The 281,684-nt window shown below is 41.9% G+C and overlaps 3 protein-coding genes, 1 long non-coding RNA gene and 1 pseudogene across 7 annotated transcripts; 1 reads left to right on the forward strand and 4 right to left on the reverse strand.

The window, feature by feature from the left end:
- Positions 1-14,731: 14,731 nt before the first annotated feature.
- Positions 14,732-15,647, forward strand: LOC101273240 (40S ribosomal protein SA-like; annotated as a pseudogene).
- A 38,278-nt stretch (positions 15,648-53,925) lies between these two features.
- Positions 53,926-76,670, reverse strand: LOC125964461 (uncharacterized). Its single transcript, XR_007477506.1, has 3 exons — positions 68,909-76,670; positions 66,767-66,899; positions 53,926-58,882 (listed from the first exon to the last, which is right to left on the reverse strand). It is a non-coding gene; the product is annotated as an uncharacterized LOC125964461 (long non-coding RNA).
- A 17,261-nt stretch (positions 76,671-93,931) lies between these two features.
- On the reverse strand, positions 93,932-105,858 carry PSMG1 (proteasome assembly chaperone 1). Of its 3 annotated transcripts, none has more exons than XM_004264565.4 (7): positions 105,651-105,858; positions 104,244-104,350; positions 103,129-103,280; positions 100,758-100,820; positions 97,931-98,129; positions 96,908-97,044; positions 93,932-94,140 (listed from the first exon to the last, which is right to left on the reverse strand). In XM_004264565.4, the coding sequence occupies exons 1-7, from the start codon at positions 105,785-105,787 to the stop codon at positions 94,066-94,068; spliced, it is 870 nt and encodes a 289-aa protein (XP_004264613.1). In that variant the 5' UTR covers positions 105,788-105,858; the 3' UTR covers positions 93,932-94,065. The 3 variants fall into 3 exon arrangements, with proteins under 3 accessions (XP_004264613.1, XP_033274209.1, XP_033274210.1); XM_033418318.2 differs by lacking the exon at positions 105,651-105,858 and adding an exon at positions 105,366-105,607; XM_033418319.2 differs by lacking the exon at positions 104,244-104,350 and having other exon boundaries at positions 105,651-105,790.
- A 6,906-nt stretch (positions 105,859-112,764) lies between these two features.
- On the reverse strand, positions 112,765-238,929 carry BRWD1 (bromodomain and WD repeat domain containing 1). Its single transcript, XM_004264567.4, has 41 exons — positions 238,747-238,929; positions 238,595-238,653; positions 238,428-238,457; positions 238,219-238,278; positions 213,291-213,441; positions 211,130-211,228; positions 210,626-210,786; positions 209,252-209,473; positions 199,381-199,481; positions 198,147-198,217; positions 196,430-196,530; positions 195,590-195,630; positions 194,313-194,411; positions 191,261-191,411; positions 190,890-191,024; positions 186,980-187,108; positions 186,577-186,802; positions 181,062-181,247; positions 176,218-176,401; positions 173,819-173,912; positions 169,112-169,243; positions 162,469-162,563; positions 160,075-160,264; positions 158,285-158,410; positions 158,083-158,190; positions 155,323-155,447; positions 154,576-154,658; positions 151,262-151,373; positions 150,172-150,233; positions 147,391-147,546; positions 147,043-147,163; positions 145,999-146,124; positions 144,450-144,522; positions 143,309-143,350; positions 141,369-141,515; positions 140,455-140,607; positions 133,911-134,077; positions 126,598-126,824; positions 124,906-125,064; positions 121,901-122,803; positions 112,765-120,505 (listed from the first exon to the last, which is right to left on the reverse strand). The coding sequence occupies exons 1-41, from the start codon at positions 238,793-238,795 to the stop codon at positions 119,340-119,342; spliced, it is 6,822 nt and encodes a 2,273-aa protein (XP_004264615.1). The 5' UTR covers positions 238,796-238,929; the 3' UTR covers positions 112,765-119,339.
- Positions 238,930-272,427: 33,498 nt separating this feature from the next.
- HMGN1 (high mobility group nucleosome binding domain 1) lies at positions 272,428-279,260 on the reverse strand. Of its 2 annotated transcripts, none has more exons than XM_049709929.1 (7): positions 279,245-279,260; positions 278,717-278,840; positions 278,357-278,389; positions 278,236-278,265; positions 278,103-278,153; positions 274,922-275,050; positions 272,428-273,305 (listed from the first exon to the last, which is right to left on the reverse strand). In XM_049709929.1, exons 2-7 carry the CDS (start codon positions 278,729-278,731, stop codon positions 273,258-273,260), a joined length of 306 nt encoding a protein of 101 aa, XP_049565886.1. In that variant the 5' UTR covers positions 278,732-278,840; positions 279,245-279,260; the 3' UTR covers positions 272,428-273,257. The 2 variants fall into 2 exon arrangements, with proteins under 2 accessions (XP_049565886.1, XP_004264617.1); XM_004264569.3 differs by lacking the exon at positions 279,245-279,260 and adding an exon at positions 279,071-279,085.
- Positions 279,261-281,684: the final 2,424 nt, after the last annotated feature.

Below are 281,684 nucleotides of genomic sequence, written 5' to 3' on the forward strand. Positions count from 1 at the left end.
AGAGATGACTTGGGCATTTCACCTTTTTTATTTTGCAGAAAGATATGATGCCGAGGATTCTACACACTCTTCTGACGCCTTTCTCCACGAGAAATCAGCCTTTGTGTCCCTGCACCACGGGGGAAACCTGCCTAGTGGTATTTCTGCTGGCAGCCGTGTCCTCAGAGACCCGGCCCTGAGACACCTCCTACAGCAGGGAACTTGTTTTCCAGTGGGGTGTTTAGGTAAAAGGAATTTGTATGCCAGTGGCTTCTTAGGAATCTTTCTTTAAAATCATATGAAAGGAATACTGACAGAGACCTGAACAAGGCTTTGTTACGCACCAGCCTCAAAAGTTCCAGAAGGGTTCGAAACGTTCCTACAGCCAACAGCAGCCTGGTCTACTCCCATGGGGTCATTTATACCCTGGGAGGGTCTGGCTGGATTTTTTCCATTATCTCTTGGATTTCTTTATGTTTTTGTTTAATTTTGTTTTCCTCTTTTTTCTCTACACTGCCTGAGGATCATATGACCTTTCTGATAAAATTTAAATTTGGGAGCTTCTTGGATTTCCTACTTGGAGATTATTACCGCAACATCTCTGTATCCCATCTGTGCGTGTGTGTTGCTCCCAGCACCTGCACTTCATTCCTTCTCTCCCTGGGTGGCCCTCAAATGTCTTCTCCAATCTCAGGAGAGACCCTCCAGGAATGTAAATTCCGTGTCATCGATGGGAAAACAGAGACACCAAGAGGCTAAGCGATTTGCTAGGTTCTCGGTTGCCTGCTTTTGCAGCTGGCTGTCCTTAGCGAGGGCCGACACCCACACACAGGAGCGTCTATGACTGACCTCCAGGGAAGCCTACATTTACACGCTCCATCATCCCAAACGGGAGACCCTGGTATCTCCCCACCAGGCTTCGTTTCCCAACCACGGCACGTCTGCTGTGACCACACCTACCCCGGGATCAGCAAGCAAATGAGTCAAAGTCACAGCCCTTATACCGACTTTCCAACAAATTTTGCAAGATGGAATTTCCATTTACAAGGGTCCGGTATATGGGAATCTAAACTTACCCACGAAAGGGAGAAAACCGAACTGTGAAGTTCAAGCAGGGGAGAGCATCGTTCTTCAGGGAAGTAGAAGAAAAGCTTAGATGACCCACCCACCTCCCTGACCTCACCCAGATGCGATGAAAGAGCCGGTTTCCCGTGACCCAGGACACAGACATGGCTTTCCACACGCCAGGGCAGCCTCCTCTCCGCCTTGGTGCTAACAGCAAACAACAGTCCATTCACAGTTGCCGAATGTCCTGAACCAAAGTCCAGCCGGCTGAAGCCCCCATCGGAGGAGGAGGGAATGGAACATTTCTTTTCCCTTTTGCTGTCTGCAGGCCAGCTTTCATCCTCAGCCATCAGATAGGAGGGGGCACCTTCAGCAGAGAGCCCAGGGCAGTAGGGCTTCAACAGAGAGGCAGCTGAGTTGGGGGAGCCCAGAGTCCGGGTTGAGAAGCTGCAGATTGGAAAGCAGCTGCTGGGAGAGAGGCACTGTCTCATCTCTCTGCACAGGAGGGTTCTGCCTCAAGGTAAAGGGCCTGGGCAGGTGAAATGTACCACAGAGCCGCGTCTGGCTAAAATGCAGGGGTTAACCCAGCAAGTGTGGGTGGGCCCTGAGGTTCTGCATGTAAACAGCTAACAGCCAGGGAATTCCCTGGTGGTCCAGTGGTTAGGACTCCATGCTTTCACTGCCGAGGGCACAGTTTCAATCCCTGGTGGGGGAACAAAGATCCCACAAGCCTCGTGACCAAAATTAATTAATTAACTTTAAAAAAACAACTAAATTCTAGTTGATGCAGATACCACCAGTTGACCTGGACCATACCGACCACACTTAGAGGAACAAAGGTCCAGGGCTGTACCATCCAGTATAGCTAGGTAGCTCTAGCTACCGTGGCTTTGAGCATTTGAAGTGTAGTTGGTCAGAAATGAGAGTTGAAATGTGCTATAGGTATAAAAGACACAATGGAGTTTCATTTAGAATAAAACAAAGAATGCAAAAATCTCCATTTTTAGAGTGAATATATGATGCGATGATAATATTTTGGATATACTGGGTTAAATAAGCTATATGATTAAAATTAACTTCACTGTTTCTTTTTTCCTTTTTTGGAATGTGGTGACTAAAAAATTTTAGACAACAAAAGGGCTCAGATTCTCTTTCTCTTGGGCAGCCCTGATCTACAGCTCTCCCCAAACTTTAAAGCTATGATTCTTGGAAGTATTCTTAAAGACCATTTTATATCCGATGGCCTCTTTTTCGAAAATCCACACAATTTCTCGGCGTGTCAAAACGGTCTTGTCATCCCACCTCTTCTCACTAGAAAGGAGAAGGAAAGGGCTAATGGTACCAGATAGTTATCTGCCACAAGTTATCCCTCAGCCTCGCCAAGGCTTCCTTTGAAAATTATCATGGTGGCCTTTGATTGAACATATCCAGTTCCAGGTATCAGAGGCTCATCCTTTAAATTGATCTTTACGTCTATCCAACAAAATACTAACCTGCTATCACCCTCTGATAAAAGCGACAAGCGTGATTGGAGTCCCCAGCTGATACTTTGCTTGACCAACGTGATCAAGCAAATTGTTTTTTCCTAATGATACCTTCTCCTGTCCCTTTTGTTACCAAGTCCAAGCTTATACTGCTCTCTGCACAACAGGCCAATAAATCAAGAGCCAAGTTTTTGGGGCAAGGAATATTGACTTTATTCAGAAAGCCAGCAGACCTAGCAGATGGTGGACTAGTGTCCCAAAGAACCATCTTGCCTGAGCTAGAATTCAGGCTCCTTTCATACTAAAAGGGGAGGGGGTAAAGTCCAACATTTCTTGGTTCTGGCCAGACTCCAGAGAGGATGTGTTACTTTCTTCCTTCCTGCAGCCATTCACAGGTAGGCCTGGTCAGGGTGTTTCCTGTGAGCTAAACAAAGGTACTGTAGCTTAATGCTCATTATCTGGGAGGCAGGGTTCCCAGAAATGGGCTGCTATGTATAATTTAAGCTTATAGGCAATATCCCTTTAGTGATTAACTTGTAAATAGAACACAAGGGCTCTTCCCTATTACAGGTTCAGCTGAAAATGAACAAAACATCTCATTAGCTGAGATTTTTTTTTTTCATTTTAACATCTTTATTGGAGTATAATTGCTTTACAATGGTATGTTAGTTTCAGCTTCACAACAAAATGAATCAGTTATATATATACATATGTTCCCATATCTCTTCCCGCTAGCGTCTCCCTCCCTCCCACCCTCCCTATCCCACCCCTCCAGGCGGTCACAAAGCACCGAGCTGATCTCCCTGTGCTATGCGGCTGCTTCCCACTACATTAGCTGACATTTTTATTGAAGTATAGTTGATTTACAATATTGTGTTAGTTTCAGGTGTACAGCATAGTGATTCAATATCTTTGCAGATTATACTCCATTATAGGTTATTACAAGGTAATAGGTAGAATTCCCTGTGCTATACAGTGAATCCTTGTTGCTTATCTATTTTATATATAACCAACGTTTTTGAAGCAGAAGGATTGTTTGTTTTAAGCTTCAAGACTGAGGCAAACATTTGTTATAAGGCTCCGAGGGATTTTGCAAACAGTTTCCACCCATGACTTCCAAAGCTTATGCAACATTTTGTGCAAAATACGTGGGCCGCTTCCATGAAGAAAGAGTTTCCAGAGATGTTTACTTTGCAGAAGTAAGCATGCATGTTCGCCCATTCCCTTGAAAACTTCCACATGTCCACACAACAGCTGGAGTGTCGAGCAGACACACGCTTTCCTCTCCACAGATGGCCCTGGCCCTCTCCATGCCTGTCCTCTAATGAGCTGACTTCCTGTGACTTGACCCCTCTGGACTGGCCGTGGCTGTCACCTTGTGAACTGTCATCAGTTAAGACTGATTGTTCACAGGCCAGATACAGATGGGCTCTCCAGCCCTCTGAATGTAAGCCATCCAACCAAGTCTCAGAAAGGAAAGGCCCTGGACAGTCCTAGGGCCGTGTTATGGATCGAACTGTGTTCCCAAAAGAGATATGCTGAAGTCCTAACACCTATGCTATAGACTGAATATCTGTGTCTGCCCAAAATTCATATGTTGAAATCCTAACCCCCAAGGTGATGATATTAGCAGGTCAGGCCTTCAGAGGATGATTAGGTCATGAGGGTGGAACCCTCTTGAATGGGATTAGTGACCTTATAAAGAGACCCCAGAGAGCTCCTTCACCTCTTCCACCACGTGAGGACACAGCAAGAAGGTGTGGTCTGTGAACCAGGAATCCGGCCTTCGCCGGGTGCCTTGCTTTTGAACTTCCCAGCCTCCAGATGGTGAGGAATAAATTTCTGTTGTTTACAAGCCACTCAGTTTATAGTATTCTCTTATAGCCGTCCAAACAGACTAAGACATCCCTGTACCTCAGAATGTGACCTTATTGTGAGAGCGGTTCTTCACAGAGGTAATCAAGTTAAAATGAGGTCGTGAGGGTGGGCCGTAATCCAGTATGACTGGCGTCCTTATAAAAAGGGGAAATTTGGACACAGACACACACAGAGGGAGAGCTGTGAAGAGATGAAGGAGAATAACATGAGAAACCTGGAGTTATGCTGCCACAAGCCAAGGACCATCTGTGGCCCCAGAAACTGGGAGAGATGCCTGCATGGATCCTTCCCCAGCACCATCAGAGAGAGCACAGTCCCACCGACACCTTGATCTCAGACTTCTACCCTCCAGAACTGTAAAAGAATAAACATTTGTTGTTCTAAGCCACCAAATTTATGGTACTTTGTTACAAAAGCCCTAGGAAACTAACACAGACCAGAATTCCAACAGTTCCCATTATTGGTTTATTTTCCATCACTCAGACGTGTCAGCCCAGCTTGGGCTCCAGACCCACATCAGTGATTTGGTAGCTCCCATATATAGCCCTAGGTGTCCTAAGAATGCATTAGATATAGAGTTATCAACTTCATAAATAAAAACACAGGATACCCAGTTAAATTTGAATTTCAGACAAATAGTCAATAAATTTTTAGTATAAGTATATCCCATGCAATATTTGGGATATACTTATGCTAAAAAAATTATTGGTTGTTTTTCTGAAATTCAACTTCAGCTGAGCATCCTGTATTTTATCTGGCAACCCTGGATAGGGAGCATCTTCGGAATACTTCCGACTCCCTAGAAAAGACATGTACTTGGTGCCACAAGACGAACTGGGAAAATTTCCACAAAGCTGGGCCAGAAGACAAGGCTTGTTGTTTGGCATCAGGTCACTGATGTTCACAAGATGAATGGCAGAAACTTAAGTGCTCTCAACTCTGGCATTTTCCATGTAGGCGACACATTTCTGTTGTTGCCATTTATCTTTTTTTTTTTTTTTTTTTGGCCATGCCACATGGCTTGTGGGATCTTAGGTCCCCGACCAGGGATTGAACCTGTGCCCCCTGCAGTGGACACACAGAGTCTTAACCACTGGACAGCCAAGGAATCCCCTGTTGCCATTTATCTAATACCTGTGTTATAGTTCAAACTATAGAGCCCATCTCTGTGACCAAGTTATTCCACCTCAAATGAGAATAATCACCCTAGCCTGTTCAGAACAGACAGGGCCAGTCACACAGGGCCCCACACTCAGAAGGGCCCACACAGCTGTTGCCATAGTGAAGTTCTTAATTTTTGATCAAGAGTTCCTGCATTTTTCTTTTGCACGGCGCCCACAAATTACATAACAGGTCTTGAAGACAAGTGTAAAGACAAGGAAGCAGGCTACACTAAATGCTTTCACGACGAACAACTGCCAGGTTGTGGCTTTCAAAGCACAGTTGTTGCTGGTAGCAACTTGGAGGCTGGGTGGAGATTCTCCTAAAGTCCCCTGAACCTGCAGATTTGGGCTCTTTGTCTTCCCACCAGTGTTGATTCCCAAGCTGTGTTACATGGAACCAAGTCTCTACCATCAGCTGTGATGGCTTTCCAATCTCTGCTTTCCCTTCCTTCCACACACAGCTTTCTGTTTTCCTCTCTTTCTCCCAGCCTTTCTCTCTAAATTTCTGACACACCCCTTTCCTTGTCCTTTCCCCATTACTAACCCCTTCGGTTATGCCTGTCTTTTTGCTTGGTTCTCTCTCCAACAAAGAAAACCAAAAGATGAAATTCAAGTGTTTTCTGCTGAATGTTAGCATCCCTTAGTGTCTTGTCAAGGGCACAGTTCATGGGCAGAAATTATGAAAGTTGATTTTCCAATTCATTCCATTTCTATACCAACCTCTTCAGTGATTACATCATATGAAGGGCATCAGAAAAGAAAGACAGAATTATGACTCAAAGTTGCTGCTATGTAAGCTTGGATAAGGCAGTTAACCTCTTAGGATCCTGGTTTCTTCAGTTCTCAAATAAGGGTGTTAGATGAGATAATGATCTCAGATGAGTCTATAATTTGAACATCAAAGTTAAAGCTAATCAGTCTGGTGAATTTGTTTTCTCCCAAGACCACTATGTACAGTTGCTCAGGTTGTGCACTACCCAAACCCAGGAACTCCACGCATGTAGCCATTGTGTTATGGTGCCTAAAAACTACACAACTCAGCAAGCATCCCTTCAACAATTTATCCCTCCCTGGTCTTCATGCTAACCGTCCACGGGGACCTTCTCTCTGACCACAGTTCTCAGTTTCTCCCATTCCCAGTGCCATCCCCATCCTGTCCCTTACAGAACCCTGCAACTGTCTGTGTTAATGTATTTCCACCCCATTCTCTGCCTTCCCTGCCCGCCTACAACTCCCAGAAATGTACATACATCTAACATGGATGAACTGCGGAAAATAGGCTTCTATCTAAGCAAGGAAACTTTAAGGAGCATGAAGGTTGGAATGGGGAAATTAGTTGGTAATTGATGGGATCTACATGATGGAGAAATTCTGAAGAGGGATAATGAGACTCTGGTTGCCTACCTAATAGAACTCCACCCGGAGGAAACTATGTATATGGTGTTGCATTGAAAGGGACTTGGGGTTATCATAGACGCACCAGCACAAATGCATTGCAGACGCGGAGAGGCTGGTGCACCAAGGACTCTGAGGCTGCAGGTGCCCCTCTGGGATATACCGTACTGTTTAGCATCCCTGTCATTTTTTTCAGTTGAGGTGAAATTCACACAATATAAAATTAACCATTTGAAAGTGAACAACTCAGTGGCACTTAGTACATTCACAGTGTTATACAATCATCACTTCTATGTAGTTCCAGAGCATTTTCATCATCCCGAAAATAAAACCCCACACCCATTAAGCAGTCCTTCCCTCTTCCCCTCCCACACAGCCCCTGCAAAGCACTAATTATTTCTGTCTTTTTGGATTTACCTATTCTGGACATTTCATATAAATGGAATTATACAATGTATGACCTTCTATACCTGACTTCTTCCATTTAGCATAATATTTTCAAGGTTCATCCATGTTGTAGCATGTGTCAGTACTTCATTCTTTGCTATGACTGAATAATATTCTATTGTATGGATATGTTACATTTCGTCCGTTGATGGACATTTGGGTTATGTCCACCTTTTGGCTATTGGGAATAATGCCACCATGATTGTTCGTGAACGACTATTTGTGGAGTCCTTGTTTTCAATTCTTTGGGGTCTATATACCTAAGGATGAAATTGCTCTGCATCCCCATCATTTTGATTTCACAGCAGACCCTGCTGAGACCTTACGTTTCAGTGTATTCTGTGTAATATCTGCTCATATTTTCAACATTTATCTTGAATCTTTTTGCTGTAGATCAAAGGTCAGCAAACTTTTCCTCTAAGGGCCAGATAAGTAAGTAGTTTAGGTTTCATGAGCCTTGTGATCTCTGTTGCAACTACTCAGCTCTGCCTTTGTAGCATGAAGCAACCACAGACCATACGTAAAATATTCATGGTGCTCCAATAAAACTTCATTCACAAAACTAGGCAGCAGGCCAGATGTGGCCCTCGCACTGGAGTGTGCCAACCTCAGCTCCAGGACGAGCACAAAAGGATGTGACCTCCTTCCAAGTGCTGCATCCTCCAAGGATGGACGGGACAGGATAGGACAGAACGCATATACATATACACATATGGGCACAGGCGCAATTACATCTCCACTGCCAGGGAGGATGCCAAGGGAAGTGAACTTCACTTGTGGCAGATGGGTCTTGAGACAGCACCTTAAGAACTTCTTGATTATGAAACATCTGAAGTCCTGGGGTGTGTTCCTGACATGAACAGCTGAGTGAGTTTGAGGAAATGTGGCCACCCTCTGGCTGGGCTGGTTTTGAAGATGAAAGGCCAATGACTTCATTGACAAATTCCTCAATGTCTTTTCTAACATTCACCCTGTCTAAGATTCCTCAGGGCAGGAAAGGGGCGCCCAAGCTCAGAAACTTATTCATCCAACAAGCATTTATTGAGTGCCGACTGTATATAGGCACCATGCTATATCTTGAGTATTCCAAATCATGCATTCCAGGAGGTCTTCTTGGGCAATTTTGTTACTTCCAGTAGCGGGGAGCTCATGACTTGCACAGAGCAGCCTACCCCATGGCTGGACAGTGCTTTGCTTCCTCAGAAACACCTAAGCCTCCACAGCATGATTCCACGCTTGCCTCCCACCAGTCAAATATCAACAGGCACCCCTGCCATATACAGGTTTAAAGAGAACAGGCAAGGAAACAAGGAAATAGCAGGCAAACAAAGGAACACTGACAACAGCTTTTATCACTCCCGATGTTTTTAAAAGCAAAATCGATTTCACATCTGATGACTTCCTGGGAAGTTCCCTAACTCGGGCTGTTTCCCACGAAGAAGAGCTCATCCTCCCTCCAAGGACACTGTCAGAGCCCTTCCCTTAAACAGTGGTTTCCGGGCTTCCCTGGTGGTGCAGTGGTTGAGAGTCCGCCTGCCAATGCAGGGGACACAGGTTCGTGCCCCGGTCCAGGAAGATCCCACGTGCCGCGGAGCAGCTGGGCCCGTTAGCCATGGCCGCTGAGCCTGCGCGTCCGGAGCCTGTGCTCTGCAAGGGGAGAGGCCACAACAGTGAGAGGCCCCCGTACCGCAAAAAAACAAAACAAACAAACAAAAAAACGTGGTTTCCAAAAAAGGCAAAGAGAGTCTGGATAACAGAGATGAAAACCACAGGCCTGGGGGCCAGGCAGGTCTGGGCTGGAGGGGCTGCCCTTTCCCCTACTTGCTGCAGGACCTGGACCCGGGGTGAGTTAGCAGCTGGAGAACTTGGTGACAACCGAGCAGCTTCACAGAGTTGCCTGGATGAGCCACCCCATCTGCAGGGGCCGCGAGGCTAGGCGCTAACAGTCAGAGGCCTTTCCCACCTGGCCGCTCACGAGAAGCTAAAGAGAATGCAGTGCAGGCCTGGGCAGAGGGGACCCCATGGAAACCAAGCAGCCGTGGGGTGAGGGATTAGCCTGACAGCCTGAGGATAAAACAAAAAAAATAAGCGTGATGGAAACAGAGGCAGACAGAGGTCAAGGCCAGGAGACAAGGGGAGGCGCCCCAGTGCTGAAGCCACAAGAAGCAGGCCCACCCCCCCGCCAGCCCAGGAATTCCTTGCCTGCATCACAAGCCTCCATGCATCCTGCCCACGCCTGTAAGATCTGTTCCCCAGCAGCCATCTGTACGGGGGCTCAACCCACCAGTAAGTCATGAAACCAATTGAGATATCACAGCCAGCAATTGATAAAAATGAAACAAGAACAGACTAGAATAGAATATGTAAGAATGCATAGCATATGTAGGGTGAGTGTGTCGTGTTACACTGTTTCATCAACATGCACGTGCATGTACATACGTGTGTATACATACATGTACATACATGTACATACATGGATACAGGTATACTCACATGGCCTAGAACCAAAAATGTCAGCATGTGTGTGTACTTTAATTTGCAGAAACCTCCCCAATTATACACATACACACACACACACACACACACACGTATATGCGTATGTATGTATACACATATTTTGCTAAACTTTTCTCAGTTACAGCTGGGAAGGATTGGAAGCCTCTGTCTAATGCATCCTTCAGGACCTCTGGGAGCCAGTGAGGGGAAACACCTGTGGTTCAATTTCATGACCCCATCGTGCTGTCTGGGGAAGGTGGACAGTGCAGCAGAAGCAGACGGTAGAGCCAATCAACAAGTATTTTATGTATGGGGAGCCGTGAGGTGTTCATTTATTTCCTGAAGAGACAGGTTCATGAAATTAATTCTAAAGGCAACAATGAAATTCCACAGTCAATAGAAAAATGTGGAAAAGAGCTCTAATCGTTACCAGCCAGTGCCGCTTTGCATCTTTCCCAGTCCCATTGGCGTAAAGTATAAGCCAAGCTTGTACCCGAGAAAGATCTGCATTTTCATAAACCCAGTGTTCACATGCTCAGGAAGCACAGATTAGAATATTGACTTTTCTAGCTTTCAGCACCAGCTAACAGCACCTGGCAGGGGGCGGTGGGCGTATAAACTGCAACAAATCCACTAAAATATCAGCGCGAAGAATGGAATCCTGATTTTACAACACTCACGTAGAGATACCAAAACCTGTGGGCTCGTGAAGAACTTTCTAGTCACCAATCAGCCTGTTGTTACAGCAAAATACCCAAGTCTGAGGACCCCAGGCAGGTGTCACCAGCCTGGGAAGCCCATGGTGAAGCAGGGCCCATGCAGGTGGTGCCCAGGGCTCCCTCTCAACCTGTCTGTTCATCATGCTAGGGTTCTGAGGTTTGGGCTTTACGTCTTCCCTCTTTTGAGGTACTCGATTTTAAATCAGGTGACAAAGGGTGGGCCTCCTTTTAAGTGAGTTGCAAAGAAAATCAAAATCCCACAGGACTCCCTCCCCTTGAAGGTCAGGCTTGCAGCCTCCCACCCTCCACTGTCACCTGCCTTTCCTTTCCTCCTGCTTGTGCCCTGGCAATGCCATCCCACAGCGTGACGGTAGCTAATGCTTGCTGAGCACCCAATGGGGTGACCAACTCATCCCCATTTGCCTGGGACTATCGAAGTTCTAACCCTGGAAGCCCAGTTTCCAGAGAACTTCAGTCCCTTCAGGAAACCCCAGGAAGATCAAACAACTGGTCACCCTGACCATGTACCCAACGTTCTAAGCACTCCTGAGATATCAGCTCATTTGACCTGGGCCATCCATGGATCAGCCCCTGATCTCCTCTCCTCTTAACAGGTATGGAATTGAGACATCAGGCGGTGATGGGACTAGAAGAAATGATAATTATGGGATGTGGTGGAAGTGTTAGCTGATGCTACAGTGGTAATCAAACTGCAATATAAATGTATCAAATCCATCTGTTGTACACCTGAAACTTACACAATCTGTCAACTATATCTCAATTTTTTAAAAAACAGACGTATCTGGGTCACACCAGTGGTAAGGATGGAGTTGGGATTCTGACCCGGAGCCCAGAGCTCTACGGCAGGGCTCCTTCTCCTCTGCCTCCAACCCTGGCCAGCTGGGACCACGCCCCAGCCGCAGAGCTCCAGTGGAGGGCGGGGACCATGGTAGAGCTCTTCTTTATCAATACCTGACACGGCACTGGGCTCACGACACAAGCTGCCCTCATGCCTATAATCGAAGGAATTCGTTCCTTCCAGAAATATTTATTAAGGGCTATTTTGTATCAGGCTGGGAAAAATAGTGGGGAAGGAAGGGAGGGAGGGAAAGAAATGCACAACATGTTTGCAGGAAGCCAGGAGACATTCCTAGTGAGTAAGCTCTAGTTCCAGGGGTCCTAATCAGGAGTGTCCACGGGCAGAACTTAGGGGGTCTTTGAAATTGCAGAGGAAAATAATGACATTTATATTTTCACTAATCTCCAACTGAGAATCAGCATTTTCTTCATTACAAATGGACACAACAAACAGCACAGACAGAACCTGGTACTTGGTCATGGATTTGAAATCATAGATACTCTGATGGAACATTACAGGAGTTCCAGAAATCTCAGAACAGCACTGATTGCCCACCACTACTTTCGTATGACTGGTTATCAAAACTGCTGGTAGGTCTTATTACAAAATACAGTAAAAATAAGAGCACAAGTTTTTTAATTTGATAACTGTATCGATACACTAATTGATTTCTTTTGCAATCCAGAGTGTTTTATTCTTTTCTTTATTTTATGCATTTAAAAACATTATCCTAACAAAGGGTCCACAGGCTTCGTCAAAGACGTCATGGCACCCGGAGAGGGAAGAACCCCTGTCCTAATCAGAACCCAGCTCACAATAGCTGGGAGTACACCCAGGAGACCCCGAAGCGAGGCTTCGCCCCTCCAGGTGAGCAACTGAGCAGCTCAGACTCCAGGGAAGGCGGCGCGAAACGGCTGCTCCTGGGGCTTCCATCAAAATCTTCGCCACGTTCACACTTTGGTGTAACTAAACTGTCTCAAAGCTTTTCTGCAGAGCGGAGATGGCTGGTTATAAAATGTTTCATTCTCACCTAACAGTTTACAGACAGTACGCGAGCCACGGCACTACAACCCCGTAACTGCGAGGCTGGCAGCTTGGAGATTTTGCCATTTTTTAAATAAAGAAATCGAAACAAAGAAATACATTTGTGTCTTGCCCAGCATCACGCAATCCACGTGCCAGTGGTGGGGCGAAGCCTCACGCCTCGGCCTGCGTGGAGCTAAGCCCTGGACCTGGCGCTGGCCGCCCTCCGCCCGGGCATCCTTCATGCCTGCCTGCGCCGCGCATGCGCTCTGTGCGGCCGCCCAGCACCCCGGCCTCCCAGCACACCTGACTTTGACCGCCCCTCCGCCTGAACTTAGGTGGATGCGACACCACGTGACAAGGTCCGTTAGGACAAGTATGCCCTTGTTTATTGGCCTGGGTGTCCCTTGGTTTCTCAAAGCATGGTGCTACCTCCCCGTCTTCCGTTCGGGTGCCCTTGAGGATGCCATGAAAGCCAGGCAATGACAAATAGAATCGATGAAAATAACAACGGGGGAAGCACCCGGCCAGTCGCCCACTTCCTCCAGGATATTCGTAAAAGTACACCTAAAAGGTCAGAAAGCATTTTGATTTCCTGATCCACTGCTGTCCTTAGACTCCTCGGGCTTCTCCAGATGGGTTCCCCATTAAAATCCGAAAGGGGTGTGGGGGGGGCGGGGGGGCTGCCTGATCCCAGCCACTGTCACTGGGGAAGACCCAGCGGGCAGCCTAGTGATGGTAACCCTCCCAGGAAGCAGCCTCAAGTACAGCGCATCCTCTCAGATGGCGCTCTTCAAGGAGCCGGAGAGACAGTTTCCTCTCGTTTTACACATGTAGAAACTGAGGGACTCCACTCGGGTATGGGCGAGACAGGTTGGCGCCTGCCCCCTGTCCTGATCTCTCTTTCTGCCCCCTCCGCCCCATTGGTTCTGCAGAGGGGAGAGAGAGCGCGCACACAGGCTTCAGCGTTCTGCATGAAGCTCTGTGATCTACAGTCGTGATTGCCCCAAAATAGTCTGGCAGCAGCAAAACTGCCCTTTGCCCTCTTACCCTGCCCTCTGACCTCTTAAATCTCCCTTCAGGCTCTGCGCCTTCCTTGGAGGAATCTCCCTGAAGTGCTAGTCACAGGATTGCATGGGGTGGAGCCGGAACATTTTGCTTAGGAAACCAGATCCTGTTTAAACTGCACAGTTTTGCAAGCGCCCGCGTTTAGCATCCTTCAATCTCCTGAGTGCTGGGGTGGGGCACGGGGGGTGGGGAGGTCACTCAGTCCGCTAGGTTGCATAAGCCTTGCACAGGAAAGATGAGAGAGAAGCCAGGAGCACATATGTGCATGCGCATCTTCATATCATCAGCCGTTGGATAGCATCTCTGTTTTCTTGCGGATTGGAGGTAAGGATTCAAAATGCTGCAAATGGGCTCGCTGAGCCTCTTACCGAGGAAACAGTCAACAGCCACTGAAGTTGGGGGGCAGGGAGCACTGGGAGGTCCAGGACCCAGCCCTAATGAGCTTGAGCCAGGTCGAAATTTTCCTCACAGCTGCTGGGCATTTCCACAGTTGAGCATACCAAAGGGTGTGGGCAACTTACTAAGTGCCAAGCATAACAGGATGGACAATGGGCACCTCCTGGACCCACACTAGTGGCTGCACTGCTGCCATTGGGTGGGGAGGGGGAGGGGGGCTGGCAGTGGGAGGTGGGAGGCAACCAAGGCTTGACAAAGGGACAACAGATGCTTCCTCCCTGGTGAAGTAGGAGCTCCCACTCCCACTCTTTCTCCCCCACCTGGCCAGTGTCATTTGGCCCTTTGTAAGAGGCACAGGCATGCTTGTTAAAGATGCAGGTTTGACCTAGAGGGGTAGGGTAGGGAGGGTGAGAGGGAGGGAGACGCAAGAGGGAGGAGATATGGGGATGTATGTATATGTATAGCTGATTCACTTTGTTATACAGCAGAAACTAACACACCATTGTAAAGCAATTACACTCCAATAAAGATGTTAAAAAAAATAAAAATAAATTTAAATAATTTTTTTAAAAAAATGCAGGTTTGGACCCTGCCCCAGAGCTCCAGAATCCAGCTCTCCAGTGGCAGGACCTGGGGTGCTGCAGCAACAAGCACCCCCGTCCATATGCCGGTGGCTCACAGATATCAGAATCCCCAGGAACATTGTCAAAACGCATGCACCTTCTTTCCACGCCAGATAAGGGTCCATACGGCTTTGTTCTGGATTCCTGTCATAACTTAAAGGGAAACTTTCACAATGTCCGGGGCCCTTGATGTCCTGCAAATGAAGGAGGAGGATGTCCTCAAATTCCTTGCAGCAGGAACCCACTTAGGTGGCACCAACCTTGGCTTCCAAATGGAACAGTACGTCTACAAAAGGAAAAGTGGTGGCATCTACATCATAAATCTGAAGAGAACCTGGGAGAAGCTTCTGTTGGCAGCTCGTGCCATTGTTGCCATTGAAAACCCAGCTGATGTCAGTGTCATATCCTCCAGGAATACCGGCCAGCGAGCTGCCGCCACTGGAGCCACTCCTATTGCTGGCCGCTTCTCTCCTGGAAACTTCACTAACCAGATCCTTCCAGGAGCCAAGACTTCCGGTGGTTACTGATCCCAGGGCTGACCACCTGCCTCTCCCGGAGGCCTCTTACGTTAACCTGTCTACCATGGCTCTGTGTAACGCAGACTCTCCTCTGCGGTATGTGGACATTGCCATCCCATGCAACAACAAGGGAGCTCACTCAGGGGGTCTGACGTGGTGGATGCTTGCCCGGGAAGTTCTGCGCATGCGTGGCACCATCTCCCGTGAGCACCCACGGGAGGTCATGCCTGACCTCTACTTCTACAGAGACCCTGAAGAGATTGAAAAGGACGAGCAGGCGGCAGCTGAGAAGCCTGCGACCGAGGAGGAATTTCAGGGTGAATGGACCGCCCCACCTCCTGAGTTCACTGCCACTCAGCCTGAGGTGGCGGACTGGTCCGAAGGTGTGCAGGTGCCCCCGTGCCTATTCAGCGGTTCCCCAATGAAGACTGCAGTGCTCAGCCTGCCGCTGAAGACTGGTCTGCAGTTCCCACCGCTCAGGCCTCTGTGTGGGTAGGAACAACCACTGAGTGGTCTTAAACTATTCTTCCACAGACTCTTAAAACGGAAATAGGTTGACGGAAAATAAAGAGTTTCTAAAAAAAATGCATGCATCTACCCCAATACATGACAGACTTACTGAAGTCGAAATCTCCAGAAACTAGGCCCAGATGAGTCTCAGGCGTCCAAAGTTTGGGACCCCATCTTAGACATGTGGTTCTCAAAGTGTGGTCCCCAGACAAGCAGCATCAGCATCACCTGGGAAATTGTTAGACATGCAGGTTCTCAGGCCCCACCCCAGACTGGCTGAATCTGAAACTCTGGGGGTGGGGCCCCACCCTCCAGGTGATTCTGATGCAGCTGAAGTGTGAGAATCTCAGGGGAGACTGTGAGCTCCCAAGGGCATGGACGTGTCCATGGCTGCTCCAGAGGGGGCTGTCTGTGCCTCCCAGCTCCCAGGGCAGCTGTGGCTGCAGGGGAGACACTGCTGTGAGGGGAGAGAGCTGCCTGCCTACTGCTGTGGCAACCTCTTGAAGGTTCTGGTTTGGTCTGTCTTGCACCACATAGGCCCTAAAACCTGACCAGCGCCTTATGCATTTCCAGAGTCCCAGGAGTGCAAAGTCCAACGTGGAATGTGCTTTCTCTACTTGTTTGACGAGTAGAACAGATATCCCCAGCTCCCAAATTCACACTCAGGGCCAGTTCTAGGGACAGCTCTGAACGAAATAGGGAACCCTATGTGGTCCCCATTGAATTGACTTGGACTTCACATTCCTGCTGCAATTCTGCTCATCCCCTGGGAATCACGTGACACGTGGAGCCTCCCATCCCACACCCACCTGTCCCTTGTGCTTTGAAGCCCCGCTCAAGCTCTCCTGTCCATGAATCTTCTCTGGCCCTTTCCAGCCCTCACTGACCTGTCCATTCTCCACTCATGGAGACTCAGTTACCCTCAGCATTTGGCTCTTCTGGGGCTCTTGGACTTCTGTTTTATTTCCCCACTGAAAATACCAAGTCTGTGAGAGCAGGCCCGATATTCATATACTGGTTTTTTTCCCCTTCCTTCGAATTGTTCAGTACCCAGAAAGTCATTGCCTAGGTGCTCAGCAAAGATCTGCTGATGACAGTAAAATCCTCATCACGAAAGGCAAGAAACCTGTGTCACTCTTGCTGCACGAAGAGCTCTAGCTTTACATGCACCTTAGGACGGTTCCAGATGAACAGGGCATTTGTCCTGAGGCCTGTGGGTGAGCTTTGGGTCCTTTATAAAGACAGGAAAGCAGTACCACCCGCTGAAAACCATGCCTCACGGTCAACCTGGCTCCGAGGGACTTCACACAAGCCCCCACACGTGCTCCTGTTGACAACGTAACAAGGGCTTGGGCGTCCACAGACACGGGTTCAAGTCCCAGCCTCACAGCTTATTAATAATATTAATATAACTGTTAACCAAAGGGGACCTGCTTCTCCCTGGAAGAGTCTGGCTTCACACACCTGGTGTCTCCCCTTCCTGCACCCATTCAGGCAGGTGTCCTGCTCTGGGAGGCATCTGAGTTTGGGAATCAAGAACTGGGAAAGCATTTCAGAGAGGAGACTCGGGCATTGGAAAGGTGTCCAGAGAAGAAAGCTGCAGTGCCCGGGAGAGGAGGAAAGAGCAGGGTTGCTGGGCGTGATCGACTGCAGCTCTTTCAAGTCTTTCCAGACCATGGATAAAGAATGGCATTTCCGGGCTTTCCTGGTGGCGCAGTGGTTGAGAGTCCGCCTGCCGATGCAGGGGACACGGGTTCGTGCCCCAGTCTGGGAAGATCCCACATGCCGCGGAGCGGCTGGGCCCTTGAGCCAAGGCCGCTGAGCCTGCACATCTGGAGCCTGTGCTCCGCAACAGGAGAGGCCCCAACAGTGAGAGGCCCGCATACCGCAAAAAAAAAAAAAAAGAATGGCATTTCCTGTACATGATCTTTGATGACCAGACTGTGCCTTCCACAGCGAAGCAACAAGAGGTCAGAGTGATGTAAGGGCCGTGAGTCAAGAATTGAAGGCACATCTGGAAGCTGACAAGGGGAAGAAAAGGGATTCTCCCCTTGAAGTCTCCAGAAGAAATGCAGCCCAGCCCATGGCTTGATTTTAGGCTTTTGACCTCCAGAAAGGTAGATGGAAGCAGATTACGAACAAGAACAGGAACAAGAAATGTGAACTTGAACGTGTTTGAGGGATAAGTCCTTAGATGCTACTGATTTTGGTGACCAGCCGGATGATCTGCCGGAAACCGATCGGTATATTCTGTCGAAGTAAATCGCGGTGGGTTGTTAAAGTAACGGAACCGATGAATTACACCTCCCAATGTTTAACTCCACATGTGTGCCCCCTCTCCTATTTAACTCCTGGTCGGGCCATATGATTTGCTTTGGCCAATGGCATGCTGGCAGACGTAACACAAGCGAAAGCTTAAAAAGAACTTGTAGTATATATCACATCTCTGAGATTGCCACGTGAAGAAGCCCAAGCTACCTCTTGGAGGATAAGAACACAGGGAGCAGAGACAAGCCATCTCAATGGAGACTCCATAGCCCACGCGTCCCCAGCTTACGCACCAGGAGATCACAGCGTCGATAGTGACCCAGGCAGAAGAGCACAGCTGCCCGATGACCCCAGCCCAGTTGCTGGCCTACAAAAGCATAAGCAAATAAAATGGTTGTTGTTTGGTGGTAGTTTGTTATACAGCAGCAGATAACTGACATACTCCATTTCCCTAAATTTCAGGTCAAAACTTAAGTAAGTTGAAATTATCCTTTAAAAAAAGAAAAATTCTCAGGCAGACTCACAGCTTCAGTAAGGCCCCAGCATTGATAGCGAGCATTTACTGGGCATGGGAGCTAAGGGTCACACGTGATCACCCCTTGTCATAAGCACATTAAGGGGGTTCAAGGAAGCACAGAGAGGTTAAGAAATTGCTCCAGGTCCCACAGCTTGGCATGGCAAAGCTGGGCTGCGAGCACAAGCCTGTCCCAAGGGCTGTGCTCTGGGGCGGGCAGAGATGTGGACCCCACAAGCCAGCCCTGTCCACGTGGGGCTTCACCAGTTTCTCTTCTCCCTTCCCTAGAAGTGAGCCAGGTCCAGGATTGAAAGCCTGAGGCCGCCAGCCCTGGAAACTAAGCCCCGAGCTGACGTCTAAGGATCCTGTTTGCTCCGGTTCCGCCCCATGAGAAGCCAGCTGAGGTCTGAGCTGGGGCAGTGGGGACAGAGCCACCCGGGGGGTCTGGTGCCAGTGAGGCTCCCACAAGGAGGGGATGCAGCCCTCGGGTGGAACGGAAACCAAACGGGGCTGTCAGAGCCGCAGGGTCTGCTGTCCAAGGGCCTGCAATTAATTAAGACAGAGGGGAGCGCTGAATGGCCCTTTTGTGGGTCAAAAGCCTTTACTTGGAAACCCAGCTGACAAACCCAAGAAAACCGACTTCATGGTTTCTTATAAGAAAACCATTAATACATCGTCGAGGACTGAAGAAACGCTTTGTTCCGCCCTTCGTGTGACCACCAAAGTTGCGGATTACAAAGCAGCTGGTACTGCCCAGTGACAACAGACATCACCTCGCAAAGCCAAGGCTGCCCAGGTATAAGAAAGCCAGAAATAACACATGACAGCTGACGCCAGAGCTAGGGTGCCCGCAACTGCCCTTTCACGATGTTTCATTTACCAAAAAAAAAGATACACACACACCCTACAACTAAGGACCCAGCAAGGCTAGAAATTGCATCGACCCCCTCCACCAGGTGGATCCCCAACTGAGCCTGTGTCGGTTTAGATTTCTCAGTATAAAAGGCAACTGAAAACACAAGACTCCCTTGGGTTTTTCAACCAAGGCTGCATGTTGGAATCACCAGGAACTTTGAAAACTCCCAGGTCTGTGTCCCGGTTCCAGGTCTGGTGTAACTGACTTGGGGTGAGCCTGGACAGCAGGACTTTTAAAACCCTCCAGGTGTCGTGGGCTGAGGGGTGTTGCCCACCGGAAGATATGTCCCCCAGAACCTCAGAATGTGACCTGATTGGGAATAAGGGCCTTTGCAGATGTAGTTAAGGTAAAGCTCTCTAGATGAGATTATCCTACATGAGGGTGGGCCTTCCATCCAATGACTAGTGTCCTTATAAGAGACAGAAAAGAAGACACACAGAGACACAGGACAAAGGCCATGTGAAGATAGAGGCAGAGATTGGAGTGATGGGTCTAGAAGCCGAGGGATGCAAGGACTGTGGGAGCCACCAGGAGCTGGGGGAGAGCCTGGGACAGAAGGAACCAGCCCTGCGGACACCTGGATTTTAGCCTCCAGAACCATGAAAGAATACATTTCTGTTGTTCTGAGCACCCAGTCTGTGGTTCTTTGCTACTCGTAGCAGCCGCAGGACAGGATTCCGTGGGTGAATGTCAGGTGCAGCAAAGGCTGAGAATGGCTGGCGGGTCAGGAATGAAGGTGACGCCTGGAGAAGCTGGGGGTCAGGGGGTGGCCAGGTTGTTGGCCGGATCTAAAACGCACCGCCCACAGCTCCTAGACCAGTGACCTCCAAGCCTGGCTGTGCACTAGAATCCACTTTGTAAAATCTTGCTGTCCAGGCCCCCCCTGGAGATTCTGATGACACTGGTCTGTGTCGGACTCTGTTGGGGGCATCACTGTTGTGGCCTCTCCCGTTGCGGAGCACAGGCTCCGGACGCTCAGGATCAGCGGCCGTGGCTCACGGGCCCGGCCGCTCCGCGACATGTGGGATCTTCCCGGACCGGGGCACGAACCCACGTCCCCCGCATCGGCAGGCGGACTCTCAACCACTGCGCCATCAGGGAAGCCCGGGGGCACATTTTTAAAGCCCCCGAGGTGACACTAACGTCCAGCCAGGGTCAGTAGCACCTGTCAGAAACTCAAGGCCTTTTGAAAGCAAAGCTTGGCTGTGTCCACATGCTGGACACCAGCGATCTGGCCCTTAACTAGCACGACGCACACAGAGTGACAGTTCTGGGCTTTCTTTGCTGAATTTCCCACAGCTTTTGCTGAGTTGAGCAACCTTAACAGCTGGAGAGGAAGCTTCTCTCCCCAGCCACTTCCCCAGTGGAGCTGGACCCAGAAGGTGTCCAGTTGTCGTTTCTTTGCTTTTTGCTGTTGCTGTACGGTTGGTTGGTTTTTGTGGGGATTTTTCTTTGGATTCTGAGATGCTCCAAAGAAGCGGTGCCTGAAAGCAAAGCAGAAGTGCCGGGAAAGCAGAGCCAGTCAGTTTTCCCAGGCGGTCAACGCAGGCAGGCGCCTGGCTGCCAAACAGTGTCCCACAGACTGAGGGGTTTAAACGACAGAAATATACTGACTCAGGCTCTGGAGGCCAGAAGTCCGAGGTGAAGGTGTGGGCAGGGTTGGGTCCCCCTGAGGGCTAGCAGGGGGGATCTGTGCCAGGCCTCCCCAAGTTTCCGGTGGTTTGCTGGCAATCTTTGGCTTGAGAAGCATCACCCCAACTTCTGTCTTCCTCTTCACGTGGCCTTCTCCCTCTGCTTGTCTGTGTCCAAATTTCCCCTTTTAATAGGACACAGTCCTATTGGATTAGGGCCACCCTAATGAGCTCACTGTAACTGGGTCACCTCCATAAAGAACCTGTCTCCACATCGTCACTTCTGAGGTACCAGGGGCTAGCATTCCAACATATCTTTTGGGGAACACAAGGCAACACCTAACAGGCCCCGAGCTCACACACCCGCCCAGACCCCAGAGGCTGGCACTGGTCCTTTCAGGGTGGAGGAGAACAGGGCCCAAGAGGACTTGTGGGATGATTGAAGGCCTCCAGGCTCTGGCCGGCTCCTGACTTATGGGAACCAACAGCTTTGTTCGGGCTGTGCACAGGTCCCGGGGCCTCGGCCTAAGACCCCTGGCTTCGTTTTCAGGATCTCTGGTCCCAGGTTGAGGGTGAGTGAAAGAGGGGGTACCCTGAGCTCAAAATGGAGGTGACCCAGCTCCTTGGCAGGTGTTCGGGGGCAAGGAAACCTCGAGAAGGGGCTTCCTCCAGGGGCAACTGGAAGGGTGACACTGTGTGTTTAAGAAAAGGTACATTCACTTACAACAGGGACTAGATTTCAGCTCTTTTAATCCCAACAAAACTCCCCACATTTTATACTGAAATAAGCTGTTCTCAAGCACTCTTACCAAAAGTATCTATTTTGATCCTTAAAACAGGCCAGACTCAAAAAAAAAGTAGGTGCTCAGCTAAAGGCCACGAATGGTAATATTAAGCTCAAGGTCTGGTGCTGATTAGAGACAAATCCAGGTCCAGGTCCCCTGGGTTCTAGAAATTTCTGTGCTCAACACAACTCACCTCACCCCACTTTTTTAGGAAGTTGACTCATGGCTCGGATGACACACTCTCCCTCCCTCACAGCCCCTGGATGCTGACCACGTCCCCCCCCCTGCTCTCCCCCCTCCCATACTTCTACCCTTCCTGGGCTGGGAAGTGGGGAGCCAGCAGAGGGCAGCTCCCCTGGCATCTGACTGGTTCCTTGGCCGCAGAGAGAGTTCGTGAGTTTGGGCTGAAATTGTTCATGAATGGGCAACTAGCCCAGCTGGTTACTTGGAAGGTTCGATTTTGATTTTAATTTCTACGTCTCACAGTACTGCCAGAAAGAAACAAAAGCCTCTTTTATAGATTGAGACCCAAAAACACAGACCTACTCCTGAGCTAAACAAATACTGATTCATGGACAGAAGGTGGGCATCATTTATAATAGTAAAAAAAAATCACTGTGCTAACACCAGGACGTTGAACAAATACATCGGGGATAAAAATTAATTCCATATTGACAAAGTAAGTCGTATTGAAGGAATAGTAGCATAGCAAAACATTTTAACGTGGGAAGATGTTCATAATACAGCTAAGCAAGAAGAAAAGCAGGTTACAAGCAGTGTGGGTAAGATGGAAATATCAACACCACATCCTGGGCAGAGCATTTGACAGAAAGCAATGTTGACATTTTTCCTTTTAATTGATCTACTTTCTACAGTGAACAAACATTAATACTTTCATAACAAAATAGCTCTTTTTCAAATAAAGTTAAAGGAAAAAAAAACTTCCATTCATCTCACTGACCCCCTTGGTTGTCCAGGGACCTCTCAGTGGAGGGGATTTAGAAACGCGACACCAGTCGAAAGACCAGCCGCCTTGGAGGGGTCTGAGTTCGAAGTGCAGCCTTGAAGAGGAAACCAAAGGAATGCCAAGTCCAAGACGAGCCTTTCATCCGCTCCCCGGGCACCCGGCCCCCATGCTGACCGAGCCTCTGACCCTTCCCACTGCAGGGGTTTTGCCATCTGGCCTGGAAGGCAACGCCACCCTCCGTCCAGCTTGGTGCTGATTCCCCGTGAAGCGTGGGATCGGGTTCCAGCTGAAGCAGCCCCAGAGTCTCCGTGAGAAGAGTGCAGTGTTGGATGCTGAGGCCAAAGGGAAGGAAAAAGTCCTCTGTATCCAAGGCTCCTGATGCGGGTGGCCGTGTGGGGGGAGCCTCTGGACCCCTTCACGAAAGAATGTTCTCAAATAACGTAAAATAAACCACGTACGATTACAAAGGAAGCCCGTGATACCGACACATACGGTCTGATCAGAACAGTGTTTCCTTTTCTGATATAGAAATAGATGTGCCATCTCTTAAAGACAGCTTTTCCTTGATGGTCCTACCGGCCTAACCTAGTCCCAATTTATCAGATTACCTTTACTTCTTTCACAGAATAATCATAAAAACAAATATTATCTTTGGTGAAAAAAAAAATAGATGTGCTCCTTTAACTCATTGGATAACAAGGGCAGGCAGCGAGTCTAACACGCCCGCCCGATGTTTTGAAGGAGTAAAGGGTAAACCCAATTTCTCTAACTCTGTAGCAAGTGTACCACAGCGGGAAGTGACCTGGGGTTTCCGTGGGGACAATGCGGCAGGAAGTCCTGCCACCACTGCTGCTGGGCACTGGTTCCACCGTGCAAGGAGATGCCAAATTTGGTCCAAGGCTGGTGGTGGTGAAAATAGGGATATGGTTTGTTCCCAAGCGGGTCTGGGACCCTTGAATTGGATCTGTGGTTGAGAAGGGCTCCCCAAGGAAGAGGGTGAGGGGCCCGCCGTGCTTCCTGGCCCCTCATCTGCCTTCCCAGCATCCCTATCGTCTCACGTCTCCTCCACCAGCCTTGCCGGGCACTCATGTACACGTGGGCCCCGGCTGAGCCCTGCCTGTAACCATGAGACCATAACGATGACTGGCCAGTGGCCCCGTGTGGACAGCATCTTTCGCAGAGATTCCTATAGTCTGCGCCCTCACAACCAACTCCAACCCTCAGCGAGATGGGGCAGCCAACAGGTGCAGATGCTACCCAACTTACCTGCCGCTGTGACAACAGGTGAAGTAGCCGCCCTTCCTGGTGACCCTGAGAAAAACTCAGGAGTTATCAAGGGAATAAGAAAGTGTCCAAGAGACACCTCCCCTTGTCCCCTTCTTGTCCCCCGTACATTGTAGCCCACTTGTAGAAACTGGCCAACATACACTTAGGAACTCCTGTTTCCCCAGGTGAAGGGAGCCTGTCCAGGTGAGGAACCCATGGAAAGGGCGACCCATTTTGGAAGCAGCTGAGAGCAGTAGAAATGGCAGCTTGCCTGTCTTGAATTAAACTGAATAAGCAAAGCCATGACATCATTCAAAGCCACAAACAAGACACGCAGTGCTTAAGAGGACTTTTCTCAGCTTCTTTAATGTCAGTGGCCCATGGGCAGTGTTCCAACCATGGACCGTGGCTCTAGGTTTGGCAGGGGTGATCTTCAAACACCACCAGCAAGGCAAGCCCTGAACCCCAGGAGCCCAGGATGACACCTCATTGCCTCATTCCGTTCTTAAAAAGCCCTCTCAGAATCTGTGCTGAGTACCATCCTTATTTTAGATGCCTGGTTCACTGAAGGCACACGTCATAGTTCTACAGGCAGTTTGGGGGTTTTTTTTCTTAAATTGAATTGTTCTGCTCACTTCCTCTTTGGGGAATACCAGGGAATACAAGTTCCCCTTTTCCTGGTATTCAAAGTACCTCAAGTCTGATTAAATGACAAGCGAAGAATAAGAGGTTGGCTTCCTTGTTTGGCAAATCACATCTGCTGTGAGATTTGGGAAACTACGGTTTGTCACTGTTTTCCTTTGTTTTCTTTTCCAAAGTGCCCTCAGAATATGAGTGAGTCTCTGAAGAGACGTCTGCACCTGGCAACACGCGGCTTCGATGGCAGGATGGGGGTCCAGGGACGTGTCTGCCCACTAAACTCCACAGCCTTGCAACCTCCAAGTTATAACCGAACAGAGAGCTCAGCTCAGCAGTGACCCTCTGTGCTTTCTCTGTCCCTTTAGGACCTTGAACCTTCTGAAAGCTTCGGTGTGAATAATGAATTCTGCACAGGAAGAGGACGGCTTCTGATCTATTCGTTTGTACCATCTCAACATGATTCAAAAATAGAGTAGCAAGTATATTGATAAGAAGACTGTTTAAATACACTATTAGAGTCAGAGAACATGGGAGGTATATGTGGACGGCAATTTGCATAAAACTGACATTTTTCGTGAGAGTTTTAGATTATGATTTTATTTTGAATTTTTGCCCAGAACACCACAGAAGCGATCACGTGTCTTGTGTGCTTCCAGCACCTGATATTCATTTGTTCCCTAGTTCAGGTGCTTTCTGCAAGGTTCCTCCACTATGCAGTTCATATATTGTATCTTTAGTAAATGTTTGATGTGATTCACTGAGAAATGTGCATGAACCGTCAAGGTAAATGTGGAAAATCCCGTTTCTTCTTAGTTTTTGTTTTTTTTCTGCTTGTAGTTTGCTTTGGAAAATGAACGTTGTCACCTTTGTCTACTAAAGATATTGGCTTTTCAAAAAAAAATAAAGCCGAGTAGCAAAAACGTATTTACCCCAGGAATTCCCTGGTGGTATAGTGGTTAGTACTCTACGCTCTCACTGCCGAGGGGCCGGGTTTGATCTCTGGTCGAGGAATTAGGATCCCACAGGCCATGCGATGCGGCCAAAAATTTTTAAAATGTACCCCTCAAAATGCCACATTATCCAATGTGAATGGCAACATGGATTTCCTCCCTAGCCCAGGACGGAGAAACAGAAGGGCTGTCAGGGCTGGATACACAGGCCCAGTATGACGGCAGATAAGAAAGTAATGGCTACGCGAAGAGCACAGTGTCACAGAGAGCTTCAGTGGATGAGATCCATGAACTCCAGTATCACACGACCTATAAAGGCGCACCGTACGTGTATGCATCACTTTACACAGGACCTGACAGACAGGGTCCTCCTGGGTGTCGGCGACCTTCAGATGAGGCCAAGTTCTAATCCTCCTTCACCAAGTCCTCACGAGCTTAAAATAATTGCATTTTTAAAAATCTGTCCCCTTTTGAAGTTTTCCCAAGCTCTCCCTCTCCTCTGGAAGAGGCTGTTTCATGTAGACCCCTACACGCTTCTCCCATCCAAAGGCTGGGGGCTTCCACGTGGGCCACCAGGGCTGCTCTGACAGGTGATTTTCTTCTACGTGTTCTCTTCCTTGGTATTTATCTCTACATTAACCTGGTAGTAGAGGAACTCAGGACATGGGAGTCCCTTGTGCTGTGTAGCTGAGTGAGATATAGGAAAGCATGAGCACAGAGGTGAAGGGAGAAGATTTGGAAGCCAGACACACACGGCAGGCCCGGCTCTCACCGTCCTGCCTGACCATGGGCGACTCCTCTGTTTTCTCTGATGAAGTCAGATGACTCGTGTAAAGCCCTGACCTCTCTTTCCCTCCTGAGTCAGGACTCAGTAACAGCAAGGCATGTCCAGTGCTGAGTATTAACACCAAGCAGCCCAGGGAAAGGCTACAGGGGGGCCCCGTCAAGAGGCAGGGTCCTCCCCAGGCCCGGTCACCGTGGGAGACCCAAAAGCATCCCCAGGGTGAGTTTGCGATTGGAGGGGCCTGCTGTCCTGGCAGAGCCACCGTCAGAGCTCTCAGGGGCCAGATCGGAGGGTACTAAGGTTTGATCTGGCTTCATAGAAGTCACCGCACACCTGGAAGTCACTGTCTTTTCCAAGCAGTGGAAGCACATACAAACGCCCTTGGCGGGAGCATGTCTAGATCCTTCAGAATCTCACTCTGTGCAGAGGCTGCCAACAAAAACGCATCCTATCACATTACAGTATGAATTTCAGAAGTGAGGACGGGGAGTAGGGGGGGTCCTGCTTCACAGGACCACCAGCGGGGGAACGGCAGCAGATAAAATGAGAGGTTCGAGAGACACGCGGTGGAAAGTGCCCATGGGGAAACTGTGACATCGAATATTAAACTGCAAGGGACGTGCAGCCCAGATAAACACGGTGAGCTAAGATCAGCTGAGGAAAGTGTGGTTTGCTTGGAGGAAACTGGCACATTCACATTAATGCTTGTAAACGGGCCTCTTAATAATTTCTCCCAAAGGAAGGACCTTGAGAGCTGATTCTTCAGGGTGGCCACAGATGAGACGACGTTCTTTCAAGTGACTGACTTGAAGTCTTAGGGCTCCTCTCCAGGCTCCCAACAGGGGGTCCAGAGGAGCTCACCAGCAAAGCCCACCCAGGTTTAATCTGTTTGGAAACAGACAGAAGCATCTGAAAAAAAATTAAAAGAATATACATGTGTTTGTATATATATAGATGTGTTTATATGTATATATGTGTGTGTGTTTATAATATTTGATTTTGTGTATTTATTTTATACACACACACTTTCTTTTTTTTTTTAATCACAGAAAGACATATCGGAACAGTTCTCAGAGCTTTCTGAGATGCTCTTCCCAGGTTATAATCCTCAAATTTGGCTCAAATAAAAATTTCCAATTATTTCTTTAAAAAAAAAAAAGAGACAGTATATCTTTCCTGTAATATGGAATAAACTCTACTGATATAGATTCAAGTGGTCCAAAGGAAGGAAGGGGAACATGGAAGAAATTTCTGCAAAAGAATTCTGCTTGGTGAGAATGGGAAATGCAGGGAGAATGAGCTCATTAGGGAAGATGGGAGATGCACAGAAGTGCAATGAAGAAGACGAATCACCCATACCCCATCGCTCGAGCTGCTGCTCACATTTGTGTCTACATCCTTCCAGACTTTTTTCTGCGGTATGTGGGCCTCTCACTGTTGTGGCCTCTCCCGTTGCGGAGCACAGGCTCCGGACGCGCAGGCTCGGCGGCCATGGCTCACGGGCCCAGCCGCTCCGCGGCATGTGGGATCCTCCCGGACCGGGGCACGAACCCGTGTCCCCTGCATCGTCAGGCGGACTCTCAACCACTGCACCACCAGGGAAGCCCCTTTCCAGACTTTTTTATTGACTATATTTATTTCAAATGTTATATACACTTTTTCACCTAATATTCTATCACACAATCTCCCATATTATTGCCTGACCTTAGCAGCCATCATTTTCAGGGCCATGTAACATTTCATCAAGGGATACACCAGTGGACATTATCCATTCCCCTACTTTCAAATTTTGTTTTGAAATTTCTCCTGGTATTAATCACATAGCCATGAAAATCTCTAAGAAAAAAAAAAATCTAGATAATTCTCAAGCCTGGAAGCTTGTCTTATATGTTTTCATATTCTCATCAGTATTGGGGGGAAATGAAGGGAAATAAATACATGAATAAAAGTTTGGATGGATGATTTGATAGATGGATAAATGAATGGATGGATGGATAAATTGATGGTTTGATATGGATAAATGGGTGGATGGATGGATAAATGGATGGGTGGGTGGATGGATGAATGGCCTGAAGGCTTTAATCTTAGGCTTCTTTTGACTCAAAATTCTCTAACAAAATATCATCTCTCCAGCTAGGATATGGGTCACCTCCTATTTCTGATATGAAAGCCAAACCTCCTAGATATTTCTTTTGGAACACAGCCTTCACGTACTCTTTTTTGAAGGTGAACTCTCTTGATCCCTTGAAAATCTGGAAGAGGATTCCACCATGTAACCCTTTTGTTCCTCCAGCTGACGTGTATTAAACACCTGTTGTTTGTACTTGTTTGGACCAAGTACAAAGAGATGAAGGTGAAGAAAACCAGGCTGGTCTCTGGATAGGTGGGCAGCCCCTGGACACCAGGTAGATCAAGGCTGGCTCCAAAGTGCTTTCTGAGAAGGAGGGTAGTGGCTCTGGTGGCTAGAGAACTGAGCTATGGTCACACAGGTGGGGGTCACAGAATTGACCTTTGGTCTGCGCCTGACGAACGCGGATGGCGCTGCTGGGCGTGGAGGGTAGTGAGGGCATCAGACAATGAAAAGCTGGCTGTAAAGACCAGGAGCGTCCAGAACACCCCAAGCGCCCAGTTAGGTGGAGCACGGGAACCATGGAAGGAGGGGGTGACACAGGGGAGGCCAGCAAATTGAGGCGGATCACGAGGGCTGCACAGAACAGGCGACGGGATCCCACCAAGCCTCGGAGCATGCGTACGAGCCCTGGGACTGTTCCCAACCCTCCCCGCAGAGGTCCTGGGCTATGAAAGGGAGGTTCTTCAAAGTCAGGCCAAGACTTGGCCCCTGAGGTGACCATGCCCCCAAAAGAAGGAAGACCCGCTGTCGTGGGTCAGTTGGTGCAGTGTCCGGAGCAGTGAGAAGAGAGAGGACCCGCCTCCCTAAACCGCCACCATCATGGTAAACATAAAGGCAACTGGAATCTGTCCTGATTTCATCCTCTCTCCCCTCCCTCCCCTCCCCTTCCTGCCTTGTTATGCTCAGACCTCTGCCAACTCCCAAGGTCCCTCTATATGTTTTCTCTGCCTGGATCATTCAACTCAAAAGTTCGCCAGATCAGTGCGTTTCTCCATGGAGGCCAGGAATGCTGCTGCCTTTGAAAGCCAAATGTGCTTCTACAAAAGATGACCTTTGGCAAGAAACAATGTTTTCTTTTTCCTGTGGTTTTAACAAGATATTAGGGAAGTGAAAAAGAACAGTCGGCCGAGGAAGTGGAAGTAAACTTTGAGGGGAATCAAACAAGACTTGTAAGCCTCCAACTTAAGCAATAAACCTGAATGTGCAGTTTTCGTTTCTTGCCAAAGTGGTCTGGGCCCACCTGTGGGCTGGACACGTTCCAAGCCAGTAAGACATGTCCCCCGATGGCGTCCCAAGTTCACACAGGACCCATGTCAGAAAGTCATGAAACCGTCATTCCAAAAGCAAAAGTACCCTCTTATTCTGCCAGCTTGTCCCCTTCCAAGTAAGGAAGTGTCAAACATGCAAAAATCGCTGGCGTGATTTCTTGAACAAGCAACTGCAGGTCATTGGCAGCATTTCAAAGTGCCAATGAAAGAGTCTTCATTTAAAGACAGAACAAAAACAAAGCCTGCCCTTCCCCTGTGTGGCCTCCTCGGCAGAGCCCCCGGTCCTGTTAACGAGCTTTTCTGCAATTACATCAGTTCCATTTGTATCTGGTTTCCATCAGTAGCAGAAGTGTCAGCTCTCTTGCACCGGGGCCAGATGGTCATTACGCCTGGGAGCAGAGCTGTCAGTGACACCCGGCAATCTCTCCCCGTAAGTGCAGGGTCCGTGCTAACCACTCAGGGGACGGCCCCCGCGTAACTGGGGTGAAAATCTAATAGAGCACCGTCTGGAAATTTTCCCCATACACCTAAGCCAGGGCTCGGGAATTAAAGTGTCTCTGACATTACGCTGCCATCAAATCTCCTGCACACCTACTTGCAGAGTGAAAATGATCCTCTGTACAAAACCCGGCCCCGTCTGAAACCTACAAGGGAGTTCAAAAGAGACGTGACAGACTGCAGTTTCAGGTCAGTTGTATCGATGAAAAGAGAGCTTTGTAGGAAGGGGCAGACAGGAGGGTGGCAACGAGCAGGGCATGGCATCTAATTTTTAAATCACAATTTGGTGTGCAGATTCTAGAAAGCCCGATTCTAGAACCATGTGATCATATCCCCACATTGCTGTTCCCAAGTTAGGTCTCAGAAATCTGGAAAATCCTCATGCGTGGGGGACACCAGAGTCATCGATTAGAGGCCAACATGGTGCATGTCAACCCCAAATTGGCCTTGGGTTTTCCAGCAGCAAAGCCCTGCTTAATTAATTATTCGTGATATGAAGTGACCCAGCACAACGTAGGGAGGTATTGTGTGTCAGTGACCCCAGGAAAAGGACAGGGTCAAAAGTCATCCCAAGAGGAAATTTGGCCTTGGCACCCAAGGCCTCCCATCTCTGTCTCCAGGAAACTCACATCTAACAAATCAGAGATTCGTGCCATGAACCCTGAGTGAGACCCAGGCTCTGAACTCGCTCAGCAACACTAGAAAACACTTGGAGTCATTTACTCCTCAGTTACCCAAGGGCCGCCACCGAAGACAGAGAGTGAGAAAAGGAACCACGCTGCAGGATCTTGGTGGACATTTTATGGCCATATTCACTTGTTGTTGGCATCTTTATCACTTTACTCCCCAAAGACAATCACTATGGCAACAGATGATTTTGCCTTTAGCCATTCAATAAATAAAAAGCCTTCTTTAAAAAATTGTTTAAATCTCTTTCAAGCTTCATGCCAATTATCTCAGGAAAAAAGTCTCAACTGCATTAACTGGGTCTTTTAAAAAAGATTCATTGGCTGTCGTAAAGTTCTAAGTTAAACTGAAAAATCACGAGACATGTAATCCCAGCCAGAGTAAATGTGGACTTTCTGAAAAGGAGCCTTTCATCCCCAAAAGCCTCTGAGAATTTGTATTACACTGTTTCACCTTTATAGCTGGGAGAGTAAGCGTCTTCTACAGCCTGTAAAGAACTGTTTTCCTTGGTAACCTGGGGACTGATACCACCTGATGAAGGGATCACCCAACCCTGCAGGAAGCGTCCCCTGATGAATTCATCAGAATGAAGTGCTCTTAGGATTCTTCCACATGCCTACAGCACCTACCAAGTGCCGAGCCTTCACTCATTCATTCTTTCATTCATGCATGCATCCAACAATATTTATTGAGGCTAATTATGGGTTAAGTGCTGACTGTATTCAATACAGGAGCGAAAAAGACACTCCTGCCCTCATGGGGTCACCATTCCAGTGACAGGGACCAAATAATACATAAATACACATGTAATAATGAGTCAGGTAGTGAAGAAAAATAACACCATGGAAGTAGACAGAGAACCATGGGCAGGGAGCCAAGGGATTCCTAGGGTGGTCGGAGAAACCCTCTCTTAGGAGGTGATGTCTGAGCAAAACCTGAGTGATGTGAGGGAAGAAGCCAAACAAATATCTGAGAAGAACTTTCTAAGGAGAGGGAACGGAAGTCCTGACTCGGGAACAAGCTTGTTGTGTTCAAGGAACAGCCAATCAAGAAGGCTGGAGTGACCTCACACCTGTTAGGATAGCTATCATCAAAAAGACAAGAGAAGGGCTTCCCTGGTGGCGCAGTGGTTGAGAGTCCGCCTGCCGATGCAGGGGACACGGGTTCGTGCCCCGGCCCGGGAGGATCCCACGTGCCGCAGAGCGGCTGGGCCCGTGAGCCATGGCCGCTGAGCCTGCGCGTCCGGGGCCTGTGCTCTGCAACGGGAGAGACCACAACAGTGAGAGGCCCGCGTAGCGCAAAAAAAAAAAAAAAAAAAGACAAGAGAAAACAAGTGCTAGTGAGGATGTGGGGAAGAGGGAACCCTCGAGGCTGTTGACGGGACTATGAATCAGTACAGGCTCTATGGAAAATAGTGTGGCAGTTTCTCAAAACATTAAAAATTAGAATTATCTTGTGATCCAGCTATCTTATTTATTTATCCTATTTATCCTATTTATTTATTATTTATCCTATTTATTTGGGTATTTATCCAAAGGAAATCAAATCACTGTCTGGAAAAGATATCTGCATCCTGTGTTCAGTACAGCATCTTTTACAATAGCCAAGACATGGAAACATCCTGACTGTCCATTGATGGATAAGTGGATAAAGAAGATGCGAAGATACACCCACACACACCCACACACACACACACACACACACACACACACACATATATATGTACAATGGAATATTATTCAGCCATTAAAAAACAGAGAAGGAAATCTTGCCATTTGTGACGTCATGGATGGGCGGGCCTTGAGGGCATTATGCTAAGTGAAGTAAGTCAGAGAGACAAATACTGTATGACCTCACTTACATGTAGAATCAAAAAAACTCATAGATACAAAGAACAGATGGGTGGTTGCCAGAGGCACAGTGTGGGTGAGATGGGTGAAGGGGGTCAAAAGGTACACATTTCCAGTTATAAGATAAATAAGTCCTAGGGATGTAATGTACACCTTGGTGACCCTAACCCTAACCAATACTGTACTATATATTTGAAAGCTTCTAAATCTTAAAAGTTATTATCCCAAGAAAAAGAAATTTGTAACTATGTGAGGTATAGATGTTAACTAAACTTATTGTGGTGATTACTTAGCAATATATACATTCATCAAATTATTATGTTGTACATCGTGGACTAATACAAGGTTATATGTCAATTATGTCTCAATAAAACTGAGGGATAAAAGGCTAGAGTGACATAAACAAGGTGGAGGGTTGCAGGAGATGAAATTGAACGGGGGGACCAGGTCGTGCAGTCTTTGTCAGCCATTGTAGGGAACTTGGATTTGATTCTTTTGAGGTTTCCCTTTGTCTTTGGTGGCCAGCCATTTTACTGTAATGCACTTAGATGTGGTTTTCTTCCTATTTATCTTGCTTAGGGCTCAGAGTCCTTCTGGAATATGTCATTTGATATCTATTTTGGAATTTTTTCTGTCATTATCTCTTCAAACATTACTTCTGCCTCATTTTCTCCCTTCTCTCCTTCTGAACCTTCAGATATATACATGTTAGAGCTTTCTCTACATTGCATGTCTCTGGCTCTCTTCTGGTTTTTTTTCTGAGCTTCCTTCTAGATATTTCTGTTATTTTAATTCACTAATTTTCTCTTTAGCTGTGTCTAATCTGTGAATGAAAACTTAGTGTCTTAATTTGTTACTTTATGTTTCATTTGCAAGATTTTCTTTTGATTCTCCTTTATAGTTTCTATTTTTCTACCAAAATCCTCATTTTGTATTCATTTCCTTGAATATATTAAGCATAGTTATTTTCCCTGTTGGTATGTTTCCTTTACCTCTTAATTCTCTCTTTTTTGAATATCATTGTTTTGTCTCCCCATGCACAGGTTATTTTGATTGAATGCCAGACATTGTGTATGAAAAACGAGATCTGGGAAGGTGTTTCCTTGGTCCAGCGAGAAATTGCATCTACTTATGGGAGGCAGCTGTGGGCACTAGCAATGCCTAATCTCCTTAATCCAATCCGGGATTGAAAATGTTCAAAGCTGGTCTTCATTTCTTCAAATGAATTTCTTGTCACCGCCTCACTCCTAGACTGACGCCCTGTGCCATTTTCCCAAACCAAACGCTCTGGGGGAAATGGGGGTGTCAAGGGTCTCCAGTTCCTTGTGGGCCCAAAATGCCAATGTTTGTTCTTCTATCCCCATTTGTCTATCAACAGCTCTGTTAGCTTCTTCTTCTCAGCTTCTTTCTTCTTCTGGAAAAAGAACACCTGGGGGAAAGGAGTCACAAATGCTGGCTCACATTGCTGTACTTTATTCTTCTCCCAGATCCTGGCCCTAAAATTCTTCACTGCTCTGTTAACTCTCCAGTGCCTTCAAATACTTTTCCTATTGTCCTCATTTCCAGCTGTTCTCAGGAGGAGAGTTGGATTTCATTCTGCATGTGTGACGGATTGCTTGCAAAAATAACCCAAATTCTCCACTCCTCCCTCTATAAACATAGACACACACAAACATATTGTTTATAAATTATCAGCATGCTCTGTTTTAGTAATAGATTATGTACATTAGCAAATGTACAATGTGTACATTTTTAAATAGATGGAAGGATGGGAAATGAGAAAATGTAAATAAAAGATTTAATGGCTTCCTTTCCTCCCTACTCTGGAGATCACTGGTCTAGGAATATTTGAGGGATGGGATGCTAACTATTATAGGTCAGGTGGTGAGGGTGGAGGTGGTGAGAAGTTGTTGGATTCATCATGTGTTTTGAAGGTTGAGTTGAAAAGACTTGCTGATGAATTGGATGTGGAGTGTAAAGGAAAGAGGACAAATCCTGGTTTTGGTCCCAGCAGCTGGATGCAGGTGCTACTGAATGAGATGGGGAGGACAAGGCTCGGGGCGGGCAGTGGGTGGGAAGGGGAGGATGAAGAGTGTATTGTGCACAGTGAATATTAGCTTTCCCCCAAAGAATCCCTCTATCTGAAGTTGAACTCAAGAAAGTTGTTTAGGCCCCTCACCTTCTGAGATGGCCCACACCATGGAATGTGTTTCTCCCAGGCTGCTCTCGCCTTTTAAGATGGACCTCGTTCTGTCTATGGAATGTGTATCTCTCTAAATAAATCCACTTCTTACCTATCAAAAAAAGTTGTTTAGACTTAAATTCCAGCTTTTCCAAAAACCCTCCTTGGACTCTTCCCACCACTTCCAAACTGTGCTCAACAGGTTTAGGACCTCTAGGCCAACATTTCCCAATCTGGGTTCTTCAGAATACCAGTTCTACAAGGAGTTAATATGTATCCTATGGTGAAGAAGGAGGAGGAGGAAGATTCTCAGGACCAAGTGTGGGAAATGCTGCACTAAGTAAACAGTGGGAAATGCTGCATAGGTTATTCAATTGCAGGACTTCTCAGAATCTTTATTATGCTAATGTGTACCACGACTCTCTAAGAAGGATACAGAGTCTGTAGTAGTTCCCAAACTTATTTTTCTGCATGCCTATTAATAGCCCATGAAGTAATTTTGTCCTACTAACCAATTCAGGAGACACATCTTTAGACCAGGGATCAGCAACTACAGCCCACAGGTCATATCCAGCCCACCACTTGTCTTTGTATGGCCAGCAAACTTAGCTGTTACATTTTTTAATGGTTGGAAGAAATCCAAAGAAAAACAGTATTTCATTACAGGTTAAAAGCATATGAAATTCAAATTTAGCATCTGTAATAAAGTTATGCTGAAACACGCCCATGCTCATTTGGTTATATATCATCTAAGGCTGCTTTCTTTTTATATATTTATTTATTTATTTATTTAATTTATTTATTTTTGGCTGCATTGGGTCTTTGCTGCTGCACACAGGCTTTCTCTAGTTGCCACAAGCCGGGGCTACTCTTCGTTGCGGTGCATGGGCTTCTCACTGTGGTGGCTTCTCTTATTGCGGACCATGGGCTCTAGGTGCACGAGCTTCAGTAGTTGCAGCACATGGTCTCAGTAGTTGTGGCTCCTGGGCTCTAGAGCACAGGCTCAGTAGTTGTGGTGTCCGGGCTTAGTTGCTCCGTGGCATGTGGGATCTTCCTGGACCAGGGTTCAAACCCATGTCCCCTGCATTGGCAGGCAGATTCTTAACCACTGCACCACTTCACCACCAGGGAAGTCCTAGGGCTGCTTTCTTGCAACAATAGCAGTTGAGTAGCTGAGACAGGGACGGTATGGCCCATTAACCCTAAAATATTTACTAACTTTATAAAAGAAGTTTGCCAACCCCTGCTCTAGACTCCCAACACAATAGAGTATTAAAATATGTGCTCTCAGAGGATTTTTAGGACAACAAGACTGTTTGGTATGATGCTCTCATGGTGGATATATGTCAAACATTTGTCCGAACCCATAGAATGTACTGCACCAAGAGTGAACCCCAATGTAAACTATGGACTCTGGGTGATGATGATGAGTCAGTGTAGGTTCATCAATTGTAAAAAACGTACCATCTGGTGGGGGATGTTGATAACGGGACAGATTGTAGGTGTGTGGGACCAGGGGGTATATGGGAAGCCTCTGTACTTGTGTTCAGTTTTGCTGTGGACTTGAAACTACCTTTAAAATAGTGTACTTTTGATGAAAACTCTAATTCAAAAAGAAAAATGCACCCTAATATTCAAAGCAGCGCTATCTGCAATAACCAAGACATGGAAGCAACCTAAGTGTCCATCAACAGATGAGTGGATAAAGATGTGGTACAGATATACAGTGGAATATTACTCAGCCATAAAAAAATAATGAAATAATGCCATTGGCAGCAACATGGATGGACATAGAGATTATCATACTAAGTGAAGTAAGTCAGGCACAGAAAGATAAATAGCATATGATATCGCTTATATGTGGAATCTAAAAAATGACACAAATGAACTTATCTACAAAACAGAAACATATTCACAGACACAGAGAACAGACTTGTGGTTGCCAAGGGGGAAAGGGGAAGGGGAGGGATAATTAGGAGACTGGGATTAACAGATACAAACTACTGTATATAAAATAAACAACAAGGGCCTACTGTAGAGCACAGGGAACTATATTCAACATCTTGTAATAACCTATAATGGAAAATAATCTGAAAAAGAATATATATGTATACATATATATGTATATGTATAACAGAATCACTTTGCTGTACACCTGAAGCAAACACAACGTTGTAAATCAACTATACCTCAATTTTAAAAGATAGTCTAGGGGCTTCCCTGGTGGGGTAGTGATTGAGAGTCCGCCTGCCGATACAGGGGACACGGGTTTGTGCCCCGGTCCGGGAGGGTCCCACATGCCACGGAGCGGCTGGGCCCGTGGGCCATGGCTGCCGGGCCTGCGCGTCCGGAGCCTGTGCTCCGCAATGGGAGAGGCCACAACACTGAGAGGCCTGCGTACCGCAAAAAAAAAAAAAAAAAAGTAGTCTATGTTTTTAAGTGCATAATGTATTACCATTTGTGTAAGAGAGAGAAATGCGTGTATGTGTTTATTATATATATATATAATGCACATGTATATGTATTAATATATACATATATTAACATGTATATATATATATATATATAATATGTATAAAATACATAAAACATCACTGGAAGAAATTAGTAAGATTGATTGCTTATGGAGAAGAGACCTGGGTGGCTGGAGGATTCGTGTTGAAGGAAGAGCCTTCTGTGGCTTATTAATTTTTTTTTTTTTTTTTTTTTTTTTTTTTTGCGGTACGCGGGCCTCTCACTGCTGTGGCCTCTCCTGTTGCGGAGCACGGGCTCTGGACGCGCAGGCTCAGTGGCCATGGTTCACGGGCCCAGCCGCTCCGCGGCATGTGGGATCTTCCCGGACCGGGGCACGAACCCGTGTCCCCTGCATCGGCAGGCGGACTCTCAACCACTGCGCCACCAGGGAAGCCCTGGCTTATTAATTTCGAGCCATGTGATTACATTACCTATTCAATTTTTTCTTTTAATTAAAATTGTTGAGAAGTAAATTTTTTAAAAGCATGTGCTCTCTCATACTATATTTCTTCCTCAGTTCTACTCACTACTCAGAGAGCAGGAACCATGTCCTATAATCTTCCATCTTTGGCAGAACCTGACACAGCCCTGAGCACAAACATCCCTGTCGTGATTTTCTTGCCAAGTGTCCAGTATTTGTTAGGAGGCAGCATTTCCAAAGGCCGTGAGGAGGCACATGAAGCATGGCACCTGCCAGAGTAGATCTATCAGGGAATCAAAGCCACTCTGTTCCTCAGGACTCAGGTCTGCTGCACAGAAGAATTCCCAGCGCTGGGTGTACATTGGCCCCGTGTGTGCAGTGCCGTGACATTTTTCTTCCAGGAAAGAAATTTAAACTACGTGATGGAATTACGTGATGTGTAAGCTTCAGAGCATTCAATACTGTCAAGTGGGGAGTCACAGTAATACCCCGGTCTGCGGTTGCTTTGATAGTTAATAAGAGCAATCAAACGAGATAATATAAATTAAAATCACTCAGTCGATGGTTGAGGCACCATAACGGCAACTCAGGAGCACCATTCTGATTGGGCCCACCCTTAACACTGAGGGGACCCAGGCCGAGAACGAAAGTACAGGCATACAGACCACACATTTAAATATTTTAAAGGGATAAATCCAGTGGACAAAGTGTTCAGTTGAGTCCTAGCCTTCCACCCCGATAAATAGATCTTATAACAACCTGGAAAACTCAGGTTGAATGTAGACCACTCCCTCTCCCAGGGGTTCCGGAATCGGTGGCGGGGGAGCAGACGGCCTCCATCCACCAGTCCAGGGCCCCTCCCTCACTCTGTCATCTCTATAACCCCACCCGGCTCCCTCCATCCCCTGCGAAACCTCCCAGCCACTGTAGCGGTCCATCTCACTTAGCTGTCCAGCATTCATCTCACAAACAGCCATCCCACAGCCTCCTCCCTGGGCCTAAGGGGGCACAACCTGCCGCAGGTTCACCCTGGGGAGGGGGGCAGACCCCAGGGAGATGCAGTCTTGGGACCACGGGGGTGGGAACTCCAGAGTCCCCGGCACTTGGAACAGGGTCTAGAAGGGGGGCATGGGCTCAGCCCCACAGATTTCTGACCCCACGGGGAAGCCAAGGTGGAGCCCTTCTTGTCCAGACCTCAGGGCAGGACTGATCATGACATGAAGCTCAGTGATCGTCGCTCATAAAAATCATAGTGGGGCTTCCCTGGTGGCGCAGTGGTTGGGAGCCCGCCTGCCGATGCAGGGGACGCGGGTTCAGGCCCCAGTCCGGGAAGATCCCACATGCCGCAGAGCGGCTGGGCCCGTGAGCCATGGCCGCTGAGCCTGCGCGTCCGGAGCCTGTGCTCCGCAACGGGAGAGGCCACAGCAGTGAGGGGCCCGCGTACCGCAAAAAAAAAAAAAAAAAATCATAATGTCAGCAGCTACTTCCTGTGGAGGGCTCTGTATGCCAGGAACCCATGTGTGCGCTTCATACAAATTACCTTACTCCATAACAACTCTGACTGTCAAGTGGCTTATCTGTTTCCATCTCAGCAAGACTGTCCCTTGGAAGGCTGTTCTCATTGAGAAGAAGGATTTTCTGAGTTCTAAACGGAGGAGGGGGTCATGGGGAAGGGAGGATCCCCCTTTCCTTGTGGAGACCAAGCCACGAGTAAGAGAAGATTGTGACATTGAAAATGACAAGGGAATTCCCTGGTGGTCAAGACTCCGGGCTTTCACTGCCATGGGCCCAGGTTTGATCCCTGATCAGAGAACTAAGATCCCAAAAGCCATGTGGCACGGCCAAAAAAAAAATAAGTTTAAAATAATAAAAATAAAGAAGAGGTCAGAAACCCAGTCCTGCATCATGTGATCAGGGGGTCAGAGAGAGGAGGAAGTGAAAACCTGACCCCTTCCGGCCCACACCTCAGTGGCTGGGACACAGAGCCGTTAGAAAAACCCAGAAAGATACCTGGAAGGCTTAGAATATCCCAGGCACAGAGGAAGGATTTCTTCAAGCCCCATGGAGAACTCCAACCCTCAGCTCAGATAAGAAGAAGATGGAAGAGGAGGGGACCATAGATGGAAACTTAGATGAGACTGAGAAATGGCCCCCACGACCTGTGTACAGCGTGCAGGGGACCAAGTGCCCCAGTGAGGGGGTGTGGACTGGCTGGGCGTGTAGGTGAGCTGGAAGGAAACTGGGGAGCAGCAGAGGTATCTTTTCCTCCTTGATAAAGTCATGTGAGGAGAAATGTGTCTGCCTCTAAACAATCTGTATGTTGCAGTGATTGCTGGAGCAGCAGCAGCCATCTTTTGACCAGAAGAGGACAAAGACTACGGAGCAGCAAATCCAAAGGGGAAAAGGATTCTGGTCTTTGGAGCCCCAGAAGTGCTGCCTCTGGGCTTTAGAGAAGTGGTGTTTTGTTTTCATATTTAAGCCTTTGTCACTAGGATTCTCAATGGCTCACAGCCCAAAGCTCCCTAAGGACAATGAACCCTTTCCTGGTCATCCGTGGAAAGTTTCTTTTCTGCAAAGGGACTTAACATCTTTGATTTTCCTGGAGAAAGGAACGGGAAAGTAAACAGATCACCAGCAACCACTAGCGTATTTTGTGAGAAAACAATTGTCTAAGCAGGATGATCCTTGTGAGAGAGAAAAACACTTGAAAGTATTTAATGAAAAAGAGGACATCTGGTTGAACAGCAGCTTTGAAGGAGGCAGCCCGGGACGAGTGGTAAAGAAAAGAGGAGGATAAAGTGAGGAAGCCCAGAGCAGCCCGCCTCCTGAGCTGACAGATACGGAAGATGTCAGCTTCCCTCGGATCCCTGGCACTGAGATGCCAAGGGAGGCTGTGCAGGGCCGGTGAGCTCTCTGAGCTTCAATGTCGTCATCTCCAAATTGGGGCTAATGACAAAACCAGCCCTATCTACGGCAGGGGAGTGGGTGTCCCATGGTGAAAGATGAGTTTTCCTCGGCGTCCTTGGATGTGCGACCACTGTGGTCCACGCGACAACCCCATCTAGCCGCTGAAGGGCATGGGCGTTCATCTTCCAGCCTGCTCTGATGAGGACAACGCAGCCGCTCATCACTCCTCCCCAGCGCCAGCCTGGGCCACGCGCTTTCCTGGAGCCCATGCCCCCTCTGAGGAGAGCCCACCCCTGCCTCTGCTGCCCACCCAAGGACTTGGTGGGTGGGGGGGTTCTCGGGGTGTCTTGCCCATTCTGTGAACAAATCTTGTCAGATGTCCAATCACCACCACCTACATCAGCTGTTTCCTTCTCAGCTCCTCCTGGGGGCCCAGGTCCAGGCCCTACCATGCCCACCAGGTGCCACCTGCCCCCGGATTTCCTTCCCGCCATGTGTACCAGGTAGCGCAGGACGCCTGCAGCTGCCCCGTGACTGTGCACACTGGACGCTGAGAGCACGGGTCAAAGCCAAGGACTCTCTCACCGACACACACGGTAACACACGTAAAAGGAAGCCGTGAAAACAAATCCGTGTAAAGTACAAACATGGGTTGGCTATTCGAGCTACGGGTGTTTGCAAGTGTTTATAAACAAGTAAACAAACTTCATAGTCCCTGGTTATTGAAGTAAACCAAGTCACTCTCCACTGGGTTTTGTTTTTAACTTTGCCACGAAGACAGCAGGGATCTCAGGCGCAGTGAGGAACAGCAGTTTTCACGCTGACTATTTTTCTTATAATCCCCAAATTATAAATTCCGTGTTGAATCAGAAGTCACTCATTTAGAAAATATCCCCGATTGATACAGAGACAGAAAATGCATTGTCCAAGCCTGGGCAGTGCCCGGCATACGGACGGCACACAAGAAAGTTGTGGTGGGAACTTCCCGGCTGGTCCAGTAGTTAAGACTTCTCGCTGCCAACGTAGGGGGCACAGGTTCGATCCCTGGTCAGGGAACAAAGATCCCACACGCGTGTGGCCCAGCCAACAGATTAAAAAAATAAATAAAAAAAAAAAGATGTGGTGTCTCCTGCAATCTACAACTAATGCCACCAAGGACCAATGATGTGAGCTACCTAGAGGCACACAGTGCCTGCGAAATTTAAAAATAAGTAAATAAATAAAAGAAGCTAGGGCTTCCCTGGTGGCGCAGTGGTAGAGAGTCCGCCTGTCGATGCAGGGGACGCGGGTTCGTGCCCCGGTCCGGGAGGATCCCACATGCCGTGGAGCGGCTGGGCCCGTGAGCCATGGCCGCTGAGCCTGCGCGTCCGGAGCCTGTGCTCCGCAACGGGAGAGGCCACAGCAGTGAGAGGCCCGCGTACCGCAAAAAAAAAAAAAAAGAAGAAGAAGCAGCTAATACATGAATACAGTCAACTGATCTTGTCACCCACCATCTCAGACACACCAGGAAGACAGATAGGGTGGGGAAACAGCAACGCTGATTTGTTTCGTCTTGGGCCTCTGTTGCTTTGCTGTCCCAATAATACATTCTTGACTTGCAAGCCTTTCAAGAGAGGCTGAAAAGGAAAGGGGGAAAAGGAACAGCCTTGGATAAAACTTTGGCCACCAAGTCGAGAGGCTGGTCCACATGCATGTCTTTGTGTGGGTTGAAATCTATTTTCTCTGGGTTCCATGGATGGTTATAGCACCCAACGTTTTCCCAAAAACGTCAGGCGAGTTTACCACAGCAGTTAAGCTGTCTGTCATCTGCAAGAGGCCTGGCTTAAGGTTTCCTGAAGTAAAATATATTTTGAAAAGAAAAAAAAGTAAGTCTTTCAGTGTTTTGAGTATCAGTCAAGCCCAGCTGCATGAGGCCTCGGGATTCTCAAGAGAGGGTCGTTCTCTCTAAAGGGATAGTTTAGTGTTGGCACGTTGAAATTTCAGAACACAAGGAACATTCTGAAAAATGAAGTATTCCTTAAGAAACACTTCACCTAGTCTTGGGATTGGCAAAGTTACAACGTCTCTAGGAAATTCGGCCAAGCAGTTGAGATCAACACTCTTTATCATCTTCCCAAACGGCAAGTTATTTTCAGAAAAAAACCAGACTCGAATGGTAGCTGAATCTCATATTCCCATCCCACGGTCTCTTTAAAGTAAATAAGTGTCTAAAACGATGACAGTAAGACCTGTGGTTTAACATTCTCAGTGTCCGCAAAATCTTATATTCTCTCAGCAAAATCCCGCGGCTGAACAAAAGCTTTCATGAGAAAGGGAGGGGGGAGGAGTGGTTTACATTGCGATAGCACACGTGCCTGGGAATATTATGATTATTTTCAGTTGCCCGTCTTTAACCCAGAGTTCTTTATTTCTTTTTATTTTTTTATTTATTGAGAATAAAACGTTTATTCTTTATGGAGAAAGAAAATATTCCAGAAAGCAAAAAAGCATAGTCGATTTTATCCTCGGAACAAACGGGGGCGGGGTACGGGAATCCAAGCGTCTTCCTCATTCTCCTCCGGGAATAAATGACAGGAGATTTTTCTCATCTTCAAGCAGTGGTGTGTAGGTAAACCATCTCTCTGAGAGGAAAATTTGCTGCCTTTGCCAGTTTCCATGGTGTAGCTATTCCTACCATGGCCAATGTCAAGGCGTCAACAGTTTAACAATCAGATCCCTCAAATTCCTGAATATTTAATAACTGCTTCTCGGAAGAGGGTATAAGCCAGCTTCAGCTCACCGCTGTCTTGAAGAGAATTACTATTATTGTCCACAACATGTATTATTCATCTACGTAGCTAACTTTACAAGGCATTGGTAAAATCCTAATAGGAAAGATAGAATATAGGAAAGGTCTCTGCTGTTCAGAACCTTACGATTTAACGAGAGAGAAAAGACACACAATAGAGGGCTTGAAAAGCACAGCTGGGTAGCGTCCTCTTTTTATGCTACATCAGTTTGGAATGTTCTCTCCCCTTCCGGACACAACATTTAAAGACAGTCAGAGTATCCAAGAGTGTCCAGGCAATTAAGATGGTGCCAGGCATTGAAACCATATGGTTTGGGGATGATGGAGGAGAGCTAAGTGTGTCTAGCATGGGATGGAGGAGGTACGAACCCAGAGGATGCACTTCAGTACGTCAGGCAAAGACAAATATCACATGATAGCACTTAATGTGGCATCTAATTAAAAAATGATGCAGGGCTTCCCTGGTGGTACAGTGGTTGAGAATCTGCCTGCTGGTGCAGGGGACACGGGTTCGAGCCCTGGTCTGGGAGGATCCCACATGCCGCGGGGCAACTGGGCCCGTGAGCCATGGCCGCTGAAACTGCACGTCCGGAGCCTGTGCTCCGCAACAGGAGAGGCCACAATAGTGAGAGGCCCGCGTACCACAATGAAGAGTGGCCCCTGCTCACCGCAACTGGAGAAAGCCCTCGCACAGAGTCAAAGACCCAGCGCAGCCAAAAAATAAAGAAATTTTTTTTAAAAATGATACAAGTGAATTTATTTACAAAACAGAAACAGACTGTAATTTGAGAGTTTCTTCTCCGAATAATACTGGAATGTGACACATTGAAAGGTGACCACTGCTTAAAGAGCCTGAAGTGAGTGCAGTGCCTGGAGTCCCAGGCCAGGCACCCCCCTCCCAGGCACTGGATTGGGGGTGTGAACTGAATCCAGTCTACATACAGGCACAGTGTGAGTGAAAGAGTGTTCTCCTGGAAATGGTCCTAACTTAGCGATTTAGACAACCTGAGTGGGAAACGAGTCAATGATAAGAGGTGCTGCTGAAGGGCCAAGGCCCCCGTGGACATAGTCCTGCAGGTGCAGGGATGCGTCCACCAGGGATGGCTCGGAACAACTTTATCCCTCTCCTGGGGACACGTCAAGGTAAATATTCCACACTTGGAGCCACAATCCACCAGAAATGAAAACATTGCTCATTCAGAGATCACAGAACATAATTCTGAGGAGAACAGTGGTTTCTTCTCTGGGGGTTGTTAAGGGTTGTCACAGATTCGAGAAGTTTCCAGAACAAGGTAGACATTCCTCTCTCCGCATTGGTCCAGCCACTGCCCACCCAGCCGCCTGCATCCCAAGCCCTGCACTTAACCCAGGGCCCAGATGGTAAGACCACAGGCTCCCGACTTTGGGGTCTCTCTCGTGAATAACTATCACTTTGTAGATAGAAATTGCAAAGCACAAACCGATCTGCAGACCTCAGAATAAAACCTGGAGATCTTTCAGGTGGTGTTTTTAAGCTGCCAAAGGTACCCCTAGTTGGGATAATCGTGCAGATGTTGGATGCTTCTTTGAGCTGACCGTGAACTCAGGACGTACAAGGCCAGCTTAGCCCTGCGGTCCCCCCGCATCTCCCCACACAGCCATCCCTCAGGGGAGCTGACCCCGGCCAGTGAGCGCTGGTGGCCAAGCTTGCCTCTGGCGACACAGCCAGCCCCCAGCAAGGCTTCAGGGCCCCCTGGCAGGGCTTGCCCCTGCTGGCACTCGTGCTGTGAGGTAGTGTCGCCACTCAAGGGCTAAGTGTTCAGTGAGTGTCTTATCCTCTCAAAGACGACAAATGCATTACCCTACAGCTTGGGGAGCTCTGGGCCCTTTCGGACAATAGGGGAGTGGTGAGTGGAAAATGAAACCTCGCTGGGAAGGCATTGAACGGTTTCCAGATAACACAGTGGGAACTGACACAGAAAACCAGAATGTTTTCTATGCACACATGGGCAAACCCACACCAGCTCCTGGGGGAAAACAAGTCTGCACCACACTTTGCCCCTAAACAAGGTCTCTCATCTCTCTGGATTTGGGCGTCTGGAGATGGTTCCCCCTGGTGAATTGCCGGGGAGGATGGTGGAGCAGGAATGAGGCCTCCGCTCAGGCTGACGTGCTATCCATCCATCCCAATGTTACACACACCCCTCCCCCGCCTCCAGCCCCTGGGAAGGCAGAAAGGCTGTCGAAAATTTCCAGGCGCTGGGGGAGAGGGCAGCTTTCCACCAGCCTTGCCCTTTGTCTCCAGCTGAGGTGCGCTATGCGTGTCCCCCCTACAGAGGGTGATGATGCTTCTCCTGCAATCATCGCCTCTGCTCAGGATTCTGGAACCTCAGCCCTGCAGTCTCAAGAGCCCAGCACTGGGGCCGCTATGGCGTCCCTGTGCACAGCACAGCTGCACACGGACCTGCCCACCACAGCAAGCCTCGGGGTCTTTCCCACCCCACCTCCTTGGCGGCCCAGGCCCAAGGCAAAGGCCAGGAGCCTTCCTGCCACCCACCACATGTCAAGCCTAATGAGACCCTCTTCCAAGTGGTTCTCCCCAGGCCCCAGGGGAACTGAGTCCTCAGGCTCCCACGCACTCCCAGCCCAATCATGCCTTGGTTACATTTGATTTTTTAATTTTTAAAATTGTTTAATGGTTACTGGTTGCGATGGTTAATTTCATGTGTCACGTTGGCTGGGCCACAGTGCCCAGTTGTTTCGTCAAACACAGATGTGGCTGTGAAGGTATTTTTTGTTTTTATTGAAGTATAGTTGACGTACAGTGTTGTGTCAGCTTCAGGAGTACAGCAAAGCGATTCCATTATATATGTACACATATATATTCTTTTTCATATTCTTTTCTGTTATACATTATTATAAGATAATGAATATAGTCCCCTGTGCTATACAGTAGACCCTTGTTGTTTATCTATTTTATATATAGTGTGTATCTGTTAATCCCAAACTCCCAGTTTATCCCTCCCTCTCCCTTTCCCCTTTGGTGACCATAAGTTTGTTCTCTAAGTCTCTGAGTCTGTTTCTGTTTTTGTAAATAAATTCACTTGTGTCATATTTTAGATTCCACACATAAGTGATAGCATATGGTATTTGTCTTTCTCTGTCTGACTTACTTTTAGATGTGATTAACACTTAAATCAGTGCACTCTGAGTAAAGCAGGTTTCCCTCTGCAATGGGGCAGGCCTCGTCCAAGCAGTCGAAGGCCTTAAGAAATAAGACTACGTACGGTCCCCGGGGGAAGAGGCGGCTGCCACCAGACTTCCTTTGGACTCAGGCTGCAGCATCAACTCCTCTGGGAGTCTCCAGCCTGCCAGCCTGCCCTGCAGATTTTAGATTTTTAGAAAGATTAGATGGTTGGATAGATAATCGCTAGGTAGCTAGCTAGCTAAATGGTAAATATATATATTATTCATTAATTACAAAAATCCTTTATATATATGTTCTTTCTCTCCATATATATATGTGTGTGTATATATATGGAGCGAGAGAGAGAGACACGGAGAGACAAGTATTCACATCCTATTTGTTCTGTTTCTCTAGGGAACCCTGACACACATTGGTAGACATATGGGCCTCCCCAAAATGCTATCCGGATAGTAAGTCACGAAGACGCACAAGCTGAGTGTCTTTGACCTCTGTGACCCCCAGCAGGTGCCCAGCCCCCACCTTCCACAGGACAGACCCTCAATAAACACATATTGGACGGGACCGGCACCCAGCCTAGGCCGGGCAGGGTGAAGGGCAGGAGACCGGGCAGGGCAGGTTGACGCCCCGAGAGCCCGGGCGCCTCCCGCGGGGTCTGCGTGGAGGAGTCGCTGGGCCACGTGCACGGACGGCGCCCCTCCCCTCCTCCCCCGCCCACAGGGCCAAGCGCCTGGCTGGCACTGCCCTAAACGCTTGCGGTACCAGCTGGGCATGAACGAGGGCCAGGGCTGGTCTGCAAATTTCAGCTGACCACAGTGTCCCAGGGAGTCAGAACCTTCCAGACCGCGCGCAGTTCTGCCCAAAGGCCGAGCGGTGCCCCTTTCCGACAGCCCAGGGCGGCCCGCAGCAGGCGCGGCCCTCAGCACGGGGAACGGGGACCCTGGCCTGGCCGCCCCAGCGCTGAAGCTTCTCCTCCACGAAGGATGTGGCCTCGGGTTCCCTCCATCCCGGCAGCGCTCACTGTTTCCCGCTAATCTGGGAGGAAACGGGTGCTGATACAAAACCCCGGCGTCGTGCCCCAGGGCCTCGCAGTTCCACGCACAGCTCACACCCCCAGGGCGCCCTCGAAGGTGCCTCCTGTCTTGTCACTGCTGCTCGTGGCTTTTCCTGTCCGGAATCCCGACAGTGGACCCACATCCTTCCTGGGGCCTGGAACGCTGGTTCTCCTTGAATCCGCAGCCCTTTGGGGATGGAGCCAGGGAGTCAGAAGCCACCGAGGCCTCCCCTGGCCCCGCCCCCGGCAGACCCCGGGTGTCCCCCTTCCTCCCCCTGCCCGCTCCCGTCACCACCACAGAGTAAGCAGAAGTACACACGCCTTCTTACTTTGCGGTGTCGGCACAGGAGTGACTCAGGGATCTGAGGACATCTCAGATCACGAGAGGCCATGAATGAAATTCTTGATTTGCTCATCAATTTGTTTGTTTTGGGCCGTCCACGCAAAGTGGAGAACTCTGGGGGCTGCCAGGCGCCTCCTGGGGACCACGCCCTGAGATCAAACAGCTGATAAAAAAAACTTGGCGGGTCTAAGAGCCCCTTCAACGCTGACAAAACAGCTGGTTCGGCCAGGTGGGCATTGAGGGTGGGGTGAGGTGACGGGCAGGTAGGAAAGCCGTCAAGGCCACAGCTCCCACATGGGGGCTGGAAAGGCACCTCGACTTGGGGCTCGCTCTCTCTCCTCGGAGCAATCAGGGCCGACCCCTCCCAGCTCCCCCACCAGACTTGCACTGCTCAGCTGAGGGCCGCAGGGTTTCAGGGTGCTCAGGGCCCCGAGAGACAGAGGGCACAGAGAGAAACCACCGCTATGCGCTCGCAAGCTTGGAGCCTGGGGCCCCAGCGTCCTTGTCCATCCCAGTCTATCCCCAGCTCGGGGAGGGGGCTTTGAGCCAGCCTGGCTATCCCTGCAGCCCTGGAGCCAGGCCAGGGGAGCCCCAGCAAAAGTTGCCTTCCCCAGGCCTCCCCAGGGCAATTATTTGCAGGCTGGCTTCCCCCCACCACAACATAAAGGGAAATGCTTGGAAGGAGGTGGGAGGGCATCTGGGGGTGAGGGATGAGGCTGATGAGCCCTTTTCATACTAGAAGCTTCTATCTTCCTAGAACCCCAACGACCTCAAGTAGGCCTTTTATCCAGCCTCTAGGGAGACAATATCAACCTGCTGATAGTAATAAGAAGATAAGGATTAAGGAGAAGGTGAAATTTCAAATCCCCCAAAAGGAAAAAGTAGATTACCTACTGTGTTAGTTTACCTGGGCTGCCCTAAGGAGGTACCACAAACTGGGTGTCTCAGAACAACTGAAATGTCTTCTTTCATAGTTCTAGAAGTCCAAGATGAAGGTGTGAGTAGGACCAGCTTCCCTCTGAAGGGTCTAGGGGAGAACCCGTCCCAAGCCCCTCCCCCAGCTTCTGGTGTTTGCTGGCGCTCCTTGGCGCTCCTTGGTTTGTAAACATGACTCCCATCTCTGCCTCCACTGTCACATGGCATCTCCCTGTGTGTCTGTGTCTCTTCTACTCTTCCAGTCGTATTGGATTAGGGCCCCCCCTACTTCAGTCTGACCTCATCTTAACTAATTACATCTGCAACAACCCTATTTCTAAATAAGGTCACATTCACAAGGTACCAGGGGCTAGGACTTCAACATATCTTTTTAGGGTACCCAATGCAACCCACAACTCCTACAAAAGGTCAAAACCAAATTTTCACAGAGCTGTCAATGGTGACAGATACAAGAGAACAGCAGAGAATCACTTAAATATTTTGAAGGAAAAGCATTTTCGCCTAAAACGGTATATCCAGGTTTGTGACGAAAACTACATTATTACTTAACATAATAAGTAACATTATTCTCATACGTACGTGATTTCAAAGAACTTATCCCACAAAATCCTCTTTGAGAAAATCCTTGAGTTGTTGACTCTGGTAAGAAGAAGAAGAAGAAAAAAAAGGAATCCGGAAGAAAGCAGAAAGATACAAGAAGTAGGGATCAGGATAAAATCTAGCAAAAGAAAAAAAAATGTTGTCAAAAATCATCAACTGCTACCAAGTCCAAGCTCGTACTGCTCGCTACATGGCAGGCCAATAAATCAGGAGACGAGGTGTTGGGGCAAAGAATAGTGGCTTTATTAGAAAAGCCAGCAGACCAAGAAGATGGCATTTGCCCCATCCCAGGGCTGACTTTGGCCAGTGATGACCACCGGTGAGCTGATTAGAGCTGGATTCCAGCCACTCACAGCCTTTCCTGCCACGTACCCTCCCCCCACTCCTCCCGAGCCCCTCATATACCCCTTCCCAAGACCAAGGCTTGCTTCTCCAAGGCTCTGCTTCCAGGAACTTGGCCTGAGGCACGAGGAACCTAATTTTATTTTTTAACATTTTAAAAAATTTATTTATTTTATTTATTTATTTTTGGCTGTGTTGGGTTTTCATTGCTGTGCGCAGGCTTTCTCTGGTTGCGGCAAATGGGACTTCTCTTGTTGTGGAGCACGGGCTCTAGGTGCGTGGCTTCAGTAGTTGTGGCACGCAGGCTCCGTAGCTGTGGCTCACGGGCTCTAGAGCACGGGCTCAGTAGTTGTGGCGCACGGGCTTAGTTGCTCCGCGGCAAGTGGGATCTTCCTGGAGCAGGGCTCGAACCCATGTCCCCTGTATCGGCAGGCGGATTCTTAACCACTGCGCCACCAGGGAAGCCCAGGAACCTCATATTTTGGACTCGTGTAATAGGGAAGAACAAATCTAACTCCATATTGGATCTGTTTCTTTTACTTTAACCTTTGTATTCTGTTGCTTTTGCTTTCAGTTAAGAATGTTGCCTGTAGCCTGAAATATACGGGATAGCCCATCCTCAAGGCTCTGACCTTTAAGAGTATAATACTTTTCCATTCATATAGAGATAAAAAGTTGCATAACAGACAATAACATTTGTCTCGTTGGAGGTTTGTGACCTGACCTACTTGGGCAGATGAAAAAACAAAGGATTCCTGCACCAAGAAGTTTCCAACAACCAGCCACCCTCCCTCTCCTTTTAATATAAAAGAAGCCTGAATTCTAACTGGGACATCAGTCTGCCATCCTCTCGGTCTGCTGGCTTTTCTAATAAAGTCACTATTCTTTGCCCCGACACCTCGTCTCCTGATTTATTGGCCTGTCGTGTGGCGAGCAGTACGAGCCTGGACTCGGTAACAGTTGATGATTTTTGACAACATTTTCTTTTCACTCTGGAGCCGAGAAGCTCAGCCCCAAGCCCTCTCCCAGCTCTGCGGGCCTGAGAAGACCACCCTCCCCCAGAAGCAGTTCACCCATTGCTTTGATGCCAGCACTGTGTTTGAGGGGCTTGTGAGATCCCCAGATCCCTTACAATCAATACCACACTCAGAAGGTCATCAGGGTCCACCAGTCTTGGGGGAGGAGGTCTGGGGTGCAGCCCTCCCGAGCAGGGGGTCTCACTGTGGATGCAAAGACGCAACCATCTTCAAAGATGCTCACATATTTCATTTCAAGAAACTGGAACCAACTTGTTTCTGTCGAATTGAGCACACGTGGAACATTTCTTCATGCACCCCAGTCGGCTGATCTGCCAAAGTTAAAGACATCAGAGGAAACAGAAAACTCACCCACACTCACAGCCAAAGATGTCATGAACATCCAAGAAACGCAGGAAGGGTTCAACCAGCATTGTTCAGCCTCATGGTCAAGAAAAAGGCGGGCTTCTTTCCCACTCTGGTAACAACTGCTTTCCTCCAAATTGTCCCCCCAAAATGGTATCAAGACTTCTCAAACACACGCGTGCACGTGCACAGGCACACACACCGGATCTGTGTCCCAGGAGAGCATGTCCCACTGGAGGTGGCCATGCACGTGCAGCTGTGAGTCCAGACACAGGCTGACGGGGGCTGCACACTCGGGTCGCAGCACCTGCCCTGCTGGGAAATGACGAAAGCTGAAAACAGGCTGAAACGGAGACTCTCGTTAAAGAAAGCTGGCCTTTTCCTCCTCAGATAATTTGAGGGCAAGATATGATTTTTTGTCTGAGTATATTTATGGTATTTTTCCATTTGATAAAGCATTAACAAAGGAAAAGGAAACAATGCTAAGAAACACTATTTCCGTTTTCAAGGGGGGGTGGGAATTCCTTTCGGAGGGGCTGTGCCCAAATCTGTAAATAGCCAACCTTGGAACGAACACAAGGGAAACCAACGTGCGTGCCTATGTGTGAGTGGGGGGCGGGGATCCTCACCTTCCAGAACGTCCCCACCCCTTGTGGCGGAGGGAAACCATCTACAGCTGGAAGGTTGCAGACCTGACAGGAGCCCAGGCATGAGGAGCTGCTCCTGGGGTCCAGGTAAGACCCTGTCCCACCACCACGAGCTTGCAGGCACGCGCGCACACGCGCGCGCGCGCGCTCACACACACACACACACACACACACACACACACACACACACATTACATACACTTGTTTCACTGTGTTTCTTTCCACTGCAGGAAAGGGACAAGCAGAGGCTGGGGGCACAGTGTAAGGGACACTTGCTTTACACTGTCTATCTCTTTGTGCCTTTTGTGTGTGTGTGTGTGTGTCCTTCGGATGAACTGTTGCCTTCTAAGAGATTCTGGCTCTACTTCCTAATCTCCAGCAAGGACCCACTCTCCTTCTGGAACACAGCATGCCCTCCCCTCCCCGCCCACTCTGACACACACACCACATACAGCACACACACCACCCGCACCCCACGTGCATGTGCACACACCCCTGGCCCGGAGGACACCTCCCGCAGAGTTTCTGAACCCAGGTGCTGGCAGGGCTCAGCTTACAAAACAGTTCAAGCCAGGTCAGGATGCACCCTCGGATGGGACAGGAAGGGCCCTGCCGAACAAACCTCCAGGGTGCAGTGCCATCTAGAGGCTCCTCTGTGGCGCTATTTCCCAACTCCGGCGGAAAGGGAACGCCAGAGCTTGGCGTCATGAAGCGGGGGGCGGGGCTGGGATCCAGAGGAAGGCGCCACGTTTCCTAGGAGGACTCGGGAGCGGGGGCTGCCCCTTCGACGTGCTGGCCTGGCCACCAAGGCAGCCGGATGTGCTCCACACTCCTGCAATTTTGTGGCTCCACCTTTTATATATTTATAACTCCTCCTTTTACACACATGCACACACATATTTACATTTTTTTCGAATTATAAAAGTAAAGCATTTGAAAAGAGGCCAAATGTCATTAGTCATCGAAAAATGCAACCTAAAATCATACACTCCCACCCGAACGCTCATAGGAGGAACACTAAGTATTGGTGAGACCGTGAAGCAGCTAGACTCACACCACACACATCAGGGCATAAACCCAGTCACCGGCAGAAACTATGTAGTGCTTACCTGTGGAAGTCGAGCCCGGGCAGCCCTTGGCACTGCAGTCCCTCTCCTGCTGTACTCCTAACACTCAAGTGGGCACTCAGACCCGCTGCCCCCTCCCAGGTGGATAAAACGAGGGTCTGGGGGACTTCAGCCCCCTCACTGGGCCCTTCACGCCTGCAGGGGAAGGTCCCCCCAGGTGCAGTGGCATCACGGGTGTGGCTGGCCCCCTCCACCTGCGATCTCTCCATCCCCTTTCGAGGCAGCAGTCCTCCACCAGGGACGGTTTGGCGCCCAGGACGTCTGGAGACGTTTCCGGTTGGCAGCACGGGGGAGGACGTGCCTCTGGCATCTAGTAAGTGGAGGCCAGGGATGCTGCCCGACATCTTCCAGCGCACAGGCAGGCCCTCACCATCGAAGGCCCATCTGGCCAAAATACCAATAGCATGAGGTTGAAAAATGCTGCCTGAAACGCCCAACTGTGGAGCAGTGGTGTAAATTATTACTGCTTTTACATAAATGGACGTTTTAGCTAAAAGTTTAGAATAAAAAACTTCTAAGTAGAATTAAGCAGGACACGGTTATAATGTAAATACATTCAGTCTGTATCGAAGAGGACAAAGCTGCAGAACGACAAAGTCAGGGAATGAGAGCACGTGTTTTCCGGGGCTTATGTGCAACTTTTTTTTTTTTTTTTTAAGAGGGATTTGTTTTTTTTAAGATGTTGGGGGTAGGAGTTTATTAATTTGTTCATTTATTTTTGCTGTGTTGGGTCTTCGTTTCTGTGCAAGGGCTTTCTCTAGTTGCGGCGAGCGGGGGCCACTCTTCATCGGGGTGCGCGGGCCTCTCACTATCGCGGCCTCTCTTGTTGCGGAGCACAGGCTCCAGACGCGCAGGTTCAGTAGTTGTGGCTCACGGGCCTAGTTGTTCCGCGGCATGTGGGATCCTCCCAGACCAGGGCTCCAACCCGTGTCCCCTGCATCGGCAGGCGGACTCTCAACCACTGCGCCACCAGGGAAGCCCTATGTGCAACTTTTAATGCTTCCTTTTTCAGCGGCGGGGCCACTCTGGTCTCCAGCTAATACTTCTCTCCTTCACCTAAAGGCTGTATCTCTTTGGGCTTGTGAGGGTGTCCACATCCAAATGCTTCTATATGGAGCCATTCAAGAAATACATTTCTGTGTATTCTTCCCTCCCCTAAAGATAGTGTCTTGCTCGACATTCCTTTTGCCTATTTGGGTAATTTGAGTGATTTAATTATTTTAACTCTGAGACTGATGATTGAAAGATCAACATAGTCAAGATGAACTAGTCATATGATCTATTCTCGTCGACATTAGCCATGAAAATTGTTTCCACCCACCATGGAGTTATTAAGCATTTAACTTAGTACTACATAGAATTTACTGAATGCCATGGAAGACACAAAAAAAGTAGAAGACATGGTGTCTACATGTGAGGAATTGTGTGTGTTCATTTTTTGCCAAATGCTGTCTCGATTGTGGCTCTATTTGGTGTCTTAGAAACACTGAAGCCTCTTTCAGTGACCTTTATTTGTTGATTCACATCATTCAGATACAATCCAACAAAGTTTCAAAATTTATTCTGGCTGTTTTGCTGTTGAAGAATTAAGTATTACCCTCTGGAAAACAGTTTTGTAGAAGAAACCAAAACCCAACAGCTCCAAACATCTCAGCAGAAACCAACATAAGGAATCAGTATAATCCTCAAGGGCTGGCCCCAGAGTAATCTAAGGAATCAATGTAGGAGAAAATCCAATCTCCTCATTAATAATTTGTTTTACATTTTAGAAGTAAGACATGTACGTCATAAACTAAAATTCCAAACAGCACCAGAAAACATACAAACGTTGGTCTCCCCCTCATCTGATTTCCCAGCCTCCCTACTGTGGGTTTTTTTGTGTATTCTTTCAGAAATTCTTTATGCATACAACAAACAAGCATACATGTTTTTATAAATTGGGGTTGTGCTACATATTATTTTTGCAACTTGCTTTTTTGCAACTTTTGATACATATAAAATTTACCATATTAACCATTTTTAAGTATACGGTTCAGTGGCATTAAGTGCATTCACATTGCTGTGCAAACGTCACCACCATCCATCTCCAGAACTCTTCTCGTCCTGCAAAACTGAAACTCTGTCCCCATTAAACAACAACTTCTCACTCCTCCCCTGGCACCCACCATTCTGCTTTCTGTCTCTATAAATCTGACTACTGTAGATGCCTCATATAAGTGGAATCATACAGTATTTGTCTCTTTGGGGACTGCCTTATTTCCCTTAGCATTATGTCATCAAGGTTCATCAAGGTTGTAGGATGTGTCAGAACTTCCTTCCTTCCTTTTTAAAGCTGAATAACATTCCATCGTGTGTATAGACCACAGTTTGCTTATCCATTCTTCTGTCTGTGGATACGTGGGTTGATTGTACACTTTAGCTACTGTGAATAAATAATGCTGCTGTGAACATGAGTGTACAAATATCTCTTCAAGACCCTGCCTTGAATTCTTTCAGGTATATCTCAGAAATGGAATTGCTGGATCATATAGTAATGCTATGTTTAATTCTTGGAGGAGCTGTCAAACTGTTTTCCTCGGAGGCCATACAATTTTACGTTCCCACCAACAGCGTACAAGGGCTCCAGTTTCTCCATATCCTTGCCAACACTGGTTATTTTTTTATAGTAGCCATCTTAACGGGTACAAGGTGGAATCTCATTGTGATTTCAGTTTGCATTTCCCTAATGACCTAAAGATTAGTGATGTTGAGCATCTTTTCGTGTGCTTACTGGCCATTTGTATGTCCTCTGTTCACATTCTGTAGATTAGAGCTTAGTCACATGGCAACATCTAACTGCAAGGGAGCCTGGGAGATGCAGTATAGTTGGGTTTGCATTAGCTATCTATTATGCCTAATAATGTTGCCATTAATTTAGTATCTTAAAACTAAACATTTCTTAGCTTGCAGTTCCTGTGGGTCAGGAGCTTGAGCACAGCTCAACTGGGTCCTTTGCAAGGTTGCGGTTAAGGTGTTGGCTACGGCTGCAGTCTCATCTGAGTCTGGACTAGGGAAAGATCTGCTTCTGGTTGTTGGCAGCTGTAGAACTGAAGGCTTCAGTTTCTTGCTAACAGCCCCATCTGAAGCTTCCTTCAGCTCCTAGGAGCCATGTTCAATTCTTTGTCATATGGGATTTCCTCGAAGCCAACAAAAGAGAGAGAGACTCCAGCAAGATAGGTGGTGCAATCTTACATACATCATCACTTGCACACAAGCATGTGTGTCCTGCTACCTTTGCCATATTCTATGGCTAGAGACAAGTTGCATGTCCTGCCCACACTCAAGGGGAGGAGACTATGCCAGGGCATGAACATCAGGGATTGTGGGCACAATTCTGGAGTCCTACTGAGGCCTCCCTAGTATTCCACAGCAATGGAAGAAAGAATACAGATTTCAGAGGGCACTGGCTATCAGCCCCCACCACATTAGGTTGCAAATATTTTTCTTAGCAATGGAAAATTGCTAGGTATTTTAGCAATTTTATATTTTAATATAAAATTCATATTTTATTTGATGGTTACTTTTTGGTTGATATTTTAAATTCATTTGTGGTACCCTTGACATAAAATCTTTCAAATTGCGTGAAGTCAAATGTATCAATATTTTCCTTTACAGCTTCTGAATTTTGTCATGATTTGTGTCATGTCACGCAAGACCTCCCCCCTTCCAAGATTATATAAAATCCCATTCACATTTTCTCCTAAAATAACTCATTATTATGGCCAAGCATCCCATTTGGGGGAATTTTTCTTCACTACTAATGTAATTTATGTAGACTGTTTTGCTGCTGACTTGCTTGAAAAGCTATTTGTTCGCAATTTTGCTAATCAGTGACTTTTTAAGGGGAAGAAGTAGGATTTCAGCAAATTATTTTCACCCTTTAATATACAATTCTTAGTGCGGTTCTCAGATAAGCACTAAAATTTGATGGGAAGCTCTTTTTTGGTGCAAAATCAGCATTATTCACATGTAGTCACTGAGACTGTTTATTCCAGTTCTGAGTTCTCAGCCTTTCTTGAACAGGGCATGACTTTATGTGCTCTGGGCTGTTTACCCTCACAGGTCACTCTTTTGCTGAGTGTTTACTTCCAACAGAAACTAATGATTGTGCCCATAGTATTCACTCAAATAAAGTCACCTGCCTCTCAAACAGAGGCTAAATCGTTTGGGAAATCATGAAGAAACAGAGTTTCCTTCTTTTCCCTCAGCAAATGTTTAGTGCACCCCCTGGGCAAAGCAAACTATCCAAAGTGGGTAGCTGCTAGCAAAAAAAGTACTTTGAGAACTTACCACCAGCAAAGGAACCCCATAATTTAGTTCCACAGATTCTACACTCGTGTTAATAGTATAATAGCCCAGCATTCTTCAGACATCCAAGTAGCATGAGACCTTCAAGCTTGGCCACCTTAGGCCCTGGTGGCTTGAGTGGAGAATAAAAGGATAGAAAGAAGAGACCAATGTCTCCTGCATCTCTGTGTCTGTGACAGTTTTTGCATCTGCAATACTCATTATTTCGCCAGGCCCAGAACTGATGTCCATAAAGCCATGTGTAGTAGATACAAATATCGGTTGATAAAAGCAGGTGTAACTCTGTTCATTTCTCTGTAGCTCAGCATAATTTCCACCAATCGAATCTGGGTCCCCGGACTTTCCTGAGTTGCAGCTGAGTTCAAGGAGAAGTTCATGGTTCCCTGGTGTTGCAGAGGGGCTCAGGGGGGGTCATCTGTCCATGCTTGCCCCTGCTGAGGTGGCCTCAGGCCCACCCATCCTGCTGAGTCAGGCCCCTCTCCCCGGCCCAAGGCCCCCAGGGCCCGGTTTTCTGTCTGGGTCTCTCCCAGTGCTCCCACTCAGTGGTCTGCACAGAGGAGTCCTTTCTGACGCCCCCCAGGGTTGGCCCAGACCAGACTCCAGTTTTTTCTCTCTGTGGTCCCCTCCCTTCCCTGAGACAAAAAAAAACCCCACCTGAGTGAAGGATCAGAGGGCAAAAAGGAAAACATCAACTGATATTTCCAAATCATATGCTGCCACACTTGTCAGATAGGCTGACACACCACAGGGAGATTCAGACCCAAGAGCAAACTGGACCGTCAACCTACCGTAATGCAGAAAACTCCTTTTTTAAAAAAGGAGGCTATACACTGTTGCTTAACAATGCAAGGCTAGGTAAGCATTGATTTGGTTAAGTGTGATTAAAGTTAGCTTTCGGGCTTCCCTGGTGGCTCAGCGGTTGAGAGTCCGCCTGCCGATGCAGTGGACGCGGGTTCGTGCCCCAGTCCGGGAGGATCCCAGATGCCGCGGAGCGGCTGGGCCGGTGAGCCGTGGCCACTGAGCCTGCGCGTCCGGAGCCTGTGCTCCGCAACGGGAGAGGCCACAACAGTGAGAGGCCCGTGTACCGCAAAAAAAAAAAAAAAAAATTTAGCTTTCAAGAGACCCTAAAACTTATTATTTTACATTACGACATAGGCTCATAGCTTTACCAGAGCTGTAGCCACATTAATACTGGTTTAAACAAGAAAGACTTTTCTTTTCTGTCACATCCGGTCTGGGTGTAGGGTCCCTCTGTCTCATCGCTCCATCAGTCCTGGGGGTGGCTTCAGCCATGGCATCCAAACTGGCTAAGGACCACCATGGCCACCTGCCTGCAGGTAGAAGAGAAAAAAGGGAAGGGTGTCACTCCTGGGAGTTGCATCTAATGCTTCCTCCCCTTGGCCACACCCAGCTTCAAGGAAAGCTGGGAAAGGTAGTCCTTAGGGAGCCCCAAAACTGGGAGTGTCATTACTGCAGAAGATGGGACAGTGGCTAGTAAAGGACAATTAGCAATCGGTGATGCTCTTCTATAATAAAACAGCTACTTTGTAAAAATGCTATCCATCCTTCAAAGCCTAGATCAGACACCTCCTCCCTCATCAGTTCTCTGAACTAAGTGATTCCTTCCCCCTCCAAACTATACCCACACCATTCATGTGACAATTACCCTCAAACAGCCTCCTCCCCACAAGCTGACCCCTAAACCTCCTCTATGTCCCTATATGGCAGCATCCACCTCTGACAGCACCCACCAGGGGAGGAAGGGTCGCCTTTCCCAATCACGTAAAGGGCCTGTTTATTGAGTTTGTGGCAACAGACCCCTTCTATTACCCCCCCGCATCCATTCAACACACACACACTCACACACTCACACTCACACACTTCTCTGCTAACAACCCCCCATGTCATCAGCAAGCCCCTGCCCAGTGCTGGGGGGGCCACGATGGGTCTAGACCCATCTCGGCAATTTCTTTCCACTCTGATGTCCAGATGCGGCCACGTGACCTGGTTCTGGCCAGTGAGATGTAAGGGGACATTCCCTCCAGGGGCTCCACCAAAAAGGGTGCAGCCTTGGCTGCCAACACCCTTCCCCCTTTCCTTTCCCTCTTCCTCTGGCCTCTGTCCTAGAGGCACTTTCTGGAGACGCAACTGCCTCTGCAACCATGAGTGGCCAAGGCAACGGGCTGCAAGGGCAGAGCGAAAAGAGTAACATGGGTCTCTGAGCCCCTGCAGCAGCCCATGACCAACCCACTCGGACCTCTTGATAAACAGGACTATTCCATTCACCAGGCTAAGAAGAAATGCACTAGCACGCCACAAAAAGACATGCGTGTTGCTTACTACTGAGTGAAAGAAGTCAATGTGAAAAGTCTGCACACTGCACCCTTCCAACTCATGACGTGCTGGAAAAGGCCAAGCTATGAAAACAGTGAAGAGATTAGTCTCCAGGGTCTAGGGGGAGGGAGGCATGAAGAGGCGGAGCACACAGGATTCTTAGGTACTGAAAATTCTATTCTATATGATTCTCTTTTTCTTATCAGAGCATAATGGCCTTACAATGTTGTGTTACTTTCTGCTGTACATTGAAGTGAATCAGCTATATATATATATCTATATCCCCTCCCTCCTGGATGGACCTCCCTCCCACCCCCCTCATCCTACCCATCTAGGTCATCACAGAGCACCGAGCTGAGCTCCCTGTGCTATATAGCAGGTTCCCACGAGCTAGCTATTTCACACATGGTAGTGTATTTATGTCAAACCTAGTCTCCCAATTCTTCCCACCCTCCCCTTCCCCGCCCTCCACATGTCTGTTCTCTACGTCTATGTCTCTATTCCTGCTCTGCAAATAAGTTCAACTGTTCATTTTTCTACATTCCACATACATGCGTTAATATACGACATTTGGTTTTTTCTTTCTGACTTACTTCACTCTGTCTGACAGACTCTAAGTCCATCCACATCGCTACAAATGACCCAATTTCATTCCTTTTTATGGCTGAGTAATATTCCATTGTATATGTGTACCACATCTTCTTTATCCATTCATCTGTCGTTGGACATTTAGGTTTTCTCCATGTCCTGGCTATTATAAATAGTGCCACAGTGAACATTGGGGTAAATGTGTCATTTTGAATTATGGTTTTCTCAGGGTATATGCCCAGTAGTGGGATTGCTGGGTTGTATGGTAGTTCTGTTTTTAGTTTTTTAAGGAACCTCCTCCATACTGTTTTCCATAGTGCCTGTATCAATTTACATTCCCACCAACAGTGCAAGAGGGTTCCCTTTTCTCCACACCCTCTCCAGCATTTACTGTTTGTAGATTTTTTGATGATGGCCATTCTGACTGGTAAGAGGTGTTACTTCATTGTAGTTTTGATTTGCATTTCTCTAATAATTAGTGATATTGAGCATCTTTTCCTGTGCCTCTTGGCCATCTGTATGTCCTCTTTGGTGAAATGTCTATTTAGGTCTTCTGTCAGTTTTTTAATTGGGTTGTTTGTTTTTTTGATATTGACCTCCATGAGCTGTTTATATATTTGGAGATTAATTCTTCGTCCATTGTTTTGTTTGCAAATATTTTCTCCCATTCTGAGGGTTGTCTTTTAGTGTTGTGTATGGTTTCCTTTGCTGTGCAAAAGCTTTTAAGTTTCATTAGGTCCCATTTGTTTATTTTTGGTTTTATTTCCATTTCTCTAGGAGGTGGGTCAAAAAAGATCTTGCTGTGGTTTATGTCAAAGAGTGTTTTTCCTATGTTTTCCTCTAAGAGTTTTATAGTGTCCAGCCTTACATTTAGGTCTTTAATCCATTTTGAGTTTATTTTTGTGTATGGTGTTAGGGAGTGTTCTACTTTCATTCTTTTACTGAAAGATGTAAAATGCAGCTGTCCAGTTTTCCCAGCACCACTTATTGAAGAGGCTATCTTTTCATCATTGTATATTCTTGCCTCCTTTGTCATAAGTTAGGTGACCATATGTGCATGGGTTTATCTCTGGGCTTTCTATCCTGTTCCATTGATCTATATTTCTGTTTTTGTGCCAGTACCATACTGTCTTGATTACTGTAGCTCTGTAGTATAGTCTGAAGTCAGGGAGTCTGATTCCTCCAGCTCTGTTTTTCTTTCTCAAGATTGCTTTTGCTATTCACAGTCTTTTGTGTTTCCATACAAATTATGAAATTTTTTGTTCTAATTCTGTGAAGAATGCCTTTGGTAGTTTGATAGGGATTGCATTGAATCTGTAGATTGCTTTGGGTAGTATAATCATTTTCACAATATTGATTCTTCCAATCCACGAACATGGTATATTTCTCCATCTGTTTATGTCATCTTTGATTTCTTTCATCAGTGTTTTATAGTTTTCTGAGTACAAGTCTTTTGCCTCCTTAGGATTTATTCCTGGGTATTTTATTTATCATTTTGTTGCGATGGTAAATGGGATTTTTTCCTTAATTTCTCTTTCTGATTTTTCCTCCCTCCCTCCCACGGTTCTAGGACCGACATGGCCCAGAGGGGGCTTCAGAGGGCGGAGGACCCGGCCCGGGAGCCCAGCAGCCTTCCCGGAGCCCGACTGGGCAGGGAAAATGCTAGGCGCACTCCCCCCGATCCTTCAAGCCCCCGAGCATCCCTCCAGGAGTGGGAACCCCTCCCTCCTCCCAGCCACCCCTCAGGGGTGCTGGTCCTGTCCAGCCTCCACTTCTTGTCCCCCCTCCCTCCCCCCCATGTCCTACCCAGTTGCTCGGGGGTTCCTCCCATCTCCTTGGGCGTTGAAGTCCCCCACCAGCATCCGGCAGGTGCCCTAGGTGTGGGGAGACACAAATTCTGCATCCTCCCATGCCCCATCTTGACTCTGTCCCTCTATATGATTCTACAGTGGTGGATACATGTCACTGTACATTGGTCCGAACTCACAGAATGTACAGCACCCAGAGTGAACCCTAATGTAAACTATGGAGTCTGGGCGATGATGCCATGTCAATGCAGGTTCATCGATTGTAAAACGTCCCCCTCTGCTGGTGGGTGGTGATAGTGAAGGAGGTTGCATGTGTGGGAGCAGGGGGTAGATGGAAGACCTCTGTACCTTCTGCTCAATTTTACTGTGAACCTAAATTTGCTCAAAAAAATAAACTCTATTTATTGAAAATAAATGCTTATGACTATTCACCCCTGTTTGCTTCCATCTCTACCGTCAGGTGTTCTGATACGAGCAGCCAGATGTGACACGAGCTGCAACCTACCTTCTCTCCACGCTGGTGTGAATTCACGGAACCCACCAATCCCCTCCCCGGGCAGAAGGGCTGGGAAACAACCCACCTGAGTCCACTGGCACCCCATCTCCCTTGGCCAACCCCCTCATCTTGGTGGCCGGGGATGGCCCTGGGTTTTGTGGACAAGAGCTGGGATCCAGGTTGGAGCAGACCCAAGAGACCAGACAGCTCCCAGACCACAGCCTCGGGTCTCGTGACCACGTGAGTCCAAGGTGACCCAGGACTCCCTTTGCAGGGAGATCTGAACTCTTGGGGTCCTCCATGCTGGCCTTACTTCTGTGATGGATGGGTTAGCTCGCTGGGCCGCAGGCTCCCAAAGGGCGGGCCCAGGACTGGGCCGGGCATCACATCAGTGTCCGTTAAACAATATCAAGCCCCTATTGAAATTCTGCCGTGGCCTCAGACAAAGAAGAGAGCTCCCACACAGTCGTGAGGCAATTATACTCCAATAAAGATGTGGGGGAAAAAAAAAAAGCACTTCCTACACAAAGTGAATATCTAAATGTTTTGAGGACCTTAGTTTCATTCATTTTACATATTAATGTTATAAATAATATAATATTCATTTGATAAAAGATTGCTACCAACCTTGAAAAAAAAAAAAAAAGAAGAGAGCTCCCAGCAGGCCAAATGGAAGCCACCAGAGAGAACACGGAAACTGTCACCTTCCATGTCACCGTGGATCCAGCCTCTTGAGTCTGCAGCCGCTCCAAAGAAAACCCACATTGATGGCTCGAAAGCAGAGCCCTGTGTGGGGTGCAGAGCTACCTGGAAGGAAGCCCAGCAGACACAGACAATTTATGGTTCCCGAGGGGGCAGCTGGAAGCCAGCCTCTTCAGAGGTGGCTGCGGGAGCATGTGGGGTCACATATGGAAACAATCTCGGCGTGGGGGGGGTGAAGCTGGCCTCTGGAGATGTGGCCGGGCGGGGCGCGCAATTAACCCAAGAAGAAGCCTCATTAACGGGCCTGCAAAACAGCACACGCAGCCCCGGGGTCCAGGAAGGAAGAAAACGCCTGGCGTTCCAGCAACTCCTAGGTCAGACGTCTCAAAAAGGAACAGTGCAGGAATCCACGCACTTTGTTTTGATAAACGTCACCATCTGAGACCCATGCAGACCAGCATCGAGGGGGATGTGACGGGGCTCAGTTTGGAACAGGCGACGGTGGACCAGGACATTGTGTTCTGGGAGACCCCTCGGCTGTCCCATTCATCAGTTACCGTTGCCCCTCAGAAGAAACTGAGGCAGCAACTGAAACATCCAAAATAACTCATTCTTGAGTTTCTCAGCCAACAGGCTTCCCCACAGATCAATATCTCCTCGGGAACAAAAATTCCTGAATCTTAAGAATATTAATGTCTCCGGGGCTGGATGTTCCAGCACTGCTGATAAAGAACAGCGTCTTCCAGGAAAGGATCACTTTTTCATCTTTGGTAATAATGAGCTAGAGTCGCATAAAAATTTCAAGAGAAAAAAAGTCCCTAAAAATATTTTTAAAAACAGTCAATAGACATTTTTATAAAGGTCCAATGCCTACAGATTTGGGGGGCATGTTTTTGATTGCTTCCAGGTCTTCAAAGAAAGAAGAACAAAGAGTATTACTGATACATAGACGTATTTAAAAAGAGCAGGTGACCAGCTCCAGGTTCAGCAGCCGAAATGAAGAATCTTTGTGGGGCAATACTGCCCCCTCGTGACCAACTTTTACTTAACTATTTCAGGACGTTAACCTCTGGAAACCGACACAGGTGCCTGATTTGTACAATCTGCAGGAATATATTTTCACCCCCGGTTAACGCTCTTGTACTCCTGAAGGAGGTGGGCAGATACAGCACCACCTCTAAGTAAGGAGAAATTTGATTTAACAACGTCAGCAAAGAGTCACAATGGCGTTCCCAGGACAACTTTAGAAAATGTGGACTCTGCTGACATGGTGAAGAAGGCCTCACCTCCATCCCAGCTGTTTTTTTGTTTGTTTGTTTGTTTGTTTTTTAACATTCCCCACAAATAAGGGAGCTGCAAATGCCTGAGGGATTTAAAGTGTAAATTCCTTCCAGCCCACATAACTCACCTGCTGGATTGTTTGCTGTAAGGAGAGACTGCTGTTCAAAACATTTCCAGTGATTTTTAAGACTGTGTAAAGAGCATTCACTGTGGTCATTTTGTTTGTTTGTTTGTTGTTGTTTGTATGTTTTTAACTTTTTATTTTATATTAGAGTATCGTTGATTAACAATGCTGCGTTAATTTCAGGTGTACAGCAAAGTGATTCAGTTATACATATACATGTATCTATTCTTTTTCAAATTCTTTTCCCATTTAGGTTATTACATACTATTGAGCAGAGTTCCCTGTGCTACACAGCAGGTCCTTTTGGGTCATCCATTTTAAATATAGCAGCGTGTACATGTCAACCCCAAACTCCCTAACTGTGGTCATTTTTACCCTGTGAATAATGGGTAGTCACCCCTATGGCACTTAATCCTCATCTTCACCAAATATTTACCCTATTCACCAGGGACTTAACTGAGCATCTACTCTATGCCAGTGCCACGGGGACGCCATGCTCAGCTGAGTCCGCCCACCAGCAGAAGCTTCAGCACTGGGAGCTTATGAGAGAGGCAGGATCACAGCCCCACCCCTCCCCAGCCCCCGACCCCTGAACCCAGAGTCTGAATCTGCATTTCGACAAGATCCCCACATGGTTGAAGTTGAGCGTTTGGGATGCTCTGCGGAGGGGGGTGGGGGGGTTCCCAGGTGTGAACAAGCTTCAGAATCATCCGGAAGGTGTGTTAAAACACAGGCTGCTGGGCTCGACCCCGGGGTGCCTGACTCAGTGGGTCTGAGGCGAGCCTGAGAATTTCCAGGTCTAACAAGTTCCTGGGTGACGCTGGTGATGGTGGCCTGAAGACCACGTTGGTCCTCCAACCCGGCTGCCTGTTGGCATCTTCTGGGAGTTGTAAAAAATAACGATACCTGGGTCTCACCTACAGAAACGAATGTAAATAGTGTGGTGTGTGGCTTGGGCATCAAGCATTTGAAAAGCTCCCTGGGTGATTCTAAAGGCAGCAAAGTTTGGGAACCCCTGTTCTTTGTTTTGTTGTCTCTTAACCATTTTCTTACTGAGGTACAGTTAATGTACAATGTTGTGTTCCTTTCAGGTGTACAGCAAAGAGATTCAGTTACATGTACATGTATGTGTATACATGTACTGTATATATGTATTTTTTCAGATTCTTTTCCCTTACAGGTTATTACAAGATATTGAATGTAGTTCCCTGTGCTATAGAGTAGGTACTTGTTGTTTATTTTATATATAGTAATGTGTATTTGTTAATCCGAAACTCCTAACTTATCTCCCCCACCCCCTTTCCCCTTTGGGAACCATCAGTTTGTTTTCTGTGTCTGTGACTCTATTTCTGTTCTGTAAATAAGTTCATTTGTATCATTTTTTTAGATTCCACATAAAAGTGATATCATATGATATTTGTCTTTCTCTTTCTGACTTACTTCACTTAGTATGATAATCTCTAGGTCCATCCATGTTGCTGTCAATGGCATTATTTCGTTCTTTTTTATGGCTGAGAAGTATTCCATTGTGTATCTGTACCACATCTACTCTATCCATTCATCTGTCAATGGACATTTAGGTTGCTTCCATGTCTTGGCTACTGTGAATAGGGCTGCCATGTCCTAAGGGATAAAAGGGAGAAATTAGAAATCCTTTATCACCAAGTTTCACTATGCTCCATGATTTTTTGATGAAAGTATTTCGATGGCTTGGTAAGGGCCCTCCAGGAACCTATATGTACCTCTTTGAGCGATAACACGGGACAAAACATAGTGTTAGCAATAAAGGGCCGTGTGCAATGCTCACCATAATTTCCCACTATTCTCAGTTACAATGTGTGTGAACTGCTATGTTTCATGCACTGCATGCCGTGGTCCTCACCTTTTTAAGGTGGCAGGTGAAGGACAGGCAGACGGTTTTATTGGTGTGTCCCTGGATCATCACCTAGATCAATGCAGCCTCTTTTCTGGAACCATAGAATTATGGGCAAGGTTTGTCCTCCTGACTGAGAACCCTGCAACAAAGAAATAGATATGACCAACCCTACATCACAGAAGAAGAGGTGCAGGAAGAGTAACGGTCCAACATCACTTAAAGTAGCACAATTAGTCTGCAGGGCTGATGGGTGGGCATAAGGCTACTGGGCTGAGGACAGAACAGTGTGGAAAGGCTTTGAGCTAGAAATCAGACGGCCTGGCTCTGTGAGCTCTTGGGCAATGTAGACCAAGCCCCTTGGTCTCCCCAAACTTCTATTTAATTACTCATAAAATAGTGTTAAGAACTGTCGCCTAGCTCCCTAGGCTGATGCAGAAAGCACGTGGAAAACATCTATGGAAACACTTCATAATTGAGAGAGCATCAATAAAGTGTTTTCTGACTACACAGAGGCAACTAAGTTAAAATAAACACACAGCACATGAAACATAGCTGTTGCATACGTTTTAACTAAAAATAGTAGGAAATTATATACTGCATATTTCCTTAAGAATCACTTTTCCCTTACAGTTTAGAAGGTCTTTGGGGGAAATTGTTCAATGGCAATGAGTTTCCAGAAGGTTGTCCAGGATAGTTTGCTTCATTAATTTCTTCATTCAACAAGATTTTATTGAATGGCATCTGTGTGCCAAGTGAAGTGATGTGTCCTTTATTCTTTGTAAATATCTTTATGACAATAACATTCAAACTATTGATGGGGAAATACATACAGAAAGTTCTGTGTAAAACAAGATACAGTTATTTTCCTCCTTCCAAGAACCCATTCAAATGAAAGCAAAGGATATTTAAAAGCAATAAGCCCATGAAAGCATTAAGTTGAGACCTCTCGTGGTAGAAATGAAGCAGACGAATGGGTTTCCCTCCCAGTAAATCCTCGTGAAAGGGAATTTATAGGAATATAGTTCACGTAGAAGGCGTGTGATTTCAGATAAGAGGTCTAAAGAATGCAACAGGAATGGAGGACAAAGAAAGTGTTAAGTGAGTGGGGAGATTTCAGTGACCATCAGTTATATAAATTGGTAGTAATAATAACCACTGGGTTTTTTAAATTTGTACAGGTAGACCTAAAACCCCATTTGATAGTCACATAAGTCAGGAGCATGAATAGGCTGAATGTTTCCTAAGATCTGTGTATTATCTAGGAGAAGAGTAAAGGTCTTCATACATTTTAAACAATAACTTAATTTTTTACTTTGTAATTTCTAAAGTAACCACTAAAAGAATAAAAACAGACAGTATAATTTACAAACCAGTGAATGGGGAAAAAATGGAACAATATAAGAAGAACTCATTAGATGCCAAAAAATGCAACAAAAAAAAGAGAGAGAGAGAGAACACAGCACAAAATAAGATGGCAGAAATAATCCAAATATAACAATTACATTAAATGTAAATGCAGTAAATGTCTCACTTAAAAGGCCGTCCATTTTTTTTAATCCAATTTACAAGAGATGCAGCGAAAATATATATTTATATACAAACACTAAGCAAATACTAACCAAAAGAGAGTGAATGCCACTAATTAATATCAGATGAAATAATATAATTCAGCCTTGAAATAGAAGGGAATTTTGCCTTTTGCAAAAGTATGAATGGACCTTGAGGGCATTATGCTAAGCGAAATAAGTCAGACAGAGAAAGACAAGTGCTGAATGTTCTCACTTTTATGTGGTATCAAAAAAGCCAAACTCAGAGAAATAGTGAGTAAAACAGTGATCACCAGGGGCTGAGGTTGGGAGCAATAGGAAATGTTGGTCAAAGAGTACAAACTCCCAGCTTTAAGATGCATACATTCTGGGATCAAATTTACACACGGGGACTCTAATGAACAATACTGCATGATATACTCGAAAGTTGCTAAGAGAGCAGATTGTAAATAGTCTCACTACACACACGCACACACACACACACACACACACACTAAAAGTGTAACAAGTGAGGGGATAGATGGGTTGACTAACCATTTTTGTGGTAATTATTTGCAATATATACCTGCAGAAATCATCACATTGTACACCTTGAACTTACATGTGTTGTATGTCAACAGTATCTCGGTACAGCTGGAGGAAAATAAAAATATAAATAAATAAAAGTAGTGGGTGAGGGACTTCCCTGGTGGCACAGTGGTTAAGAATGTGCCTGCCAGTGCTGGGGACACGGGTTAGAGGCCTGGTCTGGGAAGATCCCACATGCCGCGGAGCAACTAAGCCCGTGCGCAACAACTACTGAGCCTGCGCTCTAGAGCCCACAAGCCACAACTACTGAGTCCGTGTGCCACAACTACTGAGCCCGCGTGCCACAACTACTGAGCCCGCATGCCACAACTACTGAGCCCACGTGCCACAACTACTGAGCCTGCATGCCACAACTACTGAAGCCCGTGCGCCTAGAGCCCATGCTCCACAAAAAGAGAAGCCACCACAATGAGAAGCCCGTGCAACACAATGAAGAGTAGCCCCCACTCGCCACAACTAGAGAAAGCCCGTGGGAAGCAATGAAGACCCAATGCAGCCAAAATTTAAATAAATAAATAAATAAATAAATAAAGGTAGTAGGTGAAAGTTAAAAAATATGTATCAGATAAAATATAATTTTAGTCAAAGGCATTTTTAGAGACAGATAAGATTGCTAGTGGAATGCCATTTTGGGGCAACGTCCCTGTATTTGACCTCGGTGTTCACAAGAATGTGTCCACTTGTGGCCGTAGGTTTATGATCTGTGCACTTTCTGTACAGGGGAAGGGGGTGCTGCTCTGGCCACTCCGGCCTCAGGTATCTTTCCCTCCCCAGTGTGGCTAAAAGAGGACTTTCACAAGTCAGACTTGCACTTCGTGAAAAGACAGCATCTGTTCTGTGTCTAAGGTTTGGGATCCTAGAATCTCCCCCATGTGTCCCTGAAATGCCTTGTATTACCGCTTATTCGGCTTTGCCTAATTAAGACTGCATTTGTGTGCCAACTGCATGTGATAATTAAGGGCATAAACCGCCCCCCCCCAAAAAAAAGCACTAAAAGTGAAAAATAGGCTTCTAAAGTTAGATTTTAAGCCCCTATTTATATAAAAATCTTTTTAAAGAGATATACGTGCAGAAAACATTGTAACCCACTGAATTTATAAGGTGATTGAAAGGTACATAATTTGTGGATTGGAGGGCCACATGCCTTGGTTCTCTTCTCGTTTCATGAGCAGAAAAGTGAGGTCAGAAAATCCAGGACCTGAGCTCTCCTTGCAAGTCCTCCTTCCCTCTTGAGGACATCAGGGCCTCATGGGTGAGCCCCCTCTACCGAGCCCCACCATCCGTGAGCAGCGCTGCAGGTGCCCCAGCAGGCATGGTCCTCCCTCTATAGGAACTGCAATACCAATATGCTTAATCAACACCATTATCAATTGTGCTATAGGTGGCTGTCTCTAGGTACCTGCCTGTAGATGCAGGAAGATGCTCAGACATCACGACAAGGACCCTCGGGTAAGCAACATGCACACTTCAGAGCCGGCTGGTTTCAACCAGCTAGGAGGGAGACCAGGGGTCTTTGGGATACCCTGATGGAGGGAAGGGGAGCCCAGAGAGTGAGTGCAATCATTCTCTTCCTCCCCTGTGTTCTACCAGAGCCCAGGTTTCCAAGAAAGCAGAAAGATACCACAGAAAAAGCCTTTGCGCAGGACTAGCTAAACCCAAGTTTACATCCTGACTGTGTCACTTGCTAGTTGGTGATGGACAAGTTACTTCTCTGATCTGCAGTTTTCTCAATCATAAAAATGAGGAAACACTTACCTTAGAGAATTGTTACAAGCGTTAAATACATCTGGAATACCAGGAGCTGGGCTCATCGTAGACCCTCAGCTAAAGCAGGTCTCTCTGCTATTGGCTGAGGACAAAGGGCCAGCAGACAGACAACCAACCAGCTTTCCTGAGGGTCCCAACACCCCTTTGGGGATCTCTCCAGACTGAAGACCACTGCCCTCCAAACCCATTCCACGTCCCCAGAGCGATCCCTGCCAGCCTGGCTGCTCTCTACCCTAAAGGTAATAGAACTTTCTGTAATCCCGGAAATGTTCTATATTTCCACCATGCAGTAACCCCATGAGGCCACTGAACATGGGCAATGTGACCAGAGCAACTGAGGAACTGAACTTCTCCTTTCCTTCATTTCACTGGAAAGAGCCTCATGTGACCAGTGGCTTCTGTTCGGGACCGCTGAATCTTCACGAGCTCCGCTAGCCCCACGTGGTAGCTGGAAGGGTCAGACGAATTCCAAGCAAGGGTAGCCCCGCGTTAATTAAGCAGCTCATCCAGGGTGATGTCTGCACGAAATGCTGGATTCCGTGGCTGGGAGTACAGACTTCGGATAAATATTTATTTTTACACTTTCATAAAGCAAGCCATCCTGATTGGACATGAAGCCAAACCCTAGCAGAGCCCAATCTTGATTCGTTGGGTAATTACGTCTAAAACACTTTTGTTTCTATCTGCATTGTTTCATACCCCACGTGTCCAACACACACACACACACACACACACACACAGGCACACACAGGCACTTGGAACCTCACACGCTTAGCGCTTGGATGTCCCAGCATCCTCCGTCTGCTCTTCAGCTGGTGGCCAAGGCTGCTAAGCAGGCGGGAGCTGGGGTTCTGAGAGCTCGAACCCCGCTCGCCATTAAAAGCTGGGGAGAGTGCGTTTGTCCTGCTTCCTTTCTCAACCCCAGGACCTGCAGGGCCTTCCAGGACTGGCCTGGGCCGGGATGTACTTCTCCACAACCAGAGTAATTACAAGATTTCGTTTGCTTTAAAGTAAACTGGTTGCCAGCCGCACAGCGAAGCCTCCACTGTGAGCGAGTGGTCTATCATCTGGCAGCTCTGTGAGCTGAGCACGTGCTGGCGCTGTCCTGGGTCGTGGGGTCTGGAGGCGGGCAGCGCAGACAGGGTCTCTGCCTTCATGAACCCTCAGGAGGGCCAGGGGGCAACACACAAGTAACAAATTCCAGGCAGTGATTGGAGTCATCGTGAAAAATAAAGAGGGGTGGTGTGATAGAGAACGACTGGGGAGGGAGGGCTCTCAGGCTCTTCCAGCCGCCATAACGCAATGCCTCGGGCTGGGGGGCTTAAAGGACAGGCGTTTGTCTTCTCACAGTTCTGCAGGCTAGAAGCCCAAGGTCAAGATGTCAGCAGGGTTGGTTTCTCCTCGGCCTGTAGACGGCTGTCTTCTCCCTGTGTCCTCACGTGATCTTTCCTCTGCACGTGTCTGTGTCCTAATCTCCTCTTCTCGTAAGGACACCAGCCAAGTTGGATTAGGGCCCATCCACAGGATCTCATTTTAACTTCATCATCTCTTTACAGACCCGTGTCTCCAAATAGAGTTACATTTGTAGGTACACATGAATTTGGCGGGGTGTGGGGGCCCAGAGTTTCAGCCTACAGCAGAGTTTTAGATAGATGTTATTTGAGGTAGTATGGGAGGCGAAGAGGGAATCACTTTGCCGTGGACCTAGGGGTAGACGAGGTCAGGCTGACTTCTGAACTTCACCTCTTAGCGGTAACAGATGAACAGAGCTGTGGTGATCAGCCAGGTCCCTGAGGTCAATTTCCTCCATCATCCCTGTGCCCGGAGGGAGATGGTGAACCACGTCTCCCACGGTGGAGGCCAGAGGCTGCCTGCACAGAAAGGGCTGGAGGGAGGATGTCACAGAAAAGGCACACATACCAAATTGCCCTGGGCTGAGGTCTTGGAAACCATCCCGCTTCTCTGTTGCTTAAAGTCTAAAGAAAAAAAACTGGCCCCCAGCAGTGCTTGGCTTTGCTTAAGTTTCACTAGGAAATGCATGCATTTTAGTACCCTTCACTAAAAGCTGAAGGAAGGGAACTTCCAGACACACCAGAGAAAGACCTCGAATGTTGCTGCAAGGATCAGGGGAGCACTGAGGGGGCGCACAGAGAGAGGGTCTCCGAGGTGCCAGAACCACGTGCTGAACGGACACCACAGGGTGGAGCCCAATGGTGCCCACTGGGCCCCCTCAGAACTGCAGCCCAGAGGGAATTCCCCCAACCAAGAGAAAAGGGAGGATCACTCCCAGTGGTTTTGCCATTTGGGGAAGAGGTATATGTTCATTTTGCAGGTTGGAGAGGATGACAAGCAATCAGAGTGGGGCTTCCCAAGCCCTGGGGGCACCTAAAGCTGAAATACCATCCCCACATCCCCACTGCGGGGTGTGGCGGGAACCACAGCGCTGTTCAGAATCACCACCTGCAGTGGTAACAGCAGTACTACGTTCAGGGTGATTTGTAGAGCAAAATCTAATGTGGTCATAGAAAAATCCCTGCACAGTCCTCCACGTTTGCTCTTCATGCAGCTTCCAGCTGAAAGGAAAGGACTCTGAAGGTCTAGAGGAAGGAGGAGATACAAGACGGAAGAAGCTGGTCCCTGAGTCACCAGGTGAAGCAGAGTCTTCCCTCCCCTCCCCCAACCCACACAGGACTAACATGAGCAAGAAATGAGGGCTTCCCTGGTGGCGCACTGGTTGAGAGTCCGCCTGCCAATGCAGGGGACACGGGTTCGAGCCCTGGTCCAGGAAGATCCCACATGCCGCAGAGCAACTAGGCCCGTGAGCCACAACTACTGAGCCTGCAGGTCCGGAGCCTGTGCTCTGCAACAAGAGAGGCCACAACAGTGAGAGGCCTGCGCACCGTGATGAAGAGTGGCCCCCATTTGCCACAACTAGAGAAAGCGCTCGCACAGAAACGAAGACCCAACACAGCCAAAAATTAATTAATTAATTAAAAAAGAAAAAACTGAAATGAACATGTCTTCTGTCAAGGCCCCCAGGTAAGATGGCAAAAGAGTACCCAGGATCTTTCAGACCATGAACATGGTATATCCCTCCATTTTATTTAGGTCTTCTTTAATTTCTTTCATTAATGTGTTTTAAATTTCAGAGCAGGTTGTTTGTAATATTTTCTTGTTACCCACTTAATGTTTTTATGATCTGTAGTGATGTTCCCTCTTTCATTCCTAATTGGTAATTTGTGTCTACTCTCAATCCAGATAAAGATTTGTCAATTTTATTGATCTTTTCAAAGAAACCGCATTTGGTTTTTTTGTTTTTTTCTATTGTTTTTCCATGTTGTATTTTATTGATTTCCCTACTGATCTTTATTATTGCCTTCCTTCTACTTACTCAGTATTTAATCTTCTCTTCATTTTTAGCTTCCTAAGTTGGAAGCATAGTTCACTGATTTTAGAACTGTCTTCTTTTATAACATAAGCTTTTAAAGCTATAAATTTTCCATATAACCACTGCTTTGGCTACATCCCACAAATTTGAATATGTTGTGTTCTCTGCTTCATTGTTTGATGCATTTTCTAATTTTCCTTGTGATCTCTTCTTTGACTCATAAGTTAGTTAGAAGTGTGTTTAGTTTCCCCGTATATTAGGATTTCTCAAATTTTGTCTGTTGCAGATTCCTAAAGTTATTTCCAATTGTCATCAAAGAGCATGCTATATATGATAGTAACCTTTTTAAATGTACAGACATTTAAAATGTTTTATCATCCAGCATAGAGTTTATTTTGTAAACATTCCATGTACATTTGAAAACAAAAGGTATTCTGCTGTTGTTGGGTGAAGTGTTCTATAGATGTCAGTTTGGTCAATTTGTTTGATAGTGCTGTTCAAGTTTTCTGTTCTTACTGTTCTACTTGTTCTATCGCTTACTGAGAGAACAGTATTGATATCTTCAGCTATAATTATTGGTATTTCTATTTTGTCTTTCAATTCTGTCAGTTTTTACTTTATGAATTTTGGACCTCTCTTTTAGGTACAAATAAATTAATAATATTTCATTTCTTTCTCTTGTATTGACACTTTTATCATTATAAAATACTCTGTCTCTAGTAATATTCATTTTTTTAAAGTCTATTTTGTCTGACATTAATAAAAAATCATTCATCTCCCTTCTGATTATTGTTTATGTATTTGCCTCCTATATATTATTCATCCATTTACTTTAACCTCTTTATGTCTTTGAACTTAAAGTGATCTATTATAGGCAACAGCTCTCTCTTTTTTCCAGTCTGACAGTTTCTGTCTTTTGATTGGAATTTTTAGTTCATTCCCACGGTTATAAGTCTGCCTTTAGCTATTTTTTTCTTATTTGTCTCATCTTTCTCTCTTTTTAATCCTTGTTACTCCTGCATTTTTATATTAAACAAATATGTTTTTGTATTTCATTTTAATTCTTGTATTAATTTTCTATTTTTTTAAAAAATTTTATTTTGTTTTAGCTGCATTGCGTCTTCATTGTTGTGCAGGCTTTCTCTAGTTGCAACGAGCGGGGGCTACTCTTCATTGCAGTGCACAGGTTTCTCATTGTGCTGGCTTCTCTTGTTGCGGAGCATAGGGTCTAGGTGTACGGGCTCAGTAGCTGTGGCTCGCGGGCTCTAGAGCGCAGGCTAAGTAGTTGTGGTGCAAGGGCTTAGCTGCTCCATGGCATGTGGGATCTTCCCAGACCAGGGATTGAACCCATGTCCCCTGCACTGGCAGGCGGATTCCCAATGACTGCACCACCAGAGAAGTCCCTGTATTGACTTCTTAGCTATATTTCTTTGCATTAATTTTAGTGCTTTACCTAAGTATTACAATATACATCTTTTATTTATCACCATCTATTTCAAGTTAATACTGACTAACTTCAAATAAAATGTAGGAACTTTGCGTTTATATAACTCCATTCCCTTTTGTGCTATTTTTTGTGCTATTGTGGTCATATATATAATCTTTATATGTTAAAGCCCAACAATGTAGTATTATAATTTTTGCTTCCAATAGTCATGTGTCTTTTTTAAAAAAGTAATAGAAGAAAAAATGTATTATTTCCATTTGGGGTATTCTTTAGTCCTTCTTGAATCTAAGTTACTATACAAGTTACCATCCAATGTCACCTCTCTTTAGCAGTTCTTTTAGCACAGGTTTGCCAGCAACAAATTCTCTCAGTTTTATTTTCTCTCTCTTTTTTTAACCTAGAAATGGTTTTATGTTTTGTCTTCAGTTTTGAGAGACGGTTTTATTGGTTATAGCTTTTTATTTTCTTTTATCATGTCACTAAACAGAATAGGCAATCACTAAAAAAGAATAGGAAGCCACTGTTCTTTCACAGAAAATGCAGCAAATTCACAAAGTATTTTAGGCTTTCAATGTCCTTTGGCTTCTGTTATTTCTATGAAAAGTCAGCAGTAAATTATATTGTTGTTCCCTGTGTAGAATGTAACATTTTTTTTTTTTTGCTCTCTTAAAAATGATTTCTTGGGACTTCCCTGGAAGTCCAGTGGTTAAGACACCATGCTTCCACTGCAGGGTTTTGATCCCTGGTCGGGGAACTAAGATCCCACATGCCACAGGGCATGGCCAAAAAATAGAAAAAAAATGATTTCTTTACTTCTAGCTTTTGGCAGTTTGATCATGAGGTGTTTTCTTTTTGTTCTTTGGATTAAATTATTTCTATCATTCTATGAAATTCAGCGATTCTTTCTTCTCACATCCCAAATAAACTCATGCCATGAATTTTTCATTTCAGTTAGTACAGTTTTAAGCTCTAGAATTTCCACTTGCTTCTTTTTTCCATTTCTCTGTTGAGATTCTTTATTTGTTTATTTGTTGTTGGCATAGTTTCCTCGAATATTTTGAATATATATATTTTTTAACATCTTTATTGGAGTATAATTGCTTTACAATGGTATGTTAGTTTTTGCTGTATAACAAAGTGAATCAGCTATACATATACATATATCCCCATATCTCCTCCTTCTTGTGTCTTCCTCCCACCCTCCCTATCCCACCCCCTAGGTGGTCAGAAAGCACCGAGCTGATCTCCCTGTGCTATGCGGCTGCTTCCCACTAGCTATCTATCTAGTTTACTGCTTTGAAGACTTCGTCTGCTAGGTGTAAGTCTGAGCTGACTCAGAGTCAGTTTCTATTGAATGATTTCCCTCCTTCCTTCCCTCCCTGGGTATGGAAAATACTTTACGTTTTCTTTGCCTGTCTAATAATTCTTTATTTAAAACCAGACATTGTAGGCAATATGTTGCAGTAATTCTGGATTCTGTTTTGCTCTTCTGAGGGCTCTTATCTTTAGCAGACAAGTAACTTGCCTGGATTCAACCTGAAAATCTATCTCACTTTCAATGGACAGCCACTGAAATCTCTGCTCATTTTTTTTAAGGGGGTGGGGTCTGATTCTTAGGGGTTTCCCCTTCACCTGCATGGTTTTATAGTCACGCAATGATTTAGGCAGAGATTATGCTCAGACACTTCAAGCCAGTAAGTCTTCCGCTCTCCGCTGCCTAAGCTATGTGTGGACTGAGGCGTGTTCTCAAAAGTGCAGTAAAGTCACACATCTCCCAGGCTTTCGATTTTTGCTAGACCTCCTGTGGTTCCCATGTGCCTGCACTGTCTAGCAGTCAACCAGCAATGTGTGGAGAGACTTCCGTCTGTGCTCTTCCTTGGCTCTCTCACTTCCAAAATCTCACCCTTAAATTTCTAGCTGCTCTGTCAACTCCCTGAATCAAATCTGTCAAGTCCAGCTGGTAAAGTTGTAAGTTTTCCTCACCCAAGTTGGGTGAGATGGAAATGCCTCCAGACTAGAAGGCCACAGACTCACCACTCTTACCCAATGTTGTAACAATTTTCATGGGTAAATTCTTCTCAAGTTGTTGCCTATCTTTTGTCACTTTCCAGTGACCTGAAATGATTGCCTTTAATAATTTTGTCAGTTTTGTACTTATTTTCTGCAGAGGGAAGTCACTTGATTTTCTTTCACCACCATTACCAGAAATAGCCCCTAGATTTTATCTTAAATGGAACAGGAAGTTACTGAAAGGACTCAATCTACAAAGTGACATGAGTCAGCTTTGTATTCTTAAGTGCGCACTCTGACTGCTGTGTGGAAAATCAATTGGTGGGAGAGAGTTCCAGTCAGGATGAGTTCCAGGGACAGGTCACAAGAAACACAATGCATTTAGCTAAAACAATGAAAGGGATTTGTTGTCACAAAACTAAAAAGTCCAGAGGTACGACAGTGCAGCTGGGGCCAAATATTCATGATGTCTTCAGAAGCAGTTGTTTCTCTGGGATGCCCCTGGGTCTGTCTCAAGCCCTCATGGTAGTGAGGTGTGTGTCAGGAGCCTACAGGCTCATGTATCGTCATTTATTTCCAAGCAGAGGGATCTTCTCTTTCTTCAACCATTGAGCAAGAACCCTGGGCTTCTCTCTGGTTGGGTCAATATGCTCAGTCTTAGACTAATCGCCATAACCAAAGAATTCAACGTGCAGATGGCTTTGATTGATCAGAATCAATCCCACCCAGTTCCCACATAGCTGGGAATTTCTGGATCCCATTAGTAAGGGTGGAGGGCTAAGTGGAGGCTGAGGAAGCTCCAGGGTACCAGAGTGGAGAAGCCCTGACTCCATTCTTCATTACCAGAGGTATTAGTCAGCTTGGGCGGCCATAACAAAATACCACAGACTGGGGGCTTAAACAATAAAAAAAAATATTTTCTCACACTTCTGGAAGCTGGAAGTCCAAGACCAAGGCATCAGCAGGGTGAGTTTCTGGTGAAGCCTCTCTCCTTGGCTTGTAGACAGCCACCTTCTCCCTGTGTCCTCACACGGCCTTTCTCTGTGCACGTGCATAGAGAAGGAGAGAGCTCTGGTGTCTCTTCCTCTTCTTACGAGGACCCCAGTCTTTGTGGATTAGAGCCCACCCTTATGACCTCACTTAACCTTAACTATCCTTAGAAGCCCAATCTTCAGATACAGTCATATTAGGGGTTAGGGCTTCAATGTATGAATTAGGGGGTGAGTGGGGGGGACACAGTTCACTCTAACATCAGACAAGAAGCAAGGCTTTGGACCACCACTGCTCTCCTCCATCCTGGCCAACATAGCTGCAGAAGATCAGCAATGAGACCACACTCCAGCCCAGAGGCTTTGCAGTGGACTCTCAGGCCAGCCTGGTAGGGAAAGGAGGAAGGGAGAGTCACAAAACCCAGCGATTCTAGTAAATATTCCACTCAGTTAAGACTGAAGACTTGGGAAAATAAATCTTTCTTTGGTAATGAAGGGATTAAGAGAGTGGTTGTCGGCTGTGACGCAAATGCAGTGGCCGTATCCCAAGAACTGTACGTTCAAGCTCCAAACCATCCGTAAGTCAGGGGGAGAAATGGTAAATGAAAATGAAAAACAAAACCTTATCTTAAAAAATAACTCATTTTTTAACCCACGTAAGAAGTTATAAATATAATTGGATTTACTCACTTGCAATGCGTCACTGGAGTGGTAGCCTGAGGACTGCTCTCCACACCGTGGAAATGTGTATCCTCAGCAGCCTCCAGTCTCCCTCTCTGCACTTTCTTTCCATTCCTCCCCAAGGGCTGAGTACAGAATTATCCTTCCCTGACTATTTATAAACTCCTTTTGCAGGCCTGCCCTGCAGGGCAATTGTTCTCCCTCATTGCTATGGGCTAATTTTTGTGTCCCCCTCCCCCAAATTCACATATTGAAGCCCTAGTCCCCAGTGTGATGGTGTCTGAAAATGGGGCCTTTAAGAGGTAATTAGGGGACTTCCCTGGTGGTGCAGTTGTTAGGAGTCCTCCTGCCAATGCAGGGGACACGGGTTTGAGCCCTGGTCCAGGAAGACCCCACATGCCATGGAGCAACTAAGCCCATGTGCCATAACTACTGAGCCTGCGCTCTAGAGCCTGAGAGCCGCAACTACTGAGCCCACGTGCCACAACTACTGAAGCCCATGCACCTAGAGCCCGCGCTCCGCAACAAGGGAAGCCACTGCAATGAGAAGCCTGCACACCACAACGAAGAGTAGCCCCCACTCGCTGCAACTACAGCAAGCTTGCGCGCAGCAACAAAGACCCAATGCAGCCAAAAATAAATAAATAAATAAATTTATTGTTTAAAAAAGAGGTAATTAGGTCATGAGAGTGGAACCCCCGTGATAGGATTAGTGCACTTATAAGAAGATACACGAGAGCTTGCTTCCTCCCTCTCTCTCTCTCTCTCTCCCTCTCTCTCTGCCATATGAATATCCAAGGAGAAGACAGCTGTCTGCAAGCCAGAAAAAGAGTCTCATCATTAACCAAGCCAACTAGCATCTTGATCTCGGATTTCCCAGCCTCCAGAACTTTAGGTAAATTTCTGATTTTTAAATCAGTCCGTCTGTGGTAATCTGTCGTGCAGCCTGAGCTAAGACACTCAACACAGTTCCTCCTGTCCCACACAGCCCCAGTCCTCAGGGCACAGGACTGTCACCCTGCCAGCCGTCCACCTAACAGGAGCCTCTTTGGCTGGACACCTCTAAACCCAGTGGAGTCCATTCTCATTATTCATGTTAGTAGTAAACTTGCCATAAACACTGGATAAGTGAGTGCTGAGCCATTGCCCTAGGGGAGATGTAAACCCATGGATGGTATGTATATACCAATCTCACACAGATCACAATCTGTAATCTTAAAAACAACTCATCCAGGCAGATCCTATTTTCTTTATTTTACAAAAGAGAAAACAAAGGAGGCTCAGAAGTGTTGAGTGAGTTGCCTGAGGCCATCCCACTAATGGGTTCCAGAGTTGGGATTCAACCCCATCCAGCTGGCCCCAGAGCCAGAGCTTCTTACTCTGCACTGCACTGTCTGCTCCCGGCTCCACCCTCTGGTCATCTCTGTATGATGCCGAGGCAAGGAGGCAGAGCATCACTTGGTTCAACCTCAGCTGGAAACACGTGCATCAGGCAACTCAAATTTTTTGTTGCTCTGCGCATGGCCACACAAAGGACCAAAAAAGTATTGGGAGTATTTGGGGCTTACAAATAAATTTTAGTGAATAGGCAATTTTGCAAATACGGAATCTGCAAATAATGAGGATTGGCTGTACTTTTCTGCTACTGTTAACATGTAATAGCCTAGACAAAAGTTAGCTTTGTGAGGAAAACGTCTGCATGTGGGGCTGTTCCTGTGTTTGCTTGTTCAGAACTGGGAATCTGGGGGTCAGATCCATGCATCCATCAGGTCAGTCCCTTAAGGGCCACAAACTCTGTGAGGACAGAAACTGTCTACCTTGCCCATTGCTGCATCCCGAGCACCTGGAAGTAAGAACATGCTGAATGGTGGACAGAGGGAGATGAATGACAAGGTTTGGAATTAGTGCTTTAACTTGGGTCTTTACGAAGATTAAACAAGATTTGCTGGGCATGGGCTTCCCTGGTGGCGCAGTGGTTAAGAATCCGCCTGCCAATGCAGGGGGACACGGGTTTGAGCCCTGGTCTGGGATGATCCCACATGCCGCGGAGGAACTAAACCCATGCGCCACAACTACTGAAGCCCACGTGCCTAGAGCCTGTGCTCCACAGCAAGCGAAGCCACTGCAATGAGAAGGCTGAGCACTGCAACAAAGAGTAGCCCCCGCTCACCGCAACTAGAGAAAGCCTGTGCGCAGCAACATAGACCCAACGCAAACAAAATTTTTAAAAAAAAAAGAATAATATTAGAAAAAAAAAAAAAGATTTGCTGGGCATCCTGAACACACACACTGAAATGAGATCCAAACCAGACATGTTTAAGAATGAAACAGAGTGGGTCTTTTTTTATAAGTCATTGGTTTGGGTTTTTTTCCCCCTAGTTATAAAAGTAATTCATGTTCAATGTTGAAAAAAATTTAAGTAGAAAACAAAAAACTACCAAATCCCCACCACCCAAAAACAGTTCTAAAATTTAAGTAAATATTCTCCTTTCTGCCCACAGTTTCTTGCAGTTTGACTCAGGTGTGTGTTTCCTCGTAGATCCCTGCACCCCGGCCTCCCTCCAGTACTCCCTGCTTCGTGCCTCAGAGAATGGATGACATGGCAGAGCTCAGAGAACAGGAGTCAAGCTGTGGCATCTTGAGTTCTAAAATGTGAAGTCGGGCTTCCCTGGTGGCGCAGTGGTTGAGAGTCCGCCTGCCGATGCAGGGGACACGGGATCGTGCCCCGGTCCGGGAAGATCCCACATGCCGCGGAGCGGCTGGGCCCGTGAGCCATGGCCGCTGAGCCTGCGCGTCCGGAGCCTGTGCTCCGCAACGGGAGAGGCCACAACAGTGAGAGGCCCGCGTACCACAAAAATAAATAAATAAAAAAAAAATAATAAAAAAAATAAAATGTGAGGTCTTGGGACTTCCCTGGCCGTACAGTGGTTAGGACTCGTTGCTCCCACTGCAGGGGGCACGGGTTCAATCCCTGGTCGGGGAACTAAGATCCTGCAAGCTGCATGGCGCTGCCAGAAAAAATAAATTTTTTTGTTTTTTAAAGTGAGGTCTTGGCCTAAAGAGAGAGATGGCATTATAAGATCAGTCCGAGCTGGTCCTTCCTGGGCCCAGAGATGAGATCACAGGGGATCTGTATGCGGAGGGGCAGACAATGAGCGTGGATGTCACTGGGGTCCCTGTGTGCACCTGACTTCCAAAGCCAGGGCCGCAGGGCAGAGGGAGCCTTCCCTAGGTAGGTCCCAGCCCAGCTCTCAAACCCAGAATCGGTACCAGACACGCTTACAAGTGACCTCCAAAAGGAACAGGGTGGGCCCCCCAACGTGGAGCAGAAGGAATTCCCCTCTGTGGTGTCCGGAAGCCACCCTGAAACAGCCCTCCTGGTCCCTGGACGCCCCAGCAGGTGGGGCAGTTTCAACCCAGTGTGACGCCTTCCCGAGGCCTCCATGTGGAGACACACCCCAGGGAAGGGGCCACCTCTGAACTGATGGACGTTCAGGTCCTGTTGCTGGTGGAATGTGGGCCTAAAAGAGAAATTCAAGTCCAGTTGCAGAAAAGTAAAGCACTTGTATAACCACTAGGGTTTGGGCAGAGATTCGCACCCACTGCTCACATATATGTTGACCCTTGTGCAACTTGGGGGTTATGGGTTACCTTGCATCCCCCATGCAATTGAAAATCCCAATACTGGTCTCTCATCCTCAGAAACTAAGGAATTGATAAATGCCTCACCCAAAGGCATGAAGCAGAAGCAGTCTGGATAGAATCAAACCCTAGCTCTTTTTTTTTTTAAATTGTGCTATGACCATTAAAAGGCTGAGGATCGGGCTTCCCTGGTGGCGCAGTGGTTGAGAGTCCGCCTGCTGATGCAGGGGACGCGGGTTTGTGCCCCGGTCGGGGAGGATCCCGCGTGCCGCGGAGCGGCTGGGCCCGTGGGCCATGGCCGCTGAGCCTGCGCGTCCGGAGCCTGTGCTCCGCAACGGGAGAGGCCACAGCAGTGAGAGGCCCGCGTACCGCAAAAAAAAAAAAAAAAAAAAAAGGCTGAGGATCATATTTTTAGTGCTCAGATTTTTAATTTTTTTTTCAAAAAGACACATGCACCACAATATTCATAGCAGCATTATTTACAACAGCCAAGATATGGAAGCAACCTAAGTGTCCATCAACAGATGAGTGGATAAAGAAGATGTGATAGATAGATATGTGTATATATATATAAGTGCAATCCCACTCCTGGACATACATCTGGAGGAAACTCTTATACACACACACACACACCATATACAATGGAATATTACTCAGCCATAAAAAAGAATGAAATTCTGCCATTTGCAACAACATGGATGGACCTGGAGGGTATTGTGCTTAGTGAAATAAGTCAGATAGAGAAAGACAAATGCTGTGTGTTATCATTTATATGTGGAGTCTAAAAAATAAAGCAAACAAATGAATATAACAAAACAGAAACAGACTCACAGATACAGAGAACAAACTAGTGGTTACCAGTGGGGAGAGGGAAGTGGGGGCCAAGAGAGGGGCAGGGGAGTAAGAGGTACAAACTACTATGTATAAAATAAATCAGCTACAAGGGTATATGGTACAGCACAGGGAATATAGCCAATATTTTACAGTGACTTTAAATGTAGTATAATCTATATAAATTTTGAATCACTATGTTGTGCACCTGAAACTAATATAATATTGTAAATCAACTATACTTCAATTAAAAATTAAAAGAAAAAACACATAAAATAAATAAGCCATGAGGATGCTATACACAGCATAAGGAATATTGTGAATGATACTGTAATAATTTTCTGTGGGGACAGAAGGTTACTAGACTTATCGTGATCATTTCACAGTGTATGCAAATGTCAAATCACTATGTAGTACACCTGAAACTAACAAAATATTGTATAGTAACTATATTTCAATAAAAACCCTAGTTCTTTTTATTCCACACCTTGTGATCTCTAATGAACAGACTTTTCCCCACACTTAAAGATCTGTAAATTAAAATACATTTTAATTTAAAATATATTTATTGAAAATATCTGTGTATAAGTGGACCCATGCAGTACACACACATGCATGTGACCTTCTTCCTTTTCAAAGCTGCCCTGCACTTACCAAGTGTGTTCTGATATTTCTATTCTCACGCTTGCACTTTCACAGACATCTCTGCTCCCGCCCGTGAGTTCTCCAAAATCCTCCCAGAGCATCCTGCCCTCACCCTCCAAGGTCTTCCCTCGCAGTGAGGCCCACACAGACAGCCCCGGTTCTAGGTAGACAGTCATACATGCCGTAGCGCTCTGCAAACATCCAAGAGCAGAACAGACGGCTTTCAGCTGAGCAGCTGGGGGCGGCTTTTGGAAAAGGCAGCATGTAGTTGAGTTTTGAAGAAAGGGGGTGATAAGGTGAGAAAGATAAGGTAGATCTAGACCGTTCAGGAGCCTGAAAGGGGACCAGATATTTGGAGTGTATCTTATAAACAAAGGGCTCCCACAGAAAAAAGAACCTTCATACACTGTTGGTGGGAATGTAAACAGTGCAGCCACTATGGAGAACAGCATGGAGGTTCCTTTAAAAACTAAATATAGGGGGCTTCCCTGGTGGCGCAGTGGTTGGGAGTCCGCCTGCTGATGCAGGGGACACGGGTTCGTGCCCCGGTCTGGGAGGATCCCACATGCCGTGGAGCGGCTGGGCCTGTGAGCCATGGCCGCTGAGCCTGCACGTCCGGAGCCTGTGCTCCGCAGCGGGAGAGGCCGCAGCGGTGAGAGGCCCATGTACCACACACACACAAAAAAAACAAAAAACTAAATATAGGGCTACCGTATGATCCTGCAATCCCACTCCTGGGCGTATATCTGGAGAAAACTCTAATTCGAAAAGATACATCCACCCCAGTATTCATTGCAGCACTATTTACAATAGCCAGGACATGGAAGCAACCTAAATGTCCATCAAAAGACGAATGGATAAAGAAGACGTGGTACATACATACAACGGAATATTACTCAGCCATAAAAAGGAATGAATTTGTGTCATTTGCAGAGACGTGGATGGACCTAGAGACTGTCATACAGAGTGAAGCAAGTCAGAAAGAGGAAAAACAAATATCGTATATTAATCATATATGTGGAATCTAGAAAAATGGTATAGATGATCTCATTTGCAAAGCAGAAACAGAGGCACAGGTGTGACGAACAAACATTGGATACCAAGGGGGAAAGGGGCAGGGGTGGGATGAATTGGGAGATTGGGGTTGACATATATACACTATTGATACTATGTATAGAGTAGATTACTCAGTGCTCCGCGGTGACTTAAATGGGAAGGAAATCCAAAAAAGAGGGGATATATGTATACGTAGAGCTGAGTCACTTTACTGTATGGCAGAAACTAACACAACATTGTAAAGCAACTATACTCCCATAAAAATTAATTTAAAAAATAAAATAAAAGCCAACTTCAAAAAAAAAGAAAAGCTGGGCTCCCACGTCCATGCGGATGTGGGTGGGGGAGGGGAAATGGAGGGGCCCAGGCTGAGAAGGAGACCAACGTGGTGACACGGTGAGCCTTCTGCTCACCTGAGACCCAATTCTCTCCGACGAGGCTCGTCTAAGAACAGGCGACTGGGTATTTAGGAGGCGCTGAACCTGGTCAGCTAGTGGTCTGACTGCGGCGTGCACCTCAGCAGACTATTGCTCCAGAAGCGCGAGAGGGCAGAGGACAAGAGAGGGGGTGGGAGCTTCAGGGAACAGCAAGGCTGGAAGAAGCCTGGAGAGTTCTAAAGCAGGGCAGAAGTAACCACGTTTGCTGATGGAAGGACAGCATCCCGGGGAGAGAAACCGAAAAAGGATTTAGTCAAAAATCTAACCAGATCATGAGTCCAAAAGCAGAAATCCTTTTGTGATTATAAATAACATTTCCAAGTTTTTAAATTAAAAAGACTGCATCCGTTTAAAGTCCAACCGTTTCTGTGAACTTGCAGCCGTAACTGCAGGGCTTTTTAGCCTTTTCTCAGGATGCCTTTAAAGTGCACTGCACATGTGAGGATTCAGATGTAAATTCCCCGCTTCCCTTGAAATAAATATGCTTTGAGCTATTTTGGTATCAGTCATGTTTAATATCGGTTTCACAGTGTATAGATGTGAATCTATGAACCATCTCACATTTTAATATTAAGAGACAGAGCAGATGGCTGAGTTATTAATATGTGTTTAAATCCAGCACTCCAGCCTTTGGAAAACGTGCGCGGGATTTCTGAGTAATCACCGGCCATGCTCAGCAGTCTGGCAGCCACATGGCAACCCGAAAAGCGGGTTGTTTTGTTATAAACGTCAAAGGCCCAGGCTTGACCCGGTGGAGACAGGCACCACCCAGAGCATTCACTGGAGCAAGACCTCCATGGGGAGCTCGGAGTCCAGGGGTCAGAGGCCCAGGCCTTGCCTGCACCTCGAGGACAGGGCAGCCGGGGTATCTGCTCCTCCTGGGGCCTCTCAAAGCTGGAGGCATCCTGGGAGCAGAGAGAGAAACCCCACCTCTCCATGGGCGAGCCCAGAAGCCAGCCTGGGCGGCCAGGCCTGCAGAGAGGCTTGGTCTTGGCAGGCCGGCTGGCACTCGGCACTGGCCGTCAGGTCTACGGCCAGGCCTAGCGGGTGATGCTGTCTGGATTCAGACTCGAGGTGGAGGGTAGGCAAGCCCTAGGACGGCCACCCTGGCACTTCGGCCGCTCCTGGCTGGGCCCCACCGGTCTCGTCTCAGGAGTTGACGTGCCCACCAGACGGACTTCCAAATACCCTTTTGCCGTCGAGAGCCCAGTTCCGCTGCCAGGTCTCTGATCGGCGGTATATCTTACCCTTCACTAAACGCTTGCAGACATCCTCAGCCTGGCAGTGTGTGAGCCACAGCCTACGCGGCCTCTAATTCCCTTTCCACTAGGACCTGAGACTTGGACCCTTGCTCTGTCTGCCCAGCCAACTGCCCACGCTTTTCAAACTGTTGCAGCAGGAAACGGGTTCCTACAGAGACTGCCGTGTTCACACCAGGGAGGGACATCAGCAGAGCCAGGCCCAGAGCTCTGAGCACGTGGCCCGCAGGCAGGCACCTGTGATGGGAACCCTCGGGCAGAGCTTGGAGAGGCCAGCACTGGGCAGCCTTGCCCCGTGTCACCCTGGCCTGGCCAGAGGCCGCCAGCCGGCGTCCAAGCGCCCCAGCTGTGGCTGAGATGGAGCTGCCGAGGCTGGGAGCCTGGCGCTTCTGGACGCTTTCCCTCCCAGCAAGGTGGAGCGCAGGCTCCGGTGGCAGCAGGGTTTCCAGTCTGCTGGGTGGTTCCAGCCCCCAGGACTTCATGTCCCCAGCCCCCGGCAGGGCAGGTTGGCAGGATTGAATCCACTCCTTACCAGGGCCCGAGGCTGTTCTACTCAACTCATTTGTATTGTCAACTAGGCTCTTCCTAGGCCTGTTTCAAGAGTGATATGATATCAGGGGAGGGATAACTTAGGAGGTTGGGATAAACACATACACACTACTATATACAAAATAGATAACCAACAAGGACCTACTGTATAGCACAGGGAACTATACTCAATATCTTGTAATAACCTATAATGGAAAGGATCTAAAAAAGAAGATATATAGATATATATAGATATGAATCACTTTACTGTACAACTGAAACTAACACAACATTGTAAATCAACTATCAATATATTCCAGTAAAATTTTTTTAAAAAAAGAAACAAGGGACTTCCCTGGCAGTCCAGTGGTTAAGACTCCGTGCTTCCAGTGCAGGGGGTGCAGGTTCGATCCCCAGTCAGGGAACATGCTGCACGGTGTGGGGAAAAAAAAAAAGAGACACACACACACATACAAAACAACAACAGCAACAAAAAGAATGATGTGAAATGGCAAACATAACCCTGCCTAGGCAACGTCACATACAGTGTGAGGATTTAACAAGCATTAGTCCCCTGTGCTCTGGTTAATCGCAGTAGCTTCTTTTTAGGAGGGAATTCAGGTGGAAGGGGAGTAGACGCATCTCCAAACGGCACCGAGGATGGAGAAAGGAGAGGGGGGTTTAGTTCATTTTGTTCATCGTTTTTCTAAATAAGCGAGTCTGATGTTCCTGGCTGGAAGTTATCATTTCCCACAAGGAACAACACTGACCTGGCTTCGTTGGAAACCGTCCCCTCCCACCCCCCGTCTCGGCTCTGCTGGAGGAAAAGCCAGGACGGCCCAGATAACTCTGCAGGGAACTCAGGATCGCCTTTGCCAGACATATGAACAGTCATCAACATGATTTGACGTTCAGCTCCCCTTCTTTGCTTTTCGGAGGCACTAATGAAGAGCGACACTGCCGTGGGGTTTCACAAATTATAAAATATAATTTGCAGATTATGCCGAGACAGGGCTCCTATTTGTGGCCATAATGGAGTGTATTTAAGCAGCGTCAGGCAGTGCTTTGTTAAACAGGTCATGAGATGGGGAGCTGGGGACAGTGTTCATATTGCAAAATGGTTGTGGCGGCCGTATTTAATGGGAGGGGGTGGACCACAGACTGGATTACCAGCACCGAGACATTCTAAAGTTGGATGATTAGCTCAGAGCTGCACAGACGTGGGCGGCATGGCATGCAAACTGAGTTCCTCCTGTTATTGGAGGCTCTCGACCAAGCCGAATCTGAGCTGTTCTTGAGCCCTGATTTATCTGGAAAGTCCCAAAGGGGAATCCAAGCTGCATCACTCGTCCCACTTCCCTAAGAACCCAGAATTCCAGGCCGCTCTTTCTCTTTTCATCTTTCTCACACCTTCCCCTTCTCTCTGCCCTCTCCTCTGCCCAAATGAAGATCGCGAAACTTTACAACTCAGAAATGAGTCTCCATTGCATTGAAAAGACAGAAATCAGAATTAGAAGTGATCGTTTGTGTACGTTCTGCTGTTTACTTTTCTTCAGAAACCACCACCATTCACATTCGTGATCCACAAATCCTAAACCTCAGAACAATTATTGATCTGCTACCCTTTATGAATCTCTGTGCAAAGTAAGGACTATGTAACTCATTCAACCAACCACCACACAGAGAAATCCAACCTCAGTTTCCTTGATGTGTCTTCAGCATGAAGCCCAGGTAACAGTCCTTCCTGCTTCAAGCACCTTCTTCACAGGCTTCCAGGAAACCATGGTCTCCCAGCTCCATCCTCCTTTACCGGAGGCCCTTCTCGGTCTCCTGGGATCTCCCTGACCACTGACACTGCAGGGCCCCGGGGCTCAAACCTCAGTCCCTTGTACACATTGCCCGGTGATCTCACCCAGCCCCAAGGCACTAAATGGTCCCTTTGCCGATGACTCCCATCTTTAGCCGCCAGCCGGGACCTGTCTCCCAAACCCCAGCCTGTGTCCAACTCAACATCTCCACCTGAACACCCAGCTGACACCTCAAACTTATACCCAGAACCACACTGGGCTTCTCTCCTTAACCTGCAAGCAGCCCCGCCTCAGCTGATGTAATCCCACTCTACTAGGTGCTCAGAACACAGACCTGGGGTTCACCCTGGCTCCTCCATCCATCCAAGCTGTTAGCAAATCCTACTGGTCAGATTGCTCAGTGGCTGGAGGGGCAGTGTAGATGCGAGGAGAATACGATTGGGAGAGAAGTCTCACACATCTGCACTTGTTAAGAGCAGAGATGCTATCTTTTCAAGGCTGTTTGTAGAGCAGACGGTCTTGGAAGACAGAGGTGGTGTCTCCTGGAGCAAAGGGCAAATCTGCTTAACGTCCAGTGAAATAATGTTTCCTACAGAGAAAAGACAGGTTTGCTTGCTGTCCATCATAAAAGATCTGGATTCCCTAAGCCTGAGGGTCCTCAGTGGTGACGCAGACCCACTGCGATCACAGTATCCACCTGGATGGTTCTGCATCATCCTTGTAGGACTTGACGGGGGCAGGTGAAACTGATACAAACAAGCAGCACAGGCTTCATGCTATGCTGTAATACAGTCCTTTGTCTCTATCCCAGGGTCTCAAGTCCATACCAGGATCCAGGACATTGTGGCAGGCTTACCTGTAAGTTTGCAAGTCAGCAAAATCCCTGACCCTTCACAGTTGTTGACAGTGTGATGTTTGGAGCATGGAGCAAACTATGATTATATACATGGAGGGAATTCGTGGTTAGGGCTCCACGCTTCCACTGCAGGGGACATGGGTTCGATCCCTGGTCAGGGAACTAAGATCCCGCAAACTGCAGCGCAGCTCAAAAAAAAAGATACACAGAAAGCCCACAGTGTTTTAACGGTGTCGTATTTTGGGCACTCATCTTTCTATGAATCAGAAAGCTACAGAGCTGCTAACAAAGGTCACTTCTTTGAGAGTAGACAAGGCATGAGATGAAAAAGGACACCTTACATAAAGGCTGAGAATGAGACTGAAGAGGCTCTGCCAGAGGACAGAAACTGGGCCTCGTCAAGGAACACTTCTCACTCCCAGGGGAGGGGAGCTGGGCACTATTTGCCCAGCGGAATTTCAGAGTCGGTACAGACCAACACCTACGGTCTATGTCCTAGTCTTTGCCATTTCAAATGGAAGCACTTCCTGCAGATGGCCTGTCCCTGTCTCACCGCTGTGCACTGGGTGTGTAGAGAACAGACACCTTGTCTTCTTAGTTTGTTGGTTTCTGTAGAAGATGCATCTAGACCTGATCTAGGTTACAAGATTCTAGACTTCAAGCCGGATACTGGACGAGACGCTGGGTGTCCTAGGACTGGGATGCACGTATTTTGCACGTGCAAGGGGCATGAGTAACTGTGGTCAGAGGGCAGACCAGGCAAAATTAACGGCCCCAACTTCTCATGCCCCCTCGTCCCCGCCCCATCCACACCTTTTGGTGGTGCCCCCCTCCCCCATACTGTCTGGATGTGACCATGGGGATTACAGCAAACTTGATACAGAAACTTGAAGAAGCACTTGCTAGTTTCTGTTCCCTCTCTTGCAGCTCTGTAATCACCATGAGAAATGCCTAGACAGCCCTGACCCAGGCTTGTCTGCTGGGGGGACAGGAGTGACACACGGAAGAGAGCCAAACCACACCAGCTGAGGCCATCCCAGAGCAGCCAGGACCCCGTCAACTCACATCAGACGCCTGACCACAGATACAGGAGCCAAGACCAGCTGACCAGGATCACTCATCCAACCTGCAGACTCAAAAAATGGATAATGGCTGCATTTAGTCTCCAAGTTCAAGTGTGAGTATTAGGCAGTAATAGCTAGTGGACAGGTTATCATTTTGCTCTTATGTGCCTGGCACTTTGGCCTTTAGGTTCGGTACATCTAGCTTTTTATGTCTTCGTTCTTACCACTGATGGGGCTCTTTTAATTTACAGACTCAAAGTCTTTCTTCACTTCAGAAAAATCTCTGTTGTCGTTCACTACTGTCTTGATCTGATCCCTCCACCAGGACACTACCTACGTGTTGGAGGCAAGCTACCTTGTGCCACCTTGTGTCATCTTTCCATTTCTGTCCTTCGGCAACTAAGGACACCACTTCAGCTTAGTCTCCAACATAATGGCGCTGTATGATATACTGTAATTTACATGTAACAGTATATACACTTCAGATGACATACTGCACTCGTTCTGGCCTTTACTTCTATATGATACCGATTTTAGTTCTAAAGTTAAAATTTTGTCTCTTTCAAAATCTTCTATGCAGTTCTCAAATTTTCCTTTCATCTAGCTTCATCTCATACATTCTCATTCTTTCAGAAAAATCCAAAGTCCCTGAATTCTAAAAAAGAGCCGTTTTCTATAGTTTTCAATAGAATGCGCTTCTGTATTTTTAAGGCCGTTTCCTATCCTTTACATCACCAGTTCTCTTCGTGGGGCCCACGTATGTTGTTTCGGCTACTCCCCTTTGAATGGGAACCCTACCCAAGCCCGACGTTTACCCGGAAAAGGCGACCTCCCAAGTCCGCGAGCTCTGAGTCTCCCCCGACACCTCCCGCGCCCCCCGCACAGGGCTGTGGAGCCGCACACCCTACACCAAGTCTCTGGTATCTCGCTTTTCACTACGGCCCCCTCTGCTGCACTGATGGCCCATCTCCCGCAGGTGCCACCTGCTGCTTCTTGCAGAGGCTTATTCCTGGATAGCTGAGGCCACCTGATTCTTTCTTTACCAAAATTAATGAGAAACCACCATCCCAGGGTATCTGTTTTTATGGTTTTCCCAGGATCACGCCTGATGAAACTTTTCCAACTACTCCACTCCTGGCCGCTCTACATCGCCAAGAATTGTGGTTCTCAGATTGGTGGGAGGAGTGCTGAGAAGGAAATGGCCTCCTCCTGGCTGCACCACGAGGTCGGCATCTTCAGCATGTGTGTACACGTGTGTGTGTGTGTGTGTGGAAATACCACTCTACTGTTCACCAAAAGCATTTTTATATTTTTATTCTTACAACCACCCAACAATGTAAGCAGAGAGAATCCTCATCAGGCAGGTGAAAACCTGAGACTCGAGGGAAGTAACAATGACTGCACATTTACATTAATTCATTAAACTTTGATTTCTAGTTTTGTTTTTTTTTTATTTGGTTGTGCCAGTTCTTACCTGCGGCACGCATGTGGGATCTAGTTGCCTGACCAGGGATCGAACCCAGGCTCCCTGCATTGGGAACACGGAGTCCTAACCACTGCGCCACCAGGGAAGTCCCTGATTTCTAGTTTTACCTGCAGTTTACAGATGAGGAAACTGGGCATCTGCCCTGCTTGAAGGCATCTCCCTGAGGTCACCAGCCTGTAAGGGTTGCCCTGAGATCTGAACATAGGTTCACTCCAGGATGGATCTTCCTCACTTTCCACACTAACCCTGAGGGCAGGAAAAGACTCCAGGTCCAGCTGGGACCAGAACCCAGTGTTACCTCAGGGCTCTACAAACGCAGTGCCGGATGGATACATACATTCTTGCAAGACGTAAAATATTTCAGTTTCTATCACCCGGGCACGTTGACGTGTGCTACGCACAAGCCTCACAGCACTTGACTACGAGAGAAACCGAGCTTACTTGGGGAGCCAACAGTCTCCCCTGCCCACCTCCAACCAGTAGCAACAAACACACTGAATCTAGAAGACAGAAATGGGTAAGCTGTCTCAATCTATAACGTATCAATGACTCAATAACGAAATAGGAGGAAAGGAAGAAGACATAAGAAGCACTTCTCCACTCCACCATCTTAAAATTTATCTTCACTGATGCAGGTTCCAGTTTAGTTTGTGGGTCTGTGAAGCAGTGTGGCTCCTTGGAGCTCACGATCTAGTCACAGTCTAGTGTAATACTCTATCGTAGTAGAGCTGGGGACATCGACACATTAACCCTGCAAAAGAGCCCAGAAAGTCTGCGTAAAGAGGCTTCTGTGAGATATTACTGAAAATGAGGAAACACAAATTTTTTGGTTTCACTTTGAGTAAATTGATTTTTATTCACACACACACAAAAAACTGAAGAACTCATAAAACAGAACCTTTCCAAATAATAAGAATCACCAATAGATCATCAACTTTCAGGTTTCATACAGAATTTTTGCACCAAAGTATATATTTTTCCATATTATAAAACCTGTCGTTATCTGTAGCTTTTGAACAATTTAACTCTATTACCTTAAAATATTCAAATAAAACAATACTCCCACCTAGTGGATAAAGAAAAACGTCTGACTTATTTCAGGTGTGAACAGTACCACCATAAAAAAGGAACAAAAACTACAATGAATTTAAAATAAGTTTATTCTGTTAACATCCTCAAAACACCTCCCTGAAAAAAAAGTAACCTACAAAACAGTGCACGCCGCTCCCCTTCTAGGAATGGATGGGTAATATACTCTACAAAACAATCTTTGGAATCATGTGTAAATGTTACTCTGAATCTCATTTGTTGTCATCAATTTCTTCAGTATCTCTGTGCTCTGGGGAATATTCTGGAAGGAGAGAAAAAAGGCGTTCATATAGTGAGGCTGAGCATTCAGTCAGGAGCAAGGCACATTCTCGAGGCAGAAGCAGAGAAGGGCACCAAACGTGACAGGCCCTGCCCCTCACCTCCTCGCTCGGCAGACACGACATTGAGCGTGTCCCCCCCCGCCCCCCGCCCGAAGCTCTACCGGGACCTCAGATCTCCCGGGAGCCTAAAGCCCTCAGACGGACACAACACTCTGCTTGGCCCACCTGAGCTCATGCCCGTCTGCACCCCAATACCACGCTCCCCACCGCTCTCCTCAAACGCACCCTGAACTTGCCAACTTCGTGCTCACGCCGCCTCCCTCTGCACGTTCCTTCCCCTAGGACTCACCCACCCTTCCAGTCCAGCTGGAGGGCCACCCTCCCCGTGGGGCCTCTTCTCGGGTCAGCCTCGCCCCCATACCCCCGCCCTGGCTGGCATCTGGCACAGCGGCCGCCTGCGCCACCTCCAGGCTGTGGACCACCCAGCACCGTGGGGTCCACGGGGCAGGCGTGCAAGAGAATTCCATTTTGTTGACCAAATACCACTTTGAGAAGGACAGAAGAGATGACCTAAGCCAGGATGACTGTATCTGGTCATTAAGAAAACAGCACCCTTCAAAGAGCCACTTTAAAAAAGTTAATTAAATTTCCTCTCCAAAGAATATTTTTAGACACTGGAAGTTGACTTAAACCCCACAGGGCAGATGATTTGCAAGTCTGAGAATGAGTGCAGATACTCCTGGAGCATCTGTGCCCTGAGCACCAACTGCACCACGAGCAGAACCCGCCCGGCCCTCCTGCTGAAGCCCCAGCTCCTCTCTACTGTGCGCACCGCGGGGCTAACTGGCTGCACGGCAGTTCAGCTACAAAAGACGAAACAACTGGCCGACAGTCTGGGTCTCTCTGTTGACACAGGACTCTCTAAGTCACTTAAGTCTTGGCCCTCATGATGGTGTGCAGGGTGACGAGCAGACCTGGCGTCTTAAAACAGGGGATCGTGACAACTATGCACATCGACTTGACACAAAATACGGTGACAAAACTTAGGGGAAGTGTGAAACAGGAGAGGATAAAGCCAGATCGTGTACTACACTAGAAAACGGTAACACACCAGTTCACAGATCCTTCGGTGATTTGAAGGTGCAGAGTGGAACGTCCACCAGTGGACATGTGACAACAGGCCAAGAACAAACAGTGCAGAAAAGGTTTCACAAGGCAATAAGGAGGCTCAGGTCACACATATGCATCCCAGGCTTGGAAACTGATATCTCTCTTAATGAAGGAAGAAATTTTGGTGAAAAAGAATAGGTGCAATGCTGAAAGAAGAGACAAATCAACAAGCCTGTGTGTGTGTGTGTGTGTGTGTGTGTGCGCGCACACACATATATGTACACGTATATATACATACACACACGTATGCTCACATGTATGTACAACCTGGAAGACAAGAGCTTACGTACAACCCACAGAATCTGTTATTTGCACAGTACCGCCATAAATTTACATACATTTTAAATGTATTCAAATATTTTGTATTTTGCAATAAAATCTTTCTAAATTTGTTATTCATTTCTCATGTTTCACTATGTCCTTTTTAATGTCCCTCTTTTATTTTTCGTTATTTTATTTTTTATGGCAAACTGCCTTTCAGACAATTAGTTATGTGATGAAAATTTCTGCAGTGAACATGCTTGCAGCCACAATGTCTGTGGCAAAGATGCTCCAGTGAAAGTGCCCAGAAGAGACACAACGGCCATGGCCCCTGCTCTCAACGAAGTGGGAAGAGCCAATCGGTTAACTACAGATGCAAGCAGCACTATTAGTTACTATATCCTCGGAAGGAGATGCTAAATACAAAATAACTCAATTTGTCTGAAAGATTATCCATGACTCTAGCTCATCTGAAAGATATACTTGAATTATACTAAGCTACAGTTTCACTCTTACTAATTCAACAAATGGTTGAGGGCCTTCTACACATCATATTCAGGATGATCTGGGGACACCAAAAGGGAAAACGTTCCCACGGAGTTGACAATCTAATTTATGACAGCTATGAAATGAGATGACGCCAACAGAACTTACAAGAAAAGCTGCCCTAATACCAATGGCCATTCTAGAATAAAACAAGGCTTCCAACTTGGAACAATGTTGTTATAATCTCTTCCCTTTAAGGAAGAAGTTCTTAAACCAGGAGTCCATGGACTTTCAGCTAATCTCTTAGGGAGAGGATTGGAGTTCCTAAACTACCTGAAATTACTGGCAAAACTTTTCTATACATGTTCCCATATGTATTTTTCTGGGAAAGGAGCCCACAGATATATCCAGACTGAGAACAGGGAACAGATTTATCTCATCTAGTCCCATGTAAAATTAAGTGAATAAACATGACGATAATTTGATCCATACTGTGCTCAAAAATGCCTTCTCAAAAATTACACCTTCCAAATTAATTAGTTACAGAAACTTCTTGAACAGTGAAAACATCTTTCCACACAAACATCTGGGGTTTAAAGCACTGATCTATCCTGACAAAACATGATCAAAATATTCTCCAAGTTACAGAAGTATATCTAGAAGAATATGTGACAATCAAATTCAAACTGCCAGACCAGCAGTTTTCTCTTTACGTGGAGAAAAAAGGATCTCTACGTGCTGCTTAGGTTTCACACTGATACCATACATTTATGTTTGTTACTAAGTTCATTATAATAACTCAGCTATTAAGTCAATGAGATAAAACCTTACCTTAACCAAACTTTTCAAGCTTCTGGAAGAAAGTACAGGCTTAAAAGCTTCAACTGTGATTAGGTCTAATTTCATCACATCAGTATAACATAAGTACAGAATTGCAGAGATTTTCCATACTTGACAATAACTCAGAACTATGAATATACAAGAAAAAAAAATCACTTAAGTTTTCTGTTATATGATTTTGAAATTAAATACCTCTAACTCATAAAGCCTGCTTTTAAAAAGTCATCTCTGTTGCCTCTTTTAATCAAAGCATTTACTGACATTCTGAACCAATTATAATGCACATTTTCTTTCAAAGCCAATTTATTTTCCTAAGTTATCTCTTGCTTTTACAATTATGTTTATTTTGCATTTTCTGAACATACTACTGAGACACAGCTGGGTTAGCTAAGACACAAGATTAAAATTTTGCTGACTACACTAAAGTAAATTAAATAATAAATATACAATGCACAATGTAAAATATTTAGCCATTTATTCTAGTAAATTTAACATTTAAAGTTAAAAACATTTTATTTATTAACAAATAACACTGAATTATCTATTATAACATATTAGCCACTAAAAAGTGACAATCATAATTTGATATGATGTTAGGGTATAATTGGTAACAGGAATAAAAAATAAACTATTGAAGCAACTACCAAAATTCAATATCTGAAGCTTCTATTCTGACAATTAAAACGTACTTTACCAACTTCTCATACACCAACAACTTACATCTAACACTGGCTTGCATGATGAGTTATCAAAGACCAAAAAGAAATGGCAACTCGGAAGCTAACAGTTAAGAACTCTGAGCTGCTCTCATACAACTGTGTGTCTGGAAAGTTTCAAGACACAAACCAAACAGAATATACCAGCAACTAGAGCAATTAGTGAGGAGAAACAGCAATACAATGGCATCAATCATCATTAACAAATGGCCTCAAAAAGATCCCTACTGGTCCAACTCATAACTATGAATAAAGTAATAACAAGATAAAATGTGAATGCTATGCACTGTAATACCACCTGCTGCAGGAAGGTCATGCACGATATTTGGTTGTTCTAGCAGTGAACAGCAAGGAGGCTCTCTGAAATTCTGTGTTTTTAGGGCTTTCAGGAAAGGAGTATGAAGACTGCTGGTAGATTCTGAAGTTTTATAGTCAGTAACATGTCGACATGTAAGAATAGTTACTTGCATATTCTTCCTTGGACAAGAGCCAAAAACCTAGCACAAAATTGATTTCAAATTAAAAAATATATATATATAATTTTGTGACAGAATAGAAACATCCCTCTAGTTGTTTATCTACACCATTCATATATATATACACACATACACACACACACACCTTGCAGGGGTGGAACTGTCCATGGAAAAACAAAACCCATGCTTTGCTGTGCTCTCACCTGGGTCTGATCTTAATTCTGTCACTTTCTAGTTGGGTAACCTTCTCCAAGTTACCTTCCTCACCTGTGAACTAAGGGCTACTTACCTGAGGGAGGTGTGAGCTGGATTAAATGAAGTCAGGAACAAAGGAGGCAGAGCAGCTAACAGCCAGGGATGCCATGGCAGGTAAGGCAGTCACTCAACTATGAGCACCTGTTCGTTTACGCCCTCTCCCGCCCGCCACAGATGCCTGCAAATTATTCTTTTTGGTTTGTTCCAGTTTGTTCTGTTTCTAAGATCACTACTTGCAATCAGTGTTGAGAACAGTGTTACACTGAATAGAAGTGAATGGGAATGACACCCATTCTTTACTGGATAAAGTGACGTGATCAAGATCTCTTCTAACACAGGTATCTCTAAGAACGCTCCACTTAGACTAGTGTTGTATCAGCAACAGGAAGTGATCCTTTCACTAATATAATAGGTTCAAGAACACTGTATTAAGGATGTTTCTAAGAACATCACTTGCAAGTTGCACTCATAAGTGTTTTATCAGTGCAAATGATTCTTAAATTCGCTTTTAAATTTATTTCAATCGTAGACTAAGTTTCAATCGCTCAAGACCTCAATGTCCACCTAAGTTGGTATTTCATGGATTTCCAGGGACCCTTCCAGCTTTTAAAATCTTTGGTGATGTAAGAAAAAAAAAAAAAAGCAGCTATCTTTTAAGGAAAAAAAGAGTAGATTTTAGGTCATTGCACCTTGTTTGAAAATATTTTATGAAGAGAGCAAAATGGCTATTTCAAATAGCAAGGGAACTGAAGATTTTATATTATGTGCCGTGATTTATAAGGCGACTTTAATTGTAGTGTAGCTTTATAAATAAACACAAAACTTAACACCACATACATTTGTCAGCAGACACGTCCCATTTAAGGGCTATAACGTTACTCACAAGGCCTGATTTATCATCCTCCCTAAAATACTTATCATCTGAAGCCACAATACTTGACACCTGTTGGACTGTGTGTGATTATCAGGATTATGCGGCTGACGTGAACCCAACAGCAGAGGGACCCAAAGAGTATCCCCGGGGGGGAAAATACTGATTAAAAAATTCTGTTTTGGAAATGCATAATTCTACATTTTTTCAAGTCTGAGAGAGAACAGCTGTTCCATAGCACAAAAATAATAAAACGCCCTACATAAACTGACAATACAATCAATATGGCAGCTTCCCACCCTTCTGAGATCTGCTGAAAGCTATGGACCCTCTCTCTAGAAAATACACGTAGGTACACAGCATAAAATCATATATACAACCATAAGATTCACAGATCTTATTAGAAAATTCCTCATTTAATAAAATGCATTGAATAACTTTTAATAAATGTTTCTAAGTATGCCAATCTGGTTTAAAGCAGGTGTACATCAAATTTTTTATTTCTAATGAACTTAATTGTAATACCTACATAAAAATATGCCTAAGATTTAAGTTGCAATGTTGAAAAGACGTATATAAAAGGGCTATTTCATTTAAAAATAACCTGCAACTACCAACTGGACTTCCCTGGTGGCGCAGTGGTTAAGAATCCGCCTGCCAGTGCAGGAGGCACGGGTTCGAGCCCTGGTCCAGGAAGATCCCACCTGCCGCGGAGCAACTAAGCCCGTGCGCCACAACTACTGAGCCTGTGCTCTAGAGCCCACGAGCCACAACTACTGAAGCCCACGTGCCACAACTACTGAGCCTGAGTTCTAGAGCCCACGAGCCATAACTACTGAAGTCCGTGCGCCTAGAGCCCATGCTCCGCAACAGGAGGAGCCGCTGCAATGAGAAGCCCACGCACCGCAACGAAGAGTAGCCCCCGCTTGCCGCAACTAGAGAAAGTGTGCACAGCAACAAAGACCCAACGCAGCCAAAAATAAGTAAATAAATAATTTAAAAATAATAACCTGCAACTACCAAAATTAATGATTATTCTCTAAAATTTCTAGCTAAGTTCTTCACTGAAAAATTTGTTTTGGTGGACACATACCATGTGCTCAATTTTCCCACAAAATGAAGCCTCAATTGATCCATTCTAATGCTACGAAAAATGGATGAAACCCCGGTGTGAGTGTCAGCTGAGCACCAACCCCAGGAACCCAGGTTCTCACCTCCCGTCCCTGCGCTTCCGGGCAGCATTGTCAGCACGGCCCATTTTCACCCGTGGCTGCAACCCTGCTCTGTTTCATGGGGGTAACTTGTTCCAACTATGTCTTATGTTTTTATGACCAACGATCTTTAGCACATTGCTGATCACATTTGCCAAATGAGTTCTTTTATTCTTTATATTCTGTAACAAACTCCTACTATATTTCTAAGGGAAAAAGCAAATACTTACCCCGCTTCAACATCTGACTACATGGGTTTAAGTGTAAAGAAACGGAACCTTGATGAAGTAGCAACCCCAGAATCTCTCTTACCTTGTCCAGCCACTGATACTGCTGATCTTCAGCAACGTAGCAACTACATTGACAGAGCACAACCTGAAAATCAAACCCCGAGTTTTCTGTCAGGTCAAATAAATGTTACACACACCCCACACTGTCATCATATACATATCATGTGAATCCCAACATAACCTCTGGATAACACTTGTTTTGCTTAATCTGCTACTGCCTTACTTATTTTTCTTTTTAAAATTTAAGAATCAAGCCACTACTGGCAGTTAGTATCAGAGAAAAGTGCACATTGACAGAGCAACTGTGATGGCCGGCACAGGAGATTCTAAAGATACTATCAGTAAGTACTACCGGAGTCCTCTCTATAAAACAGAGACGACACCAGGCCTGCTGCCCATCCGGGGGTGGGTGGTGCCACACACTGTGAAGATCAAACTCAAAAAGCGTTACAAAAACATTAAGTGCTATCAGGACAGCAGCCCAGCAGCATCTCAGCCCAGCGGCACCCTAGGACACTGCTGATGCCTGGAAGGCAATATTATTCTAGCCACCATGTCCAGACCATGTGCTTGAAGTGAAAACATGCAATGTACAATGCTGTAAAAGGATGACATTCCGGATTATTAATGCTTGTGGAATGATAGCATCCATAAAAGTCAACTTTGTCTTCTATTGAAATATCGCCAGAAACACTAACACTTAATGACACAAGTGGGAAAAAATGAAACACAAGGACTTCCCTGGTGATCCGGCAGTTAAGACTCTGCACTTCCACTTCGGGGGCACGGGTTCGATCCCTGGTTGGGCGGAACTAAGATCTCGCATGCAGTGTGGTGTGGCCAAAAAAAAAAAAAATGAAGCAGCAGCACAAGAGGGAAAAAGAGGGCCCAAGGACAGGGGGAAGAGAAAGACTAGATATGGAATTAGCTACGCACAAAGATTCTGGATAGTCAAGAGACACCCAACCAATCAATGGTATAACTAAATGCAGTAACAGAAATTTCTACTGCTTGACCTCCATGATGTATTCTAGAGTGAAAACTTCCCACTAAGGATCAGATAAAGAACATGCTTTGGGACTTCCCTGGCAGTCCAGTGGTTAAGACTTCGCCTTCCAACACAGAGAGTACAGGTTCGATCCCTGGTCAGGGAGCTAAGATCCCACATGCCTCGGGACCAAGAAACATAAACCAGAAGCAATGTTGTAACAAATTCAACAAAGACTTAAAAATGGTCCACATCAAAAAATCTTAAAAAAAAAATGCTTAGTTTCCTTATTACTTATTTCCTATAAATACTGGATGTTTACAAAAATCCTTATGTAAACTTTAATAACTTTGGATAACATATTACAAAAACAAACTAAGTATTACAAAATCAAATTTTAGTTTTCAAGGCTAACATTATAGTATTATGGAATTACTGACTTCTTGCATTGTCTGAATCCCTGCCCCTGGCCTCTGTTCAAGCACTCAGCAGCTGTGGAACGGCACTCTGTCAGACAAGCAGGTGGCGAGACAGACATCACCTGCCCGGCCACCTCACCTGCCTGACCTGTCTCCCAAACCGCCCAGGACACTCCTTTCTCTCAATGAACCCAAGGATAGGATTAGGACAAACGGTTCCAATGAAATCACTAGGCATCAGCTACAGAGTTATCTTTCATAACTTAAAAAATCGGGATGAATTAGGAATTCGCTGACGGTCCAGTGGTTAAGACTCTGCACTTCCACTGCAGGGTGCACGGGTTTGATCCCTGGTTGGGGAACTAAGATTCCGAAAGCCGAGGGGAGCGGCCAAAAGAAAAAAAAAAAAAAAATCAGGATGAATCAGGTGAGGATGAAAGCTTAAGGTCAACAGAATTGTATTTAGAATGCACGAAGCATCCATTTGCTCAATGTTAACTGAGTCCCTAGGCTGTGCTCAGCATTGGCTGAATACCGGGTGGGTATACAGCGACAAAGCAGAACTCCCTGCTTCCACAGCGGGTACGCATTTTCTCATGTTTACCTTTGCCAGCTTAAATCATTCTTTGAATGTGGGCAAAGTTTAAATATCTAATGTTTCTGGTTTGCTTCTAAAAAAGTTATTTCAGAATTTCCTCAGAAGTTTACCAACACACCATGTTAACATTTATATAAACAAAAAAGTGACGCTGTTGACCAAGTATGCTTCAATAAAAAAAGGTTTTTTAATTAAAATTTGTTTTTAATGTTTTTAATTTTAAAAAATAAAAAAACAAGAACCAGACAAAAAAGTGGTTACTAACACTGCCTACAGGCAGAATTCCTCAGCCCAAAAGGAGACATAAAGGAACATGAAATTCAAAGGAACACTACATAAATGATGCCTAAGGAACCCCACTTAAACATACAAGTCAGGCCCCACATACCGAGGGATTCGATTTTAGGTGATAAAACACACAAAAAGCCTCTGTGGGGGACAGGTGTGTAGTGTCCACTGTCCTACACCATTCATTCCAGAGTTTAGCACAACCAACTTCTTCCCAGACTCCTGAATTCATGATGAATGATGACAAAAATGCTGTGAAAAACAATTCGCATAAGTTAGTGTTTGGATCCGCAAGTTGCATTTTCTATTCAATAAAAAAGATATTCAGGTTACTTGAGAATCTTAGAGTTGAAAGAGCCATTGAGACCATCAACCTTATGCACACCATCATCTTGCAGGAAAACACGCTGAGGCCTCAAGAAGTTAAAGGCCACACCCTGAGTACAGGTGGTACTGGAGCCAGGAATCGAGAAGACAGGTTTGCTGACAGACTTTACCAGACACACACTGTAACACCCTTGTGGAAAATTTCAGGCCAGGAGAACTTCATGTAAATGAGTCAGCAGTTATTTACCATGTACTCCTCTACAAGCACTAGGGGTACCTTACAGGGCAAGGAATCTTCACTGGGGTTCCCCAAGGCTCTCCTCCACATCTGTGAACCCCCTAAAACGATACAGGTTTGTGTACTTGTGTGTGTGTGCGTTGTTCTAGCTGCACTCTGCACCGTTCTGGCTTTAACCTATCAAATGAATTCATATATGTGAAGATCTTAGAAACCAAGTACTGAAAAATGTAGCAATTATTATTGTCATTTTTAGAGTGCTCCATATGTTTTTAAAGGAGTTGGTTAACTCAAAAACATGCAAGGACCACTGTGACAAGGGGGCCGTGTTGCACATGCCACCGCTGCCCTCCCAGTCTGGCCACGACAGGCCCAGAAGCCTAAGAAAACCTGTATACTAGAAACCGTGTTTCCTTGACTTCGTAAGTTCCCAAAGCCAAGAACATTTCCTCTAAATCTCATTTTTCAAGCTTATCAAAAAGACAGTGCCACATGAGCAGGGATAGAATTCACTCAGATACAAAGTTACTCTGCTACGACTTTTTCTAAAAAAGTAACAGACATTAGAAATCTTTTATGGTGGAAATAAATAAGTAACTTCAGCTTTTGCTCTTTCAACAAAATGTGTAGTCTAATGCACTTGCACTTACCTACTGCATTATTTCCTATAGCAATTATAAACTTGGAGCAAGGATATTTTTCTAGCAGAGAAACTTCCAAAGTTGTTTTTGTTTGTCTTCGAAGGAGCCGCACCTCCCTAACACAAGAAACGAAAGACGAAACAAAAGCAATTTAAATGTAATCAGTACTATACTATGACAAAAAGGCTACTATAAGTATGATTTTGTATTAAGTCAAATGCAAACTTTAATTCTGTAAAGAACATAATTATAATCCTAAGGAAACATTGGATTCAGGCGACGATAACTAACAGGTAAAACCCTTTGCTGCAAAGTTCCTGGAGAACTGTACAAGAGGGATCAAGCTGTCCAGCTGACCCACTGATCAATCCATCTTAGAACCCCTAAAAGTGGGACAACTGGGCACAGTGTGCAGTAAGAAACTGCAAATACCACCTCCGAGGCATCCGTGCCAGCAAAATACTGACCAAGCCTCTTAGAAGGAGCTTCCCTTTACAGGAGATGCAGGTGATGGACACACATCTGCATAAATGACACCAAGAGGAAGCAATCAGGCAAATCCAGAGCATGGGACAGTCTGCAGGACAATCAGTCTCTCAGCCAGGGTGAAAAAGGAGGGGGGCTGCTCCAAACGAAAGGAAGCACAAAAGAAGAAACATCTAAATGTAAGGTGCGAGCCTGGCCAGGATTCTGATTTCCAGAAGCCCACTGTAAAATGTCACGTCTGAGACAACTGCATAAATCTGACCACGGACTGGCTATTAAACAGTATCCAAAAAGTATTATTAATTGTTAAGGAGGATGACAGCATACGTAAGACAATGCCTATATCGTTGAGACGCATTCGGAAAACTGTAGCGGTGAAAGGCCACGGTGACTGGGACCCACCTAGGGGGTGGAGGGAGATAAAATAAATGTGGCAAAATCTTCATAACTGTTGAACTTACGTGACTGGATGGGCTTAAAGTGTCATTTTACTATTTTCTCCAGTGTCTGTGTGTTTGGAAATAATCCATTTTTTAAAAAGACATATCCATCTGCTACTGATACGTAATACTAACTGAGGTGTGCGGCGGAGAAGAAAGTTCTAAAAGACCTGTCTTATGTCCATAAACCAAAGACACGACAAACCTGGAGCGGGAAGACAGCCCTGCAGCGCTGGAAAACCTAACAAGCCCGCAGGAAACGACCTGCATCAAAGCTAAAGGATGCCTTTAAAGACGCGAGGACCTGACGGCTGCACGCAGCCTGCAGCAAGCCCCGCAAGCCGCCTCCACCCGGCGCCCCCGGAGCTGTCTGGACCCCCTGTGCCCCTCGAGGATCGGTGCCGAGCGCGGAGCAGCCGCGACCCCGGGCCTGCGCGTCTGCTCCTGCGCCCGCCAGGCCGGGTCTGCGACGTCGCGCCCAAGACCTCACCTCTTCCGCGCCAGTTGCTGCCGGACCTCCCCGTCTTCGGGCGTCTCCCTCCTCCCCTCCTCTTCCTCCTCCTCCTCGTCCTCCGTCCCGGCTCGGCACGGCGCCCTCACCACCTCCCCGAAGAACGTGGCTGCCATAACCGCCCTCACACCCCCCCGGCTGAACTGCGGCTCCACAGCACGACGCAGGCGCCCGACGCAGGCGCCCCGCGCAAGCGCCCCTGATCACCACCACACACCGCCCCCGCCCCCCCGGGGGGGGGTGGGCACCACCCCCGCGCATGCGCCCCGGTCCTTGCGGCGGCGCAAGCCCGGAGCGTTTATTCTTCAGCCGCCTGAGCTCGGCGGGGCCACCGAGAGATCGGATGACTGCGGGCTAGAGAGGCGAGAAACGAGAGGCGAGCCAGGGGGCGGGGCCTCCCGTCCAGTAGGTAACGGGCAGAGGAGGGGCTCGGTCGCCCCAGCCCCAGTTTGCTGCGCTCCGGGAAGAGGGCAGCCCCGTTACCTTTCCTTCTTCAAATCCGTTTCCGTTTTCTTCTCCGTTAGGAGTGACTGGGTGAGCTTTGGTTTATTAAGCACCCGGCTTCAAACCGCGACCGCCCCAGGTAGGTGCCAGCCCGGCGCGTCCTAGGGACAGTGGACAGAGGAGGGCAGGAAGAAATACAGTGCTTCGCGGTGTTGTAAAAATGAGCCTTTACTCTGGCAATAGGAAGTCACATTTCAAAAGCTGATGCTTGTCAAGCTGATCTAAAAGACTTAACGCAAAAATAGTTGCTTCTTTTTTAAGACTTGGCCATTTCTAATACAAAGTTTGTTTTCGTTTTAAATAGCCTTTCATTAATAAGCAAAGTACGTAATTTTTGAATTGGTTCTCATCTTTCAAATTTAATCGAGACAAAGTTAACGGAGCACTAATCCAAGCAGGAGAGAAAAGGGACACTATACCTTAGTGTAAATGAAAATACCCAGTATTGCAACGGAAAAAAAAGTCCATTCACCTAGATTTAGTTGTCCTGAAACTAGAGGGCATTGCTTACATTCTGAAACCCTATCAATAAATAGTAACAAAGTTAAGTGCTAATTTGGGGTCGGGGGAGCCTCTTGAGATTAAAAAAAAATCTCAGAAATCTGTTGCTAGAAACATCTTGTTTAAAGAAGTGGAACAAGCCTTTCCATAAAATCAGTATTTAGCAATTTTACACATTACTGCAAAATAATATATTGAGTTTTGAAGAAATTTGAACATTTAAGTATAAACAATAAGACCAAATTGCTATCCAGTTAGAGCTTAGGAAACTTTGGGTATAGCTAGCAAGCTAGAATATACAAGATTACCAGTGTAATATTTTAAAACTGCATTAACACTCCTGGGTTACTTGGTTTTATAGAATGACTGAATTGCAGAATAAAAGTTTGGGCATCACTTAGTCCTTCTGTTCAATAAAATAGCTTCATTTTTACCAGTAAGATCCTAAATTTGATTTCAATTACATTATGAAAAAAATCACTTGTGGAAAGCTGATTAAAATTATAAATAGGGTAATGATAGTACATTTAGCCATGATTAAAATTCTGCATACATTTCAGAGAGAGAGAGTTTTACAAGAATGTTAAATTTTAAACAAATGCTTACTTCATGCAGTTACAATAAATTTAGGCCAAACACTTAAAAAAAGGCACGTATATGTTCAAATTAAAAAGTCAACCAGAAAAGGGATTCCACTATGAAAGAAGGCTGATGATACAATCTCAAGTACTGACAGAAATTAACCCCACCACAGTAAGTTATAATTTCAAAATGAAATTTTCATGACACTGAACCTGTCAAAAAACTTTGAATAAAATAGTCTTAAACTGAGATTTTAACATTTTCATTTTATGGCATTTGTTGAGGACACAGCATACCCAATAAGAAGTTTCTATGAAATTAAGTGTAAATATGGGACTGAAAATGGGTTTAAACATTTCATTAAAGATCAAAAATCAAACCTCATGCACCTAAAAATATTAGCAGTTTATTAGGAATTCTTCCCTTTCTCACCTGTACTAGTAACAAGTTACTGGTATCAGTATTTCAGATGAAAATATACTATAAACAGAGCAAAGAACACAGACTCCGTAGGTTAGAAATACTCTGGCTTATGCTAAGAAAAAGAAAATGACAACAAAAAGCCTTTTTTTAAGCAGACATGCAACCACAAATTTCTCAAGTAATCAAGACACTCAGTTGATCTGTATAACCAAAAAATATGCACTACATTAGTCTAATGAAAAAGGAATAGAAACCCTTAAGTTTCTATATTTTACTTTCTCAGATTTACACATGCAAATCTTATATTAATATTCACAGATATTTTTAAATGGGAGAACAGCTTGCTTCTAACAATTCAGTTTTCCAATAGCATGTTACCATGTTAAAAAGATTTGACAGTGCGTTCATTTAATCTGGTGATTTTAATTTCAACTATTAACAAATTAAACCTCATTGCAAATAAGTTCTTTATAGTATCAAGACCAGATTTTCCAATCCTAGTGAAGGACTGAAATAGCCCAGACATGCTGCCATTGTGATGAGACTGCAATAAATTTGTAATAAGTTCATAAAGTTCTTTTAAGGTGCTATAGAGAAACATAAGAGGATGTGACTGTATCATCTAAAAATATGACTGTTTTGATCTACACTTTTTATTTTCTATGTCATTAAAACTAAGATCTGCCTCATAGTGAGGCACATTTTGGCCATCTCTGTAAATGCTGCTACATGAAAGTAAAAATGAGAAAAAGTTGTGATAGTCACATTCATAGCTTTCACAGAAAAATATATATTCCCTGAATTAGTCATATCAAGTGGTCACCATTCAGTATGAATTCCAGTATTATAAACAAAAGAAGAATACTAATGGATTTTCTCTAATTGTCTATTTCCAACGCTCTACTTCAGAACTCATTTATCAACATCCCCATCATTGAATCCCCAGGTCCTTCTATAGTTTAAGTTGTTTATAACTTTGGGGGCTGCGAATTATGGGGACTGGATCTTGTTAAAGTATTTGCTTCAATCAAAAGTCAAATAGGCTTGGGCGTCCCTGGTGGCGCAGTAGTTGAGAGTCGATGCAGGAGACGCGGGTTCATGCCCCGGTCCCGAAGGATCCCACATGCCGCGGAGCGGCTGGGCCCGTGAGCCGTGGCCGCTGAGCCTGCGCGTCCGGAGCCTGCGCTCCGCAACGGGAGAGGCCACAACAGTGAGAGGCCCGCGTACCACAAAAAAAAAAAAGGAAAAAAAAGTCAAATAGGCTCAATGGCACTTCCTCTTGAAATGTGCCTTTTTTTCTCTTATTTCATTAATGACACTATAGTCATGGTGGTCTGAAATTTTATACTGTAATGCAGAACGCTGAAAATTAGCATCAGGTTGAGATTTTGAAATCTCAACCGTGTACAATTCCCATTATTTTCTTCCTCTGAAGAATCAAGAGATTTCTTCAAGGCCCTCCCTTTCTGGAAAGGAATAATCTCATGACAGGCCATTTGTCTTTTCTTTCCGCCTCTCCAGCTACAGGCTCCACAATCTATTTCCCCTTCAGAATTCTCTGTAACGTGTGTCTGTACGAGGGCTGACTAGGAGGAAGCCGTCCTCCCACTTTGACCCACTGGATTATGGCTTTTAGAAATTACTCCGAAGGTGCCAACAAGGGATTAACGTTTAGAGCTAGGAGCAGAATGCAACTGCCAGTTTACTTGTGGCCCCTGGTTTTCAATTCTACTCTACATTTTCATAGTCACTACTGTGCTTTTTCTTTCCAGGATCTGAACCGCCTTAAAAAAGGCATTTTTCTATTAATATCTTCTAGCTCCTTTTCACTTTCAGAATTTATGGTTGTGTCATCCTCTTTATAAACATTCAGGAATTTTTCTTAGCTGCAGCAGCAGCATTTCGACGGGGCAGTCTTGTGCTACTCTCCCTAATCCACCCCTTTTCTGGTCCTGAAATCGTTTCCTTTAGATTACTCATTAGCTTTATTTTATTTGCACCAACAGTGGCACATCTGCGGGGAACTTTCTCAGGCACCATTTTTGCTTTCAGAGTTTCACTAGGCATTTGCACTGCATCCTTCTGATTATGCATACATGTTCTCATTTTTGTATTGGGGTCTCTGTCTCTAGAACAGATTCTGAAAAATGAGTGAAAGTTCATATAAATGGAAAAATCTTGTAGCACAAGATTTTACTACTACTTACATTCCTCAACAATAAATGTTAAAACTACTCACATTGCTAAATTAAAAAACATAAATGATCATCGTCAATGATACGTTTTCGACATTGATACAACCTTCCATTTCCTTATCTACAAAAGGAAGTCTTGGGTAGAAGCTACGATCCCTTGCACCTGGCATACTTTGCAATCTGGAAGGATAACTGTCACTCAAAGCAGTAGCAGACTTGTAAGAATGGAGTTAAGTACGTTCAGTCACTAACCTGAAGTTACTAACCTAAAAGCACTTTTTAAAAATCTGAATTTTTTCAATAGAACTTTGTAGGTTTTAAATTTTTGGTATCATTTCTAATACTCTATGTTGAATTACTTTAAAATACTCAATATGATTTCTGAAATAATTTTCCTAGAACCTAAACAAGGAAATGCCATCATGACTGATGATACAGCATCAGCCCTACTTCAAGATCGTTAAGGTTTTAGTTCCAACACCAATATTTCCTTCAGTCAAAAAAAATTACATGGGTAACTAGTAGATAAAAAGGAACTGTATATTAGTTTTACATAACTGAAATGTGGTTTTCATCCTAGATTCATTTTTTTTCAAATTATTTCAGCATTTTATATAACTGAAATGATTAAATCCTAGTTTCACTATTATTCAGATACTTTCTGAGCTGGTATATGCTGGGCACACAGAGGATCAGGCTAAATATTCTAAAAGAAATGAACTCTACACACACAAGTATAGTTGCTATAAGGAAGCACAGGGTGCTGTGAGAAATACTCTAGAAACCTAACTTCATAAGGGACAAGGAAAGCTTCCTTTGAGGAAGTGTTATTGTAGCTGTGAGCTAGAAACTGTGACGGGATCCACCAGCCAAAAGGCAGGACAAAAGGCACACTAGAGAAGCAGGTCCTTCATGTGGCCTGAGGCAGCCTCCATGGTAGCTCAGATGGATCTTAGTGGGGCTGTGCTGAGCTGCCCCATGGTGCTGGGCCTACCACTCCACATCTACCAGCTTAGATGGGCTCATATCATTTTTATTTTTGCCAACATCTGAATGCTGTATTTTCAAGTTTCAAATACAAGATTAATGAGCAAAAGTATCTGGGGCAAAAATATCTCTTGATAAAAATGCATCTGAAGTTCATCAGCCCCTGAATATTGGGCCTTATCTGTTGGCAATCTAGTCTTGCTGCCACTGAGTCAAACTATCTAAAACTGTCTTAAAGGTTCACAAGTCTTGCTGGGGGGTGAGGTTGTAGGACCCTGCCTCATGTTTCCAGACATTCAGCAGTTGATAAGGAAAGGCTGCAGATACTGAAATCACCACACGTCTGGAGGACTCACTTCCACTATATCCTCTTCACTGCTAAGGAGAGAAAGTAAGGGTTTTCTCAGCTATCAACACGGTTACTCTGTAGCAGTGAAACTACAAATTACCAGCCTTCTTAGTTTTTCCTTTTGTGAGGGGAGATGTGTATCTTTCTGTCACCAAGGGCAAATGAGTACAGGTGAAAATGGCTTCTGTGGATTGACATGTTCATTAACAACAGAGCAAGGATTATGAGGAAGGTCTTCCACACTCAAAAGAAAAACCCTTCAGATTTTACCTTAAGTCTATGAAACTCGTTTCAAAGATGTGCTTTGTGCTTTCTCCAAGACCCATGAAAGTTCTCCCAAAGTAGATTAGGAACTACTCTGCTAAAAGCAACCCCCCACAAATGCCTCAGTCTTCTATTTGTTTTTCCAGTGAAACTCTATTTCTAAAGACATGATGTGCTCAGTATAAGTCCCACGGCATTGCAAAAATGGCATTTTAGCAGGCTGAGCTACTCAGCAGGGCGGGGCTCCATGCAGCAGGTCCACCCCCCCCCCGCCCCCGCTCCACACCCTTCGTTGGGCTCTGTGGAGTCCCCTGCACATGAAATTGGGGAGTGAAAGGAGGACTGGCTTAAAGTGGTATCTTTACCACTTCAAACAATGTTTTTAAATTATAAACTACTGTCTCAGCAAACCAACCCTGGATTCAAAGTGAATCTTTAGCACATTAAATCAATGTTAAGCAAATGCTAGAATATAAATGTGCTACAACAGATGAAGTTTTTAAAAATATATGGCAAAATTAAGGTGAAATTTGTACTTTATGGTAAGATAAGGATATGCTATTATCAGTCAACAAACTGCATCCATTTGCATGTTGAAAAAAATATTAAAAATAGACAATTGGGGCGTCCCTAGTGGCGCAGTGGTTGGGAGTCCGCCTGCCGATGCAGGGGACACGGGTTCGTGCCCCTTCCGGGAGGATCCCACATGCCGCGGAGCGGCTGGGCCTGTGAGCCATGGCCGCTGAGCCTGCGCGTCCGGAGCCTGTGCTCCGCAACGGGAGAGGCCACAACAGTGAGCAGCCCGCGTACCGCAAAAAAAAAAAAAAGGCAATTGGTTCATTCCCAACAACATATCCAGTTGAATGGTATAGATAAAATCCTATTACACTAAAATTTTCTGTGGGACAAAATGATTTAAATTGCATTAACTAATTCCTTTTTATTTTTTTTAAATTCCTTTTTAATGTAGTGATGAAAGTACTTATACTGACAACTTAGGAACCTAGTAATACCAACTCTTAAGACATTTGTAATCCAAAATAAGGGAAAAGTTAAGATTCTACAGAAGAAACTATAATTAGCCTTTTAAAAATGCTTTAAGGAAATATGAACTATGTCCAGAGGGGAGAGAATACAGGAATAAGTTATACTGTATAAACAACTTCAACTTGATAAAGCTGTTATCTCTGAAGACTTAGACCGTAAAATGGGAATTTCATAAAAACAATCTGAGGAAGACAGAAGAATGACAGTGGTGAACTTTTTAAAATATAATAATAGATACATGTAAGTCAGTGTTAATTTTATTACTGAGAACTTAGTAAATTATAAAGTGTTTTATTGTCCTTGAGAAAATCACAAACAGTTTTTAGAAATATATACAGGATAATTCAGGGTTAGAGAGAAGTCCAATTTATGTATTAGGGTACAAGCTTAAAATTTTTGGAGGATACTGCTCTAAAAATACATCTGTGATCGTGTCATTTACTACTAACAAATCAGTATAATCCCTAAAGTCCTACTGTCCTAGATGGTCTTGGGTCAGCCACAGGTGTTGGAACAGTCACTGAGTGCTAGAGGCATTGTTGCTTTTCTGTAAATGATTCCCTATTTGGGTATGGTAAAAACTTCACTAGTAGAGTGAAAATTTACATCTTTAATAGTGCTCCATCACAGTTTACCTAGATGACCACTTTAAATTATAACTCAGAGATCACTATGTATTCTAATATAGTCTGTAGTGAATAGAAACCTAGATATAGACATTACAGTTCTGATTCAGAGCAGCAATCTCTAGTTTCTGTATTTTAAGGATCATTCATATTCCAATTATGATACTTCATGATACAAAATTGTATTCCTAAATCCAAAATAAACTTCATATCACTGCTACAGAAGCATAAACAATTTTAATCTTATCAGCATTTCAATTGGGAGTATTAGAAACAAATTTGATACTGGAAAAATATAAAAGAATGTCTGAATCAAAATGAAAATATGCTAGCCTATTTCATATACTTTAAGTACAGACATTATTGGTCACTGTGATTGGTGGATAAATCAAATCCCTATAAAGGGGAAACATTTTAGTTGCAAGTCATAACCTCTGTCCTGCAAGCCTCTTATCAGAGCAGATATGAGATGTCCTTTCTTCATTCTCTCCTTCATTGATAGGCAGTGAAATGACCAAAACTCAGGAAGCAAATAGCATTTACTACTGATATTCCTTACAGCCTAAATTTCCAGAAGATCCCATAAACTGAAAGTCTCTTTAGAGAAGGGCTACAGAATAGTGTTTTCTGTAACTCGCTGGGTTTAACATTTTTCTAGGGGGAGTTGGTAACACTGAGAAGTCAATGTCTATAGTATGGCAGTGTCAGGTCAAGGGATTGTCAGAAATAATTCTGTAACCAAGAGCTGTTCTCTGCTAGTTTGGTCACTTCTGTGGTTGAACACATGAACTTAAGTCTTTAATTCATTCAATGATGGGTACATAGAACTTTATTTTGTTTTGCATCTACAGCTAATCTAACTCTAGTTTTCTTTCATCTCTAGGAGCAATTAATTGGTAACAGTCATATAATGATTCTCACAAGAGTTATGATGGCTACTGCAACTTTTTTTCTAAAAATCTGATAAAGACTATATGAAGTATGAATTCAGGGATCTCACATTTATCTGCTTAATGAATTTTTTCAGAGAGATCTTAACATCATTTCAGACTAACATAGGCAGGATAAGAAGATATCAGAAGTAAATACTGGCTTTTCCATCTACTTTATTAGTTACGAATGAAAAGCAGCAGGGCCACACAGTCCAACGGCAGCCCCTTTGCAAGAACATCTGACTCCCTCCAGTTTCCCCTGGCTCACAACGAACTGTAGCCCTGCATTCTGCCTGCATGAGAAGAAATCACAAATGAATAAAGGTTGGAGAGTTGCTTAAGACAAGAGGTAAAGATGAGCTGCAATGGAAATTGACTGGATGTTGCAGACCTCACAGACTTAACCAGCTAGAAGGCTCGTAGTAGTTTAAAAAAAAAGCCTTTGCTTATGATGACTTAAATTTATTATACTCTACTACTTCAGTTGTCTAAAAAATTGGTTCCTAGGTGACAATGCTGACTCAGTCGTGGTAACGAGCTAATTTAGAAAAAGTTAAAGTAGAGCTCTCATGTGGGAGTGAAAAATTAAAGATGTGCCTTTCTGACAAGCTCCACTAAAATGGTAGAATTTTACAGATGAACTGAATATGTCCATACAGTCCAAGGACTAAGGGTGGATCAAAACTTAGGAAATCAACTTCAACCTATTAAAAATTAAAGATTCCTTTAACATTTAACCACTGATCGAAAAAGGTAATGATTTCTATATAATTTTCCTTGTGGAACCAACAGTAAGTAGGGCTGGCTGCTGCAGTCCACATAGTCTGTGCGATCTCATTTCAATTTTCAGAATGCCTCTTTCTCTTTACAGTCCTAATTCCCATTAAAGATTTTAATAAATGATAAAACTTACCTTAAAATTAATGTAAAAACTAAAAGTGTGACCAGACAATATGCTGTAGCACTGATAATTAAATTCAATGAAATGATCGGTCTTGACAAATAGTCTGTAGCGACTTGCATGCTGCCAAAGATAGAGCCTGCAAATCTGTAGGACTCAAATGCTGTGAGTGCCCCCGCCCCTCCTCCCTCCATCAAATCCATAAAGGCAATCTTTGAAGAGATACCAAGTAAGAGTCTTGATATTCTTCTACCAAATTAACAACATATTAGGAACCAGTCTGGCAGATTATGAGTGATTGGTAAAAATTTCTCTTAACTTTGAGAATTCCCATGTATCCTTAGGCAACATATATAATTTTAAGAAACAGCTATAAAAACTTTTCTTAAAATGTGAGAAAACACAACACAGCCCTCACCATTATACTTTTCACACTTCAGTTCTTTCCATTAAATTCACAATTTGAGCTATAAGTAGGATTAGCATTTACAAATCAAGTTGGACTAGATTCTTCCACAATGCTCCATTTTCTCCCTAGCTTTGACAAATATATTTGAGCTGGTATGTGTGTTCCCGAATACTAGAATAAGAGACAGTCTTATTCTGTTAGGTTGCAAATTTCTTAGGGTTTCTGCTTTATTATTCCCTGATACCCACAGCAGAAGTTGAGAGATATAACTTAAATAATTAACAGGCGGAAAGTTCTTCTACAATGAAGGTGCTTTGTTAAACTCCATCATACTAGAATAAGTGAACTATAATTTCTATACAATGTACGTACTAAAGGATTTGACGACAACCACAAGATACCTGATAAAGTAAATATATTGACTTAGTATCAATGAAAAGAGTGGAGATGGCATTTCAGCTCTAAAAAGGCAGGCAAAAAAACCTTTTCTAGCCATTTAAATATTACTCAAAAAACGAGTACAACTGAGTAGAAAGGAAAACCAAAAATATTGTATGCACCTTTAACAATGTTCTTGCAATCTACTGATATACAAACCTCTCATTTTTTTCAGGTAACACAAATTCAATTTGTACTGACAGGAGAGATTAATAAAATCCTTTCATTTTAGTTTTTAATACCATACAGTGAAGTTAATAAACTCTGTGTTCTGATTATTCTAAAGAAAAAAAGGCTGGAAGAGGGACAGGGAACACAGTATGGACCCAACATTACTCTAAATAACTATTTTTACTTAAGAAGTCATCAAGCAATGGAGTGTGAAGGATTCAGTGACGTGTCTTATTTTTGGACAGTAGTTACCTTCAGATGGCATGTTTATTGGTTTACGTCTCCTTTTCCCATTTGCACTTCTAGGTTTTGAAGAGCCTTTTCCTAAAACGTAAGTTATTTCCCCCCATTCTCTTATTATAAAACTAATTTATTTTTTAGGTACAACTCTTAACTATCTAGAAGAAACTTTTTTGTTGTAACTTAGAAGCTGTGAGTAAATAAATGCTTTATCATTCTTTCAAGGATTACTAAATTGACAAAGGGTTTAATCCCTAAAATAAAGGGAGAATGATTACCCTAGGAATTATCTGAAAATGGGATAAACTTTTCCTTTTATTCAGAAGTTACTACACATTGTCAGTATACCCTTTTTAAATAAGCAGGAGTGGGGGAAAAAAAGCTTTTTTAAACCTCACCTTTTTTTTTTAACGTCTGAAATCTTTTTGTCTTAATATGCTTGGTAAAATTAGTCTTTCAAAGGAATCAAAAATCAAATCTAAATACACCTCAAACCTTTTTTTTTTAACCATAAATGAATAAAATCATAGGACTTTGGACATAAACAACCACAGTAGTCTTTTTTTCATATACATCATTAAGTTACTTCAAGTGCAACTGAAAGCTATAGCACTTACTTCTGGATCAGTTCACATTCACTTTGTAACCTTTTGTCTTTTTTCACAAGAAAAATACAAACTGATCCCAAACATATTAAAGTACATCTGTGCATTAAATCCCTGCTCATTTCACATAAAGTAGAAAAAAAGTCAAACATGTTCTAGTGCTCAATGTAAACATTTTGAACTATTAATTATTTATTAATTTTCCTTAAAGGTACTTAGCAGTGTGTGTCACATATTCAAAGTTAACCTTAGGAATAGCACCGTGACCAAAAAAACCCATAAAAATGATTCTTTCTATAATCCCTTAGTTTTACTTCAGAACTTGAGAAGCTACCATTGTCAACCATGCTTTCAAAGTCACCAGGCCAATTTTTGGGGGGGTTTGTTTGTTTTTCAGATGAAACCAAAATACTGCTTCTACCCACAAAGGCCTAACCATTTTGGACAAAATGAACAATTATGAACGGTTGACCAGCCAATCAATTCAGTTAATTCAGTCCAAAAAATAAGACTAGTTCTATTGATGAAGCCTAAATGGTCAAAGTATCATTTTACCAAAAGAACTGATGTATTTATGAATATATTCCATATTTATTTATGGATTTTTTTGGTACCTTTTTCCAGGTGATGGTAAACATGGAGTTATAACCCTGAGAATAGATATAAAACAGAGAAGCTTAAGAAGAGTTAAAATAAATTAATGGATACGACATCTATCACCATTTCTTAAAATTAAGGAAGAGCATGCCATTAATTTTTTTCAGGTCAGTAGTCAAGGACAATTACCCTGACTCAATCTGTTAACAATACAGTTAACACGAGCTTTGAGAAGAAAAGCATCATAGTTTTGAAGTGGTGATAGCTCTCTCAACAACCAAAGGAGAGGTAGGTATACCACCTACCTCAGTTGGTAATGTCTAAGAACATCCTTCCCCTTATACCAGAGTAGAAAGAGAAAGTACCTTCTACCATGTCAACTGGAAAAGGTAACTAAAAAGTAGCAACACTTAAGAACACTCTAACACTGATACCAGAGTCTGATGCTTTTCCTTATCTGCCACCTTAAGGATACACAGGAGAAAAGGGTTAATTTTGTCTGAAACCAAACACAGTTAGGGCCAATAAATAACAAAGGGTGGGAGTACTGTAACATACCCCTTTAGCTACGAAATATGTAAACCACTTGAATCAAGTCCATCTTCAGGCACAAACAAGCTAGGAATGGCCACCTATACTGTTTGGAGTAGCACAACCTATCAAGTAAAAATATTTGGCTCGAAAATAAGTGTACTATGGTATTTGATGATGTAAAAGTTACGCTTTAAGTGGATTTCAAAATTATTTTCCAACAACACATGACAGTTTCTTATATTTAAACTAGAGGTCACTAATAAAGATACTTAGTTGCACCAGCAAAGAATGCTTGGGATTGCACATGGCAGCAGTAGACTAAAAGAGATGGAGAATGACATTTAACTATTTTCCTATATAAATGAGATTTGTGATTGCACTCTTAACAAAAATCAACTCTACAATTTCAAGAGATGGGGGGAAATTACACGTAATTTACTCTTTTAGCCCTGTACACTCTATTAAAGAACACACTTTATCTAAATCTAAGGCACACAAACTCCTCTATTTCACAGAGTAAGACTATGGAAGACCAAGATTTTGGTTAAATTCCGTACATGGAAACCAGGAGATCTTGGAAAGACAAATTATATAGCATTTTGTTAGTGCACAATTTAAAAGAAAATGCTAGTACTATGGTCTGGCCTTAAAGGTTTATAATGCACAAACGTTAAAAAAAATAATAATTTACCAGCACTTTATAAATTCAAGTTTATAAAATATAATGGATGATATTTTCCTTAAAAATAAAGAAAAAGAGAAAGACCCAACAGGGCTTTGAAACAAAAATTGGAAACCATTTCAATGAAAATGACCAATCTGGTATAATGCATTCTACTCAAGTAGCCAGGGAAAGAAAAAAGTGGTAGGTACCTTGCCTACTAATCATGGTTACCCCTCCCACAATTGTTATGTCAGTATGCACAGAATATTTACGAAGAATCTGTAAACAAAGGTCACATGAAATTCATACTACAATAGGACTGGGATTAGAAACTACCACCTCTTGACGAATTCTGAAAATAACTGTATGACAATTGCTACCATGAAAGTAATGCTCATTGGTTTTGATAACCAGAATGTCTAGTGTTTAACGTATTTCAAACTCTTGCTATATGTAAATACTGTCAAAGTAGATCTGCCCCCAAAATGAAGCATATTTTGGCACCTGTGCTGAATGCTGCTACAAAGGCAAGCAAGTGCAAATAAAAATAACAGTCATGATTTAGTCACATTCATAACTTTTCATAGAAAAATATAAATATATTCCCTGAATTGTAGGACAAAAAATAATTTCAACAGCCAGCTTTCACTATAAATTCCAGTCCATTCCCTCTTTAAATGAACTGGTTTTCCCTCAAGGTCATAAGGTGCAATCATCAAAATCTAACACATTTTCTAAGCTTCTATCGTCATCCCCATCATGGTATCTCACGGTCCTCCTACCCTGATTTCTCGTCTTTATTTTTGAACGCCGAAGAACTCTTTTAGATTTTGCATAGTCCACATCCTCCCAGTCATTATCATCCACGTTTAACCTAGGACGTTTGCTTTGTCTTTGTCGTCTCACGGTTTTAGATACGTTAGCTGTAAAAGTTTTACCTTTTCTAACTACTTTTGCTTTTCCTTTCATTTTCCTCTTTTTGGTTTTTGTATCATCAGTAAAGTCAGCATCTGATTCAGTGGCAGACCCCAAATCTGAATCAGATTTGGGACTAGTGTCAGGTCCACACTTTGAGCTCCCTGTTGTTTCAGAAGCTTTCACATTTTCCAATTCAGGATGCAGTCTCTTCCTTTTCATTTCTGCCATCTCGGCTGCTTCCTGCGAATCCCGCATCACTTTCGTCTTACTGAAAGGAGCCTTCCCATAGGTCCTGAGTCTTCTGCCATTCCACCTGCGTAGCCCATAATTCAGTTCCTCTTCAAAGTTATTCTCTGCAGTAGCCTTTTGCACCGGAGTTGACTCAGAAGAACATTTTCTACCAGTCTCGTTCTCTGGAATATGGCTTTTTGAATCTTCCTCCGAAGACCCAATCAAGGAATTCTTTGTTTTAGAAGGTGCAACATTTGTTTTGTGACTACTGGTATGCCTGTTCTTGTGTCTTGAATTCAACATACCTTCAGAGTCTGAGTCTTCATTTAAAGACTGATTAATACTTTTTGTACTACCGTCTGAGTCGGCTTCAGGTGGCTTCCCTTCACAGCCATATTGTTCGTTTGGCATGTCACAGTTTACATCTCCCTCAGAATCACTCACTACCTTCTTAGCTGTGGTACATGCAAAATGGAGGGACTTTTTCCTTCCCTTTTTGCTTCTAGTACACACATTTTCTAAACCGACGTCTTCCACATCACTCATTAGCTTGATCCTAGTAGCAGCGGTAGTGGCACATCTTCGAGGAACTCTTAGGAGACCCGTTTTGGCTTTTGATGCTTTCTTAACCACCTTCGAATTGCTGTCTGAGTCACTGGAACAGACCCTTTTCCTGGCAACTTTTCTGCTTTGTCCATGGTCTTGTGATGCAGAGTCTAAAAATTAAAGAGTACTCTTTTAATCTTTAATAGAAGATTAAGTCTAAAGGAATTAAATGTTCAACATTTTAAACAACTGAAGTCCGAGATTCTTTCTAACTTGGAAAGAGGGTGGCGATGAATGGGTTGGGCTTTTACTACTTTAGAACAGTGACTTTTTCAGCCTCAGCACCAGCCACAAGTATAACATACTCCCATCAATAACATCCCATGCCTTTCTGTCTATATACACAAAGCACCTGACACTAGAGTGTTTTATTTACATGAATACAAACTGCACTCTCTTCATCACTGCACTAAAGTATGCAAACTCATCACTCTCAGCCTCCCTGAAACTTCTTAACTTCACAGGTTCCATCACACACTACAGTTAGTCTTAGCTTTAGATGCCTCTTGCTCTTTAATACTCTTCAATCTCCATTTACCAGGACAATCTTAATTCAGAAAGTTATCTAAATTCTCCATGCTCCAGAGTTATTATCAGTAAAATGGACATAATAATAATAATAGTACTTATCTCATAAAAGATATGAAGACTAAACTGGTTCATAAATAAATGTAAAGCACTTAGAAAAACTTCCTGATAAGAAATAGCTTGGTAACTTTGTAACTGTTCTTAGCTGCTATTATTATTTTTGTTTGTTTGTTATTTTGTTTTGCGGTACGTCGGCCTCTCACTGTTGTGGCCTCTCCCGTTGTGGAGCACAGTCTCCGGACGCGCAGGCTCAGCGGCCAGGGCTCACGGGCCCAGCCGCTCCGCGGCATGTGGGGTCCTCCCAGACCGGAGCACAAACCCGTGTCCCCAGCATCGGCAGGCAGACTCTCAACCACTGTGCCACCAGGGAAGCCCCTGCTATTATTATTATTACTTATCACATTCCTTTCAACCCTTTTCTTTCCTCTCCTCAAACTATTATCACCAACAGCTTATAAATGTGCCGGCCTCTGCTTTTCTTAAGCCCATAGCCAATACAATATCCCCATTCCATTATAAGAACTGAAATCTCTATTAAAAACAGCTATGAGGCTTCCCTGGTAGCGCAGTGGTTGAGAGTCCGCCTGCTGATGCAGGGGACATGGGTTCGTGCCCTGGTCCGGGAAGATCCCGTATGCTGCAGAGCGGCTGGGCCTGTGGGCCATGGCCACTAAGCCTGCGCGTCCGGAGCCTGTGCTCCGCAACGGAAGAGGCCGCAACAGTGAGAGGCCCGCGTACTGCAAAAAAAAAAAAGACAAAAAGAGAAAAAAAACAGCTATGGCCAAGGCTTCCTGTTACATAAGCAAAACTAAACAGGTGGCAAAGAAAAGTTTTATGGGGGGAAAAGACATGTATGCTATAAAAAAAAAAAGACAGTGAGAAAAATCAGTGAACCAAGGTTAAATGTTTTGAATTACCTTTCATAAAATTGTTTGGTTTTTCTTTTGTTTTCTTGTCATCATCTGAATCCAGATCAGTTTCAGATACATGATCTGAAAAACACTGGGACCCAGCAATAGGTTCACACTTCACATTCCCTGAACTCGGGTTAATTTCCATTTTATGACATCTACCGTCTTCTCCATCTTCTGCTTCAGATTCAGAGTCCTCTGAATCACTGAAGATTTTTGCTTTTTTAAGGAAAGCAGCATTCTTGCGACCTGTGTTGTACCTCCTACCACCATATATTCTTGGTTCAGAATTTGCTTCCTCCTCTTCCTCTGAGATGCTTTCTGCCTTAGGTTTCTGCGAAGATGTTGATGGGCCAGCAGTTCTGTTACGTCCATTATCTGAATCATGACTTTGAGAGTCTTCCTCAGAAGACTCTATCTTAAGAAATTTTGTTTTAGAAGTTGCTGCAGTTTGGGACTTGTAACCATTAGCATGCCAATTTTTCCGGGCTACCCGCAAATCACTTTCTGACTCTGAATCTCCATTTTCAGTATTCTGGGCAGCATGAGAACTGGACAATGGTGATGGTTGATTTTGATCTTTTAGCTCCTCTTCTTCAAGTTCTGACTTTAAGCTCTGGTCATCCTCAGAATTATGTAATAACTTTTTTCTAGCTACAGCAGAAGCATTGCGGTGAGGCAGCTTACGGCCAGAACAGACACTTTCAGAGCTAGAATTCTCCTCTACGTCACTCATTAACTTTATCTTATTGGCAGCCACAGCAGCACACTTTCGTAGCACTTTTCGGTTACTTCCAGCTCTGGCTTTTAGACTTTCACCAGTCTCCAAAAAATTGTTATCAGAGTCACTTAAATAGACTCTCTTTCTAGTGGCTCTTCTACCACATCCATTTTCTAAAGAAACTGGACCTAAAAATAAAGTAACAGTAAAATTAGAGAGGTCTTCCTTATTTCAGCATTTTTAAATGACTTCATTTTAGTACTGATGTTCCTTATTTTTTTAATGCCAAAACAAGTTTACCTTTCTAAATTTAAAAAGTTTAAAGGACAGAACAGAGAATCCAGAAATAAACCCATGCATATATGGTCAGATAATTTACGACAAAGGAGCCAAGAATATAAAAATGGTAAGGGACAGTCTTTTCAATAAATGGTGTTGGGAAACTAGACAGCCACATGCAAAAGAATGAAACTAGACTACTATCTTATACCATACACAAAAATTAACTCAAAGTGGATTAAAGAATGTAAGACCTGAAATCATACTACTAGAAGAAAACATGGGTAGAAAAATCCTTGACATCATTCTTGGCAATGATTTTTTAGATCTGACTCCAAAAGCAAAAGCAACAAAAGCAAAAATAAACAAGACTACATCAAACTAAAAAGCAAAGGAAATCATCAACAAAATGAAATGGCAACATACTGAATGGGAGAAGATATTTGCAAATCATATACCTAATCAGGGGTTAATATCCAGAACCCATACAACTCAATAGCAAAAAAACAAACAATCCAATTTAAAAATGGGCAGAGAATCTGAAGAGGCATTTTTCCATAAGAGGCATACAGATGTCCAACAAGCACATGAAAAGATGCTCAACATCACTGATCATTAGGGAAATGCAAATCAAAACCACAGTGAGATATCATTTCACACCTTTTAGAATAGCTATCATCAGAAAGACAAGAAATAACAAGTGTTGGTGAGGATGTGAAGGAGAGGGAGCCCCTGTGCACGGCTGGTGGGAAAGTAAATTGGTGCAGCCACTATAGAAAACAGTATCGAGGTTCCTCAAAAAATTACAAATAGAAATATTATATGATCCAACAATTCCACTTCTGGCTATTTATCCAAAGAAAACAAAAACATGAATGTGAAAATATATGTGCACCCCCATGCTCACTGCAGCATTATTCACAATAGCCAAGATACGGAAACAACCTAAGTGTTCGATAATGGATGAATGGATAAAAAAGGTACACACCCACACGAATACTTCCCAGCCATAAAAAAGAATGGACTCTTGCCATGTGCGACAACACAGATGGACCTTGAGGGTATTATGCTAAGTGAAGTAAGTCAGACAGAGAAAGACAAATACCCTATGATCTCACTTATATGTGGAATCTACAAAAACAAAACAAAAAACAAGCTCATAGATACAGAGAACAGACTGGTGGTTGCCTGAGGGTAGGGTGCATAGGGAGTGAGTGAAATGGGTGAATGGAGTCAAAAGGTACAAACTTCCAGTTATAAAATAAATAAGTTATGAAGATATAATGTACAGCATGGCAAGTATCGTTAATAATACTGTATTGCATATTTGAAAGTTGCTAAGACTAAATCTTAAAAGTCCTCATCACAAGAAAAAAGAAAATTTTGTGACTATGTATGGTGACGCAAAGTAACCATTCTGTAAAGTACACAAATGTCAAATCATTACATTGTACACCTGAAATTAATATAATGTTATATGTCGATTATACCTCAAGAAAAAAAAAAGCCTAAAGGACATGTAATCATGTGCAGATGCGTTAAGTCAGTAAACCATCCAGGACTTGCCTGGTGGTGCAGTGGTTAAGAATCCACCGGCCAATGCAGGCGACACGGGTTCGATCCCTGGTCCAGGAAGATCCCACATGCCGCAGAGCAACTAAGCCCGTGTGCCACAACTACCAAGCCTGCGCTCTAGAGCCCGCGTGCCGCAACTGCTGAGCCCAAGCGCCGCATATACTGAAGCCTGCACGCCTAGAGCCCGTGCTCCCTGCAACAAGAGAAGCCACCGCAATGAGAAGCCCATGCACCGCAACAAAGAGTAGCCCCCACTCGCCAAAACTAGAGAAAGCCCACGTGCAGCAACAAAGACCCAATGCAGTCAAAAAATAAATAAAAATTTAAATTAAAAAAAAAATTTTTTTAAGTAAATAAATAAATAAACCATCCAATATTTAGCTTTTGAATTCTCTTGATATACATTTCTCCAAAGTACCACTGAGCCTCTTCTCACCAGTTTTTCTTTTAGCGGCTCTGGTTCTGGTCATCCTGCTCCTGGCCAGCCCACTACGTAAGGAGGATTCACGAGCTCTTGAACTCTCTTTGCTTTCCTCTGAACTATTTGAAGCTGAAGATGATGAAGAGGTACCTAAGGAATCTTCCATTTCACTTTCTAAGAAAAATGAAGCATCAACAGTTCATTACATATATTCTCCTATCTTTACACACAAGCAGTTATTTTGTAACAATAGACTAAAAGCAGATTCTTAAAATACTCTGAAGAGGAGAGTATATTTTTTAAAACCGTTCCAAAGAATAGCTGATAACATTTTGGTATTAAAAGGTACATAATCAGCATCTGAAATCAAGTTTGTTCTCTTATTTCTGAAAGTAACATGTGAATACTGGTTTGGATTCAGAAAATACAATTTATATATTTTATAAACAAGCTTTCATTAAAAATTTAATTAGCTCCACTATCTTCTTCCTTCTGTTATGAGACAGGTATTTCCTATAGAAAAGACAATCATTTCAAGTCCAGTATTTCAGTAGGCTTTCAGGTCTCTTTCTAGTAGCCCTTCCTAACAGCATAGTTGTACCATACAGGCTTCCAAGCTCAAGAAAGAGCATTTCAACACACACACACACACAAAAAAGGTAGAAAAGGTGTGAGATGAATAATTTAAATAGTACAGGTCATTTCCCCCCACCATAATACTTAATGAGTATATGCACAAGTGTAGGCACAAGATAGGAAACCAAACTTCCTGCTCCTTCATCCAGGCTCAGTTCTTGCATGCCTATCACAAAATAAATATTGCATCAAAATGAGTGGGAACATACTGTTGAAAGACAAAATTCTGCTCCATATTACAACCCAACTCTACGTCAAAGAACAGAGTGGCTGTTAGAGGGGTATCAGTCACCAAATCGTGTTCCTTCCTTTGAAATTGCTCTGCAGTTTGCCCACTCTGCCTGCTCCTGCTGTATCCCACTTCCCATCATGTTGACTATGTTTCCAGATTCTTCTCCTTCCCCACATATCACTGCCAAACTGATTAATCTTCCTGAAACAGAATTCGTCATGTGATTCCTTCACAACAAGGGACCCTATTAAGTAATCCAAACTTTTCTGCAAGACTTGCCAGTCTCTAAAATTTGGCTGCATTTTACCTGTTTGATCCTACTATTTTAAATCACAACAGTAATCATTATACCATCATCACAAGTCACCAAAATCACTCAGAGCAATATGCAAGTATGTACACACCATGGCCTCATTCGCACAATGCTAACAAAGGGTCAGCGTCAGCTACAGTTATACCACCAAATAGTAATAAAATAAACAGTTTAGAATTTACTAGGTCATCAGCTTTAAACTTACATGATTACCAAGTCCTTTTTTTAATTTAAAGAAATTTTTAAATGTCAAATTTTGCACAAACAGTGGTACTTATATCACATTATTTAAAACCTGAATGATTCAAATTTGCTTAAAATGTGGCTGCACCACTTGCAAAAACAGTATTTATCAAATATAATCTAATTATTCCATGTATTACTTAAATCTCTTCTGTTAAATTTAAGTTCCTTGAATGTCAAGGTCATGTCTTACTTCTTTATTCTCTCCTCTAAACCCACAGTAACTACCAATGTTACAAACGTGAGTGCTCAACAGGTGAATATATAACATTCCATTTCTCACCAGATAATGTAGAACCATTTGTTAGAGTGACAGGTGTATTTCTCCTCATTCTTTCTGATGATGCCGCTGAATCTGAAGAATCACCAGAAGTAACACCCGAAGAGACACTAGCACTTGTCTTGTGGCTTGTAGAATAAGCTGCCCTACTTGAGGTAGACTGGACAGGAGAACCTACCAACTCAGGAATTACTTTTGCCTGAGATTTTAAGCGCTTCTGCTTGATATTTCTGGTCAAAGAAAAAATAAAACAATATTTAACAAAACAGAGGATGCCTAAATAAAGTGTATTATTACTTAACCTGAGAATAACTTTATGATCAAGACATTAAAATATTCATTATTAACATCTTATTCTAGCATGGATTACTGTTCTCTTTAAACTTGACATCATTTTATTCCAAATTTGAGTAATGAACAAATGATCCAAGTAACAGAATTACAGAAAATCATGCTGAATACCTTAGATTCTTTGGATTAAATGCTAAGAGGAGCCAACATTTATGTAATACAGGCATTCATTCATATTACAAATTTTTTTAAAGTTATATCTGCAATAGAGCTTGTGATGTGATGTGATGTGATTTTGACTGATTGATTGATTTTTGGCTGCACCACGGCTTGCGGGATTCTCAGTTCCCTGACCAGGGACTGAACCCAGGCCACACAAGTGAAAGCCTGGAATCCTAACCACTTGGCCACCAAGGAACTGCCCATATTACAAATTTGAGTCTCAATATGACAACATTCCCTCTAGGCTCCTATTTATATATTCCTAAAGACAGTATAAAATTAGGAGAAATTGACAAAACCTGAAGAGAAAGAACAGAGAGGCAAAAAAGAGAACAAGCTAGTTTTTTTCTGAGACCAATCTGTTTACATCTAAGGGCCAATTCACCAAAATTGGCCCCTGAGCCATGGATTATGGTGAAAAACAGTGGAAGTTTAAGATAAGACAATCTTTGGGTTTAAATTACAGATCTGAGTAATATTCATGTTTTTTAAAGATAATCCTTTAAAACAAAAGGATTTGGTTTTGTTTTCCTTTAAAACAAAAAGACAAAGGAGCTTTTAGGAGCTTAAAGATAACCACAATTAATCAGCTATACTTCAATTTTTAAAAAACACAGTTCTTTTAAGCAGTTATTGTTTATCATAATCAAGAAAATTCAAGTTTCCAAATGTAAACAGACCATGTTTAAAGACAAGTAGTCTTTCAGTTTCCATGTGTTAAATCCAATCTGTCAGCTACAAATGGGAGGGGGACAAATGACTGTAAAACGTAACATCTTGGTTTCCTCCTTTTATTAAAAAATAAAAATAAAAAAAGGAAAACTCAAACTTGTTATGTCAAAATTTTAACTTCCATTAATATCAGCTGGAGGGTAATACAAAAAGAAATAATATGCTTATATACTTATCATAAGTATATACATATTTATTTATTTACTTATTTATTTATTTATTTATTTTTTTTGCGGTACGCGGGCCTCTCACTGTTGTGGTCTCTCCCGTTGCAGAGCATAGGCTCTGGACGCGCAGGCTCAGTGGCTATGGCCCACAGGCCCAGCCGCTCCGCGGCATGTGGGATCTTCCCAGACCGGGGCACGAACCCGTGTCCCCTGCATTGGCAGGCGGACTCTCAACCACAGCGCAACCAGGGAAGCCCATAAACTTGATTTTTAACAGTAGACAAGGTGATAGTAGCTCAAGAGTGAAAACTTTTCCTTTTTATCCTATCCTTTATTTTTTTTTTTATGAAAGAAAAAGAATATTCATTTATTTTTAATGACTTATTAGAACAAATACCTATAGATATCATTATATATATGATATATAAATTAATTATACAATATATCATGTATTAATTATTAAAACATACTCTGGTAAATATTATATATTCAATATGAAACAGGAGGAAAGGGGGCAGGGCACAACCTTTAAAAGAATTACATAGCCCGAGGACACAACATAAACTGATTAGAACAAAATAGGTCCAAGATGGCGGACGAGTCTACTTCCACTAGACCTTGAGCCTCAGTATACACTCATTGTAACACATCAGCAAGCTAAGCGACACACCCACAGGTGCCACGACAGTTCCAAGGATGACCATAAAGGTCAAAAAGTGGGCGGTGGCTCAATTCCTAGAAATCCCCACCCCTTCCCCAAAATAGCTAGAATACTCCTCCCACTCATCAGCGTATGAAATTACTCACCCCTATAAAACTAACAACCCCATACCCTGGTGCTGCCCTCGCCTTCTTTTTTTTTCTTTTTTTTTTTCTTTTTTTTTATAGGTATACCTGGATTTAATTCTCACTTCTACCGCTTGGTAGCTGGATAGCCTTAGGCAAGTTTCATACCTCCCTGAAATTCACTTAATTCAGTCTGTAAAATGGCATAATAACTTATTATAGCATCCTTTTAGGAATTTTAAATCAGTTCTTGAAATAAAAGTACACAATATATAGACAAGTATGGATTCCTCAATAGATGTTTGACCTTTCATTTCTCCAGTATCCCACCCGCATCAAATAAAGAAAAATACTTTTTAAAATTTACGAATATTTCATTGTTGTAAAGTTAAAGCCATAAAAATAATCAAATGGCCTACTATCATACCGTTAGAAGAAAAAAAAAAAGGTGTTCATGAGAGTTCCATATTAGAATACAAGTTTTCCTTAGGCACCTGTTTATGTATGCTATTCTGCTCTTTACAATAAATAATTAAATTTAAAAGACTTAATTCCTCACTTTTAAGACCTTATTAGTTTACAAATTACATATTGACCTATGCTAAATTTTATACCGACCCATGCTAATGAATTCAGTACAGAAAACAAAAAACACTGCACTCAAGCAAACTACATATATATATATATATATATATATATATATAACTTATATGAGAATTGCTACTCCAGCTTTCTTTTGGTTTCCATTTGCATGAAATACCTTTTTCCATCCCCTTACTTTCAGTCTGTATGTGTCTCTAGGTCTGAAGTGGGTCTCTTGTAGACAGCAAATATATGGGTCTTGTTTTTGTATCCATTCAGCCAATCTGTGTCTTTTGGTGGGAGCATTTAGTCCATTTACATTTAAGGTAATTATCGATATGTGTGTTCCCATTCCCATTTTCTTAATCGTTTGGGGTTTGTTATTGTAGGTCTTTTCCTTCTTTTGTGTTTCTTGCCTAGAGAAGTTCCTTTAGCAGTTGTTGTAGAGCTGGTTTGGTGGTGCTGAACTCTCTCAGCTTTTGCTTGTCTGTAAAGGTTTTAATTTCTCCATCAAATCTGAATGAGATCCTTGCTGGGTAGAGTAATCTTGGTTGCAGGTTTTTCTCCTTCAACACTTTCAATATGTCCTGCCACTCCCTTCTGGCTTGCAGAGTTTCTGCTGAAAGATCAGCTGTTAACCTTATGGGGATTCCCTTGTGTGTTATTTGTTGTTTTTCCCTTGCTGCTTTTAATATGTTTTCTTTGTATTTAACTTTTGACAGTTTGATTAATATGTGTCTTGGCGTATTTCTCCTTGGATTTATCCTGTATGGGACTCTCTGTGCTTCCTGGACTTGATTAACTATTTCCTTTCCCATATTAGGGAAGTTTTCAACTATAATCTCTTCAAATATTTTCTCAGTCCCTTTCTTTTTCTCTTCTTCTTCTGGAACCCCTATAATTCGAATGTTGGTGCGTTTAATGTTGTCCCAGAGGTCTCTGAGACTGTCCTCAGTTCTTTTCATTCTTTTTTCTTTATTCTGCTCTGCAGTAGTTATTTCCACTATTTTATCTTCCAGGTCACTTATCCGTTCTTCTGCCTCAGTTATTCTGCTATTGATCCCATCTAGAGTACTTTTAATTTCATTTATTGTGTTGTTCATCGTTGCCTGTTTCATCTTTAGTTCTTCTAGGTCCTTGTTAACTGATTCTTGCATTTTGTCCATTCTATTGTCCATTCTATCTCCAAGATTTCGGATCAACCTTACTATCATTATTCTGAATTCTTTTTCCGGTAGACTGCCTATTTCCTCTTCATTTGTTAGGTCTGGTGGGTTTTTATCTTGCTCCTTCATCTGCTGTGTGTTTTTCTGTCTTTTCATTTTGCTTATCTTACTGTGTTTGTGGTCTCCTTTTTTGCAGGCTGAAGGTTCGTAGTTCCTGTTGTTTTTTGTGTCTGTCCCCAGTGGCTAAGGTTGGTTCAGTGGGTTGTGTCGGCTTCCTGGTGGAGGGTACTAGTGCCTGTGTTCTGGTGGATGAGGCTGGATCTTGTCTTTCTGGTGGGCAGGTCCACGTCTGGTGGTGTGTTTTGGGGTGTCTGTAGACTTATTATGATTTTGGGCAGCCTCTCTGCTAATGGGTGGGGTTGTGTTCCTGTCTTGCTAGTTGTTTGGCATAGGATGTCCAGCACTGTAGCTTGCTGGTCGTTGAGTGAAGCTGGGTGCTGGCGTTGAGATGGAGATCTCTCGGAGATTTTTGCTGTTTGATATTATGTGCAGCTGGGAGGCCTCTTGTGGACCAGTGTCCTGAAGTTGGCTCTCCCACCTCAGAGGCACAGCACTGAGTCCTGGCTGCAGCACCAAGAGCCTTTCATCCACAGGGCTCCTTAATTTGGGATGATTCGTTGACTATTCAGGTATTCCACAGATGCAGGGTATATCAAGTTGATTGTGGAGCTTTAATCCGCTGCTTCTGAGGCTGCTGGGAGAGATTTCCCTTTCTCTTCTTTGTTCTCACAGCTCCCAGGGGCTCAGCTTTGGATTTGGCCCCGCCTGTGCGTGTAGGTCGCCGGAGGGCGTCTGTTCTTTGCTCAGACAGGACGGGGTTAAAGGAGCCGCTGATTCGGAGGCTCTGGCTCACTCAGGCCGGGGGGGTAGGGAGGGTCACGGAGTGTGGGGTGGGCCTGCAGCGGCAGAGGCCGGCGTGACGTTGCAGCCTGAGGCGCGCCGTGCGAGTTCCCGGGCGAGTTGTCCCTGGATCCTGGGACCCTGGCAGTGGCGGGCTGCACAGGCTCCCCGGAAGGGCGTGTGGCTAGTGACCTGTGTTCGCACACAGGCCTCCTGGTGGCGGCAGCAGCGGCCTTAGCGTCTCATGTCTGTCTCTGGGCTCCGCACTTTTAGCCACGGCTCGCGCCCGTCCCTGGAGCTCTCTCAAGCAGCGTTCTTAATCCCCTCTCCTCGTGCACCAGGAAACAAAGAGGGACGTAAAAGTCTCTTGCCTCTTCGGCAGGTCCAGACTTTTCCCCGGACTCTCTCCCGGCTAGCCGCGGTGCACTAACGCCCTGCAGGCTGTGTTCACGCCGCCAACCTCAGTCCTCTCCCGGCGCTCCGACAAAAGCCGGAGCCTCAGCTCCCAGTCCCGCCCGCCCCGGCAGGCGAGCAGAAAAGCCTCTCGGCTGGTGAGTTCCGGTCGGCCCGATCCTCTGCGCTGGAATCTGTCCGCTTTGCCCTCCGCACCCCTGTTGCTGTGCTCTCCTCCGCGGCTCCCAAGCTCCCCCACTCCGCCTCCCGAAGTCTCCACCCGCGAAGGGGCTTCCTAGTGTCTATCCTATCCTTTATGAAGAAAAAAAAATGCAGAAGGCCTCAGAGACCTTTGGGAGACCATTAAACATACCAACATATGGGAGCCCCAAAGGAGACAAAAGGAGCAGAACAAAGTATCTGAAGAAATAATGGCTGAAAACCACCCAAATCTGATGAAAAACATTATACATCCACAAAGCTGGACAAATTTCAATAAGGATAAACGGAAAGAAATCCACACCTACAGTCATTTGCAAGATGAAGACAAAAAGAAAATCTTGAAAGCACCAAGAGAAAACTCCATATGCACAAGGAAGGGAACCTCAGTAAGATTAATAGCTGACTTCTCATCAGAAACACTGGAGGTCAGCAGGCAGTAAGATGACATATTCAAAGTGCTAAAAGAAAAACACTGCCAACTAAACTAGTCTTAAATAATAAAAGTGAAATTAAGACATTCCCAGATAAACAAAGATTAAGGGAATTCACTGCTCGCATGTCTGCCTTACAAGAAATATTAAAGGACTTCAGGTTGAAAAGAAAGGACACCAGAGGGTAACTCAAATCTATAAAAAGAAATAAAGACCACTGGGAAAGATAATTACATAAGTAAATATAAATAACAGTATAAGTAATTTGTTTATTCTTATCTGATTTAAAAGACAACTTCATAAAACAACCTATAAAGATATAAACTGTATGACAGTAACAGCACAAATAAGAAGGGGAAGGGAGCTAAACTAGAACAGAATTCCTATATCTATGGGAATTAAATAGTATTAACCTGAAGTAGATTGTTTTCAATTGAGATGCATGGTGTAATCCCAAGAACAACCATGAGGAAATCCATCAAGGGTATAGTGCACATTCAAAATGTACATGATGGGTTTCCCTGGTGGCGCAGTGGTTGAGAATCTGCCTGCCAATGCAGGGGACGTGGGTTTGATCCCTGGTCCGGGAAGATCCCACATACCATGAAGCAACTAAGCCCGTGAGCCACAACTACTGAGCCTGTGCTCTAGAGCCCACGAACCACAACTACTGAGCCTGTGTGCTGCAACTACTGAAGCCCGCGCGCCTAGAGCCCGTGCTCCGCAACAAGAGAAGCCACCACAGTGAGAAGCCTGCGCACCACAACCAAGAGTAGCCCCCGATCGCCACACTAGAGGAAGCCCACGTGCAGCAACAAAGACCCAATGCAGCCAAAAATAAATAAATAAAATAAATTTATAAAAAAAAAAGTACATGAAAACAAACTAAACACTGAAAAACTCAATTTCCATATTTCTACATGTCAAAATATCTATAAATTTGATAGTAATGTAAGCTACAGTCATAAATGGCAAAATATAAATTAATATTAATTTACTATAAAGAGAATAAATCCTTCATTTTATATTTCTTCTCTACAACTAATCCCCAGTGAAAATAGAGTGCATTACATCTAACTGGCATTTTCCCTTACACGATCAAATGCTCAATAGCCATACACAGTAATCATTTTATCCTCTGCATTAAAAACAAAAATTCTTATGCAAAAGACAAGAAATATTTTGAATAATCCTTAGTAAGATTTAGTTGATGCTTTTCATTAAATGCTTACAAATGTATATAATTAAAAATTAATGCAACAGCTCTATATGCAGAGAATGCTTTCAAGCCATAAAAAACAATGACTATTCTTTAGTGAATATACTGTAAAATGATTAAGAATTTTTAGCTTAATAAAATCAAAGAAGTATCACAACCTGAAATTTTTAAAAACTGCACACAAAGACTGCAATAACCAATTTACCTGATACTTTTGTTAGACTGATTGACACGGTTACAATTTTGCCGTCTCTTGAACCTCTGGCTTCTTCGAAGTTTTTCACTGAATTTTTGACCAATCTTAAAATCAGAAGAGATTTTCTTCATTTTTTCTTCAAATAAGGCAGACAATCTCAACGTCATACTGTAAATCTGCAAGGACATAAAAGCAAAACTAGTACTATAAAATATCTTTTAAAATATTTTTACAAGTAAAATTATAGTCATTGAGGCTACTTGTAATCTATTATATCACTGTTATAGATAAATGACTGTTCCTTACTTCATTTCCCATCGCTTCCCTGCAAGGACAGTGGAAGTATCAAATACACACTTCTCCGATGAAAAGAAAGTAATTTTAAATCAATCAACCCTAGGGTTGTATCTAGGATTTATGTCTGTATGTCAATGGTTCTCAACTGGTTTCTTCCACATCCACCTGTACAAATCCCCAAAACGCCTCCTTCTCCCAAACTTAGATAGGAAGTTGGTTGTTTTTTTTTTTGCGGTACGCGGGCCTCTCACTGTTGTCGCCTCTCGCGTTGCGGATCACAGGCTCCAGACGCGCAGGCTCAGCGGCCATGGCTCACGGGCCCAGCCGCTGCGCGGCATGTGGGATCTTCCCGGACCGGGGCACGAACCCATGTCCCCTGCATCGGCAGGCTTACTCTCAACCACTGCACCACCAGGGAAGCCCCCTGGTTGGTTTTAAGGCTGCTATTTAGGCAGCAGAAAAGCAGTGTCTCCTTGGGGCAAGGGAACAAAAGCACTTCTACACTACTCTCTACTTGAAATCTGACTGCCTCTGATGCCACTTAGATTATTATTGGGAAAAAAACGATTGCTTACATCCAAAAGGAGACATTACGCCCTATAACTTTATATAAGATTGTGTTCTAATAACTTTTATAATTAAATAACATCAGATCTTCCAAAAGAACAGCAATGTAATGTTGAGTGCCACTATAAATAACTTTTTGGCACAGCTCTGTATTCACAGGAAGTACTCTTTACTCATCCACAATCATTGCTGTAAAGTAAAAATCTAATATTCAAAAGCTAAATATCAATCATTCTGGTGCATGGTAGAGGAGGGTGAAGAGACTAACACTGGGGAACCTTTAAAAAGTATGTAAAATGTATGAATTTGCCATATTCATATATATATATATATATATATATATACACACACACACACACATACATATATACACACATACATATACAGGTATCCCCACTTTCAAAAACGCTACTTTCTGCCACTTCACTTTTACAAAAGACCTACTTTATTAGTACTTGTTTTCGCTAACTGAAAAAAAAATCCAAAGGAGATTTTCACTTCTATGAAAAAAGGTGAAAACAGAGTTCAGCATTTGTTTGCAGCAAGCCGTTATAGAGGTAGTGCGTACCCCAAACAGCAAGAGTAGCACCGCCAAGCTCCTTCCCCAGCAACTACACTCAGCATCTCAGCATCAGGTCACCTCAGTTTTTTGTTTGTTTGTTTTTGTTTTTTTAGCAACGTCCCAAACCAGAGAGATATATTTATTATGGTTGCTGAGCTTGCATTGACACGTTATCACCCAAAGTCCATCAGAACCATTAGGGTTCATTCTTGGTGTTGAATATTCTATGGGCTTTGACAAAAGTATAATGACAACAGATTTTCCCTTTCGGCACTTTGAATATGTAATTCGACAGCCTTCTGGTCAGCAAAGTTCTGGCAGAGAAATCAGCTGACAGCTTTAAGGGGTATCTATTACGTTATGACTCTTTGTTTTTCTCTTGCTGTCTTTAGAATTCTCTCTTTATGCTTAGCTTTTACCATTTTAATTATGATGTGTCTTGGTGTACACCTCTTTGTGACTCATTTTGTTTAGGCAGGTCACCACAGTTTTGAACTGTATCTGTGAGCATCTGTGCTTTATCTTGATCTATTCCGTGTATCTGTTATCAAGATGTGTCCTAAGGTAGCTGGTTCTTCACCTAGAAATGGGGTATGTTCAAATACAGAAGGAAACCTATATACACATACATATAATAAGTATATGTGAAATCTGTAATCCCTCTTTATCTTTGAAGTAGTCTTTAACAGTTATTTCCAGTATTTTGTATATATATTATTCTTTTCCCTCAAACCTGAACTCTAGCATAAGTCACCAATTTTAACAAGAGTGATTTTTTTTCCTCAATCGTATTAAGTTTGAAAGCTCTGATACTCCTGAGTACCACCACTTTCATCTGAAAAATTCAATAATACATTTGAATTAAAAATAAAATTGTTTAACAAAAATGAGTGCTAAAATTATTGGTTCCTCAACATGAAAAAGGGCATGTGTGAAAAACCCACAGTTATCATTATACACAATGGTAAATGACTAAAAATCTTTCCCCCTTAGATCAGGAATGATACAAGAATGCCTGGTTTCACCACTGTTATTCAACACTGTACCTTAAATTCTACCAGAGCAATTAAACAAGAAATAAAAATAATTCAAATTGGAAAGGTAGAAGTAGAACTATCTCTATTTGCAGATGAAATGATCCTATATATAGAAGCAATCAAAGATTCTACAAGAAAGCTATTAGTGCTAACAAATTAATCCAACTAAATTACAGAGTATGAGATTAACACACAAGAATCTGCTCTGTTTCTATACACCAACAATGAACAAGCAAAAAAGGAAATTAAGAAAGCAACTGCAGGGCTTCCCAGGTGGCACAGTGGACAGTGAGAGGCTCGCGTACCACAAAAAAAAAAAAAAAAAAGAAAGCAACTGCATCTCAAATAGCATCTGAAACAATAAAATATATGGGAATAAATTTAACCAAGGAGCTGTAAGACTCTCCACTGAAAATTACAAAACATTGCTGGAAGAAATTAGACCTATATAAATGGAAAGACATCTGGCGTTAAAGGATAGAAAAACAGTAGTCAGGACGTCAATACTGCCCAAAGCAATCTACACATTCAATTCAATCCCTATGAAAACAGACACGGAAAAAGTCAATCCTCAAATTCATAATGAATTGCACCCCCTGAACTGCCAAAACAATCCTGAAAGAGAACAATGTAAGAGGACTCAAATTTCCTTTACTGCCAAACTTACTACTAAAGCTACAGTAAACAAAACATTATAGTACTGACACAGAGACAGACACTCATATGTATAAACCAATGGAACAGAACTGAGTTCAGAAATAAACCCATATATCTATGGCCAACTGATTTTCAAAATGGGTGCCAGGCCATTTAATAGGGAAAGAATAGTCACTTCAACAGATGTTGCTGGGACAACTGGATTTCTACATGCAAAAGAATAAACTGGACCTCTATCTTACACCATACACAAATATTAACTCAAAATGGATCAATAGCTTACATAAGAACTAAACCATAAAACTCTTAGAAGAACACATGAGGTGAATCTTCATGACACTGAATTTGGCAGTGGATTTTTTTTAAACTATTTTGAACACTATTTCCAAACATTTGCCTCTATAAATTACTCCTTAATATATATGTTTTGTGCAAGTAGTCTTTTCCACAGTTAACACTGTCTATAAAAAATAATTATTAAAATTAGAATTAATGGGGCTTCCCTGGTGGCGCAATGGTTGAGAGTCCGCCTGTCGATGCAGGGGACACGGGTTCGTGCCCCGGTCCGGGAGGATCCCACATGCCGTGGAGCGGCTGGGCCCGTGAGCCATGGCCGCTAAGCCTGCGCATCCGGAGCCTGTGCTGCGCAATGGGAGAGGCCACAACAGTGAGAGGCCCGCGTACAAAAAAAAAAAAAAAATTAGAATTAATGGGTCAAATGGCACTTAAGTTTCTGACACATATTTTTCAAATTGCTCCATAATAGTGTTGGGCATCTTACAGGCTGTGTGACGCTAAGTAGCAATGGGTTCTTAAACATGAAACCAAAAGCACAAGAAACCAAAGAAAAAAAATAGATTAATTGGACTTCATCAAAATTAAAAACTTTTCTGCATCAAAGGACATTATCAAAAGTGAAAAGACAACCTACAGACAAAATAACTGGAAAACATTCATCTGATTAGGACTTAATATCCAGAATATATTTAAAAATTCTTACAACTCAACAACAAAAGGACAAAAATCCAATTAAAAATTGGGCAAACCACTTGAATAGATATTTTCCCAAAGAAAATATACAAGTGGTCAATAACCACATGAAAAGATACTCAACATCATTAGTGTACTGACTATATTTTCTTATTTTCTGTATCATTGATGCTCTGGCATTTGGAGCCTTGATCCTGGAGAGACTACCCCATCCCAGGGCTAGTTCCCAGAGATAGCAAGTGGCTTTTTTTTTGCAGGTGTACCTCTGATACAGAAAACAATCAATCCAGAGATCAAACACCTAACAAGTCTTCTTTATCAAACTCTCATACACCAAGCCAATATTCCCCCTACCCAAATCACCCCAGGGCCAGGAATCAGACATCTAGAGACCACCCCTACAGATCAAAGCTCCAATTACTACAAACTAGCCAATCCCAGACTGTTTACTCTGCCCTGCCTTGCCGTCCTGTGAAAACCCCAATCTAAGCTCTGCGCCATACTCTTCCCTTCCCTCCTCTCCCCTCTGCCTACTCATCAACCTTGTATCACACACTTCTGTTTCTAGGGATCTGTGAGTATAAACTTCTTCCTTCGTGACAATTCATGTCTGCATGTCTTACTATATCTGATTTAAATAAATTCTAGATATAATTTTTAATAAGTCATAACATAAATACAAATCAAAACTACAAGGAGATAACACTTCACAGTTACTACAATGGCTATAATTTTTTTAAAAAACACAGAAAATAACAAATTTTGGCAAGTATGTGGAGAAACTAGAATCCTCGTACATTGCCAGTGGGAATACAAAATGGTGCAGCCATTATGGAATATAGTTTGGTGGTTCCTGAAAAAGCTAAACATAGAATTACTCTATGAACCAGAAATTCCACTCTTAGATATATACCCAAGAAAACTGAGGAAAAGAACTCTTACAAATACTTGTATTCCCATTAATCACAATAACCAAAAAGTAGAAACTCAAGTGTCCATCAAAAGATGAATGAGCAAAATGTCATATACCCATACAATGAAATATTATTCAGCCAAAAAAAGGAATGAAGTTCCAATACAGGCAACAACATGGATGAACCTTTAAGATACTATTTTAAGTGAAATATGCCAGACACAAAAGCCAAATATTGTGTGATTCAATTTGTACGAAATATCTACAATAGGCAAATTCAGAGGGATACAAAGTAAATTAGAGGTTACCAAGGGCTGAGGGAAAGGGAGAATGTGGAGTTACTTGCTTACTGGTGACAGAGTTGCTGTTTGGGATGATGAAAGAGTTCTGGAAATAGCAGTGATGGCTGAGCAACACTGTGAATGTAATTAATGCCAGTGAACTATACATTTAAAAATGGTTAAAATGATAAATTTTGTTTTTTATATATATGTAACCACAATTTTGAAAATTTGGTAATATACTGAAGCCCACTAAATTGTGCACTTTAAATGCATGAGTTGTATGATGTATCCTCAAACATATTTTAAACAAAAGGGAAAAAGACATGAATGAAATTTATTTTCTGTCTGGAAAGAAAGTCTCGCAAATGGTGAATACTGACAACACAAGCTTGGAAAAATGTTAGACTTGTATGTTAAACTGATCCAATAAGCAATTTGGATACTGAATGCAATGAAAAGGTTCTCAGATTAAGAGAAGAATTAATGCAGGCAGTCTGATAATAAGTAATGAGGGAGAAGTGAAATTAAGACAAAATGGTTAATTAGCAGTGATAGTCACTGATGATAGAGAAAGTGCTGTAACATCAAGCAAGGGCTTTATTTTAAAGTCTTACTCTCAAATTATTGCTTTTTTTTTTAATTACCCAGCACACTGGCTACAAAGGTTTATGAATATTCACTGAGAGTACGTGTATCCTTTTGTGTATTTATTATGTTTCAACAAGTTTTGAAAAGTTATCCAACATAGAACATTTGAACAAAAATTTAGGAATGTCCACTCTACTTGTGTTCTTAACTAATCAGATGGCCGATGTGTTTCTTCTTCAGATAAAAAATGTTAGTATGCCATCAGTAGTCCACGCTCACTTCAGATTTTCCTTTTCTTACTTTTAATATTCTTCCAGCCTCTATCACTAAGTTCCCAATCCACTTTTCAAGATTCCCATATGTAAGAAAACACATTTTTCTCACTCTATACATCAAATACAAATTTGTTCATTTTTCACTGGTGTCCTCACTCGCACCAATCCTCTTTTGTTTATAAAACTTGAGGAAAGCGGAACAGTGTCACAAGGAAATGATGTTTCCTAAGCAGATGCCTGGGCAGTGGCACTCTATGCTTAACAGTGGTCTTACTCTACTCACTGATCTTTTATGCTCCCACCTCTACCAAACACTAGAAAATTACCATCTACACAGGTCACACGTACTTTTTTTCTTTTTTATAAACCACTTTTAAAATTACCTTTGATCTTTTATTTGGTGTATATGCTTTTGCATTGCTAAATATCAACCGGATGTCTTTGCAAAATTCCAAAGGGCTGTCATAATTTCCCGCTTCTAAAGTTTCCCTTACTGTTCCAAAATCCATTGGAGTATCTATAATATCTCGGTAATCCTAGGTTTTAAAAACAATAATTAGTTCAAAGATTCGATTCCTGTTTTTAGAAATTTAAGTGCATCAAATCTCTAAAATATTCAAAATGACAGAAGATAAAAAGGGTACAAGGATCTTAAGAATCAACAAGAATTTTAAAGAAGACATCCAAACATATGGACAAGAAATATAACAAAATTATATACTTGGCAGCAAGATATGAAATTGTTTTTATTTCCTTCTTTATACCCTTCTATAATTTCTAAGCTTCCTACAGTAAATTTGTGCTTTCTAATCTTTTTTTTTTTTTTAGGTCATTTTCCATTTCCCTATTAGAAAGTAAAGACAGACACTTTTAACCAATTCATAGTTTTCCTGGGGCTGGGCCTACTAATCCTCCAATTATATTACGTAACACTGGTTAACTGCGTCTTAACCCAAGTTACAAGGGTGTCTATTAATTCAAGAAAACTGTGTAAAACAACTCTTCCACAGCTGAGTTAGTGGTCAGAGACAAAGTTAACAGGAAGCCTAGTCATCTTACTTTTTGGTTGCTGGGGGTTTTTTCTTTCTTTTTTTTTTGGGCCACGCCACGTGGCTTGCAGGATCTCAGTTCCCCGACCAGGGATTGAAGCCGGGTCACGGTAGTGAAAAACCCAGAATCTTAACCACTAGGCCACCAGGGAATTCTAGACATCTTACTTTTTAATCTGAATACCTCTATCCCAATCTCCTCTACACCAACAAGAAAAGCCCCAAACATTCAAATAATGACAACTTACTGGATATTCAACCAAATCAACAGGTTGTCTAAATGGTTCAGAATCTTCACATTGAAATATTAAGTTCACTAGTTCTTTACACTGTTTCTTCCAGTTGCTTTCAACATAATTGGTTGCTTTGATGCTCCTTGTTTTCCAATCATGAACCTAAAAATACATTCATAATATTAAAGGTTTTTTCAATCTTGGAAAAGCCACACTATGGTATGATATAGTATAATGGTAAGAATGCAACTGAGCTGTTGTCTTCTGTATTATGTCATAATATGTCATTACATGATTTTCTATCTACTTGGGGAAAAAATCCACTTTTTTAAAAAACCCAGTGTCACATCTGTTACTCTAAAAACATTTTCATTCCACCACTTATCTCCTAAGTTTAGAAAATGTTCTCACAGAACATGAAGTATTACAATGGATAATGCAGTAGGCAGAATAATGCTCCCGAACACGTGTACATCTTAGTCCCAAGAACCTGTGACTATGGCAAAAGGGATTCTGCAGATATGACTAAAAGAGTAGACAGACTTGAGATGGGGAGACAGTCCTGGATTATCAGGGTGGGCCCAATGTAATCACAAGGGTCCTCATACAAGGGAGGCAGAAGAGTCAGAGGCAGACTGGAAGATGCTATGCTGCTGACTTGAAGATGCAAGGGGACCATGAGGCTCCAGAAGCTGGAAAATGGAAGGAAATGAATTCTACCCTAGAGTTTCCAGAAAGGAACACAGCTATGCTGACACCTTGACTTTAGTCCAGTGAGACCCATGCCAAACTTCTAATCCACAGAACTACAAGGTATTTTTATTGCTTAAGGCACTAGATTTATAATTTGCTACAGCAATCACGACAAATACTAAACAGATACTAAATACTTAGAAGTCTGTTTACAAATGAAATTATATGAAAATGGTAATAATTCAAATCTTAACTTTTCATTGTTATTTGAGGCAGCATATTATGAAAATTGATGTGATAAACAGCTTAAATTTAAGCATTTGAATGAAATGTAAGATAACACTATTAAGCATTTTCCAATTAATAAGCTTTACTTTTAATTAACATTTACATAAGAGCTTCAAGAACTGCTGATGACACCACAATTTTAACTACCCAATATCCAAAGCTTATTTCCCACTTTGTTCTCCCCTATCCTCCCAACAAATCCTCATTTTTAAAAAAGGTTCAGTCACCAAATCCTAGTTAATTTTCCCATTAAAAGGTCTCATCTTCTTTCCTTCCTCTCTATTGCAGGCCAACACTATTCTTTTGTTTTTCTTTTTTAATGGCCACGCCACTGTGCGCTTGTGGGATCTTAGTTCCCTGACCAGGGACTGAACCCGAGCCCTCGGCAGTGAAAGTGCGGAGTCCTAACTGGACCGCAAGGGAATTCCCAGCCAGCACTATTCTTGACTAAGTTTCCCACTTTTTCTCTGAGATTCTTGCAATGAACTCCTAACTTTAATACAAATCTATCTAACTTTAATCAAAATCTGTTTTGGCTATGGAATTGACTCTCTACTGTAAATTTAAAAGAAATCTTTGGTTTACAATATCACCATAATCTGCTCCCAACGTAACAGCCAGACACAACCACTTTGCTCACTCCAAAATTCAACCCCTACGCCAGTCAGGCCAATGCTCTCAGTAGCCCACTGACATGCCACACTTTCCTACTTTTTTAGCTTGCATCATAATAACCCTTACTTTTCAAGTGTCCTCTTCTTACTCTATCTCATTCTGAGGACACAGTCCAAATCCCAACCCTTCCACTAAACCTTACCTAGCCATCCACCTTACAGTGATTTCTCCCATTTCTCTTATAAAATATTCAATATCAATATCAATGTAACTTTTCAAAGACAACACCTAAAATCTTATGTTGATTTTAAAACACAGAGTAAATAAACAACTAAGGTTAATCACACAAATTAACTTACTCTCCTTCTTCCAGAAGATGTTTTCGGAAGATCACTATCATCCTAGGAATAAAAATCAGAGCATTTTAACTGTTAATATTTTCATTAGAGATGCAATAATCTTAGCATATCAAAGACATTAGGTTTACGAGGGTTATAACTTGTTAACAAAATCTCAAAATACAGACTATCAGATGGTCTTTGTGGCACTCACCCTCCAAGAAACCAACCCTTATTCTTATTATTAATAACCATTTACATTCCCTAACGTAAACATGCACTAAATCCAAAATATAGCTATAAAAAGTTGCCTTGTGCATGTCCACAGAAGACATGCCCAAGGAGCTTTAAATTTGTGTTTTTACCTCTTCCATAAAACTCAGAAGAGTCTCCCACAGATTCCTACATTTTGTACGCTACACATTTTCTTATTCCCTAAATCACATATTAGCATCCCCATTTTTATTCCAATGAAAATCAGTGAACTACAATAATAGTTTGTGTAGAAACTGACACCACACTGTTTTTAAAAAAATATCCTTCCTGCAACTCCATACAACAACCTGATTTTCTATGAAGTGAAATTACACAACATCAATGATATCTGCCTTTACTTACACTTCAACACCATATTGAGTGAAGGATTTTAGGGTACTTACAGCATGGTAAAGTTCATTAATTTTTAATTACAATTAAATCCAACTCTCAGATACTGATTTTTTTTTTTTTTGGCTGTGCCACATGGCTTGTGGAATTCCAGTTCTCCAAACAGGGATTGAACCCAGGCCACGGCAGTGAAAGCACCGAGTCCTAACCACTGGACTGCCAGGGAATTCCCTCAGATGCTGATTTTACCAAAAACATATCCAAGGTACTTCTTATAATACACCTTTCTCTATCTCAAATTTGGAAAGAGAATATATTCCACACCTAAGTTAATTCACTTAGACATAACTTGTTTATTTAATATCAATTATTGGCTATTACCTCATTGATGATCTAGATAATTTTAAAATGTAGTTTTATCAAGTGCCCTATTTTCATAGTTCATTGGAATATAGCAAGAATTGATTTAGGTAACCAACGTTTTCTACTTCACTCTTCATTCTAAGTTATCATTTGAAATTAACAAAAATCATTATAAAATTGACAAACTTCATACCAAATCCCCGGCATTTTGCTCATCATTTTCAGAAGTGTTAGAAAGTTCTGAGATATTTGTACAGTCTTGACTCCTAAAAGACAATTTTTTAATTTAACAGTATGCAAATGTAGTCCCTGTCTCCAAATATTCAAACTACAGGTTAAGATACAAACAGTTCCCCAACTATGCAAACAGTTCCTATGCACACCTAATTTCAAGCAGTAGAATATCAGGTTTTTACTCTATCCTCTGTGGAAACAACTGACCATACTAGAACACTGAAAGTTAATTTTTTTTTCAATTTAAGTGTGTACAGAAATACTATATGTATAGCCTCAACTGGATGAATACACGGATGAGTTTTTCAAAGTTATCACCACTAGTAATATTTGTACAGTGAGTACCAGGAAAATGGTTGATTTGAGATAAAAAAGAATAGAAGCAAAAAAGGAAGTAAAAACTAAAATAAATTATATCTTAACCTCACTGTAAACACAGCAGAAGAAAGAATCATAAAATAGGGGTATCTAGACACAACGGAGATGAAAATGGGTATGTGACCTTCCTGAAGTAGAAAGAAGAAACTTTGGGAGGAGAGGCAATAAGTTTGAGTCCTCCAGACATCAGACAGATTCAGCCCAGGAGAGTGAAACAGCTGCAATCAGTTATTCCCCAGTTTGTAGCCAGATACTGAAAATGATGTCAGAGTTTATAAATTATCTTCTCCAGTATATAATTCTTTCAAAGAATTTTTATAACTGGGGGAAAGGCATACAAGGTCATATAGCAAAATCATTCATTTTAAAGGAAAGAGGCTGAGTAATGTGTGCAAAGTCACCCAGAAAATTTCACCAGAACAGATTAGGTTAGAACCTGGATCTCAACCTGCAGGTCAGTTTTCATCCTACTAGTCCAAATCGATTTCCAAATGCAAGAAAAGTGTGGAATATTCACAGGATACAATCCAAAACAGATTAAAACTCAATCTAATCATGAGAAAATATCAGACGAGCCAAATTAATTACACACTACAAAATAAGTGTCCAGCACTCATTAAAAAATGATGAAGTGATAAAAGAAAGGAAAGACTAGAGAACAGATTAAAAGAGACTAAGAAAACAAAACAGTGAATGCAGTGGGAATTCTGGATTGGATCCTGAAACAGAAAAAAACATTGATGTAAAAGCTGATGAAATCCAGATAAATTCTACACTTTAGTCAATAGTACTGTATCAAGGATAATTTCTTAACACTTCATAAGGACACCACAGTTGTGTAAAATGTTAACCTAAGGGGAAAACAGGTGAAGGGTATATGTATACATAGGGCAACTCTCTGTAGTATAAAATTATTTCAAAATTTTTAAAAATAGAAAAAATTGGACTATTCAATTTCTCATTCCTTTACCTAAATTACAATCACAAAAGAAGAAATGTAAAGAAATGTCATTTAATGTAACACATTAAAAGGGTATAATTCAGAGAGCACAAATTAAGAACTGGATAGTTTTAAGAGCACAATATGCAAAGGCACTTTTCCACAACATCTATAATATGAGGTCACTTACTTGATAAATTTCAAAAGCTGGTCAGTTATCTTCTTAGCTGATCTTGCAATTACACTCTCAGGTTCATTAAATGTTCTGGCATTATGTTCTATATATCTGACTTCCCAAACTAATGCAGATAGCCTCCTTCAAAGTAAAAAACAGGCAATTTAGGGCTTAAAAAATGAAAAGACAGAAACCAAGTAAAAAAATCCAGCATGTTAAGCCAGCATGATATATTAATTAAACCGTTAAGTGTAAAGTTATAATGAATAACTTTCTAATACTGTCAACTTGATCACAGTCATAAGCAATTATACTGGAAGCTGAACTGCAGAGAATACATTTAAGGACTGAAAGTCGTAACAGATCACTTAATCACATCCAGAAAACCAAAAGGGCAACCCTCCCTTTTCACACTGCCTATAGGTATATTTGAAGCTACTGAGACTCAGTGAAGAAAATGTGTTAAATACCATCAATCCTAAGAAAGTCAATCTGACTATAAACTCACAAACTGGTTTCTGAACGAATGCACTACAGAGGTAAATTAACATCAACAATGTGAACTCAAGAAGTCAGTTTTTTGTAAAGATAATTTCTCAAAGCAGCTGAATCATACAGAATACCATCACCTGCTTTAAAAAAAAAAAAAAATCACTGAGAATGGGAAATTTTATAGTTTTCAAAGCTCTAGAAGCCAGAGATAAAAAGTTGATGACTCTGGGGATTTAATCTTTCAAAGGCCAAAGTCATTACTAACTAAATTTTATATTTAAATGGAGCAGCTTTTGCAAGAAAAACAGACTACTAAAGACTGAGGAATGAAACGTGGTACTTCTCCTTATCCAGGTTCTATCCATACCTACCCACAGGCATCTAACACACTGTCTTACACAGGACCAAGAAATGACTGTAACAAAAGAAGAGAATGAAACAGAAAATAATGTCAATCAGCCCCCACTCCACCACTGTCACTATCAGCCACCATTACCTCTGTTAACTCTACCTGGTTAACTGGCCAAATATCTTTTCAAATTTTTTTTAAAGTAGGTTTCTACTGACCTGTAAAATCGATTAACAAGTCTCATTCGAATTGTGTACAGATCAGTTGGATAGGCCACTACAGTACAGTACTTTGGATATGTACACAGATCAACTGGACCTGCAAAAGCTGCTGCTATATCTGTAATGGCAGAAGGAAGAATTTTCATCAAGAAATTCATTACCTCTAAGTGATATTTCTCTACAAATCATTCATAAAACAGAGCTACAATTAGCACTACAGGCTTACCCAAAAAGTAATAAATACAAATTGTAATAAAGAACACAACCACAATTATGCTACTGTTTTAAAATACTTTTGTGGAAAAGAAATCTTGAACATAAACTTGTCACCGTAAAAAAACTTACCAAGATTCAAAAGTTGATCTATACCACTAATAATTCGTTCACATTCTTCATCTCTCGATTTCTGACCCCATTCACCATCTTGGGGTTTGTAGAGCAATTTCTCTAGCTCATCTGAAGTGACAGAAATACTGGCTCCTAATTCTTCAGGTGGATCAACTATGAGTCCATCAAAAAAGAAAAAAAAAATCAAACCAAACTAAATATACACTATATTTAAATTCAGTTGTCCAAGTTCACATACAAGATACTAATCAAAGGAAAAAGAAGTTACTTTAAGCAGAAAAACCTGGCAGACACCACCTAAATTAAATGATTAAAGTTAATATTCCCAGTAACAGGACAAACTGCTATCACGTGCCTCCTGATATGATGCACTGAGAAAGACACAACGTCACTTCTCTGACACTCTTGCCAAATATGCAAACTCTGGACTTAATCATGAAATATATCAGACAAACGCAAACTGAGGGAAATTCTACAAAGTGGCCAGTGCTCTTCAGAAGTGTCATGGTCATGAAAGATAATGGAAAGATTCAGGGATTCCAGACTAAAGGAGACGAAGAAGACATGGCAATGAAATCCAATGTGTGAAAGAACATTAGGACCACGGTCAAAATTTGAAAAAGGTCTATAAGATTAGAATTGTATCAATGGTATTTCCTGATTTTTGCACTATACTTGTGTTAAGATGTTAACATTTGAGAAAATTGGGTGTTCAGAAATTCTTCGTACTCTTTTTGTAATATTCTTAAGTTTGAAATTATTTCAAAATGAAATGTTTAAAAAGTGCAGTAAAAATTGATAATGGAAGAGTATGCACATTTTTAAAAAGAAAAAGAGGCAATGTAAATATTCAGAGAATAGTTTCTTGAAAACTATTTTTTTTAAAAAGAAAAATGTCAACAGAAAGAAGACAAACGTATCAATCTAACAATCTGATAGGTAAAACGATGTTTTAATATTTTAAATTATTTAAAATGTTATTATTTTAATATACCTTTCCGAGACTGATAATGCAAATGAGCTTTTCTTCATATGCCTCCAAATTTATTTTTCTGCCTGTTCATGTCTTTTGACAACTCTTCTAAAGACTTATTGGCCTCATTAACATGTAAAATCTCTTTATGCAAGTGCTTTTATTGATTTGGTATCGTTTACAAAGCGGCAGCTATAACTAGCAGTTAAAAGCACTGGTTGGTGCCAGATGGCTTAGGCTAGAATCCAAACTCCTATCCTTTTTAGAGGTGTGTGACTTAGCTAAGTTACTGAAAACGCTCTGAGCCTGAGTTCCTGCATCTGTAAAATTAATAATAGAGCATCACCTCAGAGTAAGATTAAATGAATCGATACATATGAAGTTCTTAGCAGCAGAGTAAGACCTCAAAAAAATGTTGGTTTTCACTTATCTATATATGTTTTATACAACGCAAAATGTCATTTCATATTGCTAAGTGTAGTTATTTAGAAAACATTTTTTTGAAAAACACTCCTTAGTGGGAAGCAGCCGCATAGCACAGGGAGATCAGCTCAGTGCTTTGTGATCACCTAGAGGGGTGGCAAAGGGAGGGTGGGAGGGAGACGCAAGAGAGAGGAGATATGGGGATATATGTATCTGTATAGCTGATTCACTTTGTTATACAGCAGAAACTAACACACCATTGTAAAGCAATTATACTCCAATAAAGCTGTTAAAAAAAAAACAAAAAGAGGAAAAAAAAGGAAAAACTCCTTATTTCCAAAGTAAAGCAAGGCAACAGTTGATGGAGATATGTCAGAGAATAAAACACAAAGGGGGCTTCCCTGGTGGCGCAGTGGTTGAGAGTCCGCCTGCCGATGCAGGGGACACGGGTTCGTGCCCCGGTCCGGGAGGATCCCACGTGCCGCGGAGCGGCTGGGCCCGTGAGCCATGGCCGCTGAGCCTGCGCGTCCGGAGACTGTGCTCCGCAATGGGAGAGGCCACAACAGTGAGAGGCCTGCGTACCAAAAAAAAAAAAAAACACAAAGGAAAAAGGGCTTGACCCTTAAGGTAGACACAAGCAAAAAACACAGGGCAAAGATTTCATGTGTCAAAAATGGTGGATGTGGAAGGACACAAGTTCTTGCATGTTTTTATGCTGAATCAACACTAATATAAAAGAAAGCTTGATGGTGGAGAGATGGGAGCCAACAGATATACAGGGTACCCCTTCAAAAAGTTCAACAAGAGTGAAGTAATTCAGTAGCAAAATGTTCAAGAAAATGAAATGAAAGCTGTTTTAAGGTATAAGACACAAATCCAAACTTGAATGGAGATAGGAAGGAGGAAACTAAAATTGTTGGAGGGAATGAACTAAGTGTAAATACCAGGTCCAAGAGAAGTTCAAAGGAGTGGGACAGCAAGCACTGGAGAAGATACGGCCTTTGGAACAAAGAACTCTACTTCTCAGACAAGTTGAGGTAATCAAAAGACAGAACTCAGGTTAGAGCTCTTCTCTGAAGAAAGAACAAGGGTAAAAGAATAAGGATGAGGAAAGAGAAATGGAGGCTAAGTGAAGGAGATCAAGAAGAGACTAAAGCACAATTACATGAGAAATGACAGTTGGTGACTAAGATACAGCGAGCAACAAGCTGGAAACAGGATAAGAATTAAGGAGCCAGATACACATAATTCTGTTCACTTGTTTTAGTAAAGCTCAGTTACCATAAATTTAAAAATGTTTCTCAAAGACCACAAATGTGCTCTATGTGCATTAGTAACATAAAAACTTGAAAATGTATTTTCATTGTTTAAAAATTACATACCATTATCAGGTATTGGTTCCATGTCCCATGGGCTAAGTTTTTCAATTTCAGTATTGTCCCACCTGTTAAAACCAAAAAAAAGTCTGGTTAGCCCTTCATAAAGACAATTGATAGCACATATAAAATAGATAACTAACGAGAACACTGTGTACAGCACAAGGAGCTCTACTCAATGCTCTGTGGTGACCTACATGGGAAGGAAATCCAAAAAAGAGGAGATATATGTATAGTTGATTCACTTTGCTGTACAGCAGAAACTAACACAACATTGTAAAGCAACTATACTCCAATAAAAAATAGGGGCTTCCCTGGTGGCGCAGTGGTTGAGAGACCACCTGCCGATGCAGGGGACGCGGGTTCGTGCCCCGGTCCGGGAGGATCCCACGTGCCGCGGAGTGGCTGGGCCTGTGAGCCATGGCCGCTGGGCCTGCGCGTCCGGAGCCTGTGCTCCGCAACAGGACAGGCCACAGCAGTGAGAGGCCCGCGTATCACAAAAAAAATAAATAAATAAAAAATAAACCTGTGGCTAGTAACTAGGTACCCACTAGAAGAGTAAACAAAAAGATAGAAAATGCAAAAATTAACCTCACTGTAGCAGTAAGTTTAAATAGTATGTTTTTTTTCGAATAGATTATAACAAACAAGTATAAAAATGTATGGTGGATTCAAGGACAAAACCAGAAATCCTGTGTGGCCTGTACCCAGGGTAAGTGAAGAAAGATAGTGTGAAGGCCTTGAATGCCACACTTCAGAATGTGGACTTTGTTTCCACAGCCAATGGAAAAGCAGCAAAGACTTCTTTTGAACAAGGGAAATGAAGTAACATGTGCTCCTGAACAATGATCCTGCAATATTGGGTTGAGGAAATATTAGGAGGCTACAAAAAAGGTCCCAGGGAAGCAAGCAGAACCTGTACCAAGGCGGGTACTAGTAACAGAGGCATTCTAGAGAGATGCTGCAAAGGTGAGACTGACGTGACTTAACAACGAACTCAATGGTGTTTTTTTTAACCTGAAACACATCATTCATACCACAACCTGCCGCAGCGAGCAAATGTTTGTAGATGACTAGTTTTCATCTGCATACATACCTAACAATGTAACACTGGAAATGACTATCAGGGTACTGTGGCTGATACGGCTCTTGACTCAGCACCGTTCCAAACCACCAAGCATCGTCAATGATAGAACGAAATCTATCACCTATAAGAGAGACGACCAAGTCTGAGACATCAATTTGCTAACATTAACATTTTTAACTTACAAAATACCTATGACAGATAAAACAAATCAAATAATATTTTTATCTTAAACTTAGCCATTCTTCACCACTTACCTGCAATCTTTAGTGATAAAACATATGTGAAAAAGACATAATACTACACTTGGCAATTTACCAAAGGTATAAAACCATATAATATAATTGATGAAAACGGTTTATGACTAGGTTCCATTATTTAATGGATCCAAATGCCCACTCCAAAATAAGTTCTATTACAAAGAACAAAATTTAACAAAACTCAAAAATCTTTTACAACGATGTATACAAATCAATAAATATTTAATAAGCATATTAAATATACTTATGAAATATGTAACTTTTCCTGAATAAAACAAGTTATAAACGTATGATCAGAAGTTAATCCATGATTCTTCTAAAGTTGCTGCTATATAAATATCTCCACATAAAACGGTGTTCTAATTCTTAAGATCTCATAATAAAAATCAGGTCTAAATGTACCCTTAAAAATACGTATTTATTATTTAAAAGATTTAAACATCCACATACCCCATTATCTCAGCATAATATAAAAGCAGACAAGCAGAGCTTAGGAGAGCTCCCTATACAAACCAAAGTAACTGGAAAGAATACTTCAACTGACTTCAGTGATTTTAGATTATACATATACATTTCTAAATATATTCTATAACTGTTAACAACTTCTAGAGAAAGAAACTGTATTCGATCTTTGTTTTACATATATTACAAAAGAAACACAGACTGCTGTAATAACCCTATCTCCTCCTTCCCATCCATCCCATCATTTTCAAAACAAAATCAATATGAAAAAAAGTTACTTATCCTTCATTAATAATTCTTTGGTAGATTAACAATTCCTTCTTCAAGAAAAGTTTTACAGAAATAGTATCAATCAAAATTAAAGCTACATATCACTCCCAAGAAAGAGAATATTCCCCACAAATGGTCTTGACTAAAGAAAGTATGCTTTCAATAAATTCTGTAAAACTGAAAAAAATAGCAATATCACAACTATTGGAGCTACATGTTTTGAGGTTAATATATTTTCAAATTTATATAAACATGATCTTTAAGTATATTTTACTTCAAAATCATTAGAAACCCATAAGCCCCTCATCCCACCACCCTTCTACCATTAATAAAATTCAACTTTTGACAGTATTTCATTAATACAGATATTCCAAAACACTTTAACTTTAAAAAGAAGTCTTAATAAATTGTAACAACAAACCTTTTTAATAGAAGGAATATACCAAAATTTTGATGTAACACCAGGATTGCTGTCCAATTCTATAATGTAAATAACCTAATTTAACAAATATCAATTATAATATTTGTTACAATAAGTATTACTGTAATAATAACAAATCCAGGGGCTTCATTTTGAGAAACCTAATACAAAAATATATGGTTACTAAGTGAGCCAGTCTTTGACACCAAGAATTAGTTAGGTAATATTTTTCTTCCCTATTTATCTATCATTAGAATACTTTCAGTTGAGATAAAAAAGTTCTTTGGTATAAGACTAAAAACTTTAACTTAAAAGGAGGCTTAAAAAATTCATTTTCTCATGGTAAAAATGGGCATTTCTATTCCATTAAGATTTTTCAAATAAACCTATTTTGGCTAGTCAAAAGCAGGATAAACATCTGCTCAGTAAAAAGTTCTCACAAGCAACTTCCTATAATAACTGCTCAAACTTCAGCAGAAGAGGTAAGATTTTTATGGGGGAGCAAAAACAAATTAATTAGCATAGAAGATATGATACAATAATTTCACAACCTCAAAAATAAAACAAAACCCACCAAATTACAAGGGGTAGTCAGGAATCAATCTCTAGCATTTACTTGTAGAGAATCGAGGTTAAGAAATCTTTTTGAATGGGTATGTTGGTAGAACAAAATGAGAGCTTCTAATTTACACGTCATGGGGGTTGAAAACCAGACTGGCTAGGAAACTATAAAGTTCTTTGGAACTTGGCTGTACAACATTAACTTCTACATACTCCAGCTGTCTGGTTTGTTTTTTATTTTGTTCTGTTTTGTCTTTGGTGGCTAAATGCTTCTCTTCAAGAAAACTTTCCTTTACACCTCCAGTCCCCAAAATAACCCTGATTACTTGTGTGGACATTACCATTAAAAATAGTGTACTAAAAAAAAAAGTCTACTAAGAGCAGCCACACTCTCCGATAAGATTTCGTTTCAAATAGGGACAACTCAGGGAATTTATTTACCTGTTTCTACTGCCTGCAGAAAAAGGCTGCAGGAATTACGAAAATTAATGAGGTCTGAACATCATTTATGAATGTGTACACCAGCTGACACAGCCTAGGTAGAACTCAGTATTTCACTAAAATTGATAAAAGGAGAATGACTTTTCATTCTCCTAGGTGACTAAAGTCAAACTCAATACATGAGCTCCCCGGACAGCATTACATACTGGAAAGTAATACATATACACCTGTGAAATAACTATGACAGTTGCTGGCCTAATTACAGTCATCAATTATATCCTGAGGAGATTAATAACCTACACAAGTCTAAGCAAGTGAGCCTACCAGCCTGCCTTAAATAGTCACCATGAAAACCACATTGAAACCACATTCAAAAAGCCACATTCAAAAGTTAGTGCCCACCTTCAGGTGATTTTATTTTTTCTGTCGACCCATACAATGCATGGTTATAAAGCGTAAGTTTTACACAAATTTTTTATGTTTTAAAGGAATGGTTACCTCAAGTCAACCTATTTAAGTCTGGGTTGATATGATTATCAAAGGTAAGATATTCTGGCATACCAGAACATTATTGTGTTATTTTTCAAATTTCTTATTGTTTTACATTACAGGTAATTTTGTTAATTATACCAGTGTCACATTAAAGATGGAAGTAATGCAGTGTGGACAAGTCTGAAAGGAAATAGAAGGTCTACTCTGGCCTATATTCCAGGAGTAAGAAATCATGCTTCCAAAATGTCACATACCATACCAAGCCCTAAGCAAAATATACTTAGCAGTCTTATATTTCTTTCCAGAATTTACATGTTTGCATCCACCATAATAAGCAGCACCACAACCAAAATATTTAGAGCAATAAAATGAGAGATTCATTTCTCAGGGTATATAAAATTCAGTAAGGACAGACTTACAAGACTGCCAGTTCCTCTGTCTTGCTTCATCGTAAAATTGACGCAATACAAGAAAGTCAATAACATCTGGCATATCATGATATCTAAACAAAAATAAAAGACTGTTAAATTTCCTGCACAGCAGGTTATAGTCTAGAGCAGCAATGTCCAAAAGAAATACAATGGGAGCCACATATGTAATTTTTAATTTTTGACTAGCCTTATTAAAGTAAAAAGAAACCAGTGAAATTAATCTTAATAGTGAATTTTATTTAACCCAATATATCCTAAATATTGTTTCACCACATAATCAATACAAAACAATGAGATATTTTACATTCTTTGCCTTCATACCAAGCCTTCAAATCCAATGTGTACACTTACATCACACTCAATTCAAATTAGCGACAGTTCAAGTACTTGGCAGCCACACGTGGCTAACGGCTACCATATTGGACAGCACAGGTTTAGCAAATTATTCTAACATTTTCTCAAAAACAAATGCGGAAGCAATTTCCACTACAGGCCAGAATTCTCTACACATTTAAGTGGCATGAAAAATGTATAAAACACGCTCCCGCCTAATTGTTGCTGCAGTACCAGTATTTTTACTTCCAGTGGGTCCCATCTATCAGAACTTCAACTTACATCTTGGGCTGTCCACAGTGCTCTACTATTTACCCTGCAGCTGAATGCAAAGGACATGCTGATCAGCGAGAGGGAAAATCTAAATTTAAATAATTCCATTTTTTAAAAAGTAACACATACCTAATAGAGAAAGATTTGTCCATAAGTTTTCCAGTCGCAGGATCTATAAATGCTAGTTTGAGGCAACAAAGTGTAGGGGGCCCAACCTCATATCGTATTCCAACTATTTTGACCAACTCTTGATCCTTTAACAGATATTTTTAAAAGAATAAATGGTTAAAATAAAGCAATTCCTCAAGATTATAATTCTCCACATATTGCCAAATTAAGTCAGCTCACAATTTAGGATTCCAAACCAGAAGAGGGGTTTAATTTACCATTAATTACAATTGTTTTTGCTAAATCTTCACATCTTTTTGAAGACCGGTATTTAACACTGTTTCTAACGTAAGGAATATACCAACTTTAGGAAAAAACACAACAAATGTATAAGAAGGAACACACAAATCACCCATCAGCTCAGTATCTAAACATAACCACTGTGCACAATCAGAATTTCCTTCTGGCTTTCTTCTCTTCCTAAAGAAACATTTTCATTTATGTAACTTTGTATTATGCAAATCAAAATATGTAAGCGTTTGGCTTATTATTCTTCAAAAACTTGACAATAAATTTCTACCTAATACATTTCAATAAATATTTGTTGAAGATCTATGTGCCGTGACCTATTCCAGGCAGTAGGGGTAAGACAGGGAATGGGAGAAACTTCCTACCATGATAGAGCCTCCTACTCATTATACTGTAATTAGCCTTCCCCCAATACCTGTTTCCTTAATACTAAGAATATGAGATGATTCACCCATTTATTCACTGCACAAAATATTATTGTTATAATGTGCCAAACAAAGTGCTAAAAATACAGTTGGTTCTCATTATCTGCAGCATTCTTACTATTCTATAGTGCCACCCAAAATGATGAATTAGTGAGTTCCCAGTGAACACTTAACCACTGCTCCTGGAGGGAATACAAGGCTAGGTGGCTACAGGCCCCCAGTCGTAATATTTCAGTCACCTAATTAAGACAGTATCTTGTGTAATGTGAATTTCTATGTAAAGACACGTCTTTTTTCTTTTTTTGCGGTACGCGGGCCTCTCACTGTTGTGGCCTCTCCCGTTGCGGAGCACAGGCTCCGGACGTGCAGGCTCAGCAGCCATGGCTCACGGGCCCAGCCGCTCTGCGGCATATGGGATCCTCCCGGACTGGGGCACGAACCCGTGTCCCCTGCATCGGCAGGCGGACTCTCAACCACTGCGCCACCAGGGAAGCCCGAGACACGTCATTTAATCTACGTTGTTGAGTCATTAACATTGAACTCACAACCAACAGCACTATGACTCATGCCTAAAAGAAGCTTATCTAACACACAGATTTTCTCCATAAGATACATCATCACCTTCTTGTACATAGTAACACAAGACAGCACTTTAGCACTACGCTAGGCGGCCATCTTAAACAGCAAGTCACCAACACAAAAATCTGAAAAAAAAAGCACAAAAATCTGAAAAATGTTTAATGTGGCACTGAATAGACTGCAAAAAGAACATTTATGTACAATATGAGAGCTCAAAAGAAGGAAGTATCACCTTGTTCAACCTCAGCTGAGAACATGCTGGGCAGACAACTCAAATCTTTTGCCACACTGCATGTCTGCAAATGACTAGAAAGCACCTTGAGTAGTGATTTTGGTGTTACAAATAGCAAACAGTGAGAAAGGCAAATTTGTAAATACAGAAAACAAGAAATATGAGGATCAGCTATCCTCAGGTACACAGTAATAAGTGAAAGAGACACAAATTTGAATGTATCTAAAGCCAAATTCAAAGAAGTAGAGCCATTGAGTTTTTTCATCTTCTAACAGTTAATGAAAGTATCAAAAATATGAAGTATAAAGATTAAAAATCACCTGTAATACTACTCTACATGTAATCACCACTAACATTTTAATGTATTTATTTTGGTTGACCATATATGTCTTTAAATTTTTATCATAACCAAAACCAGAATTTCACATTCCGTTTTTCCTCTTAGTAACACACTGTGAATACGTAACATTCATTCTACAAACATTTTAAAAGCCTCGGTTACGTGGTGGGCTCTACATAGTAGCCAAATGTGTGAATATATCATGGTTTGGTTCGTTCAGTACTGTGGGATATTTGGATTTTTTCCTAATTTTTTGTTTTTATAAACAGTGATATAGAATTTAAATTTGTATGCACTTCTGGTTGTTTCCTAAATTACCAAAAGTAGAACTGCTGATTTAAAAGGTCTAAATATTTTCAGTTTCAATTCCAACTGCCAAGATACCCTGTAGGGAGCCTGCACCTGTTTCATGCACCCTTATCACCAAGTTGAACAACTATTAACAAACCTAAACCTTTGCTACTTGTTAAAACATGGTATTTTCTTTAAGTGTTAAAAATATGTACATACATAAAATTGGTTAAGTACAGAGAAGCTAAAGTTTTTTCTGTATTTTATTACATGTGAGGTCGAACCTTTTTCTCCAATTTGTATTGGTTTCTTTGAAAACTTGCACTTCTTTTGAAAATCTGTCCTGGGTACAATCATTTTAAGATTAATGATATATACAGCCAAGCTGCCTTCCAATAATGTACAGAGTGCCCAGTGACAAGCATGTCTTCTGACTAGACCTTAATGCTTAGCAGGTAACAGCAGAAATGTTTTTAAGTTGGAAATTAACAGAAAGGTAGTAATGAAGTATGCCTCCAGTAGGTTATTTTTAATGGATTTATAAATAATTTAACTATACATGTATGTGCTAAATGTTTAATGATTTAATAATACCATCATCTTACCCTAAGATCCATTTTCCTCCATGGCTCCTTGTTAGGGTTCAGTTCATAAATGTTATTTCTTCTGACAGCCTCAATATAAGCTTCATGACCCTGTCGAAAATATATTACCTACAAAAGGGAAGTATACGTTTAAAAATAAAAACCTAAGAGTAGTATTAATTTTACGTTCCATATTCACATTTTTAAACTTTATTACTCTCACCTCATCACCCATTTGAGGAACAAAAGGAGACTTCCGAAGTGTGGTGTCAGTTATCCAAACCGGAGGATGAAATTCATATAAACGTTCCATGTTTGCAAGCTCTGCCTGCGTCATCCTCCGCAGATTCTGCCAAGGGGAAGAAAACAAAGTTTAGTAGAATAGAAAGGGGCAGCATGCACTGTTTAATTGAAAAACAAAAGACTTCCCCATTCAGAATGGCTGTTTTATTAGCATGTCACCTAATGATTAATTTTTAAACAGCATACATATTTGGTTCTTTAACATACATAGGAACATTATCAGCTGTGCAAGCATTGTAGATCTACCTAGCACTTTCCTAGCATCTCCTGAATTTCTAACAGATTCTGCATAGCACTTTACATCCTATGAAGTGGGTCTAATTTCCAGCTAGATCCTCTTCAACACACTAAGGCTGCTTTGCCAAGACTCCACAGTGAATTTCACCACAGACTAATCATCTCAGGGAGTCTCCTCTTGATTTGAGGTTTTAAGACTGGTAATCTTACATATGATATCACATGTGGAATCTAAAATATGATACAAATGAACTTTTATGAAATAGAAACAGACTCACAGACATCGAGAACAACTAGTGGTTGCCAAGGGGGAGGGGGGTGGTACAGGGATGGAATGGGAGTTTGGGGTTAGCAAATGCAAACTATTATATTTAGGATGGATAAACAACAAGGTCCTACTGTATAGCACAGGGAACTATATTTAATATTCTGTGATAAACCATAATGGAAAAACCATTAAAAAGAAAAGACAGGTAATTTTAAAATACAACCACAAATTATTTGATACTCCTCCTTTCCTCTCTAAGAGGTGGAGCCTAAGTACCCTCCACTCAATGTGGGCTCCAACTACTTCTAACAAATAGAAAAAAGCAGAAGTAACGATGTGCGACTCCTAAGACTAGGTCATAAAAGGCTTAGCCCCTGCTTAATTTTTGGATCACTTGCTCTGGGGACAATCAGCTACCATGTCAAGAAGACACTCAAGCAGCCCTATGGAGAGGCCCATATGGTGAGGAACTGAGGCCAGCAGCCAACTGTCCCATTAACAAACTTCAAAGATCCACCCCCAGTCAAGCCTTTAGACAACTGTGACCCAAGCTAACATGATGACTGCAACCTCATGAGCCAAAAATCAGCTAATCAGTTCCCGAATTCCTGATTCATCAAAACATGAAATAATACATGTTTCTTGTTTTTAAGCTAAGTTCCAAGATGATCTGTTACACAGCAATAGATACCTAATACAAAGACATAGCATCTTTAAATAACAACAGCTACCTATATGACAGGAGCACATGTAGCACTGTACATGGAACAAGGTATAGCAATATTACAATTAGGAGAAAAGTATGAAGACAAAACATGTCAAATGAAAATGGGAAACAGGACAACAGCAGACAAAACAAGAAGAAAGGATCTTAAAATGCCTTGAAGTATATTTTTGGTGTTGGAACTGGAGGACAAAATAAGAGTTATGGTGGGGATCTGAGCAAAATAGAGCTTTCCCTCTAAGTTACAGATTCAGAAAGGTATAAGTGCCAAGTCCAACTCAAAGCAGATTAGAGAAGTTTTAATAACAAAGGAAATTTTCCAAAAATAAGTTTGTTTGCATTGTACATTTGACTCCTGATGATGTATATCGATCAAAAAAATAATAAAGCCTCCAAATTCCCAAAGATTTCTATTTCTAAATATGGACAGAAACTATAAAAGTGTAGATACATGGTATTTTTAAAGATATACTTTTCTTACCTCTTTTTTAGGCTTATTTTCTTTCTTTCTCTTTCGTCTCCTTTTTGGAGGAGATAAATTCTCAGTAGACATTTCGTCCTCTGAACTACTACGAAACCGAGTAATTCGTCGACGGGATGACGTTCGTAAAGGAGGCTGCAGATTGATGCCTGCGTCAGCCGTCCAATCAGAATATCTAGATGAAGAGCCACTAGGGAGGAAAACATTTTCAGTCATACAGAACCAGAATCTAAGCCCTAAGAGTAAATTCATCCTACAACCTTAAGAGAGGAGAGATAACAAGGAGGAAAGAAAAGATCCTGGGAAGATTCGACTGCCCTCCCTATCAGTGCATACTGAAATGACCAAAGACCATGAGAAGGAGAAAAATCTTCACTGACACTGGAAATTAAGGATATAAGCCTGAGAAATTTTTTGAAGTATAATTTGGATGAGACCTCAAAGAAGACAACATCTAGAGCCAACTAATAATACCCTTTCCAAAAGTGAAGTGTAGCTACGAAAGCAGGAGAGACTGTGCAGAAGGGCAGCACACCCCTAAACCGCAGGAGGCTCCAAAATGGGACTAGAATTTGTAAGCAGAATGACAAACTGTCAGTGACTACACTGAGAGCCACAAGGAAAGCACAGAACAGAAAGCTCTAAGTGGACAAAGCTTCTTGCCAACAGGGGGACTCTCCCTGATATGAGAAAAGATCCCAGAGAGGGCCTAGTCCTAACCTACCCTGGAGCAAAAGCAGAGTCAAACAGGAAACTAGGAAACTAGCCCCTGGCCCACTCCCAGCTTTAGCAAACACAGAAAAGGATAAAAATCCTCTACTGGGGCCATCATTGTCCAACCACATACCTCTCAGGCTTGATAACACACAGTTCCAAAAGCTATTTATTACAAATATTATTTTTGTATTATATTTTATGTTATAAAAAGAGCTGTTTTAAAAATCTTAAGAGCATCTGCTTTGTACAATAAAATTCAAGAAAAATTGAATTAAAAGATAGTGAATATAGAGACAGGAAGGACAGTGGTGGTTGCCAGGGGTGGGTGGGGTGGAGTGGCGAACTGCTGTTTAGTAGGTACACAGTCTCGGTTTTGCAAGACGAAGTAAGTTCTGGAGATTGGGTGCACAACACTGTGAATGTACTTAACACTATTGAACTGTACAATTAAAAACAATTAAGATGGTGAATTTTATGTTCTGTATATTTCACCACAATTAAAATTAAGTTAACAAACAAAAATAAGGGTAGACAAGTGCTCTAGAAATCACTCCAGCTCCTAAGCATAATGGAATAAAAGAAGACAAGAAAGGAAGCCAGGAGTATGGGATGGTGTTCTGTAAAGCACAGTATCAATGGAAATTAAAATAATCTGAGTCATATTTAGAAGGGAGAATTTTCTAGACTTGGTGATGGAAATGTTATGAAAAGAGAATGATATCCAGGTTTCTGGCTGAAGCATCTGCCAGGACAAAGTTGACATTTACCAAGACAAGGAACAGATAGATGTTAACATCTTAGTCCCATGAAATTTGGATACCAAAACTAAACAAAAGGTAATACGTATGATAAAATAAAATTTATATTTTAAGGCAGGACAAGAAAAATTAAACATAAAATTCTCTCTCTGTGTCCATTTGGGCCTCCACCCTCCCTAATGTGCAGCGGGCATCGGCATTACACATTAACCAGAGCTGCTCAAAGATGGGAGTGCCTGCTCAACAGTAAAGATCAAATTTTTTCTTTCTTCTGATGTTAGCAATTTAACTTCTTAAAAGAATAACATTCTTTCCCAGCTCTGTAGGGGGTCATAGTGCTTGGTGCTCACTTTGCAAAAGTTTACCTGGACTATGTATCCTTCGTGAACTTTATATAAAATAGCAGTATGTCATCCTGATGTACCATCATTGAAAATGTACATGACTGTGCCTTCAGCTTCTAACAGGTGGAACAGTTCTCAGAGCTTCCTGAGAATCTGCTTCCCGGTTATAATCCTCAGTTTGGCTTGAATAAAAGTCCCTTTTTTTTTTTCTTCTTGATAGTTAATTGAACTTACATCAACGTATGCAGTAACTAGTAATAAATTTAACGGTGATTTTACCAAACAGACGTTGTATACTCCTCTTTATAAATGTAGCCCAAGACTAAATTGATGTTTTGAGCACACATACTTACACTGTTGGCTCAAATGTTTTATAGTCCAAAAAAAAATACCCAAAATATTTTCTATAGAAATAGCAGTTAATCCAGCTTTCTTCTCCTTTTAAATGTATTAAAAACTCAATGTTAGTTGTTCCACAGCTGGAAGCTCTTACACCTTGAATGCCATTCAAGTATGATTCCATTCAACGTCATGACTAAAATGCTTAGAAGATTAAAACGAGTAAAAACAGGTACCTTGAACTTTCACTGTCACTTTCACTTCTTCTATCACTTTTCCATTCTTCTTCTTCAGAAGAACAAGAACCTTCACTTTGATCACAGGAAGTCTCCTAATTTTGTGAGGGTGAGAAAAATAAAATAAAAATCTTGATCTCTGAGATTAAATAACACAAGGCAAGAGAAACCACACAGTCATTCTAATCATCTCAGGAGTAAGTATGGTAACCGGGTAATAAAATAGGTAAACTTAAAACAAAAAGCAAGTGTCTTTACTACATCCTTTTTCTTATCAAAAAATTAGACAATAGAAAATATTTGTGAGACTTAACACTACTACTATTAACAAAAGAAACTGATACAAGAGGCCATTCTCTGAGCAAAGTTAATAAGTCAATGTAAATGTTCTCAGTGTTTTGGACTCAAGCCACTGTAATAGGTGGGCAGTGGTATCTCATTTTACTTTCAATTCTCTAATCACATGTGATGTTGAGCACCTTTTCATGTGCTTATCTGCCATCTGTATATCTTCTTTAATGAAGTCCCCGTTAGATCTTTTGTCGATTTTTAAATTGGGTTGTGTTCTTATTGAGTTTTAAGAATACAAGTCCTGGGCTTCCCTGGTGGCGCAGTGGTTAAGAATCTGCCTGCCAATGCAACGGACACAGGTTCGAGCCCTGGCCCAGGAAGATCCCACATGCCGCAGAGCAACTAAGCCCATGCGCCACAACTACTGAGCCTGAGCTCTAGAGCCCGCAAGCCACAACTACTGAGCCCATTTGCCACAACTACTGAAGCCTGCACGCCTAGAGCCCGTGCTCCGCAATAAGAGAAGCCACGACAATGAGAAGCCCGCGCACCGCAACGAAGAGTAGCCCCTGCTCACCGCAACTAGAGAAAGCCCGCACACAGCAACAAAGAACCAACACAGCCAAAAATAAGTAAATAAATAAATTTATTTTTTTTTTAAAGAAGACCTTCCCAGTCCTTTTCTCAAAAAAAATTAAAAAAAATAAAGAATACAAGTCCTACCACCTAGAGAGGTGGGATAGGGAGGGTGCGGGGAAGACGCAAGAGAGAGGAGATATGGGAATATATGTGTATGTATAACTGATTCACTTTGTTGTAAAGCAGAAACTAACACACCATTGTAAAGCAATTATACTCCAATAAAGATGTTAAAAAAAATTTTTAATAAAAAAAAAAGAATACAAGTCCTTTATCAGACATGAGTTTTACATGTATTTTCTCCCAGTCCATGGCTTGTCTTTTCATTCTCTTAACAGTATCTTTCAGGCTTTTCTATTTGTCAAGTTTTTCTTTCATGGATCATGCTATTGGAATTGTATCTAAAAAGTGATCATCACACCCAAGGTCACCTAGATTTTTATTATATGTTATCTTTTAGAAATTTTATAATTTTGTGTTTTACATTTACATTAAGTTTATGAGATATTTTGAGTTAATTTTTGTGAAAAGACTGTGTCTAGATTTTTTTTTTTGCATGTGGATGTCCAGTTGTTCCACACCACTTGTTGAAAAGACAACGCTTTGTCCATTGAGTTGTCTTTGTTCCTCCATCAAACACTAGTTGAGTATATTTGTATTGGTCTACTTCTGGGTTCCTTATTCTATTCCATTGATCTATTTGTCTATTTTTTCACCAGTACGACACTGTCTTGAAAACTGGAGATTTATACTAAGTCTTAATGTATCTATCAGTCCTGCACCTTTGTTGTTCTTCAGTATCGTTAGCTATTCTGGGTCATTTTTTTCTCCAAACAAACTTCAGAATCTCTTTGCCAATATCCACAAAATAAACTTGCTGGGATTTTGACTGGAACTGTGTTGAATCTATAGATGAAGTTGGGAAGAAATATCATCTTAAAAAGATGTGAAGCACAGGAACTCTCATTCACTTTTCATCAGAATACAAAATGTAACACAACCACTATGGATAATAGTTGGGCAGTTTCTTACAGAGCTAAATATAGACTTATCACAGAGGAAAATTAAACTCATATTACTAGAAAGTAGTCAATGTGAAAAGGCCACCTACTGTTTGATCCAACTATATGACATTCTAGAGAAGTCAAAACTATGGAAACAGTAAAAAGATCAGTGGTTGCCCGTAGCTCAGGAAGAGGGAGGGAGTGATGATTAAGTACAGCAGTGGGGGCGTTTAGGACAGTGGAACTATTCTGTATGATACTATTATGGTAGATACATAACATTATGCATTTGTCTAAACCCATACAACACAGAGTGATCCCTAATGTAAACTACAGAATTTAGTTAATGATAAGGTATAAAATTGGTTCATCAGTTGTAGCAAATGTACCACACTAAATCAAGATGTTATTAATAGGAAACACTTAGGGAAACAGTATATGGGAACTCGCTGTACTTACTGTGTAATTTTTTTTAAACCTGAAACACGGAAGTCTTTAAAGGAAGAGAGGGGAACAAGCAGCTAATTCCCACAACCCTAATAGCTGCCATCTACTTTAAATTCTGGTCTTGGATACTAAGCAGGTACTTTTAAATTGAGATACAACCTTTTCCTGTAACAGCTACTTACATTAAGTGAATCATAAACGGATGATGAAAATGCCATGGAGAAACAAAACTAAAAAGATGGAACTGCAAGGAAATAGCTATTTTGTTTACTTCATTTGAGTAGGCAAAATGCAAAGTAAACATATTCTTAAAAAATGTTCCTCAAAATGTGAGCCCAATGCTATTCAAGGAGTACAGATTCCTAGGCCAACCACACTAGATCTACTCAACACGAGTCTGCTTTTTATGCTCAAAATAGACTTCTAAAAAATCACAGTAATAAAATAAACTCTTAAAATCTACTACCTGGAAACCATGCATTCTGGGAAAAAGTTTTAAATGTTTTATCTGCATTAACTCTCAAAATACTTCTGTAAACAGAGGCAGGGTTAAGAAAAAGCTAATGAAACTTCAGTTTCAGAGGTTTTCAATTTAACTTGCCTACCAAGGCCCTGTGTCTATCTGTAACTTTGAATTCTTTTTCTAAAGAACGTCCCTAAAATTATACAAGATTCAAACCCCACAAATCTTGGATCCGTCTTGCCAATGAGTTTTGTATTATCTCAAGTCACTACCTGCCCACTACTACCTTTTCATATATAGAGAAACCCAAGGCTAAGAAATGTAAAGAAATACGCCTGGGGTCACAGAAGAGTAAGTATAAGAAATGGAATCAGAAACCAGGCCAACTCTAAAACCCATACTTTTTCTACTATCAGTGCTTTCCAAACTAAAGCATAATGGAACCAATATACACATACACACCACCGTCTCCACCCATCTGCAACACTCAGGAGAATGAATTCATACCACTGTAGGAGGTAAACTACCATAACACAAAATTATGACTTATCTTAAAAGATCAAGTGGATTTAACATTCTACATTATACTTGTGTTAATTTAAAAGTACCCCATTAATTGCAAATAAACCAAATTAAGACATAAAATCGTAAGATTAATACTACTGATCTAAAATTTAAAACTCAATCTATAATCATTCCTGATTTTTCAGAAACACTTAAGAAAATAAGAATTAGTTGCTATTTCCCTAGCATAATATATATGTATACTGTAGAAACCTAAAACAAAGCATCTTACTTATTGTGAAAATAGCAGACACATTTCCACTGACAACAGGAATATGGTCCACTATCTCACTAGTATTCAACAATGTACTGGAAGTATTAAACACTGCAATTAGACAAGAAAAATCAATTAAAAGTATAAAAATTAGAAGAGAAGTAGTAAAACTGAATACTGTATAAATGAGAGTGTACCTGGAAAACTTCACAGAATCCAATGATAAAATTAACTCAAAAATACAGTAATGTAGCAGGGTGGAAAAAATTAAAACTTGAAGGGGGAAAAAGGCCAAAAACACGATAGAAAAATGGCCAAAAGACATGACACACAATGCACAAAGATGAAAAAGCCTCTAAATATATAAAAATATGTACAACTTCACACATAAGAGAAATGTAAACTACACTGTAAATAAACCAAAGACAAAAGTACAAATATTGTGATTCCACTTACATGAGGTACCTAAAACAGGCAAATTCATAGAGACAAAGTATAAGAGAGGTTACCAGGGGCTGGGAAGAGAAGGAAATAGGGAGAGTTCTTGTTTAATGAGTACAGAGCTGCTGTCTGGGATGATGAAAAAGTGCTAGAAATGAAGAGTAGTGATGGTTGCATACATCTGTAAATGCAGTTAATGCCACTGAACTGTACACTTAAAAACAGCTAATTGTAAATTTCATGTTACATATAATATTCTATCACATAAAAGAATAGCCAAAACATAAAAAATAAAACTAAGATACCATCTCTCGCCAATTAATTGGCAAAAATTAGAAATTGTAACACACTGTTAGTAAACAGTAAGAAAACGGACACTCTCCTACGCCACAGGGAGGAAAGCAAGTTGGAATTCTCCTTTATGAGGAATTTTTATCAGCATCTCATAAGATGCAAACGTGTTTATCTTTGGGCCCAGCAATCCCATTTCAAGGAATGTACCCCCCCCATAACATCTCCATCATTAGACAAATACATACATCTACAAGATTATTCATTGTAGCATTATTTAAAATGAAAACGCTGTAAACATCCTACATGCCCATAACCAGGAGAGTGGTTAAATAAACTGTTACAATCAGATAACTTAAATATGATGCAACTCTTTAAAAATAAATAAATAAATAAGGAAGGCACTTATGAACTGATATGAAGTGATTTTAAGAATATTTTAAGTGAAAAAACCCAAGTGCAAAAGAGTATCTGTGGTATGTGACATTTTGTGTACAAAAGGAGAAAAAATATACATGTATCTAATTGAGTATATAGGGGAAAGAAGAAAAGAAAACACAGGAAAGATATGCCAGAAACTAGTGAGGATGGATGGGAACATTTATCATAATTATCCTGAATCATTAAAGGTTAAAACATGCTCAATACATATAAAGAAGAAGAAAATAAATAAGAAAGGTGTTAACACAAAATCATTTAAGTGAACGGTTAGCAGCTAACATTATTGGATATTAGGCAGTGTTTTAAACACTTTACATGGTTAACTAAACGAATTCTCACAACACCTCTGAGGGACATACTATTAATTACTTTTACAGATATAGGCAGAGGCACAAAAGTTTAACCAACTTGTCGAAGTAGAAGAATTTGGATTTAAATTCAAACCCTATGTTTGACTACTACCTTAATGCTTTATAGAGGAATTCAAATTGTTCATCCTTATGTAACATTTCAATCCTCAAAACATTACTGATTAGAGAATACTAACATTCTAATATTAACCTTTAAAAACTCTTTACAGAAATACTGGTTTCCCCCCAAAAAATCAAAAAGAACAGTAACTTACATATGATTACTGTAAGTCAAGAAAAGGGTTAAGACAAAGACTTCTTAGATATGATGGCAAAAGCACAAGCAACTAAGGAAAAAACAAACTAGACTTCATCAAAATGTAAAACTTTTGTGCTTCAGTGGAAACAAGCGAAGAAGTGAAAAGACAATCCAATAAATGGGAGAACATATTTCAAAGTCATACATCTGATATAAAGGATTTGTATCCAGAATGTATAAAGAACCCTTATAGCAATAAAAAAGACAACCAAATTGAAAAATGGGCCAGAGATTTGCATAGATATTTCTCCAAAGACATACAAGTGGAAAACAGCACACGAAAACATGTTCAACATCATTAGTCATTAGGGGAATGTATCAAAACCACAGTGAGATACCATTTCACATCCACCAGGACAACTGAAATCAAAAGGACAGAACATAACAAGTGTGGACAAGGATGTGGAGAGACTGGAAACTTCATACATTACTGACTGGGAACATAAAATAATACAGCCACTTTGGAAAACAGTCTGGCAATTCCTCAAAAGGTTAAAATACAGAGTTACCATATGACCCAGCAGACTGACTCACAGATATAAACCCAAATGAATTGAAAACTTATGGCCAAACAAAACCCTGTACATTAATGCTGATAAGGAGCAACATCCGTAACAGTCAAAAAGTAGAAATAATACAAATATCCACCAGCTGATGAGTGGGTAAACAAATTGTGGTCTATTCATATAATGGAATATTGGGCAATGAAAAAGAATGAAGTATTCATCCATGCTATACATGGAATCAGCCTTAAACATTACATAGTAAGTGAAAAAAGCCAGTCACAAGGTCATACTGTATGCTTCCAATTAAATGAAATGTCCAGAATACAAAAATCCATGGGGATAGAAAGATTAGTGGTTGCCAGGGGCTTGGGTGGAGTGGGAATGGGAAGTACTTGCAAATGGGTACAGGGTTTCTTTTTAGGTGATTAAAATATTTTGAAATTAAATAGTGGTGGTGATGGTACAATTTTGTTAATATACTAAAACCACCAGATTGTACACTTACATGGTATAACAAAGCTGTTCAAAACTGTTAGAGAAATTCAAATGTGAAATTTCATCTTAATCTCTAGAGAATACTATACTTCCACAAAATTTCAAGGTAGATTCAAAGTAAAGAGTTAAGACAACTTATTCAAGATTATTTTATATATTTTAAAGTTATGAAACTCACATGTCTTACGGAGCTTGAAGATTCATTTCCAGAAGACAACTCAAGCCGTCCAAGATTTCTTCTACCATAATTTGGATATTTACGCCTACATGTCCTCTGCCTAGACTGTGACATCAAAGCCACGGAATCAGACTGAAACACAAACATGCAGGTGAAAATCAACTCTTAAATAAGTACAATCTTCAATAAAGTATTTCGCACTCTATCCAATCCCAAAAGGATTTAAGGCAAAAATAATAATAATAGTTCAAAAAATAAAATATTCTTGAATGGGTATTTTTGCCACATACTGTTAACCAAGATTGGTTTTTGTTACTTTTAAGATATTTAGAAAACATGGCTAAATTTAGGTACATTAGATCATCATTTCCCAAACTAAACCATAAGTTAATTGGCTTACCATAAATTAGATAATAATAACTATAATCCAAAAAAGAAATCACTTTAAAATATATATCTTAGAAGTGAAAATATATATTCATATATTATGATGCAGTAACCAACCTTAAGGAATATATCACTGTGTGAATACACAGGTATAGAGAAATATCTGAAATGATCCTCAAATATCAATCCTAGTTATTTCCAGGTTTTAACTTTTTGGATGATTTGTTGTCAGTACTTTCAGTTGTGCTTGAATTTTTTAAATATCTTTTTTTAAATTAAAACAAAATAATTAAATAATCTTTTAAAATCAGCCAAATAAAATAGCTAGACTGAAACGGCGGGGGGGGGGGGGGGGGGGCCCGGGGGAGGGCACATGCTATTCCTCCAACACCAAAGTCACATATGCGAGATCACTCAGTGAAAGTACATATTCCCAGAACTGATACACAAATCAATTTTCACGTTAGTGCCATCTGTTTGATAATCATTGAGATGTTTTATCATTTCAACATATCCTGAACAATATATCCTGGCTGATTTTAATACAACTCTTCTTTCCTTAATTTGTCAGTACTTTTTTTGTTAGGGCAAAAACTCCTATTAATGAATTTCATGACTAATAATATGTAAATTCAGATGGACCAAAACTACCACTAAGAAGAACAAGAAAATCTGTCAAAATATATATTTTTTTAAAAAACGGTTTGAGGGCCCTATATACCTAACAAGGCTATGAAGATTTACAGGACCAATACACGAAAAAGGATACAAGCAATAAAAAAGAACCCTAGAATTTCACTCTGGAAGAGGAAGCTGAAAGGTTTAGCAGGTAAGCAAAAAACTGACAGACTAAACTCTTGAGTTATGCTAACAAAAATTACAATTCAGAGTCTCCTATGTATAGGCAAACACCTCAAGCTTCAGCTGTTAGCCCAAAGAGCTATAATCTAGACCTATAGGTAAACTACAGATAAACAGTAATCCCAAGGAACTAAAAGCCCATCCTTGTCTGGGTGAAGGTGATACAGGCTTGAGAGTGGCCTTAGTAGCCTACCAGAAGCAAATTAAAACCTTCTCTGGAGAAGAAATGCCATCCTAGGCTTCAAACCATCTCTAACATCTAACATTCAATCAAAAATACAGGCAACAAAGAAAATGTGATTGTAATAAAATGAGAAAAAAATCAACACAGAATGCAAAGAGATTAACAGGGGAACAAGATAATGAAATAACCAGAAATGGGTTTTTTAAATAACCAGGGCTGATTTTCAAGGAATTAAAATAAAGAGAACTTCAGCAGAAAACTAAAAACTCTGGAAAATTCTGAATACAAAAATACAATAACTAAAACTAAGAACGCAAGGTTATTAGCAGGATACACACAGCTGAAGAGAACTGAGTAGAATATATTCGGTCAGAAAAAAATTCAGAACAGCAGGAAACAGCCTAAAAACAAAAAAGACAGAAAATAGGGCTTCCCTGGCGGCGCCGTGGTTAAGAATCTGCCTGCCAATTCAGGGGACACGGCTTCGAGCCCTGGTCCAGGAAGATCCCACATGCCACGGAGCAGCTAAGCCCATGAGCCACAACTACTGAGACTGTGCTCTAGAGCCCGGAAGCCACACCTACTGAGCCTGTGTGCCACAACTACTGAAGCCCGCACCCCTAGAGCCTGTGCTCCGCAACAAGAGAAGCCATTGCAATGAGAGGCCCGTGCACGGCAACAAAGAGTAGCCCCCGCTCACCGCAACTACAGAAAGCAGCGCACAGCAACGAAGAACCAAAGCAGCCAAAAATAAATAAAATAAATTTATTTTTTTTAAAAAAAAGGCAAAAGGGAAAGACAGGAAGTAAAGTATAAAAACATGTACTATGCAAATGCTAGCCAAAAGAAAGCTAGCATAGCTACATTCATATACAAGAATTTGAAGAATAAAGCATTACTAGAGATAAGTTCATAATGGTAAAAGGTTCAATTCAGTAGGAAAAAGGGAAATTCTAAATTTGTACACACCAAATAACATAGCTTCAAACTACACAAAGCAAAGTAAGTAGAAACAAAGAAATCTACAAACATAGTGAGACTTTAATACTTATCTCACTATAAGCAAGAGTGCAATCGTTTTGAAACCACATGTGGCATTAACTACTAAAGTTGAATATACGCATATCCTATGCTCCAATAATTTCACTCCAGTACATATACTCAAAAGAAATACAGACGGGGCTTCCCTGGTGGCGCAGTGATTGAGAGTCCGCCTGCCAATGCAGGCGACACGGGTTCGTGCCCCGGTCCGGGAAGATCCCACATGCCACGGAGCGGCTGGGCCCGTGAGCCATGGCCGCTGAGCCTGTGCGTCTGGAGCCTGTGCTCCACAATAGGAGAGGCCACAACAGTGAGAGGCCCGCGTACCGCAAAAAAAAAAAAAAAAAAAAAGTAATAAAAAAGAGAAATACAGACGGATACCAAGAAATATGTACAAAATATTGAAAGCAATATTGTTCCTAACATACTATTCCTAATTCATATTCCTAATATGAAAACAACCCAAATGTCCTTTAAGAATAGATTAAACAGCAACATTCTCATTAAGGAATACTATCCAACAGTGAAAACAAATGAACTTCAACTACTCACAACAAAGATAGATCTCACAAGGGCAAATGCAAGCCAGATACAAAAGATTACATATACATACTGTATGACATTTAGATCAGTGTTTCTTATCCTTTTTTTCTTTTTTTTTTTTTTTTTTTGCGGTACGCGGGCCTCTCACTGTTGTGGCCTCTCCCATTGCAGAGCACAGGCTCCGGACGCGCAGGCTCAGCGGCCATGGCTCACGGGCCTAGTTGCTCTGCGGCAATGTGGGATCTTCCCGGACCGGGGCACGAACCCGTGTCCCCTGCATCGGCAGGCAGACTCCCAACCACTGTGCCACCAGGGAAGCCCTTCTTACCCTTTTTTTAACATTACCACTACCCTATAGGAAACTTGACTTTCTCCTAATTTGCTCCCTCGAATTGTAATACCACAGACAATACATACAGTATGTAAACACTTATGTAGTATATCTGTACTTTGTACATCAACAGATTAAGTATAAGGCTTAGCCTTCTTATCCAATACAGGGTTTAAAATAGATAACATTTTTAAGACAAAAGCTAAATTGAAATTTTTAAAGCTCTCTGCATTTAACTTTATAACTTTCTTGAATAACTTTTGATGTATTTAATTACAGATTGTATCAAATTACATATCCAAATTAGAAATTTCTGAATACATAACAGCAATCAAATGTTTAAAAATCTTTCAAAATTTTTCCAGCAAAAATAAAACAAATGAAAAAATTTCTTAAAAATTTTAGTAAATTTAACTTTGAAGGCTTTTTATCATGAGAAAATATTCTAACTATAGCTGAAGATAGTCAACATTTTTTTCTTTTCAGTACTTGACGTAATAGATTTGAATTATTTTTAGATTAAATAAGATAGAAACTATTTTTATTTAATTCTCAAAGCCCAAGTCATAAGCAAAAACACCATGCATCAAGGCAGTTAATGTGGCAGACAGACATGCACAGGCCATTTCTCACAATATGGCTACAAAATTGAATGACCAATTGAGAGAATATCTTGCAAACACAACCATTTTCACCATAGTTTTGTAGCACTGATCGTGCATACATTTTGTATAAATTCCATTAACTTGTTAATACTTCACATATGATGGTCAAGAAATTAAACACTAAGGAATAAGATTTTCTCAGGTAGGGTTGGGCTTTGTCGCAAACCATTGTGACATCTAAGATTTTTTATAAATGCATGATTTGGAAAACATCAGAAACAGACAAAGCTAACCAGCATCTTTAGAAGTCAAACAGTTGGTTACCTGCAGGAGAAAGGAGAGAGTAGTGATTGGGAATGGATACAAAATGCTTTTGATGGGCTGGCAATGTTCTAGGGGTTATTAGACAATAACATTTTGTTTTTAGGCCGTGCCGTGAGGCATGTGGGATCTTAGTTCCCCGGCCAGGGATCAAACCCGTGCCACCTGCTTTGGGAGCTCAAGGTCTTAACCACTGGACCGCCAGGGAAATCCCAACAATAATTTTCTAGAATCCTTCATCACTGTTAGGCATCAGGCTACTTCCCGCAAGTTGCAAGCCACTTTTCCTAACACCTGTACAACTTTACGTCTACTACTTTAAATCCCAAACAGAAGACTAATATTACTAATATTCTCAGTGATCAAAAAGAAAACTATAAATTTCAGTTTAATTTCTAATTTGTTTATTCCTAAGGAAATGGAATTTAGGTTACCTTTTGTGAAAGATGGAGAGTCTTCCTCTTTCTTCCAATTATATAAAGATTTCTTTCTTCTTCACCTTTCTCTATTCTGAAGTCTTCCAACTTCCTACAAATTTAAGTACCCAGTTATATTAATTGCTGATAAATAAAGGATATATAGAGAAAAAAACTAATCATTATGATTCTGGGAATCATAACTTAAGTATTTTTTTAATTAATACAGAAAATTCCTAAACTTATAACAAAGCTTAAGGCAAACTACACTTTTCTAGAAATTTAATATAACCAAAATCTCAGAGGCAGCTAGTAGGTCCTATTTTTCATATTTAACACAGAAATATTCATTCATTTGTATTTTGATTGGCCCTATGAGGACCAACTCAAACAGAATCTCTCGTGTTAGCTACTCAGAATGTACCTATGATTTTCCAAGACTGCAAATCCATTCTCTAAAGGATTCTACTGTATCACTCAGCATCTCCTTCATAAAAACTCAAATGTATTTTAGAATAGAGTTCTAGAAAGAGCTATGCTCTTCTTTGGGAAAATTATACTGCAGCGGCTAGCTGACTCACAAAATCCATTCTTCTTTCTTCCTTAGAAACAAAATCTCAATTTTCATCTAGGCTCTTTGCTGCTCTAAATAGAGACTGTATTACCTTGCCTCCTCTGTAGCTAAGTGTGGCCATATGAGGACATTCTGGTCAATGAGTTATGAGGAGACATGTCATGTGGGACCATTAAGTCTGCTTAAATGAAATCCCTTTAACTAGAAATGTCCTTTTTGCCGCCGGGGAAAATGCTGGGGAACCATGATTCTAGCCTTAAACTACTTCCAGTCTTCCTTTATGTTAACAAAATAAATGCTCGTTTAAGGAACTATTCTTCAGGACTTTCACTCCTGATACCTATTTGCTTCCCTTGATTTTGACAACAAAAAGTATCCTAAAATGACACTTTCAGTTCTGATGAGCATGCAACTCAGACATAATTTTAAGGCTTAATTATAGAATGCTGCATACACGACAGTGATTTTCTGTATTTCTCATCCCAATTCCAGATTTTGCTTTTCATTAGTTTATCGTATACTTATAAATATCCTTAAGTTCACTGTATGAAATATAAGTATTATCCAATATTACTCCACCAATCAACTGACTCTTCTGGCTAAACACATGAAAACTTTTACAAAATTATCTTCAAGGTATTAGTTATTATGAGACACAAACATGACAGAATACTGAAACATTTTAGATATCAATGAAAAACAGTATTTGCTGCCTCCATTCTGATAACTTGAAAATCAGTACATCACAATTCAGTACAAGGAAAACCCTACGATCCACACTATACTTATTAAATATCATTTCTCACTAAAAGAAAATAGGGCTGCTTAAGAGAAAAGACTAATCCTAAGTCTAGGTCAAGAAATTTACAAGAAGAACCTATAACACCCTGCCATGCCTGACAGCAAAGATGCTACACAAGGCTACTACATCATTTCAAGAGGACTCAGGAGCCAACCTGAAGAAGCTCCTCCTGGCCAGAGATAAAAAAAATTTAAACATTAACAAGGACATTAGAAATAAGCTAAATCACAGCAGTGTAATTAATACAGTGAACAACACAAACACACAAACTGGCCACTGCGGGAGAATATAAAGGAATAAATCTTTATTTTGAAGGTAAATAAAGCAAAATGAGCAGGCAGCTATCCTGTTTTTTATACAGAAACTTGTTTATTATATACAAACTTTACTACTGGATAATCAAATAGTAGATGTGGGTAAATTTTTATTTGGAAGTAGCCAAGATAATAAAGACTTCAGAGCTGAAATATCACTATTTATAATCCCTAATGAATTAATGAACCTGGGCAGTGAGTATCAGTTCCTGCTAGCATCACAAAAAAAAAAAAAGAAAAGAAATAAAGAAAAAGATATTATGTGCCTTCTGATGGAATTTTACCACTTACGAAATACTCTTGCAAAAAACTAAAAATATGACATTTGGAACAACTGGAAATTTAAACACTGGCTATTTGGTTCTACTGAGGAATTGTTTGTTTTTTAAGATATGACAATGGCATTATAGTTATATTTTAAGACAATTCCTTATCCTTAGAAATTACATACGGACATACTTTTAGACAAAATGATATTAATGTCTGGAATATCTTTCAAAATAATACTGAAGGGAGAACAGGGGGTGTCTGTATAGATGAAACAAGATTGGTTATGGAGTTAGAGAACAATTTTGACATTTTCCTACCACAATTAAAATACATCCCAACCCATTACTAAAATATATGTATATGATTATTTATACCACTAATGATTAAAATGTGTAAATAACCATATAGATATATTTTCACAGATATAAACAATATTAATAGATATCCTAAAACAAACCTAAATATGCCTAGTGGTACCTCTGGTACAACCACTCTTCGTTTCCAGGCCTGCAGGTCACGCTCTGTAGCCATCTGACTACGTGGAGCATTCTGGTGCATCTGACGAACACCTTCCACTTGACCACTACGACGCAGACCAATATTTGGAGGGGACTGGATGTCTAAGCTTAGTCTTCTAAAACCTAGGGAAAAATTGTCAAGAATGATTACAAAACAAACTTCAATCTAATATGCATATACATTCCTCCTACTAAGACACAAACCAAAAAAAAAAAAGATCTACTGAAAAAACTTTGGAAAAAAGAATCTTAATGTGACTGAGATCAAAATGTAGGCTACATGGGGACTTCCCTGGTAGCGCAGCGGTTAAGAATCCGCCTGCCAGTGCAGGGGACACAGGTTCAAGCCCTGGCGCGGGAAGATCCCACATGCCGCGGAGCAACTGAGCCCGTGCGCCACAACGACTGAACCTGCGCTCTAGAGCCCGTGAGCCACAACTACTGAAGCCCGCACACCTAGAGCCTGTGCTCTACAACAAGAGAAGCCATCGCAATGAGAGGCCCATGCACCGCAATGAAGAGTAGCCCCTGCTCACCACAACTAGAGAAAGCCCGCGCACAGCAACGAAGACCCAACGCAGCCAAAATAAATTTAAACAGATCTCTTTAAAAAATGTAGACTACAGAACAAACACTCACATAACTATTAAGCTCAATTTCCATTTTTATTAGACTTTCTGAAATTTAATGTACAAGCGTTTTCTATAATAATGTTATATTTGCAGTCCTAAAAACCTCGCCTTCCTCAAAACTGCAAACTAAAAACACATCTTTCTGGAAAAATTAGCACTGCAAATAGATGCCTCAAACTGTGGTGGCTTTATAATAAGAGCTCTAACAAAAAACATTATTTGTGACCTAAAGAGATAATCTAAGCCACTCAAGCAAGCAAGTTGCCAGAGCCCATTATTAAAAATTCACAAAAATGCAAAGTGGGGAAATGCTGGCAGCACCTGAATTGGAGCTAGAAGAGTGGGTAACAGGGCAATGCAGACCACATCAAGCCCTAAGCCTATGCAGAGCTGATCAGGTAGACACAGGAGGCAGGGCAACCTCCCAAGAGCTGGAAGTCACAAAGGATGGAGACCACCCTGGGGGGATGTGGAGGGAATCCCAGGCAAAGTACTTGTTTTCTTGAACCACAGGGTGAAGGGGATCCTGCTACTAAGGCAACAAAAAAAACTGGGGGCTATATCCTTTCCTACGGGAGGCTATTAAATTTTACTCCAAATACACCAGCTCTCCTTGCTTAGGGTAAAACTCAAATATGAATGAACAAACCTCTGCATTCTTCTATGTACAATATTCTGTTCACCAATCAAATGTGAACCAATTTGCCCTGCACAACATATTATACTCCATCTATTAAAAATGACATTAAATGCCCCTGCTATTAATCCAAAATTTGTATTAAAATATATTGATGTTTAAGAAACACTTTTTGAATTGAGAACTAAAAATAAATTCTAAATTTTGTGTGTGTGTGTGTCTGCAATGGGTCTTCGTCGCAGTGCATGGGCTTTCTCTAGTTGCAGCAAGTGGGGGCTACTCTTCATTGCGGTGGGCAGACTTCTCATTGCCGTGGCTTCTCTTGTTGCGGAGCTCGGGCTCTAGGCACATGGGCTTCAGTAGTTGTGGCATGTGGGCGCCGTAGTTGTGGCTGGTGGGCTATAGAGCGCAGGCTCAGTAGTTGTGGCGCACGGGCTTAGTTGCTTTGTGGCATGTGTGATCTTCCCGGACCAGGGCTCGAACCCATGTCCCCTATGTTGGCAGGCAGATTCTTAACCACTGTGCCACCAGGGAAGCCCTAAATTCTAAATTTGACTGCCCAAGTCATAGTATTATTCTCCAACAGTTTGAAGAAAATATATGTTATGTATCACAACATTACTTGTAATAGCAAGCATGAAAAATAACTTAAGTGGCCATAAACAGATTAATTACAAAGACTGGTTATTCCACACAGTGGAGTCCTATGAAGCTATAAAAAGTAATGAAGACAAGCTCTGTGAATGGAAAGAGAGTGATTTCTAGAATATGCTGTTAAGGGAAAAAAGCAAGGTGCAGAAAAATGCATACATATCTTGTGCCTCTTGCTCTGATGCGCTGAGAAGAACACAGCAACTATGCAGTATTCTTACCTAACATGTTTAACCTGAATCCAATTTTGAGATAATCAGACAAATTCAAATTGAGGGAAATTCTGTGAAACAACAGGCCTGAACTCTTCAAAAGTACCAGTGCCATGAGGGAACTGTTCTAAATTAAAAGAGATTCAATAATTAAGCACATGGACCAAGGCTTGATTAAACCCTAAAATTTTAAAAAGCCGTGAAGGACAATTTTGGGACAAGTGGGGAAATGTAAAGATTGTACATCAGAGAGCAGTACTGTATAGTCTGTACATTGTGTAGTACTGTAAAGTCTGTTGACTGTGACCATTGCATTATGATCATATAAAAGAATGTTCCAGTTCTTGGAAGATATAGAATGAAGCCTAAGGGATAAAGTTCACATCTTACTCTAGAATTTAGGAAAAAAACATACCTGAGAGAGAGAAATTCTTTCAAGTGTATATGAGACCCATACAAGACTGTTAATAGCATTTCTGTTTGAGATTAGCAAAATCTCAAAACTACCCAAAAGCCCATCAAGAGAATGAATTAATAAAATCAGATATACAACAGAGTACACAATAGTCAAAATTAATCCAATGTGACAACTGAGCAATCTTAAAAATACAGCACTATGTGAAAAAAATTAAGTCGCTTTATAAACCTTTTATAAACCTTTTGATAAAGTTAACCTTTATAAACCTTTGGATAAAGTTTAAAAACAAATGCTTTTTATTCATACATTTAAGAGTGTCAAATCTATTTTTTAAAAGGCAAAGAATCAACATGAGATTCAGAATAGTTGTTATCTTGGGATAGGGAAACAGGACAGGACCACATAAAAAGATGTAGATTATTATCATGATTTAAAACAAATAAAAGAGGAGCATGTGTAAATGAAAAATAAGAGTATGTCAATGGGCTTCCCTGGTGGCGCAGTGGCTGAGAGTCCGCCTGCCGATGCAGGGGACGCGGGTTCGTGCCCCGGTCCCGGAAGATCCCACATGCCGTGGAGCGGCTGGGCCCATGAGCCATGGCCGCTGAGCCTGCGCGTCCAGAGCCTGTGCTCCACAACAGGAGAGGCCACGACAGTGAGAGGCCCGCGTACATCAAAAAAAAAAAAGAGTATGTGAAGAACAAAGTTTTGATAGACCCAATTCTGTGCTGCTAGAATCCAAAACAGTTAAATGTATAAAAGAAGTAAGACTTAAAGTACAAGGCACTAATTTTAAAGTCATATTTTAAAAAGAAAAAAATGAAACTTGTAGACCTAACAGTCGCTGCAAATAAAAATCTAAAGCACTGCGAGTTCCCTGGCGGACCAGTGATTACGACTCCCTACTTTCATTGCCAAGGGCCTGGGTTCGATCCCTGGTTGGGGAACTACACAAGCTGGGATTTCCTGGTGGCACAATGGTTAAGAATCCACCTGCTAATGCAGAGGACATGGGTTCAATGCCTGGTCCGGGAAGATCCCACATGCCACAGAGCAACTAGGCCTGTGTGCCACAACTACTGAGCCTGCGCTCTCGAGCCCGTGAGCCACAACTACTGAGCCCACGTGCCACAACTACTGAAGCCCACGCGCCCAGAGCCCATGCTCCACAAGAGAAGTCACCACAATGAGAAGCCTGCGCACCACAACAAAGAGTAGCCCCCACTCACCGCAACTAGAGAAAGCCTGCGCACAGCAATGAATACCCAACGCAGCCAAAAAGAAATTAAAAACAAACAAAAAAGATCCCACAAGCCATGCAGCCAAAATAAAAAACAAATAATAATAAAAAAAATCTAAAGCCCAGTTACGAGGCAGATTAGATGAAAGGAAGATCAAGAGTGAAAGGGCAGGGCTTCACTGGTGGCGCAGTGGTTGAGAGTATGCCTGCCAATGCAGGGGACATGGGTTCGTGCCCCAGTCCAGGAAGATCCCACATGCCGCGGAGCGGCTAGGCCTGTGAGCCATGGTCGCTGAGCCTGCACGTCCGGAGCCTGTGCTCCGCAACGGGAGAGGCCACAACAGTGAGAGGCCCGCATACCGCAAAAAAAAAAAAAGAGTGAAAGGGCAGAAAGAGCTGAAGAAACTGTTCAGAACACAGCACTGAGCGATAAAGAGACAGGAAATTTTATAGCATTTTACAGCCTCTCAAATCTTCTCTTATCTTCCACAAGGTTTTAGCTTTTCTAGAGTAAGTTTTCAGTTGCATAACAATCGCCCATCTCTTCTAGATAATTTCCACTAACATCAATTATTACCACATTCCAATATCAAGTACTTTGCCCTGAAAACTCACTTCAAGCTTTCTGATTCAGTAAGAAACGTTAGGGCTCTACTCAATTCAGTTTTTTAAGGATTATAAAGGAAAGGAAATCTAGTGTTTCCTTTAGAAAACACTTTGTTCTTTACTCTTATTTATTTAATGTAATTTTGTAAATACTCTTATTTTAGAGCAAAAAGATTTCAATAGCCTTTCATAGTACTTGAAATTCAAATGTCCATTTGTTAGTCCATCAACCTTACACCTAATAAAGCTACCTCCAGACTACTACTCAAGTTGTAAGCGTACATTGCTTAAGGCTTTTTACACTGCATGTAGGGGACAATGACTTCATTTATTCTTCAATTTCAATCCATCCATATTAAGGCAAAATACCTCTCATATATTTATTACCTCTTCGGGGTGTTTCTTCCCCATTTGAAAGTCCACTTGGAACAGCATCTTGACCTGCTCCCATTCTCTGATCTTGCTGCTGCTGCAACTGTCTTATCATTCCATCAAGAACACTGGACTCTGGGCTTCGTTCACCATTGTCATTGGTTTGTAGGCTTATAATTTGTTCAATTACCTCTCCATCACCTGCAAATTCAATGAATGAATATGAAATCATAATACATATGAAGAGGAAAAAACTTTCAATAGGCTACAATTAAAATTACATTAGCAATTGTCAGAATTCTTGTTTTCCAAAAATAATCAATTAAAGATATCCTTTATATTCATAACTAATTAAGTCACAGAAAAAAATTCAAAACAAACTTTAGGGTACTAAGTACCACAAAAACCTCAACAGAGGTTCTGAAATCCTTAGCAGTGAGCACCTGGAAACACACTTGAGTGAAAGTGAAAGTCTTGTTTTTCTGTTTCACATTAATGCCCCTCATTTATACAAGTATTTCATTAAAATCTTATCTCTCAAGGTCTCTCTGACTATAACAACCAATAATGTGCGATTTCTGATGTAGAGAAAAGCAGTGGCATTTCTCTGTCTTATGAAATAAAAAAAAGTAACACCTTTTAGGCCTTCAACAAATGACCACTCCCAACTCCAGCTCTCTCCCACCCCAAGTATGCACAGTTGAGGGAGGCAGTTTCCACATGCCTCTCCCACCAAGCTTAAGTCACTCTTTCAAATAAGCTTTAAGCATAGCCATAATCCTCCACGTACAAAATCAGATATTTTTAAGTGTCTTTGCTTCTTTATTTTTCAAATAATACATTTTCAGAGATATTTAATAGGTTCAGTTAGTGTTCATGGATAAAAAGTGTTAGATGGTTGTGGGGTCTTGAAATTTACCTAAACATTGACATTTTCATGCAATCAACTCGTTACATATCCTCCCACCATAAAACGCATCTTCTTTGAACATAATAAATAACATGGACCATCCCCCCACCAGTTTATAAGCAGAACCTTAACAAATTGAAATTAATAGGGTATTAGGCAAAAAGAATGCAAAGATATACTTCCATCCATAGTAACACGTCAGAAACTGAAAAATGTCACATACTATTTCAGGGGGAAAAATACTTCTATTCTACTAATCTACTTTTAGATCCCTTAAATCTTATTGATGACATCTCCATTTTACTGTGGAAATCAATGAAGAATTTAGAAGAGCTAAACAAAATCCACGGAAATTTTTTGACCACTGTCAAAAAATGAACTAAGACAGCAAGAAGTGGAGCCCTAATCTAAAAGGATAACAAGGGACTTCCCTGGTGGCACAGTGGTTTAGAATCCGCCTGCCAATGCAGGGGACACAGGGTCAAGCCCTGGTCCGGGAAGATCCCACATACCATGGAGCAACTAAGGCTGTGCACCACAACTACTGAGCCTGTGCTCTACAGCCCACGAGCCACAACTCCTGAGCCCACGTGCCAGAACTACTGAAGCCCATGTGCCTAGAGCCCATGCTCTGCAACAAGAGAAGCCATCGCAATGAGAAGCCCTTGCACAACAACAAAGAGTAGCCCCCACCTGCTACAACTAGAGAAAGCCTGCACACAGCAGCGAAGACCCAACACAGCCAAACATAAATAAAAATAAATAAATGTATATTTTTTAAAATTTCGTAAAAGGATAAAAAGACTTTAATTAGGACTAGGAATAACATAACATCCCTAAGATCACAACATAGAACCAAAGGGAAAACAGCAGAAAAGGAGACTTCTAATCCTCTCCCCTCCCCAAAAAACCCTATGTAACTTTTCTTTCGCAGCAGTGAATTTAAACGTAACTTGGGAAATATCAAGAATGATACCTGTTTCTACTTGGCATATGCAGTCACCATTCAAATACTAAAGAAGGGTTCTACACATAAAGGCTTAAGTACTACAGTGCCCTTCCACTATAAACTACTACAACACTGGAAAAAATATATATGAAAGAAGGGCTTTCAGATATTGGATAACAGCACAGGACTGTGATCCCTGAGAGAAGACAATGGAGCCCAATCTTTTGATTGCTCCAGGTAACAGCCTGGAGGCAATCTCCAAACTACAGAACAAGGAGAGGGAACCCAAGTACCATCCAGAGGTCACAATGAGTTGAGAGACAGAGGTCAGAGTTTGAGAGCAGGGGAAAGACTAAAATATGCAAGGCTGAATATCAGAGAGGACTGGATTGCACAGAAAGCTCAGAGGTACACAATGAGGAATCGATTCTTTGGCTAAATAATATGTGCACACATTGGTTAAAACTCCACCATGCTGGGGAGTAAAACATGAAAAAGCCAAGCCATTTTTTAATGCCAAAAAATTGCCAGAACTCTCACAGGGCTGGCAATAGTACACGTTCCCACTAGCCAGTACAGAGACTTCAGACACAAACAAGAACTGTTTTAAGCATATTTCCAATTTTAACACTCAGAATATTTTAAAATGTGTGTTCAAATCAGTGGAGAATACAATGACCGCTAGCAGTTTGGTGCCACGGCCTTGATTTGTGCTCAGGTACCAAATGTTTCACCCACCACTGCTTCTGTTTCATCAGTGCAAATGTCAAAGGTAAATAATAGTTTCATATTATTATGAAGATAGTCATAACCTCGAAGACCCCATAAAAGGTCATGGATAAAACCATGGGTCTGCAAACTACACAGTGACAATTTAGGCCCTAGAACAACCATTAAAAATAAGTAAGACTAACAGGTATTGCTAATAAAACATTAGTGGCAATAATGATAAAACACTAAAAAATAAGCAACTTCAAAAAAGTTTGGAAAAAAAGGAGAAACGGCACAAAGAACAGAAAGGATAGACAAAACAAGTAGCATTATGTAGAGCTTTAAGCCTGACTACACTAATAATTATATTAAATGTAAATGGTCTACACAGTCCAATTAAAGGACAGGTTGTCAGACTAGATTGCTGCCTGCAAGAAATCTGTTTTAATATAAAGACATATTGGTTAGAAGAATTGAAAAGATACAACATGATAACACTAATTTTAAAAAGTTGGATTATTTACTTTAATATGAAACAAAGTTAATAGTCTTCAAAACAAGAAATACTCCTGAGGATAAAGAGGGACATTTCATAATGATGAAAGAATTAATTCAGGGCTTCCCTGGGGGCACAGTAGTTGGGAATCCACCTGCCAATGCAGGGGACATGGGTTCGAGCCCTGGTCCGCGAAGATCCCATATACCGCAGAGCAGCTAAGCCCGCGGGCCACAACTACTGAGCCTGTGCTCTAGAGCCCGCGAGCCACAACTACTGAAGCCCACATGCCACAACTACTGAAGCCCGTGTGCCACAACTACTAAAGCCCGCGCACCTAGAGCCCATGCTCCGCAACAAGAGAAGCTACCGCAATGAGAAGCCCGCGCACCAGAACTAGAGGAAGCCCATGCACAGCGAGGACCCAACGCAGCCAAAAATAAATAAAATTGTAAAAAAAAGAATTCACCAGGAGCACAATCTGAAATGTGTAGGTATATAATAACAGAATTTTAAAATACATACAGAGAAAATTGAGAGAACTGAAGGAAAAAATAAGACAAATTCACAGGATAGTTGGATATTTCAGCACTCCTTAAAACAGCTACAAAATGGAAAAAAGACAAATGGTTTTCAGCTACTAGTGAATAGATAAATGATGGTATATCCATACAATGCTGCACTATCAATAAACAGGAAAAAAACAACTGATACCTGCAACAGGAATCTCAAAAGAACCATGTTAAGTTAAAGAAGCCAGACACAAAAGACTACATATTGTATGATTTCATTTATACAAAATTCCTTAAAAAGGAAAAATCAAAGTGACAAAATAAAACAGTCATTACAAGGGGCCAGGAGAAGGGAGAGGACTAATTCCAAACAGGCCCAAGAGAACTTTTGGGGGCAATGGAAATGTTCTGTATCTTGATTGTGGTGGTGGTTTACATGACTGTTTAACATTTCTCAACTCATATGAATTGTACACTTAAAAGTGGTAAATTCTGTTGTATATAAAGTACACTTCAATCAAACTAATAAAAAAATTTTAAAGAGTAAACATATAGTGATTTACATTAATCTTTAACCTTAAGGTGATTTAGTTTCAGTAAATTAATCCTCATCCAAACAAAATAGAAGCATCTTTTTTCTTCATTTAATAATATTAGGGCTTCCCTGGTGGCACAGTGGTTGAGAGTCCGCCTGCTGATGCAGGGGACACAGGTTCGTGCCCGAGTCCGGGAAGATCCCACATGCCACGGAGCAGCTAGGCCCGTGAGTCATGGCCGCTGAGCCTGCGTGTCCAGAGCCTGTGCTCCGCAACGGGAGAGGCCACAACAGTGAGAGGCCCGCGTACCACAAAAAATTTTAAAAAATAAAAATAAATAAAAAATAGCATTTAATAATATTAGGGAAAAACATTACACTGCCATGAACAAATACAAAAGCAAACAAAACAAAAAACTCTGTACTTGGCTAGGACAGGCAAAGTACAAGACGGGACTGGAACATCTTTTGCCAGAAAGTAATGAAGTGCTCAAGGAATGATGGGGACTTGGGAAAATACACAAAACTCAGCTTGAATGGACTCTCCCAGCCAAATCCAAGGATAATATGAGCAACTAAACAATGATAGTACTAGATTGTAACCCACTATATAACAACCCGGAAGTCCATACTAAAACTTAATAAACGAAATAAATAAATAAATGGGAGAGTAGTAGATGGCCAGCTAATGATAAAATGCAGATGCAATGATAACAGAGTTAGAAAACCGTTTTGCAACGTTCAGAGTAACAACTGATTCAGGCAAATATTATCAATGGATCCTAAAGGTCTGAAATAGAACAGGTTATTTAAACCACAAGCTACTTAATAATTACAAAGAGAAAAAGAAATTCATAGTGGAAAACCTTGGCGGATACCAAGTGTTCAAAGTCAGCGCCACCAATAAGTGCACAAAACACAATCATAAGCATCCTTACATGATACTCCAGGAAGGCTACAACACCATTTATGTTGTCTTCTTTCCAAAATGCATAACCTGAACTTAATCAATGACAACTAAATTTAATGTGCAGTCCCAAATTAAAATCTACATCAAGGGAGGAAAAAAAAGCTATAACAGGCATTATTAGAACAATAATATTTGATTACAGACTATAGATTTGATAACAGTATTATATAACTGTTAAATGTCCTAATTTTGATAACAGTTTATGATTACATAAGAAAATATCTTTGTTCTTAGAAAATACATACTGAAGTATTTAGGGGTAAATGGACATGAGGGCCAGAACGTAAGTGTCAAATGGTTCAAAACAATAATATGTATCCAGCGATACAATAATAAAACAAAATATTAAGGACTGGTGAATCTGAAAGTACAGAAGTTCTTTGTATTATTACTTACATTTTTCAAATTAAAAATTAAACAAAACAAAAAAAAAGACTTAGAACTTACTTGTTGCCACATAACCTAGCTGTGGAACCAAATGTTCATCTGCAGAATTTTCTCGGCCTGGTACTAATCTCTGATACTTAGTTGGATGAGGATTTCCATCTACATCTACCAAGAATGGTGGAGGCATAAGATGAGGAGCCTGCTGAGTTTGCTCATCTAAGACATAATTATTAGAATCCCTAATCAGTGGCCGATAGTCAGTATGGAAGAACATCTGATCGGGAATCTAGAAAAGGCAAGTTTACAAATTGATATTTTGAGGTTTACACATGTTAAAGAAAATAAATTATTAACCAGTTAACTTTGTTTGAAAAGACAAAAATAATAAATCAATACATCTAACCTATTTTCAAAACATCCTTTATAACTATTTTACATGCTGTGAGAAAGTATATGAAATGACCTTTTCATATGGCTTGCTGCATCCAAAACCAAATATCAGAAGGTGACCGTGAGAATCTGTACAGGCAAAATGCTGTCCATCCTGTGAAAACTTACAGTCAAATACAGCTCCATGTCCTTGTCCTTCAATCTAGGAAACACAGAGGGAAAAATGTATGACCATTTCTGTGTAAGAGCTTTTGCTATATCAACTTCTGAAAAACCAAATTTTTAAACAAAGTTTTCGTTAAGCACATGTTAATATTTTCAGAAAATAAAATTCATTTTAGATACCACTAGCCTAGAAAAAAATCTCAAAAGATCTTCTAAGAATTAGCTCTCAAATTGATCAAATGAAGGATCATAAACCAATCCAAAATGGCTTTCTTTACTTCTTACATGTGAATGACAATTTCACAAACTTTTCTTTCAATATATAACAAAAATCTTTTGATTAATAACCTACAAGGGAGGGGCTTCCCTGGTGGCGCAGTGGTTGAGAGTCCGCCTGCCTATGCAGGGGACACGGGTTCGTGCCCCGGTCCGGGAAGATCCCACATGCCGCAGAGCGGCTGGGCCCGTGAGCCATGGCCGCTGAGCCTGCACTCCGCAACGGGACAGGCCACAACAGTGAGAGGCCCGCGTACCGCAAAAAAAAAAACTACAAGAGAAATGATTAAAGATTAATAAAGTTTGGAATTCATGAACTAAAATCAATACTTTTATGGAGTTTAAGCTTTCCACTTAGATGACTAAGTGGAAACGCAAAATTTGTAATGCTGCAAAGTCTCAAGGGTGCATGTGTAAATGCCTGCACCTGCAACTACCTTATTTCAAACTGCCACAAATTTCAGAAAGAATACTCTAAGTGCATCATGAATGTTGCCTTAAAGAGATAACTTTTAAACTGTTTTCTGTTTTATTGTTTTTTTAACTGTAAATTATAGTAGTTTAGTATTATCAATTTATAGTTAAATGAGTTGTTTCATTAACTCAATAGTGTAGAGCTATGCTTATCTGTTGTCTCAGCCTATAACGTTCCAATAATTAAACTTTAGGACAAGTTAAATCAGCGTTGGAAAAAGGATTCATCCACCCAGCTAACTGCCAAAACAAACTCACATACATACCTAAATACCCGCTGGAAAAGCAATAATTCACTACTGCTATACCACACATGACTGAGTGCCAATTAACAAAATGGGGTGGGGGGGAGGAATTAACGTATTGGGATATTTAGGGACTTGCTGAATAAGATAATCCATGTATACAAATTTGCATTCTCTCATAACATAAAAAGGAAAAAAATGTGTAAATATTTTCCCTCCTATTACACAGATTCACCCCCAGGGTCCTTTGAAGAGCCACCTCCACCACAGCCCAACCTGCACCCTGGCACCACTTCACACCTCTGGCCTGAGACCTTCAGTCCAAGTAAAGCAGAGGAGGGTGGGGAGGGGAGAGCCCTTGGCTGGTAAAGCAAAGATGGTGGCAGCTACTCTCCTATCATACATGTGGAACTTACTGCACCAAAAGCTTTGCTCAGGGTACCTGCTGAGAAGGAAGTTTTCCCAAGTGGGCAAACCTACCTAGGCAGAGCAAGACAGACTCCGGTTTTTACCTGCAGTCTGAAGAGTCCTACACAATGATTCCTGACAAAATCCGACCTTCAACTGTGCCTGGAGAACACTTCAGTGTCACATTATGTTAACTATTTACTTAATGAAATACTGTTTTTGTTAGTAGTTTACAACCCTACGTAATTTGTCTAGCATTAAAGAATTAGGAGACTCTCAGCTGAGCAGTAAAGGTAACAAGAATTCAGTATACAAGGCCAATTTTTGGTGTCTGACTGGAAATAAGATCATCATTGCCCATTTGAGACTTTTTTCAGATTACTCTTTGGCTTAGAGGTTATTTTAGCTTATATTCTGTTTAAAGCCTGAATTAATGTAGTTTTCTGTTTTAATAGATTAAATTTAATATGTAATGTTCCTATTGAGTTTTAAAGGCTAATTAAAAGATGGATGTACCTATGAATTTTAAGGCCATAGAAAAACTGAAGAAGGCTTAGTTCTTTTTCCAGTAATTTGAACAGAGATGCAAGTTTCAGAGATGCCCAATGATGTACTTGGGTCAGGCTATTTGAGTTGTTTTAGTGCACTTAATGTTAATAAATAAAAAACTGTATTTTAAACTGTTTGTTGAAGAAACTGTCCAGTGTAAGCACATTGAAATGAAAATTTTAAGGTCAAAAAAACCCAACAAAAACATGGAACACATGAACTAAGATGGCCTTCAATCAAATATCTAAGAATCATTCACCTATAGGATGCTACTATATTGCCTCAAAAATTAATTATAGTTTGAACTGGATCTCAATATAAACTGAAGAGTAATTTTATAAAACCTATCATATATATATGATATATATATATATATATATCATATATATATATAAATCAAAAGTCTTAACAATGTACAAGCCCTTTTACACATTTCCCTCAGAATTTATCCCAAGGAAATAATCAGGGATCTACCTAAACAGCCAAGTATAAAAACATTCAAAGTATTGTTACTGTGCATATTTTAGAAACCACTTAAATACTCGACAACAGTAAATTAAACATATAGGTAACATACTTCTAAGATAGGCTGAATTTACCGTCAAAAATACATTTGCAAATTCTTAAAAAATATTTAAGGGTTTGAAAAACATTCTTTACATAAAATGAGAAAGGATTACAAAACTATGTGCAACAATGCCAACTACTAAATATGTAAAGAACGATGCCATTAGAAAGCCTTCGATGGATACTGATATTTGTGAAAGTTTCATGAGGAACCAGACATTTACATAGTCTCTGAACAAATCAGTTTAAAATTTACAAAGAAAAAACAACTATTTTAAAAATCAGTGGGGAAAGTTGGCAGATGCCACCTTAACCAAATATTAATAATTACCACCATATAACAGTGGAACATATAAATATCATATGCTGTCTAATATAATGCATGGACGGCACACTATCATTTATGTTTTATTACATCAAAAAAATGTGAAACAGTATTGTATCATGAAGAAGTATCAGACAAAACAGAGATATCCTGTAACACTGTTTGCCTGTAAAAGGGCAAGATATAGGGGAAAAAAAAGGCAGAATTATTGATCTTACAAAACTAGGGATACATAACTACTTAATACAATGCATGATCCTGAATCAGATCCTGGTCCAAGGGGTAAAATATAACTATAAAGGCATTATTAGGACAACTGACAAAATTTGAATGTAAACGTGGATTAGATAACGCTACTTTATCAATGTTAAATTTGCCTATTTTGGTAACTGTATTGTAGTTATGTATAAGAAATTCTAAAAACATGCAATAAGATCGTAATCTGGTTTTCAAATATTCATGTGCAAAAAGCAGAAACACTGAAAAACAAACAATGATGTTCGATTCCCTAGATGACTCTGAGTATTATTTTTTATTATCAAATTTTTTTTTTGGCTGCACCACGTGCCATGTGGGATCTTAGTTCCCCTGCATTGGAAGTGCTGCGTCTTAACCACTGGATGGCCAGGAAGTCCCTATTATCAAATGTTTTAATAAATTTAAATAGTGAAAAAGTTGTGTGAATTACCATAATTTTGCCAATTTAAACACAGACAGGGAAAATTCACACACACAAAGCTAAATAAATAAATTTTGAAAATCTTCCCCTCATGTGAATTAGTTATACAGATTAATTTCACATTTGTATGTATGTACGTATATATGGCTATCAGATATTTATCAGACTAGGTAGTACCCTGATTTCTAGAAATATAAACTGCCAAAATACACAGATAGGTTTCTGGCTGCACTTCATTATCCAAATACTTGGAACAAATGCAAACATGCATAAAGATACCTCTCACTCCACTTACCATATTAAAATAATGTTTCATCTTGGTGCCTTTTGTAATATCCCATATAAATATGCTGCCATCATGTCCTGCAGATAACATAATTCTGGAATCAAAGGGATGTGTCTCCAAAACAAATACTTCATCAGCATGTCCCTTTATTCAACAAAGTCATACAGTTAAGGAGGGTTTGCAAGTTACAAGTTTAAAATTAAAAGCCCATATTGTCACAGTGTATAACAGTTTTTAAATATGTATTAATGACAGTAATTTATACATTAGTATATATACAAATTTCTATTCATTTGATAATATAAATGAAACATGTTTATTAAAAATAAAATTATAGTTCAAAAATTTTTGATTTGTTGTATGTTATAAAAACTACCTACCAATAAGTTATGAAGCAGTTGTCCAGTATAAGAATTCCACACTTTGAGGACATGATCATTCACAGCTGTGACAACAATGCTATCATTCTGATTCCAAGCTATCATTGTTACTTTGGGTTTCATAAACCTTTCCTCTTCTAAAGATAAATCTCTAAGAAAAAAAATATGAAATGTGCAATGCTATATGTGTAGGAGGCTGTACAATGTACACAATCCCTCATCAATACAAAAATAATTGAAGTAATCCAGCTCATGTCCATACCTTACCAACTCGATAGAGAGTTCATCACATCTGACCCGCAAAAGATTATCTATAAACAGATAAGGGCAAAATCCCGAGGGGTAAGGGATGATTTACAAACAGTTCGGAGACTGAATACAGGCAGATTTCAGAATACCGCCGCTGCTCATAAAAGCAAAGCTTTTTCTCTCTACCTCTTTTCTAATTATTCCCTTCTCCTGACCCCAAGCCCTATAAGTAATACTTTCAACTGCTTCACTCTCTATAGATGACAAAAAACTTCAGGAAGACAGAAAGAAGGTAATTCATCTTCATGACCCCAATGTCTAGCAAAGTGCCTGACACAGACTCTCAATTTGCTGAACTGTAAATCAGCTGCATTCATCTCTTTCTACTTCCCTATAAACTGTTCCTACAGGTCCTTGCCAAGAACGGTCTTGGATACACGTCTGCAGTGTTTTGCTGCCTTTATGAAAGCAATATGCAAAGCTTCTGTATAAAATACAGCAGTCAGTAGTATGGGGTTGCGGGGATTGGGGGGACCTAGCTGCTTCTGAAATCATAGAGCACATTCTAAGAAATGATTAAGCATATAATAAACATGTATTTTAAAGAAAACGGCTACAAGAATATGGAATGAGTGCTATGTAACACCTATCTATGTAAGCACCATGGAACACAAATGAGAGAATAAATCTAACTAGATTGGTCAGAGGAAGTGTAACATAAAAGACAAAAGGGGACTTCCCTGGTGGCGTAGTGGTTAAGAATCTACCTTCCAATGCAGGGGACACGGGTTTGAGCCCTCGTCGGGGAACCAGGATCCCACATGCCACGGGGCAACTGGGCCATGTGCCACAACTACGGAGCCCGTGCGCCACCACTAGAGAGAAGCCTGCATGCCGCAATGAAGATCCCACATGCCACAACTAAGACCCAACGCAGCCAAATAAATAAAATAAATAAATGACAAAATGGAATACAGGCTAAGACCCTCCACACTTCATTTGAATTTACTAACAGACATGTTGCATTTCATCAAGTTAATTAGCCAAGATTAGAACACTAAAACAAATATATCCATCAATTTTTACACACAGAAAACACTGCCTTTCAAGATTTGAAATAAGTAAAACTTTAAATGAGAAAAGAATATTTCCACCATGAGGGAAAATACAAGAAAAGTTCTCTCCATGAAGAGAGGGTGACAACAAGAAAAATAAATAGTTCTCAGTCTCACTTAAAAATTTTTATTCAAGTTTTTACAATGGTATTCCTATTTTGCCTAATAAAATAATTATTCATGGGCGAATACCATTTCAAATGTTCTTCACTGCCATTCTTTCATTATTATTTACTTTCACACTAAGATGCTTCTAAATATCCAGATGTAACATTTTTAAATAACTGTAAAGATTTGTTTGTGAACAAGGATTATCAGATTTCTAGTATGTATTCTTTCCATTCTCTACCACAGATCATTCCACAAAAATATTAATATCAAATTTATTTTGAAATCCAATACAACTGTTTGAGCCACAGCAGAGAATGGGTTAATTTCTCCTACTATTACTAAAAATAAAGCAGACATGAAGATCTAAAATGTGTAACATTTCTCAGAAAAACTCCTAAGAATATTGATATGCCTACTCTAGACCAAGCAGTGCTGGAAATTTTCATATGATTTAAAATTGCCAACAATACTTAAAGGCAGGTAGTCTCAGTTCCCAGATGATGAAACAGATTAATAAATATTAAATGATGTTGTCAAAATTATATAGCTATAAACAGTGTAAATGGTATTTGAGCAAAGGTCTGACTCCAAAACACATATTCTTTCTACCACCTGTACTGCCTCCCAAAATATACAAACCAAAAAAGCAATGTATTTGAAATTTGTAATATTTATCTTGCAAAGTACTAAACTTATCTCAAAGATGCTAAAGATACGTTTTTGAGACTTTGGAGGTTGAGGGAGGGGGACAGTTAGACAAACTTGCCTTCAATGCCATTTTACAAACCAAAATTTCAGCATACAAAAAGAAAAATTTTCACTCCCACTGGAGCCCAATTTTTTTAAACCTAAATAAAGTGTGTTTGTTTGCTTTTTTCACCAGACGTAGCTGTGTCTTCTTAAAAATTCCAAAAATCCTACCTTCAAAAAGTAGAATTTTCTGAAAATTTTCACATTTGATATACTTGAGTTATTTTTATATATTTTTTGAAATAGTAGGCGGGGATTTCCCTGGTGGCACAGTGGTTAAGAATCCGCCTGCCAACACAGGGGACACGAGTTTGAGCCCTGGTCCAGGAAGATCCCACATGCCGCAGAGCAACTAAGCCCATGCACCACAACTACTGAGACTGTGCTCTAGAGCCTGCGAGCCACAACTACTGAAGCCCATGTGCCTAGAGCCCGTGCTCCACAACAAGAGAAGCCACTGCAATGAGAAGCCCGTGCACCGCAACAGAGTAGCCTCTGCTCACCGCAACTAGAGAAAGCCCGCGCGCAGCAACGAAGACCCAACGCAGCCAAAAATTAATTAATTCTTAAAAAAAAAAGAATATACGAGGTTTAAGTATTTAACTGTCAGATGTGCAGGAGGGAGCCATTCACTTAGATCGTAGCTCTTCTAATAGGAGGTGGCTCCAGTCCCCTGAACAAAGCGATCAACCAACCAGAGAGAGAGAGAGAGAGAGAGAGAGAGAGAGAGAGAGAGAGAGAGAGAGAGAGAGAGAGAGAGAGAGAGAGAGAGGGAGAGATCAAGTACTTAGGATGCACCTACTTAGAAACAAACCATCTCAACTTACCCTGAGATTCTTGTAGCCATATCCAGTAAGATGCTTCTCCATTCTAACTGCTCAAATCTCCAAATCCGTGCTGTTCCATCTCTGCTACCACTTAAAAACCTTAAAAGAAAAGAAGATCTTCTACTCACATACGTGCTACCAAGGGCTACAGTTAATATTTCAAGTGAAAAAATTTTTATTGTAGCTATCTTGACTGCAGGTAAATCTATAGGTGTTTATTCCAAAAGACACGGAATTTAGCGCGTATCTAAACAGAGAAAATCTGGTTTGCTATGATTTGCCTAGCCCTATTAAGTAAAGCACATTTCAAACTCAATCACTAGCTTCTCGAATAGATTGAGTTTTGAAAAGACAATGTACAATAAGTATTTGGAGGGGGGGTGGGGGGGGAGAAGGACAATTAAAGATGTATGGAAGATGGGCTTCCCTGGTGGCGCAGTGGTTGAGAGTCTGCCTGCTGATGCAGGGGACACGGGTTCGTGCCCCGGTCTGGGAAGATCCCACATGCTGTGGAGCGGCTAGGCCTGTGAGCCATGGCTGCTGAGCCTGTGCATCCGGAGGCCCGCGTACCACACACACACACAAAAAAAATGTATGGAAGAAACAGTAAGACCAAAAGCACCATTATAAGCATTTTAACTCTAAACTCAAATTAATTCATGCTAGCCATGTGTAAAAATAAATCAATCATTTAATAAAGTTAAGTGTTAAAAAATCACAGTTTAGGAAAGGTACCTGAAAAGACACTGGGGACCATAAAGGATATAATTTAAGTGATAATTCTGTTGCACTACATCACAGTGATTGATTAGAAAAGATTTTCTTTTAACTACTCAAATATAACAAATGTCTTTATCCTTACACCTAATTTTCCTATAAATCAAACATTTAGCCAGCAGTGAGATAAAGAAAAACTACTTTTGGTCATAGGAGGCTGCAGAAACTACAATTCTAAAAACTTACATTTAATTGTTTCCTCCCTGCCCCAGACACTTTTCCTTCAATTATTACATTTACTAACAAGTACCTGCAATATGATATATACCTACAAAGTGATATATTAGTTATACTAATAGGAAGCATAGTATATTTACCTAAAAACACACTCACAAATACAAACACGGTGGGGGGTGGGGGTGGGGTGGGATGAATTGAGAGATTGGGATTGACATGTATACACTGATGTGTATAAAATGGATGGCTAATAAGAACCTGCTGTATAAAAAAAATTAAATTAAAAAATTTAAAAAAACAAACACACACACACACTTACTTACCGATCACCATTGTTACAAAATTGGATACTATCAACTTTATCCTAAAGAGGGGAAAAAACCAAACACAAAAGTAATCATCTACATAGTCTGTACACAAAGAAAACCCACTCAGTTTTACAGCCAGAAGCATATTTGGTTTAAAGCTAGAGATATGCACTTATGCTGCTTAACCCTGCCATTCAAACATATATTGTACGTTTAAGTGCAAAGAATCTAACTACGAACCTAATAAGACTAAGATACAGCTCTTGTCTCAAAGACAGACACATGTGGTAAAAAGAAGCCTACTTCTAAAATTAAAGCAGTATTTGCAATTAATTACATCTGTATAAAAATTGACCTGTAGATAGTGATCAAAATAAAAGGTTTAAATAGCTGAAAACAAGGCATATTCACTTCGATGATTATGTGCAAAAAATAATAATAATAATTTCTTTTAAAGTGTTTTTTTTAATCAAATAACTTCACAGAACTTCCTACAGGAGAAAAGATGACCTGACCGCTAACCAGCACTCCAGAATACTGAGAGTTATCTATCTTAGTACACATTGATAAAACAGCATTCTAATTTCATGAGTTTGGTTTAGATAAATAGACCCAATTCAAACCTAATCACCCAGATTAATTATCATAATCAAGAGTTTGGACTTAAAGCTGAAATAACCACTGCAAAGTATTTGGCACCATAAGGTGCTGAGTTTGTCAATATCATGTTTCACCTCCAATTCCCCCTAAATTTAAGTTAAAATTAAAATCAGTAACAATTTCCCTTAGCAATATGAGGCTATGTACCAACAGGAATATTAACAATCTACAGAATTTTAAAACGTGAATACTTACAGTGTGACTTTCAAGTTCTGCAATTTTTTCAGGTGCTTCAAAACCCAAAAAATACATTCTGATTACATGATCAGTACTACCTGTGGCTAAAAACATACCACCTGAAATAAAAATTTTAAGGTTTAAAAAATCCAGTTTGTAACAAATATCTTAACCAAATTTCTATATTAAATTAAGCAAGCTCTCTATGCCAAAACTAAATTTCTCTCAATAAATCTGTTTTCTAATTCATTATATAAAGAACTTTTAAAATTAATGCAGTGTAATGCTGTGACTTTTAGGAAGAAATATATATTTGGTCTTCATCCCTTTTCTGGCAGAACTCCTCAAACCCTTAGAATGTCCTAAGTGAAGTGATACTGGTGTCTTGATTTCATCAAACCCATTTCAAACACAACAGAGTTTATGTTAATGAGGTGACTTTTGGAAAGCATCTATGGATGGGAGCTAACTGCTAGGGGAACCAACCATGTGATAAGAGAGCTGGGAGAGAGCTAAATCAACAGTGACGACCAATGATTTAACCAACTGTGCCTATGTAATGAAGCCTCCATAAAAAACTCAAAAGGGCAAGGTTCAGGGCTTCTCTGGTGGCGCAGTGGTTGAGAGTCCGCCTGCCGATGCAGGGGACACGGGTTCGTGCCCTGGTCTGGGAAGATCCCACATGCCGCGGAGCGGCTGGGCCCGTGAGCCATGGCCACTGAGCCTGCGCGTCCGGAGCCTGTGCTCTGCGACGGGAGAGGCCACAACAGTGAGAGGCCCGCGTACCGCAAAAAAAAGGGCAAGGTTCAGAGAGATTCCAGGTTGATGGACAGGTGGAGATCAGAGAAGAATAGCACACCCAGAGAGTGCCCCTTCCCATGTACTTTATCCTATGCATCTCTTCCATCTGGCTATTCCTGAATTATATCCTTTTATAATAAAACGAAAATCTAGTGAGTAAAATGTTTGAGTTTTGTCAGCTGCTCTAGCAAATTAATCAAACCCAAGGAGGAAGTTGTGGGAATCTCTGCTCTATATACCCCATCAGTCAGAAGCACAGGTGACAACCTGGTCTGAGGCTGGGGGTAGGTGGGGCATCTTGTAGGACTGAGCCCTTAACCTGTGGGATCTCACACTATTCTCTAGGTAGGTAGTGTCAGAATTGAGTTGAATTATAGGACACCTAACTAGTGTCGGAGAATTGTTTGGTGGTGCTGGGGTGGGGGGGGAGGGCAGGAAGCACACATCAAATGAGGCTTAATTTTTAAAAGTTAATTCAGACTGGAAATGTTCACTATCTCCTTCTGCTGTATTAGTTGTGACAATGACTTTAAGATGCTGCAGCTCTGAAAATGCATGAAAAGGGGCTCTGCTTTCCGAACAGCTTTACACACCTAAACCTAGCTTTGGAATATAAAGTTCACTTGTTCAAATTTTCAGACTTCTATGGGGAAAGATCTTTGACCTCTCCCAAAAAGAAAGGTTTCACACAAGTCCACTGTACAAGAAAATGGAGAATAATTTCACAAGATGTGTGGAAAACAAATTTAAACTACCAAAAACATGCAGTTCAGTTAAAAGAACCACATTCTTGGTTTATCATACACACAGGGCACATGGCACAAGAACTGCTCATATGGACACTTTAAGCCTCCTTTCTGCCAGCTCTCTCTCATAATGTGGTCATTCAAAATGCTAAAATAAAACTAAGAAAAAAACACTAAAGTTATCTTACCAACACTAAAAGAAGAACAAAGCATTTGAACGCCTGGTCTAGGCTTTTCAGTGAACTTCAGGGGACGTGGACTTGAAAAGAAAAATACATTAGTTTAGCACATTAACATGGTTTAAAATATTGGTTTTAATCTAGCATATTTAAATGTTATAATCTTATTTCTAGTACCTCACAGTATACCAAATATTTCCGCATATGCTGTTATAGCTGGATGGATTTCAGAGAACTGTCCAATCCCCAAACTTATACAGAACATAGTATACAGAAAGAGCAAGTCTACTAACCCCCGTTCTGTAACTTAGGTGACTAAAGCTCAGACAGTGTGAGAGAATCCATTATCGAGGCCGCAGAGTAGGATGTAGAACCACCGGGTGATAGCATGATAGCATGGTCCAACAGAAAGGGCATGCGAGCCACACGTGTAACTTTAAATTTTTAGTAGCCACATCATTAAGTATAAAGATAAAACTAGGGTTTTTTAGTAGCCACATTATAAGTAAAAAGATAAAATTAGTTTTACTTCATTTAAACCAATATATCCAAAATATCACATCAATGTTAATAAAATTTTATTGAGAACTTTAGGTTCTTTCATATTAAATCTTTTAAATCTTCCAGATCATACTAGACACTAATAATACATCTCAATTTGAACAGTTTTCATCAAAAATACTTGATCTGTACTCAGATTTCATAAAACTTATAGATGAAAAACTAAATTCACATATTCAAGTTGTTTGAAATACGTTTAAAAGTTTTGTAATAACTGAATCGTATCAGTTAAATTTAAATTAATAATTCGATTCCTCAATTGCACTAGCCACACCCGAAGTGCTCAATAGAGACATGTGGCTAGCGGGTAACACACTGGGCAGTGCAGGGCTATGATCCAGGTCTGATACTTAAAGGATCCTTCCTAAATTTCTGCCCATGTAATTATACTTTTCTAACATTTTTCAAAATGTTCACATATATACTATCACTTTTTCTTTTTCAAAAAAATGTGCCCACTAAGACAGCATGGCTATGCTCCTTTTACATATCCAACTATCTAAATCGTACAGTGTAAACAGTAGTCAATATGGCACATATGCTGTATATAACAAAAATTAAATTCAAAAGTAAAAAGGGAACCACAATACACAATTTCTCTTTATAATCAGATTTCATTTCACTAGACTAAACTGTAACAACATTAAAAAAGAAAACTTATTACACAATTAAAGTCACTTACCTGAATTTCAGGGATTCTAAATCCCACTGCCAAAAACAAACTGTCCCATCAGCACCAGTAGAGACCATGTATCTTTGAGAGCCTTTGGCCATTGGGCTAAACTAAAAAGGAATAACATTTGCAATTCAGTTTCCTGAGCTGCTACTGAAGTTAACAGTTTTTCAAAGTTAACTTCAACTAACACTTGAAGTAAAACACAAGAAATCCAAAACATAGGTAATATTATTGCAGTGAAAACTCATAACCTGTAAAAAATGAAGTCTATCTCTAATTTGTAAATGTAATGTGATCTCAATAAATGATTCTTTTCAAAACTAACAAGAACAGTCAGAAAACTTTTACAAAGAGAAAGTAAAGATCTAGTCCTATCAATGTGAAACCGACCACAAAGCCAATTAATTAAAACTATGGGGCACAGTAGGTACACAATGACAGAATGACCAATGGAAAAATGTGAAGTCCAAACTGGACGCTAATACACAAGACTTAAGATAAAGGAGCCATCTCAATCAGTTGAGGAAACAATGGATCGTAAATGCATAAATGGTAAAGGGACAACTGTGCAACAACCTGGGGAAATGGATCCATTCTTCAGACTGTAAAGCAGGATAAATTCCAAGTGATCAACATTTTAAATATTTAAATAACAAAACCATAAAAGTATTATAAGAAAACACAAAAATTATATCGTAACTTTGGAACAGGGCTAACATTTGTGCTACACAAACAAGCTAGAGAAAGCAAGATCAATTTGGTCCAGAGACATCCTGGACCAAAGGCAGCTTTTAAGGCAGCTTAAAAGACAGCTTAAAAGACAGAAAAATATAAGGAAAACAAGAAAAACGCACTAGGCAAAGGAATAAGATGAACAAAAGTACAAAAGTGAGAGGGAATGTGATATGTGATAGTTAACAGAAAGATCTATAAGACTAAGTGTTCATTTTGGAAGTGGTATGGAAATGGGTTAAATGGATAGAAAATCTGGACCCAATAACACCAAGTTAAGAGGTTAACTGTAGTTCTCAAGTAAAACACTGAAGGCAACCCAAAGATCTGTCTGACAGCAGTATATAATATTGGTTGAAAAGGAACAGATAAGATAAAGAACCAAGAATCAATCCAATTGATCCAAGAACCTTAACTGGATGGCAGTACCCCCTACCTTCATGAAAGAAGCAACACAACTTGCTGACTCATGAGACATTCAAGATAAAGGAACTTATGCAAAAGGAAGACCAGTATTGCCATTAAGAGGAAAGGAAGTGTTGGGAAGAAATGGGTTGGTTTTGTTTTTCCGTATGAGTTACATACTTACTTATCATTACAACATGCCAGAGAGATATAGTTTATTATCTCTGTTTCATGCTTTTTCCCAAAGTTATATACATTTTGTAAGAGAGATAAGATTTGAACCTATGACTTCTTCAGTGAAGCTTCTTCTAAGCTCCTTCTCTTCGAATATATGAAATCAAGGGTTTTTTAAGTGATTATTTACATCTAAGTAGATATGTTTCAGAATATGGACTAACAATGAGTTTTAGAGAATATCCCATTAAAAGTAATAACTGAAATTATATTAACAATTGGATAATTCTTGTTAATTAAAACAAGGTAAAATTTGTAACCTTGCAAACACAGAGTAAAGAATTTTAATTAAAGTTAGTTAGAACACAGGTGACTTAATATGACAGATACACAAGACGTTTGTTGCTCTCTATTTTGTCTCACTGATGTCTTTGTCTAGCCCTGGGTTGACACTATACTGTTTATAACATCTTTTAAAGCATTTTTAAATATCTAGTATCGCAAAAAGTTGAGGGTTTTTTTTGAGGGATTGGGTGGGTGGTTGGCTATTTGTGCTTATCTTTCTCTTTCTAAATGAACTTGATAACATGCCAAGTTCCACTAAAACAAAGCAACTGGGATTTCAAATGTAAATACACTGACTTTACACCATGATCTGGAGATGTGACAGCTTTACAACATTGAATCTCCTGATTCAGGAGCATGGTAGAAATTTTCACTTATTTAGACTATTCCCTCCCCACCACCCAAGGTTCTGCCATTATTTTTAAGACCTTTCCCCGTCTCCTGGTAAGTTTACTCCTATGTGAAGCTTTTGTTGCTATTATGAATTATGTACTTTTTTCATTATATTTGCAAACTGATTATTGATGGTTTATAAGAAAGTTTTGGTTTTAGGACATGGGTCCTATATCTAAATGTTTTACTAAGCTCTCAGCAGTTCTAATAGGTTTTATAGAATTCACCAGGTAAATCCTCTTAAGTTTGCATTTTAAGAGATTTTTTTTTTTAGTACCCAACAGGCATTTTTAACTTTTGAAGCCTTCCTTTTACTGTTTCTAAGTAACAACATTTCCTCAAATGCAGTATCGCTGACATATAGCCATGTTTTATTAACCAACCTCAAAGCTACTCATCGATGACTGTAACATGCATCTCTAAATAAAGGAAACAGTAAGAACTGCAATTTCTCAAAGTCCCTTTTGGCTTTGTGATTCTGTACTGCAATCTCACATGTCTACTTCCAAAGTCAAAACAGTTTTCCTGAAATCACACATCCTGAGTAACTGTCTAGTATGTAACATGTGCCTGAGAGCATAATAACTTCTACTTTTACAACTTATTCAGTGACAAAATAAGCAGTCTTTAATATATGTTGATCCTCTATTTTGCTATTAAAGAATGCAGTATTTAAAGGTAGTAAGCCGTCCTACTGTTAAAATGCAAATCTTTCCTGTGTGCTCACATGTGCATTCTAGACAGAGCTATTAGCATGGGGGAGTGGAGGAGGGGGTAAAATTCACACAACGTTAAATTCACCACTTTAACCATTTTAAAATGTATAATTAAGTGGCATTTGGTACATTCACAATACTCTGCAGCCATTATCACTATCTAGTCCCACAACTACTGTAAGATTAAACTGAAATCTGTCAAGGCATTTTCCATTGATTCTCTTGGCTTTTTCAAGTAGGTAATCAAACTGTTTGAAAAATGAGAATTTGGGGGACTTCCCTGGCAGTCCAGGGGTTAGGACTCCATGCTTTCACTGCAGGGGGCAGGGGTTAGATCCCTGGTCAGGGAATTAAGATCCCACATGCCACACGGCACGGCCAAAAAAAAGAAAATGAGAATTTTTTTCTCCTTCTTTCCAATATTTATACATTTTTGTTTTTTCTTGCTTAGTAGTACTTGCTAATGTTGAACACTTGCAGTGATAGTATAGCGTTTGTTCATTTTCCCCAAATGTCGCTTTGCAATCTTTCAAATCTGCATAAAAGCTGCAAGAATAGTACAATGAACACTCACATACCAGTCACCAAGATTCACCAATCGTTAATATTTTGCCACACTTGCCCCCGGCTACTGGATGGACTTGAACCATCTGAATCTAAGTTGCAGACATCATGACACTTCAACCCTAAAATCCTCAGCATGTATCTCCTAAGAACAATGATATTCTCCTACATAATACATTTATTAGACTCAAGACATTTAATATACAATTAATATTGAAATTTCCCCCAATTTCTCAGATGTCCATTATAGGTTTTCTTTTTTTTTTCCTCTCTTAAAGACAGGATCCAAATCACATATTTATATTTGTCACAGTTTTTACTTCCCTTATAAAATAGTTCTCCCACCTTTTGTCTTTTTGAAACTAAGCTTTTGAAGGATATAGATTGCTTTCATAAACTGTTAATTTGCATTTGTCTGACTGCTTCCTCATGTGATTCAGGTTAAACATTTCTGACAGAAATACTAACAGGTAGAGAAAGAATTTTAACTACAGATTCAATGCATTTTATAGTTACAGGTCTATTCAGATTTTATTTCTTTCTGTGCCAGTCTTAGAATAATTCACTTTTTCAAATTTTCCATATAAAACTTTTAAAATATACTTTTTAGTGTCTGAAGGGTCTATAGTGATTCCCTTTTTCAAATATGATAATATTTATGGTATTTCTATTTTGATCCTAGATTAATCTCAGTCTTACACCATTTTTAGTATTTCATTCAAAGAACTTCTGGCTTTGTTGATACTCTTTACTGTTATGATTATTTTTTCCATCCTTAATTGTTTCCTGTTCTTTTTCTAACTTTCTGAGAAATACATCTAATCACTGAATTTCAGCCTTTTCTTTAATATATGCATTGAGGGCTATAAACTTCCCTTTCAGCACTGCTTCAGCTGGGTATTAATTATCTACTGTTGTATAACAAACTATCCCAAAACTTAGCTACTGGAAACAACAGTAAATATTCATTATTTCACAGTCTCTAAGGGTCAAGAATTCAGAACAGCTTAGCAGGGTGGTTCTGGCTCAGGGTCTCCTGAGGTTGAAGTCAAGATGTCAGCCCAGGCTTAAATGAGGATGGAGGACATGCTTCCAGAAAGGCCAACTCACACGGCTAAGGTAGGAGACTCCAATTATTCACCATGAAGACCTTTCCATAGGGCTGTCTGAGTGCCCTGTCGACATGACACAGCAGGCATCCCTCAAGACAAGTGAGTCAAGAGAATAAGACAGATGTTTCCATTCACGTCAAGAGAATAAGACAGTGCCTCCCACTGTCTTATAACCTTTCACAATCAAGCAATGGAAGTCACCCTACATCACTTTCCCAGTATCCTATAGGTTACACAGGTCAACCCTATTCAACAAGGAGACTACCAATGGGTAACAGCATGAGGAGGGAAGAATCACTGGGCACCATCTTGGTGGCTGGCTACCAAACTCTATATCCCACAAGTTATAATATTTTCATTATTAATCAGTTCAAAATATTCTCAAATTTTTATTGTGATTTCATCTTTGATGCATGGGTTACATAAAAGTGTATTGCTTAATTTATAAAAGTGAGGATTATTCTATTAATTCTGGCTGCTAGTTAATTTCCAGCTTAATAGCACTACTGGAGAATATACTTAAGATTATTTTCAGTATTTTCAAATTTATTGAGAACTTAGTTTAAGGGTTGGAATGTGGACAATATTTATATAATAATCCACTTAAGACTGAAAAGAAATGATGTGAATATAATATGCAGTGTTCTAATGTATCATACAGATCAAGCTTATTATTTACATTGTTCAAATCTATATTCTTAATGACACAGATTGTTCTTCCAACTACTGAGAGAGCCAGAGATGTGCTTATTGCCCATTAATATTATGGAGGTCTATTTTTCCCCATATGTTCTATTTTTGCTTAATGTATTTTGAGGCTGTGTTACTGAACACATACAAATTCAGAACTCTTCTTCCTGCCTAATGAAACATTTAATCATTATAAATTGTCCCTCTTTATCTCTAAAATTGGTATTTGCCTTAATGCCTTTTTATCTAATAATATTAGTATGTTATACCAGCCTTCTTATGGTTAATTTTTGGATAATTGTTTCCATCCTTTACTTTTTTTTACATCCAGACTCCCTATACCCTTATATTGAAGGTGAGGTTTGTTTTTCAATTATGTCTGAAATCTTTCTCTCTTATCCGGACCATTTAATGCATTTACAAGTAATCTATGATTACAATGCCATTTAATGATATCCTAGTTTCATCTCAGTACTTTTCCTACACTTCTTTTTCTTTCCTTTCTTGCTTTATTATTATTCCATATTTCCCCCTCTATTAAGCTTAGTAGTTATATATTCTCTTGCTAGTCTTTTAATTATTTTAGAGATTATGAAATGCAAAGATCTAACAAATACTAAAGTTACCTCCTCCCTATATACAAGCTATTACTACTGTTAGTTTAATTCCATACATAATTTAAAACCCTAAGACATTACATGTGTTGCACGGAGTCAATGTTTATTTCCATTTGCTCACACACATTGTTTTTTTAATTCTTCATTCTTTCTTATTCCAAGCCTGGGATCACATTCCTTCTCTGCCTAATAGATACTATTTCGAATTCCCTTTAGTGCTGTTCCATCACTAAGAAACTCTCCATTTGTCTGAAAATGTGTTTATTGTAGTTCAATGGTTATTTTCAGTAGGTTCAGAATTCAAGACTGGCAGTCATTTCCTATTAACACTTTAAGAAGAGTACTCCTTTGTCTATCAACTTCCACTGCTTCTACTGAGAAGCTAGCCGTCAGTTTTATTCCTTCTTTATTTTCCCCTCTGGTTACTTAAGATTTCACTTTGTCTTCGGTTTTAAAGCTTTTACCGTAATGTTTAGTATGTCTGTATATTTATTCTGCCCAGGATCCTTAGTGTTTCTTCAATCTGTGGCTTTATTTCTTTAGCATATTTTGCAAAATTCTCAGCTATTATCACTACAAACAAAGCTTTTGCTTCATTCTCTCCTCTTCTTCAGGAATTCCAATTACACATATGGTATATATGTATGTATACACATGTGGAATCTTTTCAGCATTTCCTGTCTATTTCTTAATCTCTTTCAGTACATTCCAAACTCTTCCCTCTGTGCTTCCATCTATTTATTTTCTTCTAACCTCATTTCCAGCTCATTAATTCTCTCTTTGATTTCTTCAGTTGCATCTAATACACTGTTAAAACCATCCACTGAATTATTAAATTCAGTTATATATTTCAATTCTAGAATTTCCTTTTTACTAACTTCTAGTTCTCTGATGAAATTTGCATATTTATTATGAATTTATTATGCATACATACTTCCAAGATATATCCTCCCCAACCCTACAAGTCTGTCAAAATTTCAGCTAAGCTTCTCAGCCACCTCCTGTGAAACTGGCATATGCCTTCAAACTCAAGTTCCTCTCCCTGGGCTTTCCTTATTTCCTGTATCTTGGTCCCATAATTTCTCATTCTATTAGTACTTCAGATACTTTTGTCACCCTCATCCAGCTTTTCTATAGTTGCCAGCTCGGCATTATGTCTTTTACTCCTGAAGAATGTTCACTTGATCCTCTTAGATAGACAAAAGGTTCTACCTCTAACCCAGTTAAGTCTAATACTAACATTTTTGAGAATGTAAATTATATTAAGTGACACTGTATACTGCTACCCATGAGAAAGGTGTGTGCTAAAATACTGAAAGTGATTATTTCTAGATGGTAAGATTATGGAAGTCTTTAATTTTATTTGCTATTAACTACTGTCTAATTTTTTTGCAAACCATATTACTTACATACCATTTTTTAATAAATAAAAAGAAAACCTTTACTAAAATTTAAAATGGTTTATACATGCCAGTAACAACAAGGCAAAGAACATGAAAAAGATTAATAACTAAAATCATGCATTTGCTTGACTTTGAACTTCAGAGTAACCACTAGCAAGCACAGATAAGCCTTCTGAAGTATAAAAACCTATCACCACCCAAGTAGAGTTTTTTGATATATTCAGTAGGTAGTAAACACATGTGGGCCCCCATTACCAAAAGAATGGGGCTTTCAGTGAAGTCCAGAGCTCCACTTTCACACTGAAGAATTCCCTAATGGTTTTAAGACAGACACCCTCAAAAAGTATTATAAATGTTCTTATTTGCTGTTATGTTGCCTATAAGTTCATACCAAATAACAAAATGAAAAAAATTTTTTTAACCTCTAGAACATAGCTAGGATTTGAATTAATTTTTAACCTATGAAATCCTCTAGAGAACAATATACTCCTTGCCAAAAAATAAACAGGCAAATCAAAAATTTTGCTTACATTTTCAAAGTAAAACACAACCCCAATTAGAGTTGTCATCCTTCAAAAATAAGTCTGCAGTCTTTATTCTTCAAGAATATTGGCCACAGGAGTTGAGAAAAGTCACTTTTATCACAGAACTTCACACCAAATCTACTTATAGACCACTTAACATATACCCTAGGTAAATTCACATATGAAAATGAAACCACTCTGCTTGTCTTACTCAAACTCAAATCAGAAGCACCAACATGTCTTAAAAGGCCTTACAAATCATTATCTACTAACAAAACGTAATTTTCAAAAAAAAAAAAAATGACTGAGTAGCACCATTCTCAGTACTAATGGATCTAAGACGACTGCAGAGTCCACCAGACGTTCGATGCCTGGAAGAACATACCTCAAGGTAACCAAGCCTCTCGATCAATGATCCTGAAAGTGTAGTCCCTAAGGGGGAGCAGGGCTTCCCTGGTGGCGCAGTGGTTAAGAATCCGCCTGCCAATGCAGGGGACACGGGGTCGAGCCCTGGCCTGGGAAGATCCCACATGCCACGGAGCAACTAAGCCTGTGCACCACAACTACTGAGCCTGCGCTCTAGAGCCTGCATGCCACAACTACTGAAACCCGTGCACCTAGAGCCCGTGCTCTGCAACAAGAGAAACCACCGCAATGAGAAGCCCACGCACCGCAACAAAGAGCAGACCCCGCTCGCCGCAACTAGAGAAAGCCTGCACACAACAACAAAGACCCAACACAGCTAAAATTAAATAAATGAATAAATAAATAATAAAATAAAAGATACAATGAAATAAAATTTTTAAAATAATAATAATATATAAAGGAGAAGCAGAAGCAGCACTCGAGAACTTGTTATGAAGGCAAATTCTCAGGCCCCGCCTCCAACATTCTGAATCAAACAAAATTTCTGGCACTGGGGCCTAGAGATCTGTGTTTTTTTGTCTTTTTTGTTTTTATATAAATTTATTTATCTATATTTGTTTTTATTTTTGGCTGCGTTGGGTCTTCATTGCTGCATGCGGGCTTTCTCTAGTTGCCGTGAGCAGGGGGCTACTCTTCGTTGCGGTGCGCAGGCTTCTCATTGTTGTGGCTTTTCATTGTCGTGGCTTCTCTTGTTGCAGAGCACGGGCTCCAGAGCGCAGGCTCAGTAGTTGTGGTGCACGGGCTTAGTTGCTCCGCGGCATGTGGGATCTTCCCGGACCAGGGATCAAACCATGTCCCCTGCATTGGCAGGCGGATTCTTAACCACTGTGCCACCAGGAAAGCCCCGCAATCTGTGTTTTAAACAAGGCCTCCAAGTGATTCTCATGCACATTAAATAAAACTACTGCTCTGGATTCAACAACCAACTTACAAGAAATACAAAGAAACATGTTATCTACTCCACAAGGAAGCAAATGGTACCCAAACTGTGGGAACTCTATAGATAAACCCAACTTCCTCAACAAAGAAACTGCGAGTGGTTATAAAAAAAAAATTGGACAACACTGTGCAATTGTTTTAAAATTCTTTTAATCTATAGCAATTGTAAGGTACAGGCTTTGTCTGATTCCTAATTCAAACAAACTAAACAAAATAATGTTATTTACGAAACAACTGGAAATTTGAACATCAACAAACAAGTGTGATGATAATGTTTCTAATAAAACACAGTATGTCTTTTAGGAAGACATACTGAAGTTTTTTACAGAAGAAATGATATGAAATCTAGGATTTGCTTTGGGTACAAGGTGAAATGGCTGAAGAAGAATTGGCCTGAGGTGATGGGCACATAGGGGTTCATCATACTATTCTGTCTACTGTGTATGTGGTTCAAAATTAACATCCCCCATGAAGGAAAAAAATTAATATATTTCAGCAAATTTAATCCACTCATCAAAATCCACAAGTCTTAAATTGATGATTTTTCTCCTTTAACACCATGAGTGTGTAATGACACTCATTCAGTTCAACTATAAACCTTAGGGAAACAATAAGTCATCCATCAAGCCTTCATATACAGCTCTTAACTGCATTACATATTTGTTACATCACCCTTCTAAGATTCATGGAACTATGATTAATTATATTTCTCTTCATTACTAAATTTAAAATAGAGCATATAACTACTAAGCATCTTACTATTTCTCATCTCCAAAGAAAAAGAGTTTTAAAGGAAAAGGAGATAATACACAAATGTGAACACTAAAGCTGGTTTACCTGTAAAGATGTAATCGACCCCGTGTGTCCTTGGAGCACAGCAACTGGAGCACAAGTTCTCAAGCACCACACTCTAATTATTTTATCACAGCTCCCTGCAGCAATCATTGTATTCTCATAGTTTACTGCCATATCTGAGATTTCTGCAGAATGACCTCTTAATGTGGATAATAGGCGGCCATTGTGTGTTGACCAAATCTTCACCAAACAATCGTCTGAACCCTGAGAAAAAATACACCCAAAAATAAAATGTTAATACAGCAAGGCTTTTTTATCATTTAAAGAAATACCATTTACATGTCACTCAAATTAAGTGTCTATAACTCCTCCTCTTTCCAACTGCAGAACATTCTGCAAATTATGAATCTTACACCCAACAACACTTACAATAGTTTTTTCTGACAGCCAAGAACACTTATAATAGTCTTTTCTTCAAATCAAATAATAAAGATACCTTGAAGTTTTCATTTCTATGGCTTAGACTTATTATAAATACTATTTTCCCCAAATTCTCTGCCATGGAATAAGTCCAACTAAAAGTTCATGGCTCACCCATTTCAATTAACAATGGTTAAACGTTCGTTTAGCTCACATCAAGCTAAATAATTTGACAAATGTTAGTTAAGACTGATCTATGTTTCACAAGTTGATTAAGTGGCAATTCCAAAAACAAAAAATAATGGGACTAGAACACTCATTTTAAATAACTAAGCAACAGAGTCTCAAATTTATAGTACCAGCAAACATCCATCCATTCAGCAAATATTTGAGTATCTACTGAGTCTCAACAACTGAAAAATGAAATTTAAACTTCTTACCCACCTTAATTTTCCCTTAAAACATTAAAATGGTAAATTAAATTCCAAATATTTACATATAGTTTTACAACAATTATAAAATAATCTTTCAGTGTTAATCAATTTCCCTAGATCATGATTAATCAATGTGAATATGAATCACCTGTAGAGATTTGGATTTGGGGGAAGGGGGTCTTTTTGATTAATGTAGAGGGGTTTTGGGGGGATTGTTTTTGGTTAATACATACTATAACCTAATTCAGTAGGTCTAAAATGGGCTGGAGGGGAAGTACTAGGAATGCATATTTTTAAGCATCCTTGATGATCATGCTCAAGAACCACTGCTCTAAATCAGTGTATCACAAAAAACACACAAGGCCTGATTATCTGCATCTGAATCACTTGCCATACTGAATAAAAATGTAAATTCATGGGCCCCACACCAGACCTACTGAGTCAAAATTCCTGACAAAGAGGAAAGATAGAATCTACATGTTTTATAAGATTTTCTAGATAATTCTGAGGCACACTAAAGTGCTCCAGATGATACCAAATTGAGTTTAAAATGTTAACTCACTGTAAAGATTCTATGTCCTGTCCTATCAAATGCTACACAGTAAACAGCAGATAGATGTCCGAGAATCCTTCTGTGCATTTTTATATGCTGATACATAGTTCCTGGAAATGCTGTGCTAAAAGTGGAACACCCTGTGAGTTGTTTTCCTCGATGTATCTCCACTAGGAAATAAAAACAATGAAAGTGGTTAAGGGGGAGCCAATATGTAAAAAGCTAAGAAAACCTCCAAAACAATTTCTAGAGGGTCACAAAAATCAATGCTCGAGAAATCCTAAAGACGAAGTTTCTTCCCAATTCTCTTCTACTATAAGCACTAGTACAGACTTCTTATTAAAATAAGATTGTTTTCATTGACTTTTATTACTTTTAGTAATAATTTTAGGAAAACCACAAATCTGAAACAACATTACCAGTACTACCTTTTAAGTTTTAATATAGAAGTTACAAAGTTGGTCAAGAAATTTAAAAATGGTTTTGGGCCTCTAAAAAGTCAACCTCACTTACCAAGATTTGGTGGGGAACCATAATTCACCGGCATTTCAGGAGGTCTTCCTCTATGAAGAGCAGCAAAGGCAGAGCCCTTCCAAACTGTGTGCCTGCAGTCTTTAAAATGAATTTTAGATACACATAAAATCTTGAAAGTTAACCCCAAGAAAGATTTTATAGAATACTTACGTATATTGTAATAAACTGTTTATTCAAAGGTTTACCAACTAATATACTTTAACAGAAAAGCCCTAGAGGTTTATTAGACTATTTCTGAAGGAAAAAAAAATTTAAGACATCTCAGATACAACAGCAACAACTAACATTTGTGTAGCACTTTACAATTTACAAAGTGCTTTCCACATACATTATCTCATTGAATCCTCACAACAACCCTGTGAGGTAGGTATCATTGCCAATTTACAAGTGAGGTAACTGAGGCTCAAAGGTTCCAGGACCTTTAAAGAGATCCACTGTAAATGATTAGTCAAGATGGACCATAAAACCAGATCTTTTGACTCCAAGTTCCACTCAATGCCAAACAGGTTTTTATTTTTCATTGCAGAATTATACCATACAATTATTAATGATAAAGGTCTTAATCACAACCGATCCAACTCTCCAAAACCAGAAATTTTTGTAAGGAAAATTTCAATTTTTTTGGTTTATAAGAAAATCCTGACTTAATTAACTTATTGAAATGTTACTGAGTTTTAAAAATAATGATGGCCAATATTACCATGATTTTAATCTCCTTAGAAAGTACTGACAAAATGACTTTCCTCTTGTTTTAGGATCATAGATAATCCTTTACAAAAGAGCATATGTAGGATCTTTGAGTCTGAACACCAATTCTCAAATCCTATCCCTCTTAGCAAATATACTAAGAAAAACTGTCTACCCCCTCTATAGGAGATAGCAGCAGAATACAGATCATGCTGTGCTAGAAATGTGCTTCTTCACAACTGAAAGAGGAAGGTAAGAAAGGCATTATATAAACCCTCTACTGAGCCTCGGGTGCCCCAAACTAACAGGCATATCATGTGTTACATGAATGAATTCATTACCACTATCATTATCAAAGAGCAGTTACAAGGCATCCTCTTGCGTCACTAGTACAAAACAGAGAAATATGGTCCCTACCCTAGGACAGCTTGCTGAAGTTTCTTCTAAGGTCTGCCAGTTCTAAAGCAGTGCTCATCACAAAACGACATTGAGCTTGACACAAGTAAAGAAAACAGGAAAACAGGCTACCCAGGCAACTACTATATAACAACCTAAAACAGAATAATTACAAGGTGAATAGGGACACAGAAAAAGGAAGAATATGAACAGTTTCCTGATTCAAGCCACAGTGTGGCATGACCATAAGAGCACTGAGAAACAACTAAAGCTGACAAACCAGTCTGGCATGGAACCAAGAGGAAGGGTTGTTCTTTCTCAGTCAAACTTTACACTGGTGGAGCATCTAAGAGGCAGCATCACGTCAGCAACAGATCTTAAAAATAATCATGAGGGATGAACTTGACGTATACTCAGGATCAGAAGAGCCAACATTCTTGCCCATTAGCAGTTAAGCCACGTTGTATACATAGATCATATCACATACATATACTGAGTCTAAGTAATTTATACCAAGCTAACAGAAAAAGAACAGCAATTCCAAACATTTTGCTACCACATAATTTCGCAAAAAAATTAAACTGGTGAAAAAGAACCATGCATTTGTACATTTTTGGTGCTCATTTTCAAACTGCTACCAAATTTAGAAAATCACTTCCCCTTATAAAAGGGCTTCAGAATCTAAATATCAAGTGAAATACTTCTAGCATTTAAAGAGTTTATTAGACACATACAATTACATTCAATGAAGTTATAAGTGAGCTACAAAATGGAAAAATAAGAACTCACATTGATAAAACCTCAAACACATCTCAGAATAAATTCAAGCTTTTAAGCTTAACATCTATACCTTTATCATTTTTTTAAATGCAGAAGGACCCATTAAACACTGATGTAATAAAATTCAACATCTATGCTAAATGCAGAGAATTTTATAGTCCACAGCATGGTTTTTAGTTACATATCACCTTTCTTCCACAATGCTTACATTACTTCACAATTATAATAATTATTAAGCTAGTAATACAAAGCAGAACACTTCTTCAAATTAAGGTACCTTTTGCTGTACGTAGCAAAGACTGCCTTCCTGCACCAAGTAAAGAAGTGACTCTTGAAATACTGGGTGGAATTTCTTTATCCAACATGGGACCGATGCGCTGGCAGATTTGCAACAGATGATCAGGAGCCACATGCTTATTGGACAACACCTGATTGGAGAGCAAGTTTCAAAAACAACATTTTTTACAAGAGTTTCAAAAAATATAAATACTTAGGGATAAGTCTGATAAAACATGTGAAAAAACATGTACAAGGAAAACTACAAAACACTGCTGAGAGAAATTAAAGAATGAAATAAGCAGTAAATTAATCTACAGATTCAAAGCCATCCCAATCAAAATCCCAGTAGGCTTTTTTTGTAGAAATTGACAATTTTATTCTAAAATGTATATGCAAATGGCTTAGAAAAGTCAAAGCAGCTTTGAAAAAGAACAAAGTTGAGGGCGAACAATACCTGATTTCAGGACTTGTTATATAAGAACAACTGATTTTTGACAAAGGTACAAAAAAAAGATAATCTTTTCAACAAATGGTGCCAGAACAAATGAATACCCATTTGCCAAAAAATAATTATAATATTAACTTTAATGTATACATCACACAATAAATTAAAATTATCTCAAGACAGATCATAGATCTAAATGTATCATCTAAAACCATAAAATTTGTAAAAGAAAACATTGGAGAAACTCTTTATGACCTGATGTTAGGCAAAGATTTCTAAAATGACACCAAAAGCATAATCCACAAAAGAACAAATCGATAAAATGGACTTCAGCAAAGCTAACAACTTCTGTTTTTTCAAAAGGTATTGTTAAGGGAATGAAAAGACAACCACAAACTGAAAGAAAATATTGGCAAAGCATATATCTGATAAAGGACTTGTATCCAGAATATATAAAGAACTATCAACACTATTTTAAAAAACGTAATTTTTAAGAATGATTTGACTAGACACTTCACCAAAGAAGACATATAGATGGCAACCAGACACATGAAAAGATGCTCAACATCACCAGTAACTGATGAAACACAAATTAAAATCATAATAAGCTATCACTACACACCTACGAGAATAACTAAAATTAAAGACTGACCAGACCAAGATCAGCAAGAATGCAGAGAAACTGCTGGTGAAAATGTAAAACAGAACAATCACTGTGGAAAACAATGAGGTAGCGTTTTTAATAGTAACACATACATTACCATATTATCTAGCTATAATACTCCTAGGTGTTTACCCAAGAAAAGTGAAAGCACACATCCACATAAAGGTTTGTATGTGAATGTTCTTGAACAGCTTACTTTTTAAGAGCCCCAAAGTGAACACAATCCAAATGTCCATTAACAGGTGAATGCCTACACACATTACTGTATGTCTGTACAATGGAATATTATTCAGCAATAAAAAAATTTAATAACACACAACGACGTGGATGAATATCAGAATAATTATGCTGAAAGAAGCCAGAAAAAAGAGCGCATGCTATATGATTTCATTTATATAAAACTCCAGAAAATGCAAATTAATATATAGTTACAGAAAGCAGGTCACAGGTAACTGGGGGCTGGTAGATAAGCAGGAAGAATTATAAAGAAGAGGAAACTGGGCTTCCCTGGTGGCGCAGTGGTTGAGAGTCCGCCTGCCGATGCAGGGGACACGGGTTTGTGCCCCGGTCCAGGAGGATCCCACATGCCACGGAGCGGCTGGGCCTGTGAGCCATGGCCGCTGAGCCTGCGCGTCCGGAGGCCGCAGCCGTGAGAGGCCCGCGTACCGCAAAAAAAAAAGAAGAGGAAACTTTTGGGTGTAATAGGTATGTTCACTATCTTCACTGAGGTGTTGGGTCATGGTACACGTAACACATCTAAATTTATCAACTTGAACACTTTATGTTCAGTTTATTATGTCAATTATACCTCAAAAAAATAAACAGGGCTTCCCTGGTGGCACAGTGGTTGAGAGTCCGCCTGCCGATGCTGGGGACATGGGTTCGTGCCCCAGTTCGGGAGGATCCCATGTGCCACGGAGCAGCTGGGCCCGTGAGCCATGGCCGCTGGGAGCCCGTGCTCTGCAACGGGAGAGGCGACAGCAGTGAGAGGCCCGCGTACCGCAAAAAAAAAAAAAAAGAAGACTTCAACATAGGCAAGTAGATAAAGACAAAGTCCAGATACTATAGGAACACGGACTCCATCCGGCAGCTATTAACTCCCATAAAGAGAATTACAGATTCTCTGCTTTTCTGAGGATTCTAACAAAATCAAATCAAAGATCGGGGTGGGGGGGGGTTATCCTATTTTTGTACAAAATAAGGTGTATCTGAAAAATAATATGGTTCTAGTCCCAATACAGACCAAAAAAAAAGAAAAAATGGTGCTGAATTTTTAAGAATATCATAGACAAAAATCAATATAATAAATAGCTAATTTTCCTTTAATATTTTCAAGTCCTAGATATGAACGTTAGTAAGTTTCTAACAGCAACTTCAATGAGTAAGCCACAGTTACACAAGGTCCTCAGAAGTAAAGCCAGAAACAAAGTCCCTTCAATGGTCAAACAGCCCATCTCTCTACCATCTTGTTTTTCGCAGGCATATTCAGTCTCAGAAAGTTTATCAGCAACAATCCTAGAATCACTGTATTACTGTCATTATCACCAAATACTGCTGTGAGCATAAGCCCCTTCAAGCCCTGGGTAGCAGTTACAGAAAGTGGTAGTAGGGTCTAGATAACCTGACTAATTAACAAACTGAAGAAAAAAAAGTCATATTAACAAATTTAAGGAGAAAACCCATATGATCATCTCAATAGATACAGAAAATGCTTTGGACAAAATTCAACACCCATATATGATAAAACTCTCCAGAAAGTGGGCATAGAGGGAATCTACCTCAACATAATAAAGGCCATATATGACAAACCCACAGCAAACATCATTCTCAATAGTGAAAAACTGAAAGCATTTCCTCTAAGATCAGGAACACGACAAGGATGCCGACTCTCACCACTATTATTCAACATAGTTTTGGAAGTCCTAGCCAAGACAATCAGAGAAGAAACAGAAATAAAAGGAATACATATTGGAAAAGAAGTAAAACTGTCACTGTTTGCAGATGACATGATACTATACGTAGAGAATCCTAAAGGTGCCACCAGAAAACTACTAGAGCTAATCAATGAATTTGGTAAAGTTGCAGGATACAGAATTAATGCACAGAAATCTCTTGCATTCGTATACACTAATGATGAAAAATCTGAAAGAGAAATTAAGGAAACACTCCCATTTACCATTGCAACAAAAAGAATAAAATACCTAGGAATAAACCTACCTAGGGAGACAAAAGACCTGTATGCAGCAAACCATAAGACACTGTTGAAGGAAATTGAAGATGATACAAACAGATAGAGAGATATACCATGTCCTTGGATTGGAAGAATCAATATTGTGAAAATGACTATACTACTCAAAGCAATCTACAGATTCAATGCAATACCCATCAAATTACTAATGGCATTCTTTACAGAACTAGAACAAAAAATCTTAAAATTTGTATGGAGACACAAAAGACCCCAAAGAGCCAAAGCAGTCTTAAGGGAAAAAAATGGGGCTGGAGGAATCAGACTCCCTGACTTCAGACAATACTACAAAGCTACAGTAATCAAGACAGTATGGTACTGGCACAAAAACAGAAATATAGGTCAATGGAACAGGATAGAAAGCCCAGAGATAAACCCACGCACCTATGGTCAACTAATCTATGACAAAGGAGGAAAGGATATATAATGGAGAAAAGACAGTCTCTTCAATAAGTGGTGCTGGGAAAACTGGACAGCTACATGTAAAAGAATGAAATTAGAACACTCCCTAACACCATACACAAAAATAAACTCAAAATGAATGAGATACCTGAATGTAAAACCAGACACTATAAAACTCTTAGAGGAAAACATAGGAAGAACACTCTTTGACATAAATCACAGCAAGATCTTTCTTGATCCACCTCCTAGAGTAATGGAAATAAAAACAAAAATAAACAAATGGGACCTGATGAAACTTAAAAGCTTTTGCAAAGCAAAGAAAACTACAAACAAGACGAAAAGACAACCCTCAGAATGGGAGAAAATATTTGCAAATGAATCAACAAAGGAGTAATCTCCAAAATATACGAACAGCTCATGCAGCTCAATATCAAAAAAACAAACAACCCAATTCAAAAATGGGCAGAAGACCTAAATAGACATTTCTCCAAAGAGGACATACAGATGGCCAAGAAGCACATGAAAAGCTGCTCAACACCACTAATTATTAGAGAAATGCAAATCAAAACTATAATGAGGTATCACCTCACACCAGTAAGAATGGGCATCATCAGAAAATCTACAAACAACAAATGCTGGAGAGGGTGTGGAGAAAAGGGAATCCTCTTGCACTGTTGGTGGGAATGTAAATTAACACAGCCACTATGGAGAACAGTACAGAGGTTCCTTAAAAACTAAAAATAGAATTACCATATGACCCAGCAATCCCACTACTGGGCATATACCCTGAGAAAACCATAATTCAAAAAGACACATGTACCCCAATGTTCACTGCAGCACTATTTACAATAGCCAGGTCATGGAAGCAACCTAAATGTCCATCAACAGACAAATGGATAAAGAAGATGTGGTACATATATACAACAGAATATTACTCAGCCATAAAAAGGAATGAAATTGGGTCATTTGTAGAGACGTGGATGAATCTAGAGACTGTCATACAGAGTGAAGTAAGTCAGAAAGAGAAAAACAAATATCGTACATTAACACATATATGTGGAACCTAGAAAAATGGTAGAGATGAACTGGTTTGCAGGGCAGAAAGTAAGACACAGAAGTAGGGAACAAACATATGGACACCAAGCGGTGAAAGTGGCAGGGGGTGGGAGTGGTGGGATGAATTGGGCAATTGGGATTGACATGTATACACTGATGTGTATAAAATGGATGGCTAATAAGAACCTGCTGTATAAAAAAATAAATAAAATTCAAAAATGAAATAAACAAATAAATAAATAATTGGAATGTTACGGGGAAAAGTAGCTTTTTCTGTAAAGTTTGGGATGCTGTAATCTAATCAGGATCTAGAATTAATATTTAATATCTTTAATATGTACCTGTCTAATCTTTAGCTTTCCCTCAAATTATTTTAAGCTACACCTAGAAATCCTACAACAGAAAACGTGTAAACTACCATATCATAATTCCTATAACAATGAAAAGTACAGTATAACAATGAAACATAAGAAGTGACAGAAAGCACTGCCTTTTATAAAAAAAAAAAAAAATTTGGTGTCTTCCTTGCTTAAGAAATTCCCCCCAGCTTCTGATGAGACAGACATTCTTCTTTATTTAAAAAGTACAAGTTTAGGGACTTCCCTGGTGGTCCAGTGGGTAAGACTCCATGCTCCCAAGGCAGGGGGCCCAGGTTCGATCCCTGGTTGGGGAATTAGATCCCACACGCATGCCACGACTAAGAGTCCACATGCCCCAACTAAAGATCCTGCGTGTCGCAACTCAGTCATGGCGCAGCCAAAATAATTTTTTAAAAAATTTTAATAAATAGGGACTTCCCTGGTGGCGCAGTGGTTGAGAGTCCGCCTGCCGATGCAGGGGACACGGGTTCGTGCCCCGGTCCAGGAAGATCCCACATGCTGTGGAGCGGCTGGGCCCGTGAGCCATGGCCACTGGGCCTGCGCGTCCGGAGCCTGTGCTCCACAACGGGAGAGGCCACAACAGTGAGAGGCCCGCGTACCACCAAAAAAAAAAAAAAAAAAAAAAAAAAATTTTAATAAATAAATAAATAAAAAGTGCAAGTTTAGTAGTCAATGGCAGAATATTCCTATATAAATAAGAGGAAAAAGGAGCTTAACAGTATTTACAAAAGGACCTAGGCAGAGAAATGTTCTAGTGCTGGCATGAAGATCCTTCATTTAAAAGCATTTCAATGTATTTTAATTCAAAAAAGTTAACCAGTTTTAGCTTCCCAGAGCAGTGACTGCCTGCTTAGCCAACACTGAAGTCAGCATTAATAGCATTTTCCAGACAAGCCTCACTTTACTGAGATGGTTGGTGGGTGACTTTCTTACAGGTATTCAGATTGGTGGACATGCTTTTATGATTTGTAAGATTGCGCAGCACATGAAAATAGGCTGTTGAATACTCCATTTGCTGCAAAGCAGTGGCTTAAGTAATAATAAAGATATGTAATGGTGTCTTACAAGTCTGTAGATGGAATCGATGCACTGATCTAATGGTGTCATTAAAGAGCGTGTCTTTCTGCTTCGGCAGCCTTGACATTTTGGCTTTTTTCCCCTCAGACTCTTAGTTTTTACGTTGCTGGATGGTTTTTGCAGCTCTTGCCATCATACCCTGGAAATGCTGGAAGGGAAGGATTCTTTCTTCCTGTGACTATTTTATTAGGGAGGAGAATTTTTACGGGAACGGTCCCCTGCCTCAGGAGATTTCTTCTCAGTTTCATTGCCCGGACACATCCTTAGTTAGCATTTCTGTGCAATCTATTAATATTTTCTTCCTCCCTTAGCAAAACAATGACCCCTGTTTCTAGACCATATAAGCTTTTCCAACTTACAAACTATTCAGGAGAAAAAAACCCTAAAACTTCTGATATTCTTTTTTGTTTGTTTGGTCAACACGCAGCTTGTGAAATCTTAGTTCCCCGACCAGGGATCAAACCCGGGCCCCAGCAGTGAAATCACCGAGTCCTAACCACTGGACCACCAGGTAATTCCCATAAGGTTTCTGATACACTTGACAGGGAGTTCTCCTGCTGTTTCTTGAACTACCATCAGATCACCTGAAAAGAATAAAACACAGAATGCAAAATTCTCAGGGACTTTAGACATAAATCACCTGACTTCTGAAAAGAAAACACTCATCTTGAGATTTTTGTTGTACCAAATCAAAATGACAGAATTTTCTTAGCAGAATGATCAAAATGTGCAAAGACTAATTAAAGTATGGATCCTATATGGCAGGGGTCCCCAACCCCCAGGCCGAGGACCGTCAGAGGGCCACAGAGCAGGAGGTGAGCAGCGGACGGGTGACCAAAGCTTCATCTGCCGCTCCACATCACTCGCATTACTGCCTGAACCATCTCCCCCTACCCCGTAGAAAAACTGTCTTGCATGAAACTGGTCCCTGGTGCCAAAAGGTTGGGGACCGCTGCATATGGAACTTAATGAAGACAAAAATATTCCCAAAGAAGTTAAACTTCATTTTTTAAAAATACTGTTTAACAAGATGTATTAAAACAGAAGAGACAGGCACACTTTTTTTTTTTGGTGCCACGCATCTTGTTGGATCTTAGTTTCCTGACCAGGGATAGAACCTATACCCCCTGCAGTGGAAGCACAGAGTCCTAACCACTGGACCGCCAGGGAATTCCCGAAATAGGCACTTTAAAATGCATGAATTTTACACATGTATAGCCTACAGAAGATATGAAATAATAAATGTTCTTGGTCAAATAACAATTTCAGCCACATGTACATAGTAAAGACCATAGATTTCAACATCAATGTAAAACATCTCCTAGCCAGACTCAGTTATTTCACCCAGAAGTCTGTCCTATTCCAAATGGCCAAAAGAAATAAAACCTATTCATTTTAGCTATGTCTTTAAAACAAATTCATAAAGTGCAATACAAACATAAATCAAGAGTTTACAAAGAATCAAATAAAAGAAATGTACTTGGTGGAGAGTCAAAGGTTCAGGTGCTGAGCCCTGAAATGTCTAAAATACTTAAGTAAATGCAATTAAATAATTTAGAACAGAAATATTATTTCCCAAATACAAGGCCAGAAAGCGTACGTGGCTACACAGCTATTGGTTAAGGTATAGTTCAAAACCAATTCCTTCCTAATTCCCTAGCACCTTAAAGCACAACACAATGTATTTAATGACCACCTTCTTTTTGACCTACAATGCTGACTATATATTACAAAAGTTCAATCAACTTACCTCAACATAATAAAGGCTATATATGACAAACCCACAGCCAACATGGTTCTCAATGGTGAAAAACTGAAACCATTTCCTCTAAGATCAGGAACAAGACAAAGTTGCCCACTCTCACCACTATAATTCAACATAGTTTTGGAAGTTTTAGCCACAGCAATCAGAGAAGAAATAGAAATAAAAGGAATCCAAATCGGAAAGAAGAAGTAAAGCTGTCACTGTTTGCAGATAACATGATACTATACATAGAGAATCCTAAAGATGTTACCAGAAAACTAATAGAGCTAAACAACGAATTTGGTAAAGTAGAAGGATACAAAATTAATGCACAGAAATCTCTTGCATCCTAATACACTAATGACGAAAAATCTGAAAGAGAAATTAAGGAAACACTCCCATTTACCACTGCAACAAAAAGAATAAAATATATAGGAATTAACCTACCTAAGGAGACAAAAAAACCTGTATGCTGAAAACTATAAGACACTGATGAAAGAAATTAAAGATGATACAAACAGATGGAGAGATACACCATGTTCTTGGATTTAAGAATCAACACTGTGAAAATGACTCTACTACCCAAAGCAATCTACAGATTCAATGCAATCCCTATCAAACTACCACTGGCATTTTTCACAGAACTAGAACAAAAAATTTCACAATTTGTATGGAAACACAAAAGACCCCGAACAGCCAAAGCAATCTTGAGAAAGAAAAATGGAGCTGGAGGAATCAGGCTCCCTGACTTCAGACCATACTACAAAGCTACAGTAATCAAGACAGTATGGTACTGGCACAAAAACAGAAATATAGGTCAATGGAACAGGATAGAAAGCCCAGAGATAAACCCACACACATATGGTCACCTTATTTTTGATAAAGGAGGCAAGAATATACAATGGAGAAAAGACAGCCTCTTCAACAAGTGGTGCTGGGAAAACTGGACAGCTACATGTAAAATGAAATTAGAACAGTCCCTAACACCATACACAAAAATAAACTCAAAATGGATTAAAGACCTAAATGTAAAACCAGACACTATAAAACTCTTAGAGGAAAACATAGGCAGAACACTCTATGACATAAATCACAGCAAGATCCTTTTTGACCCACCTCCTAGAGAAATGGAAATAAAAACAAAAATAAACAAATGGGATCTAATGAAACTTAAAAGCTTTTGCACAGCAAAGAAAAACATAAACAAGACAAAAAGACAACCCTCAGAATGGGAGAAAATATTTGCAAATGAAGCATCTGACAAAGGATTAATCTCCAAAATTTACAAGCAGCTCATGCAGTTCAATATCAAGAAAACAAACAATCCAGTTCAAAAATGGACAGAAGACCTAAACAGACATTTCTCCAAAGAAGATATACAGATTACCAACAAACACATGAAAGGATGCTCAACATCATTAATCATTAGAGAAATGCAAATCAAAACTACAATGAGGTTAACATCTCACACCAGTCAGAATGGCATCACGAAATCTACAAACAGTAAATGCTAGAGAGAGTGTGGAGAAAAGGGAACCCTCTTGCACTGTTGGTGGGAATATAAATTGATACAGCCACTATGGAGAACAGTATGGAGTTTCCTTAAAAAACTAAAAATAGGCCTTCCCTGGTGGCGCAGTGGTTGAGAGTCCGCCTGCCGACGCAGGGGACACGGGTTCATGCCCCGGTCCGGGAAGATCCCACATGTCGTGGAGCAGCTGCGCCCGTGAGCCATGGCCGCTGAGCCTGCACATCCAGAGCCTGTTGCTCCTCAACGGGAGAGGCCACCACAGTGAGAGGCCCGCGTACCGCAAAAAAAAAAAAAAAAAAAAAAACACTAAAAATAGAACCACCATATGACCCAGCAATCCCACTACTGGGCATATACCCTAAGAAAACCATAATTCAAAAACAGTCATGTAGCACAATGTTCCTTGCACCTCTATTTACAATAGCCAGGACATGGAAGCAACCTAAGTGTCCATCAACAGATGAATGTTTAAAGAAGATGTGGCACATATATACAATGGAATATTACTCAGCCATAAAAAGAAATGAAATTGAGTTATTTGTAGTGAGGTGGATGGACCTAGAGTCTGTCATACAGAGTGAAGTCAGAAAGAGAAAAACAAATACCGTATGCTAACACATATATATGGAATCTAAAAAAAAAAAAAATTGGTCTGAAGAACGTGGGGGCAGGACAGGAACAAAGACGCAGACACAGAGAATGGACTTGAGGACACAGGGAAGGGGAAGGGGAAGCTGGGACGAAGTGAGAGAGTGGCATGGACATATATACACTACCAAATGTAAAATAGATAGCTAGTGGGAAACAGCCACACAGCACAGGGAGATCAGCTCGGTGCTCTGTGACCACCTAGAGGGGTGGAATAGGGAGGGTAGGAGGGACACGCAAGAGGGAGGGGATATGGGGATATATATATATGTATAGCTGATTCACTTTGTTATAAAGCAGAAACTAACACATCACTGTAAAGCAATTACACTCCAATAATGACGTTAAAAAAAAAAAAAGTTCAATCATAAAAATAGTACAGAATGTCACAAGAACAGAAAAAGTCCATAGAGGAAAGTCAGAAAGAACTTAGAAAATGATAATGACTGCATTCTCTGCAGAGAAAGAAGATGACTCAGATGTTACCTGCAAACTGACTGACAATCTGGAAAAGGCTAGATCCATATATCATACCAACCAAATGCTAAAATAAACTCTACATAAAAACATTTAAAAAGAAATTATGGGCTTCCCTGGTAGTGCAGCGGTTAAGAATACGCCTGCCAATGCAGGGGACACAGGTTCAAGCCCTGGTCCGGAAAGATCCCACATGCCGTGGAGCAACTAAGCACGTGCACCACAACTACTGAGCCTGTGCTCTAGAGCCCACGAGCCACAACTACTGAGCCTGCAAGCCACTAGTACTGAGCCTGTGAGCTACAACTACTGAAGCCTATGAGCCTAGAGCCCATGCTCCGCAACAAGAGAAGCCACCACAATGAGAAGCCCGTGCACTGCAACGAACAGTAGCCCCCGCTCGCCACAACTAGAGAAAGCCCGCGTGCAGCGACAAAGACCCAACATAGCCAAAGATAAATAAAATAAATTTATTTTAAAAAAAAAAAGATAAAAATTTTTAAAAAGAAATTATAAATGACCTAGGAAAAATATAAATGAGTAAATACATAATATTGCCTTTATAATTTTCTAGTACAGAAAGTATGGTTTAAGAACAACCATAAAAGCAAAATAAAGATTAAGACATGTAAAAAGTTAAAAATCTTAAACCTCTAAAAACAAAACCTCCAAAGAAAACTAAAAAGCAACTTGCAAACTGGAAAAAGGAATTTAGAATATGTGACAGACTAAAGAATAACCTAACATATAGGGAATTCTTGCAAAATAATAAGACAGCAGGAGAAAAGCAGGTAAAAGATATAAAAAGGCAGTTCAGAAAAGATGAATTATTAACCGCCAATAAACGTACTTCCTTAAAAAAATAGTCCTGGTGCTTCCCTGGTGACGCAGTGGTTAAGAATCCACCTGCCAATGCAGGGGGCATGGGTTTGATCTCTAGTCTGGGAAGATCCCACATGCCACGGAGCAGCTAAGCCCATGCACCACAACTACTGAGCCCACGAGCCACAACTACTGAAGCCCACACACTCTAGAGCCCACGTGCCACAACTACTGAAGCCCACAAGGTTAGAGCCCATGCTCCGTGACAAGAGAACCACTGCAATGAGAAGCCTGCACACCACAACCAAGAGTAGCCCCCACTCGCCACAACGAGAGAAAGCCCGCGCGCAGCAACAAAGACCCAATGTAGCCAAAAAAGAAAAGTGAGAATTTATTTTAAAAAGATGTGATGTGCTATAAAAAAAAAACTTTGAGGCCTATCTATTTAAAAAACAAAGAGTTATGTGCTATAACGCTTTTGAATTCCTATATGTTTTCTTCACATGGAGCTTACCTAGTCCATGACTACATTTCCCAGTGATTCACTATTGTGTAAGGACACATTTGGTTCAGAAATCAGTTTTTATTTCTCCCATTTCTTGTTTTATCAAGATTTTGTTGTTGTTGTTCCGTGTGATTTAAAACACCATCATTTGAATATACATAATTTTTAAAAAATGCCATTTCCCCATTTCCATATAAAAAAGGAAAGATAATAAACAATCATTGAAAAATTCTATTTTGTAGGTTCCTAATGAAACGGATTAAGGAGCTTTAAAAAAAAAAGGGATGTATAACTTCCATGTATCTCGTGACCATTCGGTGCTAAACACTGCCCTACCTGCCCCACAAATGAAGTACACTTCTTAGAGAAATTTTAAGAACTCAAAGATCAGACAAAACACTATTTAATAACCAAACTGTTAATGACTGGTTCTCAGTAAAAAAATATACTAAGCATTAAACATTAATTATTTCGATAAATACTGAGCACCTACTATGTGCCAAGAAATATAATTAGCTGTACCTACAAATAACTACAGGTGGTTGTATGTCCCACATAAATTTAAAAAAAAAAAATTATGTTTGGCTGCGTTGGGTCTTCGTTGCGTGCGGGCTTTCTCTAATTGGGGCGAGCGGGGGCTACTCTACGTTGCGGTGTGTGGGCTTCTCATTGCAGTGGCTTCTCTTGTTGCGGAGCATGGGCTCTAGGCATGGGGGGCTCAGCAGTTGTGGCTCGCGGGCTCAGTAGTTGCGGTGCATGGGCTTAGTTGCTCCACAACATGTGGGATCTTCCCGGACGAGGGCTCAAACCTGTGTCCCCTGCATTGGCAGGTGGATTCTTAACCACTGCGCCACCAGGGAATTCCTGTGCCACATAATTTTTAAAAGTCAAAAGTAATCATTTATCTATTCCAACTATTTCAAAGGAGATAATGCAAGAAAAACCATTGCTCTCACCTTAAAAATGAGAACAAGCTAGATTATCTACCCCCTTCACAGGGCTAAGGAAACAAATCTAAATTAACTGTACCCCAGGAACTGATGAGCCCTTCTGTGAACAGAAAAAACACTCACAGCTGTTTTCATCCATAGCAGACAGGCAGGAAGAACTGACGCAGACATAAGGAAAAAGGAAAAATCTGTCAAATTTTTAAACAGCCACCTGTGGGCTGACGACTGATTAGAACACTAAGGAGCCTCCTCAGAGTGAGTTGCACCCATGCCAATTCCCTTCCACAGGCCTTCACCAACTGCACAGGGCCAAAAACTGGATGCAGAGCAGCTGGCTAGGGATAGGACAACAAGGTAGAACTGGAGAGCAAAGAGAACTCTTCGTGAACCAAAATGTAGGCAACTGGACTATAAAATAGCGCAAGATCTTACAAATTTGGAAAGCAGGCAACTCAGCTATAAAGTATAGACCTCTCAAGAATCTCACTGGTGGGACCTCCCTGGTGGTCCAGTGGTAAAGAATCCACCTTACAATGCAGGGGACACAGGTTCGATCCCTGGTTAGGGAACTAAGATCCCACATGCCGCAGGGCAATTAAGTCCACACACCACAACTACTGAACTCACGCGCCTCAACTAGAGAGCACGCACACGACAACTACAGAGCCCACGTGCCACAACTAGAGAAGAGAAAACCCACATGCCACAGCTAGAGAAGCCCGTGCACCGCAAAGAAAGATCCCACATGCCTCAACGAATATCCCGCATGCCATCAACTAAGATCCAACGCAGCCAAAGTAAATATAATTAATTAATTTTAAAAAAAAGAATCTCACTGGTGCCCAAATTCCAAACTCTGCTGCAAGAGTCTCAATCCCACCCTCAAAACACGTGAAGCCAGTTATGAAGTGAATGCAACTAAAGCTGCACCAAAGGCCAGAGATGATCAGCTACGAATCAGATTGACCCAACCCCACAAACTAACAGCTATGAGAGAGGAAAAAAAGCACATCCTTTACTGAGACTAACTACACTACTCTTTTAACGCAAAAAGGCCCAGTATACTTCAAAAGATGATGAGACAGGGCTTCCCTGGTGGCGCGGTGGTTGACAGTCCGCCTGCCGATGCAGGGGACATGGGTTCGTGCCCCGGTCCGGGAAGATCCCACATGCTGCGGAGCAGCTGGGCCCATGAGCCATGGCCGCTGAGCCTGCGCATCCGGAGCCTGTGCTCCGCAACGGAAGAGGCCACAACAGTGAGAGGCCCGCGTACCGCAAAAAAAAAAAAAAAAAAAAAAAATGATGATGAGACATACAACAAAGCAAAATATGAGACCCAGGGTCAAGAGAGGGAGTGGCGAAAAGCAGCAGACCCAGAGATGGCCCAGATGCTGGAAAATGCTCAGCCATTATCTCTTCAAAATACTTATTCTGCCCTATTCTTCTATGCTTTCCATATGAGACTTTAATTATACAGTGAACTACTTGATATACTACAGATTCAAGAAGCTCAGAGAACCCCAAGCAAAGTAAGTGCCAAGAAATCTACCTAGGCACATGTGGTAGGCAGCTTCTGACATGGACCCCAACATTCCCACCTTCTGGTACTCAGACCTGTGAAATCCCCTCCCCTTGAGTAAGTTACTTCTAACCAACAGAACACACTAACATTGAGTAACACATCCATTATTAGGTTACAGAAGACTGTGACTTCTGTCTTGCCTGCAGACTACTGCCCTCTCTGCCTTCATCTTTCCATGAGGCATGCTGTTATGTTGGAGAGATCAATGTGGCAAGGAGCTGAGTGCAGCCAAGAGCCAACTAGGAACTGAGGCTCTCAGTCTAACAATCCATTCCAGGAACTGAAGCCAGCCAAAAACGATGTGAACTTGGAAGCAGATCCTTCCACAGTCAAGCTTTCAGTTGAAACCCCAGCTCTGGCCAACACTTTGATTGCAGCCTTGAGAGAGACTGAGACAGAGGATTCAGCTCAGCTGTGCCTGGACTCCTGACTTAAACAGAGACAATAATAAACCTGTGAGACTTCCCTGGCAGTCCAGTGGTTAAGACTCTGCTCTTACAGTGCAGGGGGCAAGGGTTCGATCCCTGGTTGGGGAACTAAGATCTCACATGCTGTGTGGCGCAACCAAGTAAAAATAATTACTTAATTAATCTGTGTTGTCTTAAGTCACTAAGTTTAGGATAATTTTTTATGTAGTAATCGATAACGACTACAGTATATCATAGTAAAACTTCTGAAAATTAAAGACAAAATGAAAATCTTAAAAAGCAGCCAGAGGAAAAAAACATTATCTTGAAAGAAGGAATAGTAAGACTGCTGGCTTTACACTATTAATGTGCTGAAAGAAAAAAAACACCAGAACCAACCAACCAACCAGAATTTCACAGCTTAAAAACAAAAAAAATCTGGGGGGCTTCCCTGGTGGCACAGTGGTTAAGAATCCGCCTGCCAATGCAGGAGACACCGGTTCGAGCCTTGGCCCGGGAGGATCCCACATGCCATGGAGCAACTAAGCCCATGCACCACAACTACTGAGCCTGCGCTCTAGAGCCCACGAACCACAACGACTGAGCCCACGTGCCACGACTACTGAAGCCTGCGTGCCTAGAGCCCGTGCTCCGCAACAAGAGAAGCCACCACAATGAGAAGTCCACACACTGCAAGGAAGAGTAGCCCCTGCTCACCGCAACTAGAGAAAGCCCGCGCGCAACAACGAAGAACCAACACAGCCAAAAAAAGCAAACAAATTAATTAATTAAAAAAAAAATCTGGGCTTCTATGGTGGCGCAGTGGTTAAGAATCTGCCTGCCAATGCAGGGGACACAGGTTCGAGCCCTGGTCCAGGAGGATCCCACATGCCGCAGAGCAACTAAGCCCGTGCACCACAACTACTGAGCCTGCGCACAACTACTGAAGCCCGTGCACCTAGAGCCCATGCTCTGCAATGAGAAGCCACCACAATGAGAAGCCTGCACACCACAACCGAGAGTGGCCCCCACTCGCCACAACTAGAGAAAGCCAGCGCACAGCAACAAAGACCCAACACAGCCAAAAATAAATGAAAAGAATTTTTTTTAAATATTTTTTTAATAATAATGAGTAAAAATTATTTAAAAATTAAAAAAAATACCTTAAAAATAAAGTCAAGGGACTTCCCTGATGGTCCAGTGGTAAAGAACCTGCCTTCCAATGCAGGGGAGGCGGGTTCAATCCCTGGTCAGGGAACTAAGATCCCACACGCTGCAAGGCAACTAAGCCCACGCGCCGCAACTATTGAGCTCACGCACCTCAATGAGAGAGGCCAAATGCCGCAAACTATAGAGCCCACGTGCCCTGGAGCCCATGAGCCACAACTAGAGAGAGAAAACCCGCACGCCACAACTACAAAGAAGCCTGAGCACCGCAACAAAGAGACCGCACGTCACAATGAAAGATCTCACGTGCCGCCAACTAGGACCAGACACGGCCAAAAATTAAGAAAATAAATAAATCAAAAAAATAAATATTTTTTTAAAAATAAAGTCAAAACAAAGAAGTTTTCAAACCAAAAAAAAAGAAAAAAAGAAAAAGGAAAACTGAAGTCACTGCCAACAAACTTTCATTAAAAGAAATACCAAAATAAGTTGTGGAGACTGAAGAAAAAATAATCACATATAAGAGGCATGGAAAGACAGGAAGGAATTAAAAATACCAGGAAAGATATACAAGTGGATAAGCAAATGAAAATTGACTTTAAAACAACTACAGGGACTTCCCTGGTGGTCCAGTGGTTAAGACTCCGCACTCCCAATGCAGGGTATGCGGGTATGATCCCTGGTTGGGGAATTAAGATCCTGCATGCTGTGCAGTGTGGCCAAAAAAAATAAAATAAAATAAAACAACTACAATAACATCTGGAAAAATTTATAACATATGTAAAAGTAAAATATGCTAATAGCCCAAAGGACAAGAGGGTGACAACTAATAGTTTTAACTCCATTTATATGACAAGTGGTTAAAGTACCTAAAGTAAATGGTAATGCATATTATAATCTCTAGGGTAACCACTAAAACAATAAAAAGATATATTATGGAAAAGCAATAAAAAAAATAAATAGAATAACAGCTGCTTAATCCAAAAGAAAGTAAGAGAGGAAAAATAAATGGGACATATATAAAACAGATACTTGGTAGGTCTAACACAATCATGTTTAAGTAATTATATTAAATACAAATGGTTTAAACACTCCAACTAAAAGACTGAATAAAACTACATGCTGTTTCAGGAGACACACTTTAAAAATGAGACCCCAGGAATACCAAAAGTAAAAGGATAAAAAATATATATATACCATGCCATCACTAACCAAAAGAAAGCTGGGCTGGCTACAATAACACGAGGCAATGTTAGACTTTAAGGCAAGAAGTATGAAGAGAGAGTATTTCCTAATTTTTAAAAAAAGGGTCAGGGCTTCCCTGGTGGCGCAGCAGTTAAGAATCCGCCTACCAGTGAAGGGGACATGGATTCGAGCCCTGGTCCAGGAAGATCCCACATGCCGCGGAGCAACTAAGCCCATGCATCACAACTACTGAGCCTGCGCTCTAGAACCCGCAAGCCATAACTACTGAAGCCCTCGTGCCTAGAGCCTGTGCTCCACAAGAGAAGCCACTGCAATGAGAAGCCCACACACCGCAACAAAGAGTAGCCCCCACTCACCACAACTAGAGAACACCCGTGTGCAGCAACAAAGACCCAATGCATCCAAAAATAAATAAAAATAATATAAATAAATTTTAAAATAAATAAATTTTAAAATAATAAAAATAAAATAAGGGTCAAATTCTGGAAAAGGTGAAACTATGGACACAGCAAAAACATTAGTGGAAGGGAGGAAGGGAGGGATATTTAGGCAGAGCACAAAGGATTTTTAGGGCTGTAAAATTACTCTATGATACTCTATTGGTGGATACATGTCACTGTACATTTGTCCAAACCCAGACTGTACAATACCAAGAGCACTGAATGTAAATGTAAGAGAACACTAACATAAACTATAGACTTTGGATGAGCATGGTATGTCAAAATAGTCATCAACTGCAATAAATGTACCACTCTGGTGGGAGATGTTGATAATGAGGGAGACTATGGGAGCAGGAGTATATGGGAAATCTGTATCTTCCACTCAATTCTGCTATGAACCCAAAACTGCTCTAAAAAATTAAGTCCATTTGAAAGAAGGAGGGGGATCAACTAAACAGGAAGATAAGTTTGGAATTTGTATGCACCTGATAACATAGCTTCAAAGTAAAGAACTAAGGAAGAAAAAAGAGAGACAGATAACTCCACATAGGAAGATTTTTTAAAATCTGTAAGGATTTAGACAATTTGAAAGGAAAAACGTCACATGACCTTTGTCCTTTAGAGCAGCGGTCCCCAACCTTTGTTGCACCAGGGACCAGTTTCGTGGAAGACAATTTTTCCACAGACCGTGGCGGGGTGGGGGGGGGGGTTGGTGGGGGGATGGTTCAAGCATAATGTAAGTGATGGGGGGGAGCAATGGGGAGCGGCAGATGAAGCTTCTCTCGCTTGCCTGCCACTCACCTCCTGCTGTGCGGCCCAGTTCCTAACTGGCCTCAGACAGGTACCAGTCTGCAGCACAGGGGTTAGAGACCCCTGCTTTAGAGGAAAGTAACTGTTATGATTAGATGAGCCTATGAAAACAAAGTAACTAGTAACTATTCTCTTTTAAAGTAGCATAGTCAAGGGACTTCCCTGGTGGTCCAGTGGTTAAGAATCCACCTTCCAATGCAGGGGATGCGGGTTCCATCCTTGGTTGGGGAACAAAGATCCCACAAGCCACGGGGCAACTAAGGCCGTGAGAACTGCTGAGCCTGTGCGCCACAACTAGAGAGAGTTTGTGCGCCACAACTAAGACCCGACACAGCCAAAAAATTAAGTAAATAAATAAATAAATAATAAAGTAGCAGAGTCAAGGCTAAGTGACTTAGATAGTGACACCACTACCGTTATTCAGCACTAAGGTATAGAGACTGCCGTTCCCCTTCCTACTCTGTGGTCATCCATAAGGGTGAATACCAGGTATCATTCATACAAGTGTTAGAGCTCATAAAGACTGTATTTTGTTATTTCATAAGACCCTACAAATATAAATTAGGTGAAGGGGAAGTCTAACAATATTATGACTTACTGTCCTATCAACATTGTTACTAATAAACACTGCAAAATCATTTATTTCCATATAAGGTTCACAACACTTTGATATAATTATTATTACCCTTGTCTTGCAGATCGAGGAACTGAGGTAGAGATTAAATAATCTGCCTTAGAACATCTAGTAAGTAATGCTAAAAAGTCAAGATTACAGCCTAGCCACCTGGCACCAAAACCCAAATTTCTGATTTAATACTGCTCTATTGCTAGACTGTAACTTATCATCACACTACCATGATCATTAAGTGTTCCCAAGTGTTGTCAATGAAATGCCTGTAGAATGATAGATCTCTATAGTCAAGTACAAAGAAAATGCAGAGAGGAAAGAAATAAGCTGCACTCAGGATGAAGGGTCTTTAGAATCCCACAATGAAAATAAAATGGTAATGTGACTAATTGCAATACAGGTGGGGAAAACAGAGTTTTATTTATTTAGTTTTGGCCGTGCAGTACAGCATATGGGATTTTAGTTCCCCAACCAGGGATCAACCCCATGCCCCCTGCAGTGGAAGAGGGAATTCTTAACCACTGGACCACCAGGGAAGTCCCAGGAGTTGTTTTGTTTGAAATGGGTAAATAAGTAGCCTTGCTATTTTTTAAAAAAAGGCTCAATTTGAGACTACAGTAGAGTCTATGTGGCAGTGCACCCAAATTTCAAGACCTGAGTCATAATCTTCAATCATAACCTGAGTCCTTAATCCAGTAGGGAGCTCAAGATGGTAATACCACTCTCCCCTTGGTTTGGACAGTGAATTCATAAACCGAGGAAGGTTGACAAGTAGAGATGAAGAAAAGAAGTATGAATACACTTGTGCAAGTTATAGTTATTCTGATATAGTAATAAGTTTTGTAATAACTGAACTATTTTTAATGTTTGTAAGAGTAAAAAAGAATAATTTGCTACAATAAATTTAAAATACATTTACGGGACTCCCTGGTGGTCCAGTGTTTAAGAATCCACCTTCCAATGCAGGGGACACGGGTTCGATCACTGATTGGCCAACTAAGCCCACGCACCACAACTACTGGGCCCGCAAGATCTGGAGCCCGCGCGCCACAATGAGAGATCCCGTATGCTGCAACTAAGACCCGATGCTGCCAAATAAATAAATTTTTTTTAAAATAAAAATAAATAAAATAGGACTTCCCGGGCGGCACAATGGTTAAGAATCCACCTGCCAATGCAGGGGACACGGGTTCGAACCCTGGTCCGGGAATATCCCACATGCCGCGGAGCAACTAAGCTCACAACTAGTGAGCCCAGATGCCACAACTACTGAAGCCCACATGCCTAGAGCCCGTGCTCCGCAACAAGGGAAGCCACCACAACGAGAAGCACTCATACCACAAAGAATAGTAGCCCCCGCTCGCCATAACTAGAGAAAGCCCGCACGCAGCAACAAAGACCCAAGGCAACCAAAAATAAATAAATTAAAATGAATTTATATAAAATAAAATAAAATAAAAATATACTGGGAATTCCCTGGTGGTCCAGTAGTTAGGACTCTGCACTTCCATTGCAGGGGTCACAGGTGCGATCCCTGGTTGGGGAACTAAGATCCCGCGTGTTGCATGGAGCGGGCAAAAATATAAATAAATAAATAAATAAAATATACTTACAACAGTTAAATTCTTAGAAACATTATGCTTAGATCTTATGTTTGCCATCTTGAGACATCTATAGATTAAAATCATCATCTATTTGCATATATAGTGTGGAAACCCCCAAGGAAATTTAATTAACAATATTAAGTTGGTGTTAAATATTTTAAGATTTACTTCTTGTGACAAATTAAACACTAATCAAAATGTAAAAACAAATATACTTGTTTCTATATGTTACTAGACTTCTAAAATTTGTAAATGAACGTAAAAGTTTAAAAACTATGACCAGGGCTTCCCTGGTGGCGCAGTGGTTGAGAGTCCGCCTGCCGATGCAGGGGACATGGGTTCGTGCCCCGGTATGGGAGGATCCCACATGCTGTGGAGCGGCTGGGCCCGTGAGCCATGGCCGCTGAGCCTGCGCGTCCGGAGCCTGTGCTCCGCAATGGGAGAGGCCACGACAGTGAGAGGCCCACGTACAGCAAAAAAAAAAAAAAAAAAAAAACTATGACCACTTACAATTCTAATAAACCAGATACTGATTTCAATACAAATAACTCTGAAGACTTTCCCTCACACAAAAGGCCTACTCAAACATTATTTTAAAAAATATATATATCAAGGGACTTCCCTGGTGGCACAGTGGTTAAAAATCTGCCTGCCAATGCAAGGGACACGAGCCCTGGTCCAGGAAGATCCCACATGCCGTGGAGCAACTAAGCCCGTGCGCCACCACTACTGAGTCTGCGCTCTAGAGCCCGTAAGCCACAACTACTGAGCCTGCGTGTTGCAACTACTGAAGCCCATGCGCCTGGAGCCCGTGCTGTGCACCAAGAGAAGTCACCGCAACGCTCGCCACAACCAGAGAAAGCCCACGCACAGCGACGAAGACTGGACGCAGCCAAAAATAAATAAATGACAACTTAATGACGATAAATCCCCTAATGATAGGCTACACTATACGAATCTTCTGATTTTTTTTTTTTCTGGTTAAGAGATTGCCTACAAAAATTGATCTATCATGTTACTCAATCACAAAGTATATCAAATCACTTTCCCCTTTTTAAATACACCCCTCCTTTTACAAACCTAGTCCTTCCCAATTCCCATGCCCAGTTCTATACTTCTATTTCACTCTTCCCCTTTCTTCACCACCTATAAATCATAAAAATTCCAATTAAATTCACAGGCCCAACTGCTAATGCAGGGTTAGGTATTGAGAGATAACTAGTCTCAATTCTCCTGAGAAGTATCAAAAACATTCTTACTTCTAAAGTACATGCTGGAATAACAGCATGGTCACAAGTCTAAGATAAACTGTAGCTTTATAAACAGTGATATGGGAATCACCTGAAAGGCTTTAAAAAATAGTAATGTCCAGCCCCACCACAAAGATTCTTATTTAACTGGTCTGGGGCATAGCCTGGGCATCCAGATTTTATAAAGCTCCCAGGTGGTTCTGATCCAAGAATGCGAACTACTGAGAAAAAGGAATAAATTAAACAAAGTAAAGAAACAAACAACATTATAAGAAACAATCAGACAAAACCAATATGTGAAACATTCTACAGAATAACTCAGTCTCTTCAGTAAATCAACAGCACGGGGAAAAAAATACTATGCAAGATAAAAAGAGATTTAATTTCGGCCCAATGCATGGAACTTGTCTGAAGCCCAATTCAAGCCAAATATAAAAAAATAAATAAGTATAGCAAATTGGGGGACTTCCCCAGGGGTCCAATGGTGATGCCTCCGTGCTTCCACTGCAGGGGGCGCAGGTTCAATTCCTGGTCAGGGAAGTTCCACATGCCACAGGGTGAGGCCAAAAGACAAAAAAAAAAAAAATTGCTAATGAATTTGTTTATGATATATGCAGATTCATTACATTATTCTCATTTGTGTATATTTAAACACTTCTTAAAATTTTTTTTTTTTAAAAAAGGAGACTCTGTTGGAGAACTAGAAGCTACTCATACCTTTGACAAAAGAATAATTCTCTATACAGGAAACTCATCCTCTACCATTTAGTGCTGGGAGAGGAGGAGGCAGGAAGGTAAAGGAGGAAGAGGATACCCATCAGACAAATCATCCAGACAATGAGAAGACATATGTCGCAGCCACATCATAGGGATATATCACAAAGAGAGATTCTGAATAATTTAAAGCAGAATTTTAAGTTTTAAACAATTCTACCAGCAAAAGCCAAAAAATATACAAATCTATTTTTAAAGAAACTTTTCCAGTAGTTACAGCATTACGCTTATTTCAAAATGTAAGCAATTTTCTCTTCAGCAGCATGACTGCACTGTCATGTCAATGATGCTTTTCTGGGGAGGGAGGTGGGAGAGGGTTGGATTGGGAGTTTGGAATTAGCAGTGCAAACTGGTATATATAGAATGAATAAACAACAAGGTCCTACTGTACAGCACAGGAACTACAGTCAATATCCTATGATAAACCATGATGCAAAATATGAAAAAGGATGTATATATGTGTATAACTGAGTCACTTTGCTGTACAGCAATAATTAACACATTGTAATTCAACTATACTTCAATAAAAAATAAATTTAAAAAATATTAATGCTTTTCTGCTTCACTGACAACACTGTTTTCACCTACCAACAGGAGTAAAACAATAAAACGGAGCACTCCTTTAAACATTTCCTTAAGTCTCAAAATGTCAAACTCAAGAAAACATAAAAACTGCCATGATACAGAACCTTTAGAGCTCACTTGCTTGAAAATATTCACTTTTAAGTGTTTGCTTCAAAAAACTCTAGGAAGGCAAATATTAAAACTGACAATTGAAATAGAATCTTTTGTTACATTCAACCAACTTTAACTGTTAACACTGAAGTGTTCAGTATCTACGAAAACAGAAACAGACTCACAGACAGAGAACAGACTTGTGGTTGCCACGGGGGAGGGGGAGTGGTGGAGGGAAGGACTGGGAGCTTGGGGTCAGCAAATGCCAGCTATTATATAGAGGATGGATACACAAGGTACTACTGTAGAGCACAGGGAACTAGATTCAATATCCTGTGACAAACCATAATGGAAAGAAACGTGAAAAAGAATGTATATATAACTGAATCACTTTGCTGTATAGCACAAATTACCTCAACATTGTAAATCAACTACAATTAAGTTTTTAAAAAAATACTTAACTGTTCACATACAGATAACAAATCCCCCTATTTCTGTTCTTTTGTATAATTCAACAATGGTGATCATATTCTACCAACTTCTGCTTGCAGGTATTAGAACTGTGGTAAAAAATCATTCAGGAACTCTTTTTTTTTCCCCCCCAGTTGTTTTGTGCATACAAGATGCTGAATATGACCTGGCAACTAAAGAAATCCTTTGTCCTAATATACAAATTGGAAAAATATTTTCCTGAAAAATGTTTTATTTCACTAAGGACAAAACGAATGAATCAAACCAAATCATATATACTGTGAGAGCAACTAAAAAAGACGACAAAATACAATGGAAAGAGAACTGTAATCTATGTTAAATGGTGCTCCAGAAAGAAACCGCGTATTTAGAGCCTATATTAAGTAACATACACTAAACAGCAACGTAAAAATTCATCACATTAACTTTCCTAAGGCATTCAACAAGTGTAGCACAGTTTACAGCGGCACAAGTATTGGAGGAGCGGCACAGTCTCACAGCAGCCAAGATTTTTTATTACTCTGCTGAGGGAAAAAAGAGGAACATTTCTCCACCTTTCAGACACCGAAGCTTCTATTCCTAGGAACAAGTGGTTGGAGAAGATGGGCGGGGCAAAAGGAGGAAGACCAATCACAGGTCGAGTTACAAGTCGGGTTCAGGAGAAACACGGATGAGAGCAGCTCGCTGAATGGCTGGCGCGCCCCCGGCTCTCACCAGAAGCACCGCACCTGGGGACCCACCCCGCCACCTCGCCCCCCGCAGCCGTTTCCTACCCAAACAAACCCGGCCACCCCAAAGCAAAATACTACCTACAGGGGGGAGTCCCGTCGTCCCGGTGACGCCCGGGCCGCCCTCCCGCCCCCTCCGAGCGCCGCTCGGTCACTTCGCCCCTCCAGCAGGAGACCAGAAAAGGGGGCGGGGGGCGGGCGCTCGGAAACACCGGGATGGAAATGTCAAAACTCTCACCAATTCCTCGTAGCTCCTGTTGTGCTCGTTGCCCTCCCAATCCAACCTCTTCGGCAGCAACTGCAAAGACCCGAGACGCACACGAGTGACCACCGCGCGGGGCCGGGCGGGGGGGCGGGGGACGGGGGAGCCGGGCGAGCGGCCCCCGGGCAGGGCCGGCAGGGGACGCAGGGGACGCGGCGGGCCGGGCGCCGCCGCGCAGCACAGACCTGGTACTGCTCCAGCTCCTGCACCAGCACCTGCAGCCGAAGAGACGCGCAGTTAGGGGGGCGGGGGCCGCACCCCGGGTCCGCCAGGCGCCCTCCTCCCGCGACCCCAGGCGGCGGCGGGGCCGCGACCCCCGGAGCGCGGCCGCCGCCCGCGGGCCCGCACTCACCTGGGCGGCTCTCCGACACGGGCCGGCCGATAGGTACCGAGCGATAAGGAAGTACAGCTCTGCGGGGAGACGGGGAGTCGGGTCAGGAGCAGGCGCGGCGGCGGGGAGGGGGCCGCGGCCGGGGCGGGGGCGCCGCGAGCGGCGCGTCTTACCCGACTCGATGAGGGGCACCGGGCGTCGGGCGGGCGAGGACTCCGCCATGGCCGGGCGCGGAGCCGGGGCGGGAGCGGGTGAGCGAAGCGTGTAGGCCGCGCCGAGGCCTGACCGGGCCGGCGTCTCTCTACCTCAGGCGCGCCGCCGCCGCCGCCGCTGCCGCCGCCATGCCGTGCGCGCCGCCAGCGCCGACGCCTCCGCGAAGTAGTGCCCCTGAGGGAGAGAAAGTAGTTCCTCCGTGGGGGGCCGCTGGCGCCACCGGACGAACGGCGGTCGGGCCGCGGCTGGAAGAGCGCGCCTCGCCTCCCTCTCCTCCGCTTCAGGGTGCGCAGGGCGGAGACTATGTGCGCCAGGGGCCGAGCCCCGGAGGAGGCGGCGCGTGGGGGAGGGGAGCGCGCGTGGCCGGGATCCCTGCGCGCGGTGAGAAGGCGCCCGGCCATTGTGAGGCGGCGGCCCGACTGCGCTGAGGGGCGGGCGGCGGGGGCGGAGGTCGGGTGGGGGTCGTGCTGGGGCGGGGGCGGGAGAGGGACAGGTCTCCGCTTCAAAGGCCGGAGCGGACCCCCGTCGACGCGGAAGCGGGGGTCCCAGGGCGCGCGGCGAGTGCGGCGCGGTCGCCAGCTTCGGGTTCTCGGAAAGGACCTCACGGACGGTCATCTGGGGCCAGTGTGTTTGCCCCCCACGGAAGATCGCTTGCTTCGAGGACGCGAAACCCTTACAACTGAGAATCGTGTCGCCCGCAAAGAGAAGGCCGGCCGAGAAGCTTTCCCCCGAGAGTGGAGGAGGGATGTGGGGAAGTCACAGGATGGGGGTGGGGACCGGGGGGCCGCGGACACTGAGCCTCTGTAGCTTGGAGAGCACAGCAAACGTCTACTAAGAGTCCACGTTGCCGCGTGCAGTAGAAGAAGATAGAATCATGAGGCCGAGCCGCAGTCCTAGGAGAGCCCAGCAGTCTTGTAGAAAGGGTTAAAGAAAATGCAGTACAACGCTGAGGATGTCAACTTCGCTAGTCCGGGAAGGCAGTCCAGGCCGGCGATGACTTAGCCGGATAGGAAGGCGGGTGGGAGGAAGCGGGCAATAGACACGCAGCAGCCCAGTCCCTTGAGGGACACCCGGGGCGGGGCGGGGGGGGGAACCATGCGTCACTAGGATGCTCTTGGAAGACAGTAGTAGGATTTGAGGCTGGAGCAGTGCACAAGGGTCCAGAAAATTCCCTTAATGCCGTGGTAGGCTGCGGATTCATTCACTCGGCATAGCCAACGAGCCCTATTCGGAATCCTAAGGTACAACAGCGAGCAAAATACTGTCCTCGTGGAGAGGACGTTGTAATCCCAATTCCTACGCAGTAGAATAACAACCACAGCATAGAAAAGTTAAAGGTAGTGGTTTAGAGCAGACCCTGGAGTGGGACTGACCCTGGGCCTTGCCAGGCTGTTCAGTGTGTGACTTTGAGCAAATCACAACCTCTGAGCCTCAATTTTCCTCACTTGTAAACTGTAGATAATATTTGTGCCTACTTCATAGGGTTGTGAGGGTGTAATGGGTTAATATGTGTTCTTAGCGTACAGCAAGCACCCTGTACGTGCCAGGTTTTAATTATTTAGACACCACATAGCAGAAGTTTTTATATATGTTTGTAAGGGAGCGATCCAAACGTGTTTGAACGAGTGCATAAGCAGTCTTTTCTTGTATCTGTTGGTTCAGCAAACACTGATGGGGATTGAGATGAAGTAATGAGCTACAGCTTTGCCATCCAAGATTTCAGTGTCTTTTAGGAGAAATGATGCTTACATCGTTGCAAAGAATGACCAGAAGGAAGGTTAACCCACCTGTGGGAGGGGGAGATGGTAGAAGTTTGAGTCTTCAGTGTGTGGAAAGGGATTCCAGGTACATGAACAACAAAGGGCCAAGACATGAATAACATTCCAAGTTTAAGGAATTCAAGTTTAATATGACTACTTGGGGTGACTTTGGAAGTATGAATGGGACCCATTAAATCAAAGTTTAAATTGGGGGGGGAGTTAAAATTGGGAACAACTGAAGGGTTCTAAGCCAGAAAGGATTCTTTTCATTGTAGGATAGATTTGAAAGGGTTAAGACCAAGAGGCAGGAAAATCACTTAGTCGACCCCGAAAATAGGAAAGAGATGAGATGCATTAGGGCAATCATTGTAAAGATGGAGAGAGAGACGGGTTCAGAAATAGGAAGTTCAGGGCTTCCCTGGTGGTGCAGTGGTTAAGAATCCACCTGCCAAGGCAGGGGACACGGGTTCGAACCCTGGTCTGGGAAGATCCCACATGCCACGGAGCAACGAAGCCCTTGTGCCACAACTACTGAGCCTGCACTCTGGAACCCGCGAGCCACAACTTCTGAGCCCACATGCCACAACTACTGAAGCCCGCGTGCTTAGAGCCCATGCTCCACAACAAAAGAAGCCACCGCAATGAGAAGCCCGCACACTGCAACGAAGAGTAGCCCCTGCTCGCCACAACTAGAGAAAACCCGCGCACAGCAACGAAGACCCAATGCAGCCAAAAATAAATATAAGTAAAATAAATTTTAAAAAGAAGCTCAGAAATAGGAAGTTCAATCAGTAAGATGAGGTTGAAGTGGAATGAGAGGAAAAGTCACAAAAGTCTCAAGTTTGGGGCTTAGTAGGTCAAGGTTGTGCCACCAACTGAGATAGGGCATCCAGGCTAGTTAAATTGTTGCGATGGATAACTACTTGGAACAACTTGATTAGTTGAAGTTACAGCGCATATATTCCTGTGGGACAGTATGATCTGATGCTACAAGATTACCAAAGTTAGCAAATAACAAAGACATGAAGAGGAGAGAATTTAACCTTTCAGAGATAGACGAAGGAGTTGCATATTTCATTTTGTAGCAAAATCATAAAAGTAAAAGCCCCAAAACATGTTACAAGAATTTATATCCCAAGCACTGGTCATTGTCCAAAACTGCAATTTTGGTGTGGGCAGCATGGTAACCATTACAAGAGGTCAGAAAAGATGACAGGAGTTTTCCCTTGTACAAGCCCTACTAGTTCCTTTACAACTTACCCTGACGTCCATGACAAGCACTGTTCCTAGGTTTGGAATAGAGACGCAAGGATTTCTGACAAGAGGCAGAATATCTTCCCCCTTCAGCTGTCAAGTGACAGAAACCCAGATTTGACTCCCACTTACAGACAATGAAGAGGAGGAAAGGGGAGAAAACTGTCCATCAGCAACTCCATAGTTGGGACCTGCCTTATTTGAAGTGGTCTCCAAATAAGGCGAGAATCATGTTTGGGTCCCTCACGCAATTGAATCCAAGCCATCCCAAATGCACACACTAAGGTTTGCTTTTGGGTAAATGGAAATAGCTTTTGAATTTCACCACAGGAAAGCTACACGGAAAACTAAATTATCAAAAAAGTGCTTTGTAAGCAAGGGTTGGAAGATCTTAATGGCTGGTGACATCAGCTATAATGCTGTCACCCATCTCCACTAAAAGGGAACTACTATGATGTTTTAGTCCTTGGCAAGCATCCTGGATACACATCACTGATCTTCACAACGGTCAGGTGCTGTTAATACGCTAACTTCACAACTGAGAAAGCTGAGGCCCAGAGAGACTGAGAAGCGCCCAAGGACATGTAGCTGCAAGCCCGGTGGGACAGTACTACCTTAAACTGAGCACAAGCACTGCAGAATGCTTTCTGCCCTCGCCACATTTCATAAAGGAGGAAATCAGAGCCCAAAGACCAGGGGGCCTAGACAAGATCACACAGCTAGTACATGAGAGAGCTGAAATTTGAAAATGCATAATACGTGCATTATCTCACCACAGGCAAGTCTGAGCTAGACTCTATTATTCTCATTTTAAGAATGAGGAAACTGAGGCTTAGAAAGTTTAAGAATTTGCCTAAGGATGAATCATCATAAAAAAAAAAATTCAGTGGGGCCTTCCAAGTCACCATTTAGGAGTCACAAAGGTATTAAGTGTGAAAAGCACATCTGGAAAATGGTGAGCAAACCAGACTGTTTCCAACAGTTCACATAGGAGAGTGGTCCAAAATGAGGATTAAAGAGATTAGGGTCAATTTTAAAAGTAAAAAATGAGGTCGGTCTGTGAGCAGTGGAGATTATGCAAAGAAAATTATATACATCATTCAGATTCTAATATCAATATGTTAATGCAAATGTCCATTATTAACTGAATTTAGATTCAGCTAGCAGACATCCATGATGCAGGCACAGTATCAGCATAGTTCTGAGGGATGTAAAAAAGTAGATGACGTTGGACCTACAGAACAACGATACCACAAAACTGAATCAGTACATGGAAGTGAATTCAAGTGCACCCAAAGCCCTGCATCATTTCATTCATTCAACAAAAACTGAATTTCTCTAAGGCGGGCACCATGTGGTAAACACTGGCTCCCGGGCTTCCGTAAGATAAATCCCTAGAAATAGAAGAGTTAACATCTTGAGAGACTTCCAGAGGATTTTTTTTTTTTTTTTTTTGGCTGTTTTGGGTGTTTTTTGCTGCGCGCAGGCTTTCTCAAGTTTCAGCGAGCGGGGGCTACTCTTCGTTGCGGTGCACAGGCTTGTCATTGCAGCGGCTTCTCTCGTGGAGCACAGGCTCTAGGCGCGCGGGCTTCAGTAGTTGTGGCTCGCGGGCTCTAGAGCGCAGGCTCAGTAGTTGTGGCGCATGGGCTTAGTGGCTCCGTGGCTTCCAGAGGATTTTAAAAGGAAAAATGAATGAAGGTGTCTGACTTTGGGATCAGCCCCTAGTCACTCACAGACCTTGCATCTAATTCCCAAGGCCCTTCCTCCCCCTTCTGGCAGTGTCACCTTTCTCTCAGGGCCTCTTCTTCCCTCTAAGTCTAACCCAGCCAGCTGTCCCCTTAATGCAACTTGTCCCTGCCTCCCTCAGCAAATTGTTTCCACATTTATCTCTTGCCTCTCCAGTTCTGCCTCTCCCTTGTTGTTGGCTTCGGTCCCTAGTGTTCCCACATTGCAGGCATTGGCCCGTGTCCGTCTCCAAGACTTACCAGTTCTTCCTTTGAAGTGTTTCTCAGGGCGTTGCAGAAAACACAGGTTGGACATGACCTTGGGAATGTGGGAGTCAGAATCAGAATGCCCCTGTGTTTGAACACCACTTACTAGTTGAGCAACTTTTCTGTGGCACAACGTTTGTTTTTGGTTTTTTAATCATCTTTAAAATGGGGATGACAGCTAACAGATAACACATGTTGAATGTTTCTATATCCTGGGCACTGTGCTAAACCACTGACGTGTATTCTTTCACGCTCATGCAATGGCTGGCGTTGTTTGGGAGTTCTGCCAGAGAGGATGCCTGTAAAACTCTTTGAACAATGCCTCTCTCTTAGCATGATGCTATCACATAAAAATGAGTATCTTTCTCTCTATTCCCTCGGTCACCAAAGAGCCTCCTCCTTGACTCCCCACCCAATTAATCCTATCACAACTTTTACATTTCCTGAAGCACAACTTGGCATATTCTCTACTCAAGCCGTTCTTGGTCCCTATCACCTAAAGCTGAACTCCTGGCTTGTTTTGAAAGCTGGGTGGGCTTTCAAGGGGGGCTATCCAGGCTCTACCCTCCCCCCGCACTGCCCCTGCTGCACCCCCAGCTGACTGCACTAACAGTTAAGGGCTCTCTTGCCCTCTGGCTTCATCCAGTAGGAGGCCCCAGCGGGAGATGGCAGGGGTGGGTTTCTATTTTCCCAGCTCCCTTCCTGCCAAGCTGTAGGTTAGTGGCGGCTACTGTTCCTCTCCTGGAGGCCACAGTTCACGAGGGACAGCCCTCTTTCCACACAGCAACAATCTCGGGGTTTTGATACCCCTACCTTCCCTGGCCCCCCAGGACTTGGGCTTGTCTTCTGAGTCAGATGGCCATTGGAGGCAGCCCAGGGTGCTGTGCCATCCTTTGCTGATTTATTTTAACCGCCCACACCCTCGTAAATAGCATCATTAATGCTCCTCAACTATCCCAGCAGATTATGCGTTCTGTTTTCTTCCAGAACTCTTATAGGTACTAATTCTCTCCAAAATGATTCCTACCCTCCACTGTAACCCCTGTGGCTGTCCAGAACACCTGCTCTCCAGGTCTCCCCTCTGCTCCCATATTTCTTCCTTGTCTGTATATATCTGTCCTCTAGCCTGAAAAAATCCTTCTAGATCCCCAAACTCCTTCCTTCACAGAACCTTTCTTACATCATTTGGGTCCTGGTTAATCTCTTTTCAAAAATCTTAGAATCATCTGTCTTTTCTATCACACGTGCAATCCGTCAGTAAGCCCTGATGAGCCCACCTTCAGAGGAGATCTTGAATCTAACCACTTCTCACCCAGATGAGCACAGCAACCTCCTAAATGTCTTCCTCCTTCTGTCTTCATCCTGTTACCACCCATTCTCAACAGGCAGCTGAAGGATCCTTAAAAACAGTCAGGTCTGCCCTCCTCTCAAAACACTCCGATGGTTCCCATCTGACTCAGAGGAGAAGCCCAAGTCCCAGAGGCCCCAAGGAGCTGGCCTTCCTGGTACTTCTCTGACCTCTTGTCCCACTGTTCTCCCCTCCTTTGACTCTGCTCTGCCTACACCGGCCACCTTGTTGTGCCAGGCACGCTGCTGCCTCAGGGCCTTGGTACTTGCTGTTCCTTCTGCCAGAACCCTCTTCCCCTAGAAAACTGCATGGCCCAGTCCCTCTCTTCCTTTAAGTCTTGGCTCAAATGTTACCTTTCCAGAGAGACCTTCCCTGACTACCCTAAATAAAAGTAAAACTTACCCTCACTCTGCACCCCCATTTCCCTTTTCTCCTTCCTGCTTTCTTTTTTCCTTAGTACTTTCGACCTTCTAACCTACTGTGAAATTTGCTCATCTCTTTTGTTTATTGCCTGTCTCCTCCCACTCTATGAGGGTAGGCAGAGATTTGTGTGTCTTGCTCTCTGAAATCCCTCTAGAGCTACAACCAAGCCTAACATATGGTAAGTACACAATAAATAGTTGTCGGATGTTTAATGAAAAATTCCTTTTGACCAGACAGTTCCTCAATATGAGATAGTTATGCTCTCAACATTCACTCATAAACCTTTTGGATGGTGTGGTGGTTAGACCTGGGGACAGCCCACAAAGTCCTCTTGGCTCATAACATACCTGGAGACCGGGCCCCCAGCCCAGGCTGTTGCCATGAAGACAAGGCCAGCACGAGTAGAGCTTGGAAGGCCGGGAATGCCTTGTCCCTCTCCAGGCCCCAGCCCACAGTGACCCCGTGAGGGAAGGGCCTCCTGGCTTCCCTCAAAGGCAGGAGGAAAACAAAGTTTCAAGAGATGAAGGTGAGTGGAAAGAGAATTTTCAGGAACAGGATTGGAGGCTGCTTTGGGGAGAGGACTGAGCACTCCAGGGATGGAACATTCTGTCATGCCTTTCCCGTGGGCATGGCGTGGCCTCTGCTTCCCTGGCCACATGGCGCCCCGTGCCCACGGGACCAGCTGGCTCACCGCCAGCAGCCTCCGGCCTGAGCCCCAGCTGAAACCGTGCACCTCAGATTGGGACTTGGACCCACGTGCCGGGACTCAACCCAGCCTAAAGCCAGATTTGGACTTGAACCCGGCCAAAACCCACAGTCTTCCAACTGAGGTCACATACCTGGTTTCAGGACTTAATGAAGCTCAGGTTCTTGATGGCTCATCGCGGAAAGTACTCAGCGGGAGACAAAGTGATCGGTTAGAAGTGGATTTATTTAGAGAGAAACACACTCCACAGAGCGTGGGCCATCTCAGAAGGTGAGAAAGGCACCAGGGTATGGGGGTTGTCAGTTTTTATAGGGGTGGGTGATTTCATAGGCTAATGAGGGGGAGGAGTATTCCAGCTATTTTAGGAAGGGGCGGGGTTTCCAGGAATTGGGCCACTGCCCACTTTTTTTTTTCTTTTTTTTTTTTGGCGGTACGCGGGCCTCTCACTGTTGTGGCCTCTCCCGTTGCGGAGCACAGGCTCCGGACGCGCAGGCTCAGCGGCCATGGCTCACGGGCCCAGCCGCTCCGCAGCATGTGGGATCTTCCCGGACCGGGACACGAACCCGTGTCCCCTGCATTGGCAGGTGGACTGCCAACCACTGCGCCACCAGGGAAGCCCCTGCCCACTTTTTGATCCTTACGGTCGGTCTTGGAACTGTCATGGGGCCTGTGGGTGCGTCATTTAGCTTGCTTATGTGAGCGTATACTGAGGCTCAAGGTCTAGTGGACATGACTTGTCTGCCATCTTGGACCCATTTGTTTCTAATGAGTTTACGTCATGTCCTCGGGCTGTGTCATTCTTTCAAAGGTTGTGCCCTGCCTCCTTCCCTCCTGTTTCCCAAGACAGAAAGCACCCCCTCCCCCCTCCCCCATTCTCCAGCCTCTCCCCTCAAGCTGGCACCGCCTTCTGGGGTTTCCTCAGGGCTTCCTCAGGCAAAGATGAGGAGACCAAGGAAACTGGCTTCGGGGCCCGCCCGACAGATGAGCCTCTGGAGCTGCTGGGAGGGAGCGGAAGCCCTGGGCAGGAGGAAGTCTGTAAAGAGGAAAGGACGAAGGGTGGAGGCTGGGGTTGAAGGAGCGCTCCAGGGACCCCGGGTCACCTCGCTGGGGAATACCGCCCTCCTGGGTAGTGCAGGTGGAGTGTAAGCTGGGTGCCTAAGGGAAGACTTCCCGTTTTCTGTGATGATGTTTGACACCTAATTGCAGTAATAACTTCCCTGTTTACAACCTGGAGAAAGCTTCCTGGTCCCTCATTTTCACTTACGGGCAAGTCTGGCCTAGAGCAGGTCAAGAAACCCACAGTCTAACACAAAATAATGTTAATTAAAAAAAAAAATTAAAGCCACCAAAGGTTTAAGATATGAATGATGGCAATGATGAGGTTAAGATAATGTTTGAATTAAGAACCCAGAATCTTTCTAGCTACGTGAGAGGGAAAGACTTTATCAACCTACTCCCCATAGGACCCAGACTAACCTCCAGAAGAACTGGGCTTTGTGTGGGGTTAGACAGGGGTTGGTTTCTTTCTCCAGGCCTTTAAGAGAGCAGAGGCTAGATACTGACCAGCCCATGGATTCGTACTACTCACACAGAAACAAAATTAATGCAGTCATAGGTAGTGTGAGAATTATCCCAAAGTGGGTATGTTCATTACAATTTTGTGAGTAGATTTATTTTCCATAACAATAACAACTAAAAGATAGAATTTCCTACAACAAACCGATTAGACAAGCTTTGCCAAAATCTAACCTCACAAAGGTTACACATCCCACAGAATTTAATTATAAAGACTTTGCAGAGAGCAGAATATGACAAAAGAACATCTTGCTCTTTGCAGTAAAATATTCAAAAACTCAATTTTATGATGACAAGGTACACTATAAATTAAACGTTTACCTTGATACAGATCTTGGTCCGACATGGCTAACACTTTCTAATTAGTAACTGGAATTACTAGAATATAAGTTCTTCAGCTTTCTCTTTTTTTCTTTATAAAAAAAAGAATAATGACCAGCCCAATACTCTGAATTCTCTACAATCTTACAGCCTTTCAAGGATTCTAACTGCATGGTTGTCTCATTAAGATGGGGATGGATTGACCTATAGGTATAAAGTTCCCGCAGTGGCAAAGAACACAGAACTAAACTTTGCCAGCTACATAAAGCAGGAGACACACAAGCTACCTGCTTGCTACCAGCCAAGCACAGCTTTCAGAGCTTCCTAAGTTCCTCGCAAGAGCCTAGAACCAGCAAAGATTCCATCAGGTGGAAGAAGCTATTTATTTTTTGCCATTCTCCTGGTTGTTTTTTTGTTTGTTTTTTAAAAACCTTTCTGATGCTCTTTCCCACCTGACACTTGAAGCTTTAATGCCCTGCCACCAAGTACAAAACACCCCAGTCGTCTTCTGAATGCATGTATTTTAACACACCATTGGCATGCACCTTCATTTGACCCAAGGGACATTATGTCACAACCTAAAATAAATAGACAGTTAACACTTGCATCATTTTAAGAATCAACCAAGGCATGCATGAAGTACCTACATTCATCTGATCCCTCAGCTTCATTCCAGAGCTGAACTTTACCCCGTCGCCAGTTCCTGGGGCATAGGGTGTTGGGAGGCAGGATCAGAGGTTGCAGAATAACAAGGAGGTCAGGGACAGGGGTAAGGGGCAGCCTCAGGAATGGGAGGGATGCGGATGGAGCAGAACTGTGTTTCTGAAGTACCTGGGGAAGCTGAGTGTATGCAAACCCCGTGACCCGGCAGTCCCATTTCTCAGATTACACACAGCAGAGATGCATGTTTGTGTTCATCAGAAGACACGTGCAAGTATGTTCATGGCAGAACTACTTATCATAGTTCCCAACCGGAAAACATCCAAATGCCCAACAACTGTAGAATGGATAAAGAAACTGAAATTTATTCATAATACTGGTAAACTATACAGAAGTGAAAATGGATGTTCAACATAAATGACTCATAAGGATTGAGCAAAAGAAATCAGACGGACACAAGCGAATTCCCTGGCGGTCCAGTGGTTGGGACTTTGCCTTCCAGCGCAGGGCGTATGGGCTCGATACCTGGTCGGGGAGCTAAGATCCCACATGCCTTGTGGCCAAAAAACCAAAACATAAAAACAGAAGCAATATTGTAACAAATTCAATAAAGACTTTAAAAATGGTCCTCATCAAAAAAAAAATCTGACACAAAAGAGTGCATACTATATAATTCCACTGATGTGCAGTTCAGAACCAGGCAAAATGAGCCTGTGGCATTAGAAGTTAGGACAGTGGTTGCCTTTGGGGGTGGGGAGAGTGACGGGAAGGACACTTCTGGATTTTGGAGTATGCTCTGTTTCTTAATCTGGGATGTATTATTCACTTGGCGAAAAATTCATTCATCCGTATGCTTATGACTTATCCACTTCTCTAAATAGATGTTACATGTTGATTAAAAGTTTACATTAGAAGAAAAGAAACAAGGAAAAACTTCCATGGTGCCTGTGGTAGTCAGATTTAAGGCTCCCCCCAAATACCCACATCCTAACCCTGAGAATTTGTGAATATATTATGTTACACAGCAAAAGGGATTTTGCAGATGTGATCTAGTTAAGGACCAGGATCCAGATCGGGAGCCTATCCTCAATTACCCAGGTTGGCCGATGCAATCACAAGTGTCCTTATCCAAAGAAAGCAAGAGTCAGAGTCCAAGAGGAGGAAAGCAGAGGTTAGAGACGTGCTTTGAAGTTGGAGGCAGGAGCCGCAGGCCGAGTACTGTGGGCGGCTAGAGGCTGGAAAAGGCCCAGAAACTCACCCTCGCCCAGAGCGGCCAGACGGAGCACAGCTACCCCCAGCACCTGGGCTTTGACCCATTGAAACTCATTTTTTTTCCTTATAAATTTTATTTATTTATGTTTGGCTGCGTTGGGTCTTCGTTGCTGTGCACGGGCTTTCTCTAGTTGTGGCGCCCAGGGGCTTCTCACTGCGGTGGCTTCTCGGTGCGGAGCACAGGCTCCAGGCGCACGGGCTTCAGTAGTTGCAGCACGCAGGCTCAGTAGTTGTGGCTCGTGGGCTCTAGAGAGCAGGCTCAGTAGTTGTGGTGCACGGGCTTCATTGCTCTGCGGCATGTGGGATCTTCCCGGGCCAGGGCTCGTGTCCCCTGCATTGGCAGGAGGATTCTTAACCACTGTGCCACTAGGGAAGTCCCTGAAACTCATTTTTGACTTCTGACCTCCACAACTATATAAAATAATAAATCTGTGTTAAGCTACTGTTTGTGATCATTTATTACAGCAGCTATAGGTGCCAGAAGCAACTTTTAAGATCCTAATAATCAACTCCAGTAACGTAATTAATAATTTGCCAAGTTACATGAAACTATTTAATTCATCACTCAAAAATTCCAGACTCTGGAAAAAATACCTCTCTTCCCTCTCAGCTTAATTAGATAATTCTCAAAAGTAGGTTCAGCTGTGACTCCAAGGTATTTAAAGATGAATGATCAAGTTATTTCCATCTGGCCACAGAAAACAGTTGTTTTCTGTTTTTTTGGTTTTTTCTTTGTTTGTTTGGTTTTTAAGTTTGGGCTTCTATCAATAATCGGGGTTCGATCACAGAAAGCAAACCACTGGGTACGTAACAAGGATCTGACCTTCTGCAATTGTGGAAGCTGGTTAAACGGTCTCTGTAAAGCTATCCTCTTGCTTTCTAACGCTGGAGCCTGACGTCCACAGGGCAGGCAGTCGGAAAGAGAAAAAACTGTACGTAAAGTGGGTAGAAGGAGGACAGACAAATCCACAGAGACAGAGGGGAACCGATGTCAGCTCACCGCCAGGCTCCAAATTTGAGGATGTGGTGTCCTGTGAGAGAAGGTAAAGCACTCTTTGTCAAAGAGCTAAGTCACATCTGGAGCATCTGGGGCGAGAAAAGAGTAGCTCCGGAGAGGCTGGGCCAGCAAGTAACCTGCGCAGGTGAACTCCAACAGCACCTGGGTGCCTTGCATAGTCCTGCTGAGTGTAAACCACCACAGGGCTCTGGCTCCACCCCTCCCTTCCCAATTGGACGCAGAATGTCTTTTGTAGCCCCCACCCCCACCCCCGCAATGAAAACACACAGAGAGGAGAATTCTGGGAAATGCTGTTCAGCTCACCAGGTCGGCCGGCTCATTACAAAGCCACCAGTGGCTGTGTTCTTACTAGCTGGCATCCCTTGGGGAAAATCCCTTCACTTCATCTGAAAGATGGAAACTGTAATAATTTCGCAGGGATCTTCTTGAGACTTAAAAGAAATAATATATGTTCTAGGCACCATGCCTAGAATATAAGACACTCAAATTTTTGTTGAATGAGTTCATTGATCCTTAGATGCTCAAAGAATATACTTTTGGTCTAAATGTACTTCTGGTCGCTCATAAAGATAATTAGCTCTTTGAAATGGTACAAGAATTCTTACATGCAAATTTAAGATTAGTGATAACATCATACATCTTTTATCTATTTCTGGAGGACAAAAAGGTCAGAGGACGTGAAGTTGACTCTGGATTCCACCTCGTACTAGGCACGTGAGCAAGTTAGATGAACATGGTGACTGTGCTGTTAGTGAAAGACAAAAGGGATAGCTCTCACTTCGCAGAGTCGTGTTATCTTAGAAAATGTGGGTACCTGGCACATAGCAAAGTGTATAATAAAACCCTTCTTTTTCCCCCTCAATAATGAAAGACTATTTTTGTGGGGTCAAATGCAATATGATGTGAAAACATTATTTTTTAAATTAATTATTATTATTTTTGTTTTTGCGGTACGCGGGCTTCTCACTCTTGTGGCCTCTCCCGTTGCGGAGCACAGGCTCCGGACGCGCAGGCTCAGCAGCCATGGCTCACGGGCCCAGCCGCTCCGCGGCATGTGGGATCTTCCCAGACCGGGGCACTCACCCGTGTCCCCTGCATCGGCAGGCGGACTCTCAACCACTGCACCACCAGGGAAGCCCTAAATTAATTAATTTATTTTTGGCTGCGTTGGGTCGTCAATGCTGCACACGGGCTTTCTCTAGTTGCAGCCAGTGGGGGCTACTCTTCTTGCGGTGCACGGGCTTCTCATTGCAGTGGTTTCTCTTGTTGTGGAGCACAGGCTCTAGGCGCGCGGGCTTCAGTAGTTATGGCACGTGGGCTCAGTAGTTATGGCTCACAGGCTTTAGAGCGCAGGCTCAGTAGTTGTAGCGCACGGGCTTAGCTGCTCCGCGGCATATGGGATCTTCCCGGACCAGGGCCCGAACCCATGTCCCCTGCATCAACAAGCGGACTCTCAACCACTGCGCCACCAGGGAAGCCCAAGGCAGGTGGATTCTTAACCACTACACCACCAGGGAAGTCCCTGTTTTTTTACATTTTTAATTGAAGTATAATTGCCTTACAATATTATATTAGTTTCAGGTGTACAACAATGTGATCTTTTTATGCATTACAAAATGGTCCCATGATAAGTCTAGTTGCCATCTGTCACCATACAAAGATTTTGCAATATTATTGAGTATATGCCCTATGTTGTACATATATTTTGTAAATGGAAGTTTGTACCTCTTAATCTCCCTCACCTATTTCACTCATCCCCCCCAACCCCTCCCCTGTGGCAACCACCCGTTTGTTCTCTGTATCTGTGAGTCTGTTTCTGTATTATGTTTGTTCCTTTGTTTTCTTTTTTAGATTCCCAGAATAGACATTTGCTCATCATCATCATCATCATTTTTACTAATGTGTAGAAAACAGCCTAGAAGCAACCTAAATGCTATCCTCTGTGGTGGCATGTTGGTGGCTCTGTTTTCTTCCTGGTGCTTTTCTATGTCTTTAAAATCATCTACAATAAACTTTACGTGTTATTTTTGAAGCAACGTTCCCCCTTAATAAAACCCCTTGTCTTATTTTCACAAGCCCTTTCCTTTGACTCCACTTACATAGTTTCCATGGTGCCTTCTGCTCCTCCACATATGAAAAAAATACTTAGAATTAGATCCTTTCTGTGTTCCCAAGACCAAGCATGCATCTCACCCTCTCCATATAGTTTTTATCGTTACCCCATCTGTTAGATTCCTCTAGCTCCTCCTTTCCATAAGAGGGACGATTTCTGTCCTAACTCCTGTTATGGTAAACAGTAAATGTATCTTGTGAATAGTTGTACTGTAAAATTCAAATATGCTTAGCATAGGGAGAACATTTTCTTCTAGCCAGTAGGCAGGGCACACCCTGCCAAAATCAACTCTACCTTTTCAGCATCTGATTCAAAGGGCAAATATTTCTCCATGGCTACCCTGTAATCTAAATTTAGACACTTCAGCAAAAATATCCACATTTTTAAAATATTTATTTCAAGATTCCAAAGAAATGCAATGCCAAGTTTAACAACGTCAAAGCACGTGTTTTATTAACCAAGTGATGCTCTTCTTTTACTGTTCTTTTGCATTCTTCCCCATCAAATTTTTATCTTGACATTCACCAAGCCTATAGAAAAGTTGAGAGAACGGTACTAAAGAAACCTTGTATATCCTTTAGGTAGTCCATCAATTGTTAACTTTTTGCCACGCTGCCTTATATTTATTTCACCTGACCCATGTGAAACAAGTCATATACATCATGGCTTTTCATCTCAAATAATTGAATATGTACCTATAACTGGCTGCTCGCCACTCAAAAGCCAATAAAGAGGCAAAGGTGGTGGAAAGGAAAGCTTGCTTTATCTTGGATGCCGGCAACGGGGGACGGGGGAGGGCGGATGCCTGTCCGAAGATCGACTTCCCCCACTGACTATCAGTGGGCAAGAGCTTTTATAGGCTGAGGGAGGGGCTACATGCAGAAACAGCACAGGTAGCTCTGACGGTCATCTTTTTTTTCTTTTTTTTAAATTTATTTTTAGTTGCATTGGGTCTTCGTTGCTGCACACAGGCTTTCTCTAGTTGCGGCGAGCGGAGGCTACTCTTTGTTGTGGTGTGTGGGCTTCTCATTGCGGTGGCTTCTCTTGTTGAGAAGCATGGGCTCTAGGTGCGCGGGCTTCAATAATTGTGGCACGCGGGCTTCAATAGTTGTGACTCGAGGGCTCTAGAGCGCAGGCTCAGTAGCTGTGGTGTATGGGCTTAGTTGCTGTGCGGCATGTGGGATCTTCCCAGAGCAGGGCTCGAACCCGTGTCCCCTGCATTGGTAGGCGGATTCTTAACCACTGCGCCACCAGGGAAGTCCCTGACAGTCACCTTGAAATGGGTCATCGGTGGTCTGATCAGCATCATCTTGATTGTTTTAAGTAGAGTTGGTCTTCAGTTCCAGGGTCGGTTTGTTCCCACTTCCTTGAGGCCAATTCTTGGAACTGTGGCAGTTTATGTCATAGCTACAGTCTCATCATCATGTGGTTAACTCCTTCCACCTGGCAGGGGTTTCATTATCTATAAGACAGCTCACAGGACATGGCTCAGAATATTATCTGTAGCCCTTAAGAAGGAACAAAAGGTCCTTGACCTTTAGAATTGTTCCTTCCCCAACATTCTCCCCTACCTTTGGTTTTTGTTTTTTTAATTGAAGTATAGTTGATTTACAATATAAGGTAAGTTTCAGGTGTACAGCATAGTGATTCAGTTCTATATATATTCATATTCCTTTTCCATTCTTTTCCATCATAGGTTATTACAAGATTTTTTTGTTATTTTGTAGTTTTTTATTTATTTTTTATTTTTTTAACATCTTTATTGGAGTATAATTGCTTTACAATGGTGTGTTAGTTTCTGCTTTACAACAAAATGAATCAGTTATATATATACATATGTTCCCATATCTCTTCCTTCTTGCCTCTCCCTCCCTCCCACCCTCCCTATCCCACCCCTCCAGGCGGTCACAAAGCACCGAGCTGATCTCCCTGTGCTGTGCGGCTGCTTCCCACTAGCTATCTACCTTACGTTTGGTAGTGTATATATGTCCATGCCACTCTCTCACTTTGTCACAGCTTACCCTTCCCCCTCCCCGTATCCTCAAGTCCATCCTCTAGTAGGCCTGTGTCTTTATTCCTGTTTTACCCCTAGGTTCTCCCTGTGCTAAACAGTAGGTCCTTGTTGTTCATCTATTGTCTCCCACATTTGTTCAGAAATTGACTTTTTGCAAGAGTCCAGGCCATTTGTCTTCTGAACTGTTTCACATTCTGAATTTGTGCAATTATTCTTCATGATTAGATTCAGGCCAAACATTTTGGACAAGATTGTCTCATAGGTGATACCATTTATTTTTCACTGCTTCATATTAGGAGGGGCACAATATCACTCTGGATACTGTGAGGTGATGCCAAGTTTGATTACATTTTTTTTTTTAAGATTTAATTTTTTATTTATTTTTGGCTGTGTTGGGTCTTCGTTGCTGAGCGTGGGCTTTCTCTAGTTGCGGTGAGCGGGGGCTACTCTTCGTTGTGGTGCACGGGCTTCGCCTTGTGGTGGCTTCTCTAGTTGCGGAGCACGGGATCTGGGCACATGGGCTTCAGTAATTGTGGAGCACAGGCTTAGTTGCCCTGAGGCATGTGGGATCTTCCCGGACTGGGATCAAAGCCATGTCCCCTGCATTGGCAGGCAGATTCTTATCTACTGTGCCACCAGGAAGTCCCTGTTTTTTTTTTTTAACATAAATAAAATCATGCAATGATTAATTTGCTTGAGATTAAGTACAATTTAATTATTAAATTAATCTGCTTCTCTCTCTCTAACAATATTTTGAAAATATTTGTTTTAGTAGCTCCCCTGTGTTTTTCATTTTTTAAACTGCCCTGCTCTTCCATAGGGTGATGTATTAAACACTTGACAAGATCTGGGATGTCTACTCATACAGACTGAATATTTGAGTCCCCCCTGTCCAATATTCCTATACTGAAACTTTACCCCAAGTGTGATGGTCTTAGGAGGTGGGGCTTTGGGGGGTGATTAGGTCATGAGGGTGGAACCCTCATGAATGGGATTAGTGCCCTTATAAAAGAGACCCTGAGAGCTCTCTTGCCCCTTCTACCACCTGACAAAACAGCTAAAAGATAGCTGTCTAAGAACCAGGAAGTGGACTCTCAACAGACACCAAATCTGCTAGCACTTTGATCTGGACTTCCAGCCTCCAGAACTCTACTAAATAAATGTTTGTTGTGTAAGCCATCCGGTCTATAGCATTTTGTCATAGCAGCCCAAATGGACTAAGACAACTAGCCCAAATTTTTCTTAATCAAAATCCCAGTGAAAGATGGGAAAAACATTTGCAAATCATGTATCTGATAAGGGATTGCTATGCAGAATATGTAGAGAACTCTTAAAACTTAACAGTAAATAACCTAGAGATTTGTCCAAGGGTTTTTTTCTGCCTCTGGGCTGTACCAACTAGATTATTTCATAATGTTAGGTTATAACATTTACTTCAGCCTCCTATGAGATTTTTTCTTTTCTTATGTTTTAGCAGATCTGTCCCTCCCCCATATTTTAGCTTTCAAAGTTGATTCATGTAAAATAATTTATGTATTAAGTCATGAAGCTAGTATTAAAATGAACTCCCTTGAACACACCATCCAATTAAAGAGTTAGACCATGATGGGAATTCCCTGGTGGTCCAGTGGTTAGGACTTGGTGCTTTTGAAACCATGCATCTCAGATTGGGACTTGAACCCATGAGTCTGGGACTCGAACATGGCCCAAACCCACAGTCTTCCGACTGAGATCACACACCTGGTTTCAGGACTTAATGAAGCTCAGGTTCTTGATGTCTCATCGCAGAAAGAATTCAATGAGAGACAAAGTGATAGGTAAGAAGTGGATTTATTTAGAGAGAAACACACTCCATAGACAGAGTGTGGGCCATCTCAGAAGGTGAGAAAGGCACCAGGGTATGGTGTTGTCAGTTTTTATAGTGGGGGGTAATTTCATAGGCTAATGAGTGGGGGGAGTATTCCAGCTATTTTAGGAAGGGGTAGGGATTTCCAGGAATTGGGCCACCACTCACTTTTTGATCATTATGGTCTCCTTAGAACTGTCATGGAGCCTGTGGGTGTGTCACTTAGCTTGCTGATGTGTTACAATGAATGTATACTGAGGCTCAAGGTCTAGTGGAAGTCGATTTGTCCACCATCTTGGACCCATTTGGTTCTAATCCTTTTATGTCATGTCCTCAGGCTATGTCATTCTTTCAAAGGTTGTGCCCTGCCCCCTTCCTTCCTGTTTCACTTTTACTGCCAAGGTCCAGGTTCAATCCCTGGTCAGGGAACTAAGATCCCAAAGCTGAGTGGCACAGCCAAAAACCAAGACAAAACAAAACATGATCAACATTGTTGAAGTTAACCTCCCAATTTTATCCCCTGCTTGGCCCCCAGAGGTACCCACTGGCCTGAACTGTATGTTTATCAGACACTGCTTTGGTTTTTAGTTATAAATAGTTTTACTAGGTATATAGGGTTCCTTCCATAGCATACTGTTTAGCATCCTTGGTTCTGAGCTTTGAAAAAATGAGATCATATGTAGCTGTATCAGCTGAGATCTCTCCCAAAACAAACATCCACTCTCATGGTTCAAAGGAAAAGATTGTATTGAAGGAGGTACAAGTTGGGGCCTAAGTTGTGGGAACCAAGAAGGACAAGACCAGAGCGGCCTTGCAGAGCAGCCAAAAAAAAAAGAGGACAGAGATCAAGTGGATGGAAGCAAATAAGTGAAAACCTGTGTATGCTTGGTTGAGATTTTCTTTCACTCCATATGGTAGTGTTTCTGTTTCAGCCTTGTTGCATGTGACTGCGGTCCATTCATTTTTAAGAACTGTTTAATATGCTGTTGGATGGATGTACACCATGTATTAACCCATTCTCTTGTGGACGGACGTCTGGACTGTTTCTAGTGTTTTACGGCTATGAACAATGCATGCTGCTATGAAGATTTCTGGGATAGTGGGTGGAAGGCTTTGCCTGCAACCAAGAGTCTCGTTGAAGCCGGGAAGAATCCTGGGGTTTTACAACCTTTCCTGGAGCAGAGATGACCCAATCACTCCAGGGGGGATTCATTAGCAGGACAACAGTTTCTGTTTTTCATTTTGCTAAAATACATATAACACAAAATTTACCATTGTAACCATTTTCAGCGTACAATGCAGTGGCATTAAGTGTGTTCACAAGGCAACTGTTTATTAAAGTAGTAAATTGAACAGGTAGCTCGCATTATTGTTTTTTTTTTTGCGGTACACGGGCCTCTCACTGTTGTGGCCTCTCCCGTTGCGGAGCACAGGCTCCAGACGCGCAGGCTCAGCGGCCATGGCTCACGGGCCCAGCCTCTCGGCGGCATGTGGGATCTTCCCGGACCGGGGCACGAACCCGCGTCCCCTGCATCGGCAGGCGGACTCTCAACCACTGCGCCACCAGGGAAGCCCTGTTTTTTTTTTTTAGCTGGCATTATTGTTAAGCCGAGGTTTCTCCCACAAATTTTACACACAGAGTATGTACAAATTTTCAGATATCTTGATTTATTTATGAGAAAGGTACACACAGTTCTGGGTAGAATTTAGCTGAGAAGAGAATACAAGTTTGGGTTTAAAAAAAAAATCTCTTTTGGGAATTCCCTGATGGCCCAGCGGCTAAAACTCTGTGCTTCCACTGCAGGGGTCACAAGTTCGATCTCTGGTCAGGAAACTAAGATCCTGCAAGCCGTGAAGTGCGGCCAAAAAAGAAATCTCTTTTAACAGATGTTTTTTTTTTTTTTGAGCAGTTTTAGGTTCACAGCAAAATTGACTGCAAGTTATGGAGAGTTCCCTCTACCTCGTGTCCCCACACATGAATAGCATCCCCTGATATCAGTCAGCATCGCTACCAGATGGTACTTTTGTTACAACTGATGGTGCTGCACTGACACATCATTACCATCCAAAGGCCATAGTTTACATTAGGGTTCACCCTTGGTGTTGTACAATGTATAGGTTTAGACAAATATCTAATGACAGCTATCCATCATTATGGTATCACACAGACCAGTTTCACTGCCCTAGAAGTCCTCTGTACTTTGCCTGTTCATCCCTTTCTCCTCCACTAAGAGTGCAAGTTCTTATTTTCATGTTTCCTTTCTTTTCCTAAGGGGGCCCCCAAACATGAAAGGTGTGGTGAATGTAAAGGAGATCTTAGGCTTATGAAGCAGGATGTGATGAAGTTAATTTAGCCAATCCCCTACTGAGAGACACTGGGCTCCTATCAATTTCTCCCATTACTATCAGTACAAACATTTCTGCCATTAACATAAAAGAATCTGAAAAAGAATATACGTATATGTATAACTGAATCCCCTTGCTTTACACCTGAAATGAAGACAACATTGTAAATCAACTATACTTCAGTAAAAAAAAAAGGAATGAACTGATACATGCAATAACATGGATGAATCTCAATCTCAAAAACATTCCTGAGTGAAAGAAACCTGTTACAAGAGTACATATCACGTGATTCCATTTACATGAAGTTTTAGAATAGGCACAGCTAATCTATGGTGGATAAGGTAAGACTGGAGTGGGAGTAATGATGGAACAGGAAGGGGTGTGAGGGGATTTCTGGGGTGATGATGATTTTCTATATCTTGACTGGGGTTTGGGTTACACAGGTGTGTCTCATCAACAGTACACTTGAGATTCGAACATTTCAGCAGATGCAAATTTCACCTCAAAAGAAAAAAATAGAACCATAAACAAATATTGAACTCTAATTAATTATATGCATGCTGAAGTATTAGGGGGAAGTGTCCTGATGTCTGCAACTGACCTTGAAATAAATGAAGAAAACAAGATGAATTGTTGGTTGCAGGGAGGAACAGGTAGATGAACAGAAAGATATGGAATAAAGCAAGTATAGTGAAAACATCAATTGTAGAATCTAGGTGGTGGGTACATGGGTGTTCTCTATAAAATTGTCAACTTTTCTGTATATCTGAAACTATCATAATAAAATGTTGGGACAAAAACTGTACCACAAATTGGGGAAACTAAACTTTTATTGGAAGGTTAAAATTGAGCCATATAAAACTGAAATAAAACTCAAATTCTAGCCATGCAACTTTCTAGCTAGTTGCTTAATCTGTGTCTGCTGCAGTTTTCCCATATATTATGTGGACATGATTCTTCTTTTGTAGGGTTTTGTGAGAATGAAATTAGGTAATATACTTAAAGTATATTAAAAACATAGTGGGTAAACAATGAATGGGTGCTTTTATATTCCTCTTTGTGACTATAATCTAAGAGTTCAAAGAAGATGGCCCTCGATGCAGATTAGAAAAATCTCAGGAGGCTTCCTAGGAGGTGTGATTTTAAAGAAGAGTAGAATTCAGGCAGAGCAAATCAAGGGCTTTCCTGGTGGGAAAAAAACCTGAGGAAAGGCCTAGAAACAAGAATGAGTTCACGTGGGCAAGTTTGGTGAGAGGCGAAGACCCTGCATTTTGTTTTTTTCAAAATAAAATTAAAATATCTGCGTATGTCATTCTCCTGATAAAGGAAGACTTGAACAATTTACTAGGCACCCATGAACACTTTCAGGGGCAGGGTCTTTACATGTGAAGTGAAGACAATTTTCAATTCCGTTGTCTGAGAGTAGAATTTTACTGTCTACTGCTCTACAACTTCCTGGAAACAAAATTTCATTCTCTTTACCCTCTTTGCCAAGAGATGCGGGACCTGGCAGGAACTGAAGCTGCCAACAAGAGTCCTTTCTCGGGCTTCCCTGGTGGCGCAGTGGTTGAGAAGCCGCCTGCCAATGTTTGGGGAACGAAGATCCCAAATGCCACGCGGTGTGGCCAAAAACTAAAACAAACAAACAAACAAAAAACACACCCTCCAAGGTGCAAACCATCTCCCCTCTCAGCCTCCTTTGCTGTCTCACTTCCACTCTTGTCCTGTGTAGTAGGCAGGACGATGGCCCCCAAAGGTGTCCACGTCCAAATCCTGGAACCTGTGACTTTGTCACTTTACATGGCAAACGGATTTTGCAGATGGGATGAAGTTACAGATTTGACACAGGGAGATTCTTCCGGATAATCTGGGTGGGCCCAACGTCCTTGTAAAGAGAAGTGAGGCAGGAGGGTCAGAGGCAGAGAAAGATGTGACAGCAGAAACAGTGGACAACGTGATGCAATCGCTGAGGGGCGGCACACAAGCCAAAGAATACAGGCGGCCTCCAGAAGCTGGAAAAGACAAGGAACCAGAATGTCGCCTAACATCTCCAGAATGAACGCCGTCCTGCTGACACCTTGGTTTTAAGCCCAATGAGACGCATCTCAGATTTCTGACCTCCAGAACTTCAAGGTGATAAACTTGTGTGGTTTTAAGCCACCAATGTTGTGGCAATTTGTTCCAGCAGCCAGAGCTAGCTTTTATTTATTTTTATTTTTAAAAATAAATTTATTTATTTTTATTTTTGGCTGTGTCGGGTCTTTGTTGCTGTGCGCGGGCTTTCTCTAGTTGCGGCGAGCGGGGGCTACTCTTCGTTGTGGTGCGCAGGCTTCTCATTGCAGTGGCTTCTCTAGTTGCGGAACACGGGCTCTAGGTGAATGGGCTTCAGTAGTTGTGGCGCGTGGGCTCAGTAGTTGTGGCTCATGGGCTCAGTAGTTGTGACTCATGGGCTCTAGAGTGCAGGCTCAGTAGTTGTGGCGCACAGGCTTAGTTGCTCTGTGGCATGTGGGATTTTCCCGGACCAGGGCTCGAACCCGTGTCCCCTGCATCGGCCAGCGGATTCTTAACCACTGCGCCACAAGGGAAGCCCCAGAGTTAGCTTTTAAAAGTATAAACTGGAGCACATTGATCCCCTTTTCAGTGTTTTCCCATCACACTCGGAACAAAACCCAGACTCTTTCTGTGATCTGGCTCCTGCATACCTATTTCTCCTCAGCCCCTACTGCTCTCCCTAACCCTGATTAAGCCTGCCTTTAATTCCTGGACTAAACCCAGCTCATGTCAACCTCAGGGCCTTTGCACTTGCTGTTTCTTCTGATCAGAATGCTCTTCCGCAGACCCTCACATGGGGGGCTCCTTTCCTCTATGTCTCTTCAGAGATGCTGCTGCCCCAGGGCAGCTTTCGCTAAACACCCTCTGCAAAATAACATGGCTCCATTTTCTAGAGTCTTGCCCTCATTTTGTTTTCTTTATAACCTGACTTCCTGAAATTATCACATGTATGTAGTTTTCATTTGTCTCCTGCTGGCCTCCTCAGAACATAAGCTCCAACAGGGCAGGGAACTTGCCTGTTCACTGAAGTCTCTCTCACCTTACCCAGACACAGGGGCCATCCTAATAACCACATGTTGAATGAGTGCGTGACTCTTATCTTCCTGATCACACACCATTGTTTCACCAGTGCACCTTCCACTGATAAATCATTTTTCATGCAACATGAGCAAAGAGCTAGATCGTCAAGCATATCGGGTCCCTGATTATTTTATTTCCAGTGCTTCCTTCCAGAGCTGGGGATAAATCAGCATATAGTCCCCAAACCAGTCATGAAGTAAGTAAAAAAGGACCCTAATTCAAAAATATACCCCCTAGGGGACTTCCCTGGCAGTCCAGTGGTTGGGACTCCACGCTTCCACTGCAGGGGGCCCGGGTTCGATTCCTGTTTGGGAACGGAAGCCATGCAGCGCAGCAAACAAACAAATAACCTCCCCTACATCATGCTGCTGAAGGCTTTTAAAAAAACTTATCTTTGGGCTTCCCTGGTGGCGCAGTGGTTGGGAGCCCGCCTGCCGATGCAGGGGACATGGGTTCGTGCCCCGGTCCGGGAAGATCCCACATGCCACGGAGCGGCTGGGCCCGTGAGCCATGGCCGCTGAGCCTGCGCGTCCGGAGCCTGTGCTCCGCAACGGGAGAGGCCACAGCGGTGAGAGGCCCGCGTATCGCAAAAAAAACCCAAAACAAAACAAACAAAAAAACCTTATCTTTGGATATTCAGATGCCTTGCCTCATCCTCAGACACTTAAGCCCTTTCGCAGCTTTTGGTCTGTTTACATGGAGACTGTAGTCCTCTGTGAAAGGGATTTTTTTCTTGGAGGGATTTAGGGAAGGGTAAAGGAGGGAGGGTGAGCACAGGACTATAAGAGATGTGAATAGCTTCTTTTCAAGTGACCATCTTCTCCTTGAATGCCCCCTATTCGTCTTTTACGATATTTTTATGGATACTTGAAGATTTCTTTCCAGAGCCTTTCATCCAAAAGGAACTGTGACAGAGCAGATGGTGGAGATGTCCATACTGAAATGCAGAGGGCACACTGCCGTTTAATGGCAAACCGTTGTGAAGTATACTGTTCCTCTTTCCTGCCAAGGCATGTCTCACCAAGGGTTGACTGCAAGATCTTCTTCAGAAACGTCTTCAACTTATCAATAAATTGCTGACGCTGCTGGAATCTGTAACCTCCCATTAGCTGCCACTCCGTTCAGTTGTTCTGAGTCAGGTACCCTTCTCTCCTCAACCTCCATGACCCTGATTCTTGGCCAGTTTGGGGTGGGGTGGAAGGGAGGGGTTAAAATTACCCCGGAGAAGACCTAAAGCTCTGACTTTGTTCAGGACCCCCAGACCCACCAAGGGGTTTGTCCAGTTCACCCTGAAGTGGGAACCCCAGCCTCTTGGTCCTTTTTTGAGACCCTCTAGCTCACCTCTAAAAAAAACTGATCTGGACCTGGATTTCTTTTTCTCTCCTTGGTTTCAAAAAGTTTTTTACAAAAGTATTATGGACTTGCTTCAATAAATTCAAATCATATAGACATAAATCAATTCAAAAGTTAAATTCCCTTTCTAACCATTGCTCCCCTCTGCCTTGAAGCCCTCTCTCTGGGGGGAGTAGCCACGGTTAACTGTTTACAAGTGCCCTTATTCCATGCTCATCCAAATACATTCATAAGAATGGCATCATATTCTTTTTAGCCAAGTGCTATTCCATAATACAGAACAATGATGATATACTATAATCTATTGTTGGATATTTGGACACTATTACAAATTCTATTACATTGCATGTTCTTGTATGTATATCCTTGTGCAATTGTAATATGAGTAGATTCTTCAAAAGTGAATTGTTAGGTCAAAGGATGTATTAAACACATTCAGAGAAACAGAATGTGTAATATATAGAGAGAGATTTATTTAAAGGAATTGGCTCACGCAGTTATGGAGGCTGGCAAGTCCCAAGTCTGCAGTTCAAGTCCCAAGACCATCTGCTGCAGAAAGCCCTCTTGCTCAGGGGAAGTCAGTCTTCTGTTCTATGCAGGTCTTCAACTGATTAGATGAGGCCCACCACATTATGGAAGGCAAGCTGCTTTCCTCTAAGTTCACCGTTTAAAATGCAAATTTCATTCAAAAACACCTTCAGAGAAACATCTAGAATAATATTTGACCAGCTATCTGGGCATCATGGACCAGCCACATTGGCATATAAAATTAGCCATCACGAAAGATATGTTAATTTAAAATTTTGATAAGTTATTCCCAAACTGTGCTCTAAAAAGGTCATTCCAATTTATACTTTGACCCAGCAAGTGTAAAGGCATGCCCTTAAACCCACATCCTTACCAACATGAAATATCATTCTTTTTCATTTTTTAACCAATCAATAGGTGAAGATGGTATCTGTTGTTTTTATTTGCACTCATCTCTAGTGCAGTTAAAACTATTTTTTACAGAAAATAACAAATGTTATTTGTTAGGATGTGGAGAAATTGGAACACTGGTGCACTGCTGGTGGGAATGTAAAATGGTGAAGCCACTGTGGAAAATCGTATGATGATTTCTCAGAAAATTGAACCTAGAATTACCATATGATCCAGCAATTCCACTGCTGGAAATATACTCAAAAGAACTGAAAGCAGAGATGTAAACAGATATTTGAATACAGACGGTCCCTGACTTATGATGTTTTACTTATGATTTTTGACTTTACAATGGTGTGAGAGTGATACACGTTCACAAATTTGAATTGTGAATTTAGATCTTTTCCTGAGCTAGCAACGTGCTGCCTGATACTCTCTCGTGATGCTGGGCAACAGCAGCCACAGGTCCCAGCCAGCCCCGCAATCACGAGAGTAAACAACCGGACACCAACAACCACTCTGTACCCAGACAACCATTGTTTTCCACTTTCAGTACAGTATTCAATAAATTACAGGAGACAGTCAACACTTTATTACAAAATAGGCTTTGTATTAGACGATTTTGCCCAACTGTAGGCTAACGTAAGTGTTTTGAGCATGTTTAAGGTCAGCTAAGCTAAGCTAGGATGTTCGGTAGGTTAGGTGTATTAAATACATTTTCAACTTAATGATATTTTAAATTTAGGATGGGTTTATCAGGATGTAACTCTATTGTAAGTCGAGGACAATCTGTACTCAAGTTTATAGCAGCGTTATTTACAGTAGCCAAGAGATGGGGGCAACCCAAGTGTCCATCAACAGAAGAATGGATTAAAAAAATGTGTTACATACATAAAATGGAATATTATTCAGCCTTAAAAAGGAAGGAAATTCTGACACATGCCACAACATGGGTGAAACTTTGAAGTTATGCTAAGTGAAATAAGCCCAAAATGACAAATACTACATGATTCCACTTACATGAAGTACTTAGTCAAATCCATACAGACAGAAAGTAGAATGGTGGGTGCCAGGGACTGCAGGGAGGAGAGAATGGGAAATTATTGTTTAATGGATACAGAGTTTCAATGGGGAAGATGAAAAAGTTCTGGAGATGAATGGTCGCAGAACAATGTACATGTACTTAATGCCAGAGAACTGTACACTTAAAAATGGTTGAAACAGTAATGTTATGGTATGCATATTTTCCAATTAAAAAATAACTATTTTTAAAATTTATATTTCTTTTGTGAATTGTCTTTTCATATCATTTGCTCTTATTTCTGTTGAGTTTTTTCTTTTTCATATTGACCAAAGGAATTCTTTCTCTACTTTGGACATTTAACAGTTTGTTATACGTATTGCAAATATTTTCTCCCTCTCTAACATTTCTCAGATGTTTGCTTAAATAACACCAAATAAAAGTTTAAAATATGACAAAATCAAATATGCAGCTTTTCCTTTATGGCTTCAGATTTATTACTTTGTGGAGAAAAGTAGGCCTTCCCCATTTCATAATTATAAAACTATTCTATACTTTCAGAGTTTTTCTATATTTAGATTTTTTAATCGATTGGAATTTTTCTTTGTGTGTAGTGCAAGGTAGAGAACCTAATTCACTAATAGTTTCCTAAATGGATGGCCAATTGGACTGAAACTTTTTTCTGAATGGTCTCTTCCTCAGTGATTTGAAATGCCACATTTATCATAAATTAATGTTTTGGCCTATTCTGTTTCATTGATCTTTTTGTTTATTTCTGCTCCAAAATCACATTGCTTTTATTTTAATTTTTTAAAATATTTATTTATTTATTTGGCTGCGCCAGGTCTTAGTTGTGGCATGCGGGATCTTCGCTGCCGTGTGTGGGATCTTTAGCTGCGGCATGCAGGATCTTTGTTTTAGCTGTGGCATGCGGGACCTAGTTTCCCCGACCAGGGATCGAACCCGGGCCCCCTGCATTGGGAGCGTGGAGTCTTAACCACTGGACCACCAGGGAAGTCCCTCACATTGCTTTTATTACTGTAGTTTTATAGGACATTTTGATATCTGGTAGGGCACGGACCCCTTATTCATATTCTTTTATCATGAACTTCTTGACTAGTCTCACAATTTTCTCTTTCTGATGAACTTTAGAATCAGATTTCCAATTCCTGATGGAAATTCTACTGGCACTCTGATTGGAATTGCATTACATTTTTAGATATAAAGAACTGACCCCCTTAAATATTGACTCTTCTTAGGAACATTGTATTCCTCATCTATTCAGATCTTTCACGTCCTTCAGTCAAGTCATATTTTTCTTTGTAAAGAAAAATGCCCATTTTAAAAAATAAATTTATTTATTTATTTATGTTTGGCTGCACTGAGTCTTTGTTGCTGCGTGCGGGCTTTCTCTAGTTGCAGCGAGCGGGGGCTACTCTTCGTTGTGGTGTGCGGGTTTCTCATTGCGGTGGCTTCTCTTGTTGCAGAGCGCGAGCTCTAGGCACGTGGACTTCAGTAGTTGTGGCACGTGGGCTCAGTAGTTGTGGCGCACGGGCTTAGTTGCTCCGCGGCATGTGGGATCTTCCCGGACCAGGGCTCGAACCCGTGTTCCCTGCACTGGCAGGCGGATTCTCAACCACTGCGCCAAGCCCCTCTTATTTATCTTTGAAGCCAAAATGAACTAAATATTAAATTCAACTAATTTAATTGAGCTAATATGAATAAAATGTTTTTTTTAGATTTTGAGATAAACAGAGCCTGGATACTTGGCAAAGGAGCACATTGCTCTTCTGAACTTCGGGACTCAAAATGGGTCTTGGCCAGCATCAAAAACAGGCATTTTTCTCTGGGACTTCCCTGGTGGCGCAGTGGTTAAGACTCTGCCTGCCAATGCAGGGGACACGGGTTCGAGCCCTGGTCCGGGAAGATCCCACATGCCGCAGAGCAACTAAGCCCGTGTGCCACAACTACTGAGCCTGTGCTCTAGAGCCCACGAGCCACAACTACTGCGCCCACGTGCCACAACTACCGAAGCCCCCGCACCTAGAGCCCGTGGTCCGCAACAAGAGAAGCCATTGCAATGAGAAGCCCGCGCACCACAATGAAGACCCAACAACGCAGCCAAAAATAAAATTTAAAAAAAAATAAGATAAATAAGAAGTGAAGCAAAAAGTGAGAAATCATGCTACAACAGCTAAGACTGTCTTTAAATATATTTCTTGTGAAAACCCAAATCAGCATTGGTGGAAATTATAATCTTGCATATTTTAATACACAGCCACATCCTTATACAGACACATCCAAGCATGCAAGACTTTCAGCTTTTCCTCTCTATGAATCATGCGTAACAGATTAGTGTATTTAAATTTTTTCATACATAAACTGAATGTATCATTAGTTTTCGTACATTTTTCAACTTGAATTTTCTCTAGGTAACAAAGTGCTTTCAGAGATAAAATGTAATATTAACAGAATTTACAGTTATGAATTAAACCTAAAACACAGCAGTAATCTTCACAGTTAAAGATGTAAGGAAACATTGCGGGACTTAACCAACGCCATAGTCTAGTAAGTACCACAGCCAGATCTTATGAGCAAGAGTTCTCATTTACAGCGCTCAACTTAAAGTTAGTTCAATCAAAAGTATTTTCTGGGCTTCCCTGGTGGCGTCCAGAGCCTGTGCTCCGCAACGGGAGAGGCCACAACAGTGAGAGGCCCGTGTACCGCAAAAAAAAAAAAAAAGGGCCTCTCACTGTTGTGGCCTCTCCCGTTGCGGAGCACAGGCTCAGCGGCCATGGCTCACGGGCCCAGCCACTCCGCGGCATGTGAGATCTTCCCGGACCGGGGCAGGAACCCGTGTCCCCTGCATCGGCAGGCAGACTCTCAACCACTGCACCACCAGGGAAGCCCCCATAAAAGATTTTAAAAGCTGCCTGGGAAACCCATGGAATTTCAGCCTTCCAAGAGACAGAGGGTTCACATAATAGATATCCTTCGTTTAAAAGCTCACTATCGAGAGGAACGAGGTCCTTCTTCTACTTCATTTAAAGAGTTCCTTTATAAGATTCACTGTCACAGATAAAAGCTAGTAACATTCAAAGATCCCCAGACTTAAATTCATAGAATATTCAGGAAAAGGATTTAAAGAGTGATACTTAGATGTATTCTTTTATACCTTGGCTTTGATGAACTTTTTTTTTACTCACATCTTTTGCACAGACTTTTTATTTTGGTCTCTGGTATTCAATTCTTTAATGCTTCCTATCTAATCTAATGCTACTCAATAAACTTGAGCAAATGTTTTACTTAAAAAAAAGAAATCAATGTGGAATCAGCATCCGAAGGTAATATGTTGATGCTAAAATGGAACTAGCCACACTGGATTAAAAACAAAAAGAAAAAAGCAGCTTCTCGTTAAATTGAATCTGCATGTAACTCCCTGACAAAATGTGTAAAAGACCAAAGATAAATTAATCATTTTTACTACCTATGTAACTATCTGCTTCCTGTGCATTTTGTTCACTTTTAAGTTCCTATTTATAGATACTATTTTTAAAATATCCATCCTTATTTGCTTCAAAATAATAAGGATGGTCTAGATTAGCAATGGTTGGATGGCTCTGGGGACTGGTTAACTAGAATATGGGGATTTAGTATACTGTGCTGCTTCTGAGTATGGGCAAAATTATCCTTAATTAAAAAGAAAAACTGTAACGGCCAAATTATGGCACAGCCATACAATGAACAAATAAGCAAACATTAAAACATTTTACAAATAAAGAAAAACCCAAACATATATGAAGAAAATTCAACACGTTGAAAATAATTACTTTCAGCTTCTGGGATTAAATGATTTTACTTTATTTTTGTTTTTGTTTTTTTAACAACCCTAAACATTTATGATCTGAAAATCAATTTGTTACTGAGCTGCTTCCCATTATCTATTTAAGACTCTTCATCACCTATTTAAGCTTAATGTCTTGAAACTCTCAACTGTCTTGCAATTATGTATTTTTACTGCAAACTCATGGAACAACTGTGGACTGTGATAGGCAAATATATATTTAGGATATATCTGTATGCATTAATAGAAATCACCCATATTTTAGTTTTACAATGCTTGTCTTAATGGGGAAAATGTCTAAATGTCTGACAAATTACATTCTTGAAATAAAATAGTATGCAGTGCTTACAAACGCTATGTAAGTATACTCATTAACCTAGGAGAAAGTTCACACAGTATGAGAAAGATTACAAACCAGGATGTAGCAGGAATTCCCTGGCCGGCCAGTGGTTAGGACTCCATGTCGCCACTGCAGGGGGGCATGGGTCCAATCCTTGGTCGGGGAACTTGCAAGCCGTGAGGCTCGGCCAAAAAAACAATAACAAAAAACAAACCAAAAAACAAACAAACAAAAAAAAACACGGATGTATAATGACACCAATTTTGTAAACTTGTAAAAACACAGAAAAGGATCTGAGAAAAATGCATCTTTAAATAGTTGCCTAGTGAGTGAATTATAATTTCGGGTGTTTTTAGCTTGTCTGTTTCCTGAGTTTTTCCCCCAGTGAGCACGGATTGCCCCTGTACTGAAATTACACACACACACACTTCTCTCTGCCCCCGCCCTCACACTTGTATACACTTACCAAACACCCAGACAAGACTCCTTTCCCAGGGCCTCCGTGGTTATCATGCATCTCCGCATCAGGCACCGGGTTCCATGCCTTAATTCCTGATTAGTCTACATCTGAAAGGTCAAATTCAACCTCAAACAAGCCAAGAGAATGCAGGGTTCTTGCTAACTGCCTCTTCTAGTTAACAAACGAGACTGTCTGATTTGTTAGCATCATTACTAAACAGTTATCTTCCTTGTCCTTCTAGGACATCTGAACTGACCTCCACTCAACCATTCCTATCACTCAGTTCTCATTCAACCAGTTGTTGAAAGGGCAAGAAATTAACTTTTTCTAAGTACTGATCCCAGAAAAGATGCCTCAACGTGTTTTTTGGGTTTTTTTTTTTAAAGTAATTGTTTTCTTTTGACAGCTGAAGAGAACACCCACTTGAGGGTTCATTTTATCATTAAAAAATCATAAAAGGATGCTTAAGGCAAGGATCTAGAAGTACTACATTCCAATTTTCTATAAAAGAGGCAATTTCTTTTAGGTATCAATCTATACAAGAAGTGAAAAAACCTTACCTGTTGTGCTTTTTAGAAAATTAATTAATCTCTTTAAACATATTACTAACAATGAGTTCAGAATAAGAAAATCTTTGCATCTGTAAACATTTATCACATTCCTAGGGGTGGACGGTTGGGTAATACGAAATGAACACTGCCAGATGGGTTACAGGGTTAAAATTCACTAGTTTTTTTCCCCATTGGTTTATTTTTAAATTTTTAAATATTTATCTATTTGGCTGCACCAGGTCTTAGTTGCAGCAGGGGGGTTCTCAGTCAAGGCATATGGGATCTTGCTCCCTGACCAGGGATCGAACCTGGGCCCCCTGCATTGGGAACATGGAGTCTTAGATCACTGGACCACCAGGGAATTCCCCTTATTTTTTTAGATAACCCTTTAACTGCAACAAGTAGCTGCTAGAAATTCTGGTACCAAAAAATCGCATGAAGTATCCATACACACAGCAAGAGAAAATGTTTCAACTCCATTTAAATTTGCATATCCAAACAGTCTAACAAAACTTAGAAACTACAGGCAAATCTGCTTGCATCACTGTTTCAGGTCCTCTACCAAGAATTTTCCCACTCCCCAAGAGTTGCCAAAGCCCTCTTTTGGGTGTCATTTCAACCCAAATCAATGTCCTCTGCATTTCTTTCTGTAGTTTCATGTTTTACAATGCCACACCTCACCGCTGTGAGCTCTGTTCACACTGGGCATTCCAGCGGCACACAGCCCTTGCAGAGTTCTATGATCCCCCGGGACTCGTCGTTAATCTTTGGCCAGGCCACACAGCAACGTAGCATGTAGGACCTTAGCTCCCCAACTAGGGATTGAACCTGCGGCCCCTGCACTGGAAGCTCAGTTTTAACCACTGGACCGCCAGGGAAGTCCCCCCAAGGACTAATTTTTAAAGCATTCTTGCCTCCTACTAATCAAGTCCACAGGCAAAATAACATCAAACGTAGAGTTCTAAACTTCGTTCCAAGGCCTCTCCCTCTTTAGTGGTGACCTTGGCAAGATGCCATCTCTGGCTCCACTTCTGCATTTGCCAAAGCAGCAGTGTCCAGTACCTCTAAGGACTATTTAGACGGCAAAACAGAGGGAAGGACTTGCATGAAAGCGAATCTCGAAAATACACAAATACAAACCTATAAGATCCCGTGCTAGCTTATTCAGTATTTATAAGCGTAGTTCATAGGGAGAGTGAATAATTAACAGGGGACTGATTTCCCATTAAACCAATTTAGTCACAAAAGCATCTTCAAAGTACACTGTTGAAGTATTACAGAAAAAATGAAGTATTCCACTCTTCCAAAATTTTATTAAGACTTTGGAAAAACAAATGTGAAAATTCTTTAAAATGAAATTTAAACCACAACTTAATCCATGTGCTCCAAGAAATTCTTTCATAATTGAGATTTTATTTGTTGTTTTGAGGATCAGTACACAGACATTTCAATTTGTACACAATTCTCAACATACGTACCAAAAACCTAAAAAATCATGTAGTTGTGATTCTTTTCTGAACAGTTATTCCAGTGACTTTCCAGCTTAAAATTTGGGGGCAAATCTTCCTTCACAGGATATCAAGTACCAATATCTTCAAATATTGATATGCTGTTACATCGTAAGTCCCACTAATTCACAATTTAATATCACATACACTACATACTCAAATTGTCAATCGTTCACAGCACATTAACAGTTACTAGAAGAACTGGACTACCACGACCAAAGATGTTACAGAGTGCACAAAACTCTGCCCAGGAGAGCCAAGATCAAGGGGTGAGTGGTTTGCTTTAGGAAACAATTCTACCAAAAACAACGTGGGAAGAGAAGTAATTTAAAGTGTTTAAGACATTAAATGCGCAACTGACTCCAAACTGCCATGTAGTATGCTTTGTATTATAGGATATAAAAGCTACCCTCCATCTGTGGAATGTTAAGCTGACACCCAAGACAATCAAAGCCTCCCATATTCAATATCCCACTATTTTCTGGTTGTACCAAAAAATAAACAACCAGCAAATGATTTCACCTCTTAAAAAAAAGCATTTACACTTAAAAAATGGGATGAGGTGGGATTCCTTCCTTTTTAAAAATGTTTCTAGAGCTACTAAAAAACTTGCATTTACAAAATAGTTGATAAAAATATTCCTCTGGATTGTACAAGAAGGGAAACAGGGACCACTGATAGGACCAGGTGTGTGATATTAATCAGACTTGGCTTCTTTCTCTCCTGCTTCATCAGAAGCTGGGCTCTGCAAAATCAAAGGAAAAACAGTGATAGAACATTTGACTTCTGTGTCAGTGTTATAATGTTAGAGATATTTAGCATTTAATACAGTGTAAGTTTTACTCGTTACTATTATTAAGTCTTAACAATACATTCAATCCTCATTATTTGTAGATTCTGCATTTATAAATTTACTGACTCACTAAAATTTATTTGTAACCCCAAATCAATACTCATGTTTCATGTTCCATGGTCATATACGTGCAGATACAGAGCAGCAAAAATATGAGTCACCCGACACAGACATTCCCAGCTGAGGCCCTTCTGCCTTGTTTCAGCTGTAACACTGTAAACAAGTATCTTTTTCACACTCTGTTTAGTGCCACACATTTCACATTTTTTTTGTGCTTTTGGTCAACAATGTTTACTAGACAAGTATAGTGCTGTCCAGTACTACGTGCTATGCAAGAAGGTTGTGACGTGCCATGTGGAGAAGACACACGTTAGACAGCTTCACTGAGGCACGAGTTATAGTGCTGTTTCTGTTGGCCCTGAGTTCAATATTAACTTACCCAAAACATACATTAAACAGACACACATAAAATAAGGTTATGGTTTGATCTGTTGATGGAAATGTTGTGATGAGAACATTTTGAGAATTTCCACTATGAGCAACTGTCCAGCATACAGAGCAACCTTATAGAACACAACCATCATGAATAACGAGAATCAACTGTAGTTGATAAAAGGGCTCAGAAGGCCTCATTCTCCCCTTATAACTGGATTAATTTCATCTTACTATCACATAATATTTGACTTGGGGTTAGATTTAGGAATTTGTGACTGCAAATCGGGGGAGTAAGTAGTTATTACGTTAAAATCTGATCTATAAATATAAAAGTCTAAAAATTAATATTCTATTTATATTTTCTGCTTAGCCAATGTTAAAAAAAAAAGGCTTGGCTTAAAAAGTTATTTACCACAACCTTGCAACACACTTTTTTTTTTTAAGGTAAAACCTCTTTTTCTCAGAGCTTAAAAGGATAAAGATTAAGGACATCAATCTTTTTAATTGCTTAATCTAAGTTACTACTTAATCCTAGACAAGTGGCTTTTAAGAAAAATAAGCCTTCTTTATTAGAAAGTGGGAAAAATAAGACAAATGAGAATCAATTAAAAAAATTTAAAGCAATATCCAGAATATAAAAACCAAACAAGATTATATTAACAGTTCTACACATGGCAATTTGGGAAAAAAAAAAACTAGAATATTTGTTTAAAGAAAACCCCTAGGTCATGTTAAAGAAAGAAAAATGTGTTATACCATTTAGTAAATTAAATCTTTTTTAAAACTCACACAAGCAATTAAATTAATGAACCCTATATACAATAAAGATCATGAATCTGATTTTGAAATTCTGAATACAATTTCTTGTTCACTCACTTAAAAAAACCCATTTACACATATATTTTCAAATAGGATCTAATGCATAAAAATAATCTGTCCATTCACTTGGGAGTTACTGTACAAAACTCTGTTCAATAACCTAAAGGATAAAGACTGCCTTATCTGCTACATAAAAATATAGTTTATTATCTACTCTTCAGAGTCAAAATGAACAACACACAAACACTTCTGACCTCCTCATTTTTAGTTTCTCCGTTTTCTGCAGGTAAGTCTTCTTTAGTCTCTTGGTTAGCCACTTCAGCCTGCTTTCCCTTTGCTCCCCTTTTCCCTTTTGTTTGCACTTTTTTGTCGGAAGATTTATCCTGTGACAGAACAAGAATATATTTTAAGTATCAACTCTGCACTTACTAACATTTTCTGACTTGCTAGAGAGATTGCATCCACCGCAGTTGCAATGTTAATGTGGTCATTTGTCACTCTGAGTTACAGGACACACCTTAAGGTCCACCCCCAGTAATCAGGACCACACAGCACACTGAGGAGACCCCTAACAGCACCTGCACACCAAGCGTCATCAGACTTACAACAATTAAACCTAATTAAACCTAAAGCCTCAGCTACAACCCTTCTCCACTTTCTCAATTACCCACTATTCTCTAAAGTTCCACATGAGAGAACAAATGAAGTGAAGAAATGCTGGAGGAATCGCTTCCCCAATATAACCCTACCTACCCCCAAACTCTTTAAGCAGGAAAAATAATCAAAACCACTGTCTTGACAAGATGGTTACCCTCACAGTTAAGACCTTTCACCTGAGAAAAGCACCATGTTGTTAAGGTCAGACTGACTATTCTACTACAGTTCTGCTACAGTTAGTCCCTTGATATCATATAAGAAGTAACTAAAAGGATCAATTTTGAGTTTATCGTTTTCATTTAGGTGTTTGAAGAACCTGAAAAGCACAGGTGTTAGTATGATGATAAGAGATTCAAAGGTTAAGCCACTTTAAAGTAATATAAAACAGTATTTCTGGACACCATCAACTGGGAAGGAGACACTTAAGTATTTCCTGTAAGTAGAGAATGTAGTTAACAGCCGACTTAGTTAAGACCAATAGTGACCGATACTTCTATAATGGCATTCCATACATGAATGCATGACAACTACTAGTAATTCAGTATCTTTAGAATAATAAATTACCTAAACAAACATATTTGGGACAACACCGCTACATACGTTGCCACCATGAAGTGTGACAATCGTTTCTGTATTTAAAAATGATTCTTTTATAATCTGATTTCTTTAGATTTCTCATTAATTTAATAACCATTATCACAGTAACATAAAAATGTAAAACCTGAAACGTGAAAACAGAACTATGCAATAGCCTGGACTGAAATAATACCATTTTAACTATCAACAGCCGGAAAGTGACACAAAACAAAATAAATCAACACGTCCGTAGTATGGTAATCAATACATCAAAAGCTTTACCTCCTTTTTAAGGCTTTAAAACGATTCGGTTATAAAGACAAAGATATATTATTGAAACTAAAAGGGGAAAAAGGCTCCTCCCCTCTCCCCATCATTTTTCCTTTGGGAAAACTGAACTGACAGGTTTGTTTCTCAAGAAACACTGACGTGAAAACTTACCTGTTGATTATAACTGATGTCCCAAACCCAACTGGAGGTAAAATTTGAACTGTTTTCATTAAAAAAAAATTTTAGGGCAAATCAAAATACAGACGCAGGTAAATAAAGAAAGAAAACTTTGGGCTTCCCTGGTGGCACAGTGGTTAAGAATCCGCCTGCCAATGCAGGGGACACGGGTTCGAGTCCTGGTCCGGGAAGATCCCACATGCCGCGGAGCAACTAAGCCCACATGCCACAACTACTGAGCCTGTGCACTAGAGCCCGCGAGTTGCAACTACTGAGCCCGCGTGCTGCAACTACTGAAGCCCGTGGTCCTAGAGCCTGTGCTCGGCAACAAGAGAAGCCATTGCAATGAGAAGCCCGCACACTGCAACGAAGAGTAGTCCCCACTCACAACTAGAGAAAGCCTGCACGCAGCAACGAAGACCCAAGACTGCCAATAAAAATAAATTTTTAAAAAAATTAAAGAAAAGAAAAATTTGAGAAAACAGGCATAGTATTCCATCCAATCAGTTTATTTAAAAAAGCAAATAATAAAACGTGTAATAATAAAACAGTACACTGTTCAAGCAGACTTTTTGCAACAAGAGCCACTATTTTTCCCGCCTACTCTTATTTCTCATACAGAATTATCCCATTATTTTCTGGTGTAAGAAATTTCAAGTTGACATACTACGCCTACACCTTCCTTGAACCCTCTTAAAAAGGATCACAAACAGAACTTTCTATTGAAAAAACGTTAAGATTTTTACACTCAGCTCTGTACAATGTTTAAAGAATGAAATGAAAGGAATCTTTGATTATGCAGTGTTTATCTTTCACCTACACTTTTAGGAAAGGGGTAATGACGATAAGGATTTTGGGGAGAGACTTCTAATAGCAAACTCTCACTTAAGTTTTGAGTAAACAGAAATTAATCACACCATGAATTTCCCCCGAAGAACAAGGAAGAGCTTTATAGAGGGTGGCATCAATGCTAAATCCAAACACAAAGTTACAAATAACATGCACACATTTAGCTTTTCCAACTTAAAAGTTTTCAAACCTACATGTATATATCCAACAACTACCCAAAGACCGGCAATGTGAATAAAGCAATCATGGATCTATTCTAGAGCAGCAACCACGATACTATTCACGATAAAATAACTTAGTGAACTCCTATACATATAATGGTATATAAAATACTTTTAGAAGACTGTTAATCATGTTTTCAGAGAACACAGCTCTTGATCTACCCCTGGACATAAGATATGTCCCCCTACCTTGCCTCGAGCACCTTATATGCAAAAACTTACACATTCCCTATCTACTGGCCTCAGTCCTAGCCTTGCTGATATTGTCAAAAGAGGAAGTACAAGCATGCAACCAACAGAGGACCCCTAACCAAAACATACACAACACAAAGAATGGATTTCCCTGGTAAGCGAAAGTTATTCTTCAATATTTTTGGCCGTCTTAAGTTTCCCAAATTCTGCAGCAGCATTAAGGTGATACATTATGTTCCCGTAAACCGGGATGATAACTACATCTACTGTATTTTACCCAAACTAGAAAAAGCATTGTTTATTGAAGTTACTATAACACAGAATTAAAGTGATAAATAAGGTAACACTATGACTTTTTAGGAGATTATGACCTCAAACTGTAGTTGATTTCGAGATTCTCAAAGTCAAGATCTCAGCTGCTGGCAATGCGCGTGAGGTAGCACTGCAGCATTTCGAAGACACCACGATCTCTTAAGGTGAGTGTGAAACCTACCTTTCCTGCCGCCTTTTTTGGCTTCGTTTCCACTTTTGCAGTAACCGGTTTCTGAAAGGCAAAGATAGCACTGAGTTTCTTCCCTGGGTACAATCTCACGGAAAAGAGAGGTCAGGGGGCTCGCTTTACTTACAGCTGACAACCTCGCCGATCTCCTCTTGGGCTTTGGGAGAAAAAAAGGAAAATGAGCAAGGAATGCGGGGTGCGGTGCAAACCGAAACCACCCCCGGGAGAGAAGAGGAGCGGTTTCTTACCTCCTCCTTCGCCGCCCCCTCGGCGGAGCTGACCTGCGGGAGAAAGCAGACGACGAGTGGACGCAGCCCGCAAACAAAAGTGCCCGCGAGCCCAGCGCCCGCCCGCCCGCGAGAACAATGCTCGGCCGCGTGACGTCAGCGGCTTCCCGCCGCCGCGTTCGAATCTCCCACCCTGCTCCTCGGGCCGCCGAACGTTCCAGAACGGCGCGCCCGGGGCCGCCGTGCGCCCGCCCGCCGCCGCAGGTCCGGACGCCTCCCGGGCCCAGCGCTGCCGAGAGCGCGGCGGGCCTGGGCCTCGCGGGGCGCCGGGGCCGGCCGGGCGGCGGAGGGGGGCGTGTGAGGGCCGCGGCCGCCGCTCACCTTCCTCTTGGGCATCGTCGCGGCAGGGCGGGCGCGTGCCGGGTGCCTGCGGGCCGCGGCGCGCCGAGAGCCTTCGCGAACCTGTGCTGCCTGGCCGCTGCCGCTCCTCCCGCCGCCCGAGCTGCTGGGACCCGCGGCGGGGGCGGTGGGAGAACCGGATGGAACCGGATTGGGAGCCCGCCCCCTCCTCCCCCCGCGTCCCCCAGCCGCGGGCTCCCCCTCCCCGTCGGCCGGGCCGCCCCCCGCCCCCGCCCATTGGCTACGGGGCCCACCGCGCCGCGGCCCGGGCCCCGAATAGGTGAGGCGGGCCGTCACTCGACCACTGCGCCCCGCCCCCGCTCTCGGCGCCCCTACCCGCCCGCCGTCTCGCAGGGCCCCAGACCCAGGCGAGGGGGCGGGGCCCCACAGGCAGCTCTCGCCTCACGGTAGTTTGTTTGAAGCTGAGCTGCAAAGTGCGGTCTGCGCGCCGATTGGCGGAGGCCCGCCACGTGGTTGCCGGGTGAGCCCGCTCACCACCCTGCTGGATACCTGAGCGCCCGTCAGCTCCCGGAAAGCCCCAGGATAGGGTCTCTCCCCTCTAGGGTCAATTGGATCTCACAGACTGGGAAGGGAGAGACAACAGGTTCAAGTACGAACCAATTTCTCCCAACTCAGTCAGTAAGAAAGGCCATCTAATAGGTCTCCCGTCTTGCTGGCCTGCGGGAAATGGGTCCTAGTGCGCAGGAGCGGGAAGGGAGGCCGTGGGAAGGAAAGTCGGCGCGGGCACGCGCGGGTCTCCAGTGCGCAGGCGCGGGTCTTTGCGAAGGCCATGGAATTGCGGCCCGGCTACCATACAAGGTTGCTCGCAGTCCGGCCTTTCTGTAGCTTCTTTTAAGTCATCCGTCCTTTGGGGGGCCGGGGGTGCAGGCGGTTTGTCTCAGGAGCATAGTGGGCGTCTGAGTCCCGGCCCCCACCGGCCCTAGGACGCGGACCCACTCTCAGACCCCCTGGCCGGCTGATCTACTCCTGTGCAGAAGTGGAACAGGAAGCACGCCCATCCGGCTCCTGCCTGTTTTTTAACCACGTGGCTCACCTAAGCACCTTTCTGAGGTGGAAAGAGCTTCAGGCTGGGGGGTCTAAGCTGGGAACCCCGGAACCTGTGAGGTCACATGTTACCCAGTTTCTTTAATGAATAAGAAAATTATGTTTAGAAGGACTGATTCAGTTGGGTTAATGCAGAAAAAGGTTTTAATCGGAAAATTGTCAGCTGGAATTCATGGAGAAGAAGAAGAGAAAATTCATGGAGTACTTTGAGTCCGAAAATTTGGAAACTAAATGTCCACCATTTGAAAGGCCCAGAGAAACTATGACACCTTCACCTTCACGTAGTAGATTAATGAGCTACGTATTCTAGTCATTCGAAAAAGAATGAGGCCGCTCTTCACGGACGAAGTGAATTTTGAAAACCACTAGTCAGACTCTGACTCCTGATCAGTAACTCTAGTGCCTTCCCTTCTCATTCAAGAAATTATTGGACTTCCCTAGTGGTCCAGTGGTTAAGACTCTGCGCTTCCACTGCAGGGGTCGCGGGTTTCTGGTGGGGGGTCTACGATCCCGCATGCTGCGCTGCGCCGCCAAAAAGAAAAGAAAATAAAATCTCAAGTCCTTAAAGTGACATATACTCCTCTGCCATCTGGCCCACTTCAAACGGTTTTCACCACTGCTTCCCTCGGTTCACCTTCCCAGCCTCAAGGAGGCGGGGCAGTCCTGCTTCAGGGCTTGTCGCCTGCTGCTCCCTTTGCCTGGAATGCTTCATGCACTGCGTCAGACCAGTGCTGCTCTATTCCTCATCCCCTTTGGATCTTTGCACAGATGTCACCATCTCATTGAGGCCTTTCTTGGCCTTTCAGTTTAGGATTGCAACTCCCCATCTCCAGTTATCTGCACAGCATCTATTGAGACTAAATAGCTATATTGAGTATAAAGTTATACGTTCATTGTATATTTCAGGAAGATGCACAAGGACGTGGTGCCAGTGGTTGCCTTTGGGAAGAACAATTGGGGGGAGTAGGGTAAGATGGAAATTTATCCTTTTCTCTCTCTCTCTTTTTTTTTTTTTGCTGAGAACACTAAGTTTTTTCTTTTCTTCTTCTTGAGATCCATTCTGGCAATCCTGTCCCTCTCTAATCTCCCCTTTTTCTGTTTCTTCCTTTCACATCACCTTGCATATTTCCTTTATGGCTCTGATCACATTCTGTAATTGCTTTATGTGTTTAGTTATTTGTTGCCTGTCTCCCTCACAGGAGTATCAGTTCCATGAGGGTGGGAGCCCTGTTAATCTTGACACCACTTCGTTCCCAGAAACTATTACATGTTTGTTGAATTAGTAATTTTTTTTAATTGAAGTATAGTTGATTTACAGTGTTGTGTTAGTTTCAGGTGTACAGCACAGTGATTCATTTATACATATATTCTTTTTCAGATGCTTTTCCCTTATAGGTTACTTTTCTTTATTTTTCCCCTCTCCTATTTGCATTAAAAAATGATAGCATCAGAGAGTCCAAGTTTGTGGCACAAACATGTAGTGAGCACCTTCCCTGTGCCAGTCATTGTGATAGGCCCTGGGGTAGAGAGACTGAAGGCAGGACACTGTTCCCAAGGACTTGGGGTGGTAGTTTAGTGGAGAGAATAAAGTACACAAATTGGCCTGGCCTGCTAAGGGAAAGGGGAAGCCAGAGGAAGAGGGACAGCACATCTCAAGGCGTGCAGACTTAACAATGTGACGGCCGTCCAGAGCCCTCAGAATGGCACGGATGGGCCCATCGATGGTGTAAAGTGAAGATTAAAGAAAAGAGGCAGAAAAAAGAAGTGCAGCCTGCAGAAAGCATTTGATGCCAGGCTAAGGGGTTTGGCCATTATCCAAGGAGTGGGAGACATTGTAAGGTTTGGGTTCTTTTGTTTTGTTTGTTTTGTTTTGTTTTCTGCTGTG

Source organism: Orcinus orca, chromosome 5 (genome assembly GCF_937001465.1).
Source record: "Orcinus orca chromosome 5, mOrcOrc1.1, whole genome shotgun sequence".
Classification (NCBI taxonomy): Eukaryota; Metazoa; Chordata; class Mammalia; order Artiodactyla; family Delphinidae; genus Orcinus; species Orcinus orca.

Coding starts and splice junctions, on each gene's coding strand:
- PSMG1 (XM_004264565.4), bottom strand. CDS start 105,787: ATGGCAGCCACGTTCTTCGGGGAGGTGGTGAGGGCGCCGTGCCGAGCC. Junction 100,821..103,128: donor ACCTAAAATCGAATCCCTCG/GTATGTGGGGCC, acceptor TTTGATTTTCAG/GTTGTGCTCTGTCAATGTAG. Junction 94,141..96,907: donor GCTTGAAAAGTTTGGTTAAG/GTAAGGTTTTAT, acceptor CTCTCCTTCCAG/AATATTCCCCAGAGCACAGA.
- BRWD1 (XM_004264567.4), bottom strand. CDS start 238,795: ATGGCGGAGTCCTCGCCCGCCCGACGCCCGGTGCCCCTCATCGAGTCG. Junction 199,482..209,251: donor GGTCGATTACATCTTTACAG/GTAAACCAGCTT, acceptor ATTCCTTTTTAG/TTTAGCCCAATGGCCAAAGG. Junction 187,109..190,889: donor TGAAACATTATTTTAATATG/GTAAGTGGAGTG, acceptor TGTGTTTCCTAG/ATTGAAGGACAAGGACATGG.
- HMGN1 (XM_049709929.1), bottom strand. Junction 275,051..278,102: donor CAAAAAAGGCGGCAGGAAAG/GTAGGTTTCACA, acceptor GTTCTGTCACAG/GATAAATCTTCCGACAAAAA. Junction 273,306..274,921: donor GAGAAACTAAAAATGAGGAG/GTCAGAAGTGTT, acceptor TTGATTTTGCAG/AGCCCAGCTTCTGATGAAGC.